Source organism: Hydra vulgaris, chromosome 12, assembly GCF_038396675.1.
Source record: "Hydra vulgaris chromosome 12, alternate assembly HydraT2T_AEP".
Taxonomy (NCBI): Eukaryota; Metazoa; Cnidaria; class Hydrozoa; order Anthoathecata; family Hydridae; genus Hydra; species Hydra vulgaris.
In genome coordinates this window covers 48584756-48849712 of record NC_088931.1, presented here as the reverse complement: position 1 = coordinate 48849712, position 264957 = coordinate 48584756, and the positions used below count along the sequence as shown (strand labels likewise).

Genomic DNA, 264957 nt, shown 5'->3' with positions numbered 1-264957 from the left:
ATTGGTGAGGCCAAAGTTAACGAGCAAAGTCTTTTCCAGACAGCTATTGTTCCACTTAAACTAACCATCATGAACAAAAATATATGGTTAAATAAGAAGCCCTATAGTACACATTACTGTAGACCCCTACATCTCCAATATTAAAAAGAAACGGAAGAATCGATAGAAAATAAGTATGAACTTTTAAAAGCAGAAACGAATAGACTAGTCAAGTTTGAAGTAAAGTTAGAAGTAGAGGAAGGCAAACCGGATGCAACTATCACATTTAAATTCAAACTAGATTTAACTATGTTTGATGATAAAGTGGTTAATACCCTCGTTAACACTCTGTCCTCCCAATCATATAATGTTTGCGGAGCTAAGCCCAGTGAACTTAATAACCCGGCATTGATCAGATCTAAACCAATCAATGAAAAAGCTTTATCTTTGGGCCTTTCTACTCTTTCTTCTATTGCTGGCTCATATCCTTTGAATATATTTTACATTTAGGATATAAGTTAGACATTAAAAAATACTATGCCCTGCTTTTTTTTTTGTTTTTTTATTTATTTTGTTTTTAGTATAATTTAATATTATTATAATATTAAAAATTTTTTGAATCCAATTTTTCTTTTTAATTAGTAAATGTTTTGGTTTAAAGAGTTTAATTTTTATAAATTAAGTCAATCTTTGTGCGCGTAAAAGACTCTAACACGTATACGCGTGTGTAGTACGACCCTTAGGCACAAGAAAAATCTACATTAAAAAATATTTGGTATTCTTTTTATGGTATTTTGGATCAAAGAATCCATTTTTTTTACTTAAATCATATTTTGCGCGCGTAAATGACGTAGTACGCGTCATAAATACGCGTAAAAATTATTTTTAATCACAAAATTCAATTTATTTGACCCAAAATACGGTAGTATTGATATATTTTGTTTATATATGATAGCTATATAATTTTTGCCGTTTTTTCACTTTTCTGACTCACTGTGCGATGTTTAGTAAACATAGACATAAAAAAAATTGAAATATACATCTCAAATCAAGCCTCGATTTTTAGTCAATAATAGGTCGCTAAACGTTTTATTTATATACAGACATATATATACAGGAATTTTTGAACTCTGAGATATAATCCTATGAAACTTAAAATTTATCGATGAATATAAGTCCAGTTAAAAATAATACAAAAAATATTTCATCAACTTGTTGCTGTCACGTTTGGGGCAGGGGGGGCAAATTTTTGGGGCTTTTTTTTCCCAAGCTCCAATCATCGCAACTTTTTGCAAAGCATCCTTATTTGACATAAGTATAAACATATAAATGTTGGGAGTTTGCTCCATGTCTGGAAGTTAGCTATCTCAAAGACCAAAACATGCTTTGGGCGCCCCTGCATATATATATATATATATATATATATATATATATATATATATATATATATATATATATATATATATATATTATATATATATATATATATAGAAAAATAAAAATATTTACAACATTTTTACGTTAAATTGATACATTATGATTGTATTAAAATGTAAGATAACAATTATACAAACATACATCGTTACTTTTTCTTAATATTACCACGTTTATTGCTAACGCAATGTTTGAAAAATATATCAGTATATTAAAAAATAAGAGTTTATATAAGAAGCTACCAGTGAACAAATTTAGAAAAAATCAGTAAGTAAATTTTTATACATTAAAATACTCTTTTTAATAGTTTTTTTAAAGCCATTTAAGTTTTCAAAGTCAATAATATTTTGATTAAGTAATAAAAACTTATTCCAGATATGAGGTGCACGATAAGTAATTTTAAATTGCTCAAGCTTAGTTTTGCATGAAGGCTCTAAAAGGGTACTATTTGTGCGCAACAGGTATTTATAATCTGGCTTTTGTTTATAAAGACTATAGAAAATTGAAGGAGTTTTTTGCATTTTGCTATTATACATAAGACTTAGAACATTATATATATTTAGTTCAAACAATGTTAGTAAAGACATCTGTTCAAAAAGAGGCTTTGTGTGTTCTTTTTTATTTTTAAAACTAATTACTCGTATAGCATGCTTCTGTTTACGATAGAGAGGTTCTAGTTTGCTTTTATAGGTACTACCCCATGCTGTATTACCGTAATTTAAATAACTTTGAACAAAGCTATAGTAGATTTGTTTGAGTAGCGGCTTTTTCAATAAAAGGCGTGATCGGTATATTATTCTGATACTTTTATATATTTTACTACCTAAATAGGCAATATGTTTATTTCAATTTAGATTTTCGTCAATAAAAACACCTAAAAATTTAGTAACATTATCCCTACTTATTTCTTTATTTTCAATAAACAATTGTGGAAGAGAAGATTCGAGTTCTTTTTTTTTTATAAGAAGGATGAAATAAAAAAAAATTTGGTTTACTTGATTTAATAGAAAGTTTATTTGCCCTAAACTATCCAGAAATTTTTTCTAATTATTGATTCACTTCTACGTACAGTATCTTACAATTTTTCCGGAGATAAAAAAGTTGCTATCATCAGCAAACATTATAGTTGAAATTTTTTTTGATGCCCGATAGAGATCGTTAACATAGATTAAAAAAAGCAAAGGCCCAAGTTTTGAATCCTGAGGAGCACCACACTTTAATATAGAAGGGTTAGAGAGTTTATTATCTCCATAGTATATAGATTGCACCCGTTTATCTAAGTAGCTTTCTATCCATTTGTTCGTTCTACCCCTTATGCCATACATGTTAGGCTTTGATAATATTTTGTGGTCGACTGTATCAAAAGCCTTAGAGAGATCTATGAATACACCTAATGTAACTTCTCCATTTTTAAAAGAGATTTTTATTTCATCAACTAGGTGAAGGATTGCGTGTTCAGTTGATTTATTTTTTTGAAAACCGAATTGCTTGGAGTAAATAAAATTATTTTCTTTAAAAAAAAGTATATACTCTATTGTGCATAGTTCTCTCAAATATCTTAGAGAATGTAAATAGGATTGATATTGGTCTGTAATTGCCTATTTCACTTGCATCTCCTGATTTAAAAATAGGTTTTACTTTCGCAGTTTTCAGTTTTTCAGGAAAGATACCTTTCTTTAAGGAGTGTTTAAATATTTTAAATAATGGAACTATAAGCTCGTTTTGGCAGTTAATTACAATGTTGCTATTAATATCGTCAATTCCGGTTGCTTTCTTTCTTTTTAGGCTTTTAAAAGCATTGTCAAATTCTAACATGGTTAGTTTTTCGTTATTCAATTCATTTTTATTAATATCTATATATTTATCAAAAGATTTATTTACACTAGGAACTTGGGGTGCAAGTTAAGATCCTATATTAACAAAGAAGTTGTTAAACTCATTTGCAACGACATTTTCATCATCAATTATTTTGTGGTTGGTTTTTATTGTTTTAGGAAAGCACGATTTGTTAATTTTTGGTTTACCAATAATTTCATTTAATAATTGCCATTTTTTCCTAGAATCTGTTTGACACTTTTCAAGTAGTTTATTATAATAAGTAGCTTTAGCGGTTTTTAATTTTTTCAAAGAGACTTGCATAATTCTTGTTTTCCTATTTTGTTTTATTGCATTTTTTTTTAAAGTACTTTATATATAATCATTGTTTCCGCTTAGATGATTTTTTAAGACCTTTACTCAACCAAGGTGAGTTTATGTCTTTAAATTTAATTGTTTTTACTACTTTGAGAAAGTGTTTATTATAAAGAAATAAAAAAATATCTATAAACGTATTATACATTAAATTGGTATCATTTGAGGATTCTAAATCTGACCAATCAATATTGGCTAACTCACTTTTAAAGTTAACCTGGCTATCTAAAGAAAATTGCCGCTTTGTGATTTTTTTCTCTATTTATTTATTTTAATTTTATTTGAGGTATTTATTGAAATAAATATCGGAAAGTGATCCGATATAGATGTTTTAATTAATCCTTTCTTTAAGGAGATTTCAAATAAAGAATTTGTTAGTATATTATCTATTAGTGTTGCCGAATTTTTTGTAATTCGCGTTGGTTTATTTATAGGAAGAATTACACCAAATCGAAATAAATTATTGTAAAAACTTTGTGTTTCTTTATTATTTTCATAATTTAGAGCATTAGGATTAAAATCTCCTAGGATAAGTTTTTTCTTGGAAGCTTTTCAAAATAATATTTTGAAGATGATTTGAGAATATTTCTGTTTATGTTTGTGGCGGTTTATAACAGCATGATGTTAAGGTATTTTTAGAGTCATTGTTAATGATTTCAATAGAAACAAATTCCCTGTCGTAATCAGATATGCATAGGTCGTTTCGTAATTAATACCGCTAACTATTTTTGATGTAAATTACAACACCCCCGCCTCTTTTTTTCGATTTCCTCTGCAAATGCACTCCTTCATAGTTATTTAACTGAAAAAGCATGCTTTCGTTAAATTCGTCATCAGTTAACCATGTTTCGCTTGAACAAATAATATTAAAAATAAAATGGCTTTCCTCAAAGAATATTTTTAAAGTTTTCAAAATTTGCCTTAGCACTTCTAACATTAAGATGAACAAGAGAAAGGCTTCATAAGGTTTAACATCTTTTAAATACTTATTTATTTCATCTGGAAGGTGTTTCCATATTCATTAATGAAAAGTTATCAAAAAAGTTTTTGTCAAGGTCATATTTATCAAAAGTGTTTTGATCATTTATTTTAAAAACCTTATGAAATGTTTTCAAAAAGACTTTCGTATTCAAACGTTTTCGGATTCATTTTAAAGGGTTTCGTTATTATATTATCAATAAAAATATTCAAAAAATAAATAAAAATTAAATAAACTGTAAATAAAATAAGTAGAAAATTACTTTTTATTTGTCTTCCACTCGCGTACAATAAGCTTGTGGATATATAAGCAAATTTTTCCGATTTTCTTTCAATTTTCATTTTTCACGCAATTCCTTTCTTATTTTATTCGTCTCCATGCTGTAATCTTCGTTTATATATATGTTTTTTCCCTTTAACTTTGAGGGATTCCTTAAAATTTCCTCCTTATCTTTATAGTCCAATAATTTCAGAACAATTGTTCTGTTCCCTAATACGCCTTTTTTTTTTGTTTTAATGTTTTGCTTTAATGTTGCTTGACAATTTACTTTTTTTTTTGACAATTTACTTTTTAGATGGTATGAAACAAATAGAACTTTAAGAGAGTAAACAAATAAACTAGGTGGTATGTAATACTGTTATAATAATACATAGTGTTATAACAAGAGCATTTTTTTGTTCGATTCTTCTTATCTATTAGGTGAATTAAAATCGAGTTAACAAACAAAATAGTTAGCATAAATTACTTTTATAAAATGACTTTTATGTTCATATTTAAATAATTGATGATTTCATCGTCCACCGAGTAGGTACGTCTTGTTTTAATTTGTTAATTGAACATTTATCTTCCGGATTGTCAATTTTCATATTATTTAATTCAACACAACTAACTAGCTGAGCAGAAAGTTTATTACTACGTTTAAATAAGCCAACCAGTTTCCTACATTTCTTTAAAACTATGAAAACGCAATCATTTTCTTCAGTTGCTCTTTTACAAGAACATCTTGAACAATTAAATTTAATATGTGACAAAAACAAGGTATGTACAATTTATTCATTAGATCTTCTAGACAATGTTTGATATTCGCAGCAGTGTCACTACTTGTTGAAAGTATTTTATCGTTTATTTTCCATTCATTTAGAATTAATTTAATTTGCTCCTTTGAATATATACTAATATGAGCTTTTGGGCTGCGCTTTAATGCAATGCGAATCGATTTCAAACAAAAATTTTGATCAACAAAATGTATAGTGGCGCCGATGTATGAATGCGAGGCTTGTGATGTCCATCCATCTGTTGTTAGATGGCAAAATTCAGCTTCGTTTAAAAGATGCATAACCTTTATTTTAAATGATTCAAATTTAAGGCGCACTATTTCATACGAAAACCTTTGTCTAGTCGGCCATTTGTACTTGCTATCAAACGAATCTAGCATTTTGATAAAATTTTTAATATTAATACGATGGTTACTATACAAATGATTTGCCATTGAGCATTTTTATTGTACTTTAGCTGAGCTGGTATTTTTATTGTACTTTAGCTCTTTGTTGCAAATTTCATTTGTTAATGTATCTTTATATTTACACGTGATTATTGTAGAGTCATTGTTTTGTTAAAGAATAATTCAGGACTTTACTTTTATAAAAATTATTATTCAACATTTTGTTTCTACCATAAAAAGAGAATAAAAATAAATAAAATTTATATTAAAATTAAGTCAAAGGAATAGCATAAAATCTCATATATATATATATATATATATATATATATATATATATATATATATATATATATATATATATATATATATATATATATATATATATATATATATTGTATTTATGTATGTATGTGAGTCATTTTCTCATTCCGTCAACTCTGTTACTGAAATTTTGTCCTACAGCTATAAAAACGCAATTCTTGTACAAGTAACATAAAAAACAGCACCGTGGGTAGTAATACTTATCATTTATATAAACTAGCATTTTATCGGATATTTCCAACTAAAACTTAAAATTTTGTGTGTACAATTGTTAATCAAAAATGTCCACTCCGTATCCTGTCCTGCATCTAGGACTATATTGTTTCACTCAATAATTATTTTTCTTTTGTTTTAAGGCTAATTGGGGTCATAATTTGGTGCTTTAGACATGCTAATATATGGTATTTTAATACATGTATTAATTTACACCTTATCCTGTTGTAGCTCTTGTCAAAAACTTCCTGTCCCCACATTTTTTGTCCACTCCCTTATTACATTCTAAAATAGTCACAGGTTTGTAGTTTTTACTTATTTACTAATTAAAATAATGAAAAAAAGTCCAGTTCTATGGAATTTATTAACATTTAAAGTTATATCGTGCTGCAAGCATTATTTATATAAAAATGAGAGCCTTATTACCTAATTACCTTAATTATTAAAATGATATTCTTATTCGAAGTCTACTCCGTTACGCTTTTTTATTCCGTAAAATTACAAATTTTTAATATGATTACCATGTATACGCTGCGTTCTTTTACTTTCAAGTTATTGTAAGAGTAATTTGTAAGTATTTTAGTATTAGGATTTCATTTATTGTTTGGTATTTATTTACATTTGACTCTAATACGTTTGGCTTTTAAAATAAATGTAAATCTTGAAATATATTTTAATAATAATAAATTAATAATAAATAAACTTTTGGTGTATTAACAATTACAGTTATTATACTATTTTTCCAAAAGAAATACAACTAGGCATATAACATGAAAACTTCAAAGAAATCTCGTGCTGAAATTCAGAAAGCGTTTCGGGACAGACAATTAGAAAAAAATGCAGGCATATTTCGTGAAAAAGAACGCAAACGTTGGCATATGCGGCGTGAGCAGAAGAAAGTTAAAATGATATTAAAATTATCAGAAAGAAAAAAACGAATTGTTCGTCGTTGTTGGCGCGTTCAGAAAGCAAAATTTAGAGCTGCAAAAAGAAAGATTGAAACATCGTTATCAGAGTCACCGGAACGCGAGTTGAGTAGGAATAACGAACGCAAACAAAGAGGTAGAGCAAAGGTTGCTTACCGAAAAACAAAGGCTTATAGAAAAATACAAGCATTAACGGACGAGTTGGAAACGGCTAATTGTTCAGCCCAAAAATACAAAAAACGTTGGTTAAGGCTTAAAAGTTTCCTGCCTGGTTTACAAGCAAATTCACCTACAACCACTGATAGATCATCTACTCTTCTGTAGAAAACGGTTTTCTTATAAATGAAACAAGCAGGATGTCAAATTTATTTTAAAACAAATTTGACATCCTGCTAAAGATAGAGATACATGTCTGTGCAAAAAATACGAGAACATACAATTACTTTGTGATAAACTTATTAACCTGCGTGTTTTGAAAGAAAAAAATATTGAAGAAGTAGTGAAACAAGTTTGTTGTATTACTGATAGAAGAGAATGCATGTCCAGAGAATGTAACATTTGTTTTGCGTCTCGGGTTCAATTTCAAGCAAAAATATTGCTAAAAGATGAAAGTATTATAGTTTGGATCCAGTGGGAAAAAGAAAAACAGGATTACAAAAAGATGGGAGAAAAAAAAAAAAATGTTATCAGGAAAAGTGTGAAGCGTGGAACACTTAAAGATCTTAAATTAAAATTCTGTGAACCAATTCGAAGCGAGCTATGCATGCATATTTTTATAATAAGACACCAGTTCAGAATGTACAAACAATTAAAAGAAACAGTAAATGTGAACGAAGCTGTTATACATATAGATTTTTCTGAGAACTATGTGTGCAAGAATTTTGCTGCAGTTAAATCTTCACATTTTGGAGCAAGTAACAAACAAGCTACATTGCATACAGGAATAATTTATAAAATGAATAGACATCAGTCATTTACAACTGTATCCGATTTTTTGAGGCACGATCCTCCTCTATATGGGCACATCTGGAACCCGTGCTAATTGAACTCAAGATAGATAACCCACAAATTACAGATCTTCATTTTTTTTCTGATGGACCAACCACACGATATAAGAATAAGCAAAACTTCTTCTTATTCTCTACATTGATATACGAATTAAAATTTAATTTAGCCAGTTGGAATTTTTTTGAAAGTGGGCATGGCAAGGGAGCACCAGATGCAATAGGAGGATCTGTGAAACGTCAGGCAGATCAATTGCTTAATATGGGTTGTGACCTTCCAGATGCAGAAAGTTTGTATAATTTTCTTAACAATGCACATTCATTAATACAGTTTTACTATATTGAGGGATCCAAAATTACTTCTTTTGACTCAAAATGTTCCAAAACATTAAAGGCTATTACAGGCACTATGAAATTGCATCAACTGCACACAGGCAGAAAATTTAATGTTTTGTATCGAGATTTAAGTTGCTTCTGTTAGAGGGCTACAGTTTGCACATGCTACAATTTAAAGCGATATATGTTTTCCAAAAACACTAGCACGGTAAAAAAATATTTTTGTATTTTATTATTTTGCTAATTTATTTGTTTCTATAATAATTAAATTTATTTTAAGTACTTCCGTGAATTTTTTCTTTTTAATATTGCAGAATTTTAACAATGATGAAAGTATTACTTCGGCCAATGCAATCGATGTCAATGATTACCAATTTCAACATTTAAGCAACAATATCGTTTATCCTGGTTAATTTCGATGAAAATTTGAACATCTTGTTGATTGAAGCAAATGATGTTGTGAGCGACCACGACTTTCTTCGCATTAATGATGTATGGTAATGATCCAGTAACGGAGCGGACAGTATTTGTACAATTTAAATCCGAAAAAGATTTTTGTCGAGTTAGTTTCTTTTTTTAAAGAGACAAAATACTGAATTTATTTGTATACTAAGATTTTCCCTTTAATTTAAAATGTAACTTACACTGTTTTGCTTTTAAATAATAAATAATTAGCAAATGTTAGTAACGGAGCAGACATTGTCACATAAATTAAATTTTTTATGTCATTAAATTTGGCTAATATACTTAACATGTAGGCTGTAGTTATAGTACCGAGTATATTTCATTACAAAAATAGAATTTGTTACAAAAATAATAATATTTCACAGATGTAGTTACATTTATGTTACGGTAACGGAGCGGAAAAAATTATTAGGCCTCATTACTTGATGATATTCAAAAACATTTAAAAAGCAGGTTCGTGCGAAACCAAATCTATTTTGTACAACCCTAATGATGAAATTTAACATTTGAGTTAATAAAATTGATAAAATAACAATTTTTTTTTTTTTTGCGGAAAACATAGTAGTATTGTTTCAACAAAAAGTGCTTCAAAATTTGATCTTTTAATGATAAGTTTTGTTAAGGTGGTCCACCCCAATTCAAATGAATTTCTTTAATATTGACTTTATATTTTTCAAATTAGTCTATTTATGTTGTTTTTTACTTAAAAAGAGTATTAAAAAAAAAAAAAAAATCTTACAATCTGCCTCATTCAACATTTTCCCTGTTTTTAAAAAAGAGATTTCTCAGGAAGTAAATGACCCTTTTTAATGCCCTTTGGTATTTCAGCTACTAACATGTTTACTCTAGCACCCTAGCAGTTTTATCTATTTAACTGAAATATTTCAAAAGTTATAGGCATTGGCATAATGGTTCCTTGTTTTATCCTGAAGGTCTCACTGTTTGATGACAAAAACACAAACTTAAAAAAAAAGCAAAAATAAATATTCTGCTACCAGTCTTCTTGTTCAGTCTTCTTCTTCCAATATATTTTAAACAAACTGGGAAAATTTCAAAGAAAAAAAAAAAAGCCTATCAGGAGATATCTTTTTTTAACTTTATTTGATTCGCTAAAAAGCTAATTTGGAGAAAATCACAAAACAAAAATAAAATTTTATTTAAAAAGCTCCACATTCATAAAATGATACAGGTTCTTCTTCTGCTTCTTTATCTAAGAACCCTTTTTTAATTCCTCTTAATTTTTGTCTTCTAACTTTGCATTTATTGGTGGACTTATAATTTAGAAGCATCAATCATAAACCTCTCAGTGTTAACACCTAAAATTTTAAACACTTTTAAAAAACCTTGAAAACCATCATTAAACGAAATAATAGCTGAATTTAAAGATAGTTATAAAGACCTTTTACTAACATATATATCTTTTGGGCATCTTTTCCATATAACACCATTCAAGTTTTCATTATTATTCCGTGTTTGACCATGAAGATACTTTTTTAGTAAATCTTGATTAGATAGATCTTTAAATATAGGAATTAAAACTTTGCGAATAGCTAATGGAAGGCTCAATTTCTTTTGATATTTAAATAAGTTAGTTAGTTTAACAGACTGCCACAAGCACCAGCTTGTTTTTGTCTTTGGGGCAAGTTACGAAGACAAGTTCCCATTTGTTTTTGAACGTGACCAACACATTCTAGTTTCTCAATATTTATATTGCCATAGGATTTTGAGGAAACAACATCAGTAAATGAAGAGTTATCACCATCCCCAATATATGAAGTGTACCTTAAATTATTCTTCATTAACGATCGAGAAATTAATATCACCGTCCCACATGATTTCATTGCTCCAGATGATTTTTCATGATTAGCATCACATACATGATTTAAACTCCAATGAAGATATCCAGGATTAAGGGTTTTTGTTTTCCAGTACAAACAACCTCTGCATTTTTTTGAAAGAACAATGACATCTAAGCACTTTCCATTCTCTTTTGAAATTATGGTTACAATACCATTTAACGATTGATGTCTTCGCTTTTGCCAGGTACCATCAACAGATCTCTGAAACATCTGACAATTTATAGGCTCATTATGATCAACACAAAGATTCATTATGGTCTGCAATGTAGCTCTAGTAGTACTTTGAATAGCAACAGTCTCATATGCTTTCTATAATTGTTAGTCAAATAGTTAAAGTTTTTTGGCGTCATAGGAGGTGACATATTCATGAATGCTGCAAAAGTACGCAAAGATTCATAACCTTTGCCAAGTTCTCTAAAAGCTATAATGGCATTAAAATTTACAGCTGCAACAGGTTTTCCTGGAGAGGTTAAGATTTGTTTATAACTTTGAGGAGATGTATCGTATTTTGAGATAAATTCACATGTATCACATGATAGCTGTAACTGTATGAAAACCCATTTTTGTTTTGTAAATTGTTTTATAGTAACAGCTTTCTATCATTTGAACTCTTTACATATGCAATTATAAACATTGTTTTTAAAACTTTAAAGTTTATTATAATATTGTAATTATCCTCATCAAGGTCATTTTCTACATCGTTAAAGTCAAAATTTTGTTGCAACTTTTTTTCACTTGCACTTCCTTTTTTGTTTTAAACACAGTTTTGGTTTAAACTATGTATGCTTTGGTTCCTAACATGTTGGTTACCTCGAAATACTCTTTTTTTAATATACTTAGTAGATCTCGGCATTTTTGTGAAGAACTTATAATTTTTACTTCTATTTAAAATATAACTTTAAATATCTGTATTGCTGTTGTCACTTTATATATCACTTTACAGTAAATGCACATCGCATTTACTGTAAAGTGATATATATAGTGACAAAAAAAAACTCAAAAAAATGTAAAAAGTACGTTTTGAATTGGGGTGGACCACCTTGATAACAAATCATTATATTCCAAAAATTAGTTCTTGTTGTCAGATTGGTATTTTTTTACTTAATTAATGTTACTTTTTTGAGCTAATATAAAGTGCTCGTATTACCAAGTGGTCTGGTAATATGAGCACTTTATATTAGCTCAAAAATTAACATTAAGTGGTCTTGTAGATTGGGTAATATGAGCACTTTTGCTACTTTTTTAAAACCTCTGTGTTTTTAAGAAAAAAGTTCGGGTAGCCAAATATTTAAGTGGATCATGAGTAGAGATTCCTAAAAATTGTTTGTTCGCAAAAATTTTTGAACCAGCATAATTATTTTTGAAAATATTCAAAATTTCGCTTAAGGTGATCATATTACCTTAATCTACCCTATATAAGGAAACATTATTTGCTTGGCTTCACAGAAATGATAAAGAAAAAACATTTGTTTTGAAAACGCTTCTAAAAATAATGGAAACAGCTGGTTGTGCAACTAACATTGTAGATGTTGTTGCGCGACAGATGTCGCACGACTGTCGTGCGACTATATGGAAACCAATCTTAAGGAAGGCGTGAACTTCCTCATCAACGGTGCTTTGTGATAAGGCTGTAAGAACTTCTTGGGGCACCTAATATAAAAATAAAATTAAAAAATAAAAAATTCTTGTTTTATTTAGTACCTTGTACAACTTTTTGAACTAGTATTATTTTGTATTATTTTTTTTAATAACTGCATTTTGTTATCAAAATTAGAATATCTTGCTCAGTGATGTAGTCAGGTCCCAGGTTTAAGTTTTTGTATGGGCCCTCGTCACACTAATCGCCTTTTTATGACACACTTAAAACTTTTTTGATAAACTTACCTCGCATTTTACATATTTGGACCACATTAAAAAAACAGTAAAAGACTTATTATAAAGCCATTTATTGTACAGGGATTAGTTAATGTTTATCGCTTTATATTCTCAGCTTAACTTTTTCTTTAATAAACTCATTTTAATTATCAAAATGCTCACTTATGCATTGGCAAAATTTCTAAGCAATTCAACCAACCCCTTAAAAGCGCTAATTTTTAATGCTCAAAATAACCAAGTTTAGATGATCATTAGAAGCCATCTTCTTTGCACTTTTTAGCAAATACTGCAACAAATTTAGAGACCTCTTCTAATATGGTGTAAACTTCCAAGCTAGATACTCTTCCGTGTTGCTCTGCAATAAGAAAGTTAGTACTTCTTGGATTTAATTAAGCTTAATTATTAAATAAAATAATAATAGTAAAAGAATATGAAATTCTATGAAAAGAGGAAACTGAGTTTGATGCTGAAATGCTAAAGTATGTGCTCAATTTAGGTACAAAATTCATAACTAATTAAATAATAGGGTTATATTCACTAAAATTAGCATGAGTACTAATATTAAGTCTGTGCTTTTTATGAAGGTAAAATAATTTTATTTCGTTGCTATGGATACCTTTATTTTGCTTAGTAACAACCTATTTTTGGTATTTGCAGATATTTTACGAGTGCTTTATTTACTAAGTTTGGCATTAGTTTCAATATAAAATCACATTTCTTATAGAAGTGATAAGTTTTTATTATTTAGTTGCCATGGATACTTATATTGCTTAGTTACCAGATATTTTCCTTAGTTACAAAGAAGTAAATTGATTTTTGAATAAATTTTATCGGATTTTTGAGCCATCTGTTTTGAATAACAATTAAGTATTTAGGTAAATAATAGTTTAGCAATAATAAAAATAAAAATTGTGGAAGAAAACATTGTCAACATAAAATTTTACCAAAAAATATAAAAACATAATATCGTTTGAAGATTGTTTAAATAATTTTAAAACATCTTAAAAAATATTTTGTATTTAAAAGTTTAATATTACAATATATATGCCGCGTAGGGTACTAATTCTTGTTAGTAATTTTAGAAATTAAAAATAAAATTAGTTGAAATACTGTTAGTGTTAGTAATTGAATTACAAACAACTACCAAAAATATATTGTTGCTATGCTATGCAAAGTAAGGTTTCCATAGCAACAAAAAAATTAAACTCATAAGAATTGTGAATCTTATTTTAATACATACGCCCAATATTGTGTACTTAGCGCAAATAAAATACTGTAAAAACAACGTTAATGTAAAAATGGATTGTTGCTATGCAAAATTAACTACTATAGCAAAATTAACTACTATAACAACTAAGTTAAAACATAAATAAAATCTGAACGGGGATTTAAGGGGACAAGCAATCAATGGAAACTCGATTGAAGCACCATATAGTTCAAATAAGTATAGGACAGCACACGGCAAATTGTGGTAATTATTCGTTATAGTGCGGCAAAAAATATATTTCTTAAAGATTTTTTTTTTAATTTGTGATTTTCAAAGTATAACTGAGATAATATGCTATGACAAATTTTATTTCACATAATTGTTTTTCTTATCTCTAAATATTCCAAAATAACATGTACTAATTTTTTGTTTTAAGAACATAGATGTAATTAAAATGTCACACAACGTTGATGTCACCAAAATTAACAATTTTTTAATTTTTTTTAATTTCAATATTCAAATGCTCAGAGTCCTGGTAACTAAGGGATTTAATAAAAATAAATTACCAATAAATTTCTCCTAATATATATAGATACTAAGATTATACAAGTTTTTAAGGTTTTGACAACTAAAATTTTTCCCATTTTGTCTACCTACTGTGTATCGTCTTTTCTGAAAACGTTTTCAGAAAATTCTGCGTTTGTGTGCGTTCTGATTGGTTTATGTTAAAAAAAATTCTTTCAGCTTGTCGTTTTACTTTGTTTTTTACAACAGAATAAATTTATCGATCCGAGCAAAACTACTTTGGTTGGGTAAATTTTAAAAATTTACAAATGTTTGGTGATTTTAAGTTCTACGAATTATTCAGGGGCGAGATTTAATGCTAAAATGATTTTTTTTTTGTTTTTTTTTTCCAAACGACTATAAACTCTTTTTTTTGAGGTTTTCATCTAATATTTAATTGTTGCACACTAAGAGACTTTTAACTTTTTTAATAAAACAGATTTCAATGGATTGTAAATACTTAAGATATTGTCTCTTAAAATCGTTATATATATTTTATTGATAGTTATATTGTGTATTATACTTGGATTGAAAATAATTTATTAAGAAAAATAATTATATTAGAAAAGAATGAAAAAACTATTTTAAAAAAATATACAGTTGTAAAATGTACATTGTAGTCAAAAATAAGCGGAAAACACTAATAATTACAAATTAAAAACGTGGTTTGGTATTTTAAAAATGCGAAACAAATCTTTCCTAAAATCACTCGAACAGTAAACAATTTTGGGATTCAGTAAATCGTATTTATGACGTTAATAGTAAAAAGTCAATTAGTCAATATAAAGTAAACATAGCAGCAGGAACTGTGGAACCACGTGATAAGAAAAAAATAGCAAACATAAAGGAGAACTCAGCAAAGATTTGTATATTTTCAAAAACACTGGCGCATATGACGTTAACTAGATTAAATTAACGTCCGTTTTGCTATTTAATAGACTTCAAGAATGTGAGGTGTTGTAGTTGATGAGTACTTAAAAAAAGTACTCATCAACTATAACACCTCACATTCATAACACCATGTATAACACCACACCTTCACATGTTGATTATTTGGGACCTTAAAAGGTCGGGACCACAAAAGGTTGGGGCTTCAAAAGGTCGGAACTTCAAAAGGTTGGGACCTCATCGCTTTGCCACTGCTTATGCTTCAAGAGCTTGCGCGCCAATAAATCTTTGAGAGTTTAAAAATTTACATGCTTTGTGCAACGTTTCAAAGTTTTTAACTGGAGACTTTTTAAACAACTTTGTTACTGTACAAACGTTTTTTTTAATTAAAAAAAAACCTCTTATAATAAATATTCTTCAGAATTATTTTCAAATTTAATATAGCCTAGCTCTTCACCTTCATTAGACCCTTTACTGTTATTCTCGCTGTTCAGGTGGCAGCTTTTCTTTACGTTTAAATAACATAACTTTGCAAAAAATTGCTCAATTTGTGTGCATTTTAATTTTTATATAACGACACAGTTTAACTGTTTAACATCAACTATTAAAACAAAACTGTGTTCAACTTTCATATCTTTTATCTCGTTGTTATTTGAGCTCTTAGCATGAGCAGATAAAATTTTTCTAATAAACTTGAATGATACTTACTAAATATCATTTAAAAGAAAACATTATTTATCATCCCGAGGCCGAGAAAGTGTTTAGTAACTATATAGTTTATATATTTTATATGACATATTTTATATTTTATATGACATAACTTATAAACAAAAAATACCATCTATAGATGGTATTTTTTGTTCTTTGGATAAACAAGTTTTCGAAATCTTTTACTTTTACTTTAAGGACCATTTTTGCACATTTTACTAATTTAAGGATTGCGGTTTCAATAGTGTAATTAATTTTTCTTTTAGGTTCCTATTTATACCTAAATTGCTTAGCAACCACATATTTTATTAACCATAATAAATATAAACTGGACAAATGACTTTATCGGATTACTCCCATAAACTCCCATAACCACTATGAGTATTTTTATGCTACAAATCTAGTGGTACTATGGAGTTTTTTTTATTTGGTTGATAATGATACGTAAAATGCCTGACAATGGCTCATTTTGCATAGTTGCTTAAGTTTTTTAAAACATCAATGTGACTTTTTTAAAACATTAATTAAATTAATTAAAACATCAACTTGACTAAATTAAGACTATTTAATTAATGTTATAAACTAGACTAAAAATTATTTATTTCATTTAAAAGATTAAACCCAGTTACTAATTTTAAGTTTTTTTATGCAGTTTTAGGGCTCTCATGCAGTTCTCTATTCTATAGGGATCTATTTTATATTTCATAAAACTACTACATAATCCAAATAAAAAACAACCAAAACTTAAAACTTTTTGCGTATATGATAATAAAAAATGTTTGATTTAAAAAAAAAATTTTCAACCAAAACTGATGTATTCTGAAAATTGAACCTGTCATTTCGAAAAGGACATAAGTCCAAAACTTTTAACAGTTAGTTTATAAGTTTGAATTAAAAATTTCTGTATGATTTACGTTTTTTTTATGAAAAATAAAAAATACATAAGTTGTATACGTTCTTTATTTATCTACTTCTATGTTTAATTTCTTTAGCAACCTAGACATTATTTTAATAAAAATCATATTTTTGTTGATTTTTAAAAATTTTAGTAAATGGACTTGTGCCCTTGAATGACAGGTTCAATTGTAAAACAGCTTTACTTTCTTTTTCTTAATCATCTTGGCACAAAATACAACCTAGTACAAATAATAATTCCGAAGATGAAAAAGATGCAACTAATCTTTGTTTCTTTGTTTACTATTTGAAGTATTAAAATTCGCCAGGAGTCTGGATACTACAGTTGGTTAAGAGCAGAGTTATCTTAATCCATAGTCAATAGAAGTTATACCTATAACTTCTATAACTTCTATTTACTATGCTTTATCCAAGGAAGCAGTTAGTTGAATATTCTTGTTATCAATTACAAGTTAAACGAACATAGGTTTTTTTGTACCCATTGTTTGTTATTCTCTTCGAAACGAATTATAGAACTTTTGCATATATGCCACCTTCCCTACAAAGCACTGGGACGTTCAGAAAACGTACAATGAACGTTTTGACAGAACGTCTTGGACGCGTTCTAAACTGATTCTAGATTTGACGCTAAAAGAGTCCTTTCAGGACGTTCTATAGATATCGTAAAAAGACTTAAATAAGATTTTCCATTTAAGTGCATTTATACAAAATTGGTCCAGAAAAGTCGTCTTTTAAACGTTCAAAAGACGTTCTGAACGTCTTTTAAACGTTCAATATAATATATATATATATATATATATATATATATATATATATATATATATATATATATATATATATATATATATATAAATATATATATATATATATATATATATATATATATATCACTTTTTTAAAATTTAGATGTAATTGCCAAAAAGATATTGAATATCATAGACAAATCTGATAAAAATTTTTGTTGGTATATGATGAACTTATTTGCAAAGCTTACTATGACCGAGTAAATTGATTTTGAAAAATTGATGAAAAACTGAGCTACAAATAGTTGCGCACCAACAGAAATGGAACCTGTCATTTCGAAAAGGACATAAGTCCAAAACTTTTAGCAGTTAGTTTATAAGTTTGAATTAAAATTTTGTATGATTTATGTTTTTTTTTATAAAAAATAAAAAATACATAAGTTATATACGTTCTTTATTTATCTACTTTTATGCTGAATTTCTTTAGCAACCTAGACATTATTTAAATAAAAATCATATTTTTGTTGATTTTGAAAAGTTTTAGTAAATGGACTTGTGCCCTTTTCGAAATGACAGGTTCAATTGGTTTTTCCTTTGGCTTTTTTTTTAAAACAAATGAACTTTCAATTATTCTAACACTTAAATAGATAATGGATATCAGTATATAGAATGTGGAAAAAATTCAAAATTTTGCAGATTATTAAATGATAAGGTTGATTATGACTTTTAAATGATAAGTTTGGATTTTTTTAATTTTAAAATTGACTATAAAATTAATTGATGGATATAAAATGTGAGAAAAACTCAAAGTTTCGCAGATCCTTAAATATGATCTTTAAATGATAAGGTTGATTATGATCTTTAAATGATATCAATATCAATATCAATATCAATATATTTTCGAAAAAAGATCTTACAATCGAGGTTATTTACAAATAGTTAAAAACTAATCTTAAGTAAATACCATGAAATAGCATTAATAATACAAATGATAATGATAATAATAATGATGATAAATTATAAGAATAATAGAAAATTATATGATAATAACTCAATATCAATTTTAAAACAACAATTGAATATAATGCACAGACAGGAAAATTACAAACAGTTATATACTGACAAAGCGTAACAACCTACCATGTAACTAAAACAATTACTGCAAAAAAAAGTAACAATAATTTAATAAATATAATAATCTTAATATCAATAATCATATAAATAAAAGTAGTATAAATATTTCATTAAAAAATAACAATAAATAAACAAACAAAAAATTTTCGATAATACTCACAAATAAAAACGTGGCACCCACTTACACACAAATATTTAGTCACAAAAAGTATAGAGTTTTCATAATAAATGACAATATTAATATAAAAAAGTAGACCATATCAAGCTAAATTTAAGAAACATTCTTTTTCCTTTTTTCAAAAACGGAGCAACTTTTATATATTTTTTAAATTCTTTTTAATTACTTTCCATTTTCGAATGTTTTTTTCTTTTAACTTTGGTTTTTTGTCTTTCCTTTTTCTAATCTCATTTTTTTCTTTCGTTAATTTGTTTGATTTGATTTTTATTTTTTTGCTCTTTTATTTCCTTTTCTTCATTCTCTTTATTTTTATTTTATTTATTTTTCTTATTTTATTTTTTTATCTTTATCTTTCTTTTTTTAAATTTATTTATAAAATTCGTTATAAAAAAACGTCCGCCATTCCGGAAGTCTCTGCACTGTATCAATAAAGTTAGGATAAAGTTAGGTTTTTTTAATTTTAAAAATCTTACTATAAAATTAATTGATTTAATGGTTTCACGGTTTAGATCAAACAATTATACTATGCATAATAATAAGTTGTCTTTTTTTTGCTGTTGTTAAAATATAATTACTTATTACATAATAATAATTGTTTAGTTAGCCTTCACATTGGTATAAACTAACTTGATTGAATCTTTATTATATACTTTTTTTTATATTCTATAAATCTATTTATATATTTTTTGTATTTTTCAAAGACCGTGCCCGTGTATGCCGAGAATGAACTAGAAAATTGGGTTGGAGATTTCTTGAAAAGAGCGCCGGATAGAAAAGACGTGGATGACCGTGAAAAACTAAACCACGACAACAGTTTTTATAATATTTTTTAGATCTGTAATTTGAAATATGTTTTAATCTTGTGTATACTTTTAATTTTGTATTTTATTTGTTTTAATAAAGCAGGCTGGTTTCCGTTTCTGTTATGTTTTCCGAATGTTAAATTTTTGTCCCCAAAACCCTACATATTCTGTGATTGATTCTGACGCTCATTGCATAACTAATGTCTTTTGAACGTTAAAAAGTCGTTCAAAACGTCTTTTGAAAGTTTAAAAGACTAATTTTTAGACCAATTTTTTTCAACTGTACTTAAACGGAAAGTCTTATTTAAGTCTTTTTACGACGTCTTTAGAACGTCCTAAAAGGACGTCTTTGAGCGTCTAATCTAGAATCAGTTTGAACGCGTCCGAGACGTTCCGTCTGAACGTTCATTGTACGTTTTTGTACGTCCCCGTGTTTGCTAGATAGAAGCTTACCGCATGATAATTATACAAAAATTAATATACATTTTATAAAAGCTTGATGTTTAAGCTTTAAAATGTTAAGCTATAAAATGGTATATAATAATGTAATTTTTGAGAATAATTGTACTTTTTATTTTACCTTTGTCTACCACCTGGCTCACTGTGCAATGAGAATGCTGATTTTGCATTCAACAGTTTCCTTTGCAATTAAAAAATGTTTCCAAACATAACACTATAAAAAACTATAAAACACTATGAAATGTTTCCAAACTTTTTATTGTGTTTTGTAGCGTTTTTTTTGTTGTTGCTGTGTTATTGTTTTTTTGTTTTGTTTTGCGTAATCCAAAACCTCCAAACTTTTATGAGTAATGTGGCCTTTTAAGAGAAGTCTTTTGTATTGTAGTGTACAAAATGTTCAATATACTTTTAGAAATCTCTTTAATGGTTTTTAGCATTTATAAAAAATACTTCAGTCAATCGTCAACCATGCTCAGCACTACTGAGTACCCCTACGTTTTCGCCTATTAGTAGCCAATATTTTTTGAATTTTTTTGCACAGTTTTTAACCCTAATTCGTCAACGTTAAATATGCTTTCAGAAAAAAAGATATACTGTTGCGTTAATGTTTAGAGTGCGGGGAAATGTGTATTTTAAAACACTATTTCAAAGAGCAATTGTATAAGATCTTTTGTTGCTAAATAAAAAAACCTTGTCTCCATATCATTTATATGTTCATTTAATTCTTCTTCAATGCCATAATGTTCTACGACATTCCAAGCCTTCAGAATCAGAAGGATGGACTGGGTCGGCAAGTTGCAAAAAATGTGGTCAAATTTAAATGTAAAGTTTTTAAGTTTACTACTCTTATAGCTTTACTTGGGAGCAAAAAAAAAAGGAAAGATAAAAATTGGTGGAAAATTATAGAAATAAAGGAACCTAACTCTTTCAAATTGCCTGCAAATTTTGCAAGATTTTCACGACAGTTGCACACTTGTCTAGCTAGTTCTGGATACATTAAAAAAATTTTCTCATCCTTTGGCATTATTTGGAGCAAAATTAGGAATCGTTTAGGAAGAGAAAAAGCTGAAATGTTTGTTCGAGTTAACAGACATTTAAGATCAAGATGTACTACTGTTGACAAAATTGTTAGCTAACATTGTTTAAAATTTTTAAGTTTGAATATTACTGCTCCAAGTAAAATAAAGTTCAATAGACTTCTAAGTTCTAAGTTCTCTCTAAGTTCTCTCTAATTTGGATGATTTGGATGGCTAGTTCTCAGACTCTCTGAACTCCTTTTATTATCATTAGAACAATTGTAGATCAAGTTTTGAATGTTAATGGAAACAAAGAACAATTGTAGAGCAGCAAGTTTTGAGTGTTAATGGAAATTAGTTTATGAATGAAAAACTTATAAATAAAAAAAATTTAAGATCAAAAATCCTTGTTGTTAAGTTGAGTTTTTGGTGGGTTTTTGCTTCTGGGTTTTTGGGTTTGGGTTTTTGGGTACCAACTCAAGTAAAAATCATGCAGAATATTTTAAAAATTTTAAAATTTTAAAAATGGCAATCATGGCTCAACATATTATAAGATATGAAAAATATATGTAAAATCAAGGTTCTATTATCAATCAATAGTTGGTTGCTAAACGTTTTATTTATTTTTCAATCAATATCGATGAAATATTGACTAAATTCTGGATAACTTTGTATTTATTAGGTACTTTGAGTTTGTTAAGTTTTCAAGTTTATAATATTTAGGGTATATATTTTCATAAACTTTAAACATTCGTAATTGCTAATATTTTCCAGTTGTATTTGTCATCACTAAACTTTCATTGGTATTATATATTTCACAATAAACTTTCATTACTACTTCTTTATATATTTTACTATAGACTTTCATTTGTATACCCTGTATATATTTCACAAAGCGTTCACTACTACAGGCCTATTCATCGCAAAGTTTTCATCTCTATGACTATATTTCATAATGTTTGACATATTAGTATATTAGTACATGTAGTCAAATAGTGAAACACCTTACAAAAAATGACAAAATTATTAATTAAATTAATATTGAAAACGCAAGTTAAAAAACATAAAGTATTCCTAAAACGTTACAGTATTATTGATTATTCTACTAAATTAGTATTAAATATGATAATAATTCAATACCATTTACTAAAACAATTTATTATTAATATATGTTCACGAAAATTTTGAACACTGTTTTAGGAATGACGTTAGCGTTTCTGAACGTGATAAAGAAATTGTAACTATTGAAATTATTTACAAGCAAACTAAAAATTTTTTACTAAGCTGATGTTATTAGCCACCTGACGCCGTGAGCTAAAACCTGAGCATGTTTTTACAACATATAGGTGAAAAAACATGCTCAGATGATGTTTTACATCAACCTGAGCATGTTTTTACAAAGCTATATAGTCATAGACTTAAATTTAAACTGTTTACTCCATAACGACGACCATAAAATGAAGAATTTTTATGATTCAAGTTTTGAAACAGGGTCAGTTACTTTAATAAGTCTACCTACTAGAGTAACAATAAACACAGCAACTCTAATAGATAATATTATTACTACTGATATTTTTGATAATAATATACAAAAAGGTATCATAAAAGCTGACATATCAGATCATTTTCCTCTATTCCTGAAACTTAATAAAACAAACCCAGAAAGAAACATTATTACCAAAAGAGTAATGAGAAAATGCATTTATAATAAGACTAATATTAAATTATTTAAAGACTAACTATCATTACTGCATTGGAAAAACATAAATTTTAATGATAATACAAATAATATTTATGAAACATTTTTTCAAAACATTTTTTTCTGTTTATGAAGTTAATTTCTCAATTATTGAAAAAAAACAATAGAAACAAAGAGTATCAATACCCTGGATTACTAAAGATTTTAAAAAATCATCCAGAATAAAACAAAAGTTATGAATAAATTTTTTTAAAACAAAAACTGCTACAAGCGAAAAAACTTTAAGAACTACACAAATCTATTTAAAAAAATTCGCAAAAACCAAAAAAAAGTATTACTCCCAATTATTTAATACATTTAAAAACGCAAAAAGCGCACGTGGCAAATAATGAATGAAGTCATTGGCAAAAAAAAGTCATACTCCGGTTTGTATATTTTAAAACCCTTTACAGGCTCAGAATAGGCAGAGATATGCGCAATCTGATTCGCTGATTTTAAAAGAGAGGCTTTTGGGCGTATGATTAGATCAAAACAAATGTCAAAAAACGTATTGAATAATAAAAGTGAAATCGAGTAATTGCATATAAAACCATAGTACGAAAAATATTAGTTTTTTCTATCCAATTTTGTACAATATAGTACTTATACTTTTACAAAACTTCCCAACTCAAAACATCCGTGATTTTCAAAACCATATCTTAAAAATAAAGATTTTAAAAAATTAGTTTGTTTTCCTAATGGCTTTTATAACTCTAAGATATAAAAAAGACAAGCATTGAAACAAATTATAAATCAGATAGTAAAACTTGACTATGTTGTGATTCTTATACGATAGATTTTTCAAAACAGTTTTAAAATTTATCTAGTAATATCAATAGAATATTATTAGCTTGGTAAAATTTGTTCAAAATAAGTTCCCATTAATCCTATGATTTAGCAAGAAAAAAATTTAGATAAAATTACCTATTTTTTTTTTCAGAGCTTCACACTTATTACTCCAAAACATATAAATTATATACATCACTAAAACATTTTAAGTTTGTAAATATTGCTTATTCGTTGTTATAGCTATCCCAGATAATTTGCAACACTCTCAAATTAAAAGCAACTGTAAGCAAGAGCTAATTTAGATTGTCTTTGGTAATGCATAGTAATTAAAGATTACAAACCATTGTAGCATAATAAGCTATAAGAAAAAATCTTTAACCTGATGTCCACAAGTGTGTTTTGATATAGTAAACTGATTACCAAAAGGAATAACTCTCAACTTACCACACCTTCATGAAAAAAGAAAAATTGCAAACATACAAGTTCATGTTGTTGTTTATTTCAATTTCAAAAGTCAATACATGTAAAGCACATGTTTGTTGATATATAGCTTTTAACCTAAGCAAAATATTGGTTATTGTATTCTATAACTGGTGAAAAATGTTTACCCTTTAATAGCAACTGATGGTAAATAATATTAAATAAAGCAACAAGCTTTGATAAATTTTATATTTATTATGCTAAAAATTTATTTTACATATTATACTCTTGAAGAAAAAAAAAATACTGCTCTAGAAAAATGAAAAAAGCTTAAAATGTATTCCGTATTTCCAAATTTTATGAATTATTAATTATGAATTATCATTATATAATTTTTGATATAACCATTAAAAACAAGTGCGCTCTTTTTGAATTTCTGTGAATATTTCTTGTATAATAATATTAAAATAGAGATGTGTAATGTTTTATTTTTGTGAATACCTCTTGAATAATAATGTTAAAGTAGAGATTTGTTTTATATTTTAATGTTTTATGTTTTAATGTTTTATTTTTTAATGTTTTATTTTGAAGTAATATTAAGAAAATGTTTTTTTAAAAAGATTTTTTTTACAATAATTGTCATAATTCATCTTTATTTGGTTGAATTTTTTGACTTCAATACTCTTTGCTAGCTTGTAATATAGCTTATAAAAAATTGACGTACTCCTTATCAGTCTTCTTAAAAATTAGGTCAAACAGCAACTTCTTAAGAGTTCGTAGATTTATATGGAACATGTAAGCTAGTTTTGTAAAACATCTGTAAAAATTTTCTTTTTCCAAAAACTAAAATGTTAAACTCTTTATAATTAACAAGTTGGTATAAAGATACAGTAACAGGCTTAGAACAACCACTGCCTCAGCCTAAAATTTACACTTTGCATACTTTAAGTACTTTACCAGTAGTCTGGTGCAACTGCATATAAATTTTGTATCGAGCATGCTTTATAGAGCATAGACATTACATTTGACGGGAAACACATTTAGAAATCTTGCAAAATTGCTTACATACAAATTCAAGTTAAATATTTCAAGAGTTTATACATATAAAACACATTTTATAATAACAAGAATGCTCATAGCATGACAAATAGTTTTGTTCTTTTTTTTGTGATGATTTTATTGTCTTAATTGCTTTTTTTTTCATTAAATTTTTCATTAAAACGTTTAATTTTAACAACTTAGCTTGGTTTTTTTTAAATTTTTTTTTTCAATTATTACAATAAAAAAATGCCACAATCATTTGCATTTTTTTTTAATGCCATTTTATGATTACGCTTTTATTTGGTTAATTTATTTGACTTCAATACTTTTTTTTGCTTTTAATTAACATTACGTAAGAAACGCGCAATCCGTATAATCAATTTTGCAAATTGCTTCTCTCATTCAAAGCATTACTTTATTGAAATTCGAAATATATACGAGTTAAACGTATTTAATATTTTATGTTTTGTATATATATGGATAAATAACAAGCCGTTTTCAAAGATCTTGAATAATGAAAGATATGATAAAGATAATTTGATAATGAAAGAATGAGGTTTTTAATAAAAAAAAAATCTTTCATTAGATAATATATTGAGTTATCATAAGCAGTTAAAAATATGTTTTACTTTTTTATTGTTTACATGTCTACGTTTATAGAAGTTTGATCTTATTTTATTTATTGTTCTTATACTTTTTACTTTTTACTTTATATGTTGGTTTAAAACAAAATTTTATACGCTTGTATAAAATTCTGATGAGAAGATTTTCTTGATCTTTCTCCAGATGCATAGATTATTTATGCATGTAAATACGAATAGATTGCTTAATAATTTTTTTGTTTATCTTATCCTTGTTAAATACTTATTTAAGTTTCTGACGACAAATCCTGGCCATCTTCTTTCAGATACCTTGTTTATATTTGTTATATTTTCTATCATCGTTATATCAAGTTTATTTTATTATTTTTATTATTAGTTATATAAAGTTGTACAACGACCAATAAATTTAAACCGAAAAAAGTAATTATAAATGTTAACAATTAAAACATTAACAGTAAAAACTATATGACTAATGCAAGGTTCTACTAAAAAGAGGAATATTCCTACGGTTTCAACAAAAAAAGTTCCAATTACATTGTTAAACCACTAAAAAAAAAAGTTGTAATTGAATCAAATAAAATTGCTAGCAACAAAAAAATAACAGCAAAATAAAGAAAAATGGCGGTAAGTTTTTATTTGGTTTTGATTTGTATTTGTAAAGATTAGTTAAAAGTATGCGACAATGCTGTAATGTTTGGCATAATCAGAGTTGTTAACAAGGCCAAAAGTAGCAAAGCCAAGACCAAGGCCAAGGCCTCATGTTTTAAGGCCAAGACGAAACCAAGGCCGAAAGTTTCAAGGCCAAGGACAAGACCAAGGACAAGAGTTTCAAGACCAAGGCCAAGAGTTTAAAGGTCAAGGACAAGTGTTTCAAGGCTAATTTTAGCCGAAATTTTAATTTGAACCAATACCGAAATTTTGGTTTCGGTACTTTTTAAAAACTCAGTAAAAAGCAAAATTTTGATTGAAAAACATACCGAAAACCGAAAAGTTTGTAAGATTTTAAATTTTTATCTTATTTATAAAAAAGAACTTTTATAAAATATTTTGAGAATTTGCACTAAAGTTTTGAGAATTTCTCCAAAATACCTCAAAAGAATTTTTGTTTTGCAGAGGAAATCAAAGCCAGTTGTTAACTTTCGCTACTAACTTATATCGCTAACTTAAGTAGTAAATCTCAATTTGTGAAACACGTGTAATCAATTCTAACATAATACACGTATAAAAAAACAACAAATGTAAATTTGCATTTTTAAATAAACTTTTCTGATGAAATCAATTTTGACTAGCCGAAATTTCGGTATCGCTTTCGGTAAAATATTTGCCGAAATCTCGGTTTCGGTTTCGGCATTTAAGAAACATTAAAATTTCAAGCAACAAATCAAACATACATGTAATATATATGTAAAAAAAAAAAAACTTTATAATAAGTTATAATTTAATTATAATAAAAACTATTTTAATTCAAAAAATCATTAAAATTTTGTTTTTAATTTTAAGAAAAATTCACGTGTTTAAATCTTGTTTAAATTTTGAAATTTTTTAACTAATAAAAAAAGTTTAAAAAAGTTATGTGGCTTAATATAAGGATGTATTAAATTCCCGTTAACCAATCATGTCATTAATTGTTGTTTTAAAATGGCTAGTCAAAAATAACAATTTAAACCGTGACATAGGTGACAACCGTGACAAACCGTGACCTAAATTACAAAATTAAGTTTTATAGCTTTCAAGTAAACAAAAATAACTCTTGTAAACAAAATCAAGTGTAGTATAATTTTTAATGCAAACACGAAAGAAAGTTCTGAAATTAATAAGAAAAGGTTGAAGGCCAAGGCCAAAACGTTCAAAGCTAAAATTTTCAAGGCCAAGGTCAAAAGTTTCAAGGTTAAGACCAAGGCCAAGATCTTAATTTTTTGCCATAAGACAAGGCTAAGACCAAAGCTAAGGACTAACAACTGTGGGTATAGTATAACTTATGTAGAATATGAGACAATGATCAAAAGTTAATGTCTGTTTTATAGACCACTTTGATTTTATGAAGGCTACTTTCTTTTAAAGATAAGAATAATTACTTTTCAGTTTTTTGTTGCGAAATTTATTCATTTTATTTGTTTTACTAAAATGTAAGCATTCGTTTTTAACTTTTTGACCGGTATACGACAAAACATTATTAAAACACTCTTTATTTTCTACATTTCTTTTAATAACTTTTATGTATCTTTATCACCCCAATGAGAATGTAAAAACTTAAATCGCTGGGGTGTAAAAAGATTCAAGTAAAGTATGTTTATATAATTCATGTCTCATAAAACAGAAATCATGAAGAAATGTTTCAAGTTAAACAGTTATTTATAAAATATTATAAAATAATATTTATAATAAATATTTTTTCTATTCATTGAAGACTAAAAATTTACCAAGCATTGATAACCTCAACAACCTAAAAAAACATATTTTCCCCAAAAAATTTGGCATTATCTAAAATTAAATTTTAATAATAAACTTAAGCAAAGATGCGTAAAATATTTATCTAGTATTTATGTATTAATGTATTTATGTAATATAGTTTTTGCTTTAAAAACATAGCATGTAGTTGTTTACAATGGATTTGTTCTATTTTTTGACATTACACATCTCCTTGCTTCTATATTTGCTAAATCTACTTTCTGATTATTTCTTTAGGGCATTTTTCTCTTTAACTTCTCTTCTTCTTTAATCAGAATGGCCATAATAACAAAAAATAATAAAACATAACTTTATATCGCATCATTCGGAGCATATATATATATATATATATATATATATATATATATATATATATATATATATATATATATATATATATATATAACGATAATAAAATAAAAGTATGATGTATATGTTTATATATGTTCATATGTTCATAATCATACATATTAAGATACATTCCAAACGCTGGTTGTTCCAAATTTTTTATGCATTTTTTAAAATTTCTCAGCTAATAAGCTTATAGTATTAAAAGAAACTTTAAAATATAGTAAATAAATTTAAACATAATAAAAAACCTAAATAGTATTAGTTGTAATATGATTGTATGCAGTATGGTTGTTTAGAATGTCACTATTTGCTGTATAATTGTTTTCCATTATTAACTCGCCTTGAAGCTTGTTAGTGGGGAAATTTTTAAAAAACGCTTTGCGTAAGGAATATTTTTTTGTTTTAAACCTTTCATACGTAAATGAAACCAAAAACCAAGCAAGAAAAACTAAAGCAGATCTAAACATTAGGCCTCTTCCACCGTATTTGTCGTATATAATTCCCCCGATAACATTTCCAAATAAACAACCAATGCAAACATAAACAGAACTTACTAGACCAAACATAGTTGCAGATATTTCTTTTGAAGATATCATTTTTGTATGCTCGGCTGCAGCTGTCATATATATGCCATAATTAACACCGTATAAGACCTGAACCGGAAGCATAAGCCATAGAACTTTAATGTATGTCATTGCTATAAACCGTAAAAAGCAAGAAAATATTGCCATTTGAATGGCGACTTTTGTACCCCCCATTTTTTCAATTATGAAACTGGCGAATGGAAAAATAATGGTCGACGAAGCAGCAGAAAGTGAATAACATATACCAACAAAGGTTTTTGATGCTTGCAGCTCGTCATTCAAGTACATTGATAAATACGCATACCGCAAACCTTGTGAGGTCCCCATAAAAAAAACAGAAGCAAGAAACATCAATGCTTCTAATGATTTGCAGGTTTTTAAGGCTTTCCTAAAAAGAGATTGTTTTTTTTGATCAGCAACTTTTTTATTTGTTTGGCCCAATAATACTAATGTTGACGGCAACAACAAAAAAATGCAAGGTAAAAATACAAGAAAAACTCCAGAAGTCTTCGGAAAAATTAGAATAACTTGTTCTGCAGCAACACCAGTTATTAAGTTTATACAAACAGTTGCTACACCAGCAACTACTCTTTGATTTCCATAAGTAACACCATCTCTTGCGGTCACAACATCCATTACAGCTGAGTCAATAAAACCTATTAATGGTTGTTCAAAGCAAGCGGACAATAAACATACTGCGAGTGTTACATAAAACACTTTTGGATTGGACGAATATATAACATTCTCCTTAGTGCTATTCAAAACTGTTCTATTGGTTGTAATTGGATCACTCAAAAGTACAATACTAGGCATTGGAAATATAAGTAAGATAGTTGCTAGCCACAAAATAGTAATAATTAACTTGCGTCGTCCTGTTAAATCAGTAATAAATCCCCATAATGGTGATGCAAAAAGTCCTGGAACAGATCGAAGGCCTACAATAATACCGGCTTCAGTTGATGTCATCCCAACCATTTTTAAAAACACATTGAAGTATGGCAAATAACATTGGGAGCAATATAATGCAGCAAGCGATAATTTTGAAGGAATCATATGACGATCTATATGGAAGTACACACATTTTTTATTTTCTGCGGTCTTTTCTTGTTTCATTATATAAGTGCTTAAGTTATAAATTTTTTTCAGCAATTTGATGTGGTCGCTTTTTTTTTGAAAATAAAATATATAAAAGAAAACTTACTCAATTTAAAGAAAAAAATATTATTTTGTAAATAAACAGTTAATAAAAACAAATCTCCTGTGAAGTTTTTTAACTCCATAAATGTTATTGTTAAAGTTGAATGAAAGAAATGTCCAGGAAATATAAAAAAAGAAATACAACAATAACTTTTATAGTATACTGTTTTAGATTTTTAATTTGCACTGAGAATCATAATGCTTACAAAAATAATTTTTTTCCTTCAAAAAATCAAGTTTACTACTCTTAATGTCCAAGCAAAAACTTTGTTTTAAGCGTCAAAACGACAACAAAACAAAACTAAAAATCAAATATTGCAAAAAAGTAAATACAAATTTTGAAGGCCATCTATACACAATGTTATGTTTGACACATGGAAGCACGTAAGTTAAATAAAATTTAAGAAAAAAAAAATTTCTACAATAAATTTTTAATATGATTAAAATAACTTCTGATTAAAAAAAATAACAATATTAAGATGGTTATATAATACAATCTGGTCAAAAAACAATTTTGAAAACAGGTTATATAATATCGTCTGATAAAAGTATATATGTATATAATAATAATAATAATAATAATAATAATAATAATAATAATAATAATAATAATAATAATAATAACAACACCAACAATAATAATAATTGCAGCAATCATAAACAACAATAGTATTTATTATTTTTACTGTTATTGTTATTACTATTATTATTATTATTATTGTTATTATTATTGTTATTATTATTATTATTATTATTATTATTATTATTGCTATTATCATTATTAATTACAATTATTATATGACAGTTTTGCTCTGTTTATTGTTTCTGTGGTAACACTTCTTGAAAACTCTTTGTTTGATAAAACTGCTTTTTACTATAGTCGTGTTGTAGTGACTTATGAGATTTTATTTCAATATTGACAAAAATAATGCATACTATAAACAATGGAACTTATCGCAAAGGCCTAAAAAGCTAGTGGGTATTCTCGCTTTCAAAAACATCACTAGTTCGTGTTCAGATAAGTTTGCTATTTTCAAATTTTAATCCATTTTTATTTTTAGACCAAATGAATTGTTTTTCCTTGGTCTCTCATTTATTTATTTTATTTGCTAAAGTATATCGATGTTATACATCGATATATTTTACGCATCAGAATGGTAAATTGCGTAGTAAAAAAAAAGCTTTTTCAAATTATTTTAACTTATCCCTCAAGACTAACTGCGGCTTTATATGACTTGAAAAATTAAAAAAAACTGATGATATTAAAAAAGGAAACAAATAAATAAAAGAAGTGCTTAGTTTCAGTTTTAAAGATGAAGATGAAGAAGCACAAGCAGCATAGAGACAAAAAAGTTTGGAATGAAAGAAATATCACTGATCGACTTAATAATCTCGATAGCAAAAAACTTTAGCAATACCAAAAAAACTTTTTCAAGAAAAACTTTATAAGTAAACTTGTACAAATTCCACGCTTGTGAAATTCGGTTCTTGACGAAAATATGAAAAAAATAAAATCTATTGCTACATTTAAAAGAACTATAAAAAAACACTTACTAAATTTAAACATTACGTACATTCTCTTTTTTTTTAAAAAAAAATTGAAATAATTTTGTATTTTTAATTTTTTATGTACTTTATTTAATTTTAATATTGTATTAAATATGTATATGCATATGAAGCGAATTAAAAAATTTTTTGTTTTTTTGTTTATTATCTTTAATATGTATACGAATATGTACAGATTTGTAATTTTTTATTTGTTATTTTATATTTTAACTTTATCTTAAATTTCTTCTTTTTTTAACTTTAAGTTCTTTTTTAACCTTCTAAAATTTCTAACTATATTTTTTTTTTTAAACTTATTAGTTTCACTCTTTTATATAATATTGGAAGATGTAAAATTTAATTGTATTTTTTTGTATTTCACAAAGGGGCTTGATGATAAGTCATTTTGACTTCTACTTGCCCTAGTCAGCTTGTAATTATATATATTTGCTTAAATTTATAGATGACATTGTAAAATGTGTAAAATGACGAAAATAAAATTAAAAAAAAAAAAAAAAGAAAAAAATGCATAATTAAACTCATAAGTTAAAACAGAATCCTATAGATTTACAAAACTTTAGAATTGATAGAGCAGGCAAGACGCTCTCAGAAACATAGAATGGCTGAACAAGTATAGTGAAAAGTATGTTTAAAAACCAGGAACTGCGGAGAATGTGGTGATCGAAATAGTCTATTAAATAGAGAGTAACATAAACAGGATATGTTCCTCTCATAACGTATGTTTCAGATATGACTAATACAAACTTAAGTATGTTTATGCTTATGTCAAATATTTTGCAAAAAATTGAGGTAACTGGAGCCTAAGAAAAAAAAATACCCCAAAAACTGATCAAATAAATTTCTTACCCTGAATGTGAGGGTAATGATTTAAAAAACTTGTTTTTTAGCACATTATGCTAAACTTGAATTCATTAATAGGTTTTAGATTTCATTAAATAATTTTTTAGTGTTCAAAAGTAATTACCATTTGAAATTTAGCACCCCTCTATTTGGGGAGTATGAAAATTTACTACCCCCTCAGTGTGGGGGAGGGGGGAGGGTATGAAAATCTATTACATAGTCATAAAGGTTAAAAGATTATTGCATGAAACTTAAAACCTGTTGATGAGTATAAACTTAGTATAGTATACTGAAAAGTATTCTATATTAACTATTGCCCTCACGTTTGTGGTAAGCGAGCAAAAATGTTTTGTGAGATATCTGTTCCTATGCTCTAATCAACGCAATTTTTATCGAAACACTTTCATTTCACATAAACATGAACATACTTAAGTTTGGAACTTGCACAATCTCTAAAATTTTCATTTCTGAAATATCAAAATATCCTGATCTGGCCAAATATCCTGGCCACTGCATATAAGACAACTAAAAGACAAACTTCCGCAAACTATGAGTTCAAATCGTTAAACTTTCATGAAAAAAGAAAAAAAAAGTTACTTCTTACAGCGCAATGGCCTATGAAACTATAGCTTGTGAAACAAATAAAGAAAGATTTTACGCAATTTTATTGCAATTATAAGAAACGATTATTAAATTAAATTTTTAATTTAAAGTACTTTGACACTAAATCATTTAACACCTAATTAAAAACAGATTAAAAATTTTTTATGGTAATATCACTATTAGAAGTGTAAACGTAAATATAGACAAATTAAAGAAATTTCTTTTATAAAAGAATGTAATTATTTGTTTAACATGATTTTTATTATTAATATTGTTATTCTCCTCAAAATGTTGTTGTAAGGAAACTCGCAGAAAATGTCTTGACACCGAACCATTGAAAGATAAAAATAAAAATGAACTAACGTAACTTTTCGGTTCGCAACATATTAAACTTGTTTATTTATTTAAAAAAAAAATAAAAGATGTAAAAGTAAATATATTAATTAAAGAAAAGAAAGAAGAAAGAAGAAAAAAGATACAATATTGTTAAATATTTGTAAAATGTTGTAAACTATTCAGAGAAGTTAAACATAACATAAAATTCTTATAACATGAATATATATTTATTTTACAACATAACATCACAACATAATATTATTATAAATATTATGTTATAATATTATCTTTTTATTTCTTATGTATTGCTTCTTTTTATTTCTTTCATGTTTTGCCGTAAAAAAATATATATATATATATATACTATAATATTTCAATATAAATACAGATGACCGGGGCATCAAGAATTTATCGCCAACTCCCGAGAATCAAATCCGTAAAAGATAAATAATAACATATATAAATAATAGCATATATAATTGTTACCAATATTCATTGATCTTTCTTTTTAAAAAGGTAAAACAAAAAGTTACAAGAGAATAAATAAAGAGAAAAAGAAAAAAAAATTAATTTTAAGACAATGAAAGTATCAAAAATTTTAAACACTTTTTTTAACTGATCCTTTTTTAAATGGAGTAAACAATATTTACTAAACTTGATTTAAAATAATGTAATAATTTGTACAAAAAAGTGAAATAACAAATTCGTACGAAAAAAATTAATAAACAAATAAAAATAGTTTTGCAAACTTGACTAACAGAGTTCTTGAATTAGAAAATTCCCAATATAAATCTAGTCCAGCAGTCGCAGGTGATTGGGCTAGTAAAGTGAAAAAGACTCCAGATCGAATGCAAATTATTAATATTATCGCAAACGAAACCAAGGAAAGAGATAAGAGAGAGAATAACTTGGTTATTTTCGGTTTAGAGGAATCAGCGTCAAGTGATAAAGTCAAAGCAATCGAAGAAGATAAACAAAATATTGAGAAAATCATGCAAAAGTTAAAGGTCAATGTCAAAATAAAAAATGTTATCAAATTAAAGTCAAAGAAAAGGTTTAAAGCTCTTTATATTGTTATTTTAACTGATAAATCGGGACGAAATTCTGTTTTAAACAAAGCCAAAGAGTTAAAGAAATATAAAGCCTACGAAAATGTATTTATAAATCCTGATTTGACTGAATCTGAACGGTACAAATCAAAGCTATTGAGAGAAGAGTGTAAAAAACTAAATAAGGACAACATTGACACTGCAAATTATTACTTTGGAATAAGAAATGACAAGGTAGTAACAATAAAGAAATATACGAACCGGATGTTATTTGTATTACAGAAACTTGGTTTAAGGCAGAATCAGATGTAAACATAAATAACTATAATATTTTCAGAAGAGATAGAAAGACTCATGGAGGAGGTGTTTGTACTTATGTCAAACAATGTATTAATCAGTTTGAAACAAATAATGTACAGTTAAACTATAATTTTATTGAACAAACATGGACTTGTCTATGCTTTAGAAATAAAAAAATTCTAATTGGATGCATTTATAGACCACCAGACATCTCATGAGTACAATAACTTTATTTTATTATCAATTAATGCTGCTAGGACAAGTATTTATCAGAAAGAATACAGCGATCTTATTATTACAGGGGACTTCAACTATAATACAATAGATTGGTCTGACAATGATTGTCCTTTTTCAGCAACTGATAATGAATCTCAAGCTAATAAATTTATCGAATGTCTAAAAGAATGTTTTCTGTTTCGATGTGTATGTGAGCCAAAATTCCAAAAAGCAAGCTACGAATCAACTAATATTCTAGACCTTATTATTACAAACAATAACTCACTCAGCTCCTTTAGGAAATGTCGAACAGGGTCATCAATTACTAAAGTGTTGTTATCTAATGAATGATCTCAGAAGAACATAAGAAATCCATTATATTATATCAAAAAGGAAACTATAAATTATTCTCAAGTCATTTCAATAACGTGAATTGGAAAATTGAATTTAAAGGTAAATCTTTGAATGAAATGTATGATTTATTTTTGCATCATTATAATTATGCAACAAAACTATTTATCCCAAAAATTAATTATCAAAATAGAAAGAACAAAAACAAATGGATTACTCCCGAATTGAAAAATAAAATAAGAACTAAAAACAATATATGGCTCTCTAATAAACGATATGGCTGGAATGAAGAATTAACAAAAACTAAATTGGAATAAAAAATGGTATCAAGAACAATATAAAACAGTTAGAAAGAACTATAGCCAGCAAATTCAAATCTAATCCTAAATTTCTTTATAAATATATCAATGAGAAGAAATCAGTAAAAACTCAAATTCAAGCTCTGGAAAATGAAAATGGTGAAACATAATCAACTTACTATAGCTACTGAACTAAATAAAAATTTCACTCTGTGTATGTTGATGACTATGATACAAGCATTATTGAATTACATAATATACCTTCAAATTTGTTATTAGACACAGTTCTAATAACACATAATGATGTTCAAACTAGACTTAAAGCACTTTATAAGTCAAAATTGGTCGGTTTTGATTTAGTTCATCCTTATATTTTAAAAGAATGCAGCTCTTTAATATCATACCCATTATATTTAATGTTCAAAAAATCAATTGAATAGGGTACTATACCAGATATGTGGAAAAAGGCAAATGTTATGCCACTTTTCAAAAAAGGAAGCAAATTAAAAGCATCAAACTACAGACCGGTCTCGTTAACTTCAGTACCATGTAAAGTATTGGAAAGAGTAATAGCTGATTGTATCATGCAATACCTCATAAAAAATAATATACTTTCAAAAAACAACATGGTTTTATGAAAAACAAAAGTTGTACAACAAACGTATTAGAATATCTAGATATTTTAACGAATGCGTTTCATAATGGAACACCAATAGATGTATTGTACACAAACCTTAAAAAAGCTTTCGATAGTATTTTGCATAAAAAGTTATTATCCAAGTTATTGACTTATGGTATTTCTGGTAAACTTCTTAAGTGGATAGTCTGCTTCTTAGCTAACAGAACACAACGAGCGGTTTTAGGCGAAAGTGCGACAGATTGGGTTGATGTCCTTAGTGGTGTACCACAAGAGTCTGTTTTAGGTCCTCTCCTTTTTCTGGTATTTATAAAGGATTTACCATAAAATTTTATTAATGAATGTCGTTTATATGCTGATGATAATAAGAGAATTTCTATTCTCCTGCACCTATTTCTTCTTAAAATGATTCACAATTGTTTCAAAATGATATTAATAAACTTGAAGAATGGTCTACAAAATGGAAATTAGGATTAAATTTTGAAAAATATAAAATTATGCACTTTGGTTCAAATAATAAAGAATATTCTTATTTTATCACTCATAATAATACATTAATGGAAATTGAAAAGTCAAAACTAGAAAAAGACATTGGTGTTTATATATCAAGTAATTTGAAATGGGCCAAACAAGAAAATATACAGCCAGTAAAGCAAATAGTATGCTTTAGTCACTACTAAATAATACATTAAAGTACAAGGATAAAGATCTAATAAAAACACTGTATTGTACGTATGTTAGACCAAATTTAGAGTTTTCGATTCAAGCATGGAGTCCGTATTATACAAAAGATGTTAATGAACTAGAAAAAGTTCAACGAAGAGCAACCAAAATGATACCGGAACTACGACATCTTGAGTACGAAAAAAGATTAGAAATTTTGGATATGACAACTTTAGAGACTCGGCAGACTAAGAGGTGACTTGATCCAGAAATTCAAGATATTTAAAGGTATTGAAAAGATTTATATAAAACAAAATCAAGAAATGAACTCTATTTCCTCATCAGGTCCAGCATCTAACATTAGAGGAGCAAAACATAGATTGAAACCTGAATTGGTTAGATATTGTATGAAAAAGCAATATTTTTTCAGCAATATAGTCGTTTATGGATGGAATAGTTACCAGCAGAAGTTGTTCAATCAATTACACTTAACAGCTTTAAATCAAACTTGCAATCGGTTAATTTAAAAGCAATAGCAAACAAGAAGAAAATCAAGAAAGCTTATTATTGACGCTTTTTTATTTAAAATTGAACAGGAATTAATATATACCGGCTGTCATAGATATTGCCTGGCGCTTTATCTCATCAGCATTAACTATTACTATTACTTGTACAACACATAATTTGCAACAAAATGTATACGTTAAAACTTTTCTTTTGAAAAAATAAAATAAAAAGTAACAAAATGAAAAAAAAATGTTGGTTAAAAAAGATGTTAATTTACTAAGATTAAATACTAATTAAAGTTATTATTCAAACAAAATTGATAAGAACCTTAATCTCTCCATATTAACTAAGTTATATATTTAAGCATGATTAAAAGCAATTAAAGAATTAATTTTTGTAGATATATATAAATATATATATATATATACATGTATATATATTTATATTTTTATACATATATATATATATATATATATATATATATATATATATATATATATATAAATATATATATATATATATATATACATACAGTATCGTTAATATTAATTGCATCAAAATTAAAAACAATAAAAATCCTGGAAATTTTAAGTTTTCTTGCTCTAATAAAATAAAAACTCATGCACTAATATTTTATGTGTTCTCCTCGTGCTGCTATGACTTTCTGCACACGATTTGGCATGGAATCCACTAAATTTTTACAAATGTTTTGGGTTTCTGTGTCTTCAATCCAAATCTGAAGGATAGTGGTGGTAAGCTTAGTTTTAGTTCTGTAGTCATGTTTTTGCAGTCTTTTTTTAAAATTGCCCAGAGATTCTCAATTGGATTAAGATCAGGGGAGTTGCCAGGCCATTTAAGGGTTTTAATATTATTTTTTACCATGAATTTCTTGACTTTTTAGGAAGAATGGCATGTGGCTAAATCCTGCTGTAATATTCCGTTTCCATCTGGAAACACTTTTAACATCTCTGGAATTAAATGTGTTTGCAGGACCTCAATGTAAGAGTCAGAGTTCATCATAGAGAGAAGCAACCCTAAAACATCTTCTTTTTTGGATGCTTGGCATATTGTTAAATGTGTGCGGGTCGTATAGGCTCGCCATCAGAACAACGAACAAACTGTGACCGTTGGCCTTGCACTTCAAGATGTGATTCATCCGAAAATAAAACCTGCAATCAATAAAAAAACAAGTTAACTGTTATTAAGTCTCTTCAATTTAATACCTTCAATTTAAAAATAGTATGATATACAAATATAATAAATAAAATAGCTGTAAATTTAATAAACACATTTTGTCTTACCCTTCTCCATTGTTCTTTAGTCCACTTTTTTTATTCCTTTGCCTACAAGAGACGCTTCTTCTTCATGACATCTGTAAGTATTGGTTTTTTAGAATATTTTCTGGCAAACCTTCTAACAGCTATCAACTTCCTCCGCACAGTACTCGAGCAAACATGGATGTCATGCGTGGCTAAATCATTCATTAGTTGGTCACTTGTCTATTTTGGATTTTTGATACTCTCCAGCATCAGATATCGGTCATCTCTTTCTGAAGTCTTTCGTTTTCGACCACATTTTCCTTGTCTTAATGGTGATAAGCTGCCTGTTGCAATGTAATGCTTCTTAACCCGGCTAACTGTAGATTGGTTTACTGAACATAATTTGTAGATTGGTTTACTGAACATAATCTCCCGTTGCGATTTATCAAAATATTGAAGTAAAGTTAATATTTTTAATCTTTTTCTTGGTGTAGTGTCCATCTTTATTTATTTACTTTATTTAAATTTATTTATCCTTCTAATCACAGTTAAATTATAGAAAACACAGTATAAAACAAAAAAGAAAAAGATGCCGAAGTAAAATAAAAATAGTTTTTTCAATCTTAAAATGCCTTAATTGAAATTTATATATATTACTCGCGTTTTATCATTATTTTTAACTCCTCGAAAAAATTTTAAAATACGAACACATCATTGATTTCGTACTCAAACGCTATTAAATTAAAAATGTCCCTTGAGATTTTCGCATTCATCAGACTAAAGTAAAAAAAAACTATCAGACTAAAGTAAAAAAAAACGTAAACGTCGATAATTAGCAATAACAAACTGTGAATACACTTTAGAAATAATTCTATTCAGAATTTAAAAAGTAATAGTAAATATTTTTCAACTCTTTACGATCAACTTATTTAGGGTAATTCATGTTTAAGATTTATATTTAACTATTGAAATATTGATTTATGACATCAGCTTTTTGAGATTAGGTTTATAATTTTTTGATGAGCTTGCGTAATTGACTATGCTATTATTTTATTGATGCGTACGGTTATTTACAGTACCTGTTAATAATGAATCATAAAAACTTTCTGGTGCCCAAAATAGGGCATTGGCTTCCAAAAGGGCGAAAGAATGTGAAAAAAATAAATAAACGCTCCAAGAATTACGTTGGTTTTACAAAGCTACTAATCAAAATACTGATTTGAAGGTGAGTTAGTAGAAATATATAGGTCTATATATATATATATATATATATATATATATATATATATATATATATATATATATATATATATATATATATATATATATATATATATATATATATATATATATATATATATATATATATATATATATATATATATATATATATATATATATATATATATATATATTATTTTCGAAGCAATTTACGAATAATAATTAATCATTTTTCAAGTCGGCCCAATTAAATAGATCAGAACAAACAATAGAATTATCGTATTATGATAATGATGATTGCGTTGAGGATATCGTTGATCTACATTCTCTTGATTCAGTAGAAAATAAAACAGACGACAGTTTTAATGATGAATTGAAACTCGAAGAAATTAAAGGTTTTTACACAAGCAATAATTCAAAATAGTTAAATAATTAATTAAATATTAAGTTTTAATTCTTTTTTCTTTTTATTTCAGGCGTTGAAAATGACCCAGCACTCTGGCCATCGATTCTTGAGCAAAAAGAAAAAGAAGAAATAATCAAAAAAGGTCCGTCAACTTTACCTGATGATTTCTCACGAGATGCTAATAATAACAGGGCCTTTCCAAAATAAGTTCTTTTCATTGCATTGCCAATCCAGTTCATCAAAGTCATTATCTGAATTGGAAGACTTTGCACTCAGCTCTTGTCAATCAGCACGGTATTGTCTCAGAGTTCCAAAAGGCACTAGGAAAGGAAGTAGCCAGATGGCGTGAAATACTTTGTTGTATTTTAGATGCAACTTTATTTTTAGCATCTCAAAACTTATCATTTAGAGGTAAATATTCTAGACCAGAACTCTAAATAATAAAGAATAAGTTCTTTATTATTACAAAACTTCTATGATACACGTTTAACTAACGTAGAAATTATTGTTTTAGGGCAATATTCGTCGATGGAGAAGAACGAGAAAGGGAACTTTTTAAGTTGCCTTGAACTTATTTCTTGTCACAACGAAACATTAAAGAATCATCTTGAAACAGTTGCTCGTCATCAAAATAAGGGAACCAGAATGCAAGCTCACTATCTCTCCTGGCAATCACAAAACAAATTCATCAGTGAATACGCTACATTAGTTCAAGAAGCAGTTGTGAAAGAAGTAAAAGATGCTGTATATTTTACAATAATTACCGATGGGACCCTAGATGTATCTCACACCAAACAAATCACGTTTATTCCTCAATTTGTGCGATTCAACTCAAGTAAGATGATTTGGGAAGTTAAAGAACGATTGTCTGCGTTGAAGATATGGAGAAAAAGAAAGGTGCAGATATTGCTTATTTAATTTGCAATGTTTTAGCGAAAGTGAATCTCGATTTAATAAAATAGAGAGGCCAAGGATACGACAATTGTTCTAATATGGCTGGAATCAATAAAGGAGCCCAAGCTCATATACTGGAAAAAAATCCGCTTGCTTTATACATTCCTTGCGGAGCGCATAGTTTAAATTTAGCTGGAGTTCATGCTGCTGAGTCTTGCGCTAAGATCAAAACGTTTTTTGGCAATATCCAAACCCTTTACGTGTTCTTTAGTTGCAGCCCAGCAAGATGGAAAACTCTTCTTGAAGAAACTGCTTTATCACTTCACAAGCAGCTGTAAAACCTTTAGTGAAAAAACCACCAAAAATCATTGCTGCTTTGGATAGAACCGTTAATCAACTTGACCTAACTGCGGACATGCTAAACCAAGCGAAATCGTTGGGAAAACATTTTAAATCATTTGAATCAGTAGTTCTCCTGACCATTTGGTATAAGACACTGCAAAATAATTTTGGTGTTAGTCGATGTCTCCAGTCGGAGTCAATCACCATTGAAGAAGAAGTCATCCTCATTCAACAACTTCTAGACAACATAGGTCGCATTCGTTCGTCGTGGAATTGTATTTTAATTGAAGCAATGCTAGTGGCTGGAAACCTAGGCTTTGATGCAGAATTTAAAGTGAAACGCACAAGAAGAGTGAAAAAATTCCACGAGGAACCATCAAATACAGCCCACTACATCAAAATTCTTTTCTGTATCGACGATACAGAAAAGAATTTTGAAGTAAATATTTTCAACGTGGCATTGGACCACATAATTCTACAAATTCAATCAAGGTTTAATGTGGTGAAAAAGGTTTCTTCTCAGTTTTCCTTTATCTGGCTTCAGTCTGAAGACCCTCTATTCACAAGATGACAAAGCTCGTCAACTTGAAAAATTCTATTCAAATGACGTTAAAGAAGATGATCTTGTTGAGGAAATTTGTCACTTTGACCGGTTGAAAGCATCTTCCTTGTTCAATAGAGGCAACTCTCTCAATCTTTTAAATCAAATATATTCCAAAGGCTTACAACCAACTTTCCCGTCGATATGCATACTTTTGCGCATCTTTCACACAATGGCAATATCCGTTGCAGGGAGTGAAAGATCTTTTAGTAAACTTAAGATTATAAAAAATCACTTCAGAGCCACCATGGGACAAGAGCGACTTTCAGGAGGACTACTAAAGTTTTTTAAAATGTCAAGAAATTTTTTACTAAGAGAAAAAAAATGTTTTGAAAAAAAAAATTATTTTGAAGAACAAAACAGAAAATCCATAATGGCGCAAAATAATGTTTTTTTGTTATTTTAAATACTGTTATTAAATACACTTGATTCTCATGTTTACTACTCAAAATACATGCTATTTAACTTACTTAAGAAGTCTAAACATAAAGCTAAGCGCACATGAAAAATTTTAAATGAAATTACTGGTAATCATAAAATTAAAACATTCAAATTATTAAAAACAATGATGATTTTTATATATTCCTAAAGAGATAGTAAATTAAATAAATTAATTAAGTAAATTAAAAGATGTTTTTTATTGATCTATGATCATTTCCAGTGATGCGACAAACTTTATTATCTTCACCTCATTTTGGTATCAAATAATGTTTTTTTGTTATTTTAAATACTGTTATTAGAGCCTTGGATCAAACAAATCCAAATCCAAAGTGTTTACCTTAAAAGATTAGTTAAAGGACTTCTCGATCTTTTGTAGTAGAATAAACTAAATCAAAATATATTCATGTATTTCAAAAATATATATATGTACACTTTTTGAGTGGTTATTTTAGGCTCTCCAATAATACCTAATGATCACGTCTCAAAGCACTGTGGAAGAGCATTTAACTAGGAAGATCACGCTTGCTTCATTAGTAGGCATCGAACCACAGATCTCTTGATTCTGAAGCAAACGCTGTCACCACAACTTAATATCTGCTTTAAATTTCAGTGGATTTAAGTATTGAATCTACTGAAATAAAAATTATCTGTTGGGTAGAGCGGGGCATTTCGGGACAGTGGGGAATAACGGGACAGTTATGCCTGAAGCTATATACTCAGTTAAAAAAAAAAATTTCAAAAACTTTTTTTGATAAAACGTTTTAAATTATTGTGCTTCATTATCGTAAAAAAAATATTTTAGAAGTACCGAAATGCATTACAAATACCAAAATGCATCAGTAAGTTTGCGAAAAACAAAATTTGCGTATTTTCTTAAGCAATACAACGACAAAAGATTTATCTTGTACTATCGTGAATTTATAAAAAGTTTATTTTTTCAGACAGTATTTTTTATCCTCTTTTAGAATCTGGTTTTAAAAATATATCTGGAATTGAACTTTTAAATTGTTTTAACTTCAGTAAAATGACATTTTTGGGGCATTTCGGGACAACAAGTTATTTACTTAATTTATTATATTACTACCGTTTTGTTTACAGTTGATGACTTTATTTATGATCTAAAATATTATTTTCATTATTTAAAAAAGCAATATTAGTAATAAGTTCGAAGGAATTGTTATTTTTAAAACTTAACTTCGATTATTAATATTGTTTAATGTAAACAACTATAGCAAGAAATTATATAAGAAAGGTCAATCATTCAAAATGAGATGAAATGCAGTTTTAGCTGTGAATAAAAAGGTACTTAGAATTCGAAAAGCTGCTGATATATATGGCATATTTTAATTTGCTCTACATTGGCATATTGCTAATAAACCAGCTCATCAAAAATGTTACCAAATAGTTTCTGGATATTTTTTGTTTGATTTATGTAATCCATAATATATTTTGTATAATTTTAGATTTAGTAGTAGTTACCAATTTAGTAATAGTTTTTCCCTACTTAAATTTTAAAACAATTTCTTAAGTTTGTTTTTTTTAAGAGTATTTTATAATGAAACACAAAAAGTTTTTTTTATTTTAATTTCTTTTTTTGTTTGTTTGTGGTATATGGTTGTTTTTTTGTAGTATATGAGTGTATATCATATTTAAATGTTTACAATTAACGAATAACTGCTGCTTTTTCACAAATTTAAAGGTTTACAATTAACGAATAACTGCTGCTTTTTCACAAATTTAAAGGTTTACAATTAACGAATAACTGCTGCTTTTTCACAAATTTAAAGGTTTACAATTAACGAATAACTGCTGCTTTTTCACAAATTTAAAGGTTTACAATTAACGAATAACTGCTGCTTTTTCACAAACTTTGCTAGTCTAGAGTTTCGTTAGTTTGGTTGTCATAGCTTTTTTTTAAAAATTTTTTTGTTTTTGTTTTTTCGTTTTCTTATATCAATGAATTTTAGAAAACTTATAAAAAATAGTGTTAACTATGATTAGTTTATCTGCAACTAGTATTTGTTTTTTAAGTGTCCCTATATGACCGCTCTACCCTGTATAACTTTATTTGGAGTATAAGTATATAACGTTATTTGGAGAAGCTTCTGAAGCTTCTCATCACTCATCACTCGCTCTAAATTATTTTGAAAAAAGTTTACTGTAAGCACAGCAAAATTGAATTTGCTTTGACCCTAACACGTTTTTAAACGCAAGCAATTGTTTACACCCGCTCACTTTGAGTTTTATGTGGGATATGTGATATCAAAACTATAAAAAGTTGCTAATTTATAAATTATCCAACTAATAGTTTTAATGTTATATTATACAGCGGAGAAAATAGAATTTGCCTCACCTTTATTTTTTGTTCCAATTAAACAAAAATGGCAGTGAAACAATTATTAAAATTACTTTATTTCTTATTATCTTCTACTACAACTAAAAAGTTTATAAAATGGTATGTTTAATTAATTACAAATAGAAAAAAATTAAAAGTATTCAATTTGTGGAGAAAATAGAATAACCTCATTTACATAGATCATTTGAAAACGCCCCTAAAAACTCAAAAAATGTAAAAAAAATAAACTTTAAAAAATATAAAAACTTTTAAATAGTCATCTAAATCAAAAAATTTCATTAAGAAAACATTACCTTGGGAACATTTCGAAACACTTCGTGCTTTAAATTTTGATCGTTTGGGTCAAAATGGAATGGGCTAATATATATGTTCTACTTTTTATGTAACCAAATTTCTCAGATTTATAAAAAAAAACGAATTTCAAAGAATAGCAAACAAAAAATAGACTAAAAAGTCAAATTTTACGAGAACAAGTCCGCAATCATACTTTGTTAGTTCCCGTTCATTTCTTTATTTTATTTTTTATTGTTTAGAAATCAGTTGAAAGAAAACGTAGGTGTTCGAAAATATTAACTAATTGTGTTAAATTGTAATATAGTAATATAATCTTTTAAATCATTCCAGATAAGCAAAATTAATAAGTAAACTTCTTTGTTAAATGCACTTCCGCTGTGCTTTGTGATAAAACTATGCCTTTTTGGAGAAAAAAATGCTGCCATTTAAACTAAATGTTATAAAATGATTTTTTTTTTAATGTTTTGTCATTAGCGCATGTAGCAAAGAATTTTCACGTTGCTTTTCTTGAAATTCTTTGAAATCCATGAAAAGCATTGTATTTTGGACTATTTATCATCTCAATTCTAAAGCCAGCGCTCCAACGACTGTGCAAAGAATTAACGAATTTAGCTCTAATTTAAATCAACTTAAAATAAACAAAATACATACTGGAAAAGACGTAGTTGTAAAAGTCTATAGAAAAAAATAAATAGAAATCAGTCGATTAAAATCTCTGTATGTCGAAAAATTAGTAAATCATGTTTTAATTAGATGTGAGTACAAAAAACCAAAAGTTGTCGGTTGAAAATCACAATCGTCATACTCTACTAAGAAATTTCAAAATTAGGTCAAGTTATGGGCCACTATTGGCTATACAGTAATGGCTAATAACTCTAAATGTATTTTATTAGTTAAAGTTAATTAAACATAATATATATAGCATAAGTATGAATACGAAATTGTTAAGAAAATAAAAATAAATCTAGATTCAATACAAAACTCATTTTTAATGTAAACAATAGGGTAAGATAAACTTAATAAATATATAAGTTTTCAAAAAAATTTTTTTTTGGTCCATGCTGTAACATAAATATTATCAAAGTAAATTTGTTACTGAAAGTTCCAAAATTTTATGTTATTGATAACAAATTAAGCAACAGCGACTCTATAACCTATAATGTGATAAAAAAAAATTATAAATCTAAAAAATTTAAAAATATTAACAAAAAAGCACAAAACGACAACAACGAATTATAATAACACCGAATCATTTTCTGGTGTATTTGAAGCTTTGCATTTTTTTTAAAAACAGAAAAAATTTTACTATAAATTTATTTAATATTAGCTTTTACAATATTCAGGTTTCACAAATACTAAAAAATTCAGCCGCAATATCGCAATATAATGTCTATTAAAAAGAAAAAAGGAACCATATTCCAATAAAAACATAATTAAATATATTTTAATGTCTTATAACGAGAAAAATTTAAATAAAATATTTGTAATGTCTTATATATTAACGAAAATATATAAAAAGAAAACAAACTTTTAACATGTCAATCCATTAACTTGTTTAGAAAAGTAAATAATTAAAAAATCAATAAATTAGTTCAATTTTCACGTTAGCTATGAATCACTGCTCGTGCTTAAATATCCAAGTCTATGAAACCATGCTTGTGTGGTAATAGAAAAGGAAAATTAAAAAGCAACACGACTTGATAAAAGGTTTATAGAGCGACAAGATAAGGGGATGGTGCATAATTGTTAAAAAGGGACGACGTTAAAATTAACTGTTTATTTGTCTTTGGATATGCTGGAGAAATTCGATGTAAGACATAGAAGATTCTGTACGATCATCAATTAAATTGCTCAAAAACAAGAATCGGTGTTTACCATCTTCCCTAAATTAAAATATTCTGAATATTTAAATATACTGACTTTAAAAATATGCCATTATATTATACCCAGTAAACATATGACTTGCACTAAACATCTAAAAGAAGTATTTTAGGCGTCTAAAGCACGTCATTTGTTTATTGGTTAGGGAAAAACAATTAATTAACATATGTCCCACTATACCATGTAAATGCAAAAGTGAATTAACATTAATTATGCAATAAATTAAAAAAGTTTTTTTTTAAAAGATTTTACTGTTATATAATTAAATAAAAATATGCGATAAATATTCAATCATTTCCTACTGTTGTTAAAATTGTCTAAATTTTAATAAAAATGTTCAACCCGAAATTTAAATAATACTTTAAGCCGAATTACAAACTCTGTAACCTGGTTTGTTGAGTAAGTCGTGCTACTCTATCAAATGGTCTTTTTTAGATCAGACTTTTTTTTTTTGAAGTCACAATTTAACAGATCAATTTCAAAATGAATCAGATTTTATTTAAATAAAAAAGACATATTTACAACTGAATTTATACTTTAAACTTATAATAATACAAATTTTGAGAGCATTTTAAATATTTAATGATTGTGTCATTAAATAAAGCTTCACTAAATATTACTCATATCATATCACATGAAATTATTAAATTATTATCAGAAGTTTCTTCGTCTTTTCTTTTTTTAAAATACATACAGTATTGGACAAAACATTTGCAACCAACATCGAACAATGCTAAAAAGTGTTCCTAATTTTACATGTCTTAAAAACGAAACGAACTATACTACCACAGCAAACAGTTCAGGAGTCTGGAGTCATAGCATGCCATGACATGAGCAATCAGCTGACAGGTGACAGCACACAAGCAGAATTTCGTTGACAAGTGCCATTTTTCAGCGAACAAAACAAGTGCAACTCTTTTGGTTTGTTTCATTTTCTTAAGTCTGGTCCGTGTCAACGTCACGGAAGTTTTTTAATAAATAAAGGAAGTATCCAGAAGCATGCAGAAGCTTACATAAGAAGCATCTGGAAGCATCCAGTAGCATCCAGAAGCATCCAGACGCATCCAGAAGCATCGAAAAGAAGCATCTAGAATCTTCCAGAACAGGTTCACACAGGTTCATTTTACTATATAAGAGACATGTAAATCGACACGTAATTCAGTCAGTGTAGGGAAGTCAATCAGTCAGTATTATCAAGACAGTTTATCGAAGTGAGTTTTATCAAAGTGTTTTATTGAAGAACATCAATACAAGAAGTGAAATACAACAAGTGTTTCATTACATCAATACAGTCCACATCCAAACAAGACGTTGTGTTCCACAGAGCATTATTTTATCATCACAAGGTAAATGTAACATGGTAAGCCTTGTAAAGCGTGATTATTTATATTTATTATTTTTATGGCTTCAAGTGCAAAAATGGCTCCCGACAGTCTTGGATTGGAACTAAGAAAGAAAATTATTGGCGATTACGTAAGTGGAATGTCACAAAAAAGTATTTGTGATAAATATTGCGTGAAAAAATGGACTGTATCAAGACTATGTTCCAAATATCGTTCTACGGGAAGTTGGCAGCAGATAACAAAGATGGAAGACCGCGTTCCACCACTTCTAGAGAGGGTTCTATGATTGTCAGATCAGTCAAGAAGGATCCCTGGATATCATCAGTCGAGATACAAAAGCAATTAGAGCTGCCTGTATCGGACTGAACAATCAGACGACTTGCTGTTGATTGTTTTCTCGACGCCCTGCAGAGAAACCGCTGATTTCACTAAAAAATCAGAAGAAAAGACTCCTGTTTGCTACATCTCATATTGACTGGAATGTGCAGAAATGGCGAACTGTCCTGTTCAGTGATGAATCAAAGTTCAACATCATTGGGAGCGATGGCATTTGCTGTGTATGACGACCGGCCGGAAAACGCCTCGATTTACGTTACTGCCATAAGACTGTGAAGCATGGTTGAGGCAATGTAATGGTCTGGGGGTGTTTTTCTGCTAACGGTCTAGGTCCAATACATCAAAACGATGGAATAATGGTCCGTTTCATGTATAAAAATATCCTGAAAGATGTTATGTTACCTCATGCTGAATGAAATATGCCAATAAAATGGGTTTTTCAGCAAGACAACGATCCAAAACACACTGCAAAAGTAGTCAAGCAGTGTTTTCAAGACAACCACCAATCGGTGATGGATTGGCCGCCTCGATCGCCGGATCTCAACCCTATCGAGAACCTGTGGGAGATCGTCAACCGCAGAATTATTTGTGAAGGTGTTCGTAATAAGGATCAACTGTTTGTACAAATCCAAAAGGCCTGGGCAGCAATTCCACAAAGTTTCATTGATCACCTGATCGAATCTATGCCTCGAAGATGCAAGGCTGTGATCGACAACAAAGGATTCGCCACGAAATATTGATAGCAAAATACAGCTTGGTCAACATTTTGTCGAGTTGCACTTGTTTTGTCCAGAAGGAACTCAACTTTTTTAAATACTTTTGATTAATTTATTAATTTTCGTGTACAAATAATGAACTTTGTGATGAATAAAACTTGAAGAACTTTGTCTCTAAACAGTTACATAGTTATTTCTCTAAATTGAAAAAATGCAGCACTTTTATATAAAGAAACTCAATTAGCATTATTTGGTTGCACTCGTTTTGTCCAATACTGTATATTTAATTCGATCTTTTTAAAAATCAACAACATGTTATTTAAATTGTTAGCTTCTGAAACTAAAAGTTTGAACATATTTTAAGATCCTGAATAATGAGACGAAATATGAAAATACTGATTTCATTCCACATAATACGGAAGATTACAAATTCTTACCTTTTATTTTATTTTTCATAGTTTAGATTTCTACTGTTACTTATTTGAGTTTTGTAATAAGATTTAAATCATTTTTGGAGCTACCTAAATTCACATTTCTTAGATTGCTACATTCTGTAATTTCAAAATCATGATATATTGGAAACGCACACATTGCTGGTCTATGGTCCAACTACAACTTATGCATTTTGTTTAAAGATTCAGTAACGTTTTATATAGAAAGTGTATAAGTTAACCCCTAATTTTTTATGTGGATTTTACCCACTTCATCAAGCTATATCTGTTTAAGACAATTATGACTACTTTTTAAAAAAAACATAAGTTGTGGTTTTTACTCACACACTTTACTTCCAGCCTCACTTTAATTTTCTCTCATACTCACTCTCTCAATCTATATAGAACTAACTCATTATACAATACTGAGATCTATCAAATATATATATATATATATATATATATATATATATATATATATATATATATATATATATATATATATATATATATACATATATATATATATATATATATATATATATATATATATATATATATATATATATATATATATATATATATATATATATATATATATATCACCACACGCGTCAAAAGCCAAATGTGTCACACTTTTCTTCATTTTGAGAAAACTAGTGTTTAGAGACATCATATATCTATTTATTGATAATGTAATTAACTAAAAGTATATAAATATTTTTTATAGCATTTTAATCCCAATACAATACGTAAATTCATTCTTTCTGCTAAATAAAAATAATATTTATTCACAGTATTCATAAGAAGACAAGACACTCATAAACTACCTTAAACAAGTCATAAACTACCTTAAAAGGTTACAACTTTTAGGGCACTTATTTTGTTAAAGATAAATGGTAAATTCAAATCAAAAAACTTATAAAAGTTTTTTAAAATTCATAAAAATTACCATTGAAACCTTTACTCTTCCCAACCTCATCTATTCACCATATTATTTGTAATCTATCACTTTCTATTGAGTTTGTATAAACCAGACAAACACCATTTTACATTTGACAGTATAATTTACATAGTGAGCAATTGATCAAATGTTTTAACAGATCAAATAATGTCTTATTTATTCACTTAAAAATTGTCAAGAATTGTTTTCTTGTTAAAAAAAATCAAGTCTTTAACAAAGTCTTTAATTTTTTAACAAGAAAGAGACAACAGAGCTACATATGCTTGTTTCAGTCCATCGGGCACTTCATCTTTGATCTAGACATATGGGATGTAACACACATAAAATTTTCCTTGTATATAATTAAATTATGACTACCCTTTAATAATTAAATTTCTATGCATTTGAACATATCTAAAATGGACAAACAACCAAAAGGTTTTATATAAGTATCATACCTATACAGAATGTGACAGAGTTCTAATTGGAAATGAAACAGTAATGCTCTTGAATAATTTTTGTTAATTAATGCTGTCAAATAATTTATCAACAAAATTTTCTGTTTGATAAACTAGATAAATAAAAAAACTAAAACTGTTCAATAGTAAGTGACCGGAGCCCCGGCTAAAAATGAGACTTTTTGCAAACCCGGCCCCGGTAAAATTTTATGATTTAGCAGGGGTTGATAGCCAGGGCTAGATAAAAAAATTTTAATACTTAATATATTATAATTTTATGCTTACATTTACTATTTATTAAATAGTCGCATACTTTTATATACTTTTAACTTTAATTTATTTCCAACAATCAAGTTATGAGTTACTTTAAAATAGAGAATAAGTAAAAATACTAGGAAATGTAAAACTGAAGACTTAAAAAGTTGTAAGTTGTATAAAAAAGGAAAACATGAAGATGGTTATAAGATTTTTTTGATGTTCAAGGAAAAAAACTGAATGAATAAAAGTTTTTTTAGCACGAAGGGACGGATATAGTAAAAGGATGCACCTTGTTGAATAAAAAGTCAAGCAAGAATGAGTTTTGGTTTATCGTAATAGAGATGATAGCTCGTTTGAGCATTGACCATGATTGTATTTGTAAAAAAAAGAAAGAACCTTGTGGTACCCTTAAAGTTACTTTAGATTAAAAAAAGCAGTAAAGTTGTTCTTGAAGGCCCACCGCCTTCAAGAACAACTTTACTGCTGCAGTTAGAAAGAAATAATTTAATAACCTCAAAACATTTATATAAAGAAACTAATAACAGAGTGAAGACTAATCGTAGGATAGTTGGAGAGTTAAAAGTGTTTTCTAGAGTTTTGAAAAATTGGAAGCACTTATTTAGCACTTTTCAAAAGTTTAACAAAAATTGAAGAGAGTTCTGGAGAACACTTTTTTAAGAATATGATCAAAATTTATACTGGAGCACAAACTATAGAAGTTTTTAATTGAGAATTAACTTTAGCATTGAAAGCCAGAGTGATTTCGATGTTTAACAATGGGTTAATCTGTTTCACTGTCAGGAAGAGTATGGCCATTATATTCAAGAGTCTAATTAGAGTAAAAGTTCTTTGCAAATAACTCTGCTTTATTCTGGGGAGAAGTAAAAAGATCAGACTTATGAATTAGAGACTAAATGATAGACTTACTTTAGTTAATGACATTGTTGAAGACTAACCAAAAGTCTCTAGAAACTAACATCTGAGATAAGATACAAGATTTAGTAAAATGAGAATAACAGAGCTTAACATTAGACAGATATTTTTTACATTGGCTTCTTAAAAAAAAGGAAATTTATTCTTAAGAGAGATGTTCTTGTAAAAAAGATGAAAAAAATGATTTAATGTTTAATAAAGCAACTGCTCAAGATAGTGAAAAATGTGGAGTAGAATGATGACTTAAAATTGAAGAAAAGTAATAAAAGCTTCCAAAATGCACTTTATCCATACATATTATGGATATAAACATATATGTTTGCTATTTATTTAGATGCTGGCATATAGTATCCTTTCATTGTTTTATAAACTTTAGTTTTTATATGGTGTAGTAATTACCGAAAGAATATGATCAGATGGATGTGTGGTGCGACTCTAGCAAGACAAGAAAGGGAGGCATAATCTTAGACATTAGAAAAAACTTTGTATCGAATACCATTTGTTATAAAAGATGAAAGTAATTTAGGTATCAGCATGTAGAGAGGTAGCAGCTTCAGTATATAATGGTAGTGGTAAAAGTAAGAAAACTTGAAGAGTGCCTTACATATTGTATAAATGAGCTTTAGTTAAGAAAAAAAATGCTCTAGATTGTTTATATTAGGAAAACAGCATAGAAGAGGATGGCTAAAGCCTGATGATGATGGTGATGATAGTCATCATCATCACCATGATGATGATGATAATGATGATGATGATCATCAGGCTTTAGCCTTCCTCTTTTATGCTGTTGAAGATGATGATAATAATGATGATGATGATAATGATGATGATAATGATGATGATTATGATGATGATGATTATGATGATCATGTTGATCATAATGATGTTTATATACGCATATATATACAAAACATAACATAAATTTTAGATTAAAAAAATATACTTTAGGATGTATAAATGTTTATGCAGCCCCGGTACAAACCCGGCCTTGGTAATATTTCATTAAACCCGGCCCCGACCCTGTTCAAAAATCAACCCCGGTCACTTACTACTGTTCGATTTATATTGAGGAATAACTCAAAAAAATTAAATTTTTTTTTCTTTCCAGAGTTTCTTCTAAGTTAAAAAAAAAAAATTAAAATGCATGGTAAATTTATTTTTTTGAAATAATTTGTTTAAACTTATTTCCAAAAAAGCAAAGTTATGCAGATTTTTACCAACTTTTGCGCTCCGCATTAATTTAAACAAATTTGTGTATTTGCTTAAACATGTTAAGCGAATTACTTTTTAACAAAGACAATATTTAATTTTGGTTTAAAAACGCAGGAATTAAATATTGATTACTTTCATGATATACTTACTCCTTATAACAATTACAGCTATTTACTACAGATTTATTCATGCCAGGAAAAAGTAAAAAAAAAGTTGACACATTTTTTGGTAAGAAAATCCAGGTCATCCTTACCAAAAGACAAATTTTCTACAGAGCATGAGGTTTTGCAATACTTCTTACATTTGAAGAAGCACCCAAAACAAAAAGAAATTCATTGACAAAAAAACTTTGAAATCAGCTTGCATAATGAAAAACATATTTGCTGCACTCTTTCAAAGTTAATTGCACCTCGGATTAAGGGTGGATTTCAGATTTTGCAATTACAAACAATCAGGTAGATACCAGACTGTATATGTTTTTCTTTTATTTATATATTATTACTTATTAGAGGACTTCAAAGATAGAGACTTATTACTAATGTCTGCTGTTAAATAAATGAATTAACTGAAATAGATGTGTCGTAAAAAATATACCGAACTTATGAATCACATTTTTTTAGTATAAAGATAGAGAAGCTGATCCGAACCTTGAAACTGTTAAAAAAAATAAAGCAAGGCAAACTTTATGAGAGATTGAAAAAAGAAGGAAGTTTTTAACTCAGATGAAAAAGGTCTTTTGAATTGCACCTGAGCTCGATACTCTGGTTGCAATCATTAAAGCTGATAGGAAACGAAGTGATCAAGACAAGACTAAAGATGTTGCATTTTTATTGGACCAATTAGGAGATAGAAAAACTAGAATAGGTGGAATCGACACAAGGTACCTTTACTCTGCAAACAGGAGTTTATCCAAGTTTGAAATGAAATCAAATTTGAAAACATGTAAGAGAGTGAATTCAGCTCAAATAGATCTGAGAAAAATGAAGATAATTATGATTTTCCATACCCAGATCCAGAGTTAAAGAAAAAAGTCATAAAAGCTAATACTGTTATACTTCCAAAAGATATTTTCAAGAGTACTGCTGATGCTGGTGTTTGGAAAGGAATAAGTCATAGGCAGCATGCTTCCATGGTTAATAGTATAACCGCCAGGATTGCATGGTTTTAATCAAATGGTTTAAACCATGATTTTAACCAATTAAAAAAATGTTGGTTTAAACCAAATTAATGTTTTTTTAAAAAGATTTGAACTTACAACAGGAGACTAAAAGAGGGTTATGTTCACAAATAAAACTAATCTTCAATATAGATGATTATTTTTGAATCTATGATTTTTGTTTTTGCTTTTTCATAGAATAGAGTCTTCAACCAATAAATTCATCAAGATGATGAACTTATTTCATCAGGAAGTTTTCTTAACGATATATATATGTATATGTATATGTATATATATATATATATATATATATATATATATATATATATATATGTACATATATATATATATATATATAGATTTATATGTTTAGCAAAAGTATAAGTAGTTCTAACATAATTTATTAATACCACAAAAATGTCTCAAAAAACTGGGGACAAATGCAACTTGATTTGGTTAAAATATACACGAATGACTGTTCCAGAAAGAAAGAGGGGTGTAGAGCAGTTTGTAATGCGTGTAGAAAAGAAATAGAAGGTCAAATTCAAAGGATGCATGAAAATATAAAAAAGTGCAAGCAATCACAACCCCATGAAATTATGGAGTCAATTGAAGATCAACAACTTCTTGAAGGTAATTAAATGACTGCATTGTCATTTTAAATTTTATTAATTTTGTCATTTTAAATTTTACTTTCCCTAAATTGTAAACATATATATTTAAATTACTATCACATATAGACATATTAACTTAGAATAATTCAATAAACTGCAATTTTATTTTAAAGGTATCTCACCATCAACATCACAACATCAAATGAAAAAGTCTCAGCCCAATTCAACATCAGCTGATAAATATTTGAAAATTGATAAGTTTTTCACACAAACAAGCCTCAAAGAGAAAGATTTATTTGATCTGCAACTTGGTAGATTTATATACAGTACAAACTCTAGCTTCAGAACAGTTGAACACAAAGAATTTAAAAAATTTATCAATATGCTTCATCCAGTATACACTCTACCTAATAGAACTCAAATTGGAGGATAAATGTTAGATAGGGTTTACACAGAAGAAATTGACAAATGTAATGTATTTGAATGAGAAAATTGTAGCCATGTCTTTTGATGGCTGGAGTAATGTCCATAGTGAACCTATAGTTTGTATCTCTGTAATTACAGATAAAATTAACATTTTAGTAGAAACAACCACTTCTGGTCATTCACATACTGGTGAATATCTTACACAATTATCAAGAGAAGCAATAGATTTTGTAAGACGTAAATTTGGATGCAGACGTAAATTTGACAATAGACGTAAATTTGGATGCAGAGTAAAAAGCTTTATGACTGCAGCTAATATGAAATCAATGAGTACTGTCATCTGAAAGAGATATTATCATAACTTCTGGGTGTGCTGCTCATATGCTGAATCTTTTAGCAAATGATCTTAACAAAATGAAAATGTAAGCAAGCATGTTACACAAATAATAAAATATATAAGAAATAATCATCAAGCTGGAGCAATTTATAAATTAAGCGAAGGAACAAAATTGCCACTTCCTACTGAAATGTTGTTGACATATTTTTCACTTGAAAAATATGTCAACAACTGGAGCATCATTTTCACAATGTTTAAAAAAAATAAACACTTGGATCCCATGATTGGTAAAAAAGTAAGTGATACACAGATAAAGCGAAACACAGAAGATTTATTAAAAATGTTAAAACCAATTACAGTAGCTCTAGATAAGTTGCAAAGTGATCAAACAAAAATAAGTGACACTGTTGAAATTTTTAAAGATTTGATGAACAGTTTATCATTTTTAACAAGCGAAAAAAAAAAAAATTGAATCTAGATACCTTCAGACTGTCAGTGATGCTCATTTCCTGGCAAACACACTAGATCCTAGACATTGTGGATCTAATCTTTCTGAAAATGATAATGAAACTGCCATGAATTTCGCAGATAAAGAGTTCAAGAACTTGTTACCAATAATATTCAAATTAAAAGCCAAACCTGCTCCATTTGATAAAAGCTATTTGTATAGTGAATCTGTTTTAATAAATACATTGCCAATAGAATGGTGGAAATTTCTAAAAATTGTGGATTGTAACATAGTGGATATTGAAGGTTTATTAAGTGTACCAGCTTCTAGTGCTGGAATCGAAAGAATTTTTTCAACTTTTGGCCTTGTTCATTCTAAGTTAAGAAGCCAATTAGGGGAAGAAAAAGCAGCAAAGCTTGTATTTATATATAGAACATTAAATAATAATGTATTGAATAATTTTGATGATATATAACAGTTATATTGATAAAGAATATAGTTTACTCAAATATAATGCAATATGCTTTTTTTTAATTTAAAAGGATAACTAAATACGGCATTTTTTAATAAAAACCTAATTTAAACCAAAAAAACCATGATTTTTTTGCTTTTTGTTTTAAAAAAACCATGGTTTTTTTTTTTTTTTTTTTTTAAAAAAAACGGTTTTTTTGTTGTTTTATTTCAAAATCATGTTTTGTTTGTTTTTTTGTTTAAAAAAAAAACCATAGTTTTTTTGTTTGTTTTTTTAAAAAAAACCATGGTTTTTTAAAAAAAAAACTGGTTTGTTTACAACCCTGATAATCACTAAATCGGGTGGAAATATAGCTGAATTTAAATGTTCAAACTCTACAGCATAATGAGCTGTAGATAAGGTCATTCATGATGAATCAAAGAGGATCAAGGACGATTTGAGAAATTTTAAAAAAATCAATAAGAACATTTTAGTTCAACTCCATTTTGATGAAAAATGTCATGAATACACTGATGGAAAAAAATTGGAAAAAGATTGATTAGCAGTATTAATAAACAGTAACAAGGAAATACACCTGTTGGAAATTCCGCCAATTTTTTGTGGAACTGGCGAAAATCAAAAAAATGCAATCAGAGATATCTTAAATAGCTTTAACCTGTTTTTAGGGCAGTGTGAGCAGATGCTCCATCCTGCTGGAAATGTGAAGAAAGCAAAATGTCTGCAAAAGCTGAATATAAGAATCAGCTGTTATGGAACCCTCCACAAAAAACGACCCAATCAAGTACTTTGCAGACATTGCTACCCATACCATAAATATTGGTGGATGCTGGGCAATTTGTTCATAAAATTGTGGGTTTGCCTTGCTCCACATCCAGATTTGTGACTCTTTACCTTCTGCATAAAAAGCACACTCATCACTAAAAAAAATATTGTCATGACATCTGGCATTATCATACTTATTCAATATTGCTCTCATAATACCATACAGAGGCCAAAACACGATATTCAATCATATATTCGCTCTGGTCAGCCATCTCGAAATAATTAAATAAAAGAAAAATCAATCAATAAATTAATTAATTAAAAAATATATATTGTAAATAAATAAATTAAGAAAAAAATATTGCCCAAATTTAGACATAAATAAATGCAGCAAAGGTTTTTAGTTTGAATAAAAAGTTTTGATAATTATTAAAAACATCTAAAATATAACTTTTTTTTTAAAGAAAGGTTAACAATTTTTTGTTTTATCCAGGATACGAGAACTCTTTGGCAAATAAATAGGTTAAAGAATACATCTGATTGGGGCAGAATCAGTCATCGAATCTATCAAATGGCACACATGGTTTCTGGACTCTTATCTTATTGTACTAGTCTTAGCTGATGAAAAATGTGAAGAAAGAGGTGATATTGCTCAAAAACTATACAGCTTTGAATTTCATAGCATGGATGAATACCCATTAGCCAAATAGGAGCTAACATACAGGTTGTCAATTCTTCAGACTTCAGTGGACCGAAGCCTCCAAGCTTAGTTTAATTGGTCACAGAAAATTCGTGGCTATTGTTCCTTATGATAGGCCAAAGTAAAAATGACTGTCAATGGATGAAACCTCTCCAGAATATTGGACTTGCAAATTTTTTCTACTCTTATATTTCAGGAGGCAGTTTTTAATCTTTCAGTTGTCATTGATTACTAGGACAGAACTGTATATGTCCTAGTAATCATTGAAAACTGAAAGATTAAAAGCTGTAATATGGAGGAAAAACTACGACATCCAAAAACAAAAAAACAATATAAATATAATATTTTCAAAAAATAAAAAAATTATAAAGAAATTTTTTTAATGAAATTGCTAGACATTTTATGCAATATAATAAGGTTTTTGTAGACGTTTAATGCAATATATAGATGTTTTAGGCAATATAATAAGGTTTTATTTCCAAATGATTTGACATATCTATAAAGATAAAGATTCATTGTGTAAAAATGGGTAAAAAGCTGCATAAACTTGCAATTTTGTAGATAGATTAACATAAAATAATTCAGTAAAATAAAAATACCATACATTTTTATTTGATTCTTATAACTTACAAGAAACTCTGGAAAGAAAAAGAATTGAATTATTTTGAGTTTTAGAACTTGCTCAAGTGTGCCGAAAATGGGCTTAAAAAAGGTAAAAAGTCAAAAATAAGACAATTTAGGCACTTGAGCAACCCCTAAAAATAATCAAAACTCAAAAAAAAAAAAAAAAAAAAAAAAAAATTACTAATAAAATAGGGGTTTGCGCAGCAGATAAGACTCAATAGTACTTTAAATTTTTTCATGACTTTAAAATGAAGCAGTCTAATATATATATACATACATATATATATATATATATATATATATATATATATATATATATATATATATATATATTATATATAAAATTATAAATATGAATGCGTGTTTAGATAACATCTCTAACATCACACTGAAATAGCCTACTGTGGGGGGTTTCAGTACATACACCAACTATCTTATAGCCTGCTGCCACAAAAGAGTGTCATTACATTGACTGAGAGTTAGGCATGGGGCAGCAATCTTTTCTTTAATTATTTTTTTTTTCATTTTCTGAACATGCTGTATGCTATAAAAGTGTGTGTGTGTGTATATATATATATATATATATATATATATATATATATATATATATATATATATACATACATATGTATATATATATATATATATATATATATATATATATATATATATATATACAGGCTTGGTCGGGAAGCAGGAGCGATTGCTCTCGATTACTGACCACGGAAATAATATTTAGTTGCGAAAAACTGGCCAGGTGTTGTAGTCAGTTTGAGATCATTTAAGTTTATGTATGGCCGTAAAAAAAATTTTTTGTTTTACGGACATACATGGAAACATACATTACTTTGAATGTTCTCAAAACATCTTGGTGCGGAAGAATAAAAAGAGTATCCGCGAACACTAAAAACCCGCCAAATCTTTGAACAAACTAATTCTATTGGTTTCAAAAATACGCTGACTAAGCAAAATAAAGTTCAAGAGTTTTCTGTTGAATTGTTATAAAAAATGTATTATTCGAATTTTGTGGATATTTCTAGCATATACTGTTTTAAGAACACATATTATAAGGTACTTAAAATTAAAAAATAAAATATTAGCATTAAAAAAACAGATTTTCACTCATTTCTTTTGGATTTTTAATTCTTATTTCTGTAGATTCTGGGGGTTTATTTGAAAAAATGTTAAAATAAATCTGAGGAAAGTAAAGGAACCTATATTTTTTATGACAACACCCCTTTTTTGGTTCAAAAAGTTACTCAAAATTAAAAAAGTATGACAAATGCAAAAAAAATACAGGTTTCTATTGACTTTTTAAGAATCTTTTGTTATATTTATGTAGATTCTGTTGGTTTATTTGAAAAAATGTGAAGGTAAACTTAAGGGAAGCAAAGGAATCTATGTTTTTTTTGGTAAAACCTTTTTTTTTTTTACAAAAAGTTACTTAAAATTAAAAAAATTGATAAAAGCATTAAAAAAACAGGTTTATTATATGAACTAATACTTTAATACTATGGCTCATTCTCGGAGCCACATCTGCAAAGCCGTAAATCTTTTAAACTAATATTACTTGTTTACAAAAATAAGTGTTTTAAATATATATTTCTTAAATTGTCAAAATTTTGAAAGTTTATTATGTATTATTGATTTTGATTTTTATTAGTATATTCTTATTTTTTAGTTAAAAGTATGTATATTTTATGTAAATGAAATTATGTGCATCTGTTTTTTATTCTAATGTAATCTTTTAAAGCAATTTTTACGATTTATTTGTTAAACAAAAAGACTTTCAACAAATAATTGTGTTTTCAATGAAACTGTTAATAATCATCGAAGATTAATAAAACTAATTATGAAATAAACTTAAAAGAAGTTTCTGGTTATTAAACACAAACATGCATACAATGTAACTTGCGCTATATATATATATATATATATATATATATATAATATATATATATATATATATATATATATATATATATATATATATATATATATATATATATATAGAAAGCTATTAAATATAAAGAAAAGTTTTTAAGTTCTTACATATTGGTTTACTAGCTTTAAATATTTTCGCTTCAGTTGCGATTCTTACTAACTCATTATCCTTTAATTTAAAGTTACTTTTTTCTGTTTTAAATACTAATTAAAAAGCCTACTCGCTAAACATCATTAGCGATATTATGAAGCAGTTCTGTTTCCTCTTCATAAAGTATTTTTAGTTGATTTCTATCTTTTAGTTGATTTCTATCTAGTTAATTTAATTTCTACAGTAACAAAATGATTTAATTATTTGATTGTTCATCTTACTAAGAATTGTTTCAAATATGCTAAAATTTTCACGCGAAACATAAAATTGTTATTAAAAAAATTAACTTTTTTATTTATAAAATAATTTAGCTTAAATAAAACTAAAGCTAGCGTTAGTTTTATTAGAACCTTGTTAGACTTTTCGGGGCTAGGGCTATTTTTATATTGGATGCCTTTTTATGTGCAACACCGTAAAAATGACTCAAAAAAAAGTCTTCTTAACTATTTCAGGGCCCCTAACATTGCAGGGCCCGGGACTATAGCCCCTTTTAATCCCAACCCTTCTGTTCAGCACTGGAAATAAGACAAGAGTATATAAATAAAAATTATATTAAACTCTTTATTAAATAAAAAAACATTTGTTTCCTTATTAAGCAATCGTGAGATGTTTTTTATATAAAAAAATGTCGCTTAATTTTATAAAAAAACTATTACAGAGCAATGTTTAGAAAATATTTGTTCTAAACGTAATTTATTTTGCTTTAAGTTTTTTCGCGTTAAAAGTTATTTTTAAGATTATTTTTTTTTTTGTAATTGTCTCTCATCGGTCCAATTAATCTTTTTTGCGCTTTCTTTTTGTTTCAAATGTTATCAAAAAGACTAAATAATCTGGCCAGCTTTTCGCAACTAAATATTATTCCTGTTATCAGTTATCGAGAGCGATCGCTTCCGCTTCCTGACCAAGCCTGTATATATATATATAACCCTTGGCACCTGAAAGTGTAAGAGGTCGGCAATTTTTTGCTGACCTTAAACAGTTTGAGATCAGCAAATATTGCTAACCTCATTTTTCCTAATTCCGAAGGTTATATATATATATACATATATATACAGGCCTTGTTAAGAAGCGTTCAGCAGTTTTGCGCTAGGCAAAAACTTTTATCTTTTAGAATATTTTAAATTATTATTTGATTGTGGTTAACGCGAGGTTTATTCAGAAGAAATAAAGTCGTAAGTAAAAGCATTTAACCGCAATTGTAAACTAATAGATTTTTTTGTTAAAGAAACAGTTTGTTTAATAACTTTTTTAGTTGTTGTTAAAAATTAGTTTAAAAAAATAAAGTGTTTTAGGTTTTATCTTAAGGAATTAAATATATAAATTCCTTTTAAATATAAAATTTTTTTGTTGTCATTATAGTTTAAAAAATGCACGATTTATTTTTATGTAAATATTTCACTAATAAGATATTTTGTTTATTGTTAATTCAATAACGTAAAGTTTTAATGAGGTTCGTTTAATTTATGAAAATAAATTATGATCACGAATATGTTATCGGTAACTGATAAATAATAAAAAAAAATCTTTATTGTTTAAAAATATTATTAAAAAGAGGTCACAAAATAAATACGAAAAAATTTATTACCAGTTAATAAAATAACCAAAAACCAACTGTAAAATTATAAGAAAATAATCAAATATTATTTTACATTTTATGAAAAAAATATTTTTTTCAAATTAAAATTTAGTTCATATTCGAAAAAAATAATAAAAATGATTTTTCAAATAGAAACTTAGATTTTATTTGTAACTTTTGTTCTAGTGAGAAAAAAAACTGTTTGTATGATTTTTAATGCGTTAATAAAATAACTTCAATTACAATGCGGTACTTGAAAAGACGCTAGTGACACAATATAACTTTTAACATTACAAAATATAATTGCCAAGTTGAGTGACTTACAAATGCGTAATGCGTTTTCGTTACGATGCAAAATCTCGTAACAAGGCGTGTATGTATATATATATATATATATATATATATATATATATATGTATATATATATATATATATATATATATATATAAATATATATACATATAAATATATATATAAAAATATATATATATATATATATATATATATATATATATATATATATATATATATATATAACAAAAAAGTTGTCAAATCAGTAAACAAAGACAAATAACTTATTATTTAAGTTTATATACACAAACACAAAAAAACTTATTATGTTTAAGCTTTTTTTTTTATTCATGCTTTAAGCCAAAATTGTCACTGCCCAGTTAACAAACCTAATAACTTCTAATGGAGAATAAAATGGTCTGTCTTTTCTTAAATCTTCAATAAACTTTCTGGTCTTTAAGCTCAAGTTGTTATTCAATTCTGGTAAACGATTCTAAAGATTTAATAAACAATTTTGTACACATCTAGATATATGCAAAAAAACTCTTCATAACTTTTATATTTGCAGAATATTAATTAAGCAGTTGCCAAAACATTTCCACATTAATAAAACATACTACACACATATCAACAGTTTTATATCTTAATGATGAAATTCGATAATTAATGTTTTTAATTTATGCCAATAATAAAAAATAGCAGTTTACACTTGTAAAAATGGTGTTTACACCGAATCTACAAACAATTAAAATGGCACACCAAAAATAACAAACACAGTTCACACAGTAATATGGTCTTCAAAAGCATGCATAAATATGTTTCATGCTATCAAATGATCAGAACACAATGTTTTAAACCATAAAATCTACCTCTAATGATGATGAGATTCTAACAACAATATATGATCAAAAAAAAAAAGATTAAAATCCAATAAAACCATTTTATAAACTAAAATTTTTTTTTTATCAACTAAAAGACTTTTTTAGTTAATAAAAACAAGCACTTACTGATAACTCTGGAACCATAGAAATATTTGATACATTAAATAGACACTGAACTACATTATCTTGGGTATCTCTTCCAACGAATATATATAATTTCTGTGAAAAGAAAAGTTTTTATAATTAAAAAATTCAAAACTTTGATTTTATAAACTTTTCTATCTTACAAAAGTTTTAAGTAAAAAAAAAGTTCTTGTACAACAACTAAAAACTATCAAACTTTAAACAATAAAAAAATACCTTGCAATTATCCAAAATGTAGACACCCTGCCTACTCAATCTTTCAGCTGATGCATGAAGTATTGGTGGACCAGAGTAACTTTCATCATGCTTCAAAATACAACATCAATTATTAAAAATTAAAGTTTAAGAAACAACTTAAAACATGGCAATTACTGAATAAATTATGTAAACACATTAAAACAATAACTTTTTATAATATAAAAACTCTAAAAAAATACAAACATTTAAAAAATTTTTTATTAATGAAATTTGTAGTTGTATATGCATCTGTTTATTAATCGTATTTGTAGCTGTTTATAAATCTTAAACTTTGTTAAAAATTGTTAACAGAATGCATTTGTGTATGCATGAAGTTTAACACTTTTATGCAGTTGTATTATGTTTATAATTGTTGTACATAATATTATTTGTATATGATAAAACATGCATAAGATAGCTTGATTTGTTTTCAACACAAATTTTTTTTTTTTTTTTACAAACGCTACAGACTGGATTTAAAAAATTTTTAAATTTTATTATAAACCAAGACATTATAAACAGAGAAAAATATGCTCATAAGATAAGACTGTATAGAAGTGTGGAGCAGGGATGCAGAGCCTTTTTTGGGACTCCACATCCCTGGTGTGGAGTAAAACTTTTTATGATTAAAAAAAACTATTACTTTTGATTTTATTGCATAAAAAATGACATTTTTAACTATAAATGAAAAACATACATTTTTATTTATTTTACATAATACTTTTTTTGATAATATGTTTTTGATAAAATGATTATAATCTTTGCATCATTTGAGACCCAACATGACTTTTAAGTATTAGGAACCCTGCAAATTTTCAATGATCTTAGGAATCTTTTTCATAATTTCCTAGAGCATTAAAATTTTCTTATACTTTGGAAATATTAAAAAACAACTATAAATAAAAATTTTTTTTTTAACTATAAATAAAAAATAGATTTTAAAAAGGTTAAAAAGGCTTTTTTCTTAAAAAGGTTTTTCTATACTACCAATGGAACACTCTTAAAAATATTTTTCTATACTACCAATGGAACACTCTTAAAAAGGTTTTTCTATACTACCAATGGAACACTCTTAAAAAGGTTTTTCTATACTACCAATGGTACACTCTTAAAAAGGTTTTTCTATACTACCAATGGTACACTCTTAAAAAGGTTTTATAGTTTTATAACAATTTTAAAGATAAGTACTTTTGATGCACTTGGCGATTTTTAACAACAAATTTTTTAGTATTATTGGAATCGCTTTATTTCCATAGAAATGAATTTTCTATTTTAATCAGTTATACAAAAAGATATAATTTAAATAAGATGCTGCAAAGACAAAAAAATATTTCTAAATTTACATAAACACAACATTTATCAAATTTTTTTTTTTTTAAACATCTTTGCTTCCAACAAGGCTGCAAGCAACCACTAATTAAAGTTGGAAGTTACTGGAAGAGAAAAGATGAAGATTGTAGAGCAAGATAACGATTGATGGACGACTTAAAGGATTGCAAATTATATGAATCAGGAAAGCAAGATGAAAGAAGCGAATTCCAAAGAGCTGATGTTGGAGGAAAAAAACTAGACGAATAAGCATTTTTGGAGCATTTAGTCACAGAAAAAAGATGAGACTTAATTGGATTAAAAGGATTTTGGAGCACAGTCACAGAAAAAGGATGAGACTTAATTGAATGATAAGTAACACGAGAATGAATTTTAGTAGATGGCACAAGAGACGCTAGCTCTTTAGAGCAGTGCCCATTATAGTATTTGAAGAAAAAAAAAAAGAGAAGCAACATTACGACAATGAGATAATGGTTGGAGGTTGGCTACAAGAGCAGGTCCAACTATGTTTACAATGCGTATAAATTTGTACCTTGTCTAAAAGAGAAAGGGCATCATTAGAAGATCCGCCCCAGATATGGCAACAGTATTCCATACAAGGCCGGATTTGAGATTTATAGAGATAGAGAATAGAATCCGAAGTAAGAAAGTGACAAGCTCGATAAAGAGATGCAACCTTAGCAGATGCTAATTTTGCAACTGATTTGATTATGGTTTCCAAGAAAGATTGGAAGTAAGAGTTAATCCTAGAAGATGAAGAGTAGATGACTCATCTAGTACATTACTGTTCATAAATATAGTAAGATCTAAATTATTGCGATAACGATTGGCTGAAAAAAATTGAATTTTATCTGTATTGAAGTTCACCAGCCACTGTGAGCCCCATGCTGTAGCAGAAGTGAGATCCTTTTCAAGCTCAAATGCCCCCTCCAAGCAATCAGAAAGTGTTGGTTTCTTATAACGACAAGAATAAATGGTAGTATCATCAGCAAACAATGCCAACTTAGATGTGAGAATATCTGGAAGATCGTTAATGTAAATTAAAAAGAGTATAGGGCCAAGGATAGAACCTTGAAGAACCCCTGGAGTTACAGAATAAGAGGAAGAGTGCTGTCCATCAAATATAACTTTTATATTACGATTGGAAAGAAAGGATTCGATAATCTTAAAGATGTTGCCAGATACTCCATAAGAAGAAAGCTTATGGTGAAGACCAGCATGCCAAACTTTATCAAAAGCTTTTGAAATGTCAAGAGCAATAGCCTTAACCTCTCCACCTTTATCTAATGCACGATAAAACCTATCAGTTATTACTGTTAGCAAACCAGCTGTAGAACGAAAAGATCGAAAACCATATTGATGGTCGGAAAGTAAGTTATTAGATTCAAGATGAGAAATTAAGTGTTTGTTAATTAAAGATTCAAAAACCTTGCTTATGATAGGAAGAAGACTAATGGAATAGTAGTTAGACGAATCAGATCGCTATCCAGAATTTTTGAAGTTAGGGATAACAGATGCCGCTTTCCAGCAGGCCAGAAAACAAGACTCTGATAAGCACTTGTTGAACAGTTTTGAGAGTATAGACGACAGCTCCGGAGAACACTTCTGCAAGACAATAACAGGTATGTTGTCCGGGCCACAAGCTGTAGAAGAGTCTAGGCAGGAAATCACTTTAGATACAAAAGCTGGAGTGATACGAATGTCAAGCAATGGATCAACTTGTTTGTTGGCAATATCAGGTAGAACGCAACTAGTGGAGTCAAGAGATGATATTGATGAAAAGTTTTTAGCAAACAATTCAGCTTTGTCATTAGGTGAGGTGACAAAGTCTAAACCATACAAGAGAGGTGAAATTAAAGATTTGCCCTTATTATTAATACTATTAAAGATTCTCCACAAGTCACGAGAGCCTAATTTTTTTCAACTTATTTATTTGGTTCAGTATTTCCTTGTCTTAATATTTGCTTAAAGTAAAGTTAGAACACAAAACAATCTAACACTTGTTAGATTGTTTTGTGTTCTAACTTTACTTTTTACTTGTAATTCTACCAGTGAAACTATTTTGCTTGTGAATTTGAGTTTATTTGCTTTGTTAGTACTTTTAATTATTGTTGCAATAATGGGATCACTTGCTTTCAAACATTTTTGAAATTCAATAAGAATGCCAAGTTTTGAAATCAAGTCAATAAGCAATATGAAGCATGCATTTAAAACAATGAATCCAGGTATGCAAACATGATAGACTTAGCTGACGACTGTCTTTATAAACAGGTTTTTCTTTTTTATGAAGTATAGAGTTGATTTGCTTTGGTATTGCACAATGTGAAGATTTTTGAGCGCATGTAGGAATAGCAGCTTTGCTGTCTATCATGGTAAATACAAGATTATACTTTATTTTTAGCTGAATTAGTTCATTTTGCTCATTTGGTATGCTTACTACTGTGTCTCTTAATGATGTAATTTGATTCTGTAAATACTTTTTTTCTTTTTGTAACAAATTAATGCCTTCTTTTTTGAACAGTTATTTTATTGACATGTAAAAATGAGAAAACAAAGGTTTTTGATTTCCCTAAATTAAACTAGACAGTTAGCCAGAAGACATCAATGCAAAAAGAAAAATCATGTGAAACAAATCTTGTTGAAAACATGTGGTTATCACAGCTGATATCGTCCAAATAATATTGTTGTTTGTACATGCTTTATCCATGATGCACCATTGAAGCTTCATTTCCCACTTGAAATTAATGTTTTGCCCTAAAGCTCAACCAAGTTCAATCAGGTTTTTAAATTCAGATTGCACTTGATCTATCTGAAGTAATCAACAAATTGTATGATTCAACAGATCTTGCAAAAGTACCTTGTATTTTGATTCCATAACCAATATATTCTTAGGGTAGCATAGTTGTTTATCTTGTAGTACTTTGTGATAGCTTGGATAAAGTACAGCATTGTGCTTTTTGGTATTGTTCCTAAGCTTTTGATAAGCATTTCTGATCAAACCCATCGAGATTATCAATGCAAGAGAATCCTCAGGAGTCAATGAGGATTTCAAATTATGCTTTAAATTACAGTTTAAGAACTCTGTAATACTTTTGAAGATGAAGCATTTCATTACGATGCACTTTATCATCCTAGCATTTATTCTTTGGACCTTATAAAAGAAATTTATTTAAAAATAGTATTTATAAATAAATCAAATTCATAAATACTATTTAAAAAAAAAATTAATTGTTAAAAAATAAAAAACCTTTTGTTTATTTATTTAAATCATTGAGAGAACTCGAATGAAGAAGGAAGAATAGCACTGTTTCTTGCAGTTATAGATTTGTTGATAAAAAAACCCTGCCAATCGAACTCGGGATTTAAGAAATGGGATTTGCAAAGCTTTTAATTGATCATTTTAAATTTGCATTAGTTAATAAAAGTAAAAAAAACACATTTTAAAATATCATTTTGTATTAATAATCATAATATAACTTTTGTTTTTCTGTTAGTTCTGCATTTTATAATAGTTCTGCATTTTCTTTTATTTCTGCATTTTCTGTTAGTTCTGCATTTTCTGTTAGTAAAGTTCTGCATCTTCAGCAATGAATTTCTCAATGAACTTATGTCATTTTTGATATGTTCAAATATTTCTAAGTGAGTTAATTTTACTAACATTTTTAAAAACCAAATAACCTAAAAAAATTTAGTTTTTTATAGGCAAAGTGATATTTGTATTTGTAGGGGAAGTGTGCAAAATAAATATGTATATCTAATTAAAATTGAAAATTTGTTTCTATTAAAACAAAATCGATTTAAAAACTATGACCATATAAAATTTTAACCCCCCTCAATTTGAGGGGGCTGTAAACATTGCAGGGTCATAAAAACTGAACACTAAGAGATTATTGTATGAAACTTGAAATTTGTAGATGAAGATGAATTTAGATAAAAATAGTAAAGAAAATATTTTATAAATTCTTGCTCCCACGTTAAGGGCTGGGTGGGCCAAAAAATTAGGGTTTTTTTGTTCCCAAGCTCCAATCACTCCAATTCTTTGCAAAACATTCTTTTTTGATATAAGCATAAACATACATAAGTTTGGAGTTTGCACTATGCCTGTAAGTGTCAAAACTCAAACATCTAAAAATCCAGTGTACACCACTGTATATATATATATATATATATATATATATATATATATATATATATGTATATCTATATATATATATCTATATCTATATATATATATATATATCTATATATATATATATATATATATATATATCTATCTATATATATATATATATATATATATATATATCTATATATATATATATATATATATATATATATATATATATATATATATATATATATATATATATATATATATATATATATATATATATATATATATATATATATATATATATAAATTAGTAAAAACACTTATCTAAATTTTGATTACTTCAACACTGTGTTTCACCATCAGTAGGTTCATCCGGAGGATTCTTCCTGATGAACCTACTGATGGGGAAACACATTGTTGAAGTAATCAAAATTTAGATAAGTGTTTTTACTAATTTATTATTGCTCTGTTCTTTAAGAACATTAAGCACTCTATTTGTAGAATACACTAACATAATTTTTATATATATATATATATATATATATATATATATATATATATATATATATATATATATATATATATATATATATATATATATATATATATCAGGCCTTGTTAAGAAGCGTTACGCAGCTCGCATTTTGCTTGCGAAAAGGTGATTTGCCTATGCGTTCAGCAGTTTTGCCTTACGCAAAAACTTAAATCTTTTAGAATAATTTTAATTATCTTTTGATATCGTTTATGTGACGTTTATTCTGAAGAAATAAAGTCGTAAGTAAAAGCATTTAACCGCATTTGTAAACTAATAGATTTTTTGTTCAAAAAACAGTTTGTTTAATAATTTTTTTTATTGTTGATAAAAATAAGTTAAAAAAAATAAAGTGTTTTAGGTTTTATCTTAAGGAATTAAATATATAAATTCCTTTTAAATGTAAAAATTATTTTTTGTCAAAATAGTTTAAAAAATGCCCGATATATTTTAATGTAAATATTTTATTAATAAGATATTTTGTTTATTGTTAATTCAATAACGTAAAGTTTTAATGACGTTCGTTTAATTTATGAAAATAAATTATGATCACGAATATGTTATCGGTAACTGATAAATAACAAAAAAAAAACTCTTTATTGTTAAAAAACATTATTAAAAAGAGTTCACAAATTAAATAAGAAAAAATTTATTAACAGTTAATAAAATAACCAAAAACCAACTGTAAAATCATAAGAAAATAAACAAACATTATTTTACGTTTCATGAAAAGAATATTTTTTTCAAATTAAAATTTAGTTCATATTTGAAAAAAATAATAAAAATGATTTATTAAATAAGAACTTAGATTTTATTTGTAACTTTTGATCTAGTGAGAAATTGTATATATATCTGTATATATATGCATATGTATATATATATATATATATATATATATATATATATATATATATATATATATATATATTTATATGCATATGTATATATATATATATTTATTTATATGCATATGTATATATATGCATATGGTTATATATATGCATATGGTTTTATATATATATATATATATATATATATATATATATATATATATATATATATATATATATATATGTATGTATATGTAAATGTATATATCTGCTTTCAACTTTAAATGTGTTTTAAATGAAATAATGCTGGATTTAAAAAACTTTTAAATCAAAAATATTTTGAGGGGTCACTTAAGACTCTAATTATATTAGACAGGTCTGTAATATTATTAAAAGAGAAAAAGCACTTCAAAAGTATATCATGTTGGGTTTTAAATGAAGCAAAATGATATAAAAGTTTAAAGAAAGTTCATTATTTTATTAAAAACATTGAGAATTTTTTTTTGTAAAAATACAAATTTTAATTTCTTTCAATTTTAAGAAAACATCTTGGAATTGAAAGCAGACATTTTTAAAAAATGATTATTAGCTAATATTTATATTGACATTCTTTAACAGTAATTTAAATTTTTTTTTTTTTGTTGCACTTTACTTTAAAAATAAATTTAAATAAGTTGCATAATATATATAATAAATGGAAACATACAAATGCAAATGAAAATTTAAGAAAATTCTTAAATTAAAAAAATTACACATTTAATTTTTTCATAAAATTTTTTATTAACCCAAAAACAAAACAAAGAAAAATAATTGCTTTTTTCAGTTTTTATTCAAACCTATATTTAATATTACTTTAATAAAAATAATGAAAAGCTACATACTTCTTCAAGGAAATCTAATGCTGAATAGAGTCTTGGGTAGGTGCTAATCATTGTTTCAAATACAGATTGACATTTAAATTCTAGCAAAAAGAAAACACGACTATCCAAAGATACATTACCCAACTTAAATGCAACCTTTAAAAAAAAATTGAAAAATTAAAAACTAAATTAAACAATATATTGAACATTTAAAATATAAAATACATACATTTTTTATTAATGCCAACACATGGAGAGGAAGCAAACGTAAATGATGTGGCATAATGACACCTTGAGAATCTTTTTGTCCAGACAGTTCACTTCGATAAGTTTTGGAACAATCAATGCAAGCATTCATAAGAGCCTTAAAAAGTAAATAAAAAAGAAAAGAAAAAAAAAACATGTTTAAACAACTTTATAACATTATTAGACTGAGTATTTGCTAAAACAAAAAAATTATGAGCAAAACAATATCAATAATCTTTTAATACCTCTCTTGCATCTCCAAGTGATGACATAAGAGTTCGATCAACAGCTATAAACAAAATAATTATGACAAAATCATAATAGTGATACCAGAAATAAAGTCAAAACATAATAAATTTTTCAATCGTCATCATCATCGGAAGTCACAAAGTTAAAAAATACAGCATAGTCACAAGAATGAATACTCTGGGAATGAAGAATCAATATAAATAGATATAATATTTTTTTCTCTTATTTGCAAAAAGTTTGATAAAAAATTATAGAAGTTATGTAACTAACCATTGTAATAACATTTATGCCATGTTTAGTAAATAAAAAATATAACTTTAAGAAATACTAGCTATAAAAAATAATTTACATAAATAAAACCAAAGTTAAGTAAAAAACGATACTAAGCTGGTGACCCATTTGCATAATGAATTACAACTATAGTTAAACAAAAGGTCTTTTCAATAAATAGTACATTTAAAAAATATAATTATAAATCCAATGTTGATTCCTATTGTGATGTATGTTAAATTGATATAAGAGGATATTCTAGGAAAACAATTTTGGAGGCGGTACCCTCCACCCTTCCTACCCCCCTCCCGTGCCAGTGCCTGCCATAAGAAAATTTTGCTGAAGCATTGTCATATATTTGAGCAACATAAAGTATTTTAGCCCCTGTAAGAAATCATTTTACTAAAATAAAACTTTTTATTATGAATTAACTCTTCTTTGTATAAATTTAACAATATTTAAACATTATAATCATATTATATTTAAACATAATGATTTTCTATTTAAACATTTAAAGATATAGTCACGAAATATTGTGGAAAAAAAAATATAAATAATATATAATACTTTTCAACTTCTAGACATGTAAAAAATATTATATATAATACATAATATTTTTCACAGGTCAAGAATATATAGTGATATTTACATTGGTTTTTAAAAATATTAGTGTTATACTTGCATTTCATGTAGTTTTAACAATATTTACTTCTGTTCCTGCTTAAACTGTATTGAACATGCTAAAAAGATTTTTGATTTAATAAAAAGGCAACTTGAGAGTATAGAGTATACCATTAAAACTGCAAATGAAAATGATATCTTAAATTATTCAGTCAGGGGCAATTCTAGATCGTTTTTGACAGTGTCAACCGTATTAAAATTTGAGAACCTTATTTTTTTTTTCTTCCTAGAATAGGCCCTGTCAGTATTCAAACATTGTAATAATACAATATATAATTGTTGTAACATTAATATACAATGATGCAGAGAATACTGAGATGCTATTTCAGATGTCATGAATTGTCTAAATTTACTTTAAAACAAACTAAAGACCTCGAATGAACGATATAGTTTGGTAAATGTTTCAAATTTATAACTATTCTGGAAGTTATTTGCTTTCTTAAGCACTTAAGTTTTTTACATTGGATTCTCTTACTATGTTTGCGTATGTTTAAAGAACCATTGCTTCTTAGGCTGAAAATGAGTGTGTATTTTTTAATCAGTTCACAGTTTGTAATTCATTCGATACTTTTTAATTTTATACTACATAATACCTGCAATTTACTTAGGATTTTAAGTTCAATTTCTGAAACCATCCTTCATAGGGTTTTTGAGATCAGAAATAAGTTTTGATAATAAATAAGATTTTTGCCCACTCTCAAGCTCTATTAAACCATTTTTTAGAGTTGGGTTTTGAACTGGTACCACAAACTCAAGAAGAGGTTTCAATAGTGTTAAAATAAAACAACTTCACATGTCAGAATTTAAATAAGTAAAAATTTCTTTTATTAAATTTAATGCCTTTTGCACTTAAACAACTGCTAATTTTTAGATTAGCTGATATTAATATTAATCTATATCGTTTTCTAATTTTCTTTCTTTAACTTTGTAATTCCTGTCTGTGTTGTTAATGGTTTATTTGTTTATTATATTTTTAGTTCCAACTTGCATGACTTGACATTTTTTTAAATTAATTTTTGCTATCCAGATTTACAACAGTTGATTACTTGGCAAATATTAGTTCAAAGTAGATTGAGTATTTTTGAAACAATGACATAATTATCAATAGTTCAAATTAATTTGTTGTCATCAGCAAATAATTTGCATTTAGAATTTAACCCACTTGGTAAACTATTTATATATAATAAAAAGAAGTGGACCAGAACCGAGCATTGAGGTATTCCACTAAATTTTTTATATCAGATAAATTTTATCTAGATTTGTGGAAAATTTTATATATAATATGTAATGTTTTTCACAGATCTAGAATTTGAAGTGATGTCACTTTTTACAAACAGTGTTTTTTTTTCGACATTATAGGTAAAATGAGTCGAACTAGTTTTTGAAAAGAGAAAACGGAATGCTCCTGCAACTTATGTTGTATTAATCAAACAAAAGATCTCTTCTGGTATTTACCGACATTGAAAAAAAAACTAATGTAGATGGAACAATTTAGCTTAATAAAATATTTCAAAAAATTATCATAACATTAAATGGAATAGTGAAAATAAAATCTATATGTGAAAGTGAATAATTTTAACAAAAAAGAGAAAAATTAAAGATGGCGATTCAAACTAGGATAACAATCATTATAGGACAACATCATTTTAGAAGCCAATGCTTTGATTTTTATGTCAAGCTACAATGAATTCTTTTTGGTTTTATAACTTGATAATAATGATGTTAGCATTTCTTTAATATATCATTAAAACTATACAAAATAAAGAGTTTAATTCATAAATAGCTTTACTTTATTTTAATCTTATTTTTAAAATGTCTAAATTATAAAACCATATACTCTTTCTCAATTTTAAACAACTTTCAATTTTAAAAAATCTTTTTAAATTTTAACTTTCAATTAAACAGATTTTTAAAAATTAAAGCAATTTTGAAATTTGAAAAATGTATAGAAAAAGAGACTGAATTGACTGACAAACAGGAGGTCAAATACATTTTATCAAATACAAATTCAAATACATTAATTCTAGATTTCCAAATACAAATTCAAATACAAATATATTTAATCTGCAATTTCCAAATACAAATACAAATATTTGTACTTTAGATCAAGAAAAAATGTAAAGATTTTTTCAAGACAAGACTGATAAAATTGTCTACTAAATAGAAGATTGAAAACAAGTCTTCTAACAAATATCCCTGAAAAACGTGTTCTTGTTTTATTTTAGTGTTAAATAAAAAAACAAAACAAGGAACCTCGTGGTATTTATAAAAAAAATATTAAGACATTTTTAAATCAAATACAATATGAAAAAATTCGCAAAATCCGCCTATTTTTATCAAATACGAATACAAATTCAAATACCTATTTGACCCCAACCTTCCTGACAAACACCACGTATAAAAACAATACACTGTCTAAATCTTATAAGATGAGCATACCAGTAAATAAAAATGGCAACATTTTAAAAGTAATAAAATCATTTGTAAATTAATTTACCAAGCTTAGAAAGAGAACAAAGGATAGCTTCTTCATCAGCATAGGCATAAACATCACTTAACTTTGAAGTAACTGGTAATGCAAGAGTATGCACTCTAATACGACGTTCTCCTAAAATAAAATCAATAAAAAAGTGAAGACTGTTGATTTTCTGATAAAATGTTACTAAAAAAAAAAAAAAAAACTTAAAATACCTTTTACTGTAGTATAAAGAAGAGCAGCTTGAAAACTAACCATTGTTGAATCTGTGAGAGATTCTTCAATTGACATTTGCATACTAAAGCTATGATCTGGATTCACATTAGGTAGAGACAACAAATCAGTTGAGCGAACAAAAAAATTACCATGAAACGTGTGAATGCTTAAACCTGTAACAGTAATAATTGTAATATCCATTTTTTATTGAACAGTAATAACCATTTGTTATTGAAATAATCAAACCCATTCTAGACACAAGACAAGCAGAAAATTATATTTTCAACCTAATCTTGTTTCTGGGGTTATCAAGTGTTCAATACAAAACAAAATATTTTTAAACTGCTACTAAAATGTTTTTTTTTTCAAAGGTTAATTCACCTCCCCAAAACCAAGATGGTCTCCTTGACTGTAGTAGTCAAGGAGGCTACTTTAGCTGTGGCTACAACCCTCTCTCAACTCTATAACTCCAAAACACAAACCTTGATTAACAAGGCTGCTGAGCAGAGAAACAAGTTTAGTGTTGTACAACCAGGGAAGTGGTGGGGATCAAACTTGGAACTTCTCACTTATGAGACGAGCGCTATACCACTACACCACTATCGAATTAATTAACACTACTAAAATAATTTATCATTTTAAAACTTTGTATTAGGTTACCTTAACCCTGTTTCATTATTAACTTCAGTATAAACAAAATGTGTTTTCAATATTCTTTTCATTGCGAATAAAGGTTATTAAAGTTGCTACCGCCTCAGGATCTGCATTTTTATTATTTGATGCACACACACACCCCCATACTTTATAAGTCCAACCTTTTTCTACCTATTGTATCGAACCCACTTTTATTACTCTATTTTTTATGAGAAAAATGATAAAACTCATCCTTATTTTGTTTTTTAAACTAACTTCATTCAAAACATTAAGTAAAACACATTCATCTTTAAAGATGCAATTGTGGGTAATGATTTAATGATTAAACATTTATCTGCTGTTTTTAAATAAAACTTTAAAAATATAATTGTGATTAACAATATTTGTATAAATTGTATAAAACTGTATAAAATGTTAGAAAAAAACTTCGATCTTATTTATAACAAAGACATTTAAACAGTATAAAAAACTATAGAAATTTAAATTTGTAAATGTTTTACCTTTAGTGCAACGAAGCCTCATGACAGCTTCAAATCCTATACTTCTTGTTAGGTAACGTCTAGTTAAGAAACGTTTATTCATACAATATTATAAAAATTCTCAAAATTTAAGTTGCTGTGAAAATATTAGGTTTTAAATTTGTGTTAATACTCTTTTTGAAAATTGTAACTTTTTAAAATTTGTTTTGTAAAATTTAAAAATAAAAAAAAATTAAAATAGAAACATACTTGAAATCATGCAAAAACTTCTGCAGCATTTCTGTGTTTTTAGTAGAATGAAAGTCTGGAAAATAGTGAATAGCACCACTTGAGTACCGAGGTGCGCAAGCTAATAATAAATAAAACACAGATCAATAATAAAAATTTTGTCGCTTTACAGAAAACTTTAATTGCTTTACAAATATAAAATTTAACTAAATTTTATATCTGTAAAGCAAATTAAAAAAAAAAAAACTTTTTTTTTTTTTATTGCTTTACAGATATAAAATTTAGTTAATGTATCAAATTTTGGTGTAACAGGTACTAAACTGTAACTGTTGTACTAAACAAAGATTAAACATTAACTAGAAAAAAAATAATCTTGTGGATTGTGTATTTTATTTTTAACTAGTCATTTATTAAAAATTGAAAATTATCCATTTTATGTTTAAATCAAAAACAAAGGATTTATTTTATTGCAAAGAATTAACTTTTAGAAACAACTGGTTAGTAAAATTATACATAACTATTACAATTATAAATAATTGAAAAATAATTAATAAACAAACAGATTTATATCAATAATTATAAAGATAAATATAACTACAACAGATTATATACCTAATAATTAAATTTATTGTTTACATATAAAGTAACAATTAGTTTTTTATTAACTTCTATTTTTATATACTTTTTTTTGAAGAAACAACAAGCAAACAAAAAACGGGGTTAAAATTAAGTCTACATAAAATATTTACAATGTAATAGCAAGTTTTATGAATTTATAAACTTTATTGTGCTCAGTTTTAATTATTAAATCAACAACATATCAACAAATTTTTAAATTTTTTATTTTTTAAACTGATTTTTCATTGATTTATGATAAGTAATCAAAGATATTTTATACAAATAAACTTAATATTTTAATTTTTTTAAATAATTTATAATTAACTAATAACTAATAAACAAAAATTCATAAAATTATTTTTATCACAAATATGTTGTCTATACTTTCAAAACTATTTAACAAGTGCTTATGAGAGTCTTGTTATCCAGTCTGCTGGTAAGCGGCATTTGTTATCCCTATTTTCAATAATTCCAGAGAGCAATCTGACTAATCTAACTACGGTTCCATTAGTCTTCTTACTATCTTAAGCAAAGTTTTTGAGTCTTTAATTAACAAACACTTATTCTCTCATCTTGAATCTAATAACTCTCTGATCATCAATATGGATTTCGATCTTCTCGTTCTACAGCTGATTTGCTAACAGTAATAACTGACAGGTTTTATCGTGCATTAGATAGACGTGGAGAGGCTAAGGCTATCACTCTCAACATTTCTAAAGCCCTTGATAAAGTTTGGCATGCTGGTCTTCTCCATAAACACTCTTCTTACGGTGTATCAGGTAATATCCTTAAAATTATTGAATCTTTCCTTACCAATCGTAGTATAAAAGTTGCCTCGATAGACAGCACTCTTCTTCATACCCTGTAACTTAAGGGCTTTCTCAAGATTCTATCCTTGACCCTATACTTTTTTAAATTTACATTAGCAACCTTCCTGAAATTCTCAAATGTAAGGTAACATTGTTCCCTGATGATACTACCAATTATTCCTGTCTTGATTAGAAACCAACACTCTCTTATTGCTTGATGGGGGCATTTGAGTTTGAAAAGGATCTTACTTCAGCTACAGTATGGGGCTCTCAGTGGCTGGTGAACTTTAAATCAGACAAAACTCAATTTTTTTTTTTTGACTAATCATTATTGCAAAAATCTAGATTTTCCTATATTTATGTATTATTTACCCTTCGTCTTTAACGATTACCTCTTACTTACAACTTTTCTTGGAAACTATATATCAAATCCATTGCAAAAGTAGTATCTGCTAAGGTTGCTTCTCTTTATCGTACTCACCACTTTCTTACTCTGGATTCTATTCTTTATCTATATAAATCTCTTATCCGTCCTTGTATGAAATACTGTTGCCATATCTGGAGTGGATCTTCCAATGATGCTCTTTCTCTTTTAGACAAGGTGCAAAAATGCATTGTAAAGATAGTTGGACCTGAACTTGCAACCAACCTACAACCATTATCAAATCATTTTAATGTTGTTTCTCTTTCTCTTTTCTATAAATACTATAAAGGGTGCTGCTCTAAAGAGCTAGCAACTAGGATCTTGTAACATCTACTAAAATTCATTCTCAAGTTACTCGTCATTTAATCAATTCTCATATCTTTACTGTGATTGTTCTTAAGTACTCCAAAAATTCTTATTCTTCTAGTTTTTTTCCTCAGACATCAGTTCTTTGAAATTTGCTTTTTTCATCTTGCTTTCCTGATTCGTATAATTTGCAACCTTTTAAGTCATCCGTGAACCATTATCTTACTTTATAAAATTTTCTCTTCCAGTAACTTCTAACTCTAATAGTGGTTGCTTGTAGCCTTGTCAGAAGTGAAGATGTTTAAAAAAAAAAAAACGTTATTACAATTCTTATTAAAAAGATTTCTATTTGAAAGAAATGTTTTAAATAATAGTTCAAATCTATTATGTCTATTTGAACATAATAGATTTGAAAGTGCATAATTTACTAGTTTTATTAAGAACCTTGGCATAAAAAAAAAATCTCACAGACAGATGTGAGATCACAATATTGACAAGATAACAAAAAAATCTTACAGAGTGATGCAAGATCAGAATATTGACTAGATAATAAAAACAAATCAACAGCAATCTGCTCTCCTGCACAATCCAACGAAAACCTCTTGTAAAAATCAGTAGATGGGTTTAAGAACTGGGTGTCTTTACTATCAGAGGACATGGATGCTAATTCTCGTGGAACTAATTTTCCTGGGCCAATGTTAGGTAAGCATGTCTGAAATAATGTAATTCTTCCTCCAGTAGCAGACTTAAAAAAAGTATTATTTATTAAATTATTGATCACAATTAAAAAATATATATATTTAATTTTAATTTATAAAATCAAATATATATAAATAAATTTCTTGAGCAACGTAATACCATAAATGCAAAAATATTTTTAAGAAAAACACAATATTTTACGATCTTGACATGTTTTCTGGTTTACATAATGCATGTTCAAAAGATAAAATTACAATTAGAACTCTGGAATATAAGATCAAAATTTGAAGACATTACAGAGAATTATTAACAATTTCATTTGTTTGTTAATAGTTCTCTGTAATGTTTACAAATTTTGATTTTATATTCCAGAGATTTAATTGTAATTTTATCTTTTGAGAATGCAGTATATAGACTACAAAACATGTCAAGGTTTAAAAATACCATGATTTTCTTAAAAATATTTTCATATATATAAATATATATATATATATATATATATATATATATATATATATATATATATATATATATATATATATATATGTATAATATATATGTATAATATATATGTATAATATATATGTGTGTGTGTGTATATATATATATATACACACACACACACACACACACACACACACACACACACACACACACATACACACACACACACACACACAAAAATAAATATAAATATATATAAATTTTAATTTATAATTTTTTTTTAAAAACTCATTAGCATAACAAATAATGATTTAAATAATTTTATCTTTTGTTAAGTAATAAACTAAAGTTAGCTAAGAACGCAAGTTAAAGGGGAGGTACAAACAGTTTATGCATTGAGAAGGCAACAACATATTATACATAAATATGAACAAACAAAAATTAAAAATAAATACAAGTTAATTTAACTCACTATCAAGCTCTTTGCTGCATTTATTGCTGCACCTGTTGCAGAGTGGGTGTCATAAACTTTATCAAAAGAAGTTGGTAATGTAGTTAGCAATTGTAAAATCATCTAATGTGTAACATTAATTTTTTTAAATAATTGAGTAATGAAAAAATACAGTATTTTTTTAAAATAAAATAAAATTTAAAAGATTAATATAAAATAATAAAAATTCTATAAGAACAAACCTCTTTGTTTTCTTTTAAATTGACCATGAGACCATCCGGAACAGGTAAAAAAATTTCTAAAAAAAATTTATTTTATTAATATATATCACAATGACAAAATAACTCTTAAAATTAAACATGCAGCTATTAGCAAACGCTGATCTAAGGCTACATAAAAATCAAAAAGAAATTTTAAATTGGCAACCCAAACTAAAGTGGTTTTACAAGTTATTGCTGAAAATCATTTAAATTAGAATTTTGTTGCAACAAACTAAATGGCAGTTAAAGGCACCACAGCAAGGGTGACCATATTTTAAAAAGACAAAACTGGAATGTGAAAAAAAAAATACGGTAAAGGTATGTAAATTACTTGGTTGGCGATCTCTAAAACCCTGACCTAAAGGGGCCTTAAAGTGCTTCCAAAAAGCGTTTATATTTAAATGTTTTTAAAATTTTTGCACCCATATTAAAACAAGGACATTTTTTTCCAAGGAAGTAGCAAAAAAAAAAAAATCTTTATTCTACGCTTATATTTACTATAAAAACGTTCTATGGACACTTGTTTATAGCCACATGATACCAAAGTCTGAAGTAGGGAAATAAATATTTTGAAAATTGTATATAATGTTAGTGGATTGTTATGAACCAAATTTTTTTGCAAAATTGCATCTATCATTGTGTTAACATTTTAAATATTACTAAAATGTATTTCGACGATTAAAAGTAACAACCATACAAAGTTTAGAAAATTTTTTGAATATTTTACACTTTTAGAAAAAAATCATATCTAGTGAAAAGAAGCTTAAAAAATCTCTAAAAAAAAACACTGTATGTAACTTAAATTACAAATTATAGAATTATACAAAATGTATTGTAAACACATTTTTTTTTTTTTGAAACTTAATGCAATGTTAGACTAAAAATTAAAAGTAGATGGTGAATATGACCAGCTTAACTTGATAGTTATTGTTTTTTTTTTGAACAGTCAGTTAAAAAATATTCTGTTTTATACCTTTATAAAAGTTAACTTTGTAAAGAAAAAATGTTTCAAAATTAACTGCCATTTTTTAAACTTTTATTTATGTTCTTTATGTTCAAATTAACTGCTGAATTAACCATTAAAACAATGAAAATAATTTTAGATGTTTAACTTTTTCCTAAATCTAATTTTCTAAAGTTAACTTGTTTAAATTTTTATGTAATATGAGAAAATTCAGAAGCAAGAATTTAGAAAATTTTAAGTTACTCATAATTAATTTTTATATAATATATTAGGTCTTATAAAACCCATTATACATATTGTATTTATTATATAAATTTAATAATCACTACCATCTAAATCTGATACAACATACATCTGAGGTTGGCTCTGTGACAACTAAAAAAAAAATTATAAATTTTGTTGTTGTAGTTATACATTCAAAACTATAACTTTGTATGATGAAAATATTTCCATATATTTTTAAATATTTAAGTATTTAAAAAAAAATTAAATATGAGTATTTGTAAACCAAATTTAATATTGTAAACTTGAAAATTAATGCATACTTTTAAACTATAAAAATGAATAACACTATTAAATGTTATAAAACCAATCATGGTCCTTGAATCACCCGGTAGTGCATCAAGATTTTGAATTAATACATCACATGAATGTTTTAAATAACCTAAATTTAGGAATTAAAAATATTTCAAATACCAATTAAATAAAAATAATAATTTTAACATAAAAAATAATTTTGAAAACGCTAACCTGTTGATAAAGCATTATGAGATACATCAAAAACAAAAATAAAAATTGAAGGTTGTGGTGGACGCAACTAAAACAATGTACATCATTATTATGTTATTCAAAATACTACATTAAAATTTATATAGTTACCAGGGCTTAGAGCGGACATATTTTTTTTCTAAAAATAATTGATTCATCACATTAAATTTTATTTATCACATTCAAAGAAACCTAAAGGTAAACCCAGGTGAATATTTTACATGATATTCTTCACAATCTTTTTCCTGTATAAAATTAACATTTGAAACTTTTAAATGAATGTTGTACTTTTGTTAACATTCTTTTAAAAAATACTTGTCAAGATTGCTTAAATTGATTCATCATTACTGGATTTTTAGATTTTAGATATTTGTTTTCAACACAAATTGTTGTTGTTTTTTGTAAGCAAATATTTTTTGTTTGAATAAATAAAAAATTACTTTGTTTCATTTGTTTTTTGTCATATTTTGGATTATGGTCAATTACAAACTGGCTATTTAAAAAAATTGAGAAATGTACTTTCGTTGTTTTTATAAAAGTAATAATGTTTATATATAATGTTATGTATAATGCTTTAGATCTCCAATAAAGTTTGTTGCCTATGTGGTTTTTTCCTTTTTTTTTTAATTTTTTTAATTTTCATTAATTTATGAAAACTTTCATATATTTGCCATGGCGACAATTGGAATCATTCTTAACACCAACAATGTAGAAAAGCTTGTTTATATTATCTTATCCTAAAGTACAAAAAAAAAATTAAAATGATAAGTTAATGTTTTAACATGCATTCTGTAACTTGTTAAAAATCAATGTACTTTGCATTCTGGAAATATTATTCAATACATGATAATTTGGCAAATGCATGATAAGTCAGTTATATTATTCAATGCATGATAATTTGGCAAATACATGATAAGTCAGTTAAATTCAATATTAAAGTCTGAACTTGGTTTTCAGCTAAATGCAGATTTTAAGTTCATAATCGATTTTTAGTTAAATTTCAATCCAAATTCAAGTCCAAATTCAAAACTTAAAAGCAAAATTTAAAATTTCTCCCAGTAATTTTATCTTATATAAGTATACAGAAAACTGGAGTTTTGAGTTTACAAATATGTATTAAATTACTTTTAATATTGATTAGTTATTTAATAACTTACTAATCACTTATTGAAAAAATTATCACACTTTTATACTACTTTGCATGATTTTTAACAGCTTGATTCCAAAAACTTTAAAAGTAATTATTAAAACCAAGTTGTTGTTTTTTTAATTAAATTTAAATAGATTTATGGAGATATATACATTTCGTGCCCAACTGTAAATTGCAATTTTATAACAACAAAGGTCTTTGGTTTTGTTGATGTTGATATTAAAAGTTGATTATGTCAATTTTAAATGAGACATTACAAACATGTAATATTAACAAAATCAAATATTTGCTATTTATGTAAATATAGACATCAGTTTTTTTATTTAGTTAGACTTAAGAAAATTAAAAAAATTTTAACTTATAAATTTAACTACTAACTAATTTAATTTCAATGACAAAAAATCTTAAATAATAAAAGTTTTAAACAACTTTTTTATATAATTATTTCTCCATTTCTATCCCTCCACCTTGTTGAGCAAAAAATTGCAGAACATCAAAAACTAGAGGCGATTGTGATGGGAAACAATTAATTTTTTATAACAAGCTTATAAAAATTTTGGCTAACAAAACTGAAATATGCAAATTATTTTTTTCAAACCCAAAATTTGCAGTTTCTAAAACCTAAACTGCTTTAATTGCAGTATCGATTGCAATTGCATCAAACTCTACCTTTTTAATACATTGGTCTTTTGCACCATGTAAGGCTTACTTAAGTGAGCTTACTTAAGTAAGCAATGTCGGTCAAATAAATATTAAACAGTATTATAAGCAATCAATCAGCCTTCTTGCTGCAACAAGCAAGAAGATATTAAAGCTGTAACTATTTCATCTAAAAACCCTTAGATATTCATGGTTAAATATTTTGCATAAACTTTTGAAAACGCATAGTTAAATAAACTGACTTTTAAAATACTTTATGTGCAGCGCCATTTTCATAAAAATGTTTAAAACAAGCTTTTGTACAATTTGCAGAACATCCAGTGTATAGAACTTTTGTAGTTGTTGATCCACATGATTAACAAATCCTATGCAGACTTTGTAATTTTTAACCATTTTTGGCTTTTGTAGAGTTTTCTCTAGAGCATTTTCTTTTGTAAACTGGTGGAATATGGAGAGTATGCAGATAATTTTCTGTTGCTTGCTTCCTTATACCTGTTATCCCTATATTTCACACCCTTTGGATAGTACTAATACTCTGTGAATAGTACTAACAAAACAAACTTCAATTCTTGAAAATAATGCTGATTTTTCACAACACCACAAAATATTGATGAAATGATAATATTCAAAATATTGAAGTTTACGTAACCAGTTATGGTTATCATAATTTTAATCACATGCTAAGTCCTCACTGTCATTAAAATATAGTTATTTAAAAATGAAATTGAATCAGATTAGATGCATCACCAGCAAGAAAAATAGTAGAGTACCTCAATTTGCCAATACAGATTTATTGAGGGCTTACAAACAATACCTGTGAGTACTGCTAAACCAATGAATAATTTTATTTCATCAATTGTAACTGGTTCCTATTCTACAGTGTTATTAATGAAAGTGACAAAAAACTATTAAAACTGTTTATTTCAGTAACAGTAACCCAAAAATTTACTTTCATAAAATAGATGTTGAAAAAACTGAGTTGATTGCATTTAGTCCAATCTACTTCTGTACACCATCAGTTTCTGTAAAACTTAAAAGTCACTTAAAATAACATTACCATATTCATCTCCCATAAGGAGAACTAGGCCTTGCACTGCAAACATTGGCACACATACCACAACCACCTTGCCTTATTCTATGCCTCCTTCCAAAAGTACCTTATTACCATTGCCTCTGACTGCATGTCTTCATCCTCTATCACCTCGATTTCTAATATCATGTCTAATTCTACAACAAATTACAGAACCAATTGCCTACAGAATCAGCTTGACAGAAATATTTTAATTAGAGGCTTGTCATAAATTTTATTTCCTGATTTCCAAACTTTCCAAATTGACTTTCACTCTCAATCTCAGATGAATGGATCCAACAATATGACCAGCAGGAAGGCCATCTTCTTCTCTTTTTGTTGAGTCTGAAGTAGAAGATGGTGACACAGATTTCTTACAGCCTGAATTTTGATCCTCACTAATGTCAGAATTGTTAAAGTCAGCCACAGCATCACTAATTAAAACATTTAAAATCACATTAATGTGTTTATTAATTTTTTTCTCTTCTGACCACTAGCACTAGATTTTTTGAAAGTGTAATTCAAAAATAAGATTAATTTTTTTTGCATTTTTCTAGAAATAGTTTTTTTTTTTTTTTTGGTAAATCAAAAATTTTATCTATTTTTTTAATTAATATAAACATTTTTAAATACATTAGGAAATAATCAGAATTAAAATCAGAAGGATCAAAATAATTAATTTAAATATTTTTACACTTTAACAAATATAAAGAGCTTTGAATTCTTTCTTCATGTTTGTAACTAAATTAAAGCTGATTGGTATCACTAACTTATGATTTAAAAATATTTATGCGCTCGCTATTCTTTATTAGTTGATAATTATCCATTAAAAAAAACATTGATTCTACAGGATTACCAGTAATAAAAAAAAAAATAAAAATAAAGGTTCACATAAAGATAAACAATATATCAAATACAAAATATACCATACTTTCATATACCAAGAATACATAGATTATATAACACAAAAGGAAAATAAATTAAAGACAGAAAAAGAAACTTTTAATAAAATTTACCATATATTCAGAAGGTGCAATGAACTCTATGGAAGCACAGTTTAATTCAGGACGCCTACGAATGTCATTATACTGACCAGTTGTTACATCATAGTTTAATTCATCTGGTACTGTAAATATAAATGATTTTAAAAGAATGTATAACTTATGCGTTTTATTAAATTAACACATTGCTTGCGGGTACATTTTAATTTTTTTAAACACTAAAATACAGAAGAAAAATAGAAATACAAACCATGTTCTTACACTAACTCATACTAGTATGGAATAAGCACTTAAGAAACAACTTTCAGAAAACCTACTAGTACCTGTACCAAGTTCAAGCATTAACTGTCAGAAAATGTACTAATATCCTGTGTTCTGCAAGCAATGTGTTAAAAATTTTAAGGACTAAAAAAGCTTTTTTTGTTTTGTTTTTTTGCTTTTATTTCATATATAAAGGAAATAAAACTTACTGTCATTCAATCGAAAACACATGTTGCATTGCCATCTTCTATGATCTGGTATTGAAACAAATGGATTCAAATAAGATCTACAAGACCTGCATCTTGTGATAACAGAGGAAACAATAGGCATATCCTAAAGTTAATTCATAAAATTACATTCCAGTAGATGCTTTCATAAAGTTATTATCAACTTTTAACTATAAATATTTTAACATAAAAATGATTGTTATTTAACTGTAAATAACTAGCCAATTTATTAATGTTAATAACAGTAACTAAATTAAATTTGATGATTGGTAACTGACCAGTAAATGCATGTAAACGAATGTAAATGCATGCAACTGCATTGTAGACAATGCAGTTGCATGCATTTACATTCGTAAGAATTCACCTGTTTGTCGTGAAACTAGGTTTGAATCCACAGACTATTCTTTCATGTGCTTTTGTTTAGCACCACTTCACTCTATTGCCTTTCTCTTTGTTCTATATCGCTCTCCTTCATCTCAAGACTGCACTCTTTTTGATGTTATTTCTGATCATATTGACCAAGCCCTCTCTCTTTATCCATCAGCTAATATAGTTGTTGTCGGTGACTTTAATGCTCACCACTCTGAATGGCTTGGCTCTAGTGTCAGTGACTCTGCAGGCATTAAAGCCCACAACTTTTGCCTTCCTCAATCCCTAACTCAAATAGTCAACTTTCCAACTCGCTTTCCTGACAACCCTAATCATTTACCTTCTCTACTCGACTTATGTCTTGTTTCTGATCCTAGTCAGTGCTCAGTTTCTCCACATTCACCCTTAGGTGCTTCTGATCACAGTTTGATCTCTTTAAAACTAATATCTCATTCTTCTTCATCACCTGAATCCCCCTATTATCGAACCTCTTACAACTACAGTAAAGCTGACTGGGATTCTTTCCGTGATTTTCTTCGTGATGGCCAATGGGTAGAAATCTTTCAACTTCCTGTTGACAAATGTGCTTCTTACATAACTTCGTGGATTCAGGCTGGCATGGAATCTTTTATTCCCTCTCGACGATTCCAGGTCAAGCCTCACTCTCCTCCATGGTTTTCCTCACACTGTGCTGCTGCGATTGCCAATCGAAACCATTACTTCCATATTTATCAGCAAAACAATTCTCCAGAAAACAGACGTCTGTTTATTACTGTTAGAAACAACTGTAAAAAGGTTTTGTCTAACGCCAAAACCCGCTATTCTCAGGTCATGAAATCTCGTATCTCATCTCAAAAATTAGGCTCTCGTGACTTGTGGAGAATCTTTAATAATATCAATAATAAGGGCATATCTATAATTCCACCTCTCTTGTATGGTTCAGACTTTGTCACCTCACCTAAAGACAAAGCCGAACTGTTTGCTAAAAACTTGTCATCAATATCATCTCTTGATTCCACTAATTACGTTCTACCTGATATTGCCAACAAACAGGTTGATCCATTGCTTGACATTCATATCACTCCAGCATCTGTATCTAAAGTGATTTCCTGCCTAGACTCTTCTACAGCTTGTGGCCCAGACAACATACCTGTTATTGTCTTGCAGAAGTGTTCTCCGGAGCTGTCGTCTATACTCTCAAAACTATTCAACAAGTGCTTATCAGAGTCTTGTTTTCCAGCCTGCTGGAAAGCCGCATCCGTTATCCCTATCTTCAAAAATTCTGGGGAGCGATCTGATTTGTCTAACTACCGTCCCATAAGTCTTCTTCCTATCATAAGCAAGGTTTTTGAATCTTTAATTAACAAACACTTAATTTCTCATCTTGAATCTAATAACTTACTTTCTGACCATCAATATGGATTTCGATCTTCTCGTTCTACAGCTGATTTGCTAACAGTAATAACTGACAGGTTTTATCGTGCATTAGATAAAGGTGGAGAGGTTAAGGCCATCGCTCTTGACATTTCAAAAGCGTTTGATAAAGTTTGGCATGCTGGTCTTCTCCATAAGCTTTCTTCTTATGGTCTATCCGGCAACATCTTTAAGATCATTGAATCCTTCCTTTCCAATCGTAGCATAAAAGTTGTCCTCGATGGACAACACTCTTCTTCTTATTCTGTAACTTCAGGGGTTCCTCAAGGTTCTATCCGTGGCCCTATACTCTTTTTAATTAACATTAACGATCTTCCAGATATTCTCACATCTAAGTTGGCATTGTTTGCTGATGATACTACCATTTATTCTTGTCGTTATAAGAAACCAACACTCTCTGGTTGCTTGGAGGGGGTATTTGAGCTTGAAAAGGATCTCACTTCTGCTACAGCATGGGGCTCACAGTGGCTGGTGAACTTCAATACAGATAAAATTCAATTTTTTTCAGCCAATCGTTATCGCAATAATTTAGATCTTCCTATATTTATGAACGGTGATGTACTCGATGAGTCACCTACTCTTCATCTTCTAGGATTAACTCTTACTTCCAATCTTTCTTGGAAACCATATATCAAATCGGTTGCAAAATTAGCATCTGCTAAGGTTGCATCTCTTTATCGAGCTCGCCACTTTCTTACTCTGGATTCTATTCTCTATCTCTATAAATCTCAAATCCGGCCTTGTATGGAATACTGTTGCCATATCTGGGGCGGATCTTCTAATGATGCCCTTTCTCTTTTAGACAAGGTGCAAAAACGCATTGTAAACATAGTTGGACCTGCTCTTGCAGCCAACCTTCAACCATTATCACATCGTCGTAATGTTGCTTCTCTTTCTCTTTTCTACAAATACTATAATGGGCACTGCTCTAAAGAGCTAGCGTCTCTTGTGCCATCTACTAAAATTCATTCTCGTGTTACTCGTCATTCAATTAAGTGTCATCCTTTTTCTGTGACTGTTCCTAAGTGCTCCAAAAACGCTTATTCGTCTAGTTTTTTTCCTCGAACATCAGCTCTTTGGAATTCGCTTCCTTCATCTTGCTTTCCTGATTCATATAATTTGCAATCCTTTAAGTCGTCCATCAATCGTTATCTTGCTCTACAATCTTCATCTTTTCTCTTACAGTAACTTCCAACTTTAATTAGTGGCTGCTTGCAGCCTTATTGGAAGCGAAGATGTTTAAAAAAAAAAAAAAAAAAAAAAAAATATATAATTTGTAAGTGTTTTGAATGGAAAAAAAGTTATCAACAAAAAATTTTTAACCATTTATTTTACACCTATAATTTGTTACAAATCACTAATCAGCTTAAAATTTGATTTGTAATAAATCATTAATCAGCTGAAAACTTGATTTTTTTAATAATCATCATGAAAAGAGAGTTTTTCTGTAAAAACAATAATACTAATAGATAAATTAAATTAATAAGAAAATACTTTGATTAAATTTTTTTTTTTTATACAAACAAACTCTTATGTTAACAAATCTTTTTAATTGCTTGGAATGATAATATATTCCCTTGCTCACATACTACCTGCATAAAGAAGAACTTAATAAACTCTTAAACATCCCTATAAAAGTTTTGGAATAATTTCTATATAAAAAGTATGTAGAAAGAATTGCAAAAAAAAGTTAGAGTTTGAAAGTTAGTTTTGTAGTAAGGGAGAATGAGGGGAAATGATGACACAGGAGAAACAGGTCACCTATATAAAATCAAATCTGCTGAATAAAAACATTTTAAAACTTAATCAATTGACAGTTTGCTTAATTTCTGAATATTTCATTTGAAAATTACTAAGATCCTTATGTCCAAGGTGACCAAAAAAGGGGTGCAAAAGTGTGATAAAAACACTTGCATTTTTTTTTATTGAGATTAAGAATTTACAGCACTTGATTTAACTTGAGTTAAATCAAGTGCTGTAAATTCTCAACCTCTCTTTATATATCTATTAGGATGTTGACTTTTCGGTATCTCCAGTTTCCTCTATAAAAAACAGAAGAACTTTGGTTTGAAAACTGAAAAGCATTGGTTTTATTTAATTTTTGAAAAAGGTCACCCACCATGACCCTTGATTACACACTGGCTCCCATATATCAGTGAATTTTTTTTTCTTCAAAAATATATCAACCTGGGTTCTTAAAAGAACCAGGATTTTATAGTGATTTCAGAAATAATAATGGTTTCAAATTAAAATGAATTTTTTCTTTGGCAAAATATATATATATATATATATATTATGCCCAAGAACCATGGATGCGGAGTCCCAAAAGGACTCTGGCTTTATTTCTCTACTTTTTCCAAGTCTGTAGTGTCCAGAAGCTCTAAACATGTTTGTTGACTTAAGATCTGCTATAAGAAAAAAATTCATGAGATTTAATGACTTGAAACTTATTGTTTTTAAGCCCGGAGTCCTGGAGTCCCGGAGTCCTTGCCGCCATTATACCTAAGGACTCCTCGTTCAAAAAATGATTGTTCCTCTAACATAAAAGTCTTAACTTTTTTCCTATTAGTAGTCCATAAACTTATTTATATTTTTTGAGCTCCTAAATACCAAAAACTAGGATAAAGTAATCTTTTTGTGACTTTTAAATCCGGAGTCTTTTGTGGGACTCCGCATCCCTACCAAGAACCATTGCAAAGAATATCGCAAAAAGAATCCTGGTCAGCCTTCATATAGTAAAAAAGATTTTGGAAAATAATAATTAACAATATTTAACAAAATAATAGTTTGTTTTTTTTAATTAATATTTTTAGGTACTTTATTCCAATTTTAGATTAATAGAAGACCTAACTAAATTATAGATAGTCTATGTTAAGTCTTTGCCTAGAAGGTCTTCTACAACACAGAAGATGGATCAAGTTAACATCCATTATTGAAATACTATCTCTAGCCTTTATTCAACCAAGAACTTTAAGGCAGGAGGCATTTTAAGTCAAAGGTAATCTCTCCTAGCCTTTGCATAAAAAAGTGAATCCTACAAGGCAGCAGAACATAAATTAGGTTGTACTAGATTATATGTTGCCAGTAGTAGGGTGATAATGATGATCTTAATTCTGACCTGAATTGATGATTACTAAACATATTACTGGAGCGAATAACTGAAAAATATTACTAAAGCAAACTATGCAGCATATTACTTGAACAAACCACTTTAACAAATTTCTAGAACATTTTTGTCGAACAAGTTACTGAGACATAACATGACATAATAAGACATAAATTAAACAACATATTACTAGAACAAGTTACTCAGACAAACATAAAATAACTAGACAAAAGTAGAACAAGTTACTGAGACATTCTGCTGGAACAACATGTTATTGGAACAAACTATTACTGGAACAAAACCTCCAGCTTTTCAATTTTAATCATTTTGATTGTGACCTTATATTTTTAATTAGTAAAAAAAAAATGCTAAGTATTAAAAAACAAAGCTAGAAAATTGTTAATGTTTTCCAAAAAAATATACTACAATTTATTGCTATTTGGTGCTAGGTAACAAAATCTATTACTATAAATTTATAGTAATAGATTTATGTTAGAGGCTATAATCATCACATATTATTCTTGATGCTATCGTTTCACATTACTAATTGGATTATTATTTGACATTCAAAATAATTTTTTTTTTTATTAACTGACACTTAATTTAGGAATGTAAATATAAAAACATCACTGTTAATTAAATCACAGAAAAGATATCATATATAATTATACTATATTTTTTCAATCAAAATTCTTACTGTGCCTTCTTTAAATGGATGAATATGAATACCAAATGGAAGTTTACATTGCTTTTGCAGAGCAGATGTTTGAGGAATTGCATTAAATGTACATCTCAATATACTATAATGATGAATTACAATATAAAAAGTAATTTTATAACCAAGATAAAAAAAGATTTTAAAAAATAAAGAAACAAAAAACTAACTTTGGATTAGCATTTTTCTTTATTAATTCCTACAATACAGATATATAAAAAGTTTATAAATTATACAACTTTCTTTTGAAAAAAAAATCTTTAAGATAACAACATACTGGTGCAATAGGAGGTTTTGGAGGAGAAAAGGGTTTTGGTGTTATTACTTGACGTTGTTCTAAAAGATTCACAGGATACGTAGGTGATTGCTAAAATGAAAGATTTGACATTTGTTTTTGACAACAAAATAAAATTTGAAAAAAAAAAAATTTTAAAACTATAATTTGAAAAAATAACCTCGACAGTTAGCCTGCTCATCAATGTGTTGACTTGATTTATATTTTTTGCCTATGGAAAAGACTATGTGTTATTACAGAAAAAAAAATTAAAAAATAATAATCAATCAATAAATGACATACATTTGGAGATTGATTCATTTTGTTGGAATCATTTTGCTTTGTCAACGGCGAACCTTTTGATAAGTTAAAATTTTGACCTGGCTGATTATTATATATGTTAGGTTTAAGATGCCCATGCAAACTTTGTACATTGGTAGCAGCCTAAGAAATATAAAAGCATGAACTCAAAAAATTAATTTACATTTAAGGCATGCAAACTACTCAGTTATAAGCAAACAATATTGTTGTTTATTTTTTAATGTTCATTCTTAAAAATCTTTTTAAACTTATGGACTGAATTGCAATGGGAAACTTGAGTTCTCAGTCTAAAAGATTAATATTAAAAATTGATATATAGAAGGAAAAAAATTCATAAAATTTCAATTTACATAATTATCCATGATTTTTGATTTAAAACTCAATTCTGGAATTTGGGATTGTATAATCAAATCCCTGGCATTTCTAGTAAATTTATTGCTTCAAAATAAACTTCATTAGTATACTGCAGTAAAATAATTTGTACATTATAAACATTAAAAACAATAAACTTTTAAAGACTATCAGCTTGTGTACAACCACTTTTAAATAATTATTTTCTTTATATAATTTAGAACTTAGAGGTATGCTTAAACTTGACTAAGCATTTTTGGCTGTTGCTAGAAAACCTTTTTCTAAAGTTTCATTTAGTTGTTCACAAATAATTTTTGGTGTTTCATTATTTTCTGCAAAATCTTCCTCACTTGAATCTTTAACATCTTCAACAATGTCCAAGGTCTTTCTATAATGATTCAAACTTGTGACATTTAACCTATTTAAAAGATCCAACATTATTTTTTTATTTTTAAAATTTGAAGCTGTTTTAAAATGCTTCAGCTGTGGACTTTGCTTTTTTGGAGATATTTCATTAAACAACTTAATTCTTTTTTTTTTTATTTTTATTATTTTTTTATGTAAATTCATCTCCCCAAGGCCAAGAAGGCCACTACAGACAAGGAGGCTACTTAATTTTGGTTATAACTCTCTCTCTCAACTCTATAACTCCAAAACACGAACCTTAACAAACAAGGCCGCTGTGCAGAGAAACAAATTGATTACAAATGATTAGTAGCTATCAAGTAACTTTCACTTTTATCAGCATTATTATCTGATTCACAGCTTTCAATAAATTTAAATTCATTTAACAACTTTTTATGGTATCATTAACTTACTCTACTAATTGTTTCTGTGTACGGACTAAAGTTGAGGTATTATATAAAACTGAAATAATAGCCTGTTGAATATCATGAGTAAAGCATAGTTGTTGATTAATTTATAATAGTTTTCTAATATTTTTCATGATGCTGGCACCATCCGTCATCATGTACATAATACTATTTTCAAGATTTAAACCTAATGTGGAGTTTTTTCTTTTAGTAAAATTACACACTTTTTAAATGGCATTGTTCCTACAATGCTTCACTAAACCCAAATTCAAAAAATTTTCTCTACCATGCAAATTTAAATAAGATAGTAGATATTTTGTAACAACAACTTAGTTCTACTATCATTTTTTGTCACAATTTATTTCTAAGAGCATCTTTTTTATTGCTTGCAAAATTTACCACTTTTTTTACAGGATTAATTAATTTAGGTGTATTAGCGAATTGCCTCATAGACAGCCTGGCACATATATCAATAGAAGTGTATATATAGTAAAAGATATCTTATCTTTAGTTGCCATTGCAAGCACTTCAGATGAACTATCATCTTTATTCATATTTAAAATGTATGTAACTATCATCTTTATTCATATGAAAAATGTAAACTATATTTACTTTTTTTTACTCAGTGGTTTCTTTCAATACTAAAGAATGCGGTAACTCTGTTTTAAATTCTTTTATATGTTTTTAAATCATTTTAAGTGATTGAAGTAGATGCGTATGAAGTCCCTTTGTTGATTTTTCAGTAATTTTCAATATTTTTTTGCAATGACTTAGTTTTCTACTTACATTTCTTTTTCAATTTCTTTGTTGCACAGAAAATGTTTCCATATGGGGTTGTGCTTTAATATATTGGGCTGTATTTTGACATCCAAGTTTGATAAATCAAAGAAAAATAAGAACGTTGAATTAAAACTTTTTATAAAAGTTTTATATTATAAAATTTTAAAACTCCATAAATATAAATAAACACACTCTATTAATATAAAAACACAAAATAAATCAACCAGTTTAATCAATAAAAATCAATTATCGTTTTTATTAATTTTTTATTATCATACTATTATGGTGGTATCAATCTTAATAGTAAGCAGATATTTTTAATTGTGACAAAAATTAACTGTGAATCCATTAATTAAGTTTAAAACAAAATTTAAAACCACAAATCTATTTACAAAGCAGAATACATTTTAGATTTTTACATTGTTTACATTTTCTTACTTATTTCACCTTTTTTTTTCTTGTGTGTGTGTGTGTGTTATTTGGTTCTTTTCTTTCATTTTTTGTACATACATTGACTGATTTAAATTGGGATATGCAGTAGAGTGTAAATATACTATAGACTGGCTTAATTAGGGAGAGTATGCAGGGAGTGATCTTACATCCACTTTTGGGTCTGGGGAGGCAATTTCAATGCCAACCCTAACCCTTTACCTGATGTATGTACACTTCCTGCATGTTATCCCTATTTAAATCAGTCAATCTATGTACACTTCCTGCATGATCTTCCTATTTAAGTAAGTCAATCCATGTGTCTAACCATTCCATTGCAAAAAAGTATCAATTAAATATTGTTCATGTTGTAAAATGCCATTCACAAGACAAAATGCAAAGTTTAATTGATAAAATATTACTTCAAGTGGTAAAATACCAAAACTGAAAAGGTAAAATCTAGTTAAAAATATCAATTATGAGACAAAATAACAATTGCATGAAGCAAACATAACTGATTTTTTATTAATATTATTGTTGTTGTTTTTATTATTATTATTAGTGCTTTGTAACCATAATTTAATTTTAATAATTAAAATCAGTTTCTTGCTAACTGTCACAATATATTCCTTTGATTGGTTAAACATACTAAAACTTGTTACATTATATCAGGTTGATTTGGTAAAACACATTAAAATTTGTTATAAATTAATAACGAAAACTATGCATTGTTTGAACTACTACAAAGTCTTATACTATATTGTTAATACTTATGTTTTATTTGATACAATGCAAAAGAGTTTATCATGATTTTTTATATCTCCAAATTCCAGGGATATTTCTAAAATAATCCTGGGATTTCAGGGTTTTAAAATTAGGGGGGATTGCAAACCCTAGTTTTAAACATGATTTAGCTCTTTTTTTTTAATGTTTACAGACTATTTTCCAAAATAAATAAGTCTGTTGAATTTCCCCTGAGTGTTCCCGAGAATAAATAAAGTTTTTATGGTAAGTTTTTCCTGAATTTACATACTTTAAGCATTTTACTTTGATTTCTTTAAATTTCATTCTGAATTTTTCAAAGTTTTCTTGATATTCAATTTGCACTAAGTTTTCAAGTTTTTTTTTTATTCTTTAAAGACTAACTTTTTTATAAAAACTGATAAAACCTAAATAAAGCATTAGGATTGTCTACACAATAAAAAAATATTGAGTTAATGCAAAATAAATCATTTTTACATAAAAAAAACTCTTATAAAAGTATTTTAATTGGTTTTTTAGTTTATTATTTTTCCTATAATTTTCCCCCATTCATTAAATATTTGTTCTAGTTCTTTTATTTTAATCAAACTGAATGTCGTATTTCATTCAAACCAAACTAAATGTTGAGAGTGTTTTAAATAAAATTACCTCAATTGTAGTAAACCTCCCCCCCCCCTCCTCCTTTGGAGCTCTAGGTACACTTAATTAAAGAAAAAAACTTTCAAAAAAGTTTTTTCAAACAATGATTTTAACATAAACTACATTAGTTTACATAATTTTTTAATATAAACACATTTAATGTTAAAACAAATAAATTAATATAAATACAAATTATATGTTATAGAAAAGTTATAAGAACCTTACTTCTTGAGGATAAACACGTCTTTTACTTGTACCTAAACACAATATAAAAAAGGTTCTAAAACATGAACACAAGTATTACAAGATGAAAAAGCAATAAATAGTTATAGTTTTGTTACATGGAATAAAATAGCTATCCTAAAAAGCAAATTAAACTAAATAGATGTGTTTATTTCATTTGTTGTTTATGACTATTTATACATAACATGCTTTACTCAAGTTAGACAACATATATATGCCTCAAATAAAGAAGGATTATTATATGCAGTTTGTAATTAACAATAATGCAGGTCAATATACATTTATAATTAGTTCAATAATTTTACTTTATGCGGAAGAAAACTTTACTATATGCAGTAGAAAAATTATAACTCATCAGTAAACCTACTATACTTTAGTTAGTAAACAATAATAAAATAAAATGGTATAACAAATAAAGACTGTCTGGAACAATAATGACCCATGACATTTTTAAAATATTTCAAGAATCACTTAATTTTTTAAATTATATAGAAAATAGTTTGAGATAACAAAAGTTCAAATTAATCGGTGTTCGACTTTGTTGAAATTAACTGTACATATTAATATTAACATTAAATATTAATTGAAATAATGATTTTAAAAGGTGATAAGTTTCTTTTTTATTTATATAATGTTATGAAAGGTTGTTTTTTTTTATCTTTAGATTTTAGCTAATTAGACAACATTCTGTTAACATTTTAGCATTAAAAAATATCAACTTTTTTAAATTCAAAAAATTTTAAATTACACAACATACTTGTGAATCAAAGTTTTTATAAATATATGAACTTTCTTAAGACATTTTAAGAAAGATATTGAATAAAAAAACCTGAACGGAACAAGTATAAACTAAATTTTTTTTTTTAAAGACGATATTTTCAAAATTATCTTTACTGTGTTTAAAGTGAAAAAAAAAGAAGTTTTTTTTTGAGAAAATAATAGGGGCATGGCCCCCATCCTCATTTATTTTCTCAAAAATAGGAAAAGTTTCAGAGCTCCAGCTAGTACGAAAGGTAGTGAAAAATCAATTGCAATATATTGCTACAAAAAACTGTGAATTGGGACCTGGATACAATTTGAACATGCACGTTCATCAACACTACAGAAGTGCCAAAGGTTTCATAGCTCCAGCTAGTCTGGTAGTGAAAAATCAATCACAATACTCTGCTAGTGGGGACCCTGTTCCACATATTGCAGATCAAAAAGGATTTTGATCTGCAATATATGGAAATCCATATATTTGCAGATCAAAACCCCTTTATTTTCTGAAAGATCAATGAATATAAAATCATGTGTAATTTTTTTTTTTTTTTTTGATATCATCAAAGCTACATGGATTTTTTGAGTATTAAAAACAGGTATACAAAAAATTGCCTAAATTTATTTAAATCAATAATAGCAGGTACTTAATAATAATTTTTTAAAGTTATGTGATTTAAAACCTTTAAATAAACATTGTGATTCTGAGGGGACAAGCGGGGCCTGGCCAATATCTGCTTAAAGTAAAATGGTCATATATCTAGATCATCTTGGAGCTAGAAGCTAAATATTAGTAAAATAAGAATACCTTAGCTAGAAGCTAAGGTATTCTTATTTTACTAAATACTTGAAACTGTATAAAAATCAGCAAAATCTGAGATATATGGTGACATTTTTAAACATTTCAGAGTCAATTGGAATTACCCTATACATACTATACACGAAGCAGAAATTCCCTTGAAGTTTCCAACAGAATTTCCCTTGAAGTTTCCAACAAGAATTCAGAAAAAGCCAAAATTGTAATCGAAATTCCCTTGAAGTTTCCAACAAGAATTCAGAAAAAGCCAAAATTGTAATCGAAATTCCCTTGAAGTTTCCAACAAGAATTCAGAAAAAGCCAAAATTGTAATTGAAATTCCCTTGAAGTTTCCAACAAGAATTCAGAAAAAGCCAAAATTGTAATCGAAATTCCCTTGAAGTTTCCAACAAGAATTCAGAAAAAGCCAAAATTGTAATCGAAATTCCCTTGAAGTTTCCAACAAGAATTCAGAAAAAGCCAAAATTGTAATTGAAATTCCCTTGAAGTTTCCAACAAGAATTCAGAAAAAGCCAAAATTGTAATCGAAATTCCCTTGAAGTTTCCAACAAGAATTCAGAAAAAGCCAAAATTGTAATTGAAATTCCCTTGAAGTTTCCAACAAGAATTCAGAAAAAGCCAAAATTGTAATTGAAATTCCCTTGAAGTTTCCAACAAGAATTCAGAAAAAGCCAAAATTGTAATTGAAATTCCCTTGAAGTTTCCAACAAGAATTCAGAAAAAGCCAAAATTGTAATTGAAAACTGATACAAGAAAAGATTCAAAAAAATAAATAATACATTATTACAGTAACCAACAGAAAACTTAACTGTTAAAACTGAAACATTTGGTAAGAAAGTTATGAAGTCTAAAATTTATTTAAAGAGTATTTAAAAAAACAACTTTTGCCTATGATTTGCTCAATTTCTGGTCTGATCTTCCCATTACTTAAGAACTGTAATCGACTGGATTATGAATATGCTACCACACCTGGAAAAAATCATTTTAAATGGCCTAACTAAAAAAGAAACCATCCTTTATTCAATTTTTTTAAGTTGATTCATGTAACAACACCAAATAACTAAAGAGTTAAAAGAAAGCGAGAAAATAATTAGACTTTTTTTTTTAATTAATTATTTAATTTAATTATTTTTTTTTAATTTTTTTAATTTATTTTTTTTGATTAATTATTTAATTTAATTATTTTTAATTAGATAACTGTTTTTATTTGTATTTTTTTTTCAATATTTTACAATTTGAAATTAAGATACTTTTCTCTTATAGACAAAGCTTAAAAAATAATCTAATACATTTCTGTGTGATTCTGCTGTCAAAAATCAAAATAGATAACCTCAGTAATCAAATAAAGCCAAATGTGTAAATTAGTTATTACTATATATAACCAAAACATTGATAGGGTTTTTTTTCCCAAAATTTGGCTAAATATGGCTGATTCAAGGATATCTATAAGCATTTTACCACTTGAGCAATGATTTTGTTAAACAAACAACAAATGTAATTTTATATTAAAATATCAAGTTAAAAATTTAACCATTTAAAATTAATAAAAACAAAAGTTGAAGATATTATCAAAAATAAATTTAGAAAAAACTTACTTGATTGAATTAAATTTTCAGACTGAGTTTGATGCTGTGTTATATTATTTGCTACATTTAAATTTTCAGTTTGATTCTGTATTGTAAAGTTAGTTGCATTTGGACTTGCTGGATGTGGTACAAATTGGGTCTGTTGGTTTACTAGTTTATTCTGTTGCAAAGCTGAATGTGGATTAATTTGTGGGAGTTGGGCAATTTGAGGCGGTAAAACATTTTGTGTTAGTTGAACTGTTTGTGGGGGAGGAGCATTTTGAAAGCGTTGACCATTAGATAAATAAGTAGGTGTACCTTCAAAAGTAGGTATTGAAGAAGTTTTCATAGTTGGATTTATTCCCAGAACTGGTCTCAATTCTTGGTTAGGGTATTTTAAATGATGCCCATTAGGTATACCTAAAAAATATGAAAAAATAAAAAATATATATATAAGCCTTCTAAGAGAAAGCATGCAGTTGCATGACTTATCTGACCACACATATAATATTTTGTTTTGACAACTAGGACACAACTCTTTGCGTTTGTTTTGATGATTTAAAAGACCAAACTAGACTAAAAGAAAAAATTAAAATTAATAAATACATAAAGTAAAAAAAGAAAATAAATCTTTACGAATGAGAAAATAAATAAAAGATAAACTTGAAAAAATAAAAATATAAAAATAGCATATATATGTTTTACTTAATAGACTTAAGTAAAAATCGAAGTTTTAAAGTTATTTAAACCAAACTTAATTTCTTCTAAACATAATTACTTTAAAACTTCTAAATGTCTAGATTAAAAAAAAAGATTAGTTAAAAGGATTTAACACCTAATATTTAACTAACAGTTGCATCTCAAATGTAGAACGTTACATCATCTAAAGTGCTACACTGACACTGCTAGTGGAAAAAATTCTTACAATTAAGCTATTAAGTAAGACGCTTTTAAATTACAAAAATATATATTCTCTTTATGCATTTATTTTTTCTGTTTTATCTATTTTTTACTTTATTATTCATTAAGATTTTGTTTCTCTTTTCAGTTTATAATTAATTTTTTTTGTAGTTTTGTTTTTTCAGCACATTTTTAAACACGCAAATAATCAAAACATACATACATATATATATATATATATATATATATATATATATATATATATATATATATATATATATATATATATATATATATATATATATATATATATACATACATATATATATGTGTGTGTGTGAGTGAGTGTGTGTGTGTGTGTGTGTGTGTGTGTATGTGTGTGTGTGTGTGTGTGTGTGTGTGTGTGTGTGTGTGTGTGTGTGTGTGTGTGTGTGTGTGTGTGTGTGTGTGTGTGTGTGTGTGTGTCTATATATATATATGGTCATAATAGCACAAGTTTTGTAATAAGTCTAATAAATATAACAATTTTTTTCAGTTTCAACAACATGTTTCAATTATATAATATATTTTAAAATGATTATTGTATAATCGAAACATGTTGTTGAAACTGAAAAACATTGTTATATTTATGAGACTTAATACAAAATTTGTGCTATTACACCATATATATATATACATGTATTACACTAGCATCTGCCATTTTAAAAATAAAATTCTATTTGCATTTTTTTTTATCATGGTTTGTCATCTTTAAAAAACTGTTTTTTTCCTATCTATGTATCACTACACCACCAAGAATATTGCTTGTGATAAGAACTAGGTAAAGTCACTCTGAATTTTTGTACCTATCTATATCATTAATAATTTGTTTTACTAACTTTGTTAACAGATCTTTTTTATTGCAAAACATATACAAGGAAACAGGGTGTCTCAATCAAAGGAGTCAAGCCTGTAAAAGTAATTTAGCCACAAAGATGGCTACATTACTTTTACAGGCTTACTCAAAAAAAAAATAAACATTAGAAAAATATTATTCTTAGTTAACTACCTATATTTTAATAAACAAAAGAACAATGAATACAGAAAAATAAAACAAAATAAAAATATTTAATTAAATCTTCCTTAATAATTTTGCAATTAAAAAATGCTTAAAATATCATTTCTTGAACTTACTAAACTTATTCTAACTTTTCCCCTTGCAAAATCTCAGCCATTTCCCAGTCTTTACTTGCACATAAAACTAAATCTTAATAAAAAAATGCCAGTAAAAGATTCTGATTTGTTTGCCTAAATGCAATCATATTGACTGGGATTGATAACCCCAATAAGTTTTTGCTTAATTACATCAATTTAGATGCAAGAACTTCAAGTAAATGATATTTTTCACTTAATTATTTGATGAAAAAAAAGAGTGTTTGTTATGATAAAAAAAACACCTATATTATAAGCACAAAAATAAGCGCTCAAAACGAGTGAAAAAATATGTACATGCGTGCCAGCAAAGTGAAACCTGCTCCAAAACCTTAAAGAAAATATTTTCTAGCAATCTAGTTTTAAGTTTTACAGTTTTTACTAGTGTTAAACTAAAAATACTCATCCTGTGCTATAAAAAAAGTCAATTTTCAAAAAAGCACCTAGTTGTAAAAAACTGCTTCGAACTTCCTCTAATGGCATTTTCATTAAAAAAATGCTATTATGAAAAATCATTTAAGTCATAAAAATGTAAGACTAAAGATGATAAACTATAATAACAACAAATTAAAAAAAAAAAAAGCAAACTTATATTACATCACATAGGATTTTAAAAAACTTCTAATACCAATTTGAAGTTATAATTGTTTGCAATAAGAAAATCATTTTTCTAAATGGGGTCATTCCATGCCAAATGGACCAAGATTTCAGGATTTCAAAATGGACCCCCTCAGATTTTGATAAAACTTAGTGGGTTTATTAATATCAATGAGAAAGGCAATTCCTGAAAATTTCAGCATAAAATCTTTTGTGGTTCATATATGATATGGTCATTTGAAATTTCTGATTTTTCTAAAAATAAAAACTTCAGTAGCAAAAACATAATTTGTTCATACTTTGAAGCTCTATATTTTAAAAACAAAATTTCAGAAAATCTTCTAGTTTTTTTTATTGTATACAACTCTAGACTTACTTTAATAAAACTTTGACATTGAATTCTTGAATGTCACATTTTTTCCATAATGGCTACTTAAAAAACTGAAAAAATTGTTTGCAAAAATAAAAAGTTGATTTTTGATGAGTCGATATACAAAACCTGCAGTTTAAGAAGTGAAAAGAAATATTTTTTAGTTTCTATATATGATAGGCTTCTAAATTTTTTAGAAATTTACTGAGAAGATACAATTCAGTAAAAAATTATAGACCTCTAAAAATGGCTGCGGCTAAAACTTAGGAAAATGTGCCTCTACTTCAAACCACCGGTAACCTTGGATCAAGACTGGTTTTAATAAGATTTTTTCTTTCTTCTAATTTAATAGACTTTGTTACAGTGATTTCAGAAAATAGTGGGTAATTATGGGAAAGTTACAAAATCAGAACAATGAAAATTACCCAAGATACATTTAAAACAATAAAAATAAAGTTATTGTTGTACTTTAGTTTGTATTATATATTGTAATACAAAGTATGTATGAAAATAAAAGTATTTTATGATCAGTACTAGAAATAAGCCTTTAATTTAGTCTGAATTCAATTCAATTTTTAAATAGCCCTAGTTCTTACCTGCCCCCCTCCCTCTATTATTTACTTTTTAACATTCACATTTTTTCCCAGAACTTAGAAAAAAAATTGTAATTGAACACTTCTCTTTACATGGTGTGTAATGGTAGATAATGATTGTAATATAGCTTCACTTGCTTCTCTTTCACCAGGATTTAATATACCATGTGTTTATAATGCAAAATGATGATCTAAATATGAAAATGATAATCAAATAAGTCAAATTAACGAGGAAGGGTGGAATCGTGAATGTATTGAAAAAATATTATAAAATTTATAGTCATGATATTAAATATTAGGTAAATTAACTAAAAGTCTTTCATTTCAGTTTTACCTAATAGGCTACTAAAAAGTTTTATATGAAAACAGTAAAAACTAAATTTCAGTTTTTATATGTGTAAGTTTCAGGCCTTGTTACGAGATTTCGCTGCATAGCGAAAACGCGTAACGCATTTCAAAGTAACTCAAGTCAGCAAATATATTTTGCATTGTTAGAAGTTATATTGCGTCACTAGCGTCATTTCAAGTACCGCATTGTAATTAAAGTTATTTTATTAACACGTTAAAAATCATATAAACAGTTTTTTTTTTTCTCACTATAACAAAAGTTACAAATAAAATCTAGGTTCTTATTTAAAAAATCATTTTTATTATTTTTTTCAAATATGAACTAAATTTTATTTTGAAAAAAATATTTTTTTCATGAAACGTAAAATAATGTTTGTTTATTTTCTTATAATTTTACAGTTGGTTTTTGGTTATTTTATTAACTGGTAATAAATTTTTTCTTATTTAATTTGAAAAACTCTTTTTAATAATGTTTTTAAACAATAAAGAGTTTTTTTTGTTACTTATCAGTTACCGATAGCATATTCGTGATCGTAATTTATTTTCATAAATTAAACGAACGTCATTAAAACTTTATGTTATTGAATTAACAATAAACAAAATATCTTATTAATAAAATATTTACATCAAAATAAATCGTGCACTTTTTAAGCTATTATGACTAAAAATAATTTTTATATTTAAAAGGAATTATATATTTAATTTCTTAAGATGAAACTTAAAACACTTTATTTTTTTAACTAATTTTTAACAACAACAAAAAAAATTATTAAACAAACCGTTTTTTTAACAAAAAATCTATTAGCATACATTTGTGGTTAAATGCTTTTACTAACGACTTTCTTCTGAATAAACGTCATGTTAATGACAATCAAAAGATAATTTAAATATTCTAAAAGATATAAGTTTTTGCGTAGCGCAAAACTGCTGAACGCGTAGGCAAATTGCCTTTTCGCAGGCAAAATGCAAGCTGCATAACGCTTCTTAACAAGGCCTGATGTTTAGTGGTGTGTTTGGGCATAAAGGCACTTTATACATCAGACATAAAACCAGACACACCATGTAAGGAGAAGTGTTCAATTTCAATTTTTTTCTAAGTTCTGGGAAAAAATGTGAATGTTAAAAAGTAAATAATAGAGGGAGGGGGGCAGGTAAGAGCTAGGGCTATTTAAAAATTGAATTGAATTCAGACTAAATTAAAGGCTTATTTCTAGTACTGATCATAAAATACTTTTATTTTCATACATACTTTGTATTACAATATATAATACAAACTAAAGTACAACAATAACTTTATTTTTATTGTTTTAAATGTATCTTGGGTAATTTTCATTGTTCTGATTTTGTAACTTTCCCATAATTACCCACTATTTTCTGAAATCACTGTAACAAAGTCTATTAAATTAGAAGAAAGAAAAAATCTTATTAAAACCAGTCTTGATCCAAGGTTACCGGTGGTTTGAAGTAGAGGCACATTTTCCTAAGTTTTAGCCGCAGCCATTTTTAGAGGTCTATAATTTTTTACTGAATTGTATCTTCTCAGTAAATTTCTAAAAAATTTAGAAGCCTATCATATATAGAAACTAAAAAATATTTCTTTTCACTTCTTAAACTGCAGGTTTTGTATATCGACTCATCAAAAATCAACTTTTTATTTTTGCAAACAATTTTTTCAGTTTTTTAAGTAGCCATTATGGAAAAAATGTGACATTCAAGAATTCAATGTCAAAGTTTTATTAAAGTAAGTCTAGAGTTGTATACAATAAAAAAAACTAGAAGATTTTCTGAAATTTTGTTTTTAAAATATAGAGCTTCAAAGTATGAACAAATTATGTTTTTGCTACTGAAGTTTTTATTTTTAGAAAAATCAGAAATTTCAAATGACCATATCATATATGAACCACAAAAGATTTTATGCTGAAATTTTCAGGAATTGCCTTTCTCATTGATATTAATAAACCCACTAAGTTTTATCAAAATCTGAGGGGGTCCATTTTGAAATCCTGAAATCTTGGTCCATTTGGCATGGAATGACCCAATTAACTAAAGATCATTTGATCAAATAATAGAAGAATTTTTGAAAACAACTATCATACTATAAGTAAAAATTCCAATAAGGTTTTCGAAACATATCCAGATACTTATTGACAGAATGGAATAAAATGATGAATGCTGATCACCAAAAACCTCAATGTCAACAAATAAAAGAAGGCCTTGAATAAATGGTAATCAAGAAATAATAAAGAAACTTTAAAGTATTAAATTAAAAAAAAACTTATGAGCAAACAATAATCTCTTTTCAAAACAATTATTGTGAAGACAAAATTGAATTTAAGCAGGTTTGTCAACTAAAAACATTTAATCTTCAATATACCAAAAAGTTGTCTCACATGTGCTTAAGTTTGCCTTAAACACATCTTTTTGTTTTCTAATGCTTTAATTGAGAATAACATTCTTTAAAATTTTGTTTGTATAGACTCATTAAGTAATTGTTTGGATTACACTATTTAAGCAAATTTTATTTAACAACAAGGAAGCTACATTTTTGGCAATTTTTTTATTTCTCAGTTTAGATATAAAATCATAAGGCATCTATAAAAGAAATTTTATGGATGCTATTACAAGTGAAAATTTAGCAAAGTGAAGCCAGAAAAAAACTGAAATCTAATTTGCAAATGATTTTATAAGTCCACTTAAAGGCATTAATGCCAAAGTTTTATATTTAAAAAAAAAAAAGAAAACTCTTTACTTTTCACGAAGTACCATGCAAGTAAAAAATCTGCCAACCTTTTCTATGTCAATAAAAACAAAATAAAATAAAAAGATTTTCACCATTATGTATTATATTAAACATTTTTATTTTAATTTTAATAAAAGAAATTGTTTACAATTTATCGCTTACACAAAGAAAAAAAAATCTACAATATCCTTTAAATTATTTTAAAAACAAACTCAAATTAATCCTCTTGCTTTACAATAAAAATTTGCTATCGACACTGATAACTTTTTAAAATTGTGATCAAAAATCTTAAGCAAAAGAGCAATCAATTACTTGCAACTACATTTGTAAATAAAATTTTAAATTGGTTCGATACTTTTGTAATCACTTTTATGTTGTGTAAAACTACCTGATAGAACTACGACAAAAATAGTATAGCAAAAGCATTAAAACTATAACTTTTAAATAGCACTATTTTTTTTCAGAAACAATTTTTAGGAAGTCAAGTTAATTCTTTGCAATGCAGAGATAGATAAAATTTGTAACTGTAAAGAAAAACATAAAGATACATTGAAAATACAAACCTTGATTTAAATAATTTTGATTATGAATTAATGGATATTGAACATTTACGTTAGAGATATTTGTGTCATTAGAGTTCTGTATACCATTTTGCTGAGCAACGATGCTATTATTGTAGAAACCATCTTGTAAATTTCTTTTATCAGATTGAATACTCATTTCTTAATTTTTTCAAATATACTATTTAAATAAGGCTCATTTCAAGGATGGTTTTAACATTGCCCTTATTAAAACAGGCTAGGAGAATAGACTAGTGAATAAAATCAACAACTGTATTATCGGCAACCGGACATTTTAAGTATAACCAATGGTTGTTGTAAGAGAACGCTGAATTGAAAAAATAAAAAATCTTAAGTGTTCTGACGTCATTTTTGTTTCATAATTTTTCCGTCGTTATCAGTTAAAATGATATAAGTTTATTTAAAATTAAAATATTATAATTTTTTTTATTGTTATTGTCTTTATAACAAGGATTTGTCTTGAATTTAGTAACAAAAATATATTACTGAAAATTTGAGTTTTTGAAATTTTTTTAAGGTCATTATTCAAAATAGTTTCAGACAAAGTTAAAACGAATAAACAGCCCATCAAAGAATGCGTAAATAGGGGAGCGGAGCGCGCTGTGTGACATCACTGCATTAACGAAACCTTTTAGGCGAAATATTACAGTCTTGGAATCCCTAAAACTAAGCACCTTATGAAACTTTTGTATATTAGACACAAGTGATTTTTAACTTTTTTATTATTTATTTTTTTTGAAAATCGAAAAACTTTAAGCTAGAGTACCTTCATTAGACCATAAAAAGTATAAACTTCGGTTGGTCACATAATATTTGAACAAAAATTGTTTGTGCTGCTATTTTTGAAGTAGGTGATAAAATATAGTTATTAATAACTTCTATTTGAAACTTTCCCTCAGTTCCAATTTTTTCCCTTGTTCATATATATAGAAACGCTCTTCCGAAGAAAACCTCAATATTTCCAATTAACTTATCATAGAGCACATGATATTATTAATTTAAAAATATAAATCTAACAGACAAAAATTAAATAAGTTATATAAAGCATAATTTGAAATTAATTACTTTTAATTGTCATAACTTACCTTTTAACTGCCAATACAACTGCAGTAAAGATGCACATTTGAACAATCCGAGCATTTGATATTTCTGTCTTCACAAGGAAAAATCATACAGTTACAGCTAGCAGTTCAAACAGTTTTTTGCATGATTCTTTTAAACTACAAAGTGTTCTTTAAATATTTTTATCTTTAATACCTTCTAAATGTCTCAACTTGTATAAAGAACTTACAATAAGTTAATAAAAAGTTTAGAAGGACTTCGGCCTTATAAGTTACATCGACTAGTTCTCCTTGCACGTATGTAAATATTTCTAAATATAGACGAGTATCTTTGTGGGTGCGTGATTTATTACTCACCAACAACTGACCTACTAAGCCTTTACATGACCAAAAACACATTCAATATGAAATAATTAACTCACCCACGTGGTTGACTAAAATGCCTACGTGACCTGAATCACTTTCGATTCAATTAATAAAATCAATAGTTTTATTGCTTATGATACACCTGTGTTTAGTGAGATCTAGTCGGAAGGTTTTCTCATATAATGACGCAAGCAAAGTAGTAACGCAGGAATTATCTGACGACTCAATATTAAAGAATGTTTATCCGCTGTCAACAAACCATAGCACAGTGGGTCAGAAGCCGGCAAAACCATACAAAAAAGTTTTTAAATTTTGAAATTTTGAAAAAGGCAAATTTTGCTCAATATATTAATAAGCCAGAAATTATATTTTATTAAAAAATAATTTTTCAATAAAACGCCATATTTGTTGTTTAAATATTTCCTTAAATTTTTATCAATAACGGGTGATGTGGAAGTTATCGGACAAATCCTAATTTCATTATTTGAGCATAATAATTAGTTGTTGTGGTTTTATGCGTAGGCATAAACGTTCTATAAAATATAAACTTTATTATTTGAAACACAATTATTTAAAATGAGGTTAAATGCAGCTGAACGAGAATCTTTTCGAAAGCGACTAAAAATGTTTTTTGTAAATAAACCTAATATAAAAAAAAAAATCGTAAATCATTTTGAAAAGGAAGGATTTGCTCGAAGTACAATATATGATAACATAAAAAGACTTGAAACTGTTCAATCGTTTTCTGATAGAAAGCACCCTGGTCGTTCAACATCCCGGACTAGAGAAAAGAAAGCCGAATTAACGAGACTTGTCAACAATCGAAAAGGGGTCAGTCAGAGAAAAATAGGTATTAAATTCGGTGTAAATCAATCGACAATTGGTCATCAGTTAAAAAAAATGAATATTAAATATAGAAAACGTGAGAAGACTCCAAAATACACAATAGAACAACAAATAAAGGCAAAGAAAAGAAGCAGGAAACTAGTTAACCAACTCTATAACACAAAATCGCTTCTAGTCATCGATGACGAAAAATACTTTTGTTTTGCAGGGGGCAACATGCCTGGAAATTCTGGAAACTACACAAACAACAAAAAGACATGCCCAGAAAGTGTTCGTTTTATAGGAAAAGAGAAATTTCCAAAAAAATTATTAATGTGGATAGCCATATCTGACCGTGGTATGTCCGAGCCATTGTTTCGCACTTCCAAGGCTGTAGCGATCAATTCATCAATCTATATTAATGAATATTTAGAAAAACGACTTCTTTCGTTTTTTCACAAGTATCATGGAGACTTTAACTATTTATTTTGGCCAGATTTAGCAAGTTCTCATTATTCTAAAGATTCTCTAAATTGGATGGACCAATATGTCTGTTCGTTGATAAAGAATCCAATCCCCCAAATGTGCCTCAAGCACGACCAATTGAAAATTTTTGGGAACATTTGGCACAGAAAGTTTACGAGGGAGATTGGCAAGCTTCAACAGAGCAAGTTTTGATTGATCGCATTAAACTAAAACTACAAGAAATTGATTTAAACTTTTTACAGTCGCATATGAAAGGCGTCAGAGCAAAATTGAGGTCAATTGCAGATGGTGGTGTTTTTTCATATAAAAAATAATATATTTTTATTAAAAGATAAATGTTTTATTTAAAAAAAATATTATAGTAGTTTGTTTTTTTATTTATAAATAAGTTACTGAGGTTTTTATTTTGTCCGATAACTTCCGCATCACTCGTTAACAACAAAAAAGTGTGAAAATTTTATTTTTTTACATCTTTTGAAAACTTTGATTTCTTATTTTAAAGAAGTTTAAGTTTATTTTTTAACTTATAAATGACTTATATAGTATTATGTTAATATTTAAATCACATAAAAGAAAATATTTTTTGCATTTTATATAAATATTTTCAACAATGCAAACATCAATAATTTTGGGTTATAAGTTTTTATTTTTTTCAAAAATATCATTTAAAATCATCGGATCAACCTGTATCAACCGCCTAAAATGACATATAATTGAATACCAAATATGACATTGATCTTGTGGTATAAAAATTGGCTGCCTATAGCTGCCTAAACGAATACACTTTTAAATTCAATTAACTACGTCCACGTTTCTTGTTAATGCGTTTTTGATTGATAACAAAAAATTTAAGAAGATTTGAAATTTAAAAACTGCAGTTTGACTTTATAATAATTTTTATTAAAGACATAAGTTTAAAATCAAATATTTTTGTATTTTTTAATTGCTTTCCAGTAACTTCCTCGTATTTGCTCAATGAACATTTAGATCGCATTAAAACCATTATTCCTAATTTTTTAGAGACTGTGATAAAATATAAATTATATACTTCTACGTAGTACAAGTTTGGAAAATAATCTTTATTTATTTTATAATTTCCGAAAACAATAAATTTATATGTAATCGATAAAAAACACGATAACAACCAATGAGAAATAAAGGAAAAGAACTGAGTTTCATAGTTACTGCTCGTAAAAAAATTACTTTATTAAAAACATTTTAAATTACTTTCTTTCAAATTAAAAGTATTTTATTGAACAGACAATCTCTTAAAAATAGAAAAGAGATGTTCTATGAATTATATAATGGAAAATAATTTACTACAAAATGATGATTTACATGCAAAGATTTTGAGTTTTGTTTCCCAAAGCAATTTTGAAGAATCTAATGATAACTTGTCAATTATTTCGAAATTCATTTACCAAGCTAAAAACAAGTGGAAAAAATCGAATAGAACAAGTGCAGTATTTGAAAAAAGATATAAAGTTTGGTTAAACCAAACTATATTTGACTGTAAAAAAAAAAAATCGAAACAAAAACCTGTGGTATGTTTACTTTAACTATGTGTAAATTTATTATAATGTGTATAATTTATTTGTATTATTATTACGACGATTTAATAATTGATAAAATAATATTATACTTTAAGGTGGATGCCCTTCGATTTTGTTTGAAGATGCGTCTGTGAGAACTAAAGATCGCATAATTTAAGAGCTTTTGAGTAAATATAATTTAAACGAACTTTTATATGCAGCAAGTAAAAGTTTGAAAAGGGATAAAAGGTTTATAGAAGCAAAAGTGGTTAAAAAAATATACAACAAAGAATTATCGACAGAATCACTTACTTCAGAACAATCATTAGCGCTAGTCTTAGATGCTAATTTATCCAAAGAAACTTATCAGCATTTAAGAAACAATGCTCTTCCATTCAGCTCTCTATACCCATCCTATCATATTGTAAAATAGGCTAAAAATAAATGCTACCCTGAAAACATTCAGGTCAGTGACTACTCTGCAGAGGTTCCATTACAAGCTCTTCTTTTTCATACTGCATCAAGAATATTTTCAGCTTGTAGTGTTGTGTTAAATTCACCTGTGCTTAAAGATTGTACTAAACTATTTATAATATACAAAACTGGTTTTGATGGTGCAACAGGACAATCTGTTTATAAACAACTGTCAGATGTTTCTAGTGAACTTCATACAGATGAATCACTTTTCATAACTTGCTTGGTTCCTCTAGAACTATATTGTTTCAAAGATGACAAAAAACAGGTTGTTTGAAGAAATCCGAAACCATCGTCAACTAGTTATTGCAGACCTCTGAGATTTAAATATAGAAAAGAATCAAATGAAGTAATTCTTGCAGAATATGAGTCAATTATGGGTTCTATTAAAGAAATAACATTATCTGTTGTACCTGTTTTATTGGAGGACGGTACAACAAAGGAAGTTGAAATACAACATATTGTAAATTTAACAATGATAGATGGAAAAATTCAAACTATTATTTCCACAGCAACCAACTCATACCAATGCTGTTCAGTGTGTGGTGCATCTCCAATCGAAATGAACAATTTATCTTTAGTTGTTCAAAAAAAACTTTAGAAGGCAATATAAAACATGGCGTTTCAACTTTGCATGCTTGGATAAGGTTTTTAGAATGTATGCTCCATATCTCTTATAAGATGCCGATTATGAAGTGGCAGGCTAGAAGTCAAGATGAAAAAAATATTGTTAAACTGAGAAAGCTTGAAGTCTGTGCTGAATTTCGAACAAGGATAGGTCTTGTCATAGACCAACCGAGAATAGGTGGGGCAGGTACATCAAACGATGGCAACACAGCTAGGCGATTTTTTCAGCAATACGATGTCTCAGCTAGCATAATGAACATCGATGTAGATCTTATGTAAAGGCTTCATATTATTCTGGCCACAATATCAAGTGGTTATGAAATTAACTCATCCAAATTTAAAATATTCTGTTGGGAAACTGCTTCGCTCTATGTATTCCTGTACCCTTGGTATCCTATGACCCAAACACTTTATAAGATTTTGATTCATGGCTATGAAGTCATCGAACTATTTACTCTTCCATTAGGTATGTTTTCTAAAGAGGCTCAAGAAGCTACCAATAAGGTTTTTAAGATTTTTCGTGAAAATTTTACAAGAAAATGCGATCGGAAAAAAAACAATATAGACCTTTTTCATCGCCTTTTATGTGCATCTGATCCTTTAATTTGCACATTAAGAAAGAAGATACATAACAAAAAAAAAAGTCTACCATCTGGTGTACTTGAACTATTACAAGAGCCAACGATAGAATACTCTGCGTAAAACATAAATTTAAATAAAATCCTTGTTGTTAATTTTGTTGGGTAAAAACGGAGTTTTTTATAAATGGAAAACAAATGAGTTTTTTAATAATTTGCGTAATTATGTAATAAAATTTGAAGTTTTTAAAAAACAAATGTTATTTTTTCCACAAGTTAAGTTTTTCAATATAATAAACTGTTTCTAATTAAAAAAAATAAAAAATTTTTGGTTTTTGAGGTTTTGGCTAGAAAATGTCACTTTTGACCCACTGTGCATAGCCAAGAAGCTTTGAGACGTAAATCAAACTTTTACAATTTGGGTTAAACAACATAAAATTTCAATTACAAGAAAAAGCTTAATGAATACAGAAGGTTCTTGATTTCAATATACCTATGTCAAGTAGAGCTTACGACAAAGAAAATTGGAAGAGTCGTTCGACGTTAAAATGAGAACTGAAAACGAGGTATTCCATAATGATAATTGCTGCAAATCTTACAATTTGGCAATTTACACATTGACAATTTTTACAAATGGTATAAACAGGCAAATAGAAAAGAGGAAAAACATTGGTCAACTGATTAACTTATTAATTATTCAGGAGAGAGACAATAAAAACAACAGCATTGTTATAACGTTTTTTTTTTTCATGAAATCTCTTTAAAATAAAAAAGAATAGAAAAAACAAAATTATTCCCAAAAAGTTGTGGACAAAATATGTATAAAAAACGAACCTAAAGATTTTTGCCATAAAACTACCAAAAATGTTTCTTCTATATTGGTAATAAGTAACAAGTTCATTTGCTTCCTCAAATCATATTTTTTTAAGAACAGTTATGTTGTTAAAAAGAATGAATTAGGAATTCTGTTCTTTTTAGTGTCATTTCTAATCCAAGCTATGTTTTAATCCTTTTTAACATTAAAAATGCTTTTAAAGGATAAAAACATACGCTTGGATTAGGAATGTAAAATACCTTTCGGGTATTGTATAAGTAGCGCCGGTTGTTAGAATGGTTTTTATGACGGTAAGACAATTCTAAAACAAAATTTGTTCATCTTGTGGCAGTAACTTTACCTCATTATTTGCTTCATCCATGTTGATGGGTAAACTTTCGAGAATTTTCAGAAATATTCAAAACTCTGAAGCCAATGTAACAATATTTGTAATAATATATTAATAATAACATAATAAGATAACGTACATATGTTTTGAATTTCTTGACTGAAAACGTTAAATACCGTAGTGTGCAACAATTTGTTCTGGATGTCATGATTTATGTATTTGCGTTCAAACTAGTTCAAAAACCATACTTAAATTTTATTTTGCATGTACTTTTATGATGTTGTTTATAAATGCTAAGCAATCAAGATGATTTTTTAGTATTGTTTCAGGTATACATTATAATTCAGAAAATAGTAACGTTTTTCTTTTTATAACAATCAAATTTTAAGAAACTAAAGAAATAAAGTAAAGTGCAGGAAATTGGTGGACTTTGGGTATCTTATAGAATATAGTGCAAAAGATTGGTCAAAATCGGGTAGGCTTCATAATTTTTATACAGCAATTAGTAGTTATGTTATGAGTGGGAGGTAGAGGTTTTTTTGTTAATAAAAAAATTTATGTTTCAAAGGGTAAAAGCAAGTTTTTAAAAGATAAATATTATAAAAAAGAAAATCAAAATCTGCTTCCTATATCCAATGCTAAATAACGATGTAGTTGTATGTTCTAAACTTCAATAAAAAAAGAGTACGTAAGCTTTCGGTATTCCACAAATTGGTACTACCCACAGAAATGTTTAAACTAATAAAACAGCGTTTAAATAAATGTTTAAAATACCCACAGAAATGGTTAAACTAATAAAATAGCGTTTAAATAAATGTTTAAAATACCTACAGAAATGTTTAAACTAATAAAACAGCGTTTCATTTTTAAATACTTTTCAGCCTTATGTTGTAATCTTTCAAGAAAATAATAAAAAGACCATTTGCATTACATAGTTTTAAATAATAAGAAAGCTGTAAGATTCAGTTCATCCCCATTTATATCTGAAGACAATATACAGTATGCATATATTTCGGTTTTGGGGTAATATGCATATATTTCGGTTTTGGGGTAATATGCATATATTTCGGTTTTGGGGTAATATTGAAAAGAATGTCAAAGTTTTGTTTTAGTTATTAGGTACTCAAGATGATCTAGCGGTCTTATCACAGAGCACCGTTAGGAAGGAGGCATGAACATCAGGATGTTCATGCCTCCTTCCTAACAATTTATTATTTTTTGTATGTTTCTGTAAAAATATAAATAAGTAGGGCTAAAATTCAACCTTTCTTTTAATCCTATTTAGGTTTTAATTCCGTCCAGACTCGCCCAAGTACAATTTTTCGCAAAAATCTCAATTTGTAATTTTTTTCTCTCTTTATTACATTAAAATGACAACCATTTTAAACCCATACAGCATAATTTTATCGTAAAATGATTTATTTGTTGTGATATAACAACTTCTATATAAGCAATGTCAAAAAAAAAATTTTTTAACTTATATAAACTTAAAATCTACCGAAATTTGAAAAAGAAAAAAAAAAAAAAAAAAAATTAGAAATCTTAAAGTTAATTTAAAATCTTTATTATAACAAATTTTTTTTTTTTAATTTTTTTAACTCAGGTAGATTTTATTTAATTTAAAAGATGTATTTTGATATTGATACATGGGCATGTCCGGACGGCATTATATTGGATGAAAAGCAGAAGGATTAAATTTTAGCCCAAGCGATAAGATAATATTTCACTTGAAATACTCACAAGAAATTTATTTTTATAAAAATATTTTATGGGAGTAAAAATCTCATAACGGTAGTAAAAAATTAATAAGATTTTTACTAGGGAGAAAAAAAATGCGACAGTAATAACCTCATACTACATCGGCCCTTCATATCCTTCACAATAATATATTAAGAATAATTAATAAAGAATAATATTTTCAATATGTCATTGATTCTTTAGTGTTTTTGTTAAAAAATTTTTAAGTTTATCTGAAAAAGTATGGAGTTACCGGTAGCCGAAATATTAAATGAATTTTTGTTGTTGTTGTTGGTAATTATGCAATATTAAAATGCAAATTAATAATTAAATTACTTAATCGTTTTACAAATTATAGAATTATTAGTATAAATATAATTTTTAATTAAAATTGAAATAAGTAAATAAAATAAGCAAAAAACTTTTTAAAAATTGTAACTTGGGGATTAGGGATAAAAATTATAACTGAATTAACCATTATGTATATATATATATATATATATATATATATATATATATATATATATATATATATATATATATATATATATATATATATATATATATATATATATATATATATATATATACATATATATATATATATACATATATATATATATATATATATATTTATACATATATATATGTATATATATATATATATATATATATATATATATATATATATATATACATATATATATGTATAAATATATATATATATATATACATATATATATATATATATATATATATATATATATATATATATATATATATTTATACATATATATATGTATATATATATATATATATATATATATATACATATATATATATATATATATATATATATATATATATATATATATATATATATATATATATATATATATAATATATATATATATATATATATATATGTTTATGTGTATATGTATATATATATGTATATATATATATATGTATATATATATATATATATATATATATATATATATATATATATATATATATAATATATATATATATATATATATATATATATATATATATGTGTGTGTGTGTGTATGTGGTTTTGAAAAATTTAGGTTTTGGTACATTAAGGTGGTTTCTTATATTTGGCGCATAGTTACTATGTCAGCATTAAACACTTTTTATGATGTTTTTTTGATAAATAAAATAAAGCATCAATGAAGAAACTTTAAATCTTTATGTTATCTCACTACTTACTCAGTAGAAAGAAGCTTACTCTTTGCAAAATAACAAATTGTACATAATAATAATAGAAATTTTTCTTTTTCCTTTTTCATGTCATCACTTAAAATTACTATCACATTTTGCGAATCCATTTTTTATACACAATGCTATATCTGTAAACATACAGTATAATCAACATAACGATAGTATAACAATCCAAAAATGTTTAGATATCAACCCAAAGGCTTTGTTTGAGCTGTTTGATTAATAGATGGAGATAAATGGATGTGTATATTTGAGAAAACAATTAAACAAAGTTCAATTGGAATATCACTTTCAATGTACTATGAAATTTGTGTTGATTTTTACATATAAGGCATAAACAAAGATTAGTTTTGCTGTTTGAAAGATAAAAACAATTGTTTAATGATTTATAAACTGCTTTATAATTTTTTTTTCAGTTAAAGTTAATGCTTGTTAAAGTTAAATATGCTTAAATAAACTATATGGAAATGGTGGTTATGGTAATTAATCTTGTAGTCTTGTCCTAAGTTTTAGATCTCAAGTTATGCTTATGTGTATTATATATTAAAAAAAATGGTTTGATTAAAAGCACTAAGACATGAATTTATCAGAAACCAGTTCAAATAATACTTTTCTCTTTGATGGTAATTTCAACTTCAATAATAACCCTGGGCTTGTTTTTGTTTTAATTTCATGTGCATGTACTGGGCTATGGTTGTTTTTTCTTACATTTTATCTGTCAAGAATAACTGGCTTTATACTGACTAAAATATTGCAAAAACGCTACTTGAAAAATGGGTATCTCAGTATTGGTAAGCAGTTTTGTTATATATATGTTATTTGGATCACCAATGTAAGAAAGTAAGTGAACTCTTTGTAAATATATTGTTTGTATTTTTACTGTTTTATTTTTTTGTATACAAAAAGAGTTATGGCTTTAGAAATATGTTTATATTTATACTTGGCCTATCAACCAAGTTGTGTTAATAATTTTCTTTCGATTTTTTTTGTAGTAATATTGCTTTTTTAATAGAAATATAAACATGGCTTCTAAATCTGAAATTAAGTACACCTAGGGCATTAAAATTAAAAACACCTACAGCTTATTGCCCACACCTTAACACCCTTATTATAAATTTATGCTTAGCAATAAATTATACTTATGATATATTTGCATGCTAAATCAAATTGGTCATCTTAATTGTAAATGTATACTTATTAATGAAATATACTTATTAGTAAATTTTTTTGGTGTTCTATGTTCTAACTATAAGACAATTATGTCATATTTATTTTTAATTTTACTTAAGTGTACTCAAATATTGGTCTAAAAAAAAATTACATGTAATAGAAATAGTAATTATCAAAAATCTTCTGAGTTTTGAAAGGGTAGCTATGTTTTCATCGAAAGTTTGCAATTTTTTTAATTGTTTGCAGAACTTTTAGATGTGTGTTTACCAATTCCAAATAGTCTGAAACAAATTGCTGATAGGTGATGTAAACACTTATCACAAAGTTATTTTACAATGTTCAAGAGTAGGTGTCAGCTTTACATTCTAATTCTGTATGGACAGTTTTTTATTAAAAGCGTTAAAATAATGTTTTTTGTCAATATATATTATTATATAAATATATATTATTATATAAATATATATTATTATATAAATATTTATTATTATATAAATATTTATTATTATATAAATATATATTATTATATAAATATATATTATTATATAAATATATATTATTATATAAATATATATTATTATATAAATAGTTATTTTTTAATTTTTAAAATAACTCAAAATTGATAAAATTTCTTTATAAAATGATGAAAACTTGTCTTGACATTTGGTATTTCTTTAAATACAACTTTATTATTAATGTGTCAATTTAGGTTCATTTTCCATGTCACTATTGTCTGGAAAGTTCATGTTCAGAGATATTCGTTACATAACTAAAGACTTTAGCATAATGTAAGCTAATATTACTTGCATAAGTATATAAATCAACTTAAGTTTTATTTATTTTTTTATTTGTTTCGTTTTTCAAAGTGTTATCGATGGTCAAATCATTTTTAAATGGTGGCTAACTTATGATGCTGAAAATTTAAACTATTATAAAAAGTTTTCCAAAGACCAAGGTATAGCATGTTTCTTATGCTGCTCTGTATTTTTTTTTTTTTTAAATCTATTCATGTTTAAATCAGTTTTAACATAAACTCTGTAATCTTAGTTAACACGGGGTATTAAAATATTTGCACAACTTTCTCTCTTCTTTTTTTAGCTTCCTTAAAATTAATCAAAATTATATATTGAAAAATGGATATTTTATTTTTATATAAAAATAAGAAATCCAGCCCTCAATATGCTTATATATTGCTTATATAAGCAAAAGAAAAGCAAGAATGATTATAAATGATGAAAAAGTTGATAAGTTTTAAATAGTGAAATCGATTTTTTAAATTTATTTTCTCAAACTAAATACTATAATACTTAGTTATCCATGTAAATGAAAGAAAAATAAATCAGTGGATTTCTATTTGATTTTGTCACTTGTAAATAAATCAAACTGTTATACATTTATTTATCAACTGTTATTAGTTATATCAAAATAGTATATATAAATTTTATGACAAGTTGTTAATATTTAACAAAATTTTATTCACTTGTAACTTGTTTAATTAATTTTATCACAGTTAAAATAATTACACAAATAAATTATAATAAATTTCTTAGTTACATTGTTTCTTATTTAGAAACTTTCTTATTTTATAAATATCTTTTTTTATGTTGTATTATTTCTCTTTTTATGTATGGCTATTAGTTTCACAGGTTTTTTTTAATATTTTAGATATTTGTGATTCTACACAAAGTAGATTGATATTTTACTTGAATGGTTTAGAGGTTCACTTCTTTAACAGGTTAGTGTATATATATATATATATATATATATATATATATATATATATATATATATATATATATATATATATATAAATATAGGGTCATTCCAGCTCAATTCAATTTATGCTCGGCACCATGCCATCTCAGATTTTGCTGATTATTGGAATACAAGCTTGAATTAATGAAAGAAAACTTCACTCCAAATTTTAGTGTCTGACTCCTTACGGTTTCAGAGATATTGATGCTTGGTCCCAATCTCTTTTTTAACTTTTTTTTTCAGCGCCATTAATTTTTTTGGCTCATTGCACGACACGATTAGCTTTAACGTATGAAATACTTGTTTCATAGTGGTAAAAATTTCTACCTAACTATTTTTTATGGTGAGAAACTTAAAAATGACGGCTAAAACACACACAAATTTAAGCTACTATATGAAAATTCAATTTCAAAATGGTGTAACACTTTTTGTAAGATTTTTGATACCTCGCACAAAAAAATGTTTATCTTGAGATGCCTAAAAGATAAAATTCTGAAATTTTTTCCTAATGTTCTATATGTAACAAACTCCATAATACAAAAAAACTGCAGGGGTTTTCTTTTTTAAATCAGATTTATTTCTATTCAAAGTTTTGTTAAAAAATTAGGCAAAAATTGTTATTTTATAATGAAAAAAAATTATTTGCATTTATTTTTTGCATTTTTTTAAAAGATTTTTAGAATCTTGCTGTCTCAGGTGCAGTTCTAACATATAAACTTGTTTGTATTTCACATCTAAGATCATTATGTTTAATAGCTAAAGGATTTTCTATTTTCAAATCTTCAAACAATAATTATTTTAAAATTGTTTCTTACAGAACTAAAAAATATGAATGATAAAGAAATATGTTTAATTGGAATAACAAATAAAGAAATTTGTAACAAACAAACATATGTAAAATCCCATGATATCAAGAAAGTTTCAAGTCTTAATGATGTTGAAAAAGATTTGATAATTAGTCGTTCTGGCATTCAATTTGATGAAAATGCAATGGTTTGCCTACACCATGAATATGTTTATTTAAAACGTTATTCCGCAATCCACATAACTTGCTGTGATCCATTTAATTCACACAAAGGAAAAAGGAGAAAAGGTATTATTACTTAATCATGAAACTTTTTGAAAATTTTATTGTAATTTTATATAAATTATATATATTTTTACAAAATATTCACTGAAGTAGTAGTTATCACTCATGTTTTTAGGAGGATGTAAAGAAATTAATATGCAACTTGCTGGGAAATTGAAAAATATTGGTATTAATGTTATTCATGGAGAAAATATATGCCCCTCATGTATGATTAAATTGATGTCATTTAAGGATGATGGACAAAGAGAACCAACTTGTAGCCAGGTTTATGAAGATGGAGATAATGAACTTAATATAAACGAGTTGTTAAAAAAAAATCTTAATTCTTCTTTGACGACTATGAACATAAGTCCTCTCAAAATGCATGCAGTAAATAGTCACTCTAGAGTTGCTCTTGGCAAAAAAAAAATTGTTACATGTTCAAAAAACAGTAAAGTTAGGCATTGCAAGGACTTTAAATATAGATCCTGAAGAGTTAAGCCAAGAAGATTCCTTCAATAAATTATCTAAGGAAGTCAAAGGTAAAGCAAATGACATAGATATACTTATTAGAAAAATCAAAGAAAAAATGTTAATTTCAAATCGGAATCAGAAAATTCAACTACTAACACTGGTTCCAATTTCTTGGTCTCACAAAGATATAGAAAGAGAATTCAGTGTTACTAATTACATGGTGCAGATATCACGCAAATTGCTGCAGAAAAATGGTATTTTATCTTTTCCTAAAAAAAAAAAAGGAAAAAAAACACCTCAAGAATCAGTAGATAAAATTATTGAATTTTATTGTAATGATAAAAATAGCAGACTAATGTATGGTAAAAAAGATTTTGTTAGTATAGCTCGATGATCTCACATGCAAAAGCGTTTGATTCTCTCAAATCTAAAAGAGCTATATGCAAAGTTTAAAACCTGTTATTCAGATATAAAGACTTGTTTTTCTAACTTTTGCTCACATCGTCCAAAATGGTGCATTACAGTAGGAGCATCTGGTAAGCGTACAGTATGTGTGTGCACCTACCATCAAAATGTTAAGTTAATGATTAGTGCAGTTGAATTATCAAAGGATTATCACGAACTTATTGATATGCTTGTTTGTAGTAGGGCTAACAAGAATTGCATGATACATTGTTGCCCTATGTGCCCATAAGATTCTGCATTAGTACATTATCTTGAAAATGAGTTATACTCTCAAGATGATATTGATGAAGATGATGATTATTGTATAGATTATAAACAATGGAAAACAACAAACCAATCTGAGCTATTAAGTCTAACAGAAACGACAAGTAGCTTTATTAATATTTTGAAAAATAAGTTACAAAAACTTACTGTTCATTCTTACATTGCAAAAAGTAAAGCTGCTTCTTTAAGAAAGTTAAAAAATGAGTTAAGTAGTACTGAGGTTGTTGTCCTTTTAGATTTCTCAGAAAATTATGAGTTTGTTGTACAAGACGAAATACAAAGTTTTCACTGAAACAAAATTCAAGCAACATTGCATCCAACAGTAAATTATTATAAATAAAATAATGTCCTCAAATGTGATTCAATATGTTTCATCTCAGATGATTTACTGCATCATGTAGATATGGTTTATCATGTGATGAAGGTAGCAATTGAACATATTAAAAGCAATATTTCTCATCAAATAGAAACTGTCCATTACTTTTCAGCAGGGTGTGCTGGTCAGTATAAAAACTGCAAACACTTCATAAATATATGTCACCATGAACAAGATTTTGCTATGAAATGTACATGGTCTTTCTTTGCAACAAGTCACGGTAAATCACCCTGTGATGGTATTGGCGGGACTGTAAAAAGACTAACTTCAATTGCTAGCCTTCATCGAACAACAACAAATCATATTCTTACAGCATCTGCAATGCTTAATTTTTACCAAAATGAAATAATAGGAATTAATTTTTATTACATATCTAAGGTTTCAAACACAATAATTCGAAGTGAAATGGAGCAAAGATATGCAACTGCAAAAACGTTACCAGGCACTCGCATCTATCACAATTTTGTTCCAATAAGTAACACAAAAATTGGAACTAAAGTTGTTTCTAAACAATTGGAGTATTCATTTGTTTTTAATTTTTAAACTGATGAGATTATTAAAGAATTCTTGTCTAATATAAGCATTGGCGCGTTTGTATGTTTGATATATGATAACAATCCATGGATTGGACTAGTTGAGGAAACTGATGTTGAAAATAAAGACTTTCTAGTTAGATTCATGCATCCATGTTACTCTTCAAGGTCATATTATTGGCCTTCTAGAGATGATGTGTGCTGGGTTCCATCAACAAACTTATTGTTAATGATAAATATTCCAACAACTGTTACAGGAAGACAATACAAAATCAGTGAAATAGATCACCAGAGCATTGAAGATAGCTGGGCAAACTTTAAACCAGAGAACTAATTTGTTATCTTTCAAAGATTTTTAATTTTTATTAAATGTCGAAGATTGTCAATTCTTATTGCCTTTTAGTTTTAGTTTTTCTCATTACAATTTAATTATTTTCATGGTTTAAGTGTAATTTCGAAATTTTTTGAGTTTATTATTATAAGACTTTGAATGCGAATAAATCTGATTTAAAAAAAAAAAAAGTCCTGCAGTTTTTTTGTATTATGAAGCTTGTTACATATAGAACATTAGGAAAAAATTTCAGAATTTTAACTTTTAGGCATCTCGAGATAAACATTTTTTTGTACGGGGCATCAAAAAACTTACGAAAAGTGTTACACCATTTTGAAATTAAATTTTCATATAGAAGCTTAAATTTTTGTGTATTTTACCCATGATTTTTGAGTTCCTCTCCCTAAAAAATAGTTAGGTAGAAATTTTTACCACTATTAAACAAGTATTTCATAAGTTAAAGCTAATTGTGTCGTGCAATGAGCCTAAAAAATAAATGGCGCTGAAAAAAAAATCAAAAAAGAGACTGGGACCAAGTATCAGTATCTCTGAAACCGTAAGGAGTCAGACACTAAAATTTTGAGTGAAGTTTTCATTCATTAATTCAAGCTTGTATTCCAAAAATCAGCAAAATCTGAGATGGTATGGTGCCGAATTATTTTTTTTTTAGTTGATTTGACATGGAATGATATATATATATATATATGTATATATATATATATATATATATATATATATATATATATATATATATATATATATATATATATTTATATATACATAGAAAAATATATATACATAGAAATTTATATAAAACATTAGTTTTGCTGATTTTATGTTAACTATTTTATTTAGAAATAAAAAATTTGTTTTTCCTTTTTTTATTTTAGTTGTTTCCTTTGCAATTTAAATGTTTGTAATTAGAATTTAAATAGAATATTCGTTTTGCAATTCTAATTTTAACTATTTTATTTAGAATTTAAGAGTCATTTTTTTTATAAGAATGAGGCAACTTAAAATAGTTGATTTTTATGAATATTTCAGGGATATCTTCAAATCATTTCATAAGAAAAAACTGAAAATTTCAGACTATGATTTAAAGCAATTCAAAAGTTGTTGCAGTTTGAAGTTTCATAAAACATAAACTTGGTTGTTTTTCAAAGTTTTCCATGTTTGGCTGTATCAATTTTATGTAGTTAAAAAAGTTGTTTGAAATAAGAGGAAGTGCTGGATTTTTATGAATGAATGTAATATAAATTTTTATACATTAAAGAAAAAAATTGAGCTTTTAAAAAAACTGCAACACACTTTTTCCTGTTACCTAAAACTACATCAGGGGCGTTCAATAATGCAAATTCTGTACTTTTGAGCACCTTGTCTCTGGTTAAGCTAGGCTTATATTGTAATTTCATTAAGTTTTTTTCTTTAAGTTTTTAAGAAAGAACATCTGGTTTTCTTCACTGTAAACACAGTCAAATTTATTTAAAACTCAATATTAGCCTTACTATTATGTCTCAAAATCTTACCTGCTTTGAAAACGATAAAATTCATGTTAACTTTAAGAAGCAAAAGATCAATGTGGCAACAAGCTATTGATGTAAAGTTATTTAAAAATTGTTTATACACCTATATACTTTCAATAAATTAAATAACTTCAATGGGTGGTATTGACTAAATATGAATATTTTTAATTCAATACATTTATGAACACAAGTTTTAAATAAAAAAATAAAGCTTTTCATACAAGTATTTATAGTTAACAAATGCATTCATCTTGGATACACAAATAATACTATTTCTGATTATTTTAGGGTAAAAAACTTTACAACGATTTTGCGACATCTTTTTTATGATCTAAGTTATAGATTTATTAAGTATTTTTAAGCTGATTTTGAGTTTAAGAAAAAAATATATACAGGAAATTATTGTTTTGAACAACCTTCCCAGCAAACATTCAACAGCGGAATTTCAATAAACCTATATAAGCACTTTAAGAGTTTTTCATTGTTTATTCTACCGTAGTTTGGCTCATTGATTGCATAGTGGACCATTAGTAGCAGCTACCAAATTGACTAGCCAATAACTAGCTCTTATGTCACATGTTGGAAGTTATCGGATAATAAGCGATATTTGCATAAGTTTTCAGCTTGGAAGTAAAAAAATGTAAAAAAAGTTTATGTCAGCTCTATAAAGTTTGAGAAATTACCAACTATTCTATATAAAGAATTGCAAAATAAATTTGCGTTGTAAAAAAAGAAAACTACATGAATTACACCCATAAATTACACCCATAAAACTCTGCACAATAGCGATAACCCTAACTATAATGTTATTTTTTAAGCATGAAAAAAAAAAATTATGTGTACAAAATCACTTAACCAATTTTTAAAAAAACTTAGTATTTTAAAACACAAGCTATATATACAGTTTCATTTTCACTCATATTTTTTATTTTTTTGTTGAGTTATTACATGAAATGCTATCTTGCCCCATTTTGCCCAACTCTTTTTCATTTAATAACTATTTATTGTTGTATAACTAATAGATAAGATGATACACAGCCCTATATCACCAGAATCTGTTGTACATTTCAAAATATATATTTTTTAGTCTTAGAAATTCCAAGACTTAATAATGTAATAATGTATATATACATATATAGAAGTCCTATTATATATATATACATATATATGTATATTTATATATATATATATATACATATATATATATATACATATATATATATATGTATATATATATATATATATATATATATATATATATATATATATGTATATATATATATATGTATATATATATATATATATATATATATATATATATATATATATTTATATAGATATATTTTGTATTTATAAAACTCAATTATCTCTTTATTTGAAAGTCGTTTTATTTTTAATTCTGCATATTATTTTTGTTTATTTGTGCGATAATAAAATTTTCATTACAATAAAATCAGCTGTAATTATCATAGTTATAACTTTTATGACAAATTTTAAAAACTAGTTAGTTAAAAAACTAAAGAAGGCTATAAGAAGAAATAAAGAAGAAAAAGTAAAATTGAAAATATTGGCGAATCTGTGGTCTAGAAGTCGATTTGATAACTGAATGTTGAAATTAAAACAATTTTGATACTAAATATATGACAAAAATAAAGACTTTTCCATCGTTACTCTTGCAACTAAAAAAGTATAACTAAAAAAAATATATAACTAAAAAATTAAAAGTTGCATTAAAATTTTTAGAATAATTAGATAATTGTTGCATTAAAACGTTTAGATTAAACTATTGAAAAATTATTTAATATTTTTTAATTTTATTATAAACATCTTTTGTATAAAACAAAACATAAAGTTGGAGCACGATTGGTAGTTTTTGTCACACATCTTACTTACCTTCATATTAAAATTAAAACATGAAAAAAAAGTTTTAATTACTTTATTCTTAAGATTTGCAGATAACAAGTACACTTGATGCAAAAAATCCATATCTGTTGTAAATACTACTTAAACTCATTTGAAATTATTATAGTTTTGTTTAAGAATATGCCATCTATAGTTTTAAAATTATATTTACAAATAAAATAAAGCAAATAAATAAGCTCATATTTAAAAATTACTCACAAATAATAATTGCCTTAACTAACCTTTCTCGATAGAGTTTTTTAACATAACCACCTCTTGATTAGATTTTGCCCTGGTCAAACAAACAATTTTAGGATTAAATGATAATTCAAACTTTCTATAAATCAAATCTTTTGATATTGTAAAACAAAATGCTTTATTCATATAGTCATGTACCTAAGAGAAAAAATTTATATCTTTTAAGTCAACTTAAAGTGACTTAAACCACTCTGATTTTAACCAGTTTATATTATAATCTGGTTAGAATCAGAATATTTTAGGTCAAACTTTACTCAATAATTGAGTAGAAGTTGACTTACGTGTCTCAAATTCTAACCAGCTAGAGCTGGTTAGAATCAAAGTGGATTTAGTCAAATTTTACTTAATTATCAAGCAGAAACTGATACTTTTCTTAGCTTTCATTGTTTTCTTTTTGAAGAGAACTTTTTTTTGGTGTTTTTTATGTTACTTTTTCTGCTATGAACTTTTCACATAAGAAATCTTTTTACTTGGTCGCAAACCTTGCATGCTTACAAAAATGTATAACCCATCTTGTAACATTCATATTTTGCTCTAATTTAAATTTACTTTCTGTAACTATTGCTTCAACATCAATTCCTCTGAGAGATTTAGAGTTGGACAAACAAATATGCAAATCAGCATGATGTAATAAAATTAAATACATTGATCTATGTTTGTTATGAGTGCTGTGGGCATTTTTATTTTGATGGTTTCTTTTAATTTCTATTTGCTCTAAAAGTTTCTCTACCATGGAAAAGTTCTCTGTTAAACCAGAAACAAATTCTAATCCTGAAAATTGAACTGTTTTATCTTTACCACAATAATGTATTGCCATAGCGTCATTCCATTATCCTTATATGAAATTGAATGGATTGAACATTATCTTGATATTATTAACTGAGTTTAACTTGTCAATTTTAACCACTGATACTTTTGAATCTTTTGAACATCAAGAAAACAAAACTTCTTTCTCAATATCCTGGGCTGACATTCCCAGCATTGATTTATGTATTAGTATACCTCTTGGCAACAGCACTTTTGTTACCCAAAAGCATATAAATGGGGAGAGAGCATTATAGACAGTGAATACATATGTAGTTTGACTATCCCTCATTATCTATCTCTCTCCTAAATCTTTATTTCAATTTTAATTAACAAAAGCATTGAACTTCACTAGTTTAAAAAATCAATATGATATTCTGCTACAGAGTAATGTCAAATTTACAAAAAGTTTTTCTGCTTTTAATGCTTTAAAAAATTAATGAGTTAAGAAAGGTGGTTGATTTTGAAATAAATAATGTGTATGTATGTGGAAGAAGAAGGGGTGCGGGGGTGATCATCAAAAGGACACAGGTGCATACAAGGCAGGAGGTGTCTAAATCAGTGTTTTTACTGCGTATGTACTTTAGTCGATACCTCCTTTGCTTAGTTTTTTGATTTATTAAATTTCCAAAATGATGAATCTGATAAAACAGATTGGGTTATTGATTTACAATAGTTTTGTTAAATGTTCTTATGCTTTCCACAACTTTCATGTTGAACTATAAGTAAGCACTTTAAGGGATTATTCATGAAAAGTAGCATGCAATGTGTCATGAAAAATAGTAGACAAATTATTTTATAATATATTAAAAATGAATTATAGAAATACTGTTATATATGCTATAATAATATGTACGCTAATAAAAAAATTAGGGTAAATATTTTATTTTTTTATTAATTTGTTAAATGATTTAATTTAATTTAAATTATAAATCTACTTTTTCAAAGGTAAAAGAAGTAAGATATTTGAATTCATGGTGAATAAATAAATTTCATATATTAAACAACTACCAGAGACAAACCAAAATTGAAAAATTTTATTTATTAAATAACTACTGACTCTAACCAGGGTTGGCAAAAACCTGGGTTTTAAATAATTTAAAAGAGTAATAAAATATAAAAAAATTCATGATAAATCATTATGTGTTGATTTATTTTAAATTTAAAAAAAAAATATTTTTTATAATTAAAAATGCTAATGGGAAGCAGGAGAAAGAAAGCTGGAGAATGCGATAAAGTAACTGAAGTTGAAAACAATACAAAGGTTTCTTGTGAGTATTGTCATGCTCTGATTAGCAACAAGATTGAACGAGTGAAGCCCCATTTAAAACATTGACAAAAAGTTTTTACACAAGCATACAGAAAGGGACAATCTCAATTTGTCAAAATATTTAGATTAATAAAAATTGTGATGATGTACTTCCAAATAATGATTTAAATATTAGTGCATCTGCTCTAATAGCTGGACCATCATCTCAAGTTGGAAAAAGCTCTTTGGCATCTATTAGTTCTATAAGTTTTCCAACACCTTGTAAGAAGCAACAGCGGAGGTCATCATACACAATATCAACTTATAAAGAACAAAAAGAAAATATTGATATAAAAATAGCAGAATTTTTCTTCAGTGTAAATACATAATCTAAAACATCTGAAAATCAAGAATTTATAAACATGATCAATTCATTGAGATCAGGATATAATCCACCTAACTGTAAAATGCTTAAAGGAGAGCTCTTAGAAAAAGTTTACGAGGAAGTAAACAACAAAATGATGGATCAACTTACCCAAAAAGAGTCAACAATAACAATTATGCAAGATGGATGGAGTAGTGTTACTAATGATCCTAATATTGCTCATAGTGCATATGGCTTAAGTCTAAAATTTTATGCATTACTGATTGTGCATCAAATAAAAAACAGCCAAATATTGTACCGAACTCCTTTGTAATGTCATTAAAGATCTTAAAGAAACATACAACAAAGAAGTATTTGCTGTGGTAACAGATAATGAAAATAAGATGAAAAAATGAGGGATTTAATCAAAGAAATGTATCCAAATCTTTCAACATATGGATGTTCTGCACATTATTTAAATCTTTTAGAAAAAGAAGCAACACACCCAGATTTCATCAAACATGTGGTTGAAGTGCAGAAATATTTTTGCAATACACATCAATCACATGTAAACGTTATTTTGTATTTGTGGATTATAAACTTCAATTATAAAAAATATATAAAAGTTTAAAATGAACTATTTTTTAAAATAGTTAATTTTAAACTTTTAACATCCCTTAAAATAAAATTTTTTATTTTAAGGGATGTTTGTGTGAGAAAGGAGGGCATATAACAATACCCGGTGGAGCTCCCAAATTGACTGTATAAAAATATACATAAAAAAACTACCAAATTTATGTAGAAATAGTATATAATTATGATATACCTATCAAAATCAGAAAAATTATTTAAAATCGAGCAATATTTAGAGAAGCTAACAGTCTTTAAACCCAACTCAAATTATTTGGTGTTGTTTTAGATCAAGTATTTAATTTTTTTATACCAAAGTTTTTATTACAAAATAAGACTTTGTAGGTGTAAAGGAAAAGTATTAAAAATAAAATATTAAGTTGATTAAATAAATTAAAAATTAAACTTTTTAGATGCAAAGTGACAACTGTCGCCTATCCGAATGTGTTGAGTTGTGGCTCTCACTTCTAGACAATTCTGAACCAAGTCATTACCACACAGCTATCAAAAAGAGATGTATCAGAATTTTTTTTTCAAAGGCAAAAACCTGACGGTTGAAAATAAAGATGAGGCTGAAGAATGGCTTTACAATCATTATCCGGATTTTGCTTAAATTAAAGGATTGTGATGCGTTTCTTAAAAGGATGTTGAGTGATCAAATTATATCAACAATATTGTGCAGTGATTGGTGGTCAATCATTAACCAAATAAATGAAAAATCAGTTCAGAAAAAATTGCCTGAAGGATTTTGCAAATTTATTTCTAAACTTCAAACATACCCTGCTAAGCTCAGAATCAATAGAAAGAATATTTTCCTCATTTGGTTTTAAATGGTCAAAAGTTAAAAAATAAGTTAAGTAAAAAGGCTAAAAAGCTTGTACAAATATATAGACAGTATCAAAAATAGATAGTTGTTTTTGTAATAAGTATAATCCTTATTTAGGCAATACCACTCATTGAAGTCTTTTAATTTATTGAAAGTATTTAGGTGTATGAACCATTTTCAAAAGACTATACTTCAATAGCTTGTTGGCGCATCGATCTTTTGTTTCTCAAAGTTAACATGAATTTTATTGTTTTCAAAGCAGGTTAAATTTTTAGACATGATTTTTAGCCAAGTTTGACTGTGTTTGCAATGAAGAAAACCAGATATTCTTTTTTAGATTAGCCAGAAACTTGTTGTTCAAAAGTAAAGAATTTGCGTTATTAAATGTCCTTGATGTAGTTTTGGGTAACAAGAAAAAGTGTGTTGCAGTTATTTGAAAGGCTCAATTTTTTTCTTTAATGTATAAAAATTGATATTACATTTGTTCATAAGAATTCAGCACTTCTTCTTCTTTCAAACAACTTTTTTAACTACATAAAATTGATACATTCAATCATGGAAAACTTTGACTAATGTTTTATGAAACTTCAAACTGCAATAGATTTTGAATTGCTTTGAATTATGGTCTCAAATTTTCAGTTTTTTCTGATGAAATAATTTGAAGATATCCCTAAAATTTTCATAAAAATCTCTACTATTTCAAGTTGCTGATTTTGCCCCATTCTTATAAAAAATGACTTATTAGTAAAACTTTCATTTTACTGTTTTTTTTAATAATAATTTGTTAATAATTTAATAAAATATTTTGCTGTTTTTTTAAAAATCATTTTATTTAATATTAAATAAAACTTTTTTTACTTAAAATTTTAAATTTAAATAAAACTTTTGTTTTGCTGTTGTTTTTTTTAAATTATTTTGTTCAGAATTTAAATAAAATGCTTGTTATGTCATTTTTGTTCAAATTATTATCTAGAATTTAAATAAAATATTCTTCATTTCATCTTTATTTTAGTTATTTTATGTAGAATTTAAATAATTTTTTTTTTTTTTTGTAAATTGTAAATGGTAAAGAATGTAAATGTTTGTCAGTATTTAGGTCAACCTAAATGCCAAATCTAATTCCAAGGACTGTATATATATATATATATATATATATATATATATATATATATATATATATATATATATATATATATATATATATATATATATATATATATATATATATATATATATATATACATATATATATATATATATATATATATATATACATATATATATATATATATATATATATATATATAATATATAATATATAATATATATATATATGTAATATAATATATATATATATATATATATAATATAATATATTATATATATATATATGTATGTATATATATATATATATATATATATATATATATATATATATATATATATATATATATATATATATATATATATATATATATATATATGTAATATAATATATATATATATAATATGATATAATATATTATATATATATATATATATATATATATATATATATATATATATATATATATATATATATATATATGTATGTATATATATATATATATATATATGTATATATATATACATATATATATACACACATATATGATAAAATTTAATTTTATTTCACTTTATGTAAAGCTTATAAATTAAGTTTTTTTAAAAGGGTGGATTTGCCTAATTGTTTTGAACAAACCCACCCTTTTAATAAACACTGATTCATATATACAAACTGATTATATTTGTCATAAAGTTTTTATAATGTTATAAAGTTTTGAAACAATTATTTAAAAATAATTACTTTTGAATTTTTTATTTCAGTAAAATTTTTACTGACATTTATTATTTATTAGATCAGATCTATACAACGAAATTCAAAATATACTAAAATGCGAGCGGTATGGAGGTAAATTTTAATCAAAACTTTTTTTTGTTTTGAATTTTTGTTCACTTGTTTACTTCTTTTAAATTTATATTAAGATGCAAGAAAATCAATAACAAGCTTGGATGTTTTAGAAAGTAATATAGAAAATAGGTACTTATAAAATTGCATTTTCACTTTGAATTTTTTTTTCTTTTTTTTTTTATATTATTAGTTTTAATGATGTTAAAATTCTTTTGAAGAAAAAATAATCAAGATTCTAAATTAAATATATGGAGAGAGCTGTTTCCTCTGATCCGGTTTAACATTCGATCTGTAAGATTTATTATTTTTGTGATCTATTCCGTAATTTTAATTAAATATATAGTTAAAGTTTAAAACTATTTAGTATTTAAATATATAGTTAAAGTTTAAAAATATTTAGTATTTAAATATATAGTTAAAGTTTAAAACTATTTAGTATTTAAACTACTCTCTTTATCCTCCTATGCAAAGACTTTAGCGTTAAGCAGAAAATTTCTGACCACCCATCTTTTTCTAATAAGCTGAGAAAAGATGTAATTCTGTGTTACATCATTTCCTGCTTGTCTTGTCTTATGATTGCTCTAAAAGAGGTTCTATCAGCAGCTGTAAATTATCAGAGTATTAACAGCAGCAAATTGCGCATAAATGGTGTCCATGTTGGTGCTTTTTATGTGCATTGTTAAGGTCACTTAAAAAGCTCCTTAGTTGATAAGGCAGCTGTTATGCTTATTGTTAAGGGTGTCAAGTACTTACGTTTGAGTCAAGTTTCAGTTTGCTGTGAAATCTGTTTTGAATCTTCTGACTATATTTTTTATTTTAGCACAGCTTTGTTCAATCACCATTCTTTTTGTTCTTTATTGGAGAACAATCTTTCTCATAGAAACCAGGTTCTTTCTCATAGAACCAAAGTATTAAATTCATTGGAATTTTAACATTTTTATCTTTATTGTGTTAATCATTTTTTGCTCCTGCTTTTCTGCCTCCATTTTCTATCTTTATAAATTTCTTATTCATTATTCTATGGATCATGGTTGTTGCCTATACATAATATTGTGCGACTCGTCATTCAGCAATGTTGCATCAATTCTCTCTTTCATGTTTTCATGACTCATACAGTATTTCTAGTTTTTCAATCTGTCAACAGTTTTATTGTTCTTCTTTACTTACTTGTAACTCCCAACTTATAGAGTGAATTTGTTAAAAAAAATTTAAAAAAGATTCCAGCAGATCTTTGTAAATAGCTCACTTAAAAAAGTGTTGTAAACTATTGTAATATTGTACTTAGCTTGTTTCTCTGTGAAGTAACCTTTTTTTTTATTATCACGGATTGTGTTTTAGAGTTATTTTAAGTTGAGGGTATTGTAACAACAGTTGAAAAAAGAAAATTTCATTTTAGATATTTAAAAGATCTTTTTTGATATTTATTTCTAATTGATCAAACATTCAGATTTCAATCAGTTAGAAACTTCACCCCAGTATTCAAGTTCTCCCAAATAAGTCATTAAAACACTTGGTAAATTGTAAATCAAATTGTTTTTTTTATGTAGTGAAAATAAAATTTTATTTTTAGGGTAAACTTGCACTTGGGAATCGTTTATTGGAAACTACATTATGGGTTCATTTCAATAAGGGTAGTGCCGCTTATTCTATGCCTGATGTAAGTCTTTCATATTTTATTTTATTATCTGTTTTATATTAAAACGTTTCAACTATTTCTATGGTGATTACTGTTGTTGTGTTACACAGTTTGTTAAGAAGATGGTTGATTATATCTTATAAAATTAATATCTCACTCTCAACTAGTGGATGCAGAGTCCCAAAAAGGACTCTGGGTTTGAAAGTTACAGAATAATTATTTATTCTTGGTTTTTGGTATTCATGAGCTATAAAAATGTATAGAGACTTATGTACTCATTTGGAAAAAATAAAATTAAGACTTTTAGGTTAGAGAAACAATCAATTTTTATTATATTTTATAAAAATTTTTATTACATTTTATATAAATTTGTATTATATATTTTATATAAATTCTTATGTATAATGGCAGTTAGTCTCAAGGACTCTGGAACTCCAGGCTAAAAAGGAATAAGTTACAAGTCACTATATTTCATGGATTTTATCATGTACTTTTTGTAGATCATGATTTCACTCAACTTTTTTGGAGCTCCTAGACACAGAGAGACCAGGAAAAAATATTGATTTAAAGCTAAGGTTTTTTTGGAACTCCAATTCCCTCCTTGCAACAACAAATAACAAGTAATTAAGCTGAAAAATAAAAATAAAAGAAGTTGCAAGAAAATAAAAATGTTTTCAACAGTTAAGAACAAACAGTATAAAAGTAAGACACAAAAATCATTATTTTTTTATAACAGTGGTTATGGTAACAGTGGTTATTGTAACACTGTTTATGATAACAGTGACTATGGTAGTGTTTTAAAAATAAAACAGTAGCAATCTAATAATTGCACCAACTTTAGGCTTTTATGATAATTTTCAGAGATTACTATAATATTATTACCATAATAAGTTATTTTTATTATAATATAAGCAATATTTTATGTATTTTTAAAATATACAGTAATTGTTTTTTTTAGGCATTGTCCACTTTAGATTATTATACTCATTTTTTTCAATGCAAGTTTGATGATCTACGTGTGCTTTTGTCTAAAAGTTCAGGTTATGTAGGCACTGCATCAGAGTAAGTTTTAAATAATTTAGCTCTAATAAAGATTAAGAATTCAAAAAAGAAATAAAAATTGTCACAAATTGTTTTAGACCTCCTCGCTTTATGGGTCAGGGTTTTGTTGTGTTACAGTCTGGACAAGCTAAAGTATTATATTATCAAGATGAACCTGGTAAGAATCTCCAGAATATTTGGGTATTATTTTACATTATTCTATGCATAGAATAATGTAAAATTCTTGTATATATATATATGGGTTCCTTATATACATGCATACATACATATATAAATATATATATATATATATATATATATATATATATATATATGTATATATATATATATATGTATATATATATATATATATATATATGTATATATATATTTTTTTTTTATATTTATATACATATAATTATATATATAAATATTATATATATGTATGTATATATATATAAATATATATATGTATATATATATATATAACTATATATATGAATAAATATTATATATATATTTGTATATATATACATTTGTGTATATATATATTTGTATATATATATATTTGTATATATATATTTGAATATATATATATATATATATATATATATATATATATATATATATATATATATATATATATATATATATATATATATACAGTGGTGGCTCAAAAGATTAGAGCCACCTCGAAATTTAGACAATATTTGAGTTTCGACTGAAATTAATTAAAATACATACGGATGTCCAGTTTTTGTCATTTCGCATTGTTAATTACTTTGTTTTGAACATATTTTTACAATGACAACACTATTGAGCGGTTTAGAGTGAAGTTAGTTGCATTATTGCAGAAGATGTCACATTTTAGCACGTGTTGTACTGGGCAATAGTTGTGTTTCTGGCGGTTTTTATTTGTTGATTTTATATTTTTACACCAAAATTTGTTTATTTTACTATTCAACACTTATTATATATTCTATTTACAAGTAAGTTATCATTATTTTATAACTTTTTTATCATATTTAGGTAAGTTTTGCTATTTTTTAAAATAATTGGTGTTTTTAAGGTATGGGCAAAGAGAAAGATATTTCTCCCACAAAACTAGGGCTTATTCAAGGATATTTGTCAAGTGGAAATCATTCCAACAGGCAAATTGCCAAGTGTGTGAATGTTTCCAGAGCAACAGTCGATAGGATTAAAAGAAAACTGGACAATAATCAATCACTAAAATTGAATAAAAGAAAAAATTGTGGACGAAATCGAATTACAACGCCTCGCACCGAAAGAAAAATAAGGGATATTGTGATAGAAAATAGGAGAAAATCAAAAAAAGTGCTTAAGGAAATCATAAACAATGAAGGTATAACAATATCCCTTACAACACTTCGGAGAAGAATGGCGGAGCAGGGGTTTAAGGCCTGTAGACCAGCCAAAAAACCAAGGCTCACCTAGGCAATGAAGGATAAACGTCTCCAATGGGCTAAAAATCATCGCCATTTTACCACTGATGATTGGGAAAGAGTAAGTACTCAGTTTCTTTTCATAAACACATTAAAATTTAAACGAATACCATATTAAAAAAAAAGAATATAAGTATAGGTTTGCTTCTCAGATGAATCCACATTGGAAATTCTAATGGATAAAACTAATTTCGTCCGAAGAAGGACAGGTGAAATGTTCAATGAAGATTGTCTTGTGGAGAGGGTGAAGCACCCGCTAAAAATTATGGTCTGGTCAGTCATTAGTAGCCAGGGTACTGGAAGGTTATACATCATAAAAAATACAATGCGGCAGGACCAGTACATCCAAGTCTTGAAGGAAAGAATGATTCCTCAAGCGATGGAGTGGTATCCGAATGGGAACTTTACCTTTCAGCACGACTCTGCTCCATGCCATAAGGCAAAAACTGTAACAAAGTTTTTAGAGGCTGAAAAAATCCATGTATTACCCTGGCCAGGAAACTCGCCCGACCTAAATCCCATAGAAAATTTATGGGAATTGTTAAAGAGGGATATAAGTAAAAATCTTATAGCAAATATCAAAAAAGAGATTTGATTGAAAAATTAATAAATGTTTGGCACCACAGCGAGGAAATAAAAAAAAATTGTCAAAACCTCATCAAAAGTATGACCAGAAGAGTTGAAGCTGTATTTGCTGCAAAAGGTGACCACACTAAGTATTAGTGATTTTGTGTACAATATTTTGTATATCTTATTTATTTTTCCTAAATATACGTTACACTTCTATATTTTTGTCATTTACTATTATTTATATCCTATATTCCCAAAATAAATAGTTGTAAATTTAACTCATTACAAAATATAGGGAAAATCAGCTTCAGAATATGAAAATTTGTAAAAATGTTGGGTGGCTCTAATTTTTTGAGCCACCACTGTATGTATATGTATATATATATATATATGTATATATATATTTTTATATTTATATACATATAATTATATATATAAATATTATATATATATATATATATATTTCAGGGATGCGGAGTCCCAAAAAGGACTCCGGATTTGAAAGTCACAAACAGATTACTTTATGCTAGGTTTTGGTATCCAGAAGCTCTAAAAGTATAAATAAGTTTATGGACTACTAATAGGAAAAAAATTAAGACTTTTAGGTTAGAGGAACAATCGTTTTTTGAACCCGGAGTCCTTAGGTATAATGGCGGCAAGGACTCCGGGACTCCAAGACTCCGGGTTTAAAAACAATAAGTTTCAAGTCATTAAGTCTCATGAATTTTTTTCCTATAGCAGATCTAAAGTCAACAATCATGTTTAGAGCTTCTGGACACTACAGACTTGGAAAAAGTAGAAATATAAAGCCGGAGTCCTTTTGGGACTCCGCATCCCTGATATATATATATATTTGTGTATATATATATATATATATATATACACACATATATATATATTTGTATATGTATATATATATTTGTGTGTGTATATATATATTTGTGTGTGTATATATATATTTGTGTGTGTATATATATATATATATATATATATATATATATATATATATATACACACATACTCTAAGAAAAAATCTGTTATATACAGCGAACTGCTTCTGTCGCTATTGCACCAACGGGTTTTTTGTTATATTAACTTATTAAAATTTTAATGGAATAAAGTTCGTCGATTTTAGTTCATTGTAATTATGGATTTATTCCATTTGTGCAACAAACAATTTGTTAAAATAAAGGAATTATTACACTAGGTGGCTTTTGATGTTTTGGTAAAATAAAGAATTTACTACGTCATAGTATTGAATAATTTATTATTCCCTTTATTAAAATTAGAAAGGAGTTAAGCTAGATAGAACTGAGATTTCATTACAAAATAGTCCTTATTTTTAATATATAGATTATTTTATTATGATATTCAACATCTGATACAAGCAGTACTTCTAATACAAACTAACTTGATCAGGAGAGATTTTTTAGCAAGCTTTGAAAATGTTTTAACTTTTAAATTGAAAACTAATTAAATATTTATAATAGTTTAATTCAATCAAGAAACTTTCAATTACAATAAAAATTAAAGAATTAAAATAAAAATATAAAAAGTTTTTAAAAAATATATATTTTTTAATAAAACATTTATATAAAAAACACAGACATATATACAATTGTTACTATACTAGGTTTCGATTTTTAACACCGTTGTAAATTCATGTGTGTGCACATTTCAATTCCAGCAACCTATTGTCAATTATTTAAAGATAAACAAACACAATAAATAAAATATTGAATATAAATGATATACCATAATACAAAATGGAAATAAATTTTTACTAATAACCCTGTAAGAAACATTTGTTGCTAATTCTTTATTTCTAAATTACTAATAAAAATTATGTTATTTTATTAGTTCTACATTTCAATATATTAAACAAAAATTAAATGCGCTACAAAAGATAACCTGCAAAGTGAAAGGTTCTAAAATTTTTACACACATCAATAGTTGTAAATTTTTTATGCACATCAAGAATAAAAGTAAAAAAAAAGTCTCTCAACTTTTTATTTAATAATAATAAACACATTAAAAGTATTAATATTAGAATTAAGTTTGATACATCATGCCTGAATGCCACATGTCTAAAGTAGCAAGCTCTATACAGATATAAACAAGCAATATATAAAATTAGTTGTGACTAACATAAAAAAATTGCAAGTTAAAAAAAAAGTTTTACTACAAATTTGAACTTATAGTGTGACATAGCATGTTCACAAAATTTCCTTGTTTCCTCTGTCTCTGGGACAGCCGTGACACTAAGGCGCATTATCGTCACAACAAACCAAGTTTTCTGTTGGGAAGAGCAATGTGAAGTGGGAGTCGCTGATAGAACCTCATAAAGTCCTTATGACACCGCTGCACATCAAGTTAGGCCTCATTAAGCAATTTGTCACTGCTCTTGAGTCAGCTGCATTTCAATGCCTCTAAGATCTTTTTCCAAAGCTGTCCAAGGCTAAGGTCAGGGCTGGTACATTAATTGGACCACTGATCAAGAAGATCATAGAATGTGAGGATTTTGCAAAGATGTTAAACAGGACCGAGAGAGTGGCTTGGAGCAGTTTTGTTGGCATCCTAGGTAATCACAAAGCTGAAAACTATGTGGAGTTGGTGCAGATTCTTATAAAGAATTACATCAAAATGGATGTTGAATGTCTCTGAAAGTCCATATTCTTGATTTGCATCTCAAAAAATTCAAGGAGAACATGGGTGCTTACTCCAAAGAGCAAAGCGATCGCTTTTATCATGATATATTGGACTTTAAATGTTGTTGTCTAGGACATTATAATAAAAACATGATGGAGGACTTCTTTTGGGGACTACTTTGAGAGAGTGATTTACAATTTAATCAAAAATCTAGAAAATCTAAACATTTCTGAACCTTTTTGGGTCGTTTCTGTCTGTGTTTGTCTATTTCTTGTGCAATATTTGTTTTTACCTGATCATAATAACAAAAATGAAAAAAAAAAATTGTTCTATTTTCATAAAAAAACGAGTTTTCTTTGTGCTGTTTGTGCTTAATAAAGTCATTTTTTTACATACTTTAGACATAAGCAATTGTAATATAACACTTAGAAGCTAAGAACGTTGTGGTTGTCTTGCATAGTGTTATTAATCATTTATATGGTCTTTAATGTTCTCTTTTAATTATTTTGTACCAATTTTATTCATATATTTTAACTAAAGACTGTTATGTCTCAACTATAACTGTGTTATAGTTGAGACATTTTAAATTAATAAATTAAATGTTGTTAACAAGTTTAAAAAAAGTTGTCCTGTTCACAAAAGTTGTTACACATTTTGTGCTAAAAAATTTGAAAATATTATAAACGACATATAGCCTACTTTCTCATGTTTTTTGCATTTTTTGTTTTTCTTTCATGTTAAGGAAAATGGTCTACTTTTTCATGCAGCCTTCTCTTAAAAGTAAATAACAAAAATAAATCATGAAATTTAAAAAAATGAGTAAAATAATAAAATTAAAATGCTTTAAGAATTATAATAACCCTACAGTTTGATAAAGATTTAGTTCTAATTTTAAGTTTTCCCAGCTATGCTTCGGTGCTGAATCTCATTGATTTTGTATTGTCTTCCCATCAAAGTTGTTGGAATATTAATTGTTAATTTATTGTATAAGTTTGTTAATGGAACCCAATTTACATCATGAAGATAATCCAAGACATTTGTCTGCTATTATAGTTACAATATGTAATAGTCTGCAGTTTTTTGAGATATTTCGATTTCTTTAAATATAAAGTGCCACTTTTTCAGTAGTTTGATATCTGTATCATATGAGGAGCGTTAAACTTTTCTTTTTTTATTATTTTAAACCAAGAGATTGTTAGTAGTTTAATTTTCCTTTTTATTATCACTTTTGGATTCTACTACACAAAATAAATTGAATTTCAAGTTAATTTTTTTATATTGAAATTATTAAAAAAAGTTTATTATACAGAAAATATCTGAGTTTTGCCAAAGTTCTTGTTAGAATTATTAAATATTAGTTATTTATGACTATTCAAAAAGAAAGTTATGGGGTTTACGATATAAAAATTAACAACCTTGTCTGTTATTTGTTTTTTTTTATCAATGCAAAATCACTGCAAGAACAATACTCTGTCCATAATTTATTTTAGGTCAGACAAAAGTTACAAAAAAATTATCAAGTTAATTTAAAATATTAAAAGTAAGTTTAAAATAAATATAAGATAAGTTTAATTATTTTTCATAATCATATTTACAGTTTCTATTAGAGTTACTAAACTTTATGTTTTGGTGAATAATGGCATTAAATACTTTAAAATAATTGTATATGATAAAAAGGTTTGAAACTTTTCTTTCTGAAAATAAGTATATAAGCTATTGCTTTGAAAATAAGCGCAATGACGGTTTTTATAAAAGAATTGAAACAAAAGCAGAGATAAGTAATATACTACTGATCTAAGATTTCCATTTGAATCATATTAAGCAACATGTTTGTTTTTTAACTTTATTTACATAAATTTTTTTTGATATTATTTGATAACTATAATGTACCTTTTTGCATTGATTCACATTAGACCATAAAAAGTCAATAATGTTTATCATTCAAATTTTGCATTATTAGCTCTTAATCTTAAACAAGCATTGTTAAATATTACAAAGTGTCAAATATACAGAAACTGGAAAGAGTTCTTTACTGGAGTACGAATTTAATAAAATGTTTTGATTTAATTTTTTTTTCTTTAATAAAACAGAATTTTCTTAAAATGCGTTTTAGTATAATTTAAATAAACTTTTCTCTATGAATTATTTTAAATAAATTTTACTCTGTGAATTATTTTAAATAAACCTTTCTCTGTGAATTATTGGTTTGTTATTAAAAATTTATAAGACCATAAAAAACCAATAAATTTTTTTTTGATACAACTAAGGTAGAGATGAAAAAGATATACTGATTTATTTTTGAATCAAACTGACTTTTAAATGATAGAATGCTGATCCTAAACTTTTCTTAGGTTAAAAACTACAACATTCATTATATTCTGTATATCTAAAATAAGTTTAAATTAACCTTCATAATATAATTAACATTCTAATATAACATGACATAACATTAATTAAGTTTAAATGAACCTAAAAATTTAGTCATTTTATTTTTTAACTTTTTTTTACAGTTTTTTGTTTTGTTATAGAGTAAGAGCCCATGGTTGCCAGACCTACATTATAAATGGTAATTTTTTTATAATTTTCTTTGTAGTAGTATTAGAAATCATACTTTACATTGCCAGGCACTTATCACGGTGGCAACCCCTTTCCAGATTACCTTTACACCCTTAAATTTCAAAAAGTTGTAACTGTACTTACAATATAGTATAAAAGTTGAAATTTATATAGGTTACTTGGGTAACTATTAGAAGATGTTTCCTCATAAGCCAGACAGTTTCATAAGATCTAACCTCTAGCCAGACAAGCATACTGTAGCAATATTGATATTTTTATAACCAAAAACTTTAGAACAAAAACCTTAGTTACATAATTTAACTGAAAATAATTACTGTTTGATTGCGTCAAAAAAAGTTTTGGTTTATATCAGCTAGAATCTAAATAAAAACTTTTTCAAAATTAAAAAAACAAAAAAGCAGTTGCATTAACCGTAACAATTGTAAAAGAAATTGTTTTAAAAAAGTTCAGTGAAAAATATAGAAATATGAAAAAGATAGAAAAATAGTTAAAAGACTTAAGATAAATAGACTGTACAAACCAAAACCCTCATTCAATGTACAAACACTCTAATGCGCCAATGTACAAACCAAAACCCTCATTCAATGTACGAACACTGCAATGCGCCAATGTACAAACCAAAACCCTCATTCAATGTACGAACACTCCAATGCGCCAATCACTATTTAATTTAGCCAATATATGTCACTTTAAACATATCTAAAGTAGTACAATTATTAATATAAAGTTATGTATAAAGTATTAACTTAAATTATTTATAAAAAGTTACTTCATTGCTACAGTAAAGATAATAACCAGGCTGCTAACTCGAATTGTCAGTATAATTCATGTACTGAAAGGTAGCTAGCTGGTTGTTAAAGCGAAATTATTTTAAATCAAATTTTGTTCAAATTCAGTTTCTTTAATTTTACTGCCTGATTTTTATCATTGCTGTTGCAACAAAGTAACTTTTTGTTGATAGTTTAAGTTAATACTTAATAAACAATTTAATATTATTAATTGTACTACTTTATATACATTTAGAGTGACACATCACATCGACTGAATTAAATAGAGATTGACACCATCAGTTGTTCATACATTGAATGAATGTTTTGGTTTGGACAGGCAGTCTATTTATTTTAAGTTTTTAAACTTTTTTTTAAAGGTTATTGCAATTGTTTTTACATTTTCATCTTAGGTTCTAACTGTTGTTAAATGCTAATAGAAAGCAGTACTTTTTTGACACAATCAAAAAGCAATTATTTTCAGTTAAGTTATGTAAACTAAGGTTATCTCTCTAACATTTTTAGATGTAAAACTAACAATCTTGCTAACATATATGCTTATCATGCTAGGGGTTAGAACTGTAGAATGTGTCTGACTTATGAGGAAACATATTTTAACAGTTACCCAAGTAAACTGTATAAATTTCAACTTTTAAACCATTACATAAGTACAGTTACAATTTTTTGAAGTTTAAGGGGTTGCCACCATGAAAAGTGACCAGACAATGGATGGCATGATTTCTAATAATACTACAAAGAAAATTGTAAGAAAATTACGCTTTTTATTATGATATAATTTAGTTATTTAGGTATTTTAAAAACCTTTTGTTACCAGCCAAAGCCACTATAATCATAGTTGACTATTGTTCCTATTTGTGTTAGGAGCATGCACTGGGAATTTGCAGCTTTTATAAAATAATGTTGTTCTAGAGCCCACAGGCTCTTAGACTATAAGAACTGTTTAACTTTTAATTGTATTTTTTAATTTTTTGATTATGTTAAACAATAGTTGGTTTGAAAAAATATATAGACTTGTTTTAATAGTAATAATTTTAGTCCCTCCCTCATTCTCCTCTAATTATTCCATATATTTAAATAAAGACTAATAAATATATCAATAAAAAAAACTTTTTTTTGTTGATTTAGATGAGACTAAAAACAGTAGATTATAATTTATTAGCTGTTTTTTTTATTAGGTTTAGTCCCAGATGAAGCTGCTCCTGATTCTGATCCAGAGTGGGGATTAAATGTAATGTTTACAAAAAGCGCAAATATCACATATGGACCATGGGTTGATAAACAGAGGTGATATTTGTGATTAGTGTTGAAATTTTAACTATAAGATATTAACTATAAGATTTTAACTATAAGATATTAACTATAAGATTTAACTACAAGATTTTAACTATAAGATTTTAACTATAAGATATTAACTTTAAGATTTTAACTATAAGATATTAACTATAAGATATTAACTATAAGATATTAACTATAAGATCTTAACTATAAGATGTTAACTATAAGATATTAACTATAAGATATTGGCTTAACAACTCATTGCTGCTAGTAATAGTTTATTAACAGTTTTTTTATTAGTTTTTAATCAATTATACTTATTTACATATATTATTCATTATTTATTTATATATATTATTTAAAGTTTATTTGCATAGTTTCATTGTTTGTTTGCGTATATTGTTCATAGTTTATTTCATTATACTATTCATAGTTTATTTTGTTATATTGTTCACAGTTTATTTACATATATTCATAGTTTATTTGTATATATTAATCACAAAAGATTTTTTATTAAGTTTTGAATCAAAAAAATGTTTATTTCCATATCATCCACTGTCAAGTAATACCTTCTTTGTGTAAAAAACAAATTTTTTCAAGAAGTTTAAACTGATGAACTTGTTAACTTAAACAATTAAAAAAAAAAACAATCAAACAAAAGATGAGTCTTGTTTCAAGAAACATAAATTTAATTTAATTTTTGAAAATTTTGGAATTTAAATAGAGTAGATGAAAATCTGCATAAGAGATATTAATGGATTTTTGCATAATTGAAACACACTGCTAATACCAGTATTTACAGTGTATCAGTACAGATTATTATTTTAACCAAATTCGATCTTATGAACAATAGTGTATAAAATAAAATAAGATCATGGATGCAAGGATGTGTGATGTAAGTTTTCCAATCATTACTTGTTACTTTATGCGCAATTGGCTAATTATTCTTTGGCTTTTAAAGTTAAAGGTCTAAAATAAAGCAGATTAAAGAACATAAAAACTTTGTAGTTTTCTAAATTTGTAATTTATAAAAGTTTAAATTTTTATTTTAAGAGATGCACTCCAGAAGTTCTTCTTTCCAAATAACTTTCAAGAACTTGCAGTTACTAAACCAATGGAGTCAATGCAACAGCGTTTGCATACAGGGTTTGATGTCAAAATTGAATTTGTTGCCTCAACTACTCTAGATTTGTTGTTCTCTAAAGATAAGGTACTTCCTTAAATCTAAAGATGAAAGTTTTACAAAATGATTTACAAAAAAAAAAGTTTAAAAAAAATATTTGTTTTTAAAAATACTCAATTGTTATATTTTTAGGAAACATCTGCTGTTCATATTTGCTGCAGTAAACCTTCTTCATTGCATTACTATCAGCCATGGGTTGTTAATGAATATGGCTACACTTCTAACTTTATTGCTTTGCTACAAAAAGTTGATGTAACTACTAGTTTGCAGTTTCGAAAATTTCTTGAATGTGATCAAATTGAGGTTTGCTGTTTTTTAATACGATTTGTTGTGATGAACTGTTTTTTTTTTTTTAAATTTTGTGTGAAAATATAGATTGCTATAAATATGATGGTACCGAGAATATGGAATCATTTTCAACATTGGTCATGTGAAGTTGGTCTTTCAAAAACAACTTGCTATTTTGTTAGTGAACATCAAAAGTTTTATAATGGTAAATTTTAAAAATAATGATTTAGTTATAAATAGTATTTGAGATATGCAGTTTTTTTTAGCTTTTAATTGAACTTTTTTATAGATCTTGTTAGTGATTGGTCAAGCAATGAGCCTCTAGATATTGCTAAATTTGTTCCATATGATTGGGCTTTTAATTTCAATTTGCGTGATTTTGAAATTATTTTAATGGTCAATGAACATAACTGGATTGAATGTGCTAATCAGGATGAAAATAGTAATTTCTTTTTTTTAATTGCATACAAGCATTACAGTTTTTTTATATCAACTGTAATTTTCAGTCTCATTTATAGATAGTTTGGAGCTGAATTATAGAGGGTTTAAAGCAGAATTATAGAGGGTTTGGAACAGATTTATAGAGGGTTTGGAACAGAATTATAGAGGGTTTGGAACAGAATTATAGAGGGTTTGGAACAGAAAGTTTTGGTTGTGACAATAATATGAAGTTATTTTAGGGCAAAAACAACATAATTGACTATTTCTATTTATTACTAAATTTTTGCAAAAAGTGAAAGGTAGATATTTGGACATTTAGCATTTGAGCCATTTAATACCCATGTGCCATTCCTCTTGGAATGTGTCCATTTATTTTTATACTTAAATTTATTAAAAAAATAATATTTTATTATTAACTATGTTATATATGTTCATATATGAATGCATTATACAAATGATCAATTTTGAATATAAAGTTTAATAATTTTTTTCAACATTTAAGTTATTTTTTTAGATGAGCTTGCAATATGTGGAGAAACTCTTGAAATTAACTTTACAATACCAAACACTTCATTTTTGCCTGAAGTTATTGAAACTAACTTTATTTTTCGATTTGAAACTATTATGCTAAGAATGTTTGTGCCTGAGTCAAACACATTACGAAAAAGTGTAGTCTCACTTGCTAAAGTTCATGATAAAAGCACAAACAAAATACCAAATAGTAAAAGTTTTCAATCTAATGAAGATTTTCATGATTTTGATAGAAACTTTGATGAAGTTGATGGTGTTTGTGTTGAGGATCAACTTAGCCAAGGGTGGAGGTGCAGAACAAGGAATGCTGGCTGGGTTGATGTGTGGTCATCCCCAGTATTTTTGCTCAACATTGATTACAAATATCATCCAATACCTATAGAAAATGATACCATTAAAAATATAAATCTAAAATGTGGACTCAATTCTAGCAAAGAAAAAAAGCCAGATGAATTGGTTCCTGATATCCTTACAGTTACATTAGAAGGAGGTCCTTCAGCTGCTCGAATTTTTGGGTACTTTTGGAAACAGTTTTTTGTCGGATTTAAGGTTGTTTTTTATAATTTTGCTATCCTATTTTTAATTTTGCTATGCTAATTATGCTTTATAGTTTTTTTACAGTTTTGCTATGTTGTAATGATGTTGTTATGTTTTTTTTGTTGTTTTTATGTTGTTGTTATGTTGATGTTATGTGTTGTTATGTTCTTTGTTGCTGTTGTTATGTTTGTTATTATGTTGTTATATGTTGTTGTTATGTTGTTGTTATATGTTGCTGTTATGTTGTTTTTGTGTGTTGTTATTTTGTTATTATATGTTATGTTCTTGTTATGTTTTTGTAATGTTGTTGTTATGTGTTATTATTTTGTTATTATATGTTATGCTCTTGTTATGTTGTTTTTATATTGTTTTATGCTGTTGTTATTTGTTGTTATGTTACTATGATGCTGTTAAGTTCTTGTTATGTTATTTTATGTTGTTGTTATGTTGTTGTTATGTTATACATTACACATTCAAGCTTGGACAGGAATGGTGTACAATCGCACGCTGACCACGTTTATAATTTTTTTTCTTTTCAATTTGACCACAGCTGTTTTAATGTTTTAACAATTTAAATGCATTAAAAAAATTGCTACGTTATCAATAACTTTTTGTTGATCTTTTCTTAAGTTTATATTTTACATGAAGGCTTTAAATTAGATAAAAAATTAATTGCAATGATCCTTTAAAATAAATTCATTTTGTGTAAATTTAATGTTATATTGAAGTTTTTTTAGTAGGCATGTATTTTTTACGATAAATTTAAACGTTTGAAACTATTTTTCCATATCTTTGTAAATATCTTTTTAAAGATTATTTTTTTAACTTTAAATTATAAGTTAAATTAAATCTTCCCATTACAATGAATTAATTGCTTTTATTTTTTTTGTTTGTTTCTATTTTTACAAAGAATTGTTTAAAAGCTTTTTTTTTAACTCAACTAACTAAACAGAGCATGAAATGATTAAAAATTACAATTTAAAAAAAACGACATTATTTAAAAACTTTTTTTTTTTTGCAATTCTTTGAAAAAATGTTGATATAAATTAAAAATACTATATTTTTTTCTTTTCAATAAATTAACTTCACTTTTTGAGATATTAAATGAAATTTGTGCATTTATTAAATAATCATTAGAAGTAATTTGTAAAAGCGTTTTGCATATCTTAAAACATTTCAAAAGATATTTTTTAAATAAATTTTTTTAAAATTTAATTAAAAACGTAACAAAAAGTAATTTTCATATTGAATTTGACTTTTTTTAAGCTTTATTTTAAAGCTTATATTTTTTTTTTTCGTAAGGAATTGTTTACTTTTTTCTATAGTTTTTAATTTTTTTTTAAGTTTAATTTAATTAAGTTTCTTTATTTTTTTTCCTAGTTTGCATTTGGCTTAGCGTTTCTTTTTCAGCCCATTTCTAAATTGCTTAAATCATCTAAACACCTAAACCGTCCTTGGCAAGTTGTCAACAAAAAAAATCATTTATATGATCAGCAATAGCGTTCAATTGCACGCCATTCCTGTCCAAGCCTGCACATTATACATTACTTATGTTTAGTTGTTTAAATTTGTGTTGAATGTTTATTTTTTTTTATTATACTTATTTTTAATATTTTATTAATTAGGACAATTACTTTGGGGCTAATCAAAAGTTAGGGGAGTTCAATGCAAATAAAGAGTATAGTGATAATTGTCCATCAAATTTAAGTAAAAAACATAATAATAATCAACTAGATGCTACAAATGTGATGCCAGTAGATGCATGTTTTCATCCTTTAGAAGTTAATGTCACTGTTGTTTTGATAGATATTCATGCTGAATTGACAATGGTAAGCTTTATTCGCTTTGGTTTTTAAAATCTATAAAAAAGTAAAAATTTAACATTATAATAAGTGAGCAGCTTTATTAGTTTTTAATTTATTCTTATTGTTTGCACATTGTGTATTGTTTTAGCATACTGTTAATAAAACAGAATCTCCACAAGCTTTTACTGACCGAATAACTTTTGAAATTCGTAAAACATATTATGAAACAAAGATGCAGCTAATTATAGCTCCTCTGGTTTTAATTGTTCCAGATTCACTTAAGGTTTGTTGCTTATTGGTGGTATTTTAATTAGTATAATTAAAATAATAATTAGTATATATAAAAATTAGTAATTAGATCTAGAATTTCTTGAGAATACCAAAATTAAACTAGAATTATTATGAGAATTTAGACAAAAGGGTCTATTTAATTTAAATGAATTGATAGTTTTAGTTAATGCACTGATATCTGTTAAATCATTTCAATTGTTTAGAATACTAATTTCAAATTTGTTATTATTATTAAAATGCGGCTTCTGTTCTTTCAAAATTTTTTAAAAAGATGAAATTCTCCACATTTTTTTAATTCTCCACATTTTTATAATTCTCCACATTTTTCAAAATAATTGAGCTTACTAAGATTATTTGATACTATGGTATCTGGAGTATTCCCGCCGGGGCTTACTATGGTATCTGGAGTATTCCCACTGAGGCCTGCTATGGTATCTGGAGTATTCCTGCTTAGGCCTGCTCTTGTATCTGGAATAGATACACCTAATATCAGTCTATCATTTGCAATAGAGATGATTTCTGTTTACAAATTTGCCTCACAAATTTAGTGTCAATGTCCAAAACTAATCTTTTGCCTTTCAACTTATCTATGATTTAATTTCTGATAAAATCACTCTTTTGTCTGATTTCAGATATAAGTAGTACCTGGCATACCTAAAATAGTTATATTATGAGAGTTTAAATTTGATTCTTGAATTACATAAATTAAAATTAAAGAAAATCAATTTACACAGTTAAGTTTTCAAATGTAATATTAAAAAGTATTATGTAATATTAAAAATTATTACCTTGAGCTCTTTCTAATGTTTGACCATTCTATCTGTTTCTATCTGGTATTGATTACCTTATCAATGGTATTGATAACATTGATGCCCTATTTCAGAAGACACATTCTCCTTGGTTTAGTAGTAAATAAATAATTTTTTATTTAAACTTTTTAAAATTTAGTCAATGTTTTATTTATATGGAAAAATAAAACTAGTCAATGTTTATACAATGCAAAATTTATTGTGCAGTGAATTTGGACAGTGAATTAAGTAGTAAAATAGAATTAGGTAGTGACTTATTGTGATATGTTCAAATAGGAAGTGACCAGGGCCTCGGCTATGGCCCCAGCCAAATATGAGGTTTTTTACAAACCCAGCCCCAAATAAAAAGTTATTCTAGTATGGGTTATTAGCCGGGGCTAGGATATTTTATATATATATATACAGTATGTGCCAAAATTGTCACCATGTTTGAACAAAAAAATATTTTATATATATTTTAATAGAAAAGTTGTGAAGAAAAATGAAATTTTAGTTTTATTAATTAAATTTAAGACTCAGCTAACTAAAAATATTGCTTTTTGTTAAATTTAGAAGATATTAAATTTTTTTTTAAATTTTTATGTGAAAAGCTAATGGTGACAATTTTGTCGCAAATGAAAGCAATTAACATATTTGTCCACAGTTAGGCATACGACATAAATTAATAGCCTTATGACTAAAATGATTAAGTTATCAACTTTTCACAGATTTTTAACAATTAAATATCGTTTAAAGTTTGATTTTGTTTACAAAACATAAAAAAAGTATTATTATTATCATCATGAGGAAAATAAATCTTGAACTAGAAAAAAATATTGTGGAAAGGCTTAAATCTGGACAATCTTATCGTGAAATTGATATTTTACACCCATAAAATGTGGCAGAAGAAAACTCTTGTTTTGGAGATGTTTCTGTGCTCGGGGAGTCGGTGAATTAGTGAAAATTAATGGAATAATGAATGGTGATGACTATATCAACATCCTTAAGGTTGGATATTTCAAGTCCCTTCAAAAATGGGGCAGAACTGTATGTAACACTATGTTCATGCAAGACAATGACCACAAGCATAAGGCTGATAAGACCACTAAATTCCTTCACGAGAAGAAATTGAAAGTCATTGACTGGCCAGCACAAAGCCCTGATCTTAACCCACTCGAAAAATTTATGGGCAATAGTTAAACAACGGGTCTACAACTTTTCTACTCCACCTAAGAATAAGGATAAACTTTGGGCTCGTGTACAAGAGGTTTGGTACTCAATTACACCCGAGGAATGCTGCAAATTGGTTACTAGCGTTCCTGAAAGAATTCAGGCTGTAATTAAATCTAAGGGAGGATACACTCGATATTAATTTACTACAATATGTTATTTGCTTTCATTTATGACAAAATTGTCACCATTAGGTCTTCACATAAAAATTTAAAACAAAATTCAATTTCCTCTAAATTTAATAAAAAGCAATATCTATTTAAAAAAATATAAAATATTTCTTTGTTCAAACATGATGACAATTTTGGCACATACTGTATATATATATATATATATATATATATATATATATATATATATATATATATATATATATATATATATATATATATATATATATATGTATATATATATATATATATATATATATATATACATATATATATATATATATATATATATATATATATATATATATATATATATATACATACATATTAGTATATTTTTAGTATTATATATATACATATTAGTATATTTTTAGTATTATATATATACATATTAGTATATTTTTAGTATTAGATATATGCAGATGAAAAGACTACAATTTATTATAAATACTTTATAAATTTTATTTCAAAAGTGTTCAAAGAAAGTTTCTTTCTCTTTTGATTATAAAATTAAAAAAATTTCTTGTTTTTCACATAAATTGTAAAAAAGCATTGTATATTTGTATAGAAACAAATATACATGTGCTTGTATATTTGTTTCTATACAAGCTTTATAAAAGGTATATTTTTATATTTTTGCTGTATAAAACTGAAAACTATTAAAAGTAAAACTTTTCTTTTAGTTAAAAGAGTACATGCTCTCGAAATTTTCAGTCAATGTATGTACACTGCATTTATAGCTAGACAAATCAGTTAATAAAACAAAATTAAAAACAATAAAATTAAGTCACGTAATAAAAAAAATATAAAATAATGAATTTAAGTGTACCTAAGTTGTTGATTTAAATTGTCAGATTAGCTGACAGCTGGTTTTTATCATACTTAACTTAGCAAGTATAAAAATATACACACCTATACTTTCTTCTTTCTAAAAAACCTAATATATATATGAGGGTGGTCTAAAAAGTTTCCGACCTCGACGTGAAGATGGCAGCACTCGTAAATAAAAACAAGTGAATTTTGTTTGTTGATATGTTGATAGTTATTCACCAAAGTTTCAGTAATTTTGAACGCGCAATTGTTATGTAACAGTCATTTGAGTGAGTTGGTGTGAGTGATTTTGTGAAAATGGACAAAATTGAGTATCGAGCTGTCATTAAATATTTGTTTTTGAAAGGCAATATGTCTACACAAATCAAAGATGAGATGGATTCTGTAAATGGGGACTCTGCACCATCATTTATCACAGTGAAATTTTGGGCAGCTCTATTCAAACGTGGCAGTCAGAGCTTGGGAGATAATAAACGTTCAGGACGTCCAAAAACTGCAACTACCAATGAAAACATTGCCAAAGTTCATCAAATGGTGCTTGATGTTCGCCAAATTAAAGTGAGAGAGATAGCAGAGGTATGAACATATCAAAAGAATGTGTTTTTGTTAATATTACATTAAATTTAGGCATGAGAAAGCTGTCCACACGTTAGGTGCCGCGTTTGCTGACGTTGGATCAAAAGCGTGTTCAAAAGCATTTCCAACGCTCTGTTGGCACTGTTTAGGCGCAATAAATCCGAGTTTTGGTGATGATTAATTACTGTAGATGAAACTTGGGTACACCATTATATGCCCAATACAAAAATACAGTCCAAACAATGGGTTGCAAATGGGGAAAAGGCTCCAAAAAAAGCAAAAACTGTTTTTTCGGCTGGAAAAGTGATGGTAACTATTTTTTGAGATAGTTGTGGAGTTATTTTAATCGATTATCTTCAAAAAGGAAAAACCATTACAGGAGCATACTATGCATCATTGCTTGACAAGCTAAAGGAACAACTTGCGGAAAAACGGCTACATTTGCAGAAAAAGAAAATTCTGTTTCACCAAAACAACGCACCGTCTCACACCTCAGTGGTTGCCATCCCGAAAATCCACGAATTATGGTTTGAACTGCTTGACCATCCGCCTTACTCACCAAATCTGGCCCCAAGCAACTTCTTTTTGTTCCCTCATTTAAAAATTGTGCTCGGAGGTCAGAGATTTTCATTAAATGAAGAAGCAATCACCTTGGTGAACAATTATTTTGCAGAGAAAATTGCAGAGTACTATATGGACTGTTACAGAGAAGAAAGTATCACTGGAAAAAGTGAGTAGAGTTACAAGGAGATTGTGTTGAAAAATGAAAAATACAATTTCGAAAAAAATGTCTTTTATCTTTGTTAGGTCGGAAACTTTTCAGACCACCCTCGTATATATATATATATATATATATATATATATATATATATATATATATATATATATATATATATATATATATATATATATATATATATATGTCTCTATATATATAAATATATATATGTCTCTATATATATAAATATATATATGTATATATATGTATATAAATATATATAAACACACACACAGATATATATTTATGATTATTTACATTGTTTTTAGCGGCATATTGACAGTGCTCACTTATCAACAGGTTTTTTTCGACTATCTGGTTTTCAATTTCGTGGACATGCTATGTTTTCTGACAGAGAAATTCCAATTGTCAGTGAGACTATAGAGTACAGTTGGTTAACTGAAATACAATGTGGTAACTTTACTGGAAAAGTGACACCTTCTCAGGTTTTTATTTTAACAATACGGACTATAACTTTTTTGGGATCATATTTTGCTAATTAGTTCTTTAGAATAAGTTTTATAACAATTCTAAATGTAAAATGGACTAGATCAAAATTGCTTTACTAATATATATTTATATTTTGTTATAACTTAGCTCCAATCTTTGACTTTATGGGCTGAAACATTTGTTTTGCATTTTATTGATGCAGAAAATCGATTTAGGCTGCAAAATAAACTTAATGACAGTTTAGCAGATAGTACAAATGTATCATTGAACTCAATAGAAGATCTTAAGTACAAAATGTTTAGATTTTCACTTGAAAGTATTAATGTGTTTTTGGTAGAAACAGAGTGTGCTTGCAATATTCTTGTAAGTTTTTTTTTTTTATATTACTGTTTATTGAGCTATTAATTTTTTTAATTTTTCTTCGTTTGAAAACATTTTTTATTTAATGAAGATGTATAAATGTTATATTATTATCTGCAGGTAGCACCAGTGCGTTTTGCTGTTTGTAATGCCAGTGGAGAACAAGGCTGTGATGGTGGAAGCTTATTTATTAATGAGGCAACTCTACGTTTTTACCTACAACAAGTAAATTCTGAATATTCAGCAGATAAATTAAGTAAATCCACGTCAAATAATTGGGTGGAAGTAGGTATAATTACATTAGGTGCATTTACTGCTGACATAAGAGAATTGTATGAGAGTGCAAATCAAACTTATAAACAGTATCACCACCTCACATTTCATGATGAGAAAAGCAAAAGAATTTGGTTTCTTTGGGATTCTAATGAACTAAAAAGTAAGTTGTCTGTAGATCGTATGAAAAATAAAAAGTGTGGTTGTATTGGAGGTTGTGATTTCTTTGGTAAAAATGTTAATGGTGTTCGGTTCTTTACAACACAAGTATTGGATGCTACTACTGACTCAACTAATCATTATGGTAGTGGAAGTTTATGGGGTAGCCAACTTACAACAGGTGAAAAAGTAAAAGAATATCTACGAAAGCTTAGTGGGTTTGTACCTAAAAATATTCTTAGCTCAGAAGACAGTTCTGTTGAAAAATTAAAAAGAAACTCAGAAATATTTTCTGACCCAGACGGTATGTTGGCTTAATAATTTTTTATTAAAATTTTTTTAATTAGTTACTATAGAAATTGAAATTTTTTAAGCTGACTTTTATAATTTGCATTTAATTTTTAAAAAAGCATAGCTGTCAAAATGTATTCCAAAATGGCCATGTTATGAATATGCGTAAATATAACCTTGTTTTGAGTGCACATGCATAATTATGCTTTTATAAGTTGGTAATAAAGTTTTGTTGAATAAAACTTTATGTGTAAGCTAAATAAATGTTTATTGTTTAGGTGAAATTAGAAGAGAATCTGCTCCTTTTACATTTTTAAATAAACTGTTAAATAGATCAAAAGGATCAAAAATGAACTTTAAAAGATCAGCATCTGTTATAGCAAGTCAGCCTTCTTTACTGAGAAGATTTGGAAGTACTGAAGGTTCTTTTTATTCATGTGCATCAGAAAGTAATATTGCTGGAAAAATCAGGTAATGACATTTACTGCTACATAAATAAATTGTTTTTTCTTTTTTTTTCTTTGTATAAAAAAACACTTTTGTCTTACAAAAATGAACTTTAAAAGATCTTTAAAAAGTGTTACATACATACATACACACACACACACACATACATACATACATACATACATACATACATACATACATACATACATACATACATACATACATACATACATATGTACATACATATATATATACATATATATATATATATATATATATATATATATATATATATATATATATATATATATATATATATATATATATATATATATATACACATAAACATATACATAGATACATACAGACATACCACCAGATATGGCTGTCCACATTAATAATTTTCTCGGAAATTTCTTTTTTAAAGCGAACACTTTTTTGGCATGTTTTTTGTTGTTGTTTCTGTAATTCCAGAATTTCCAGACATGTTGTCACCTGCAATACAAAAGTATTTTTCATCATTGATAACCAAAAGTGATTTTGTGTTATAAAGCTGGTTAACAAATTTCCTGTTATTTTCTTTGCCTTTAATAGTTGTTCAATAATTGTATTTTGGAGTCTTTTCATGTTTTCTATATTTAATAATCTTTTTTTTTAACTGATGACCAATTGTCGATTGATTTACACCAAATTTAAAACCTATTTTTCTATGACAGACCCCTTTTTGATTATTAACAAGTCTCATTAATTTAGCTTTCTTTTCTCCAGTCCAGGGCTTTGTATGACCGAGGTGCTTTCTATCAGAAAAGGGTTAAACAGTTTTAAGTCTTTTTAAGTTATCATATATTGTACTTCAAGCAAATCCTTCTTTTTAGAAATGCTTTTACTATTTTTATATTAGATTTATTTCCAAAAAACATTTTGAGTTGCTTTCAAAAAGATTCTTGTTCAGCTGCGTTTAACTTCATTTTTAATAATAATTGTATTTTAAATAATAAAGTTCATAGAACATTTATGCCTACACATAAAACCTCAAAAACAAATTAATATTTTTGAATAATTAAATTCAGATTTGTCTGAAAAGTATCAGTTGAATTTTTTGCTGGAAAGCAAATAAAAAGTCCTTTGCTAATGAAATCAATTGCATAAAAAGATTACCATGGTGCATTGAGCACAAAGATTGGATATGTGAACAATTAGCCAAAGTTGTTTGGAGCAACAAGTATCCTTTTGATTAGTTTCTTAGTGGTGGATCTCGCTGTTGAAAATTAATTGTAGAAAATTTCTACCCACAAACATGCAAAGCAATCCGTAAACATGACAAAATGATTACTGTTTGGAATTGTATTGCACACACACTTTACCAGGTGAAAAGCACTATGGACAAGTATTTGTATCAAAAAATCTTAGTTAGGCATTTTCGACCAAATATAAAAGATGGCTACATTGTTCAACATAATCCTAAACATATAGCATGGTTGGATTAAAAAAATTTAGAATGGAATTTGATATCTTGGTCTATATTGAAAATTGTAGGACAACAAAGGAAGATAAATTGTTTTATTTCTTCTTGTTGGTTAGAATGCTTTGCCAAATGACTTGTGAAAAAGACTTGTAGGTAGTATGACTTTATAAAAAACAAGGATGGCCATTTGGTTGCCTGACAGCACCAGGCGACTGAATTTTTTGAAGGGCGACTGAAAACATTCCTTTAATGCAATAAAATTGCTCCAAAAGACCACTCTTGAGTTCTAATTTTAACATAAAAATTCTAATTTTATTTTTAAGTTTGAGAATTCTGTATAAAGAAAAGTCTAAAATAATGATAAAACTGTATTTTGAAAGTTACAGTGCTTAAGTTTTTCTGCATTTCTTATGTTCTAATTAATAATAATTAATTATAACATAAGTAATGCAGACATAAGAAATTAATAAGAAAATTGTATGAGCGTTTAAATGTTTTTAAAAAAATAGTTCCTAAATAAAAACTAAACAATTTTATTGTTTAAACAAAAATACTATTTAATTTTTTTTTTTTTTTACAAATTTTATTTAATGATTTAAAGATAAGGGGCTGCCCATAAATGATGTCAGTGATTTTCTCATTTTTTTGACCCCTCCCCCCTTTGTCAAACTGTCAATTTTTGGCCAACCCCTCCCCTTCCTTTTTATATGATGTCAGTTTTTGTATCCCCCCACCCCCCTAAAATAACATTAAAAATATGTGTAAACACCATTGAATTTTTTCTGGTTAAATTATAGATTTATATAGTAGTAGATCTTAGCAAATTGTATTATAGAACAGTTGATATCTTATCAAATAATAACTATGCAATAATAGCTTGAGATTATTTATTGCATTAGATATTGCACTTTTTATTTATTGCATTAGATATTGCACAAATTAGATATTGCACTTTTTACACATTCTATCAACTAGGCTAGACTGAATTGATAGGAACGCATCATACAGAAGAATAGGAAATCCTTTGGCAGGTCAAGGATGAATACTTTCAATGTTTGATGCAATGAGCATAAATAGGGTTGATGTAAACAACTCTTTAGCTCCTTCTGAGATTTACTGCTTGAGACCATCTTTTAATTGGCTGACTGGGATAGTTGGTGAAAGAAATCATGCTTTAATTGAAATAAAGTTAGAGCTTCTTATAGTCCGACAACAAGAACGATTTTCGTATTATGCAGTTTGAGTAAAATATTGACTCAAATGAAGATAATAAGCAATCCAACATTGATCTTGTAATAAAAGGTTCCTTGGCTCTAGCTCTGATTGATCTGGAATAATATACACTGCAACGGTTGGATAACTGTCAATTTTTAGATCAGACCAAATATCTGCTGAAGTATTTTTTCTAAATCTTCATCTATTGTCCTGCCTGATATAAAAAGATATATTTGTTATTATAGGTTAAAAATTATTTTATCAATGAATATTTGTAATTACCTTAAGAATCAAAATGAGTTCCATAATGCTCCTGTGGAAGAACCACCCAATATAATTATCCACTTAGAGGTACCATTTGTTGCTCAACTCAGTTGAATGCACTGCGTCCCAGAGCGTTTGTCATGATGAAAAGAGCGTTTAGGTTATTTTTCAAGAAATGGTGAATTCCGATTCAGTTACTTTATGGTATCTTGGATTTTTGTCGGGTCCCTCATCGACACTAAACACAAAAATAAGCTTAACTATATTAGTTTGAGAATCTCTTGTAATAGAGTCGAATTCTTTGATATCCAAGAGATGCTGAAAGTCAAATCCATGAGCAAAAGTGGTTGAGGATGTGTTTTTTTCTGATCAAACAGCCATGTAGGTAGGTCCAGAGTAAGTAACAGCATCTGTTTTTTCGAGACCGTTTCTTTTGATAGTAATTCCAGGGTATACAAATGGTATAAGCTTGTGTTTAGCAGCTACCACCCAATCATGGTTCTGGGAGAGTTACTTAGTACTACATCAACAGCAACACCTTTTTTTTGGCTGCTGCGATTCCAATTGGCACTCTGGGCTTGTTGTCTTGCCTAATAAAACACACTTTATCTGGTCCCAAAATAGAACAAACTTCTTCGACATATTTTATAGTTGAACTGCAGAAGAGTCCATTATTGTGTTTTATATGGGATTTGTTCTGAGCTCTGATCAATCTAACAGTGACTGTTTTGATGTGTCTTTTGCCTTCTGATGTTCCATAACTTCTCGGAAGTAGACAAGTATAGAGGGCACTTTTGTTGATTGCGAATCTAATTTTGATCATCTCGGATGTCAATTTGTTAAGGATTTTAATGCTCTAAATAATTAAGGGATATATTTGGATATAATTAACTACTTAACAGAAAATTGGATTTATTTTATAAATTATATTACCCGGAGAACCTCTGACCGACATCTTTTATCAGTGGGCGAACAATGGACAGCAATATTAATAATCGCCTTCAAAAGAAGAGATTGATCTACTTCTAATGATGGCCGACCAGGTTTCTTTCTGATTTTCAGTTTTTCTTCTTTGATGATTTCTGGATGTTCCAAGCAAATTTCTTCCATTCTAGCTTTTTTTAGTTCTTTTTTCAAACTTTTCAAATTCAAGAGGAATTTACATGGGGCCTGACTGTTTTGGAATATTGGCCCAAAATGACAATTGCTTGCTTTTGAATTTCATTGCCTTTTTATCGAATAAATTGATTATATACATTAACCTTGATTCAAGATCCTTACGCTCGTGTTTCTCTTCCTTTACTGAGTTCCATAGACTATGGACTTCTTTCTGAATATTAGCCTTCTTTTTATCGGGATGAGTATTTCCATGCGAGACCATCAATAAGTTATAACAATTGTATTTGAAATAATGACAAATGACTTTATGTGTTTCCATTGAAGCACATTTTATAACCTGCTAGGCAGCAAATAATAATTGTTAATTTTATATACAAATACTTGAAATTTGTAAACAATTAAATTTGCAGTCAGCAAATTTGCAATGGTAATACAATAATAATACATTGGTAAATTTTTGATTTATTTAGTATCTCTGGGAAAATTATATCAAATTCCCCACAAAGCAAATATACCATTTCTATACCACATTGTAGATGTAAATACCTTTAAAATCTGCTCGTATCAACTTAAAATTTTCAACATTTAAAATTTACAAAGAATCTTATTCGTAACTGATCAAATCTATCTATAAATTGTTTATAATCTTTTTAAAAAATATTGCATTAAATACAATAAATTGTGGTAAACAAAGAAATGATTATGCTAAGTTTAAGATTGTTTTAAGAAATAAATTAGATTCTATCAATAACTTTAATTTAAACTTAAATAATATTATTTTAAATGGTTTTTAATGTGGTTTAAAATTAAATTTAATTACAATGCTGTACTTTAAAATACTTTCAAAATATAAAAAGTTTTCAAACAAATAAGATTTTAATAATTACAACAAATTAAAACAGTTTTAAAGTATTTGTAAATTAATTTTTTTTTTATTTTTTAATATTTTGTGGTTGTAAAAAAGAATGTGAGAACTCCGCTGAATGCGAAATTTTTTATAAAAAATAGTTACAGGCAATTCAAAACATCGGCGGGTGACCAACATTGAACTGGTTACTTTCAGTTACCTGCTGGTGACTGACCAAAAGTCTGAGTGTACATCCCTGTGTATGTATATATATATATATATATATATATATATATATATATATATATATATATATATATATATATATATATGTGTATATATATATATATATATATATATATATATATATATATATATATATATATAGATATATATATATATATATATAGATATATATATATATATATATATATAGATATATATATATACATATATATATAGATATATACAACGCTCGGAATAAGGGTCAGCATTCGGCAATGCCGACCTAACTGCCGCCCTGAAAGTGTTTGAGGTCGGCAAAAAATTGCTGACCTTGTTTCTATGTTTTATGGTCTGACCATTGCATCAAATAATTTTTTGCCGACCCGATGCTGAATTCAAAGAGGTTGGCAAATTATTGCCGACTTCATTTTTCCTAATTTCGAGGGTTGTATATATATATATATATATATATATATATATATATATATATATATATATATATATATATATATATATATATATATATATATATATATATTTATTTATTTATTTATATATATATTTATATATATATACACACACACACACTCACACATGGGTGTACACTAATTTCCTCTAAGAATGTACCTGATAAACAATATATTGGCATATCAGAGGGTTAATGGGAAAAACGTTTTGCCAATCATAAGCAATCTTTCAAAAATAAAAAATATTCAAAAGACACCATGCTGTCAAAATATATATGGGAATTAAAGGGTAAAAATATTGATGATTTTATACTAAATTGGTCCATCCTTAAAACAGCGCCTGCATATAACAAATTTGAAATAATTACTCATGCAAACCAAAAATGCTTATTAAACAAAAAATCTGAATTAATTTGTAAATGTAGGCACAAAAATAAGTTTCTCCTAAAAAACTATAAAAATAAATGAGCTCAAATGATATTTAGATTAAATATTTTTTTAAAAAAGCATAAGTAATCATTTCTAAAGAATTCTTTTTATAGTGTCATTCCACAAATGTGTGAAAACTTACAGTAGTTAAGACATTTGCGACTTCCTGTAATTTAATTTTTGGTATAAATTGAAGTTTTATTAATTTGATTATTCATTTCTGATGAGTCTTTATTGATGAAACTCAATGTTAAATGAAAAAAAAATTTGTTAAGTGATTTTCTACTAATTTATAATTGCTCTCTTTTAAGAACATTGAGCACTCTATTTTGTAGAATACATTCTAAAGATGTTTAAATATATATATATATATATATATATATATATATATATATATATATATATATATATATATATATATATATATGCAGTGGCGTAGGAAAGTTTTTAAATGTTTGAAATAATCAACTTTTAAGCAAAAAGAATATTCCAAATTTTTTTACATTCATATGTATGACGAAAAGATTCTTTGCAAAAAAAAAATTACTGTGATAGGAGAATGGGAACAAGAAATACTAAAATCTTAGTACCCCTGCCCCAAACAAGAGAGTAACAAGTTGATGAAATATATATATATATATATATATATATATATATATATATATATATATATATATATATATATATATATATATATATATATATAAAATAAATATATATATATCAGGGCTCGAATTAACGTAAAAAATTCTAATTGCGATTTTTTTGTTGCTCATAACCCCTCCTCCACTCCCGCCAGAGGGGAGGGGGAATTATTTATTTAAACTTATTTATAATAACATAGATAATGAGTCTCATTTTTGCATAAGATGTCATAACATTTACGTTCAGCAGTTGTAAAGTAGCTTTAGTTATAATTTACATTATTACCATTATTATATTGCATTAAATCTAACGGCTGTATTTTTGTAAAATCAATGAACTTGATATAATCTTTTTTTAATTACTTATTTCATTTTCTATTTTATTTACATATTTTAAACTGTTTAAAACAACTAGAATATTTAATTTTCTATAAAGTTTTAACAATAAAAAAAATTATTTAAAACTCTAACAAAACAATCTATAAATTTGAAACAGTTATAAAAAAGTATTAAAAATGACGAAAACATTATCATGATAAAATGTTAAAACTTAACATTTTTACGAAAACCCGCACAATCACAAACAAGAATGATAATTAAATTCTTATTAAGTAAGTTTTCTTATCTAAGTAACCTTATCAAATTCCCATGATATTTTTATCTATTGCTTTTTCATTCAATTTATTTTTTAATAAAAGTTAGCGTTCACTTTTTTCATTCAATAAAATAAAGCAAAAGAAAAAAATGTGTCTAAATAATAGAATCTTTTACGATCTAATACTTTTTTTGATTTAAGTTTTGCCAAGTAATACGCAATATTAAACTTTTTCCGTAACGAGTCAGCGTCTTTTACGGCCATTTTACGTAAACCACGCCCGATTGGAGTATTATGAATAACATGGTTAGATAATGAAACTGAACCTAATGTTGTTTGTTGATGAATTCGCGTGGCCTCTTTATGTTGTGCACTGCTTAAGTGCGACGCCAGTGAATCTTTTTTTATTGATATTGTTCCTGGTTTGATCCAGGTCATGGAAAACAATTTTGTTTGACTTGTTCGTTTTTCAAGTTGTTTACATAAACTGCATCTTAATCTTATAACTTCATTTCCATTTAAATTGTATTCTAACTTGCAATTAAAATGTTTTTCCCACTTTTTAACTGTAGATAATCTGCATCTGTGGTCCTTATTTGCATCCATTTATTGCTATTAATTTAAAATTAGCAAGTGTACTAACAAACTTTAAAGTTTTTTTTTAATAACTATTTAGAGTCTATATTGCCTTCCACTTATTCTTCGCAAAATAAACTTATAAAAATATCATTAAATTTGTTCATAATGAATGAGCTAAATCGGAATAAAGCCCTTGAGAGTTCGAGTTAAGAAAGTGACTTTTCTTAACTCGAATTCTCAATTAACTTTTATTTCTTTTTTCAATCAAAATCTTTTATTTCTTGATTTGAATAGGTATTTAATCGTTTGTTTTTTATAAATTTTTCTTTCCCTAAACAATTGGTCTTTTTCCCGCATTTGAACATTTTTGCTAATTGATTTTCTAAATCTTTTATTTTTCTTTCTTTTACTTTATGCTCTTCTTTAAAAAAAAAATTATCGTTACAGAAGTCACTGCAGTTTTATACTGTAAAAGAACACTAAATCTTCGCGAATAGAATATTAATTTTCTAAAATAAAAAAAGAATAACCACAAAAAAAAAGAAAGATTGCGAAAAAACAAATTTTAAGAAAAAACTAATTGCGAAGGTGCAAAAAGTAATACGCGATACGCTTAATTCTAGCCCTGTATATACACACACACAGGGCTCGAAACAAGTGGCAGACAAAAAACGACATCTATCAGTCATTTTGTCCGACCCATATTTTATGTGCATTAATTTTCTAATCATTTTAGTTGTTCCAAAATTATTAATAAGTTCTGTATTATATATAAATTTATTTTTTGAACTTTTTATTTTTTATACAAAACAAAATTAAAGTTGATCACTCAGCTATGTTAATAAAACATGTTATTTTTTTGAGTTAATTCATTTTTTAAAAGATTTTTTTAAATTAAGTAGCTCGGTTTTTATCATTTATATTAAAATGTTGAAATTAATTATTAATTTAAATTTACAATTTTGGTATTTATTTTTTGTGCGATGTTTTCAAACTTTTTGTAGGATTTTTATAAAATTTTTATAAATTTCAAGCAACTGTTTTAGCTTTTAAAACCCCTTTTTAATTTATTTTATAAAAATTTTAACGTCATATTTATTGTAATGCTTATAGAAACCAGTACTTTTTATTACACTATTAAATTTGAGTTTTTATGTAATGTTTGTTTTCGCACTAAAAATTTTCGCTATAAAAAGTGTTTGCAAAATTAATCCTAGAAAAAGTTTTAAAAAAATTTATAAAAAAATACATATTTATATAAATGTAATTACATATAATATTCTTTGATAATTTAAATAAAATGGGTTTATTGTTAACATTATAATTAATTTGTTACTTTATTTAAGTAATAAGTAATTTTAATAATTGATGTATTTAATATATTTACTATTTAATTATATATTAGTAATTTATGTATCCAATACTTTTGTATTTTTATTATACATTTTTATTATATATTTAATTATGTATTTAATAATTACATAATTTACGTATTCAATATATTTATGCAATAGTTTATGTATTAAATAATTTACAAAGCATTTCGCATAGTACAGTAATTTACAAAAAACATAGTATTAATATATTTTCCTTTTTTTAATTTTTTTTTTTGTAATTTTTTTTTTAGTTTTTTTTTAGTTTTTTGAGCTTAGATTTTTTCTTTTCTTTAAGATTTTCTTTTTGTTAGATAATCTCACAAATTTTCTTTTAACTTTAATGTAATTATTATTTAGAATTAAATAAATTTTATTTAGAATTTAAATAAAAGTTTTTTGTTGCTATTTTAACTAATTTAATTTAGATCTTAAATAAATCATTATTTTGATGTTTTTAACTATTTTATTGAGAATTTAAATAATGTTTGTCTTTCTGTTTTTATTTTAATTATTTTGTTAAATGAGATATAATAGTTATCAATATCAATAGTTTCAAAGATGACGTATGACAAAATGATATGGTATTTTTCAGTTAAACAAAGGTTACATAAATTTCTTCCAGGTTTAAATGGTTCCGCCCTATTAATAATCTTTCACATAAGAATAAGTATTGGTGATGTGTATTATTAATATTATTGGTATGTGTAATTAATAATATTGGTACTGTCTTAAGTAAAAATATAATTTATATCTGCTATGTAAAAACATTGCTGCAGTATAGTGGTTTAAATTGTATTGGTTTAACAGAGCATACCTTTAAAGATCGCTGGTACAAACATAAAAACTTGTTTAAATACAATAGTAAAGCTAACACCACAGAGCTTTCTAAATATATCTGGGAAATGAAAAAAAAGGGATTTTAAAATTCTATTTTTAAGTGGAAGATTATTGATAGGACAGTACCATTTAAACCTGGAAGAAATTGTATAACTAAAAAGTATGCAAAGTTATGTATATATGTGTGTGTGTGTGTGTGTGTGTGTGTGTGTGTGTGTGTGTGTGTGTGTGTGTATATATATATATACATACATATATATAGAGATAGATAGACAGATATATATATATATATATATATATATATATATATATATATATATATATATATATATATATATATATATATATATATATATATGTATATACATATATATAGAGATAGATAGACAGATATATATATATATATATATATATATATATATATATATATATATATACATATATATATATATATATATATATATATATATATATATATATATATATATATATATATATATATATATATATATATATATATATATATATGTATATATATGTATATATATATATATATATATATATATATATATATATATATATATATATATATATATAAATATACAGTTATGGCCAGTGAAATCCGACCACCAGTATCATTTTACTTAAAACTAGTTTAATGTAGTAATAAACAATTGTATTATAGCAATAAAAGAATAACAGTAACAATTAATGATTATAATGTAACATATCGTACATATTCAATGTTTTTAATATTTAGTGGCACCACCATGTGCTTTTAAGACTGCATTAATGCGATCTGGCATTGAATCCATGAGAGCCTGACAATATTCTGGCGTTATTTCAGTAATCCAAGCTTGACGAATTTTGTGCGCTAGATCATCCAGTGATGTAGGATTAGTTCTGGATACTGCTGACTTTAACTTGACCCAGCAATTTTTGATTGAATTTAAGTCTGGGGATGATCCCGGCGAAGGACCCAGAACCTGAACGTTGTGATCCTCTAACCAAGATTTTACAAGACAAGATTGGTGACACGATGCACCATCATGCTGGAATATTTTGCAACGACGAATTTCCATCAAATTTGGAACCTTTTCTTGAAGGATTTTTAGATATTGTTGGGAGTTAACAGTCTGTCCCTTCTGCATTAAATAAATACCACATCGACCAGATGAAGCTATTGCGCCCCAACACCATAATTGAAGGACATTGCTTGACAGCTGGTACGGTATACCTTGCATTAAAACGCTGATTAGGTGGGCGACGAACTAATGACTTATGCGGAGCGAATTGCTTTATTTGTGTCTCGTCGCTAAACATTACCTGGCGCCATTTGGTTATTGACCAGTGTCTGTGAGCTCTACAAAATGCGATCCTATCACGGATGTTCTTTAAGTCAGTCGCGGTTTGAGGGCTGGACGACGAGAACATAGACCTGCATCTTTCAATAAACGTCTTCTAATTGTTCGAGTGCTGACTGTAACGTCATTAGGTAGATCTGCCCTGATTTGTGTGCTGGATATTGTTGGATCTCTCACAGCAGCCCTGCGTATCATATTGTCTGTTTGTTTGCTAGTAATTCTAGCTTTACCAAAACGTTTTCTGGGCGCAGTGGATTTGATTAGTTGTATAATATCATGAACTGTAAATTTTGGCATTCGCAATTTTGCTGATATCTGACGCTCACTTGCACCATCCTCCCATAAAAGTTTAATATTAGCACGAAGACCTTCCTTCGTAGTCATAATTAAATTGTGACAGTTAAATGATAATCCATACCCTACAATGAGATATATAGCTTAATAAATTTTACAGTGCAATAAAATAAACGCTAATGTGATTGGCTAAAAGCTAATTAACTAATCATTGATGTCAGGGAAGAAAATAAATTGATTATTCGCATGCGTAGACTGTTTTTCTTTATATTCAGCAGTGGTCGGATTTCAATGGCCATAACTGTATATATATATATATATATATATATATATATATATATATATATATATATATATATATATATATATATATATATATATATATATATATATATATATATATATATAGATATAGATATGTAGTTAGAGGTATTTAAGACTTCTTGCAAATGACACAAGTGACAAATAAGGTAAAGACCTTATTTGTATCATATTTTATTATATAAATCTTTTTACTATTAGATCAATGAAGGATGTCACATTATCTCCTCAGTCATCTAATGCATCTATTGATTCATCTAGCTCACAGTATGCTTCTGCTGTAACTTCTGTGCAAGATCTCTCAGTAAACTTAGATGAACTTGATTATTCTACACTGTTGATAAAACCAATATGCCAACCTACTCTATTAGCAGCATATGGAAGTTATTTACAATCATTTACCTGCATTAATTGGCCACAAAAAATTCCATCTGATCTTCAGAAGAATTTCAACTTATTAAATAACTTAAAAGTGGGTGTTACAAAAGTGTGTGCATGTGTGTGTGTATGTATGTGTGAGTGTGTATGTGTGTATGTTAAAAATCGGAGCAGAGCTACACAACATTAATTTTGAAATATTTTTAGGTGATTATTGCAGAAAGAAGAGCAAACATGACATTACATTATTTTGAATTAAAATATATAAAAAAATAAAAAATGTATAATAAAAAAAATATTAAAAAAGTTAATTTAAAATCATTATTATGAATTAAGATTTTTTTTCAAAAATCTTTTGAATTTTGTTAGACTTTGAGATCAATTAGATGTTTTTTAATATTACTTTTATAGAAGGTGTTAAATCACAAGTGAATCATTTTATGATAAAGTTATGCAGTTTGATTTAAAATGTCTTTTTTTTTTTTTGTAATAAAGAGAGAAAAATTAAAAGTAGAGACAATTTTAAATTGAGAAATTGTACTTCGGTGTGTTGGGACAGCATTAAAACCTATAATGTATTCAAAGAAGAAGGGTTAAATTTTAGTCTCTCTTCCCCCTCCCCCTCCCTACACACAAACATAGACGCATATACAGATAAATGTATATAGAAATCATTTGTGTTTTTTCAGGTTATCCGTCCACCTGGATATCATTATTCTACACCAAATCTGCCACATTTTAGACCTAATGTACAGGGGAATAATATACAAGGAAAGTTACCCTTTTTCATTGATCAAAATAGTTTTTTAAAGGATGAGGAAGATAAAGACACATTTAAAAATTCAGAAATGTATTAAGCTTTTTTTTTATTGCTTTTATTTTGGCTTACTGTTGTTGTTTAAATTGTTTAATGTAGAAATTTTTTTTTTAGTACAGATAAAAGCAAAAAGAGATTTATAAATGCTAAGTTGCATGATCAAGTGGTTTGCATTCTTACTCCTCTTGTAACCAAAGTAGTGGATAGGTTTTTATGATTTCATTTTTGGATTTTAATATTATTTTTTTTTAATATTCTAGTAATTTTATATTGTATTATGAGAGTATGCTTTAATTATGTTCTTTTACAGGTATATATCTGCATTTGAATCTAGTTTATTCTTATGCCATCCTTGTCATCTTCTTGACCACTTCCATTTTGGTTGTATCTCTAGATCTAAAGATAAATACAAAGAAAGTTGTATTCTCAATACGTTTTCTCAATATGAAAGTTCTTCTCTTAAAGCACAAATTGATAAAATAGCACCTCCTAATATTAGTACTGTTAATTTTAAGTTACCTTATTTAAATTTTTTGTTTTTTCAAATTTCAACAGAGTCCTATACACCTTTTGATACTAATTCTATTAATGGTCAGTGTGGAAGTGAATATTCTCTTGATGTTGATGTTAAAAATCTTGACTATGTCATGTTAGCATTATCTATTTCAAATACAAACCTGGCTTTATATCAACAACTGGAAAACCCATCTTTAAATAATACAGTTGTGAACTTTTTTCAGAAGTTTACTGTTGCTAAACACATTGACAAACATGAAATATTGCATAAATTAGAAACACTTATTAAACCAAGCTCAACTGTTTTTGACAGCTATATTGGTAATGCTCAATTTCAGCTTTTACATCTTAAAGGTAATACTGATAAAGTACCACGCCTAACTAAAATTCCACATTTTAAAAGTAATGTAAACTTTTCTGTAAAGTATGACAGAAGTCTATGTACTCATGTAAATGATGATGCTGTTGGAGAAGATATTTTTGGTAATATAATATGTGAAGCCGGAGTAGAAGGAATCAAAATAAAATTTGTTAATCAAGAACAAATAAACATTAAAAAATTTATAAATAATGACTTGACTTCTAATATTAATTCAGAGTTCTTAAATGCCAAAAAAGATATCAATAAAGAAAATAACGAACTTTTATTGTATAATACTTCTAGGTCATCTCTTAACTCAATTTCTGATTGGCAAAAAGTTCGCAAAGGGTATATATCTTTGGATATTGAAACTGGAGAAAATTTGCCAGAACCATTAATTACATTTGGAGAATCAAATACCAGACTCAATCAAAAAGTTTTATTTAAGCAGTCATCAAGTTGTATTGAAAATATTCATATAAATAATTCTTGTAAGATTTTTGGTGATATGACTTTAAAACATGTCTGGATTAACTTAGCTACACCAACACATCTGAAAACTGTACAAAAGGCGACAGATCAAGATATAAATTTGGTTACAGTGCTAATACCAGCAATTAGTACTTGGGTACCATGTATTATAGATCTTATAAAGACTGTTCAGAATGCTGATAATTCATATAAGATTTTAAACTATTCAACATTGGCATGTCTAATGAGCCAGTCTTTACCTGAAAATGGAAAACTGTTTAAAAAGGTTAAATTATTTTGGCAATAACTTAAATATATTTTATGTATTTGTTAAAATGTTTTTGTTCTTTTCCAATCTGAAAAAAATGCAAATTTCACATGATTAGTATATATTAGTTACCTCTCTCTCTCTCTCTCTCTCTCTCTCTCTCTCTCTCTCTCTCTCTCTCTCTCTCTCTCTCTCTCTCTATATATATATATATATATATATATATATATATATATATATATATATATCTTTATAGTAATGCTGAACTTAATTGTAGTAGTGTGCACTTTTGAGCATGTTTGACACTCTTGGCGGCCATTGCAACTGAGGTAATAACAAGAAAGAGTTGCAGCACTTTTTTTTAATGTGAAATGATAATGTATGCAAATATTTAATTTATATAAACTTCAAGTTATGTAATGTTAAAACATATAACAAGTTTTACAGTTTAACTTTCACTTGACAGTTGCATTGTGGCAATGTTAGTAATTTTTTTAATGAATTGTTTTTCTACCATTGACTAAAAAATATTGAAGTAAATAAGGAATAAATATAGAAATGATATGTGTGGAATAAGCAATAAGTATAGAAATGCTCATTTTGGTGAAGACCTGTGTTTTATGGGTTCAAACAGCTAGGATATATAAGAAAAAAAGTATAGGTTGGTGTGAAATAGACTTACAAAATCATACAATTTTTTATTACTAAGAGTTATATTTTGGCTCATATAATAAGAGCCATTATCAAACTAAATTAACCGTTAATAATTCATTTGTTTGAAACAACAGAAAGTGTTTTAGGATTTTTTTAGTTTATAGTTCCATCGCAATTTTGTTTGTGTTTTCCTAATGCATCCCAGTGAGCTTTAGTAACATTCTATTTATGTTTTTGGATTAGTGTGGAAATCTTTTTTCTCATTATACTAATTTGACATGAATTTCATGTGCAATCAAGTTGGTACACCCCCGTGTGACTATTAAGAGGTAGTTTTGACTTATGGCATAGTATATTATGTAAGGAGTTACTAAAACAGAAAATTCTTTTAATGCTAACTTTATGAAATTCTTGTATAAGTATAAGGCTCAATTCAGTCCCAAAAAGATCTCTGAGTTTGAAAGTCACAAAGCAATTCTTTTTTCCTAGTTTTTGGTATTTTGGAGCTCCAAAAATATAAAGAAGCTTATGAACTACTTTAGGAAAAAAATCAAGACTTTTAGGTAGAGAAACAATTGATTTTAAACCTAGAGTCTTTATGCATAATGGCAGCAAGGGATTCCTGGACACTGGATTAAAAAATGATTGGTTTCAAGTCATTAAATCTCATTAATTTTTTTCTTATTGCAGATCACTCAACATTTTTAGAGCTCCTGGACACCAGAAATCATGAAAAAATGATTTAATGCTGTAATTATTTTTGGAACTTCACACCCTTTTTTTACTGCATATTGAATCAATTGCTATTCAACGGCTTTAAATATGAGTATTGCGCCAAAATCTTATAAATATTATGTTGATGATAATAATTGATTTACTAGTTTTGATTATGGAAATGTATTATATATATATATATATATATATATATATATATATATATATATATATATATATATATATATATATATATATATATATATATATAAAATGCAAAAGTGTTGGCCAGATGGGTAATATTGGCTGGTGTGCATGATTTTAAAAATTCATTTTTATTATTTATGTTTATTTTTATATAAATAATAATGATAATAATATTAATAACTGTTTATTGCTGAAATTTAACAAAATAACAATAAAAATAATTTAAATGTTCATAGTGTAATAAACGAGAGCGTGTAATAAGCATGCTCTATATCAGCTGGTGACTATTATCTATATTAGCCAGTGAATATATTCACTTTCAATATATTTCTCTAATCATTTTAAAAATGTTTTCACTGGTATAGATAGCACGATAGACGGAGGAAGACGGTTCCATACAGTGGGTATTCTGTTAAGAATAAAGTTCTCTCTAAACTAATAGAAGAATGTTTTAGTTCTCTAAACTAATAGAAGAATGTTGTTCATAAAATAGACAACATTCTTCTATCAGTTCTTTTTTGAATCGAATGAAATTTCTTCTGTATGCAGATTGTTCCAATAACTCATCAGGTTTTATTATTATTTTTGATATAGATATACACCATTTAAATTGTATAAAACTGTAGACAATTTTGAAGCACTCAATTAAATCTCCTCTTAACCTTCGAGTTTCTAGCATTTTAATGTTAAACCTTTTTAATCGTAATTAAATATTTAACTTTTCTAGTTTCTGTAATATTGTGGTTTCACAAAAAAGAAGATCTGCGTTGTCGATTGTTTGAGTTAAGAATCGGTTGTCAAATTCAGGAAGCTCATTATTTATATTATTTGTGAAGACTGATTGAAAGTGTTTGTTAAATATATTAGCTGTTGTGGTTTTGTTGATGATTAAATTGCTGTGTTTGTCTTGTATTGAATTGACACTCGAGTATAATTTTATTTTTTATTTAACATCCGAAAAAAAGTTTTTAGGTTCGTTTTTTATTAATTACAATTCGAATTTATTATTTATTAATGACAATTCGAATCACAATTTCTTATTCTTTAATAAATTTTGCATATTTTTTGATATTCCTTTTTTTTTCTTTAATTAAGCTGTTTATTGTTGTGCTTGATATCTTAGATACTATTTGAAATTTGTATCATGCACGATGTTTGTCCTGAATAAGTTTTTTTGTATATGAATCAAACCATTTTGGTCTATTTATTTTTTGGTTGTTTAGTGTTTTAATAGGAATATATAATTGACATGCTACTTCATATATCGATAAGAATGGTTCGTAACAAAGTTGAATACAATTGCAGGGTTCGAGTAGTTGTGACCAATTAATGCTATCTATACATAGTCTTAGATTCTCGTAATCACCTTTAGCGTAATTGTGATGGTGGTTAGAGAAATAATGAAATGATTGATTATTTTGAGTCTGATATTCCCATATTATACTACAATGTCCATGTGTAATGTTGCTAAGCGTTGGCCCTGGAGATATCTCTGATACTTGGTCTTGCATTTCAGTAAATATTAGATCAATTGAAGAGAAATCTTCAGTGTTTTTATAACATGTATGGAAATTTACGTGTTGAATAAAATGACAATCATTAACAGTATTGATAAAATTTGATTTGCTTTCAAGACTGTTTGAATTGAATGGGTTACATTCTGTGTCCCATTTGATGTTAGCATAGTTGAAATCACCTGCAATCATTACTCTATCAATATTTTTAGACAAGAGGTAGCGATTAGCTTCAATTAGCAGTTTTTCTTTGCCAATTGATAAGCAGCACCACTGTTGCTTGACACATTCCTCATTTAGTATCTTATTATTTGTTTCAGTACTAGTATATATTGAATTCACATATATGGCTACTCCATCCCCACGACTACCACTATCTTTTCTAAATAACTCATAGTTGGTAATATAAGTAACAGATGTTTCTGTGATGAAAATAATGTTGAAGTTATGATGAAGGGCAATTGTTCAAAGCTCTTGCATTTTATTGTTTAAGGATGTTGCATTGGTGTAATAACAGTTCAATGAAGTTCGAGCTGAGTGATAAGTTGATTTAGATAATGAAGCTCTGTGCAACGGTGACAAATTTAAATGTATGCATGTTTTTGAATTACTTGTTGGTATTAGTTTGCCTTCCCTCAAGTTTAACTTTGATCAGTGAATCTCCTTTTAAAATTGTTTTTTTTCTTCATTTGATCCTTTTAATTTATTGTTTTTATCCTTTCTCTATGCAATAAGTTTTTTCCTATTTTCTCGCTCCATTGGAGATAAATATGCGCTAATATATACTTGTCTATAGTTTTCATTGTTTCTTAGTCTTCTTGCAAAATTTAATGCGTTAGAGCGATCTATGTTATTATCAAGTTCTACTAGAATGGGAGTTGGTTTGTTCTCTGTTTCGTTTGAATTTCGACTTTTGAATCGAGTTATTCTTCTTATTCTTTTTTTGTTTACTCCTATTGAATCAAGTAAGTTTGTTGTGCTGGTTTTATCAATATTGGTACATTCTAGTGAATCAGTTGATTTGTTTTCAGCAAGGCCATAAATATTTATATTCTTCTCTCTTTTTGACAAATTGTTGTTAATTTCAGTTATTGCTTTAGCTACAGCAATTTGTTTGGGTGTTTCGGGCTATGATGTGGGTTTAGGAAAACTTAGTTCAAAATGATGCAGGTGTGGTAGCGGTTTTTTTCCTCTAGTTCATAACTGACCACGGTAGTTCGCATCTTTTAACTTATAAAGCATTTCAATAATTCGCGGAAAAAAGCTAAACTTATTTACTAAGAAAAAAAAAAAATTTCTTAAATAAAAAAATAAAATTGTAACAAAATATCAATTTTAATTAAATAAACTAGAAAATTTATTAATTAAAAAAAGTAAGTTTAAAAAAAAAAAAATTTTATAAAATTTTTTAACAGCTTTTGTTAAAACCTAATAAATGTAATAAACAGCGTTTATTACGTTTATTAGGTTATTCGTTTTTATGTCTCTTAGCTTTTAAAATAGTTTTTGCTACATTTGACGTTTTTTCTCAATACTTATATAATAGGAAAATAAGAAAATAAATTATTAATTTGTAAAAAATATTATTTGATTTATAAATTTTGTTAATGATGGAATAAGTTAAAAACAATAACATAGTTTCTTTAATAAATCAATACTGCGTTTGATGCATGTATGAAATTGTTAAAACGAATTACTAGAGATAATGAATATAACGATTGCTCTGTTTAAAAAATGTATTTAAAAACTTAAACAAAAATTTTAAATAGGCTCCTAAAAATTTTGTTAAGAAAGTTCAGTAAATTAACAATGCCCAAAAAATTTTGCAGCATCATTTCATTTTTTTATATGAAAAACTTGTTAAAAAATTTTTTTTTTTCACAATTAAATAGCAATTAGTTTTCTCGCTTTCCTGTCCATTGATAAAAACAGTAAAGTTTAGCAACGACCTATGAAAAACAAATTTTAAAAACTGTCCGTGTTTCTAGCGCAATTTATAAATTATTACTTTTATATACTGACTGAAAAAAGTTACGAAAAAATTGTATATCAAAAAATATTTTTATTTTCGTTATATTCTTATCTACTTTTTTCCTCGACTTGTATCAGTTATGGTAGTGGAAAATAACAAATGCTCTAAAAATAAGAAAACAAAAACAGTAAATATTTATAAAATTTTTATTAATAAATTTTTTTTACATTATTTTATTTAAGTTTTCTATTTCATATAGTCTTCGGTTCTTTTCCTCAAGTACTGCTGATTTATTTTCTAGTTTCTTATAGGTTTATTTTGCCGTAACTTCTTAAAATGCTTACTATATAAAAATGTGGTCAAGTTATCTAAAAAATTACTTTAAGCGTGGACGTACAAGGCATGCGACAGCACGGGCTTCCCAGAAAAGCTTGGATATTGGTAAAACACTGGTTAAATGTTTTTTTCGAATTTTTGAAAGTCACTTTTTTAAACACAATAAAATGTCAGTTTTAAAAGTTTTTTTTCTTTTTTTCTTGATAAGAGGGCTACTACGCTAAATAACAATGGATTACCTTCTGTCTGAAACTCTGAACTTAGAGGGCTACCACCCTCAGTGGATTACCTCTTGTTGAGAATTTGTTTTATTAATTATTAATAACTTTATTACGCAGGGATTTAAATGTTTCAGTACGTGTTTTTTTCCATTTTAAATATTAGGCAAAATAATAAAAATAAAAATTGACAAACATTTTATTTAAATTCTAAATTAAAATAATTAAAATAAAAACAGCAAAAAAAATAAAAAAATATTTTATTTAAATTTTAAATAAAACGATTGCATTAAAAACAGCAAAGCAAATGTTTCATTTAAAATTTTAAATAAAACAATTGCATTAGAAACAGCAAAGCAAAGTTTCATTTAAATTATAAATAAAACAATTGCATTAAAAACAGCAAAGCAAATGTTTCATTTAAATTCTAAATAAGAAATTCTAAAAATGGAAAAACGATTGTTTTACTTGAATTCTAAATAATTCTTGCACAATAGTGTTTTCACTATTTTTTATAAAAGGTAGTTGATGAACAAAGAATATTTGTTGCAATTTAAAAAAAAATGCTTTTATTGTTTTAGTAATCACTTTTTTATACACAAAATTTTTGTGGGCATGAAAAGACTTGATTATTTGACACAGTTTGCGCAAATAGCATCCTTATTTTTCTAATCTGTTTTATTGCTCTTTTGTTTAAAACTTTCTCGACAACTTATTCACAATTACTTGTATACAACTTCTTTTCTGTTCAATAAGTAAAAATTTTTTTATATAAACATATGTAGAACAAATATTTGTATTATATAGACTTACGTAGAAATTATTTTTATATTATATAGACTTATGTAGAAATTATTTTTGTATAGAATTATTTTCTAGCTACTTTCTAGTTATTGGCTCCAAATTAAAGAAGAAATTAATTTAGATTTAAATTTTTTTTAATGATTTTTACTTCAGAAATTGTTTTAAAATGTTTGGTTATTTAGCATTTTTGCATTATTTCTGCTGTAAGTGAAGAGTCATCATTCCTGCAAAGTGATTATTCTAGCCAACTGATTAGTGTTTTAAGAAGACATACAACTGGTCAAAGACTAGCAAACCTATTGCAAACTCTAAAGAAACCAAGTCATTGTCCTGGTTTAAAAGATTTAGAATTAGGTATGCATATGAAAGTTTTATTAAAAATCTAATTGTTTACTTATTGAAATAAGTTTAATTTTTAAGTCTATTCATAAATTTAACTAGACATTTTTTTTGCAAAAATATGTCAAATAATCTTCCACCTTTAGTAGCTTAAACATATATTATAGTTCTTTTAAAGTCAGTATTTACTCTGCAACATTTTGATTTAGGTATGCAAGCTCTTTCTCGACAATGGAAGTGCATATTTATTGGAGCAGAAGATTTTGAGAATATATTTGCTGTAAAGAATCCTAATATTAGAAAACCTGTTGTTGGTCGAGGAGTTCTAACACAGAAAGACTTACGCCTACTTCTTAATGAAAAAAAAACAGGACTGAATTCTGGTAAGATTTTAAAAATTCTTATGAACACTTGTATTTATTAAACTTTTAAGCAATATGTTTTCAATCATTGATTTTTATTTTTACCAACAGTTAACCCGCCAAATGATCAAAAAGGTTCGACTTTGCAAATGGAAGGTGAACCTTTACTTGACAGTGACTCAGAAGCTGAACCAGAAAATGTAAAAGAAAAAGAGCAAAGCCTTTATGATTGGATGTCAAGATCCCCGGTGTCTGTGCGTTCTTTTAACAAACAAAAAGAAAATGTAGATAATATTAAGCAACTTAATCTCATAAAAGGTAATTTTCTTTAGATTGTCTAAAAGTTTGTTATCTCATTAAGTTCAAGTGTTTTTATTTTGAAATATCTTTGTTTTTTTTTAAGAAAAAACTATTGAACTTGAAAAGCTTCAATCTGTTTCTCAAATGGTGAGTTTTCCAACAAGTGGAGTGCAGCTAGCTGAAGCAGCTGATGTTTTTTCAGCTTTGCTTAGTGTAGTAGGTCTTGTCGCCAAAAAACATTTACCATCGCGTTTACATAAAAAATTTGTCTTCCAAACAAATAAAGTTTCAATTAGTTTAATTGAATCTGAAATCAAAAAGGCGAAAGAATCTACGACAACCTTAGAAATATTCGATTCCAAGTTTTATATCTCTTCAGATTCAATGAAAAACAATATGTCATCTCAATATAATCACACATTTGCTGTAAATGTAAATGATCTGAAACAACATTTTGATTTTCCGCTTGTTCGATTGGTTTTGCAAATAAGTGAAACTTGTAACGTTTTCTTAGAACAAAAAAAATTTGCTGAGAAGTTTATTTTTCAGTCAAATCGAGATGTTTTTTCTACTTTGCCACTTGAACAACAACATGAAATGTACGCATCAAAATGTTGGCGCAACATGTATAATGTTATTAATCTTTACATACCCAAAAAGAGCTCTTCTACAATGAGTAAGTACTTTTTAATTATAGTTGTTACCACCATGTTCACTATTACATAAATTCTGCTCTGTGAGTTTTTAAAGTTAAATTGTTTAGACTTTAGTTAAACTTGGTAACAAGAACTAATTTGAAAAAATTTAATTTTTTTAAGAGAAGTGAATTTTTTAGCTTCATCTGTGAAATATAGGGTTTAGCAATCTCAATAATTATATTTAAATTTCTTAAAACAATAAAAAGATGTTCTCAGGAAAATTATACAAATATTTTAAAAAATTTGACTGGAATAAACCTTTTTTTTAGATTTAAAAATTAATAACTAAATTTAAAAAACTTTTTTTAAATTTAGTTATAAAATTTACAATTGAAGCAAATAATTTTTTTAAAAAAATTGTTTGTATTATTTTTATTAAATAAAAACAGGAGAAAACATAAACCCTGTCAGACAAGATGTTATTTTTGTTCATGATGAAAAGGTTTCAGAATCAAGTCAAAAAGATTTACCATTGGATAATGTGACAATCTCTGGAACTTTTTGTTTGCATAATGCTAGCTGCACTGCTAGTATGAGTGGTTTGGAATTTTCACTTGATATGCAACAGTTAAATGGATCACTTTATCATTCAAAAAAGACAAAATCAGTTAATGAGTCGTTTAGTGCTTCACCACAAAATGGTAGATTTATTTTGTGTAATCCTATTAAAATCAATTTTATTTTAAATTGTAAGCTTTTTTATTCTAATAATAATGTAGGTAGATATTTAATTGTTTTGTACTGATTTTAATTAGAAGCTAGCCTCAATGAAGATGTCACTACTTTGACTGTTCATATGGAGGAAACAAAAATCTGTCTATTAGACTCTTTTTTTAAAAAGTATTATTTTTTTTTTTAATTAAAAAAAAAAAAAAAAAATTTCAAAATGTTTTTTTGTCAAGATATTTTATATCTTGTATATTTTATTTTAGCTCTTTTTTTTTTTTAATGTTTATCAGAAAATCTCACTTTGTAATTTTTATTGAAAAAAGTTTATCCATTTTTTTTTATTACAGATGTGCACCAAATTCTCCTAAGCTATCAAGGTAAAAATTTATTTTAATGCATATATACATTCATACTTTTATGACCCTGACATTCATACTTTTATGACATTCATAGTTTTATGACCCTGAATTCCGGGGATTATTTAAAAAATATCCTGGGATTTAGAAATTATAAAACTACAATTAATACCTGCGTCTACCAATCAATACTTATGTTTAAATTGCGTCAAATAAAACAAAAGTAACAACAAAGCTATAAAATTTAGTACCAATGCAATGCAATGTTTTCATTATTGATTTATAAGTTTAAAGTAAGTTTAATCAATCTTATATTGTGAACACTACGACTATTATTGTGAACGGCGTGTTTATTAGTAAATAGTAAGAAACTAATTTTAATTATTAAAACTAAATGGTAACTATAATATAAATAATAAAGATAATAACAATAATGAGTTTTTGTAATAATAGAGTGTATTTATTTAAATTTATTGAACTTTAAAAATTCGCCTTTAAAGTTAAAATTGTTAATAAATTCTTATATTTTCTTTAACTCGTCAAATTAGGATACCAGGTCAAATTTCATAGAGTTCAACAGCCAAAACCCTACATGGAAATATTTTCTGCACAACAAAGAAATTGAAACAGCATTGTGTAAACTAAGTCATTGCAAAAAAGTATCGAAAATAACTGGTGGATCAACAAAAGCTCTTCATTTGCATTTACTTCAGTTACATAAAATAAATTTAAAAACAGAACTGGTACACTCCCTGACATCGAAAGAAGTTCCACAGAGTAAAAAAAGTAAAATTAGTTCATATTTTTTATCGAATATGAATAAAAAAGACAGCTTGTCTGAGGAGCTTGCAAGATTAACAGCTAAAGATGGGATTTCTTTTAATGTAATGTGCACTTCTATTGATATATGTACTGGGCTGGCAATGAGGCGGTTTGTCATCATACCTAAATCTCCAAACACTGTTAAAAAATATGGCACTAGAGTTCTCTAACAATATAATGAATTTTATAAGAAATGAATTAAGACAAAAAATTAACAGTGAAACTAAGTTTTTAATTTCTTTTGATAAGTGCACATCGATTCAAAATACCTGTTATTTGAATATCAATTTAAATGATAGAGACAATTTTTAGAATTTAGGTTTAGTAAGGATTGTAGGGACAATGCCAGCTGAAAATTGTGTAATTTTACTTTAAGAAAAACTCTCAGCGTTTGGTTTAAATCTTGAAAATAGTATTGTGTGAATAATGACAGACGGTCATTATTCACACAATACTATTTCATCAATAATAAAACTAATTGGAAAACTATTACAGATTAATCAACAGCTATGCTTTGCTTATGGTATTCAACAGGCTATTATTTCAGTTTTATATAATACGTCAGCATCAAATTGTATACAGAGACATTTAATTGAAGAAATTGATAATCACATTGAAAATTTGGAAAATGAATCTGAATTTAGTGAAAGCTGTGAATTAGATAGCGATGATGGTGGTGATGAGAGTTGCTTTTAGTGGATTATCAAATAATCAAAGATGTAATAATTGCAAACAAAGCGATTGGTCTAGTGAATTATAAAGTTAGAAAAATCGTGATGGTTTTTAAAAGATCTCCAACTAAAAATGATGACTGTCTTCAAAAATACGTATAAAATGACTTTGGAAAAAACCTTCATTTAATCAAAGGTTGTAAAACAAGATGGAGCAGCATACTATCAATGCCTGAAAGGTGCTTGATATCAGTATTAATGATTCTATAAAAATGTCAGATAATGAGTATGAAATTGTTTCTGAACTAGTAAATGTGCTAATTCCAGTAAAAGCAGCAGTGGAAGCGCTTTGTTGGCGCGATGCAAACCTTATAACTGCTGACATTGCGTTAGAGTTTATGCTAACTAACTTAAAAGAACTGAATACTACAACAAGTTGTCAAATTTTAATGCATTAGCTTCCAGAATTAAAGAGGGAAGGACTAAATTAAGTAGTTTACTGCACTATCTACATTATGGAGAAAATAAATTAATGCCCACAGGTGAAGTTTTTGAAACATCTTCAAATTTTAAAAATAAAAAAATAATGTTGAAGCTTCTAAATAGATTAAATGTAACAAATTTAAGTAACCCTACAAATTTTTTGAACAATGTTAAAGACTTAGTAAGTCAAGAAGATGATGAAATACCGAAAAGCGCAGATAATGAAATGCCGAAAACTATTAGTGAGCAACTAAATAAAGCCCAAGAAAAAGGTTTTCTAGCAACACCCAGAAATTCTTTGTCAAGATTATGCGAAACTCTTACTTCTAAATTATCGAAAGTAATGTCATTGTTTGAAAGTGGTTGTACTACTGTAAGTTTGAGCTTTCTGTGAGCTTATTTTCTAAAGACAAAATTAATAACTTTATGTACAAATTTTATTCATTTTACTGCAATTTACTTAATTAAATTATGACTTTTCTATTAGTTTTAAAGCATAAAATAATGCCGGAATTTTCCGGGAAATTCCGGGAATTAATTATACAATCCTGGGAAAAGAAAATAATTTTCCGGGTTTTTGCAAACCCTAATGCATTCATTGATCTGTGTGTTTTTACAAAAACACAAACAAATGTAACAAAAACTTAAATGAAACAAAAAAATATGTAATATATTAGTGAATGTTAAATATGAGAGTATGTGATTTAAACAACTGTAGATACAGAGCCATGGCTAAGGAGGACCTGCTTTTTATCCATAGTGAATATAAATATGAAGCAGATTGTTTTAGATTACATGTTACAAATTGCCGGATGACCTGACCTGTACCTGTAGCAGGGTGATTTGTTTTCCTATTCTTATGTTGAATACTAAAACAAAAAGAGCAATAAATTATAAAAAAACTTTGTCCATGTCAAAATGAAATAAAATGTAAAATCAAATGTGAAAAAACTACCCATAGATTTCAATACCAGTGAAGTGAAATTAAATTTATTTATAAAATCATTAAAATATTTTTAATTAAATTATAAAAAATAAATAATTATTTTTGAATTTTTATGTAATTTTTTTTCTTTTGAAACCTAGGACATACTTTTGAAGAAGTTGTTTTTGATAATATTAAGGTGCCATCAAATCTTCTACGATATAACTCCTAAATATACTTTTCAAAAGCTAATTTCTTTAATTTAGTGTTATTTTACTAGATAGCTCACATACAGAGGGTGTGAGAACATAATTAAAAGAAAAATGTTGTTATGACCTCCATTCTACTATTTATTGCAGAAATCAAATAATTGTTGTCTATTTCATAATAAAGTTATACACTCTTTTTTTTTTTTGATGCATTAATGTTAATATAACAAACTTGAGCATTTCAAATATTTTTATTACTTAAATAAGGGTCAAAAAAATTATTGATCATTATTTTTATTTTTTTAATTATATTAAATTCATTGCAATAATGTTTAAAATGAAATAAAAATATTTTATATAGTTTTTATTTTTTTTACTTAGGGTACTGATGACTTGGAAAATCTACAAAACCAACGGAATATATAATGAAATAAAATGTGAAAACGCTAAGTCTAAACTGAAGACACTATTGAATGTTGGACCTATTGCAGTTGAAATTCCTCAACATCCTGGAACTATATTATTTGTCTCAAATCACTTTAATAAAAAGCTGCACAAATATTTTACTGAGTTTGAGCGTTACAAAATGTCAATTAGGTATTTTGTTTATATGTTATAGTTGTCCTCATCATTTTTAGATACAAATAATATAAACATAATTTCTATAATTAGCACATAATTTTCTACATTATTGATAACTGAAATACAGTTTCAAATTTGTTAAGAAGTTTGAATTATAGAGTTTTAAACTTAACTTTCTGATTAATTACTACAATTCAATATAGTTTAAAATTTTATTTAATAACATTTTTTTTTTAAACTGTGTTTTGTAATTTAACAAGGCCCGACAGTATAGGGGATCTGAAGCAAAAAAAATGTATATATATATATATATTTTTTTTTGGACATGATAAAATAAACAAAAAATATTCACACACACTATTTAACATCAAGGTAAAACACCAAAAGGAAAGTTAATAATAATTTAAAAAAAAAAGATACATTAAAATGTGTTCATATTAAGAAATAAAGTTGTCCATGAGAATTTTAAAAGGATTTATTTTCAACTAAATAAGTTTTTGTTGAATGTGAATGGCATTTGTAGACCTTGAAAAGGCTTTTGACACAATGAGAGGTAGTGTGGTGGATTTGCTAGTAGATTAGAAAGGTAGTGTGGTGGATTTGCCAATAGATTAGAAAAGTAGTGTATATGGTTTTGCTAATAGATTAAAAGGGTAGTGCGGTTGATTTGCTGGTAGATTAGAAAGTGGTAGATTTGTAGGCACATTAGAAAATGGTGGATTTGCTGGTATAATAGAAAGTAGTATATTTGCTAATTAGAAAGGTATTCTGAGCAATAGTTGACAAATTTTATTTTAGAAGAATATAAAGTTATTTAAAAAAATATTGTTAAAGAGATTTTTATTTTACTCGAATTAAGAAAAAGGTTGATTAAAGAAAAGTTGTACACTACATGTTTCTAGAGTGATATGAGATATAGCAGTGAAGCATGGTCAATGAAGGTTGTTAATGTCCAGCATCTTGAAAAAGGTGATGGTTATAGGGATGTGTTGTATGACTCTAAAAGTTTAGAAATAAGTTGATAATCTTAGACAGAGATTATCAACTTATTTCTAAACTTTTATTCCTTATGCAGGGTGCATAAAGGAATGTTAAGTGTTTTGGGTATGCAAATGGCCAAACCACTTAATCTTCCCTTAGAGAGTTAGTAGTTTAGGAAGAAGTAGGTAAAAGTAGAAGAAAACTTGGAAATTGTGATACAAGTGACAAAGGAAAGGTTTTAGTTAAGGAAAGAGATCCTCAAGTTGTGTATATTGGGGAAATAACATAAGAAATTCTTACTAATGCAACATGATGATGATGACGATGACAACAATGATGATGATGATGATGATCTCTTAATCTTCCCTTAGAAAGTTAGTAGTTTAGGAAGAAAGTTAGTAGAAGTAAGAAAGCATGAAAATTGTGATACAGGTAACATAGAAAAGGTTTTTGTTAAGGAAAGAAGATCCTCAAGTTGTGTATACTGGAGAAATTATATTATAAAAAATGTCCAACTAATGCAACGTGATGAAGTTAAAGGCAATGATGATGATGATGACGATGACGATGACGATGATGATGATGATGATGATGATGATGATGATGATGATGATGATGATGATGATGATGGTGATGATGGTGATGATGATGTGATGATGATAATGATGATGATGATGATGATGATGATGATGATGATGATGATGATGATGATGATGATGATGATGTGATGATGATGATGATGATGATGATGATGATGATGATGATGATGATGATGATGATGATGATGATGATGATGATGATGATGATGATGATGATGATGATGATGATGATGATGATGATGATGATGATGATGATGATGAATACCACATTTCCATAAAACTAATTAAAAGTTAGGAGACCCATTTTACTGATGATATGAAAATTTATTCAAGTTTGTTTAATTATTGCTTTAGTTGATAAAAACAATTTTAATGTAACAATATATTTATTGCAAAAAGTCATCAGGTTGTTACCGAATTCTAAAAAAATTGTTTTCTATATAGTTACAGGTGACCTGCTCAACAGGTTTTTTTTGAAAATGGTTAAAGTTTAGTGTCTGTTACTTAACCAAATTATAAATTTTGCTGTTATCACTGTTTGTCTTAAATTTATAAATAAATAAAAAAGGTAGTTAAAAATGGTAACAAAAAAATAAATAAATAAAGAACTTATGTACATGCACATAAGTTGCACCAAAGCACAACTGCTGAATACAACCAAACATTAAGGTAATGTTTATATAATAAAGACGTTTAAGACATTTGTAGTAAATATAGTTTCCATAGTAACTATTTTTTTATTTTAATAAAGGTTAAAACAATTTTGGACCAGCATTAGTTTACTAAAACATATTAACATAATAAACTGATTTGTTTCTCAAACTTAACATCTAGATATTGTTGCATATTGTTTATATACTTTAGGATAATAATAACTGGGGAAAATAAACAGAATTAAAAAAAAATTGTAATTTGTGATGTTATTCATAATTGATAGAGAATCACAACACTCCTCATCTGATCATAATGAGAACAATATGAAAGAATCATTGGCATCTTCTAACACTCATTCATTGTTTCGCTTTTCAACTTGTAGTATTCTTGTGAGTGCAACTCTTTTGCCTTCACTGAAAGTTGAGTATAAGGTATTAATGCTTATTAAATGTATATATTTTTATTTGGATATAATTTACTTTTAATGTTTTAAGTGCAGACTAAATTACTCATAAAACCTGCTTGCCATATTCTTTTGTAAATTAAATATTACCTCCATATGACAACATTCATTGTTGTCAAATATTGTTTTGTTTTTTTTGTTTTTTTTTTTGAATTATTGGATGCTTTGATTAATCAGATAAGATTAGGGTTGACCAAAAAACCAGTCACAAAGTTAACTATCTGAGTAAAAGAGTGAGAAAGATTTTTTACTTGCAAGTATCAGTGCAACCTGCGAGTATGAGTGCAACCTGCAAGGTCACTAGTACTGATAACAGCTGATATATTATTAGAAAACAGAACTTGTTCATTTGATCAGAAACAATATCAGATAAAGTTTAGTCTTGGGAAAAAAAAAAAAAAAAAAAAAAAAAAGAAAGTTAATTAATTGATGAGATGCTAAACAAGATCTTATAAGAGAATAGTCAAAGTATTTAAACTTGATTTTACAACAAATATGTGAATTGGTATATACCCTGTTATATACCCAGGCCAAGCATGTGAATAGAGTTCTTTTGAATCAAAAGATAATACACTGAGATTTATGAAACAGCTGAATTTGTTTTAGAATTATATTTGGACTTAATTAAATAAGAGTCTGGTGAAGTTTTTAAGAGGTAAGTTTAAAGACCACAAATGTTTGTAAATGATTGAAATAATTTAGTGGTAATGATGGTTTTTATTTGTTTAATATTATTAGGTACTTTAATCATGTTATAAGTTAATAAATAATAAAATCTGACTCAATTATGAATAGTGCATATTTATTTACTGTAGAGTTTATCTTTCTAGATCGAACAAATTAATGGTTTTGGAAATTTCAATGGAAAAATCAAATTTGCATTAGATTTACCTCAACATTTTTTATCTTTCAAGACAAAAGTAATATTGGTTTTAGATTTAATAATTACAGTATTTTTTTAAAGTGTTTAATATTTGTTTTTTAAAAATAAAATCAAGAAGTAATAAATGTTTTTTTTAACCTTTTTTTCAGAATCAGATAGTACCACTTCCTGCATCAACTCACATCTTCTTGCCTGGAATAAGTATTGATGGACACTATATACAGATTTCTAAAAATGTTTCAAGTGACAATTCAACATATTTTAATGGTCATGGCTACCTTTCTATAGGCATTAACATTGGACCTCTTGAACTGAATTTAACAACAGACTTGATGAATCATTTGATATTTTTACAAAAAGGTTTTATCAAGGTATTTAATGAATCAATTCTAGTAATTCTTGTAGTGATAAGATTTATTTAATGTCATTTCATTATTTGTTTTATAGGAAGTAAATGAGATAGTACAAGATGTAGAGGAAAATGAACCAATTCCACTTTGGTTTAGCTCATATGAAGAAGTTTTACCTCAAAATCCATTAATATACTCAATTCAACTAAAAATATCTGTGCGATATTTTTATTATTATTATTTTTATATATAATTTTATGTGACTGTTTAGTTATTTGTTGTTATAAAATAAATCAATGTTACTTTTATATATATGTGTATATATGTATATGTATGTATATATATATATATATATATATATATTTATATATATATATATATATATACACATACATATATACATATATATATATATATATATATATATATATATATATATACTTTTATATATATATACTTATGTATATATATATATATATATTTATATATATATACTTTTATGTATATATATATATATTTATATTATATATATATATATTTTATATATATATATAAATACATTTATATATATATATATATATATATATATATATATATATATATATATATATATATATATATATATATAATATTGTTATAAAATAAATCAATATATTATTTTTAGCTTATTCGAGTGATGGCTTCTATTCCTTCAGGTACAGCAGTTGTTTTGAAGACAGGTGTTATATCAGTGGAGTTTTCAAACCAGAATCCTTCAGCATCAGTGCTTCACTTTCCTCAAGGTTTTTTAAAATTACGTTTCTGTGAAGCATAATATATTTGCATAAAATAACATTATACTTGCATTTACATTAAACAAGATTATATATTTTTTTTGTATTTAATTATTTTAATTTACTCCCAACAAGACTGCAAGCCCCTAGCTGTTACAAAAGTGAGATCAGATTCAAGATCAGCTGCCTGTTTTAAGCGATCAAAAGAAAAGACTTTTTGTCAAAACAGGAGAAAAGAGAAGACTTTTTTTCAAAGCAGGAGTATAAAGTTGAGTTGTCAGCAAATAGAGTCATTTTAGATGTAAGATTGTCAGGAAGATTATTAATGTAGATAAGAAATAACAGAGGAACAAGAATAGAACCTTAAGGTACCCCAGAAGTTACTGGAAATGAAGAAGAGTGTTGGTCTTCTAGGATGACTTTAATAAAGTGTTTAGAAAGAAATGATTTGATAATTTCAAAAACATTCCCGGATACACCATATGAAACAAGCTTACAGAGAAGACCAGCATGCCAAACTTTATCAAAAGCTTTAGATATATCAAGAGTAATAGCCCTTGCCTCACTGCCTCCGTCTAATGCTTGATAGAATCTTTCAGTTATAGCAGTTAGCAAGTCGGCCATAGAACAAAAAGATCAAAAACCATATTAATTGTCAGAGAGTAAGTCATTAGACTCAAGATGGGATGTTAGAAATTTGTTGATCAAATACTAAAAGACCTTGGTCAAAGAGAGAAATATAATAAGTACAAGTAAATATAATATAAATATAATAATAGAAAGATAATAATAGAAAGAAGAGGATAAAAAATCGGAATGCACAGATGCCATTTTCCAGCAGGCAGGAAAACAAGATTCAGTCTAGCACTAACTAAATAGTTTAAAGAGAATTGAGGAGTTCTGAAGAACACTTTTGTTATTTTTTTGTTGTTTAGACCACATGTCGTAGAAGAGTTTGATTGAGAAATAGCTTCAGAAACTGAAGCCGGAGTGATTTGGATGTCTAACAATGGGTTAACCTGTTTAAATGGAATTTCAAGAAGAGTATGGTCATTAGATTCAAGAGTTGAATTAAAATAAAAGTTCTTTGCAAATAGTTCAACCTCACCTTGGAAAAGATTATAAGATCAGGCCAATGAATTAGAGAGTGTTTGGCTTATCTTTGTTGATGACACTTGAAGATTTTCTTAGAGTCTCAAGAGCCTAACTTCTGAGATAAGATACAAGATTTAGTAAACTTAGCATCAGACAACACTTTTTTTCATTGATATCTTGCAAAAATAAAAAAGCATTTTCTCAAGAGAGTTGTGCTTTTGAAAAAGATGAAAAAAATGATTATATTTAGATATAGCAGCTGTACAACAAGGTGAAAACCATAAAATACCGATGAGAAGGAATAAAAGCTTCCTACCTGTCTGGATCCAGGAAGTTATGTAAAAGGCACATTATTCAGCGGAGATAGAAAAGATATTTTAGGGTGAGTCTGAAAAAGAAGTAAGAAATAAAAGATACTCAACCAAGAGCCTCAAGGTTATACTTGCATTTATATTAAACAAGGTTATACTTGCATTTACATTAAACAAGATTGTACTTGCATTTATATTAAGCTAGATTATACTTGCATTTATATTAAATAGGGTTATAATTGTAATAATATTAAACAAGTGTTTTAGTTAATACTAAGCAAGGTTTTTTTGTTTTAATTTTTGCTTGCATATATTTATAATAACCTTTTAATCAATCAATTTTTTAGAGAACCTTTTTTTTTTTAGAGAACCATTTTTTAAAGTTATATGGTAATGTTCAATTTACAGTTGATTTGTCTCTGGGTCAATTTATAAAGGTATCAATAATTTAGTCATATAATTATATATATATATATATATATATATATATATATATATATATATATATATATATATATATATATATATATATATATATATATATATATATATAAACTAGTGTGCAAAAGTCTTTGGTCAGTGTGTGAATCGTCCATAAAAAACATATTATGCTAATTCATTTCAACAATTTATTACTAATACATTTCTCAACAATATTATAATTTAATAATTTAACAAGATTTTAATCTCATAAATATGACCACCTTTAGCGTGGATGACAGCCTTACAGGGATTTAGCATTTGAGAGAGTAACTTTTCTAACGTTTTAAAACTTAAATTTTTCCAGGTGTCTTGACATTTCCAGGGACTATTTATATTAGTTGGGAAATTTATGCATAACCTTCTTTCCAGCTTATCCCATAGTTTCTCTATAGGATTTATATCAGGTGATTGTGAAGTCTAAGTCATGATTTTAAGCACCTTCTGCTTTTCTTTTGTCTTAAAATATTTGAGCATAATTTAGAAGTGTGTTTAGGGTCATTTTCTTGTTGAAAGACAAACCCTTTACCAATTTTACCAATATCAGATGACACTGAATGATGAATTAAAATACTATGGTACTTTTTTTTATCCATTGTTGATTCGACAAAATCACCAATTTTTCCTCCTCCAAAACTACTCCAAATCATGACATCACTATCACTGTGTTTTGAATAACTCAAATAAATATCGTTCACCTACCAGTTGTTGGTCATAGAGAGATCTGCTGGTTCCAAATAATTCAAAATTTAATTCATCAGTTCAAAAACTTTTCTCCATTGGTCCAATGTCCACAATTTATGATCTCTTGCCCACATAACCCTTTCATTACTGGGCTTAGCAACCTTATATTACCATGTCAATATTACCATAGACAAACATATATAATAAGTAACTTTGAAAATTTTCAAATATCAAATATTATTTTATCAAAAGTAATTGTATATAATAGGTTAGTGAAATTAGACATTTTTCGATTGAATATCTGCAAATCGAACCAAGCTTTTTTATGTGGTTTTCACTGAAGGTTAGAAAATTATTCTAGTTTCTATTAAGCTAAGTACTAAAGTTGCTTAAAATACCCGGGCTTAACAGAAATCAAAACCTTTCATTGACCGCAATACTGGTATTTAAAGGACATATTTTATTAACAACTATAGGGAGTATGGGTAACAAAAGGGTTAAACCGTTTTTGTTTATTTACATGCTGTAACAAAGGTTTTCAACATGCTATACAACCATTTAGTCCAACTCTACGTAGTCGTCTCTTGACCGCAACAACTGATATTAGAGTTTTTCTTTCTTTTTTTGATTCTTCTTCAACAATAGTGGCTGGAAGTATTAGTTGATTTTCCATCTTTGTTGTGCATTTTGGTCTTCCTGTGCGTTTTTTTAGTTGAGTTTGTTCCTGTTGTTCTTAATCGTGTTAACAGGCATATTACACTTGACTTATTAGTTTTGAGTCTATTTGCTATTTAATCACATGAGTACCTTTCTTCATATGAAATTTGAGTTTTCACATGTAACTCAATTAAATATTATGTTCTTTTTTTCTTATTTCGAATCATGCTGGCACGAGTCTTGCAAAAAAATTTGATATCAAGTTGTTGGTATGCGTACAAAATTAGAAATTATATTTGATAATTACGCATAAAAAAACCCGTCTACAATATATTCAGTAATAAAATTTGAATTTTAAATATATTTATATTTAAAATTCGAGTTATTTTTTAAATATGAATATATTTAAAAAATAACTATTATTATTGCAATAATATTTTAACAATATTATTGTTCAAAATAATGCAAATTACTCAAAAACTTACTTAAGCAAATGTTGAATGCTAAACACAAAATGTACTATTAACTCAATAGGGACAAACTCACTGGATCGAACTCAAGACTCTTGCTATATTAAAATGAGCAGACTTTTGCTTTTATACATACGTAGAATTTTCCAGAACAGACTCAGAAAGTTCTACAAATTAAATATTACAACACAAAGTTAATAATTATATTTAGTAATTACACACAAAAAAACCATATATATGAGTAAAAAACTCATTCAGTAATAAAACTTGTATTTTATAATAGATATTATTATTACATAATATTTACTTAAGAAATTAATTAAATTAAAACAATTTTCAGGCAACTTGCCTTTACGCAGAGTTAAGACGTTTACATGAGATGAGAAAGCAAAATATTTTGCTACAATATTGATTACGACCAAAGATTTTTGCATGCTAGTATGTATATGTATATATATATCAATGTATATATATATATATATATATATATATATATATATATAATATATATATATATATATAATATATATATATATATATATATATATATACATATATATATATATATATATATATATATATGTATATATATATATATATATATATATATATATATATATATATATATATATAATATATATATATATATATAATATATATATATATATATATATATATATACATATATATATATATATATATATATATATATATATATATATATATGTATATATATATATATATATATATATATATATATATATATATATATATATATATATATATATATATATATATATATATATATATATATATATATATAGGAACTATTCTAGAAAAATAATTTGGGTAAGGGTACTTCCTGTGAGGATGCATGCTGCATGGAAACACTGATGGAAATATTGCAGAATAGAGACACTTTTCCAAGAAAAAAATAGCAATATTTTTTGATTGATAAAAAAAAAATCCTCAGCTTCTGAATTTGGACGGTGCCCACAACTTGCCCAAATACGTAAAACGCTGTTGAAAAGGGTCTAGAATAGCTCCTGATATATATATATATATATATATATATATATATATATATATATATATATATATATATATATATATATATATATATTAATAGTTTGGTAATTTATTTTCATTTCAAATTTTAGTGCATTAATAGTGATAAGCAAGATTTTATAGTTTTTGCAAGTTTCAAGACTTCTCTCAACATTGTTAATACACATGTAAGTTTTTTTCCTTCATGTTTTAAGACTACCCTCAATATTTTTAATACACTTGTAATTTTATTTTGCATCTTTTTATATATAATACTAAGTTAACTTTTCAAAAAGGCTCTTTAAATGAAATTTATAGAGCCTTAAAAGAAGATTCCTTTTTAGTTTAGTTAGTACGTAAATTTAGATCTTTTTTTTAATTAGTTAAAAAGTTTTTTTTTATAGTTACCAAATATAATTTTTAATTGGAAGATGTTCTTATGGCACTTTTACTTGTCACCTGCAGCACCTCTCACCTTGTCACTGGCCCTAATTTTTTTTATGGAATTTAGTTTTTGGGCCAAAATTTGTTTTTTTTGTGTTAAAAATTAAAATTTTGTCCCTCAACTAACGTTTGTCACACACACACACGCACGCACACACACACGCACACTATTTATTCAAATGTTGTTGTTTTTTTTATTTCTTCTGCAGTTAACATTCTAGCATTTCATACATTCCTTCTTCTTTTCCTAATGTTTTTATTTATCCCTCAAGTTTTATAACCCAAAATGATGCACTAATATTTAACATATTAAAACTTGAAAAGAGTTATTTAACAAGTTTTAAATTTTTATTTTCTGAGAGTTGGATTTTAGGATGGGAGGACATAAAAGTGCATAAAGCATGCACTTCTATACCAGTTAATGGCAGATCATCTTGCTTGTTGAGTTTGTTAAAATTATTTTGAAAATACAAAAAGAAAAATCACTCCCAACAAAATTATTTTGAAAATACAAAAAGAAAAATCACTCCCAACAAAATTATTTTGAAAATACAAAAAGAAAAATCACTCCCAACAAAATTATTTTGAAAATACAAAAAGAAAAATCACTCCCAACAAAATTATTTTGAAAATACAAAAAGAAAAATCACTCCCAACAAAATTATTTTGAAAATACAAAAAGAAAAATCACTCCCAACAAAATTATTTTGAAAATACAAAAAGAAAAATCACTCCCAACAAAATTATTTTGAAAATACAAAAAGAAAAATCACTCTCAACAAAATTATTTTGAAAATACAAAAAGAAAAATCACTCCCAACAAAATTATTTTGAAAATACAAAAAGAAAAATCACTCCCAACAAAATTATTTTGAAAATACAAAAAGAAAAATCACTCTCAACAAAATTATTTAACGAAACAGGTCAAAGCAAAACAGGTCACAGAAAACAGAAGTTCAAAGCAAACAGGTCACAGAAAACAGAAGTTCAAAGCAAACAGGTCACAGAAAACAGAAGTTCAAAGCAAACAGGTCACAGAAAACAGAAGTTCAAAGCAAACAGGTCACAGAAAACAGAAGTTCAAAGCAAACAGGTCACAGAAAACAGAAGTTCAAAGCAAACAGGTCACAGAAAACAGAAGTTCAAAGCAAACAGGTCACAGAAAACAGAAGTTCAAAGCAAACAGGTCACAGAAAACAGAAGTTCAAAGCAAACAGGTCACAGAAAACAGAAGTTCAAAGCAAACAGGTCACAGAAAACAGAAGTTCAAAGCAAACAGGTCACAGAAAACAGAAGTTCAAAGCAAACAGGTCACAGAAAACAGAAGTTCAAAGCAAACAGGTCACAGAAAATAGAAGCTCAAAGCAAACAGGTCACAGAAAATAGAAGTTTACAGAAAACAGAAGAAGAGAGTTAAATAGTAAGCGGTCAGCAGAAGTCTTAAAAAGCTGTCAGTTATGAATCAGGATGACAGAAAAGAATTCCAATTCACTTTTGATATAAATACAGTTAATAGCAAAACAAAAAATATATCAGCATTGACAAAGAGTTATTTGACTCATAATATATGTTTATTTTATTTTTTCTACAAAATGTGACCTATTAAAGAAGTTGTAATTTAAAAAAATTAAAATTTATGACATTTATTATTTTAAAGTTTTTTATAAATACAAATGAAACTAAGCATAAATGTTTCCTGAAAACAAGTTTTTATCTAGTAATTCTCAGTCTTATTAAGTACATCTTTTTTTTAAAATGTATATGTAATATGCATGTATTAATATAAATTTATTAAGTAGATTTTCTTTTATAAATGTATATATAATATGCATATATTAATACAAATTTATTAAGTACATTTTTTTAATAAAATGTTTATATAATATGCATATATTAATATAAATTTATTAAGTACATTTTCTTTTATAAAATGTATATAATGTAAATACATATTTTAATACAAATATATAACAAAAGTTGAATGCAATTGAATTTTAAATTTGAATCAGTAAGTACTAATGTTGTATATTTATTTTACTTTACAATTTTAAGGATAACAAAAGTGTGGAGAAAAGAAAAGAAACCATAATGGTGACCTTAGAACACCCATGCGTCCTTATCAAATTACCAGCTGTCGATAAAGGTATTTTAAAATCAAAAAAATGTTCAACATGAATGTTTTAACTATAATAATAGCAATATAGGCTTACTTGGATTAAATGATTTTTTTAGGTGTACTTGTCTACTTGCATTTTAAAAATGGTTTTGATCAATGGAAGAACCAAAGAAAAATAATTTCATCGGATGTGAGAGAATTATTATTGAATTTTTATTTTAGTTTGCTTTTAAAAGTTGTTAAGAAGAGTTCAATCAGTAAAAAAGTTTAATCATTTTATTCTGCAATAATGAAATGATTAGTTTTGGTTTTTTTTATAATTGTACTAAGCATTTTTAATAATTGTATGAAGCAAATTAAATTGTTCCAACTTTAGACCACTATAAACACTGAAGCCAAAAAATTAAAAATAAAAATTACTTGAAATATGTTTTATAAATGTTTAGATATAAAAAATGTGGAATCTTAATTTAAACTATAGCAAATTCATTTTGAAAAATTAATAAAATATTATAAAAACACAAATTTCTTGTACAATTTCTAAAGATATAGACATCAATAAAATTACTTTTGATTGCCTTGAAAGATAAAAGTCATACTTCCCAAGTACTGTTATGAGTATTGTATACATTTAAGTTATTGAGGAAATTAATTTAAAAATTCAATTACTTTTTTACTGAATATTTAAAGTTAATTTTTAATCTAGCATCCTTCACATTATTGGATACATTAAATCCCATATTATGTGATAATCTTGTGTATAGAGGTGACAATAACATATTGGTGTGCTGATTGTTTAGATATATTTAAATTAATCCTAATAGTTCTAGATACAGTAAAAGCTGCACATCAGTCACATATGGATGAAGAAAGTTTTTAGTTAAAGACTTTAGCCAAAGGATCTTGATTCAGAGTAGTAGAGTAGCAGAGACTAGCCAAAAGAATAATGTTGATTCAGAGTAGTAGAGTAGCAGAGACTAGCAGAAAAATACTTTTGTATAATCAAGTTGTACAACTAGAAAATTTTTATTAAAATTTTATATAGATTAAAAAATATTTTTTTCAATGTAGTTTCCAACAGTTGTAGAGCACTTATTTATAAAAAAATCTCAAGAAAATTTTAATCTGACAATGGATTTAGTTCTTCAGACAAACATTATTGGTATGGGTGTATGCTTGCCTCTTCAGGACTTTGATGTATGCATTTATTTGCTATTATATTTGTACAAATTAATGATAATACATGTCAGTTTACAATACTGTTTTTCTTCTTTCTATTTTTAACTAGTACCTTTGTTATCAAGAAATAATGATTGTACATGTTGATGTCAGTTAATAAAATTAATTTGCTTCTTTAGGTTCAACAAGGAGAATCTTTCTTATCAGGAGTTAATTTGAGTAAGTTTTTAAGTTTATTTTTGTTCTGTTGTAGAGAGCAACACGGTAATGGGAATTGTAATATTACCGCGGTCACCACAATAATTACCCTGGTCATCATGATAATTACCATAGGAATGTTTAACAAAATAGTTCTGCAGTAATTCTGCGGTAACAGTAACAACAGGCTCGGTAATATTGCGTTAGCCATAGCAACTGTTAAATATGATAATTAAGAAACTTGAAATATAACCACCATTATAATGTAGCAAAATGAATGACAATATACAGGTGCTTTTATAAATTTTATATAAAAAATTCTGTGAACTTATTGGATATTGCACAGTCCATTAACTACTTTAACCTGGTGTTTAAAAGAAATTACTTTTTTTATATAACTCTTTAATTATAATTATATTAATTGTATATAATTCGTGTAAGTAGTGGTGCAATAGTTTAAGCTGTTGTGGTGTAGTGGTAAAGCAAAAAGTTTGATCAAGTTTGATCCCAACCACGTCCCTGATAAAACTGCACTCAACTTGTTTCTCTGTGCAGCGGTCTTGTTCATCAAGGTTCATGTTTTTTCATTCAAGTTTATAAGAAACTTGTTTATCAAGGTTCATATAAATTCAAAGAGTTATATTTTCATGATATTATTTTTTTATATAGGCTTATTTTAAGAGTACATGATTTTAATAAATTGTCTGTCAAGTGATAAAATCAATTATTATATCGAAGCTAAACAATGATTAAATTTTTAAAAGTGAAGCTAAGCTAATCAAAAATAAAGTTTTTTAAATTAAGTTTTAAAGCCAGTTGTTGCTGTATTTCCAATACCTGAGCAAATATAATTTATAGAACTAACATAGTCTAAATAGATGTTCACATATCACGCTAAATAGATATTCACATATCATGCTAAGTAGGTAGATGATAAATAGATTTTTGCATTTCGTTTATTTATGTCATATTAAAACAATAGATGAGTTTTTCTTCTGTAGCCAAATATTTTGATTATCTTGAGATATTTCGTTAAAAAAAATTAATTTTTTTAAAAAATAAAACCAATTCAAACTTTATTTTTTTTATTTTATCTAAATTTATATTATATATTTGTAAATAATATCTGAATTTATATTATTTATTTGTAAATAAGCTTATTTTATGTATTTGTAATTTAAACTTTTATAACAACAGTGTGTGGTATGTAAAACATTAACTACTTCATAAAATACCATACTAAAGAAATGTTAATTACTTTATTAAAATACTGCTTAAAAATATCTATAGAGTTATTTAAATATTACCAAACAAAAATTTTTAAGCTTAAGGTAAATAGGGTAATGTAAAGTCGCTCTTTTCATACAAGAAATGCTCTTCGCCCGACGCTTTACCACATTATATATGCAAGTTACTTACCAAATATTTACTTTACCTTATATACATATATATATATATATATATATATATATATATATATATATATATATATATATATATATATATATATATATATATATATATATATATATATATATATATATATATATAATTGGCCGATTAATTGGCTGATAGTTTAGCCAATTAATACCAATTGGTCAAGGCATTGACATTATTAATAGGCCAAACCACTACTGGTGCATAGATGCAACTTATATATGCAAATTACATACCTATTGATATATTGCCTTTATATACATACATTAAACCTTATTATTAGCTACAATTGTCCTTTTTCATTGGTACATCACTAGTATCCATAGCACAATTAACCCTGGTCACTAAGAGTATAATGTATGTAATTTTTTTTTGTGGAAACTTTAGAAAACGAGTATGGTCATTCATTAGTTATTACAATTCAAGAAATGTCTATTAGTTGTTGTAGCAGTGGTTCATTTGTAAGCACTGGATTATTTCGGAGATTTTGTTTACAGTTTAACGAATCATTCGATCATACAGCTATACAATGGATTGTCAATGAACAAGAATTAATGAACACTTGTAAGAATTTTTTCAGAATTGCATCTGTTTTACAAAAGTTACATATTTTCTACATAATCTAGTCATAACACTTTATTTATTAATTTAGATTGCATTCCTGAAGGAAGCTACCAATTGTGTTCTAAAACTACTTCAACAAATGGAACCAGTGGTAAGAAATAAATTTAAGATATGTCAAAAATAGTGTATTGTAGTATAAATAGTATAGTGGTTTTTTATAAATAATGTTGTCATTAGGTCTTCCTTCAAAATGGTCAATGACATTGTTTTGGAAAATGTGTGGTATAGATATTCATGTTGATTCAAATATTGGCAAGCATTTGCGCCTTCTTACTAATGCCTTAACAACAATTGTGGGAGAGTCAGATGTAGGAGACTTGTCATCAGTTGCTGATGCTGATATTGAAGATAATGAAACAGATGGGTTACATAATGAAGATGATATTTTTAATAGATCAATTTCACTAAACCGGGAGTATTCACTAGATAAACAGTTATGGATACAAACAAACCTTGTCAATAATTTAAGGTATTAAAAGTTTTTAAATGTTGTGTTGAATAAAAAGTTAATATATAAAACTTTAACCTAAAAACTTTATCCTAAACTTGCTATATATTGTTAACAATGATCGGCCTATTCTAAAGTTTAAGCAAATATTTGAAGCATAAAAGTGTTAATTTATCATAAATAAAAAATATATCTTATTTATGTTAAATGATAGTTAACACTTATCTACTTTAATAAGTCTAAGTTCTTATTTTGTATTGAATTCAAGTTCCAAAAAATTGTCTATGGAAAAGGTTTTTATGGCTCTTCTCTATTCACTAATTTCTTTTTTTGTATTAATTAAACATTTGTATTAACTAGCAGAAAGCAACCCGTAATACGGGTTATGGTCGGTCTGTTATGTAATTAATTTATAGTGGCTGTTTTCCACAATTTAAAGTTGCAAAACATTAACTAATAGGGGAAAGTATGCACCCTTGATCCTAAAATGCAGGGGAAAAAAACTAAACAAAAATTTACGAAAGACAAAGTTATAAAACTATTTTAGAGTTTTCTATATTTATGGTTCTAATAAACTTTAAGAAAGTATATATATATATTTTATAGTCAATAGTAGTTTTACAATTAATTTAGGAGAATGTTATTAACATAATGCACCCTGGATTTTATGATCAAGGGTGCACGCTTTCCCCTACCCTTTTAGAAAAACGCCTTCAAATTGAAAAAAATTAAACCATCTGTCAAATTAACATAAAAAGTATGAGATAAAATAATTTACCAATTATTTAACATTATTTGAGTAATTTACAACTGACTTAGGTCATATCAGTGTGTAAGGTAGAGCCATTTTCCTCGACATTACTAAGTTCAACACAATACGTTTTTAGCTACTGACACAAAATAATAACACTTCATATTGCTTTAAAGTGACAAAAAACTAAAGCTTAATTCTTGTTATATTATTTATAACATGAACTTTAATTAATTAATAAGATTGAATAATAATTAAATAATAAGAAGTAAACGTAAATTATACAGGAGTTGTTAATTTTTTGGTATTCCAGTGATACATTTTTCTTTAAAAAAGAAAATTGTCTTTAAAACGTTAAATGCACACAACTAAATAAATTTATTAAAAATAACTAAGCAATTGATTACAAATACGTTTGAAACAAAAAAAATTTAATTTGCAATCAAACATGTGTATAACAAATTGAAAAAAATATGTAAACTTTGATCTTTGTTTTAAATTGGGTTTTAAAGGTTACGTTACGTTCATAGTTTTCAACGTGACATGATTTCATGTTTGTAAACCAAGCTGACCGCACCCAGGTCTTGTTAAGTCTGTTCAACACAGATAATTTTTATATTATTTGTATGGCCTCTTTGTTTCAATAGTTTTTAGTAAACCGTAACTTGCTACCATTTACTAAAAACTCCTTTTGTTACTCGAAACTTAACTTTCTTAAATATTTTGACACTAACAAAGAGGTCCCTTCCCTTTTTTTGCCGTAATGGTGGCCAATAGAGTGGCCAGGTCAATAGAGTTTTTTTTATTAAGAGTATTCAAGTTTTTGATGAAGACCTTTAAATGAAAAACAATGATTTACATATATAAGATTTTTTTCTTTCTTTCCTCAAAAGTGTTGCAAATGCAAATTAAGCTAATTAATTAGCTAAACATGTTATAAAATTTAAGTAACTCGATATTTGACAAATGCGCAAAAATATTCTCCATGTTTTAAAGGTTTTTAGTTTGTTTTTAGTTATGATCCCCATTTAAAAAGATCCCCTAAGTTACGTGCAACAAATTATTAACATACAATTGAGAAAATATTAAAAAAATTGAACTAATTGCATATATTTATATCATTTAACTAACAAAAATTTACAATAAAAGGAAATCAGGTTGTTTTTTTATAAATCGTATAAATGCGTCAATCATAAATCTAACAAAAAAAATAATGGAATTATGATGTCATAATTACAAAAAAACAAAAAAAAACACCACATAAAATCTGAAAATCGATTTACCTATTTATAATAACCTATTAACAATACTAAAAAAAAAAAAAATCAAATTAGATATAAATTGCATTTATATCTAATTTTATAAAAAATTAGATATAAATGCAATAAAAAAAATGTTGACTTAGCTTTTAGTAAATAAATAAAAGCAGTAAGTTCCAATAATGAAACTACCTATTATTCATTTTTAACAATAGAAACCAACAGGAAGGTAAGCCAAGCTGTCTATCAGCACAAAACATACATCACAACAATAACACATAACAATAGCATATTTGCACCCTTGATCCTAAAATCCAGTGAAAATAACAAACCAAATTTAAATATGAAAGGCAAAATTAAAAAACCAATTTAGAGTTAACTATATTTATCTTTTTACTAAATATATAAATACATAAAAGTATATTTGTTTTTATATTCAATATTAGTTATTCAATTACTTCAAATTTAGGACATTAAAGTACCCTAGATTTAAAAATCAAGATTGCATACTCTCTCATCCACATTACGCTAAACATTAACAGACATTATTATGTGTTTCCAGGATAATTAAAAAAGGCTAGACAACACAACCTAGCTCCAAAGCAGTAACACCGCCTGGCACTAAATGCTGCCAAGTCACACCTCTGCTATTAGTACACCGCTTGGCTGGCAAAGTTATCAATCTTCCTCAACATAATGCCAAGTCACACCACTTTGAAAACATGGAAACAACATAATTTAAATATATGTTTAACTATATACAAATATGATTTTATATAACACATATGAACACATTTTATAACAATATTAAATGACAGATATATTTATCAAAAACTATGGAAAAAAAAATTTAAATAATAAATAAAATTATACATACAAAATGTGCTCACAACCTACAAACAGTAAATTTTCAAAATGAAAATCTAAAGACTATAAATTAAGAACATTAGAAAATATTACATTATTTGTCTAACACTTTTCACCTACCATACCTTAAATGAGATGTTTATCAATTTTGAAAAACAAACTAATAAATGCATCTTATAGTTGACCATGAGAGAAACACTGTTTTTTGAGATATACCCCAACTCTATCAAATGTTTGACCTTGACTTTTATTGATTGTCATTGATTAAGCCAATCTGACAGCAAACTGACAACATTTCAGAACAAAAGGTAAATTAAAATCTGATGGAGCCAACTGAATTCGGGGAACAAAAACCCGTTTACCACCAAAAACACCTGTCAAAACCTCTGCATCAATATAATTATTTGAAGCACAAACTTTCATTCCAGTGCATTGCATAACCTAGCTTTGAATCTAAATTTCTAAGTAGCATAATTACACAACCAATTTTGAATTTTAAACAGTGAGATGGCATATCTGAAGGAGTTAAGCTGTTCAAAAACTCAACAAGAAAGTTATTTCTTTCATTAAGGTCATCAGTCTCAATTTGATCAGCACTTAAATATATTTGGACCTCACCAGGAAGACATTCAAGCACTTCTTCATTGATTGATAATGAATCAATATTAGTTGGTGTTAAAATCACGCGTTTAGAATAATCATTTTGTTCAGTATCTCCAAAAATCTTTTCAACAATCGAATCATTTTCTCTAATAATACACTGATTTGGTATTTCAATGCATCCTTTAAAAGGATCCTCCTCTTTGACAGGTATTGTTAACATTCCCAAGTTTTAGTAGCCTTTGGAAAAATTCACCTTTCCCATCTTGTACTCTCATATCTTCAGTTAATGCAAACTTCTGCACCCACTGCCACTATAAAGAACATTTTATACATAATTCTACTATTTCAGCTGGTTGTTCTCTTTTCACAACAGGCAGAATTTGCCTCAAGTCACCATCAAAAAGAATGACTTTTCCTCCAAATGTATATTTTTGTTGCAAATATCTTTCAACAACCTATCAATTGCATTTAAGGCATGTTTAGGTATCATGGATGTTTCATCAAGCAAAAATAAAGTAACTTGTCTTCAAAAATGCCCGTGTATAGATTTAAGAGTTATATTACATGTGCTATAATCTAATATTGGAACAGGAAGTTTGAATAAGCCATGCAATGTAGATCCAATTATAAGAAGAGTTGCTACTATGCCAGTCCATGCAGTTGTAGCAGATTTCAAGCCCCTACTTATGGTTTCAGCAACCAAATAATTATATGTAAAGGTTTTTCCACTACCAGCTGGTCCATCCATGAAAAACAATCTAGAATGTTGATTTTCTGCACTTGGTCAGTGCAGCAAGGATAGTATTACATACATTTAATTGATTGACATTAAGCAACAGTCTCATTCGATTGGCTTCATCAATATATTGTTGAACATTTTCATCAAAATTTTCTAGATTTAAACCTATAAACTCATCAATAACAGACAGATTGTAATCAGCCAGCGTTTTACTGCTTTGATTAATGATCTTTTAGGTGCACTAACATAACGATAATCTAAAAAAGTGTTTACTTCATCATGATTAATTTGTTTATTTATTAAAATATTGGCACAGTCGTGACCCTTGTATATGCATTTGTACAAATATTTAACAGCCTTATCAGACATGCAAACTTCAACATTAAAGTGAGCTTGATATTTCTTTGATAACCATGGATTGCTTACAATACCAGCGGTTATCTACATTGCTACCTTTAATATTGATAACCAAATCATTATCACGATGTCTATAGTGTGGATAACCATTATGAATTGCTACTGTGTTAGCATTAAATTCTTTAGGATAGTTTTTGCTGCACCTTCCATCTTTCATGCAAGGAGAATTTGGATTCAGTATGCCACATGGACCATGAATCATGCAAGTTTTAACAACGTCATAAAGATCACAATTAACAATTGGATCTGGAATTTCTGCAGATATTAAATTATTGATATCATGTGCTGTTTCAAGCTTATCATCATTTGCAAAGTGAAGTAAAATATGAATATGTGGCAAACCACGCTTTTGAAACTCAATAACCTGAACATGTGTTACAACTTTCCCTAATACACCTAATTTAAAAATGTCATTGAGAAGGTTATTTAATTTGAGTTTAAATACTCGAGTAACCAAGTAAGGGCTATCATTTGCTGTCTGGATATAAATTTTCAGTTATCTCGCACCATTTTGGGTTGCAAGTGAAAGTAATAAAAAGATCTGGTTTACCATACTTTTTAATTATAGCCATAGCATCTTCAAAGTTTTCTTTTAAAGCTCTAGGACTTCATACATAAGTTGATGGCAAAATTACAACACGCCCTGGTCTAACATTATGATCATTTCCAAGGTTGTTTACATTTTTGTGTAAGGCATCATACTGTTTGCTTCTCAGTTTGTTTTGGTTATTTCTGATGAAAGCAAGGCGCTGGCCTTCAATTTTAACATACACATCAACAGCATATTGCTGAAACAGTTTTTTGCCATAAAAAAGTGAAGAAAAAAGTTGTCTAACTGAAAGTTTATAATTGTAATACTGAGATAATGTAACATGATTTCTAACCAATGTAGCACGTTCAGGGTTGTGAACCAATTGGTTATGCCAACCAGCATCACCCCTTGGAAAAAATAGTGGATAAACCATAGGATCTAAGTTGGCAGACATACTTGATATAGTTTTAAGAGGATGACCTCTTGGGTAAATAACAACTTCCCTGGATGCAGGTGGTGCACCATCTTCACCAACAAATACAACTTCATTATGTGAAGGCAGATTATAGCGACATCTATCTTGCCCTTCAAGTAAAAACATTTTTACAACTGACACTGAGGGACTTTCTAGAGCTCCTCGACAGATTTCTTCATCTTCCACTTCCGCCATGTTTTTAAATGCAAGAGCAAATGGGTTCTCTTCACTAATAATAATTTGCAATTGAAACATTAAATCATTTAAGCAAAGATCATTACCATGTTGTTGCATTCTAAAATTTACTGCAAGTGGATCATAGATGTATAGTTGACAATATGTCGGCAGAACATCTTGATTTGGCCTAAGATTACCTATACAATGAAAAACATGACCACATATTCTAAAACATGGCAGCCCATGATTCATGGGTTGAACTACATTAGCTTTAAATAAAGCAAAAGAAAGACAGGGATAATAATTTCTAATATATTTTAGAAAATTCAGATTGGCATTTCTATTTGCATAGTTTCCTTTAAATAAATCTTCTAAATCTTGTGGAAATGATGAAGGTTGCGACAAAACTACCTTTCCATTATGGTAATAAAAAATGTGTTTCATCAGGAAGTTTCTTAGCACCACAATGCTGACAAATATAATTCATTTCTCTTAAATAATTATAAATCGGAATAGTATTACTTCTTGCTATACAATGCATTCTTTTGTATCTAGCAGCAATTCTTGCATTTTGTTGATTATTAATTTCATCTTGCCTAAGCTTATCTCTCCCATTTCTGCAACGATTATTTTCAACTTGCCTAACCAAGCTCTCTTCATTTGGGTTTGAATTATTTGCTGCTTGCTGAGCAGCATTTCTAGCATTTTGTTGATTATTAATTTCACTTGCCTAAGCCTATTTCTTTCATTTCTGCAATGATTATTTTCAACTCGCCTAACCAAGTTCTCCTCATTTGGGTTCGAATTATTTGCTGCTTGCCGAGCAGCATTTTGTCCATTATTAATTTCATCTCGCCTAAGTCTCTTCATTTGTGCCACAAACAACTTGCCTATTAACATTTCCATTTTCTAAACTAATATCTGCTTCTAGCCTAATATCATCCATTTAAACTTCACTTTTAATTGAAAGTAGTAACAAAAAATTTTAAACGAATCCTAAAGATTGCGATCTTTCCTATATAATTTTTTTCCTACTCTAAATAGAACACACAAATAATTTTTGTACACAACAGACTGCCACTTAAAATAAATTATACAATAATCTTATGACTTTAAAATATATATATATATATATATATATATATATATATATATCAGCTAGGAGATGTTTGAAAAAAAATTAGCTTAACAAATAATAATAAAAAAAATTATTAAAAACATGCAATTCTAATAATAAACATACTGCTAACAAAGAAAAATTTAAAAAAATCGTTGTAAACCCTTTGTTGCAAACTTAAAAATTATTTCTTCAAAAAGAATTATTAGTGAACGTTTTTTCCAAAAATTCACAAAATTTTACAATATTTTGTTCTTCTATACCACATATACTATCTACATTATCTGGTATACATACATTATCTGGTAAATCTAAAATAAAAAATGTAATGAATAAGTAAATAAATAAGAAAAACATTACATACAAAAAATGAAAATCAATTCATCTTATAGAGAAAAGCTGTTGTGATTTACCAGAGTAGTAGTTGTAAAATATTATTATTTCATGTTAGCTTTTACAAAATAATTTATGCTGGAACATCATGATTCCAAAATATTTATAGCAAAATCATGTAGTAAACAGCGTTAAAGACAAAAAATCAAATTGAAATAAAACAAGTTGTATATATGGCAAAATAATTTGTGTTGGCTTTTAGTGAATAATTAAAAGCAGTGATTTTTAATAAAATTACCTATTTACCATTTTTAACAATAGACACCAACATGAAGAAAAGCCAAATGTCTATCAACTCAAAAGATAACAAAAAAACATCACAGCAACAACACACAACAATACCACACACCATAAGTTAATATAATATGTTTATAACATAACTTAAGTAAGATAACATTCATATTTAACAGAACATAAGTAACAACATTAAGCAAAATGTTATTAAAATATATTATTATGTATTTTTTGACACTAAACACTATCGTGTAACCCTCTGTTATAAGTACATCACTTGGCTGGCAAAGTTGACAAATCTTACTCTACACGTTTACAAAATCGCAGCACTTTGAAACAACATAATATAAACATATGTACCAACTTTAAACACAATAAATGTGTTTAAATATGTATATAAGGTTAAATATATATACATATTTAAACACATTTTTAAAAACAATTATATAACACATATTAACACACACAAACAATAAATAACACTTTACATTATTATAAAAACACATTGATAAAACAACTATAAAGCGCTTATTACCACATACACATACATATCAAAAAAGCATAAATGCAAACAATAAACGTGTACAAACAAAAAATTTTAAAATGACGTGAGAAAATTTAAAAAGATTCAAAATAAACAAAATATGTATTTACAAACAATACTCCTTACCTTTTTTTTTTTTTCATAAGAACTGTAATCCTCATAGCAAAATTTAACCTTTACATACAATAACATGTGACATGCCATGTCAGTGCTGGCACAAAATTTTAATTTAATTTTTCTAAATTTTCTCAAAAAGAACAAAAATAATTAATAGTATCACAAAAATTTCAAAGTAGTAATAACCATTTTATGGAAATAGCATTATTATAACTTTAAATAACATCCATACCCCTATATTTCTTCTAAAAAATAAAAATAAAACTGCTAAAAGAAAAACTAAAACAAACAAAATATAAACAATATAAAAAATTAAAATCCTTTCTACTTTATCTAATAAAAATTTAAATCCTTTCTACTTATCTAATAAAACTTCTATTTATCTAATAAAAATGTATATATAACTACTTTATATACTTACTTCAATTATAATATGATCTTAATGATGATTATTTATCTTAATATGATTCTTTATGTAATATATCTAAACTAATAATTAAATTCAAAAAGGAAAAAAGTTTTAACTCGCTTAAGAGATCTTTCTCCAATGACCGCGTGCATTTTGAGAACTCGCTCTTTCAAAGCCTAGTAACTAATGAAACGGCGTTAAATGTTTTCTGTAGCAATTATATTTAGATTACCTTGTATTCTGTTTTAAACAAAAAACTAAGAACTGATAAAATACTTACAGTAAACTTTCACACTTTTTCACTTGTAACCAGGGATTATCTTTTTCCGAATATTTCCGGAACTCCGAACGTTTTCTATAGATACAAGTTTAGGAATATATTTTGGTAATATATATTTTTAAGCTTTTTCCACTCATCACTCATACAAAAATTAAGAAAAAATTGAAAAATGAAAAGGGAAACTAGGGTTTCTGAAAAACAGTGGCTTTTAAAAAACAGCTGTTTTATAATTTTCAAAAACAGCTGTTAACAGCTGCTTTACTGTTTTTGAAATTCACACCCCCCTCCTTTATTACCTCCACCCGCCCTCCTTGTATTAAGCAGGCAAGAGTAAAAATTTTTTCAATAATATGTATCCTAACATAAACTTTACATTTTATAATGGTATTTCAAAAATGCAAGAGCTGATAATGACTTATCTGAAAGTTGTGATCTTATTTTTGTACAAAAGTTGGCACACACGAAGAATACTCTTTCAATATCCGTAAATGTGGGCTTAGTTTTTAATAATGCAGCATGAAGCTTTTGTAAGTTTTCTGTACGCTGGCCTGTATTCTTAAAAAGAGTAAATTCAGCTTTTAACCACCTAAAATTGTCCTGTCCAGAAGGCACTATTGGTGATTCATTTTTCTTCAGCAACACATTCAGTTTCTCTTGTAGAGTTAAAATTTTATCTGATGGATTACTGGAAGTTGTTTCAATAATATTAACGTCATGAACACCAAAAAGTCGAGATGCCAACATTCCTGCAAAAGATATTGTATCTCTGGATGTGGTTCTTGTAGAGTTTTTTAGACAGCGTAATCAATTCATGACATTTGTATTCAGGCATTCATTGACTCAAATTCTCAAATTATCCATCAATTTTTTGCTAACTAAAGAAAGTTTCTCAAACATGAATTCTAAAATCATGTCAGTGCTCAACAAAGTTGCATCTTCTCTACTATGATTCTCTATAGCAAGTTTAATGGGTTTCATTGCCTCTAGTAAACTATTCAAGGCATCGAAGTCTACATTATAGGCTAAACTTATATCTGCCTTAAATTTTGATAAAATTTCTCGAATTGCCATCTCTGTCTTTAGCAATGGCTGAAGCATTATTGGTATTGTATTCCGACGAGTTTTTACATCAAGATGAAGTTCAATTTCTTCTCCAAGTAGAGCCTTGACTTTTGATTGAAAAACTTGATTTCGAACACTTGACAGTTTGATGTATTTTATCAGTTTACATGAGTTCTTAAGTAAATTCGTTCATCATTTATAAATTCAAAATTGGTACCTTTATCAAAAGAATCATTTTCATCGTTATCATCATTACAGGGGTTGCTTAAATCTTTAATGTCATTTTTTTTTTCGTATAAAGTGTGTCACATACTCCAAGATGTATACCATGATTAATACAAAATTGACCAATAACAACTAAATTTCGAATATACTTCTTGTTTATAGATGCTCCATCTTGAGTAGATGCAACCAAATCTTTTTCCATCGATATTCCAAACACATTTAGATGTTTCATTATTTCAACCATATCAAGCGTACTGCATGAACCCAAAATTCAAATTAATCCTGTTATATACGTGATATTGTCAGTTTTATCATGAATATTAACTCCAAAATATCTTTGTCCTCTTAAAGTAGTAACCTCATCAACAGTCATGCTAAACTTCACTTTAATGGCTATATTTAATTTTATGGTGTCAATCGTTTTTTTTTTTTGCTTTTTATCAAAATCTTTGTGCAAAAGTTTCGTACATCACTTTCGTTAGCAGGGAATTTAAATCCATCTCAAGCTATGACTTGCAAATGTATTTATTTCTGGTTATAGCTCGAACTGAAATGCCATCCGTAGCCAAAGCAGAAACAATGTTTTGAAGCTTTTTTTGCGCAAAGAAGTCGTCAACAGCTTTTTGTTTCTTCTCACTTGCTCTCTCATCTGTTAGTATGATTGATTCTAAACAAAGCCCGTGCCTTTTTAAGTGATTTTTTAAGGTAGTTGTAAAATTTCCTGAGCATTTTATTATTTTGTTACAACGCTGACACTGTCCTTCCAACTCTTTTGTAATTGAATTATTCCATTTATATCCAGACTGACATTGCTAATAATATGAATAGAAAGTAAGGATATTAAGTAGCCATTTTACCCACCGTTAATAACTAATTCATAACTAGTAACTATGCATTTCTTTTTAAGTCAATATAAATAAGAAACTGGTGCTAGAAGCCCTATTTATAACTCTAAAGAAACTCTTAAGAAACCTCTAAGAAACTTTTAGTACTAGATTACTAAAAAAGAACTATTAAAATAGGAAACTCCTTAGTACTTGCCTGTGTACTTAGTTTTTTTATAAAAAATAATAACTACTATACTAAAGTTGTTTATTAAAGTTACTTATCATCCTATATTTTAAACTATTTATTAAATTGTTATTGAAAAATAAATCAAATTAAGTTACCATTCAAATTGCTTTAATAAACATGTTGTTATATTGTTAATAAAGAAACTTTTCTCTTGGCAATTGTTAATTTTTAAAATATAAATATTTAAACTTTTATCTGAAAGTGTTTGAATAAAAAAATTCAAACATTTTCAGGTTTGAATGAAACTTTATGCAGTTAAAACTCATTATAATATTGAAATAGAATTTAATTGTTATGCGAATGAATAAAAAAAGTTCTAATTTTTAATTTATTGTTGCTTTAATTTCAATTAAAAAAACAGTAAAAAAAGTCATTTAAAAAACAGCTGTTTGCTGTTTTTATTTTATCATAAAAAGCAGCTGTTTCACTGTTACTGTTAAACAATGTTCAGAAACCCTAGAAACAACTCAGCTCAACTAAAAGCAAAATTAAGTAGAAAATAAGGGAAAATATATTCTGAATTTTTGCGGTATAATTTACCTAAACAGTTTTCTGGATTTTTAAAATATGATGATCTATGCTTGTAACAAAAACTGAAGATTTTATGCTGAAACTGAATAGCCATTTGAGATTTCTCTCAAAAATCTAAATAGACCCAATGTATAAAAAACATTCAGAACTACACAAGAAAATTAAAAACACACTAGATTGATTATAAACTAACTTATTTGCATCTAACTTCAGCATTCAAATTAATAGTAACCAACAACAACAACAGTAACAGTAACCAATAGTAACCAACTTGTAAAACTAGTCATTATAGATAGTAGATTTGTTTATTATTTTGATTTGTATATGAAAAAATTCCTTATAAACCAAAGAGCTCTATGAACACAATATCCCCAAATACCTTTAAGTACTCCATTCAAATAATAATTATTTTAATTGGCAAAAGTATACCCCTACAATATTCAAAAATTATGAAGCATGAAAAAGGACTGATCCACTGCAGATTTGGCACACCTGGAAGACAAATGAACTTTTTACTAGTAAATTTGTTAAAAGCTTGTAACGTAATTTTTTTAAAAGCTTGGTAAAGGAAAGAAAAGTGGTGATAATGAACATAAACACCTCTGAATTTTTTTTTTTTTAAATATATTTTGAAATAACATAAAACTTTTCAAATCAAATATTGTAATTTTTTCGTTTATTTTCGTTTTTCAAATATTGTAATATCACTAAATATTTAATTTGAGTATAGGTTTTAACATTGATAAACATTGATGAATTAATTTTGTTGAAAATTATCTTTTTAGGCGAGAAAATGCAGATAATGAATTAATTGCTCGTGAAGTAAAGATCTTGCAAGAAATTGAAAATGCTCTCTCAGTAGAGTTTTTCAAGGATGTTAAAATGCTCTTTCGCCAGAAATCATCTCGAAGAGATACATTTGATTCTAAAAACTTATCTTTCCAAAAAGTTATTTCAAACAATCAGGAGCCAGAAAATTCTTTAAAAACAAGTAGAGTAAATTTTGATAGTGACAGTAATTCTGAAAGAAAATATTTTGACAGGAATAATGATATGAGTGAAAATGATTTGCATAACATTGCGAAAATTCCTCCGAATTCTGTTGGTATGGATTTTGAACTCAATATTGTTGTTGATATCGACTCTGGAAAATGCTCTTTGCATTTAAGTAACCCAATTAAAGATGACGATGTTAGGTATGATTGTTTTTTACATTTACCCAATCATATATATATATATATATATATATATATATATATATATATATATATATATATATATATATATATATTATATATATGATTGTTTTTTACATTTACCCAATCATATATATATATATATATATATATATATATATATATATATATATATATATATATATATATATATATATATTATATATATATGATTGTTTTTTACATTTACCCAATCATATATATATATATATATATATATATATATATATATATATATATATATATATATATATATATATATATATATATATATATATATATATATATATGTATATATATATATATATATATATATATATATATATATATATATATATATGTATATATATGTGTATACATGTGTATATATATGTGTATATATATATGTATATATATGTATATACATATATATATATATATATATATATATATATATATATATGTATATACATATATATATGTATATATATTTATGTATATATTCACATGTATATTGTATATATTTATATGTGAATATATATATATATATATATATATATATATATATAATTAATAAAATAATAAAATTATATCTCAACTTTATTATCTTAATATTATGGAGCAGAAGTTATATAAAAGCTTAAACATTTTTTTTTTTGGTAATTTATTCCAACGACTATAAAGAGATTATGGAAGTAAATTCCATAATCTTTTTTTTTATGGAAGTAAATTCCATAAATGAGTGAAAACTAATGTAAAAACTTTGATTTTAACATTGTTACTGATTCGCAAAGATAAAATATGAGCTTTTTAGCCATTTATTAATTATTTAAATGCTGTAAACAAGTAGACTTTTTACTTTCGAGTAAGATATTTTTGGAATGTGCAGGGAATATTTTTTTCAGATATTTCCGGAAATCATGATATTTTTTTTTACTTCTAGTTTTTCTGGATATCCAAACGTTTTCCATACATATAAGTTTAGGTATTTTTGTAATATACTTCTTTTTTAAGCATTTTTACTCATCACTCATACAAAACTAAGAACTAAAAAGTTTGAAAAAAATTTGAAACAATTCAGGTAAGAGTAAAATTAAGAAGAAAATTTATTGCATAATTTTTCTGGATATTTTACCCAAACAATTTTATGGATTTTTAAAATATGGTCTGGATGATCTATGAATGTAAAATACGAAACACTTTTGTTTTAACTGTTTTTATGATGCTGCTCCGATGCGTTTTATGTGTTTTAGTTTTGTTTTGTTTGGTTGAAAAAGATTTATAAAAAAATAATAAATTATATAATTATATAAGAATTATATAAGAAGCTTAAACTCTACTTTTTAAAAATACATTACAGCAATAGTTGAAAATGACCGGAAAACACAAAAAATTGTCTAAAAACGTAAATTTTTGTTTTTAAGAAATGCAAATCGTTTGGATCTCTCCTTAACTATGCTGAGTTGAGTGTGCCAACCTTTTTCTTGACTAAAGTTCAACATTTTTCAATAGAATTAAAATAAGAAGGTCTACTGATTATCTCTGTACTTTTTTGTGTAAACATTCTTATGCTTTACTTAAATACCAAGACTTTTATAATGTCTCTATAGTATAACTTTAAAATTTGTTTATGAAATTATGACATTTTTATATTGCATTTATTCGTTATTAATTTTATTATTTCATTTATAAAAAAAAAAACTTTCAAAGCACAACTTAAAACATATTGAATAACAAATAATGTTTATATTCAATAAAAACTTAAAAAAAATATAGTTATAAAAATTTTTTTTTTAATTTTATGTTTGTTTTTCAAATGTATTAATTTCCAACAAAGCTGCAAGCCTACCACTATTTAAGTTGAGAATTAAGAGAGAGCAAAGAAAAAAAACTAAATATCAAAAGAATGGTTGACAGAAGACTTGAAATACTGTAAACTGTATGAGTCAAGAAAAAGTGAAGGGATTCGAAAAGAATTTGAAAACATTTTCAGGAAAAAAGTTAGGCTAATAAAAGTTTTTTGAAAGTCCTGTGGGATTCAGTTTTAGTAAATGGAATAAGTAATAATAGCTCACTTTAGCAGCAACCATGGTAGTAGAAAAGAGGAAGAGATGCAACCTTACAACAGTAATACAGAAGCTTGAGCAAAGCAGATCCAATAACATTTACAATGCTTGTCTAAAAGTAAGAGGGTCTCATTTCATACAAAAACAAACAAGATTTTTATAGATGTAGAGAATGAAATCAAGAAAAGAAAATCTTAGCAAATGCTAATTTTACAATAGATTGTATATATGGTTTCCATGGTTTCTATGAGAATTCTGTAGCTAAGGATAATCCAAGAAGATGTATTGTAGGTGATTAAGTAAGACTATTCATTGAGAAGTATCAAAAATATTGGCATAATTATTAGCAGTAAATAGCTAATTTTTGCTTGGGTCATTGTTCATCAGCCACAGCAAGTCCCAAGCTATCATAGAAGAGATGCTCTGTTCTACCCAATCAAAAAGTGATGACTTTTTGTCAAAACTGAAGTATATAGTTGTGTCACCAGCAGGGTTAGAAAGGTATGGTTCAATAATTTGAAAAATATTCTCAGATAGTCTTCTTTGTCTGGCCAGCAATTTCGCGCTCAAGCTTTTTTGTGCTCTCCCATATACATGCAAGAACTTTAGCAAGCTAAAAAAGCGCTTGCTAAAAAATAAAAAGGTTTTTTTAAATTGTAAAAAATTATTTTTTTGTTCATTAATACTTTTAGGAAAAATGATAAAAACACTTTTATGAATTATTTTTTAGGACTTAAATAAAAAGTTTATGTTGCTGTTTTTATCTTGCTGTTTTTATGATCTTATTTAAATTTTAAATGAAACAAATGTTTCATTTGAAATCTAAATAAGATTTTTAGAATTTAAATGAATTTATTTCGTAGTTTTTAATGGAATTATTTTATTTAGAATTTAAATAAATGGTTTTTTTGTCGTTTTTTTTTTGCCATTTTCCTTTTAGTTATTTTAATTTTGAGTAAGGTAACGCAGGGTTACATTGACATATGGGTAACATTGACATGTATTAGATTAAATGTTTTTACCAGTCACTCGTTGATTTTTGTTTAAATTAATTTACTGATGTTGCAGCCAGATGTTAAATAAACAAATATAACTATTTTTATCCACATAGTAGTAAGTAATAACAACACAATATGGAGGGCATAAATAAAACTAATTTCTAGTTTTTTTATTGCTGAAAAACTTTAGTCCAAAGAAAAGTAAAATCATACTATAATATCATTTTTACACGTGTTTTTATGTTGTTGTTTCTAAATACTAAGCATTTAAGATTTTTTTGTGAAATAGAATCAAACAAAGCAAACCCTAAATTAAAGGAGTAATTCTAAAAAAAAAAAAATGTACCAATATATCAAATGTCAACAGCTAAAATCCACACCTAACAATGTTGCATAATATTGGTAAGAGCAAAACATCAAAACCTGAAGATAATGTTAATATTTTTCAAAAAATAATATAATTTTTGTAATTACATTTTCATTGTAATTTTACAACTTTTAAATACTGCTTATTTTAAAACAAAAATGTAGGTTGGTGCTAATATATATTTAATATATAATATAATATATATAAACTTTCTGTTCTTTTGTGATGTCTGTCTAACCAACCTCAAAGTAAGCGTATCTAAATCAGAAGCATTGAGGCTGAACACTCTAGAATTAAATGTTACAGAAATCAAAACTGAGCTCAATAAAATAAAACCACTGTTTAAAAAAATCTCAAGTGATACTAAATCGGAAAAAGATAATTTTTGGTTTAACAGAGAAAGGTTAAATACAGTAAAAACTCACTGATTCTCTCTTAGTTATAGGGAAAATATCTGGTGAAAAAGTTAACAAAGATAACATAGGTATAATCCAAAATATAGTCATTAATAATAATATTTAATTGAAAAATTTATATCATAATAAATCAGGTGATTTTGTCCTAGTATGTAACTCCAAAGAATCTAAAGATAAACTACTGAATTCTCTCAAAGACACAAACAATCAAATAAAAATAAAATCATATAAATTAAACATGCAAAAAGTTATTATCTGTGGTTTACTTAAGGAATATAATGAAAATGAAGTTGTTAATATGCTGCACTCACAAAACAGTTTTATCCAAGAATTTAGAAAGGGGAACAACATCAGAGATCATTTTAAAATAGAAGCTATCAAACTGATAAAAAATAAAACAGCAATGTTTCAAGTGTTTGCGAAAATAAGTAAAATATTATGAGAAGGTTTTCAATGTTATAAAAACAAAGTTAAGCTCAGATTAATTTCTTGCAAAATATATGACAAACTCAATGTTATGCATTGTTTTAACTGTCAAATCTTTAGACTTTTTGCAAAGGAATGCAAGAAACAAGAATCGATATGTGCTAAATGTAGCGAAAAAGGTTAAACTGGTCAGTGCTCTTCAATGGATAAAAAATGTGTTAACTGTGTTTTAGATGGACAAAATGATAATTTTCACTGTGCATTTGATATCAAATGTCCTTCACTTGAGAGAGAAAAAAATGCCCTGAAAGAAACACTTGAAATAAATCATTTAAACGCCAAGTCCAAAAGGATGATAGAATCTACATAAGTTATATATTATGCTCACTATGGAAAGTTCGCTCTCTTTCTAATAAACTTCCAGATGTAATGGAGCATATACTTGACCGGAATCCAGTTTTTATTACCCAAACATGGATGACTTTTGAAAACAATAATACAACAGCAATGATAAAAAATTATGGATATGTTTTTTGGCACAAAATAAGAAAAGAAAGAGATAAAGAAAAAGGTGGAAGGGTAGGATTATGTTAAATCAATCAATTAACCACAAACAACTACCGAATAAACAGTTTCACTTCTTTGAACATGTGTGTGTTAAAATTACTGTAGCCAAAAGATCACTAATTTTAATTTACATTTATAGACTAATATTTGTCTCTCGCATAACATTTCTGGATGCATTCATGGATTTACTTGGAAAAATGTTATCAACAGGTTGCACATACATTATAGCGGTAAATATACACTTAGATACTAAAGAACAATTTAGCAAAAGCTTCAAAGAAATACTAGGTGTACTAAATCTAACACAACAAGTCAAAGAACCAACTCATAAAATGGGACACATACTAGATGTAGTAATTAACAAGTTAGATTAGTTAAATATCAGTAATTATGCTCGCTGTAACAGATTTAGATTTGAGTGATCATTTTCTCATCAATTTTAAAGTAGAACAAAAAATACAAGAAAAAAATATACCATACTATCACATGCATGAATTTAAAAACAGTGGAAATACAGTCTTTTAACAATGAAATATCAAGAAATAAACCAGAAATATCATTAGCTGAAAATATGAAAGACAAAATAACCATATGTAACCAAATAATGAAAAAGAAACAATTTGAAAACAAAAAGAGTAAAAATAGTCGAAACAACTTGGTTTGATGGAGAACAACTTGGTTTGATGGAGAACAACTTGGTTTGATGGAGAACATATGCAACTTAGGCAAAAACAAAGAAAAGCAGAAAAATTGTTTAAGAGAACAAAAAATAAAAATGACAAAAAAGAATATAGACGTCTGGAGAAAAAAAACAACAATAATTGCTAATATAAAAAAAAAGAACATATTTCTCTAACCTATTAAATAAAAACACAAGTAAAAATCTCATTGGTAAACAAGCTGCTAGATAAAACTCAAGAATAGGTACTGCCAACAGCCAATTCAGACAAAGAACTAGCTAACAACTTATATAATTATTTTACTGAAAAAATCAGAATACTCAGGTTTGGTCTTCAAATATCCCAAACAAAAAAAAAACATTTCAGATTATAATGGTCCGTTTTTAAGAAATTTTGATCCAATGACATACAAAGAAATTTACAAAATTACCATGTCATTTGGAGTAAAATGTTCTCCTGATGATCCAATTCCAGCATATCTACCACTGAATAATTTACAAACATTTATACATATATGGGTTGAAATAGTAAACCTATCACTAGAATTAAGCAGCATGGTTTGTCTAAAAAGTGTTACATTACTTTTAATAATATAGAAGTTAGACTGCCACATATACTGAAGACTTCAAAAATTATAGACCAGTTTCTAATTTAGTATTCATTAGCAAGCTAATAGAAGTAGTAGTTTCCAATTGTCTTGACTCCCACATGACAACAAACAATCTTCATATAGAACATCAATATGGATACAAAAAACATCACTCAACTGAAACACTTTTACTTAAGCTTACAAATGATATATTTGAACTCTTTGATAAACATACACCTTCAGTACTAATGTTACTTGATCTAAGACACTATTGATTAGAAAAAACTACTTGGACTCTTAACCAGTGAAATAGGTATAATTAACTCAGCTCACAAGTGGTTCGAATAATTTTTAGTTAACCATACCCCAAAAGTCAAAATTGTTAAACTCATGTTCCACAAACCAAAATGTAAAATATGGAGCACCACAAGGTACAGCCCTGGATCCAAAACTCTTTAACATCTTTATGAGACCACTATACAAATATCTGAACATAATCAATGTTAAAACTTTTGGATACTTAGATGATCATCAAATTCTAAAACCATTCCTTCCTTCATCTCAATATAATGCGCTAGTCCTAGATATAACAAAATATCTTGAATACATCTAAATGGATGAGTGAATTATTCTTATGTATTAACCAATTGAAAATAAAAATATTAATTATTACACCGCCTAGCATTTTAAAAAATATTATTATTAAAGGTACTTTTATTAACAAGGAATGCATTAGATTTGTTGCCTCAGCAAAAAGTTTAGCTGTGATACTTGACAATGAATTACTTTTAAAAACACAAATAGATAAGATTGTTAAAAACTGCTACAATATATTGAGTAAAAACTCCAAAATAAAAAAGTTCTTATCGCAGACTGTAGTCTGTTCAAAGTTGTGCAGCAAGACTAGATTAGAAAATCGTGTAAATGACCAGGAATTTAACAAATTGCATTGGCTGGAAATTAGAGAAAGAATATATCAAGGTCCTTTTAATAATGCACAAATTTATTATTCTGGAAGCACTAATGTCATGCAATTTAATTCACTACTTAATGTCAGAAAGAACTCTAAAATTGAAGGAAACAAAATGCAGCAATCGTTTTGGTAATCGAGCATTATCCCACTATGGTCCTAAACTTTTAAATATACTTCCAAATATCATCTGTGACGAAAAAAACACAATTATTTATAAGAAAAAACTAAAATCTTATTTAATGGTGAATGGTGAACTATTCCATCATTCCATTTAAATTTCAAATTAAAATCACTTGAACATTGATATTAAAAATTTTACTAATATAATAATTTGCTGCACAGCTGAGCAAGTGTTTTGCCAACTTTATCCACTATTCTGGCAAAACACAATAGCTGTGGGTAAACATGTGTTTAATTTATTTATACTAAAAATTTTTTCTCTATTTTGACTTTCAAAATTCCAATGATAATGTTATCCCTTATGATGTAGCTTTAACATTTACAGCATAAAACATACTAGTGTCAATGTTATCTCATGTATGGGGTAATATTGACAGTTGAACCCAAAAAAAAAAATTAATTATCTATTAACAATATTAGATAATAATTAAATTCTTCATCAGTTTATGGCAGCAATATCATTGTTAAACACAGAAATATTGCATACCAAGTTTAGTTTGTCACAGCTATAAAAAACAAATATATTTTTTAAAGATGTGTCAATGTAACCCCACTTTACCTTATAAATAAAATGCTTGTCTTTCTGTTTTTATTTTAATTATTTTGTCTAATATTTTTATAAAACTTTTTTTTGTTTTTTATATACAGTAAAATTGCTTAAGCTTGGTCACTATGTAACTTAGATCATTTAATAATAATAACAAAAATGCATGCATTTTTTAATTTTTTTAAACTTTATTTTGATCCCTAATATTTTTTGTTCCTTCATGCATATAAATCATAAAAAAATAATGTTCATTTAAAATCTAATGAAATAATTCATTTGCAAAACAATAGTTTTGAACTTATGCATACTGTTGAAATCTAAATAAACTAAGTATAAATAAGAATAAAATAAAACTTATTTAATTTTATTCAATATATTAATATTAATAATATTAATAGTAATAATATATTATTATATTAGAATATTAATAATATTCAATATTATTTGGAGTCACCGAGTTAACAATATTTGAATATATATATATATTTTTTGATTTTTAAATATTAAGTACTTTTTTTTTTTTAATTAGTGAAATCTTAAAATGCTATTATTTCGGTCACTTATAGATTACGCAACAACTTGTCACTTAATGATAACAATAACAAGTAGCAGAAATGTTGTGAAACATTTGTGTGAACTAATTACAAAAATTATTTGTATAATTAAAAATGTGAACCAATTATAAAAAATTGAAAATCGTGCATATTATAAAAACTTTAAATAAGCTAACTCTGAAAGTAATGATAAAATTTAGCATTAGTATATTTAAGAGTCTTCTAGTTAAATTTATTTGCTAGTTTTTATAATTTTTGATGTTTATGATATGGAGATATGTTACTGCCATGTGTTATTTGCATGTTAAATTTGTGATATTGTGAAATGTTATTGGGAAGTTAAATTTGTAATATTGCGATTTTTTTTATTGGAATGTATATATAGTGGCCAAAGTTATGAGAAGGTTTGTGATATTGTGAAGTGAAAGTTATGAGAATTTCGATCATATTAGCTGTTCTTATTTGAAAGTTCGATCATATTAGTTGTTCTTATTTGAAAGTTCGGCCATACTAGTTGTTCTTATTTGAAAGTTCGGTCATATTAGCTGTTCTTATTTGAAAGTTCGGTCATGTTAGTTGTTCTTATTTGAAAGTTCGCCCATACTAGTTGTTCTTATTTGAAAGTTCGCCCATACTAGTTGTTCTTATTTAAAAGTTTGGCCATACTAGTTGTTCTTATTTGAAAGTTTGGCCATATTAGCTGTTCTTATTTGAAAGTTCGGACATATTAGCTGTTCTTATTTGAAAGTTCGGCCATATTAGTTGTTCTTATTCGAAAGTTCGGCCATATTAGCTGTTCTTATTTGAAAGTTCGCTCATATTAGCTGTTCTTATATGAAAGTTCGGCCATATTAGCTGTTCTTATTTGAAAGTTCGGACATATTAGCTGTTCTTATTTGAAAGTTCGGCCATATTAGTTGTTCTTATTCGAAAGTTCGGCCATATTAGCTGTTCTTATTTGAAAGTTCGCTCATATTAGCTGTTCTTATATGAAAGTTCGGCCATATTAGCTGTTCTTATTTGAAAGTTCGGCCATATTAGCTGTTCTTATTTGAAAGTTCGATCATATTAGTTGTTCTTATTTGAAAGTTCGATCATATTAGCTGTTCTTATTTGAAAGTTCGGCCATATTAGCTGTTCTTATTTGAAAGTTCGGTCATATTAGCTGTTCTTATTTGAAAGTTCGACCGTATTAGTTGTTCTTATTTGAAAGTTCGGCCATATTAGCTGTTCTTATTTGAAACAAAATATTTAATGCTAGTTTTTATTTTTGTTATTTTACTTTTAAAATATTTTAAAATATAAAATATAAACTAACAATATAGTTGTATGTATAATTCAGAAAAAAAAAATTTTTTTAATGTATACTTATGCCTAAGATATAAATGTTCAAAGCTTAAGTTACCGAACTTAAGCGATTTTATGGTATTGCTGTTTTTATTTTAATTATTTTATCAAGAATTTAAATAAAATGTTCCTTTTGCTTGGTTTTTTTTTTAATTATGTCATTTAAACTTTATTCAAAGCATTCTTTTTCGCTGTTTTAATCTTTATTCAAATAGTAAATAAAGATGAATTTTTTAAAGTTGCGTGCGCCAGCCTAAAAAAGACCATCCAGCCAGCGCTTTTTAGTACGTAGGCATTAAATTTTAAACAGAGAAGACTGCAGATACACAATGTGAAGCAAGCTTATGGAGAAGACTAGCATGCCATACTTTATTGAAAGCCTTTGGTATGTCAAGAGTAATAGCCCTTGTCTCACTGCTTCTAATTCATGATTTCTGGCAACCTTTTTGTTTAACAAATAGTTCTTATTAATTATTATAACAAAAAGGATAAGGATATCCATCAAAAGAATAAGAGTATCAAAATCTTTTTTGATTATTAGAGAGTTATTAGACTCAAGATGAGAGAAGTTTGTTAATCAAAGGTTCATAGATTTTCCTAATAATTGAATGGGCAATAGTTTTGAATTGATTAGGAGAACTGCAAGGGTTAAACATCTGCATATCTTGCTATGTAATCTAGTCTTTGACAATTTTAAAGGTTAAAAAAAAAATTAATGCACTCTTTGCTAATTCTGTGACAATGCCAGGTCTCTATTTTATATCAATAGTAGAAAAACAAATTATGAAAGTTGAAAATAATTATGTATTTAGATATATTTGAATTTATACAAGATGTAATTCTTGCATAAATTCAATATGCTCCCATATAATGGTATATTAAAAAAAGTCATAACAAAAAAAAAATAGTATTAAATTTGTTTTCTTTTAATTTAAGGGTAACTGAAAATGTATCTATGGTTGATATTCTTCATAAGCCTCCATTGGTTAAAGCAGATTCTTTTAATGTCAAGTTTCGGTCAAATCAATCTCCTGCATCTGTTCTTTCTTCGCATGCTGATGAGAGTCTGGTTCTTCTTATTCCTGGTGTAAATGCTCGTGTACATTACTTATCTTCCAACTTTAGAGAAGCAGCATTTGCAGATGGTTCTGATGCTGACTCAAACTGTTCATCAAAAAAGTATGCAAATAAAATTGGAAGTTTAAGCTCTGTTTTATCTATTCAGTCATTACCCAAAGAAATGATTTTAAGACCATCTTTACTTGATTTCATTGAAAAAGCTTTAGAACCAATAATGAATGATATGCAAGGTTTTGGTGATGAAATTATTCCTGCTACGATATCTGGATCTACAATATCATCATCTGGATCTGGTTTATATTCTTTTCCTGTCAATGTTGTTGTAATAGTTCGTATTGATCCATCTGATATTCGGTTTAGCTGTTTACCAACTTCAAAAGTTGAATGTTTGTTGCGTATACCTTCATTAAATTTTGCAATAACCTCTTCTCCACCACTTTGCACAGTTCCATACTCTAGCTCACCTAAAAAACAAAGTAAATTTAATAAAAAAATTTCTACTAGTTCATTTACATCTGAAGAAGACTCAATATCAAACACCTTTAGCTGTACAGCTTGTCTATCTCGTTTCTCGTTTTGCATTTTTCATCCTTATGGTAAGCAGTATCCAGTTTTAACAGATTCTCAATCACAAAATTTTACTTCAGATAATAGTAGACCTATATCTGGTCGAAAAGATTCTCTGAGTTTAAATGTTGAATTTATAAAGTTTAATTTGTCAAGAAAGCGAATTAAGTTGCATACGGATGTAAAGGAATTTGAGAATCGTACTGCTGTTAAAGTATCAGGTGCATTTAATTATTCTTGTAATCATTTTATTGTCGGAGCATTGTTTATGGCTAAAGTATTTTAATTTAATCCTGTTTTTTGTTTGATTTTAGTTATTTGTGACATTGGTTCAGCTGCTTTTAATTGTGATATGCGACGTACACACGAAATTTTAGATGTTCCCAAGGCCTGGTATAAACATAATCTAATGCGAAGAATGTTTTTGGGAAAAGAAGGAACATATGCTTCTTCAATGACACGAGAAGGCAAGTTGTTATCATCAGCTAACAAGACAGGAAATAGTATTCCCAATAGTTTTAGCAAATCAAGATCAAATCAATTGAGCATTAACAGTCCAATTAAAAGTGGTAAGTTACTTTGATGTATATATGTACATATATATATATATATATATATATATATATATATATATATATATATATATATATATATATATATATATACATATATATATATATTTATATATATTTATATATATATATATACACACAAACATATAAGTGAACTTTTATTTTAAAGCAATGAAAATAGATTTGTTTATCCTTTAAAAAAGTTATCCCCAAAACCTAATTTACTTCAGCCATCGGGATTAGGAAAAATAAATTTTTTACTGACCAAAAAATTGCCAACTTTTAGTGATTAAATCAATTGAGCATTAACAGTCCAATTAAAAAGTGGTGAGTTACTTTGATGTATATATATGTACATACATATATATATATATATATATATATATATATATATATATATATATATATATATATATATATAATATATATATATATATATATACACACAAATTAGTAGAAAATTTCTGATGAATCTTTGTTGATGAAACACAGTGTAAAATGAAAAATAATTTTTTGTTAAGTGATTTTCTACTTATATATATATATATATATATATATATATATATATATATATATATATATATATATATATATATATATATATATATATATATATATATATATATATACACACAAACATATAAGTGAACTTTTATTTTAAAGCAATGAAAATAGATTTGTTTATCCTTTAAAAAAGTTATCCCCAAAACCTAATTTACTTCAGCCATCGGGATTAGGAAAAATAAATTTTTTACTGACCAAAAAATTGCCAACTTTTAGTGATTAAATCAATTGAGCATTAACAGTCCAATTAAAAAGTGGTGAGTTACTTTGATGTATATATATGTACATACATATATATATATATATATATATATATATATATATATATATATATATATATATATATATATATATATATATATATATATATATACACACAAATTAGTAGAAAATTTCTGATGAATCTTTGTTGATGAAACACAGTGTAAAATGAAAAATAATTTTTTGTTAAGTGATTTTCTACTTATATATATATATATATATATATATATATATATATATATATATATATATATATATATATATATATATATATATATATATATATATATATATATATATATATATATATATATATATATATATGTATATATAAGTAGAAAATCACTTAACAAAAAATTATTTTTCATTTTACACTGTGTTTCATCAACAAAGATTCATCAGAAATTTTCTACTAATTTGTGTATATATATATATATATATATATATATATATATATATATAAATTAGTAGAAAATCGCTTAACAAATTTTTTTTTCATTTAACATTTAGATAAAAAAAAATTTGTTAAGTGATTTTCTACTAATTTATAATTGCTTTGTTCTTTAAGAACATTAAGCACTCTATTTTGAAGAATACATTTTAAAGTTGTTTATATATATATATATATATATATATATATATAATATATATATATATATATATATATATATATATATATATATATATATATATATATATATATATATATATATATATATATTAGTAATGTACTGGGTACCTGGTTCAGAGCTGGGGACCCAGTAATTCTGCTATTTTTTTGGGTATTTGGAATTGGCCATTTTGTTGCAGTACTCGGCACCAGATATCTTAAAAGAAATTTTAACCTAAATTAACCTTAAGTGCTGTAACTATATGTTTTAGTCGTACTTTGATTATTTTATTGAAAATTAAAAAAATAAAGTTATCATTTTTGTTTTTATTTCAACAACTTTATTTAGAATTTAAATACATCGTCTGTTTTGCTGTTTTTATTTTCATTATTTTATTTAAAATTTAAATAACTGATTGCTTTGCCATTTTTAATTTATTTAAAAAAGCAAATAAAATCAAGTTTTAAAATTCCGAAGTCGGAAGAAAATTATGACCTAAGATACTGTCAGGTCGGCATTGCAGAATGCAGACCTGACAGTATCTTAGTACCTGATGGTCCGAGGGCTGATTTACTTACTATTCCATATATCAAATGAAATATTTTGCTATAAAATTACATAGACTTGGATTTCAAAAGAAATTTTTTTTAGTACCACGAGGTCACCGCCGAGCAAAAAGTGCTGTGTTTCTTGAAAATTTAATAGGAAGTCCATTTCCATCTCATCGAAACACATCTTCTAAATCTCATAATGAATCTTCTACATTGGATTCTTACAAAGGTTTCTTTTTTGTTACTGATTATTGCTGATTTTTTAAGTTACTATTTTATAAGTTACTGGGTTTTATCACCTTAGAAAAAAATGAAGTGAAAACCCGCATGTTATCCAATAGTTCAGAGACATGCAGTGAATGGGAGACGAATTTGGTATTAACATTCAATGTCTCTCATGTAGATGTGTCTACTAATACAGGAAATGTCATGGGTCAAGTGGTGTAAGTTTTTTTGTGTGTGTTTTTGTGTTACACAAAGCTTTATTTTGTATTACCTAATGTTTCATTCTGTGTTATCTAAAGTTTCATTTTGTGTTACCTAAAGTTTTGTGTTAAAATTATTTCAGCATTTGGTATTCTGAAAATTGGTGTCAAAGTTTGAAAAGTTTTTTTGTATATTTTAAATAAATTTTGAACGCTTAGATATTAAAAAACACTCAGAAGCAAATATTTTTGAGTATCTTTTAAAGCACTTATAAGTTTAAAAGGTTTTTTTCCTTTTTATAAATGTTTCCTTTATATAAATATATATATATATATATATATATATATATATATATATATATATATATATATATATATATATATATATATATATATATATATATATATATATATATATCTGTGTGTGTGTGTGTGTGTGTGTGTGTGTGTGTGTGTGTGTGTGTGTGTATATATAGAAAGATCACACCTGTCCAAAATTGGTAGAAACTACTTTGAAGCCCTCCAGAAAAACCCTTTTGAGGGATGATTTTTGTAATATTTCTGAAAAATGTAAAATTTGAAATCATCTGTAACCGTCCTTGGAAGAAAATTTGATTTGAAAATTACATCCTACACAATAGAGAGAAAATGAGAGCATTCTGTTTTTTTTGATTTTCTAGAACATTCAAATTTGAAAGTTTATATTTAAACATAAATATTATCATATGTGTACATAACTAGATTAAAACATAAGGTAAAGAGCTAAAAAACTTTGTGACTTTATTTTCATAAAGTGATGTGTTCTTTAGTAAATATTAGTTTTTAAATTCTACATTGCAAAGCATTCTTAACAACACATGAAACCACAATCATGTCCATAATATTGATAGGAATAAAAAGAAGTATTCTGTGTGTTCTAAGAAGGAAGAAAGTTTTAAATTACTCATTCCTAAAAAAAAAAAATCTTAGTTTACTGGCAGAATAAAAAAATAGTTTTTACTCCCAATTTAGATATTCTTGCTGTTGTAGTCCACGAGACAAGTTTGCAGCCACTTTCCATATTCTGGATGGTCTACTGACCTCTTGTATCTGCTCCAATGAGACTTGAAGCTGTGGTGAAGAGCTTCAGTGGCCTGCTCACTATATTTTCCAAGGGAGTCTTGATTCTTTTCTATTAAGTGTTTGATGTGGTAAAACACTGCATGGACTTTTGGAGTAACACTTACTCTGTCAAGAGCCAGATAGGAGGCTTGGAATGATGATAGTTTTTCATAATAGTCAGGTTCCAGGGTCATTCTAAAGCAGACAGACACCACTGCATCAAATTTTCTCAGTGCATCAACAATGCCAAAAATGTTGAACGCACAGTCTTCTTCTGCAAGCCTTTGAAGGATATCTACATTTTTGAGGAGTTTTCTACACTCATTTCCTGCAAACTGACCACCATGGAAAGGCTGAGGTTTGAAGTGAAGAGCCTTGGGCCACTCATCAGCTTTCAACCACTCTTCCTTCAATGCTCTGAACAGATGGTTGACTACTCCAAGTAAGAGTTCCATTGGTGGAATGAAGTCCAAGACTAGGACATTATCAGGCAAGCTTAAAAGAGGCTCATGGACAACATTCTTAAAATCTTTGGCTCTTTTGTAGTCCTGACCATTGTCCTGGAATGCTTTGAAGCATTTTCTCAATGAACCAAATGTTTGAGGACTTCCACATGCAGACAAATCCTTTGAGTCAACTTCACACCAAGTGCATGGGTGAGAGCTTGAATGGGACTGCAAACCACAGATAATATTGGCTAACTTCAAATCACATGAGATGAGGAAATGGGCAACCTCAGGATGAATAAGATTCAAAATTTTTCTTACATTGTTGTAGTTTTCTGGAACTTCTTCTGCTACAGCAACAAAAAGTTGATGCTTCACTCCACTTTCTTTAGCTACTTGTGATGTCAAGGTTTCTCTCAATAAACTTTGTTTTAAAGTTGGGTTCCACAACGTGACTTTTGGTGACTTGGTTTATGGTAGACACCAATTTATTCATTGAGGAATCGGACAAACCAGTATTGACTTGGACATTCACCAGATCTTCTGCTGTCAGTTGTGAGGTGTCTCCAAAAAGTTTTTTGGCACTTGATGGTCCTAAAATAAAGTTGAAAACATTTATATATAGTTGTATTTGTTTGCTACAAGTAAAATAGACACTTAAAGTATAATGATATTATGATGGATAAACAAACATAAGTAGTAAAAAGCATTTGACTATCTAATTAACAAATTTTGATCTTTGTCTAGGTGCTAGTCTAAATGTGTAAGAAAATATGCATTTACTGATTTGACACTACACTAAACCTGGATAATTATTTGATGTTTGATTCAACTAAACTCAGCTGTAAGTTAAGTTTGGTGTACTTTATCATGCAACAAAATAAATTTTGTACTTATTCAAACATTGCCCTATCTCAAATTTAAGGGCACATTAAACACTAACTAATCTTTTATTTTGTTATAAGAGATAACTAACAAACATATCTTTTTTTACAAGGGGCTTTTTGATAACGTGTCTGTGATTTCTTAAAATAGTAAACTAAGGATAAGAATGCTTAGTCTTAAAGCTTGTACATAACACAATAGTAATTTTAGCATAAATTTATGTACCTTTTGTGAGACACAATAGGCGGCCACTGCTGCTTTGTGCAAGTTTGACAGTTCCATGTGGAGATGCTTCTTTGACAGTAACAACTGAAGCTGCAATTTGTTCACTGACAAGAGAATCCTTCATTGCTAGTTTTCTCATGTTTTCACGAAATGAGAAGTCAGAGCAGTTATGTGATATTCTTTTTCCAAGAATTGACAAGCACTCTGAACATCTTTTTTGGTTTGAAGAAGACTGTGAATGTTCAGAGGAAGTCTCCAGTGGGTATTTTTCATAAGACTTCAAATGTCCTATTTGACAAATCAGACAGTCACAGTCCTGTTCCCGAGTTGAAGGTCTGACTTTTATAGTTTCAAATTGAAACATAAGAGGAAGTGAAACATTCTCACCATTTTTCTTCTTTCCAAGAGCAATCCTGCATGTGTCACAAATCCCTTTTGGAACTCTAGAGTCTGATATGTCAAGTTTCATTTGGAGCACAGTTTCAATTGTATTGATCAATTGATTGTTCAACTCTCTTGTACATTTTCTCAAGCAAAAGATACAAACTGTTTTTCTACAGTCTTCATGAGTTTTCTTTGAGTTTGGCATTTTTCTGAGACTTTTAACAAAATTTTGCTCAATAAAGGTCTAATTCTAAAGGTAAAGTATCAGAGAATTTGCTATTTCCCGAAAAAAAATTTGTTGACTTTTAAATATTTTATATTCCAGGAAAGCTAAAATTATTGCAAAAAAAATTGTTATTTGAGTATTTATTTCAGTATTTGATTGCTATTTTATCCTAAAGTGCTGCAAAAATGTAAATGAGATATTAAACCATTGTTTTAAATTATCTTAAAACAGAGAAATTCTTCAAATCAAATTTTCTTCCACGGACGGTTACTGATGATTTCAAATTTTACATTTTTGTGATCAGGAATAATACCAAAATCATCCCTCCGAAGGGTTTTTCTGGAGGGCTTTAAAGTAGTTTCTACCAATTTTGGACAGGTGTGAGTTAGATAGTAGAATTAAATATAGAAAAAATATACATAACAATTAGAAATAAACTACATGACAATTGAGAATTATGTACAATGTGCAAACATCTAATGTTGCATAAAGATATAAAATCATTCAAGAGATGCTGATGTAAGAGATTAGCATCTTGTTATACATATATATATATATATATATATATATATATATATATATATATATATATATATATATATATATATAAATATATATATATATATATATACATACATATACATATACACATATATATATATACACACACACATGTATATATACATACACACACATACATATACATATACACATATATATATATACACACACACATATATATATACATACACACACACACACACACACACACACACACACACACACACACACATATAGAGTCAATTTAAAAAACAAATTCGAACAAGTACTAAGAAACATTGGATATCCAGTATCCTAAAATATGTGATGAAAAAAAATCAAAGCAAAAAAATTGTAAATTAACATCATATGGTTCATTCCTCCATTTTACAAAAATGTCTCCATAAATATTGCTAAATCTTTTTTAAGATTATTATTAGACCAAAACTTTCCTAAAACCCTAAAATTATACAAATCTTCAGCTAAAACACTGTAAAAAACTTTAGTTGTACTAAAGTTTTTTACATTCATATATAATGTTTAGTACAGTGTACTAAACATTATATACAAATGTATCACAACAGCTAAAAGCCAAATTTATTTATATATGTATATATATATATATATATATATATATATATATATATATATATATATATATATATGTATATATATATATATATATGTATATATATATATATATATATATATATATATATATATATATATATATATATATATATATATATATATATATATATATATATATATGTATATATATGTATATATATATATAAATGAGGTCAGCAATAGTTTGCCAACCTCAATCTTTTAAAGGTTGGCAAAAAAAAAAAAAAATAGATACAATGGTCTTACCATAAGACATAGGAATGAGGTTAGCAATTTTTTTCCGATCTCAAACACTTTAAGGTTGGCAGTTATGTCAGCATTGCCAAATACCGACCCTAATTCTGAGGACTGTATATATATATATATATATATATATATATATATATATATATATATATATATATATATATATATATATATATATATATATATATATATATATATATATATATATATATATATATATATATATATATATATATATATATATATATATATATATATATATATATACATATATATATATATATATATATATATATATATATATATATATATATATATACATATATATATATATATATATATATATATATATATATATATATATATATATATATATACATATATATATATATATATATATATATATATATATATATATATACATATATATATATATATATATATATATATATATATATATATATACATATATATATATATATATATATATATATATATATATATATATATATATATACATATATATATATATATATATATATATATATATATATATATATATATATATACATATACATATATATATATATATTTATATATATATATATATTTATATATATATATATATACTACTGTGATCAAAAAGTAAGGTGAATTTTTTTATAAAATGAAAAATCTTTATTTATTCTTCCAAATCTGTATCGTCCCCCTCAAAATAATCCCCCCCGGCCCAAATGCACTTTTGGCAACGTTTTTTCCAGTCTTCGAAGCATGCCGAAAAGTCCTCGGTAGGGATAGCGATGGTTGTGGAGCAACATGGGTAGAGTTTTTGGCGAAAAACTCACGAAGAACCAGTGCTGTGTGCGAAGGCGCATTATCGTGGTGCAAAATCCAAGAGTTATTGGCCCATAATTCCGGTCTCTTTTTGCGAATAGCTTCACGCAAACGTCGCATAACGCTTAAATAATATTCCTTGTTGACAGTTTGGCCAGTTGGAAGGAATTCGTAGTGCACGACACCACAATAATCAAAGAAAACAGTCAACATGACCTTGATTTTTGACCGACTTTGACATGGTTGCTTCGGTCTCGGCTCGCCTTTTTCACGGTATTCACTCGATTGGTCAGTTGTTTCAGGGTCGTATGCATAGACCCAAGTCTCATCGCCAGTAATAATTTGTTTGTAGACGTCTTGATAGTCAGAAAGCATTGCTTCACACGTTTTAACGCGACGCTCTTTTTCAAAGAAATTGAGAAATTTCGGCACCAAACGTGATTTGAGTCTTCTGAGGCCCAAATGATCCTTCAAAATTGCTTGCACCAACCCAAATGATATTCCAACCATGTCAACAAGGTCTTGAATGGTTAACCGACGATTTGCAAGCACCAATTCTTTGATTTTGTTGATGTGGCGATCATCAATGGAAGTCGATGGTCGTCCGGAGCGTTCCAAGTCATCAACATGCTCTCGGTCTTCTTTGAAGTCTTTGTACCACTTGTAAACATTTTTTTGAGACATAGTCTCTTCACCGAAGGCCTTTTGCAACATTCGATACGTTTCAGCAGCAGAAATATCATTCCGCAAACAAAATTTAATAGCACTTCTTTGCTCAACAAAATTAGACATCGTGAAAATCGCTGAATGCACTTTTGGTACTTCAGAAACAAGCGTAAACAAAAAAAAATAATTATGAGTTTGACATGTAATTTGGCGCAAATGTTAATGACATTCCTACCAACTTAAAAATAAAAAAGATTGGACGATTCGAAAAAGGCGGGAAGTTTAAATTAAAAATTCACCTTACTTTTTGATCACAGTAGTATATATATATATATATATATATATATATATATATATATATATATATATATATATATATATATATATATATATATATATATATATATATATATATAGCCCTTGGAATTTGGGTTGACAAAAAATTTTACAAAAAATAAATACAATAGAGTACTATCCAATGTCTGTTTTGCTGACATTGATATTTTTTTTGAGTTTTATTTTCATGGTGACATTTAAGCTTCTTTTTTAAATTAAACTATGATGTCATAATATGATATTTTCATCAACATTTTTTGTATATATTTTTTTGTAAAGTATTAACAAAAACTATTAAAGATATCAACCTTAACTATTAAACAATTATTATCCATGGTCTTAAACATATATACAAAGTTGTTTTGTTTAACAAATTGTTTCAAAATTTATTTTACTACTTGTCTAATGATTGTGATAACACATGAAACTTTGAGTAACACATGAAACTTTGAGTAACAATATTATGTTATAACTATTTAGCTATATCCTGGCACTGCACAGGTATAAAATATATGTATATATATCTGTGTGTGTATATATATTTATATATGTATATAGATTTATATAGATATATATAGATATATACATTATGTATTTACATTTAATTATTAGCTGGAACACAAGTGATTTACGCCTGAATGTCGGTATTCTTGTTAACAACATGGGTCTGAAAACAAATACTGCAGAACTCTTGATGAGACAGAGCTCATTTAATACACATGGTGGGGTTATTGGAGGGTCAATAGAAGTGCAAGATATTAATGCAATTGGTAACTAATGGTTTTTAGCAACTATTGATTGCATCTGTTGTTAAATTGTATTACTATTCTTTTGTTTTTAAAATATTTAAATATATGTTTTTAGGAAAATTTTCAGAAAACATCAAAGATATTGTCTCCCATAAAGCAAGTTTGATAATGAAATCTGCTGAAATTCGTTTGGATTATATGGGTTCTTGTATTATAATGACTTCATTGTCACTTTTTAAACTAAAGTTAGACGATGAATGGCCATTCAAGTTAATAGGTTCTCCTGACTCTGGAGGTTTGCTATATTTCTTTTAAATTAAAGTTTTTACAGTTTCCATTATGTTTACTAAGAACTGTATGAAGTTCGCATGGTTCCTAGTACTCAAGCCCTGTCTTGTTTTATTAAACCTTAGTTTTTATGTTACAGCTTTTATCTTATAGTTTTAATAGTTATAAGATTGAATATTTATTCACCTTACTAATGCATATTAAAAATAATTTTACTTATTTTTTTAACTTACTTAGAAATAAAAATGTTTGTGAAGTGTGAAGTTAGTTGGGATGAGTTACAAGTTATTATGTCACGTTCAACAGCTTCAGATTTAACAAAACTGCTTACGAAACTTGAAGAGTTTTTCAATCAACAACACCAAAGCAGTGTGAAATTACTCTATTCTTTACACAAATTTGATAACTCAATATCACAGTTGAGAATGTCCATTGGAGATGCACCAGAAAAAGATGCTAAGAGAGGTAGCTTGTAGGTTTTTTTTACATTATATATATATATATATATATATATATATATATATATATATATATGTATATATATAGATATATAGATATATAGATATTAGGGTTATGATTTTTTAACTTTTTGCAAAATATATATTTTCCTGTGTTGAACTATTGCTCAAAGTTAATGTGAGCGGGTTTTATTCTGATTAATTTTCGAAAAAGGTCACCCACAACACAAAATTATTAAAATGGTATATAAGTAGTATTTTCAGACAGTAGCATTAAGACTTTTCAAAGCCTATAATTTTCTGGAACCTTATGGAACTTTCTTGGATTTTCTGGACTGTTCTGAATGTTTTTAAGAATCTCTGAAACTTTCTAGAATTTTCTGGATTCTTCTAGAAGTTTATGGAAATTAGCAAGATTTAGACCATATAAAGTTCTGATACCTCATGGTAACCAGATTATATAGAAGTACTTATATTAATTATTATTGCCTTTCAGAAATATATTTAAGTATTATCTTCAATTATAATGTCCTGTAAGAACATATCTATCAATTAGCTAACTTAGTACCTAAAGTACCTAAGAACATATCTATCAATTACCTAACTTAGCACCTAAAGTACCTAAATTAAAGTATAAAGAAAGAAAGAAAGAAAAAAAGAAGTAGCTATAAAAACTTTTTTACCTTTTCTTACATTTTTCTTGTATTCCAGTTAAAAGTAAACATTTAATTTTTTTAAGAAAAAGTAAAATTTGAAATTTTTTTATGCAGAAGTCGGTACAAGCAGATTTAATCAATTAATAAAAATCAAGCTTAGTTATTAATCCTAAATCTCTGCAGTGCAAAAGGATTTAGGTTCCTTAAAAGTTTTCTAAATTGTTGTGTTCTAACTTATTTTTACATAAATAGTGAATTATTTCAAATCTATTTTTTATTTTAAATTGAAAATTCAATATCAAAAAAAGTTATAATATAAAAACTTCATATTTTTAAACCAAAACTCATATCGATGAGTATTTTCATGTATCTTATTTTTAAATAGGATTCATTAATATGTTGATCAACTATACGATCATCATTTAAGTAGTAGATATTAAATAATCGTATTTTAAAATACGATTAACGTATCAATCTGAGTTTTCGTATAAATATGACGTTTTTCAATGCCTAAGTAAGTCCAACTTAAATAGTATTTTTAGGAGGAACAAAATTTACAAAGTAAATTAAAATTCAAAATGCCAGTGAATTTTAATCCTCTTTAAGTAAGGGTTTGTTTGTTTTTTCAATAAAATTTGAAAAATACATTACAAATATGCTAACACAATTTTAGCTCTTAAGTATCAACATTGGATAAAGCTTCTGATGAATTTTGAAGAAATCCCTAACAAAAATGTTTTAATTGGCGGTAAGCTTTTGATAAAAGGGAACTTTTTATCGCTTGCTTGTTTTCATGGATCAAATTTTCGTTCTCAAAATTGGGCTCTTTTCACATTGAGAGAACCTTGTGTTGAATTTACAAGCGAGACAAAGGTAGTCGAAAAAAGCTGTCAAGTTTATCGAGGTTTGTGTCTTCAAAAAGGTACATTTACTTTGGGAAAAAAGAATGATGCACAGTTGTTTGAAAGAAGGCAATCCATGGAGAGCCTTTCAGGTATTCCTTTTTTTTCATTTCCAGGTATGTCTTCTTTACTTTAATTTAGTTTTAGTATCTTGGTTTGGTTAAACACGAAAATTATATTTTTGCAATAAATTATAAAAATACTATTTATCAGATTTTATGGCTACAGTGCGCAGAGTTTCAAGAGGGCGTCGAAATCCACCTTCACTTGGTGCTCCTGTTCACGAATGGCTTGTATTTATAAACACCGTCAATGCCCACGATTTACCTTTTTCAAACAAAGGTAAAGAAATCTCTGAAAAGTTGACACATGTTAAATTAGGTAGTGGTTTGCGCAAAGTATCTTTTGCTCCTAAATATCGTTACGAGAATGATTCAGAGGTAATTTTCGGACTACCGCAATTATCGTTACTATTAATTACTGAGCATGATCAACCCACTTCTTGTTTTAATTCTAACGATCCAAAAGAATTTGGAAATACTCCTCATATTGTAGACACTCAGTTGTTATCTTCGTTTGACGACAGTATTAGCGTAACAATGGATGCCAGTCTTTATTTCTTTTTGCATGATTTAATACTGAGTTATATGAAGGAAAAGCAATCGACTGGTAAAAATTTTTACGATTATCAATTATTTTTATTTTTATTTTATAATTTTTTTTAGTTACTAGGCTAAATTTTTAGTGTGAATCAAAGCCTTAAAAAATTAACTTAAATTTGAACATATTGTGAGAATTTTGTAGTTATATATTATTTACGCAGGAGGATCTAGATTATCTCGTAAATTAAACGTTGAGACAGCTGAAGATTTGATTGAGTCTCGAAACTCATCTATAGCAACCGAGTGCAAATACAGAGAGTTCCGTTCGAAAGGATGGAAGGTAGAGCCTCGTGTCCGATTCTTAAGTTGGGCAGGACAGCAAATGGATCCCGTGAGCATTGAATGGGTTTTGGAAAAGCTTGGCTTTATGCATGCTGCTTTAACGATACCTAAATGGGCACAAAGAGGAGCGCTGGATCCGTTGGATCTAACTCTTGCTCGGTTGATGGAAAAACTTTTAGCTTATACAATTAAAGAAAATATTAAATAGACTAAAACTAAATCTGTTTTAAAAAATCTATGATAAATTTATTTATTTTTTTTTCCGCATTGTTTTTTTTAATGCTATTTTTTGCTTGTTTTTTTTTGTTGTTGTTGTTGTTTCCTTTTTTTACTTTTATTTTTTTTTCCATTAAAATTTTTTAATTTCAGTGTATATTGCGTCACACGTGATATTCTTTTTATATGCCGATAACAAACTGAAAATCTTTTTACCTAGAAGGAATAAAATGATTCAGTAAAAAATATCAATATCTTTACTTTATTGCACAAGTATTCGAAATTTGATCACAATTTGGTTCATAATATTAGTAAAACCAATCTCGGGGTTGAAAGAATTGCTTCCCTTTTACCAAAAAAGGTTTTGGTTAACATCGTTATTTTTAATGCTTAAATTAATCAAATAAATTAAATTGTATTTATAAATAATAAATATAGAAAGATTGCAATTTTTAATTTAATAAAAAATTTTTTTTATCAAAGCTTGAGACTTTTTTTTGTGTCAAATTTTTATTTTATCAAGTTATTAAACTTCCATAGAGAACCTTTAATTAGTTATCCTAAAATAAATAACAACTTCATACAGATTCAGTATTCAGAGGTAATTAGAGGTAAATTTTCTTGTTAAACAATAATAAACAAACAATAATCAAAATTAAAAATATTAGAAGAAGTTATCAGATAATAGAAAATTCCACTCTGTTTTGGTTATCTTCTCTGTTCTAGCAAGGACATAATAATGAATGGACGTTTAACTCATTGTTTAAAAGCTAAGATATACGCGTTGCCAATTGTTATAAATAACAATAGTTAAACAGAAAACATTTGCGTCACTTTCATATGAATATAGATCAAAATGCCAACTGCCTCATCTATCCAACTAAATAAAAAAAACTTTAAAGTATTGAGTGTATTTAAGTGTATTGAGTTAAAGTATTGTAAGTATTGAGGGTAAAGTATTGAGTTAAAGTATTGAGTGTATTTAAGTGTATTGAGTGTAAAGTATTTAAAGTGTAAAGTATTGCGATTAATATATTTTACTATTTTGTTAAAAACATTATATATTTAATTAACCTTGTATAATTCCTGTATAACTATGTAACAAAATTATATGATTGTTCTAGAAAAACTTGTAAAAAAAATTCTAATACCGAGAAATATCAAAACGAAGTTGTGAGACAAAAAAAATTTCGATTTCCGTCAAATATGAGAAGTTTAAATGTTTAAGCAAAATCAAAATGTAGCGATTACCAAAACCTCTAGATCAATTTATAATTGATCTATGTTATGTCCTACAACACGTAGAAAATTATTTTTACTTTACAATATTTGTATTCCATATATTGCATTTTCAAAAACATTATTGACTTTTTACAGAGAGTTTTTTTACAAATAATTTATTAACTAGCTGTTCGGACCCGTAAAATAGTAAATCTACTCCACACCTTTTCTATACTTATTCCTTACTTCAATATATTTTAGTAAAAGGTAGAAAAATAATTAAACACATATATAAAAACTATACTAATTGTTTACTTTTTAAAGCTATAAAATAATATTTCTTTTATACAGCGGAGAAAATAGAATTAGCCTCACCTTTATTTTTTGTTCTAATTTAACAAAAATGTCAGTGAAACTTTTATTAAATCTACTTTATTTCTTATTTTCTTCTGACACAAATAAATAGTTTATAAATTGGTATGTTTAATTAATTACAAATGGAAAAAAAATTAAAAGTATTCAATTTGTGGAGAAAATAGAATTAGCCTCATTTACGTTATATACAATAAAATACAGAAAATATTTTGTTTTTACACTCATTTAATATTTAGTATTGCTTCCTGAATTTTTAATGACTTAAAATATGCGACTTGACATACTAGTCAAGAAATTTTGGATGTTTTTTATAGATATTTCATTCCAAGATTCCCTGATACGAGTTTTAAGCTCCAAGGTGGATTCAAACTGCTTACCATTTTCATAAACTTTTCTAGAAAGTATTCCCCATAGATTTTCAATTGGGTTAAGATCTGGACTAGATGCGGGCCTTTCCATTACGTGAATATTTTTTTCTCTAAACCAAGCTTTTGTAAGCTTTGAGTTATGGATAACAGCATTATCTTGTTAAAAAGTGAAATTTTCACCCATCAATTTTTCAACATGTTCAAGCAAACTTATTTCTAATAAATCAATGTAGTCCTATGAATTCATTTTTGTTGAAATCCATGCCTGTGGAAGTTTTCCAGCAAAGGAAATAGCCCCCAAAACCATAACAGTTCCACCACCAAAGTTACTCATCCGAGTTTCTTTCTCTTTTCGAAGATCGTGCCAGTAATATTTATAGCCATCAGGACTATCTAGATTGAACTTTTTTTTATCACTAAAGAGAACTTGATGCCACTCTTCCTGCCAAGACATGTGTTCTTTTGTGAATTATAATCTAACTTCTTTATGACGAGCAGTAAGTTTTGGTTTTGGTTTATGCTTTTTCCTGTGTTTGGATTTTCATGTAAGATTTGTCTCACACGTTGAACAGATACAGTTAATTGTAAATCAGCACGAATTTGAGATACAGTCGTGTGCTGAGCAGCAGCACGATGTACAATAACTCGTTTAGTACGATTATCAATTTTACGTTTGCCACCACTTTCCTTATAAACTCCATAATTAACGCCAATCTTAAAATAACTATTAACCATTTTTAGAGATCTTTTAATTTTCTTTGCAATTTACCGATTAGATAAGCCTGTATCTTTGTATGCTTTAATTACTGCTAATTCTTCATTTGTTAAAGGCTTACCATGTCTCATTTCAAATTAAGGTATCAAAAACCAAATGTTAAAAACTTTATAAGCACTGATTTCACAGTCTTTGTTTAACTTACAAATAATAATAATAATAAACTAAGTCACAAATACGTATCACCAGATCAAAATATACAAGTAAACTGAACATAATTATTGATGAGGCTAATTCTATTTGTTACCGCAAATATCAAGTATTATACATTTTATGGTTTTATCAAATGTACAGCAATTAAGTTTTGCTATATTATAATCTTAAAAGTTGTTCTTTGTAACAATAATTATACGTGTGTGGATAAAAAAGATGCACCACAGAAACTTGCTTACAGATTTACAAAATATTGGATCAGTACATGGTGAGGCTAATTCTATTTTCTTCACTGTATTGAACTTTTAAAAACTTTTAACGTTTTGGTTGACGTTGAATTGCTATTTATCAACAAATTGGATATCAGTACCAGTCTAAATAATAATTAGATTACCCGCTTGAAATGTGATAATTAAATACCATTAGTATAAAAATTGGTATAAAAACATGAGATGACTTAAATATGTGGAACAACGGTCTTACCATGACCCGTAAAATTATTACTAAATATTAATATATTACTGGTCATGGTAAGTCTATTCCACACTTACCATTTTAATAATTTCGCTTTATTACAATAATTTTTAAAAAAGAGTAAAATATAATAATCTTTGTTTTGAGTTTAAGATTAACTTTCAATATTTTACAACTTCTGTAAATTTTTATATATATACATACATGCATATATATATATATATATATATATATATATATATATATATATATATATATATATATATATATATATATATATATATATATATATATATATATATATATATATATATATATATATACTGTTACAATCAATCAGGGACTTTCTGTTAAATGCTCTTTCGCAGTGCTCTATGATAAGACCGTAAGGACTTCTTGGGGCACCTAAAAAATTAAAAAATAATAATAATAATAAAGGAGATGCATTTTAGTTTGTCGCTTAAACAATGAAATGCTTTTTAGGCCTTTAATATTTTTATTTTGGAGATGATTCCATATTGATGGACCACGTTTTGTAATTAGAAAACTTGACTGCTGTGATTTAATTTTCCCTCGATGATAGTTGTACCTGGTATTTGAACGCAGATTATCTTTTTTTTAAATATAGTCTGAGTTCAAATACCAGGTACAACTGAAAATATAATCTACGAGAATATATAATCTTTTGTTCTGGCCTGAATTCCGTCCGGAACAAAATCCGGTACACCCCTAGTGTAAATAATGAAAAAATAACTAAACTTGAATTTAATAAAGCAATTATTGAACTTAAACGCATCAAGTCATTTGGATATGATGGTATTTCTAGCAATGTAGCTATTTATGTTATAGACAGCATTAGTTAACCATTATTTTATTTAGTATCATCTTCATTTGAAAATAGTATATTCCCTGACAAGCTTGAATTAGCCGAAATTTATCCAATTCTCAAAAAAGATGATTGCAATAATGTTTCTAACTACCGACCTATTTCTCTACTTCCAGTATTTCAAAGCAATTGCTTTACTGAACTTGCTATTATTATTCCGCACGGTGCATAGGAACATACTCTATGACATTGCAACACACCCACAGAATTTTTTTTTAATTATCATTAGAAAACATTGCCTCATTCAAAAAATGTAAACGACAACTTTTTTTAGTGGGAGCCTGGGGAGAAATCACATATTTTAGAGGAGTGCCCAGGAATTTTGTTGTTCAAGATAGGTAACTAAGAGGCTTGGGGCATACTCAAATTTCTAGTATGTTGATACTGGTGTCGAATGTGAATGACATGCAAAAAACTAAGGTAATTGGAGCTAAACCAACCTCGCCCCGACCCCTAACTGCCCCCTTCGTAGAACTACGTCTCCTTTAATCGTAAAAAAATTTTTTTTGTTCTATTATAAACTAGATCAAAATTCATCGACAGATTTCAAATTGTTTTTAGGAACCATACCCGAGGGGGGATTCGGGGGATTGTGTCAAACACCACAAAATCATGCCCATGTCCCTGTATTTAGATTTTCAGAAATGTTTGTGATAGGTTTATCAAATTTTTTTATAGTTTTTTAAAATGGTTGTTTAACATTGAAATTTACAGACGGATAAGTAATTTCGTTACTTTCTATTTACATTTTTATTGAAATAAAAACAAAGCAAAGCAACTTTTAATTATTAACAATTAGTAAAAGCTAGCAGTTGCTAATTGTTAACAACTGCATAATAACTCATTGCACGCGTTGATATACGAGCTGAAGGCATATTTATAGCCATTATATTGACATTTGATTGATATACCAATATTATAAATCCATGTCAGAAGTTTTTATTTGAAGCATTCATTTAGAATGCCTAAACATGCAAAAGAACAAGGTGATTTTGTTAAAAAATTTTGCATTTGCTGCTTCAGGAAAGGCAAGAATTTAAGACCAATAAATAATGCTGAAACAACTTATTTAAATCTAAAAAAAAGAAAAATGACTACTCAAACCTTATCAAAACTATATTCTGGAAAGGGTATTCAGCGGATAACCCTGACCTTCCTGCCATGTTTTGCTCAAAATGTAGAAAATGGGTTGCAAGTACTGACCCTTACTTCATTATGCGGCCGTGTTATGAAAGTAATTATAACTATATTGATGTTTAATTTACTTCACTTAAAATTTAGTTTCGCTTTTTTAGTTATTATTTTTGCTATACATATGCTATAAAAACCTGAATACCAGAGTTATTAGAGGGAGAAAATGTGAATGTTTAATTTGTGAAAATAGGCGCAAATCAAAAATCGAAAAAATATTGGCCCCTATGGTGGAATGTGTGTCGGGAAAACTTGTTTATCAAGGCGCTGAAGATGTTTCAAACAAACCTGCAGAAGGAATAATTTGTCAAAATTGCTATGCCCAAGTGGGACAAGGAATTGCGCATCCCTATACGAAATTAGAAAGACAAAAGAATTTGACTGCCATTGTAAAATCAACATCCCCAACAACTCAAGGAAAAGTTCTGTCCAGCTCTTTCAAAGATTTTAGCACAAATGACTCAGGGAACACTTTAGCTTTGAAAACTTTTAGTTCGAAGCAACTCACTGCCTCTTTCGGAAAGACTGAGGTTAAGAAAACTTTCTTTTTTTTAGATAAATTGAACAAACTTTAAATAAAACTACATTTCAGGTAAGTTTTTGATGCTTAAAAATACTTTTAAAAATAAATTTGTTATGAGTTTAAAGCCAATTTCTGGAATAACTTCATTATGATTTCTAAGTCATCGCAACATGATTAAAGTTGCACGATTTCTAAGAAGTGAGGCAGAACGGAAAAGTGTGGAATCTGATTTCAATATTAAACTGATGGAGAACAACAAAATGATTGGAAAATTATTCAATTGTGATAAACTTCCATTGCTATTAGAATTAAATGAAAGCAAAGAGGTAAGTAAACTATTACCAAAAAAAATATTTTCATAGTTTGATGGCAATTTGTATTATTCATTTTGATTTTTTATGAATGTATAGTTGGTAGAAAAAGATACTCCTATTATGTATTGCAATGAAGAGCTTTTAGCAATGGTACTTCATCACAGAAGTCAAGGAACAAATGATGTTGATATCAAATTAGGTATAGATGGAGGGCAGGAATTCTTTAAAGTTACATTGTCAATAACCTTAAAACTGGAGTTAAAAAATAATAAAATTCCAGAGAAACTGAGCAAGTGTGACGGATATGCGTGCAAAAATTTTAAAGATTCAAGCGTCCACAAAACTATTATTTTGGCCATGTTGCCTTCATTGAACAAAAAATACCATAATATGCGCTTAATTTTGGATAAGTAAAACATTTCATCCTTAGATTACACAGTATCTGAATATCTAAGGGTTTTGCTTCAAATGGTTGGAAAACAAATTGCAACATCAAAGCACCCTTATCTGTATTGCATGACGTCATCTCCTGACTCTCAAAAAGCTGATCATTATACTCTAGAGTCTTTGTGTAGATTGTACGACCAACGGATGGCAGATGGTGTAAATTTAAAAAAAGCAAAAAAGTGCACAAATGTTGTTAATCCCCCTTTATAACAGGCAACAAAAACAAAAAAATACTAGAACTTGTAAATATTCCATGGTCTACATATACTGCTAGGTGTTGTAGACAAAATTTTAAAAGAGATTGAAAAAAATTTATTTGAAAACAAGGAGTGTGGGTTACAGTTTGTTAACCAATATCTGTCTAAGATAAACATCTGCAGAGTGTCCAACCAAGGGCAGCATCGTTTGGAAGGCAATCCTTGAAATTAATTGCTTTAAAATATAGACAGCTTTGAACTGTTTTTTCAAGAGTCTAGTCTTGGAGCTTCCGCTGCCAAATATATTAAGGTATTTAGAGGTTTTGAAAAAATAGTCCATGGTTGTTTTGAAAAATCATTAGGCTCCACATATGATAAAGATTTAGAGGAGTTCTCGACGAGCTATAGAAATCTAAGGGCAACAATTCTTTTGAAGGTACACATAGTTGAGCAACATTTAATCGAATTTATCGACATGAAAGGTGGAGTCTTTGGTATGATAAATAACTTTTAATTTTGATAAAAAATAATTTATAATCTTAGTAATTAAATACTCTATTTCAACAGTTGAATTGTAAAATTTGCATAATTTACGACAAATATTTATTAAACAAACTTCCATTTCTTTTGTACTTCTACGATTCTATAGGCATAGGTTATTGGAACGAACAAGCTCTCGCAGGATTTCAATCAGTTTTGGCGAATGAGAAAAGTTGGAGAGCACAGCTCAAACTATATCGAGGCGCTAATAAACGCGGTTGTTGCTTACAACTACAAGCACTTTTAAAGTAGTTTTCTATTTGCAGGAATGTTGTTTGTAAAAAGCAAAATATTAAACCTCCTATGAACAAACGTTTAGTATGACTTTGAAATGTAAAATATCAATTATAATCTAAACATAAAGACCAGAATTTTTTTTCTTTTTTACCGTAATAAATAATTGTAGCAAACCCTTCTCGACCCCTAATAGCCCACCTCAGGGTTCCTAAAAACAATTTTCAATTTTATGCTTGTTTTATATATATATATATATATATATAAATTGTTTTATATATATACAACAAGATCAAAATCCATCGACAAATTTCAAATTACATCAAAAAAAAAATTTTCGTTTAAAAGTTGAGACCATTTAAAGTTACTTCAGGGGGTAACTTTAAGCTTTACATGGTTATAAATCTTAAACGAAAAGAGATTTTTTGATGAAATTTGAAATCTGTTGATGAATTTTGATTAAGTTTATGATAGAACAAAAAAAAAATTTTACGATTAAAAGAGACGTAGTTCTACGAAGGGGGCAGTTAGGAGTCGGGGCGGGGTTGGTTTAGCTCCAATTACCCTATTTTTTTGAAGTCATCCTCATTCAACACCAGTATCAACATACTAGAAATTTGAGTATGCCCTAGGCCTCTTAGTTACCTATCTTGAACAACAAAATTCCTGGGCACTCCTCGAAAATATGTGATTTCGCACCAGACCCCACTAAAAAAAGTTGTCGTTTATATTTTTTTAATGAGGAAATGTTTTCTAATGATAATCAAAATAAAATTTCTGGGGATGTGTTGCAAGGTCATAGAGTATGTTCCTATGCACCGTGAAAAGCAAGTCTTGAACTACAATTGGCGGACGCGTACTTCAGGCACCCCCTTTTAGAAGTCTGTAAAAAACGAGTCACGTTTTACGCATGACATTTATTGAAAATTATACTCTAGCCCTGAACCCCCAAAAAAGTTTATTTTATTGAAAGCCATACCCAAGACAAACCCTAAGCCAAACCTAAACCAAACCCGGAGCCTAACCCTAAGTTTCAGGTTTGGGGTTTGGTTAGGGTATGGTTTTCAACAATACTCGTTTCGTATAAACGATTTTTACGGACTTACTAAAGAAGGGTGCCTGAAATACACGTCCGCCTTATAACTTCTTACATAGACAAGAAAACAATCTTGAAAAGTAATAAACTCTATAATTCCATACTTCTGAAATAAAGCCACATCTCTAATACTACACTGATATAAAATTTGATACATGCTTTTTTTAAAGATAACTGTTAAGACTTTGTTCTAACCATCACACTCCTTGAGCTGATATGTGAAAGTTGATAACTTGCTGGTTCAAGAAAGTCATAAAAGTAGAAATCTGAGATTCATTAAATCGATAAAATCACATTTTTCATATTCATATAAAGATAAATTAAATGATACAGAAAATTAACAATAAAATCATGGTTATTTCCATTATTAAAATCAACAATGCTGTATTTATATCAGAACTAATAAAAAGTTTACAAATTTCTTTGTTATAATGATTATAGATATTACTTGTTAATATTATTTTCATTCTTTTTGACAAGAAAATCTTCAAGATGTAAACTATATAGTTTAAGTATATAATTTCGAAAGCTTTATTTTCTTTTATCCTTTTTTCCAAGTTTGTCATCGAATCTTTAGTAATTCCTATTTTTTTAAATTACATCAGTAGCAAACGTTTAAGATAGCAAGAACCTGTTGAGAATAATTATAATATCATCGTTTTATTGCACTTTTATGCACATTTTCTTCAGAACTAGTATTAAGTTTTCTTGCGTTTTGTATTGCTTGTCCGCATTTCGATCCCAGAATGCTTTGCAAAAAGTTTATAAAAACTATTTTTAGAACCGCAACGGTACCCTATTTAAGATTAACTTAAATTAATTACTTTGTTATTTAGTTGATGTAGTGTTTCAGATGGTTTGATTTTATTGATCTATTTTAAAAGAAACAAGATAAATCAACATCTGTGTGTAATAAACACCGCTTTGATTTAACTTTAAACTGATTAAGTGAAATATTCTTCTCGGCAACAATGATTGGAAAACTTTTCTACAAAAATGGCCCGCGATTTTGAATTGAATAAGAACTCAGTTTTGAATAAGATTTTGGTACAACAAAGTTGTTTTTGGAAAATCTTGTAGAATACTAATGGCGTATTTCTTCAAAAAAAGTTTTAAAAAAAAAAATTTTTTGGAGACAGTCTGTCTCATGGCCTACTGTTATTATACGGCCTGGGTGCGGATTCACAACACTTTCGTAAGTCCAAAATTTGCGTAAAGTTTGCGTAAGTTTTGCTTAAGTTCAATGTTACGCTAAGTCAGAGGTCGGCAAATTGTGGGCCGCGGCTCAATTGTGGGCCTTTGCTACATAATTTGTGGGTCCCAAGCCACATAACCGCATAATATACAAAGTAGTGTAGTTGTGGGCCTTTTAGTTGTTTTCCAGGCTCTAAAAATTATAAAGCCTCCTTATAAAATACTCCCTAACACCAGATCTTGTCATTTTAGACATAGTGAAAAAATTATTTTAATGCACTCTAACACTGTAGCACTTTAAGACTTAAAATAAGATCCTTATACTTAAAAGTTCAATCATGCTAAAAAATTACTTTACAAAAATAAAAACATTCGAAAAGCACGTCAAAAATAATTAGAACATTCGAATTTGTTCAGATGAAGTAACTCAAACAACAATTTAATTAATTTAACGTTGTAAAAACTATTTCATATCAAATATACCAATGGTAAAAGTTATCGTCTTTAGAATGTTTTTTGTACTTTTCTTGAATAAAAATACTACATTGTTTAGATTTTTTACGAAATAAGTATTATAAAAGAAATAGCAAATCTTTAATGTTTTAAATAACCGGTTTTTTAAGACGCAATATTTGGAAATCGAATAATCAAAAATTACACGAGTATAACCAGTTATCGAGTAACCGGTTATCGAGTTTGGATGCTTTACTCAGAAGTTGCAACTCTGATAAATACACGCATTAACTTGCAAAGATATGCCAGGTAAACATGAAGCGAATCGTAAATATGCACGTCAGTGGAATGAAAAATGGGAGCTGATTTATTTCTTCACTGAGGGACCAAGTAACAATGCTCTATGTTTAATATGTAATGAGACTGTTAGTGAACTGAAAGGAACCAAGCTTGAACGTCATTTCGTATCAAAACATGAATTGTACAATACTAAATATCCTCTTGATTCAACAACCAGAAAAATAAAATACGACTCATTTGAAAAGCTGTTTAGAAAAACAGAAAAATTTGTTTCAACAAATGTCTAGCAGTGTTGATTGTAAAACTCGTGCCTCTAATATGGTGTCATGGATATTAGCAAAAAACCTGAAACCACTTACTGATGGTGAAATAATCAAAGAATGCATGATTGAAGCATCAAAATTTCTTTTCCCAAATGATAAAAAAATTCATGACAAATTTCAAAGTATGCACTTGTCCGCGCGTACAGTTACTCGAAAAATTGAGAAAATGGTTGTTAATGTTTATGAACAATTGTCAAACAATCTGTCAGAAGCTGAATTTGTGAATATCGCTCTCAATGAGTATACTGACCTTGTCGGTAAAGCACAACTCTGTGTTTATGCACGTTTTATCACTACGAATTGTTGTTTATTTGAAGAACTGCTTGGAATTGAACCACTGGAAACAACTACAACTGGACAAGACATTTATGACAAATTGTTCAAAATATTAAAAAATAGGAAAGTGCCTCTTCAAAAAATATCTTCAGTTGTCACAGATGGCGCTCCTGCTATGATTGGAAGAATTCGAGGAGTTGTTTATTTGCTGAGAAATAGTGGTGAGTTTCCTAACAAATTTATGTCATATCACTGTGTGATACACCAGGAAGCACTGTGCGCTAAAGTTGCGACAATTAATGATGTAATGACAGCTGTAGTAAAAACAATATACGTTCATATACGTTTATATAATCATATACGTTCCAATGCACTCAAACGGCGTCAATTTCGTGCGCTAATGGAACAAAATGAAGATGAACATGGTGATCTTCTTCTTCACTCAGACGTATATAGATAAAAAATAAATAATTTACCATTACAATCAAAAATAAATGTTTGTCTATTTTTTGCAGGTTATGTGGCTATCAAGAGGAAATATTCTTAACAGATTTTGGGAGTGTTTGCCAAGTGTACTGCAGTTCATGGTAACTTAAAAATTTTCATTCATTACAATGTCTATTGAAGAGTTTAAGTGTAAACTGGCTTTCTTTTGCGACATCACAGCACAATTCAATGTTCTGAATAAGAGATTACAAGGCCGCCGTGTGCTGGTTTGTGATTTGATCAACCACATCACTGTGATGAAGACAAAACTAAATTTGCATCTGGTAGTTGTACTCATTTTCCTACTTTAAATGAATGTCAACCATCAAGGGAAATGTTATCGTCATTTTCATTAATAGTGACTGCTCTGTATGATCAATTTGAAAACAGATTTAATGAATTTGAAGACTTAAAAAAGCATATGGTTTTTTTGTGTTATCCATTTGACTTTGATATGAATGATATTAGTATTCTAAAGGACTTTGAAGAAGCTGATATTTTAAAAGCAGAGAATGAACTAATTAAATTTCAATGTGACGACGAGTTGAGTAGAAAGGCACCAAATAAAGATGAAAATGGCACTTTTGGTGAAAATTTAATTATTTTCTGGCATGCTGTCATGAAGGAACGTTTTCCAGTTCTTAAAAATATGCAAATAGACTTATCTGTATGTATGGCACTATTTACCAATGCGAACAAACATTCTCAGCCATGAAAATAATAAAAAATGTTTACAGAACAAGACTGACTGACACTCATTTGAATGACCTTGTGCTAGCTGCAACAACAAAATACTCACCAAATTTTTAATTGTGTTTTATGTGTTTTTTTTCTTAAGTATGTATTTTGTATTGATACAATTATTAGTTCTATAATCTAATTCTATAATATATTCTGTTATATAGGTAATATAACCTATTTTATATATAATTTATTTATTGCTGTGGGCAAAAATAAATTATATATAAAATAATTTCGTAAGTTTTTGTAAACAAAAACTTACGAAATTCCTAAGTTTTTACTTTAGTTATTACTTACGCCAAAAGTCTAAAAAACGGTATTCACAACATTTTCCTAAAAAGTGCTCAGCAAACTTTACGCAAGAAAAATTACGTCTGCTATTTTCTGACTTGAGTTTGGCGTAACTTTGAATCATCTAAAAATATTTAAAAATGGCGTTTTTATTATTATAAAAGATTTCAGATTTTGTTTGTTATTGCCAATAAAATATAATTTTATCTTAATTTTATACTGCTATATGTTAAGTTATTTATTTAAATAATACAACTAAAGTTGTTTTTTTTTAACAACAACAACAATAGCAGTATATTTACCAAAACTTTAGATGTACTACATAAACTTTTATAAAACTTGTTTTCACCTTAAATTTAAGGTTAAAAAAATATACACACAATCTATATAATCGATGGTTCACTCTCTCATAGCCTAGCTAAAACAAGGAGAGCGACCATAGTACGGATATATATTAGATAGCTTTGTAGTATACCAATAACTTATTAAATAAGTTAACTTAATAACTAGTTATTGTCATACATCAAAACTATATGATGTATCCATACTATATTAACTTATGGTTATATCTATACTATACTATATTATACAAAAATATATACAATAATATTATTGAAGTATTTACTTTAACTTGCATAACTAGCAAAAAGAGAGAGAGAGTCTCTCTCTCTCACTTTATAAATTAAAAAAAAATATTTTCTCTCTCTCGAAAATATTTTTTTTTAATTTATAAAGAGAGAGAGAAAATATTCACAAAAATATGTAATCAGTTCATTAGTTTTTCAAATATCTGTTTTTTTTAATTTATAAATGAGAATAAGACTATCAAAATACAATAATGAAAAAATTATCTCTGAATAATCAGGCTATTGAAATAAAAAAGTACTATAACCTAAATATTAAACTTACTTTAAATAATAATGCTATGTTTTTCGATAATTTCAATTATTCAAAGGTATTAAAGGTATAACAATATTAAGATTATTTTGAATAATAATGCTCTGTTTTTAATTATTTCAATTATCAGGAGATCCATCAAATATAAAAATCATGTTTTTATTCGTGCAAATATGGTACCATAAATTCTCAATCTGAAATATCACTGAAAAAAAAATTACAAAAAACATGTGGGTTTTAATTCAAACTCAACTTTTATTAATTAATACAATTGAAACATTTTCCATAACATATTATAAAAAATACAATGTATTTTTCATAGTATGTTAAGGAAAAGTTGTTGAACTTTTGCTTATGTTTTCAAAATGTTTCTTATATTTCTGACAATAGAAATTTTATTTATAAATAGTTTCAAATATACTAGAATGCAATTAAATGTATTTCTTGAACTTATTGAAGCAATTTCTTTATTTGAAATGAAACTGTCATTTCCTATTGTAAATAAAGGTGTTTTTGAATCAAGTCAATTATATGATAAAACAAGATCTCTAAAAAGAAATTTTAACAATTATCATGATGTTTTCTTATACCTTAGGGTATGAGAAGTAAGAATGAAAACAAGAAGTTAAAAACAAACACTTCCATTGTTTTATGAACGTGAAATTTTATGCTAAACTAAAGTATTTTGTTTTAACTTCCTGAAGCAATGCAAGACAAGTTGCATGATCTGATCAGGAGTGAATCCATACCTTTTTTAGTACTATAGGACCGCTATGGGCGCCAAAAAAATGCCTCAAAATATTAATTTCATGTTGTTTTTCTTTTTCTTTTTATATTAAAAATAGAAAAAAAAGTACTTTTAAATGCTAGTTTTCTGTATATTTTAGCTAGTTTATTTAGCCAGTAACGTTTACAAATAAGGTTTGCTGCAGGTTTGGAGTTAGGGTTAAATAAAACTAATGGGCATTCACTGATGGCATCATACATAACCCGAATAATTATCTTATATAAGCTCAGAATAATACAGTTTATATTACCCATTTGGATTTGAATAAATATGCCCGAATTATTTCTTAATGAGTGCTTGTAATGTTTATATTTAAAATAATAGATGTGTAGCACTTTTTTAATAGTCGATATCTCATTTAAAAAACCAACCGACTCCTATTTGTTCCATTTTTAATCCAATTATTAATTATTTTCATTATATTGCTAATATATACTCAAAATAGATTGAAAGAATGTTTATGCTATATATGCTATTACTTTCAAAAGTAATTGCACGTATATGCTATATGGGGCTATTCAAGTACAACGAAACACTTTTTTGCTGTTTTTTGACCCTCTTCTTTGTATATGTAACATTTTAACCAATCTCTCCCCGCCCTATTTGTGATGTAACATTATTTTTAAACAAAAATATCTTTGAGTTTGTACTTTTATGCTGATGGTTTAATATTCCGCTGTGATTAGAATTTAAATTTAAAAAATTGTGTCATGTTACACTGTGGCTAAACACCCTTCTCCAATGTGATATTTGGTGATACTTTCAAACAACTCCACCCCATATAAGCATGTCACGTATTATTTGAATAGCCCCTATATGGTTTTGCTACATTTTTAAATATAGCAACAACAACAACAACAAAAATAATTGTAAGTAAATTGAAGCCCTGTTTTTTAAAAAGAAACATTTACTGTTTGGTCACATTTGGCCCCGTGTGTCTTAAAAAAAAAAATAGTGATACTAACTAATTCCTTTATACAAATACTTATAAAATATTTGCCTAAATTTTGGGTAAGTTATTGCGTAAGTTTTTGCCAAAGTTTTGCGTAACTCATGCGCAACCTTAACTTAACGCAAATGCTGCGAAAAAGTTGTGAATACCAAATAGTTACGCAAAAAATATTTCGCGTAAGTTTTTCGTAACTTTTGCTCAGCTACGCAAGAGTTACGCAAAAGTTGTGAATCCGCACCCTGATTCGGCTCTCTTAACAGCTTTTCCAAGAGTGCTTGAAGATTTGTAAGAGGGTGATGTAACAGCTACAGATTTTGATTCTGCTATTTTTTGTCTGCTCTTTCTCTTTCAATGCCTTTCTTTTTCTCGTTGAGGCTCCAATTTAGCAAGTTGTCTTTATTTTCTCATTTTTGAATCTTTTTCTTTAAAAACTTTTTCGTCAAATTTTTCTAACTGCCTTTCACGATATTTCCTTTGACGTTAAGCATGAGTAAGAGACACCCTTGAAAGATTAAAAAAAAGCAACACAATAGTTATGGAGATGGACGTATTAAATCCAAGGCCCAATGGAGTTACAACTATCCTTTACAGAGAGGCTCTATGTATCCCAAAACAGAGCCTCAAGAATAACTGAGCAAATGTTGCCTATCCAAAACATACCTATATTTTGTAGTTTTTGTAGAAAACCCAAAGAAAGTTAACTGCACAATAATCTGCCTGATTAAAGTTGATAATAACTAAATTGTAGTTTCAGTTAAGCAGTTTTAAATATTGTTTTAAATTTTGTTAAAAAATTGTCACACCGTGACGTCACGGAGTGACATAAAAAGATTCTAAAAATAACTTGAGCTAATTATTTTTTTAAACATGTTAGTATTTATTTAGATGTACTAGATAGAGTTCTCATTGCGCTGGAATTTTGAAATCCTAAATTTTATTGGTTGTCTTAAAAATAAAACTATTGGTACCCTAATTGTCACAGCGTGACATGTCACAGCGTGACAATAGTGGTAATAACGTTTGATTAAAATAAATGGTATTCTGAATTCGTCTGGCAATAAGTATGTTTTTATCATAAATAGCAATGATTAGTGCAGCTAAAAACCTGATTGCAATGAGCAAGAAAGTTTTTGAACTTTTTATAGGCTCAATTGAACTTCGGCGATTAAAAACGATTGAAATTATCGCAAAAACGCCTATTTTTACCTTCTGTTTCAGCCCATATAATTTTTTATGATAGCGGCATACTATAACAAACTATATATTTTATGAAAGAGGAAAAGTAGAGCTTTCTACTGATATATAGTACTATGTATATTGGCTTCGTTTAATTTTTTCATTTTTTGTGAGACGGTCGTGGAATTGCTCTATTCAATATTTTTCGCTAACTGATTCCCTGTTTCAGTATATTTCATTAACATATGAAATACTGAAATAGGCTTTCAAATAGCTATGTATCAAAAAGCTACTAAAACAAACTTACATAATGCAAAGACTACTTAAAACTCTTATGAGGAAATAAAAACAAAGGTTTGTAATTTTATATGTATTAAGGATTTGATAAAAAAAATCTTTTATTAGCATTAGCTATCAGTTCTTTGTGTTTTTTTAAATTCTTTTCCCTGATCTTACAGAATCTGTAGTTTCTTTTTGTAAATTGTTACAAAAAATATTAATGACAATTCGAGATACATTTTTAATTTCTCATTCTTGGTGATTCTCGCATCAACACTGCTATAATAAATCTTAAAAATTTGTTCTGCAAAACTTTTAATTGATAAAGAATAACTTCAATGTTTGATTAGAATAGGAGAAATAATATCTAGAATACTAAAAAGATGACAAATAAAATCAGACAAGGATCGACTTGAACATATAAGTCCACCTCTGGATAATGTTTTCAGATATTCGTTATTAAAAACATCTTGGTTTGTAGAAACCATTTTTTGACCACAAGATAGATATTTAAATCTTTTTTTCAATTTTTTAGCAATGTAGCCTGCTATAGTAACAGCAACTTTCATGCTATCTTTAGAAAGCTAACACTCTAATTTCTCTGAAGACAACAATGCAATATCTTGCATAATGTTTTCTAATGTAGAGTATTCAAATTTTTGATAAATATTTTTATCCCAGAAATTAATATCTTACTTTAGAAGCCTTCTTACTGCTAAAATCTTTTAACTGTTGCAAACTTCTAAAAGACTTACAAGAAATCGACCACTGCTCATTTGTCTATACTTACGTAGCTCCAAAGGATCACTTTGTAACTTGGAAGTAAGAACAAGTGTATAGCTTTCTTAAAGCAAATCATCAATAAGAGATGTAGTTGCACGTAATGTTGTGATAAGAGCATGAGAAGTTTGTTTGCTTAAAGTAAAATACTTACATGTTGACCAAATTTCAATCCAATTTGCTATTTCTCTATAAAATGTGGGTTTTTTATCTCCTTTTACAGCCGCATTGCCAAGCTGATTGGATGTATTAAACATCTGCTTTGAATTAAGTGTGATAAATAACTTATGAAACAATGATAAAAATTGTGCTGCATCATTTCTTTCAGGATAATAACTTAGTATCGCAGCTGTAGTTGTTTATTGTTTACAGGATGAGTGACCTGATTATTAATTTTCCTCGCTTTTTTCAAGTTTCCATTTAATAATCGGTCTTTTTCATAAGCTATATGTAATAAATCCCAAGTAATAAAACCAGCTGGAACTTCAACTTTGTCTCTGAAGAAATCAAACGAAAAAGAAGGGAAAACAAATTTTTTTCCATTCAACAAGTTATTCCTAACATTTTTTATTAAATGGATTATATCATATAATAGATATGTTTTTAAACTCCATTATAAGCTGGATGATAAATAAATAGTTTTCCATCTCCAGTTTATGATTTATGTAACTCTGAAAATGCATTAACATTGGTAGAATGATTATCTGTAACAATAGCTCTTACTTTAAAACCTGATTGGTGCAATGAGGTAATGCACTCATCAATTTCTTTTTTCAACCATGATCCTGTTGTGCAAACTTTAGGTGATGATCTCACAACATAAGGAATAGCTTTTTGAAGCCCTACAATCATAAAAACAACAACACCTTTATAAAGATTACTTTCTGAATCTTCACCAATATATTTCCCACTTTGATATTGGGCTGATTTCTAAAGATACATTTCATCCACAAGAAGCACACAACCACTTGATACACAATGTTTTTGTAACAAAACTGTTATAGCTTTATACGCATTTACATCACCACTTTGGATTTTTCTAAGTAAACTAAAAGATGGTAAAGGTAGTTGTTCTAACAATAACTTATAAGACTGTGCTGAAGTGTGATGTAAAATTAGCGCATAACGTATAATGGAAGCAGAATATGGAGGTCTGCCTTGAGGAGAATAGTATCTAATTTCATTTAACTCTGTCAAAATTGAATTCATATCATTGGCTTTATTTCTAATATAGACAGGAAAATTTTCTAACATACTACAGTTTGTTAATTTGCAATTATGACCACTACAAAACCATTCAGGTAAAGAAATATGATAGCCTTTATATGACAATGAAACATAAAGATCTTTATTTACAGTTATTGACTCAAAAGCAGTTGTTATACCTGATTTTTCATCAAAACATAGTTTGTAATAAACAACACTATCATGAACTTTTTTAAATGTAAAACCTGGCGGAGAATGTTGTTTTTTCAAAGAATCAAGATTAATTATTTTATCAACACTTTGAAAATCTTTAAACTCATCTTTTCCTAGATATCTCAAAGTTGGTTCTTTTCGGGGCAACTTTGGAGCCCTTAGGGTCAACGATCCACTTATTTCATCAGTTTGAATAGTTGAAACTGGAAGAAGATTTCATTTCAATGTGCATCTTTTTCCGTAACTAATAAATTTTTCATCAGAATGAATCACACAAATAGCTGAATATTTTGATGCCAATCTTTTCTATTAGCAAAGTATATCCATCGTTCTCGCAAATCAAATTCTTCAGGAAAATGAAATGTTGACTTTTTTGGACCATTAGAGTAGCCAGTTTTACAGTTTGTTACAACACATTTATTAACCATTTTATTACTAAAACAAATCAAAAAAATGTAACACAGTTATTTTTAAATATAAAGTTCATTTACATTTATTATTGGAATTATCTCCACTTAAATAACATCGCATAAAAAAGCAGTTCGACTATATACAGTAATAATAATAGACTGTCTGTGTGTCTATTTCATTACTCCACTCTCTAATGGAATATAATGAAGCAGGCAATCAGTTAGAATACATTCACATAATAATCAGTTCAGAGTATATTACATATATACTCTGAACTGATTATTATGTGAATATACTTATATTATGATACAATATTTTATTCAACACCTTTATATAATATTCACTGGTAAATATATTGTTATCGTTGTTGTTGTTAGTAAATTTTTCATACATAATAATTGTGTATGAAAGATTTACTAACAAATTAAAAAATTAAACAAACTAAAAAATTAAGAGGCTAATTTTTTTTACGGTTTATTTCTAAATTTTGAATTATGATAATTCAAAATTTAGAAATAAACCGTAAAAAAAATTGGCCTCTTAATCTTTTACGGAAAATGCAACAATTCACGCCGTATAATAACAGGTGGCCATGTCTGTCAACATTTTGTTTTATAGATGAACTGTAAAACTAGATGAATGTTAAGTTTGAGAATATTTAAAGCGCTAAGTCTACATAAAAGAGGTTCACAAGGAAAAGGTTTACCAGCTCTAAATACAATTCTAACACCGTGTTTTTGCTAGCTGTACTTTGTGTGATTATTACTTGGCCATACTGGGGTAGATCGGGACAGTTATGCCCGAAGCCTTATATCTCAGCTGAAAATTAAAAAAAAAAAAAAAAATTTTTTTGATAAAATATTTTAAATTATTGTGCTTTATCATAATTAAAAAAATGTAGTTTCAGAAATACCAAAATGCATTAAAAGTACCAAAATGCATTAGTACTTGCGAATTTCCTTTATTTATAAAAGTTTATATTTTTCAGACAGTATATTTTATCCTTTTTTAGAATCAGGTTTTAAAATAATATTTGGAATTGAGCTCTTTGAATAGTATTAATTTCAGTAAAATGACTTTTGTGGGGCATATTGGGACAACAAGTTATTTATATAATTGACTATATTACTACCATTTCGTGATGCTGTTAACAATTTGATTTATTTGTTTTTAATCTAAAATATTTGTTTTCTTATTAAGAAAAGCAATATTAGTTATAGATTCAAAGAAATTTTTATTTATATAACTTAACTTCGATTATTAATAGTGTTTAGTGTTTTATTCCTTTGTTTACTTCACTTATTTTTATTTATTTTGGTTTCAATTTTATACTTATTTTACGATTTTGACCTGACATTTATTTTGCGTGACTAGGTTTAAATCATAGTTGATTAAACATTTCCTTTTAATTATGCCAATAAGTGTATAATCATAACTATTCTCATCATCATTATTATCATTTGTTCAGTTTTTTTAAATATTCTAACATATATAAAAAGCGATGTGGTTGAGTTAATTGTTAGAATTAAATTGAATAATGATGTTAGCTTAACAATCTAATCAAGAATAATAAAAACTAATAATGTAAAAATGTAAAATGAAGATAACACAATATTGTGAGTAAATTAGTTTTTTAATCTATAGATAAGTTATAATATATAAATATATTGCTACTTTTTAATGTAAGTTAAGTGCTTTAATACCTATTTATTATTAGAAATTAGGTGCAAAACTGTTTAAATGACTTTTAAATCACCTGGCACATGTTCAGGAGAAAAAGGTTGCAGTAAAATTGGAGCTCGAATAGTATTAAATGTTAGCACATGAAGACATCAAATAGTAATGATTATCTTCTTTTATGCTTTTGCTTTATTCCTTTGCAAGTTAAATGTATTTAATGTATTGAAATCTTTTATTGAAATACAGAACATTTACAGTTCTCCGGGTTGTGTTTTTTCATGGTAGCCTTAATATTAATATTATTTTCAATAAATAACAAAATAAGTAAGAGAACCTCGGAAATGAGAAAAAAATTTATTAAACACAAACTAACTAAATGGTGGAAGTCAAACATTTGATTAGAAAGCAATAATGTTTTAAATGAGGTCGTTCATAAATTACGTCACGATCTACATATAAAAAAAGTTGAAACATTGTTATTTAGTTCTTAAACAACAGCAACTGAGGATTGGAAAAATCAAAACATTTGTTTGAACAAATTAAGACATAGTCTGATGTGTTTTCTATTTTAAAATAAGTGCGAAAATAAAAGTTTAATTAAAAAACTCTTAAAACAAAACTATATATTAAAAATTATAATTTCAAATCTTTTTCAAAAATTATATTTTCAAATCTTTTCAAAAAATTTTTATGTACAAAATATAAACTTTTACAAGGTATTAGTTAACTGGCTTTAGATTTAAAAAACTAGCCAATTCAGATTATTTAGAAGTGGAGTAAGCAAGTCAATTCAGATTATTTGTTAGTGAAGCATAGACTATACTTAGCCAGTCTAATTTAAATTTAAGTACGGAACACATAAATGTCTCCAGCTGGTTTTAAAACCTACATCAAATTTTTAAAATCGTTTCGTTCTTTCAAATCGTCTCGTTCGTTCAAATTGCCTCATTCAAGTTGTCTACGCTACAAATTAACAGCAAAAAATTTCCAAATGAATTGAAAACATTTTTTTACTTACTAAATCATTATTTAACTTAAACAAAGTTTGACTTTGTGTTACATTTATCTACAAAGACAAAAAGAATATAAACGTATACAAAAATGCAGACATTCAAAACTCTTGAAAGTCAAAGCATTATTTTAATGTTTTGATTTTGTTATAACTGAAATATCAATTTTCACAGTTAAAAAAAAGGAGATATTAAAAACATATTCCCATTAAAAGTTAAATTTTCTGTGATGAAAATCATTAACGTCACATTTTGTTTAAAGTTCTATTGTATTTTTCTTTATAGTTAACTGTTTATTTACCTTTTCTTAAAATTTTATTCTGACCGAATGATGTAATCATGATCGAGAAATTTTCAAGAATAGCGTGTTTAAGCTTTGACGTGTTAAATAACAAAATTATAAGTAAAATACTTGCAACTTCGGAATCAATAGATGAAAAGCATACAAAAATATTAACAATAAATAAAAGATGATTTTCAAAGCAGAAAAAAAGTTAAAACAAAAAATGTAGATATATGATTTCTCATTTTTTTATGTTGTTGTTGCGTTGACATATTAGACTCAGGGGGATTATAGGAATAAAAAGAGGGGAGGAAAATTCCTTAAAAAGTACCAACTTTTTTCATAAATAATAATAATAAAAAAGTCCTCCAATCTATAAATCACCCAACTGAAATGTGTCAAATGGCTCCTCCCAACCCCCCCCAACCCTTTCCCTCGTATTACTAGTTGCACTTCTGACACTTTTTTTTACTCTGGTATCTTAGATTAATATAGAAAATAATTTTCAGTAAGAGGGTCAAGCAAGCTTTTTTCGTCCATAAAATTTGAGCAAACAATTTATTCAACCGTTTTTATGGTAAACAATGGTATAAAAGAGTGGAAAACAAACAAAAAGATCAAGTAACTTCAAAGACAACCATAAGCTCAAAGTACAAACAGTAAAAAATGCACCTCTGCGTTCTTCACTATTATAGTAAAGAAAGCAAAGGTGTTATAATAGTTGAATATTTTAAATTATCTTTTAAAGGAAAAAAAAGTTGTAAATAACCAAAGTCTTCTTAACAGCATATACTACCTTGCTTTACCTTGCTTCCGTTGTCAAATGGTAAATTAATAAAATCCATAAAAAGTTTAACTCAAAAATACTTATGGGACAACATAAGTATTTTAATAAACATTTTATCATTGAAACAAATAAAGTTGAATGGACGTAAAATATTACTGCTTATATTTATTGGCATTTTTAGTAACACCGTTTAAACAGTGTTTCCAATCTACTTGCAGTGCGGTAATGTTTTACAAGCAATTTGTTCGCCACTAATATGTTATCGTGACGTGGTATCTCTTTTTTAGGCAAACTTAACGGCTGCAATTTAGTAATAAAAAAATGGGAAAAGGTAACATTAAACAATTTGAACATGTACAATACCAGAATTAAACAGATAAGATACTTATTTGCCAACGCAGTTCTTATATACGGCCAACCGCAACACTTTACTGGTCAAGCAATAATAAATGCGTGTGGTTAACATATTATCAAAACTGCATTGAATTGCAAGTATATACTGGTTCAAAGAAGTATTTTACCTGGAAAGGAATGTAATTAACCTCTATTGATAACGCAAAAGTTAAAAAAGTAATGTAAAAAGCTGGTTGACGCGAGTGCAATCACTATTTATTTCTGGTTACTTATAAACAAATGCAAAACCAATAAAGTTACAGCAGCTGAAACAGTTCTATTGACCCAACAGCAACTCCAATGTAACCAAATAATGCCAACAAACGTAAAAAGCTATTGGCTTAAGAATACAGGCTGCTTGAGATTAACTAAATATAAAAAAATCGTCATGCGGTATTCTCTAAATAAATGTGTTATGCATAACACATCGAAGACCTAAGATATGGAGCAACTTTAAAATTATTGTTTCAATATGGTGAAATTAATAAATTCATTCAAGTTTTATGTAAAAAGAGAAATTTTAAAATCAAATAAAAGCTTTGAAATTTAATATATACTCTTTTTTATTAAACCTAATTTCTTATGTTTAAGAATTTATTCCTTGTCTTGTATTCTTTATATCTAACGAAGTTGTTTTTTCATTTAATAGTTTTTATAATTTTTGTTAATAGTTGTAGTTAATTATCGTAATTAATTGTTAAACCAACAAGGTAGTACAATTAGTAGTAAGGGATCGTCCATAAAGTACGTACGCTCGGAGGGGAAGAGGGGGTCTGCAGATGGCGTATATGAGATGTGAGGGCAGTGGGTTGATTATATATGAAAGGAGACTCTAAATTAAAAAAAAAATCATAAAATATTAGATAAATAGGT

General features: G+C 27.0%; 3 protein-coding genes across 3 annotated transcripts; 2 read left to right on the top strand and 1 right to left on the bottom strand.

Annotated features, from left to right (window-relative positions):
• Nucleotides 1-47288: 47288 nt before the first annotated feature.
• LOC100203783 (protein transport protein Sec24A) lies at nt 47289-109569 on the bottom strand. The gene is made up of 27 exons (XM_065813544.1): nt 109216-109569; nt 101944-102333; nt 98755-98786; nt 94739-94879; nt 94617-94667; nt 94439-94528; nt 94332-94360; nt 94144-94246; nt 88520-88643; nt 88065-88174; nt 84152-84218; nt 83947-84065; nt 83731-83776; nt 82420-82475; nt 82199-82300; nt 81100-81328; nt 78448-78547; nt 78220-78278; nt 77065-77238; nt 76871-76981; nt 73419-73462; nt 73157-73291; nt 72949-73083; nt 65242-65331; nt 65008-65100; nt 64390-64493; nt 47289-47871 (listed from the first exon to the last, which is right to left on the bottom strand). Exons 1-27 carry the CDS (start codon nt 109370-109372, stop codon nt 47757-47759), a joined length of 3006 nt encoding a protein of 1001 aa, XP_065669616.1. The 5' UTR covers nt 109373-109569; the 3' UTR covers nt 47289-47756.
• Nucleotides 109570-119744: 10175 nt separating this feature from the next.
• Nucleotides 119745-240441, top strand: LOC100203214 (bridge-like lipid transfer protein family member 1). The gene is made up of 59 exons (XM_065813543.1): nt 119745-120121; nt 121207-121285; nt 121364-121452; nt 122163-122232; nt 135219-135271; nt 135346-135400; nt 135490-135562; nt 136842-136928; nt 137866-137969; nt 138047-138126; nt 147171-147279; nt 148324-148480; nt 148586-148756; nt 148829-148946; nt 149031-149183; nt 149697-150262; nt 151876-152079; nt 152204-152338; nt 156989-157165; nt 157317-157532; nt 157650-158265; nt 158531-158723; nt 170942-171212; nt 171808-171968; nt 172050-172142; nt 172246-173569; nt 180153-180324; nt 180519-180692; nt 180783-180989; nt 181075-181647; nt 182059-182310; nt 182425-182509; nt 182686-182715; nt 186186-186401; nt 188904-189051; nt 189914-190003; nt 190116-190337; nt 190414-190533; nt 190981-191098; nt 192862-192932; nt 195947-196021; nt 198330-198420; nt 198510-198583; nt 199465-199590; nt 199752-199791; nt 201595-201771; nt 201860-201922; nt 202009-202300; nt 214871-215281; nt 225946-226877; nt 226971-227225; nt 229316-229444; nt 229520-229658; nt 236772-236929; nt 237024-237203; nt 237434-237661; nt 238984-239304; nt 239426-239881; nt 240036-240441. Exons 1-59 carry the CDS (start codon nt 119908-119910, stop codon nt 240362-240364), a joined length of 12522 nt encoding a protein of 4173 aa, XP_065669615.1. The 5' UTR covers nt 119745-119907; the 3' UTR covers nt 240365-240441.
• Nucleotides 240442-251431: 10990 nt separating this feature from the next.
• LOC136088171 (protein FAM200C-like) lies at nt 251432-252172 on the top strand. Its single transcript, XM_065811846.1, has one exon. It carries the CDS (start codon nt 251432-251434, stop codon nt 252170-252172), a length of 741 nt encoding a protein of 246 aa, XP_065667918.1.
• Nucleotides 252173-264957: the final 12785 nt, after the last annotated feature.

Excerpts from the sequence above, each read along its gene's own strand:
- LOC100203783 (XM_065813544.1), bottom strand. The coding sequence starts at position 109,372 with ATGAGTATTCAATCTGATAAAAGAAATTTACAAGATGGTTTCTACAAT. Across the intron at positions 94,668-94,738 it reads AAATGAATCAATCTCCAAAT|GCAAAAAATATAAATCAAGT; the intron begins GTATGTCATTTA and ends TCTTTTCCATAG. Across the intron at positions 73,084-73,156 it reads TGTTGGCATTAATAAAAAAT|GTTGCATTTAAGTTGGGTAA; the intron begins GTATGTATTTTA and ends TTTTTTTTAAAG.
- LOC100203214 (XM_065813543.1), top strand. The coding sequence starts at position 119,908 with ATGAATTTATCAGAAACCAGTTCAAATAATACTTTTCTCTTTGATGGT. Across the intron at positions 181,648-182,058 it reads AAAGAGCTCTTCTACAATGA|GAGAAAACATAAACCCTGTC; the intron begins GTAAGTACTTTT and ends AAATAAAAACAG. Across the intron at positions 229,659-236,771 it reads AATGTCATGGGTCAAGTGGT|CTGGAACACAAGTGATTTAC; the intron begins GTAAGTTTTTTT and ends TTTAATTATTAG.
- LOC136088171 (XM_065811846.1), top strand. The coding sequence starts at position 251,432 with ATGGTGTCATGGATATTAGCAAAAAACCTGAAACCACTTACTGATGGT.